General features: G+C 37.0%; 6 protein-coding genes and 1 long non-coding RNA gene across 15 annotated transcripts; 5 read left to right on the top strand and 2 right to left on the bottom strand.

Annotated features, from left to right (window-relative positions):
* The first annotated feature begins 14,993 nt into the window (after positions 1-14,993).
* On the top strand, positions 14,994-30,905 carry LOC102691675 (excitatory amino acid transporter 3-like). Of its 2 annotated transcripts, XM_006630017.3 has the most exons (12): positions 14,995-15,252; positions 16,271-16,411; positions 18,989-19,081; positions 20,512-20,623; positions 20,745-20,787; positions 21,139-21,243; positions 21,680-21,864; positions 22,051-22,158; positions 24,445-24,567; positions 26,730-26,924; positions 27,850-27,984; positions 29,073-30,905. In XM_006630017.3, exons 1-12 carry the CDS (start codon positions 15,171-15,173, stop codon positions 29,311-29,313), a joined length of 1,563 nt encoding a protein of 520 aa, XP_006630080.1. In that variant the 5' UTR covers positions 14,995-15,170; the 3' UTR covers positions 29,314-30,905. The 2 variants fall into 2 exon arrangements, with proteins under 2 accessions (XP_015200867.1, XP_006630080.1); XM_015345381.2 differs by lacking the exon at positions 27,850-27,984 and having other exon boundaries at positions 14,994-15,252.
* A 7,678-nt stretch (positions 30,906-38,583) lies between these two features.
* LOC102687626 (excitatory amino acid transporter 3-like) lies at positions 38,584-82,654 on the top strand. Of its 3 annotated transcripts, none has more exons than XM_015345892.2 (13): positions 38,584-39,030; positions 48,528-48,668; positions 49,177-49,269; positions 51,601-51,715; positions 54,634-54,676; positions 56,461-56,562; positions 57,551-57,735; positions 58,109-58,216; positions 60,366-60,488; positions 61,234-61,428; positions 62,199-62,333; positions 63,326-63,585; positions 82,577-82,654. In XM_015345892.2, the coding sequence occupies exons 1-12, from the start codon at positions 38,940-38,942 to the stop codon at positions 63,564-63,566; spliced, it is 1,572 nt and encodes a 523-aa protein (XP_015201378.1). In that variant the 5' UTR covers positions 38,584-38,939; the 3' UTR covers positions 63,567-63,585; positions 82,577-82,654. The 3 variants fall into 3 exon arrangements, with proteins under 3 accessions (XP_015201378.1, XP_015201376.1, XP_006629967.1); XM_015345890.2 differs by lacking the exon at positions 82,577-82,654 and adding an exon at positions 63,955-66,708; XM_006629904.3 differs by lacking the exon at positions 82,577-82,654 and having other exon boundaries at positions 38,585-39,030; positions 63,326-66,708.
* On the bottom strand, positions 77,320-94,710 carry spata6l (spermatogenesis associated 6-like). 2 transcript variants are annotated; one of them, XM_015345893.2, is made up of 13 exons: positions 94,416-94,708; positions 92,267-92,404; positions 91,104-91,152; positions 90,033-90,074; positions 89,644-89,768; positions 88,646-88,738; positions 87,498-87,782; positions 86,386-86,491; positions 86,012-86,055; positions 85,256-85,428; positions 83,382-83,463; positions 78,422-78,518; positions 77,320-77,510 (listed from the first exon to the last, which is right to left on the bottom strand). In XM_015345893.2, the coding sequence occupies exons 1-12, from the start codon at positions 94,668-94,670 to the stop codon at positions 78,423-78,425; spliced, it is 1,488 nt and encodes a 495-aa protein (XP_015201379.1). In that variant the 5' UTR covers positions 94,671-94,708; the 3' UTR covers positions 77,320-77,510; position 78,422. The 2 variants fall into 2 exon arrangements, with proteins under 2 accessions (XP_015201379.1, XP_015201380.1); XM_015345894.2 differs by lacking the exon at positions 92,267-92,404 and having other exon boundaries at positions 94,416-94,710.
* A 686-nt stretch (positions 94,711-95,396) lies between these two features.
* LOC107077156 (sperm axonemal maintenance protein CFAP97D1-like) lies at positions 95,397-99,171 on the top strand. Of its 2 annotated transcripts, XM_015345450.2 has the most exons (6): positions 95,398-95,606; positions 95,712-95,782; positions 96,344-96,462; positions 97,534-97,657; positions 98,244-98,306; positions 99,031-99,171. In XM_015345450.2, the coding sequence occupies exons 1-6, from the start codon at positions 95,486-95,488 to the stop codon at positions 99,058-99,060; spliced, it is 528 nt and encodes a 175-aa protein (XP_015200936.1). In that variant the 5' UTR covers positions 95,398-95,485; the 3' UTR covers positions 99,061-99,171. The 2 variants fall into 2 exon arrangements, with proteins under 2 accessions (XP_015200937.1, XP_015200936.1); XM_015345451.2 differs by lacking the exon at positions 98,244-98,306 and having other exon boundaries at positions 95,397-95,606.
* A 1,770-nt stretch (positions 99,172-100,941) lies between these two features.
* On the top strand, positions 100,942-130,945 carry aimp1a (aminoacyl tRNA synthetase complex interacting multifunctional protein 1a). 4 transcript variants are annotated; one of them, XM_015345961.2, is made up of 7 exons: positions 100,942-101,030; positions 111,242-111,375; positions 112,345-112,458; positions 116,087-116,260; positions 117,276-117,481; positions 128,427-128,595; positions 130,666-130,945. In XM_015345961.2, coding segments are annotated over exons 1-7 (966 nt in total). In that variant the 5' UTR covers positions 100,942-101,028; the 3' UTR covers positions 130,833-130,945. The 4 variants fall into 4 exon arrangements, with proteins under 4 accessions (XP_015201447.2, XP_069047564.1, XP_006629966.3 ...); XM_069191463.1 differs by lacking the exon at positions 100,942-101,030 and adding an exon at positions 103,478-103,491; XM_006629903.3 differs by lacking the exon at positions 100,942-101,030 and adding an exon at positions 106,770-106,891.
* A 1,234-nt stretch (positions 130,946-132,179) lies between these two features.
* LOC102691277 (GTPase IMAP family member GIMD1) lies at positions 132,180-137,585 on the bottom strand. The gene is made up of 2 exons (XM_006630015.3): positions 137,196-137,585; positions 132,180-133,174 (listed from the first exon to the last, which is right to left on the bottom strand). Exons 1-2 carry the CDS (start codon positions 137,583-137,585, stop codon positions 132,818-132,820), a joined length of 747 nt encoding a protein of 248 aa, XP_006630078.3. The 3' UTR covers positions 132,180-132,817.
* On the top strand, positions 137,585-191,834 carry LOC107077143 (uncharacterized). The gene is made up of 3 exons (XR_001478249.1): positions 137,585-137,671; positions 144,813-144,972; positions 191,770-191,834. It is a non-coding gene; the product is annotated as an uncharacterized lncRNA (long non-coding RNA).
* Positions 191,835-240,397: the final 48,563 nt, after the last annotated feature.

Genomic DNA, 240,397 nt, shown 5'->3' with positions numbered 1-240,397 from the left:
CATCAGTTGCATCCATAATTTACTTTCCAAGATGAACCTATTTTAACCCATTAATTCTTTGTTGAATTTTCATATTTTAGGTCACATGCATTTTCTCTGAATTCTGGGAGTACTTTATATACAGTAGATTACACTAGGAGCATGAGGCACATACAGTACAGTATATTCAGCTTTCATTGTGTCTCTCATTTAATTAAATTTTGCTAGAGAATGCTTAATGTAACAAATGTAACAAATGTAATGTAACAAACTATGTAATAAAGTAAGTAGTAAAGTAATAAAGTAAACCACCAAATTCCATTTGTTGGTTTTTATCATCCTCATCAGTCATCAGTTGCACCCATAATTTACTTTTAAAGATGAACCTATTTTAACCCATTAAGGGGGTGAGTTAAAATTCTTTGTTGAAATTTCATATTTTAGGTCATATCCATTTTCTATGAATTCTGGGAGTACTTTACTTTATACTGTATACAGTAGATTACACTAGGAGCATTGTGTCTCTCATTTAATTACATTTTGCTAGAGAATGCTTAATGTAACAAGCTAAGTAATAAAGTAATAAAGTCAAATGCTGAATTATACAGGGAAAATATGGTGAACAACTCTCCTGTTTTTTCTGAAACATATCTGTCAGTAAAGGTTTATCACAGATTTCTTTCTCAGTCAGTTCAGTCTTTAATTAAGAAGATGAATTTCTGCTGCAAAGAAACAACTGTGATCGTACTTTAAAAGAAGATGCTCTGCTCTGTTTATGTTTTTGCTTTTATGTTTTGTTGCTACATTCTGTAGCTGAAAAAGACATATGCTTTCTAATGTTGCACATTCTATTGGTTGTGTAATAAGAACAAATATTTTTTTTTTACAAAACTGCTATAATTCCACAGCATCCTGCATTAACAGCAATCCCATATATGGAAATACAGTATATGTATACTGATGGAAATAGAAACGCAACATTTTCTGGAATGAGAATACTAGTTATAGCTTATGTACTTTCACAAAAAGTTGTCAATTTGTTTTAAGCCCTCTGACCAGCAATACAGCTTGTGCAGTGAGGCATTGTAACTTGCCAATCACTTGGAAGCTCGTTAGGAGCACTTTTACCCAACGAGGACCAGGTGGAACAATGACCTGATCAGGTCACCTTTAAAAAGGCCTTGATTCAAAGCTTAGGTCACTGCAAGACAAAGGCCTCACTTAGTTTTCTGTGCATCCCATAATGCCTCGAATGTCACCAGAAGCAAGGGAGAGGGCCATTGGCATGCTGCAGGCAGGCATGTCATGTGTCAGCGTTGCCAGACACTATGGAGTCAGCCACTCCACTGCATCCCGACTGCAGAGAAGGTTTCAGCAGACTGGCAGGACAGATGACCGTCCAAGATCCGGTTGCCATCAAGTGACCACACCAGACAAGGACCGACACATCAGACTGGTCCATCTGAGAGGTCCTTTCAGATCTGCCACCTATACTGCTGCTGAGACTGCCGGCAGACACAATGCCCGCATCAGTGACAGGACAGAGAGGCTCCATGCTGCTGGCCTTAGAGCAAGGCCACCTGTCAGAGGCCCTCTGCTCACATCTCCTACACGTCACACCCGACTGGTTTGGGCCAGACAGAGGCTGCAATGGACTCGTCAGCAGTGGTATCATGTCCTATTCAGTCTGTTCCACACAGACAGGAGGGTCAGAGTGTTGAGGAGGAGGTGTAGTATTTCATTTTTCCATCACTATATATATATGCATTCTTTAGATATTGGATTATTTGACTTATATAATATATTATTTAAAAACCTTGTTTGAGCTTAGTTGCAAATGTGCGCTGGACATTTATAGTTAGCATATTTAAATTACTAACACATTGTTGAGCTCAATTAGAGTGACTCACTGTTGATTGGACCTTATGATGCTCAGTGTTTTAAAAAAAATCAATACAGAGACTAAGAATGACCTTTACTATGTTAATTGCAATTAAACTAGTACACAGAGGTTTATCTTCAGCATGACCTGACATGACCTGACATGACATGACCTTCAGCATGTGCTATTATTTGTTTTAAATAATAGCACAAAATGACAAAGCATTGCATCATTATGGTCCTAAATGTATTTGGTTCACTGTACCAGTGTGGGAGAGTTTCTATATGGATGATTTATATTGTTTCAAAACATACTGTACGGTACACACTTCAACATAATGTACTTTATAATAACACAAATGACAGTTACAGTACACGATCCATACAGTATATCTAGATACCATATAGGAAAGGAATTCTTCATGGCACAATTCATGGAATGGAAAGGGATTCACATTAGTTTTCGAGGGAGTCAAAAAGAAACATTAAGATAAACCTTTGGACAAGGTAGCTGAAGAGTAGCTAGTTGCAGCTAGTTAAAACTTAGTACACTGTAGTGTGTGATTTGACTCAAATTAGAAGTTTCTGAGTGAGGGTAATAAATAAACCAAGAGATTAACTTTTAACACATACTGTATTAAGTATTAAAATGTAGCATGTAGGAGCAATATACAGCTATTTTGGTTGAGATGAATTATTGAGTCAGGATACAGAGGAGTCTAAGTATTGGAAAGTTCAATTATTGAGGGTGGAGGTCACCAGAATCATTTTGAGGAATAAGTACATGGTACAAATCGCTTTGGATGTATTGTGGCAATACAGAGCCCCCTGAATGAACTTTAATAAGCCGAAACTTGTGCCCTGGCTTCTTTCAAGAAATAGTTGGGTAATGTCCATAGGTCAATTAACTACTATCAACTAAACAAGCTACATGTAGATGAACCAAATGGTCCCTTGTTTGTAACCTTTTTATGTTCTAACGTTCCTTCAAGGCAGTTTAAAGACTATCAGACTATCAACAGACTATCACTAGTCCTGGACTATATAATGTTCATCTAGTGTGACTAAATCTGGAGTCTAGGAGTATTAATAACCAAGGTCTGTGAAGCACCTTCTAAAGCCTATCCACCTAGAGTGGAAATTTCTACATGTCTCAATTTGTAACCAGATTTTTCTTGATTTTGGAATCATCAGAGATTTTGACATCCTTTTATTGTGAATCATACCATACTGTACGTAAACGTCCATCTCTCATGAAAATAACATTTAAATTGATGAAATGTTTAGCTTGTGTGATTTAGTTTAATTCATTAATAGATTTCTGTGGAAAAATATACAAGCTTGCCTCCTGGAATGGTATTTTCTTACACAGAAAATGTAATTTAGCACATGGTAATGAATAAGCTGGAAAGGGGTTCTCACGGCTGTAAATCATAGTTAAGCCCTTGGCAAAGAAGACCTGGATTTTGTTATTCTGTGAGGGATTTACACCAAGAGATCACGTTATTTATGAGTAAAAGAGGGTTTGCACTGGTCCATCATTTTGAGCAGACATCTTGCAAAACCACTGTTCTTTCTGTTCTATATATGGTTTAGCTACACCCTCAAAGGAGCACATTCAAACCCTAAACATGACACCACCACACAAAACAGTCACGATCGTCATCTCTCCTCTAGTGGGCACTCTGACCCTTTTGTATTTTAGTTTTATTATGACATGCACCTGCTCCCTGTTTGCTGAGTACTATTTAAGTATGGAGTGTCTGTAGCTCTTTGCTCAGCATCTGGAAGACGGACGCCCGGAAGCCCGCCTACCAGCGGGTTCGGGAGTGACCCGACGACATCGGCTTCACCACAGTGTCCTGACCATCTGGGTCCGGGGCTCGGAGCGCCTGGCCTCGTTATCCTTTTAACCTCTGTGTTCCTGAACGAGTTCCCCCTTCCCGGGGATTTTAATTGTCCTTGTCTTGGACGTACCTCCTGCTTTTGGATTATGGACTGCTCCCCTGTTTTCCTTTTTTGGAGTTGGACTTGTTTGCCTGCACCATGCCTCCAGAGCACCGGATCACAGCCGTCACGCCCCCCTGTAATTTATCCTGTCCTGTTCCTGCCATGTTTCCCCTGATGTCCTACTCCAGTCACTTCCCGATTATACCGTCTGCATAGGGTCTTAAGCAACACATTCGGGAGTCAGAACCGGCTCCCAGTGTATAATAAAGAGGAAGAAGGCCTGTACTTCCAACAGCTATTCTGGAAACTCTGGAATAACCACTGGAACTTGATTATTGGAGCATCAAACAAAAAGGAGGAAGCAGCAACGTTATGTTGATCTGTATCTTATTTTTCCTGAAGAAATGTAAACTCCTGAACGTGCAATAGGACTTTTCTCAAGGTCTCGGACCAGATAACCTTTCTTCTAATACTAACAGTACCTGTTTCTCACACATCCCTCTCTAATCCCTCAACAGGAGAAGACGTCATTAGCTGCAGTGTAGCTTTTTATGTTCTTGTTGAGATTTATTCTCCAGGAACCATAGTGTTCACCACATAATTAAAATTCTGTAACGGTAACACTGCCTACACTAAACCTTGAGGCTGTGTGGCAAAGTCTGATGGGTTGAATTTTAAAGCTTGTCAGTATAATACTGTATTAGGTAACATTTCATTTTTACTGCTACTAAGTACTGCTCTATGTGTAATCACATACACTGTGAACAGTATACCTGTACATTTACTCTTTTCTTTGGTTCTATTATTATTTCCAATGCTAATGCAGCCACAAAGTATTAGAAATTTCACTGTCTCCTAGAGTTTCATAGTAAAAATCTGACCTTGTTCTATATACTAGTGAACTAGTGCATGAAATCTCTTGCAGGAGGCTGATGTTTGATTATGTTTGAAATAGCCCAGGAGTTACAGATAAACCCCGAAAGGTAATGTATTAAAAGAATGATAATTTAGGGTTTGGCTTTGATCTGCCCGAGTTGGAAGAGGACAGCCCGGCCATGTGGATTTGGTAGTTCCATGCTATTAAATGAGCTGAAGTGATGTTGCATTAGTGGTGGTTGCCTCTGTGGAGAGCTGCTTGAGCATTGCTGTCTCTACAACTGGGTCTGGCTATGCCTTGCACTGGGTATGACTCATTAACTGTGTGTGTGTGTGCTGGCAAACAGAATTATACATAAACAATTATACGTCCCCATGGGAGAACAAATGAAAATCAATTAAACTAAAAAAAAATTGTTTCAAAATATTTGAAAGGACAGTGCTGTGTGAAGATAGTCACAGATACTGCACACCACCTAGTGGTGAGATGTCAGCCTTTGAAATGATTTGTTCATTGTTAAACAAATCTATATTAATTTAATTTAGGGTAGGGTTAATGTGAGAAGTCAGAAGAAAGATGGTGTGAGAGTGAAGGGCTACAGTTACAGTTACTGTAAGGTTAGGGTAGAACTGAATCCAGTTCCCCAGTATGGTGACCGAGTACACTGTGTTTCAGGAGATGACGTCCTTTAGACGAGACATTAAACTGAGGCTTTGGCTCCTTGGTCATTAAAGATCTTGTGGTACTGTCTGGAAGGGCTGAGTGGGGCTCCTAACCTCTATGTTCTGTGTAGTTTCTATTTTAGGATAGAACAGTCTGGCCTATCCTAATAATTAATAATTATTAATTATTGATGGGGTTTATGGCTAACAGGTACAGGGACAGTGTTAGGAAAAGTTTTAGGTTACAATTAGGGTTGCAGTGAAGCTGTGAAGGTCTGGGATCAGTTAGTTATCAACAAGCCATCCATGGTTGAATTATGCCACTTATTTTCCAGATGGGGAGAGAGAGCATTTGTCCAATTCTGTAAGGAAAGACTGGTAATTTGAAGGAAGACAAACTTCCACTTTCCAGCCACTTTAGGTTTTTCCTAATGTGCCCTAGAACTGACTCCATTACCTTCTGGGACTGGCTGGAGTTCCATTCCTGCAGGACTGCACAGGGTCTGGTTGTATGCCGATTGCTTCTTCACAGGTACATTTACTGAGCCTTATGTGCGCTTGCTCTTTTTTTAGACTCATTAGCTGCTGTCTGTAATCAAAAAGGTGAAAAAAAGAGACATCACACCATGGTTGGACTAAGATAAACACATGAGAAACAAAGCAAAGAGTTAATAAGCCATATAACAAAATCACGGGACAAAATATTAGCACCTGAATATCGTGTTGGCCTTTGCGGGGTCTCAACAGGACATGATATCTGTTCCACAAGTCTAAATCCCATCTATTTCCCCTAGCACTGTGGGTCTCAATCCTGTTCCTGGAAGGGTTAGGTTCCAGCTGTACCCTAAGTCACCAGTGCTCAAGTGTTCATTGATACACGTAACAGATCTCCTTGCTTGGCTAGATTTTTGTCTGCATTCAGTTCTTGGTTTCAAAATTACCATAGTTAAAGCTTATTACTCCCAACAGCTCTGGCATTCAGAACTACTGTATATACAGTCTTTTCCCCAACTTGCTGGTGAGGAATTTTTGTTCTCTTAGTAGAGGACCACATTATGATGGGGATGATCGTGTATTGAACACTCCAATGATGAATGTTTATTATTGCCTTCTGCTTATATCCAGTTGGTTACATTCCAGCTGACAGACCTCAAGGAGAGGAGGTCAGAAACTTCTGGACTTTATAAGCTGCAAATAAAGTAGTGTACCTGTATGTTAAGAACTGTTAACCCAGCTACAGTACATCAAAAAGTAGTTTGAAAAATCATTCTTAGATGAAAATCTAAGTATTGCAATATGATGAAACTGACCTAGGAAAGACCCTTTGTATCCCTCCAGATGCTGAATTGAAGTTTTGTTTATGAGTGTACTTGTGGATCAATTATTGAACCACAATGTACTTGTTTTATGGACTTTGCAAGTCAACATCCTCATAAAAGCTCTGAAGCTTTTTATGGTTATATAAAGCAAAGCATGTTTTCTTTTGAAGCTGCATTGGTTCCAGATCTGCAAGAAATTGTTCTTCTTAGCGATTTGTAATCAAAGCAGATAACAAATGATTGGACTTTTGTCAAAAACTTGCTTTCATATTGTTTCTGTTGATAAATGTTTGTCCCTATAGATACAGAAAAGAAGTAAATGGATTGTAATACAAGACTCTGATTTATATACTGTATTTATAGAAAGCTATAATGGATCTGTTCTATAATGAGCAGTGCTGCATGACTGCAAGTATGAAAAGTAAAGATATCCTAATATTCTATAAAAAACTTAATAAAGTTTAAATTAATATGCGGAAAGGTTTAACATTACAACTGAAGCTAAATCCAAAGGTTTGTCAGGCATAAAAATTACAATAAATTGAAGTTGTCATCTGATATTTCAAGACCTAAACTCATTATTTAACTTATATACAAACAAACACAACCAATAGGAATTTTTAAAGGCACGTCTAGCAAATAATTGTGCTGTGTTCATATTTGACATCTACTTCCATTTCTCCACCTGTTTGTTGGGTTCAACAAGAGGGAGAAACATTATGCCTTTCCTTAGATGCAACTGGAAGTTTCTTATTATTTTCAATTAAATTCAATATCTTTAGCATATTCTTGAGCTGGAATAGTTGGTGCACTAATTTCTGTAGCTATTTTTATTTTTAAGAGCCCTTGGACACTTTCCATGTACAGTAAATTGCCAAATAGCAATGGCATGTAATTAGATATCTCAATACGAACTGAAGATAGAATACTTTAAATTTACAGTACGTGGGGATCATGTATATCTTGATATTACTGTACATCTGACCCTTTGAAATCCTTTGTATTGCATATCAGAAAAGTGACAGGTATATTACTTCCACCTGTCTGACATTGCATTGTTTAAGATTCATGTCTTGTTAATGATTCATGCCTTTAATTCATGCTCAGTTACCTCTTTGCATTTCATATTCATGTGTGTAAATGGCTTTTCTGCCCTTCTATCATTGTTAACTTTTAATTAAATCTTGGATGTTCTAGAAACATTGTTTGGCAGCATTATGAATTCTTAATAGTGTATATATAGTAATTCAGCAGTACAAAAAGGATGTGTATTTTTTCTTTTCTGCTATTTGTATTGCTGTTAACACTGTAACTGAGTACCCTGAAGCAAAACATTGAAAGCAAATCCTTACAGATTCTTTACACTTGTTTTATTAGAAGTAAACAATAATCATTTTTTTAAATATTGGTAATCAGAATACTTGTCTGATCTGAATAGCTGTCACAGAAAGAAGGTATTAATATAATGATATCTGTATGTCTTGTAATTTAAGTCCACTACACTGTTGGTATTTAAATACATGACATTGCAGATTTATTTTGTATCCATTAATGCTTTTGTCTGTTTAAAAGGATTTTTACCAGGTTAGTTAAAGATCTCCTAAAACATGGGTTCACAATCGTGGACCCGGAGGTCCACACACCTGTTGGTTTTAGTTTAAACCACTTATCAGTTAATCAATTGAACCCTTGATTTACTCTTTAATAGGATAATTTGAACTGTTTGACCTTTTAACATATTGGAACTTGTCTTTTAAGTAATGCATTTAAAAAGTAAGATTCAAAATTTCTGAAGTGAAATAATAAACTTGCTAATATTCCAATCAAGTAAGATGTCATTTCAATTAAGACTTCACATAAGTAATTAAACTTGCTTCTTGAACCAGGATTAAAAACTCCTGTCCTATAACTCTATAGATGATCCTCTAGTTTAGTTCAGTTTATCTGTTCCATAATCCTATTTCTAATAGAAGTAAGACTTAATGGCTTATAATCACTTGGTTTAGTTTTGTCGATCTACAGGAGGTGTACACTCCTGTTTATAAATCTTGGTTTCTTAAACACAGTAGGAAGAATACCATCAGGTCTCTGGAGATTTATCTTCAGTGCTTGTAAAATCTGATGTACATCTTCCAATTCCATACTAATACTATTCAATATAACAATTTCTTTGCTCAGTGTAAGCAATATTGTTGATATTGTTGCTTTGGTGAACACCTATCTGGTATACTAATTTTTATATATTCACTTTTTCGTTTTTCAACATATTACAATTTTTACAGTTTTATCTTGAGACAGGTCACTTCATTTATAGTGTTTGCCATTAGTAATATTAAACAAATTTTTTATTTTAGTCTATAATGTAATATTCTTCTCTTTTTCTTTGCCTTTCTAGTATAATTTTACCTGTGCTTGTAATTCATTATTCTCTTTAAATTTAACCGGATCATTCTAAAATAACTTTATAAAGCGTATATATATTGTGTATTTTTAGTATTTTAGTATTCGCTTATGATTTATATCTGTCTTATTCCACTCTTTCTCTTAAATTCTCTTACATCCTCCAGGCATGCTTTGACCACAGTTTACTAATGGTTCTTACACCACTGTTTTTCTTTCTCTATTTTCTGCTTCAAAAGCTCTAGCAAAATGAATAAGGAAGTAATTGTTAGCCATTCCAGCCACTTCATTTTGAACTGTAGACATGTCTCATAGTTTTTTCCAGTTTGAGTGCGAAATATGAAAATCTCTAATTATAACCATTCATCCTTTACATAAACAACATGTGTGGTTCTACATACAAATCTATGGTGCATCATCATAAGTTAAGGTACTATTAATTAAAATAAGTAGAATTAAAATTCCACATTGGGAAAATGAAAGCTATGTTATAATTTGTTTAGATTTTAACGTGTTTTAAGGCCAGAAAGATTCAGCAATGCATTTTGAAGTACAGAAACTTCCATTACACATACTGTACATATTTCCAAATGATGTAGCACATTTCACATCTACACAGGTTAGGCTACAATGAAATCTGTGTTTTATGAGGTCAATATGTGGTATCATTATAAACAGGGACTAAATAAAACACATATTGACAAATATGTTGTGGAGTATCCTGATATATGTATATTTCATTTATACAGTACAGTATGTTTTTGTGTAATGTCTAAAAGAGTTACAAAGAAAATGTAATGGATGAGCTATAGAACTTAAAGATAATACATTTATAGAGTAGAATTAGAGCTATAATGTTTAATGTCTATGTTTAAACATACCACAATGTATTACAGAAAAAATAGCTTACTTATTCCAGAACGTTCAGTATTGCAAAAGGCACTGTCTAGACAATCATGTCATTTTTGTCCTTGAGTGAGAACCATATATTATCCGCTGTATTACACACCAATTCACTTATTAAACTGACATCAGTTACACCATATTTTGTAAAGGATAAAACCAAGTGTTATATGCTTGTGTAGAACTCATAAACGAGATGCTTTACATTAAAATAACAAGTTGAAGATTTTTGTTTCTGCTTGATTCACACCTGAATACAGGTCAGTAGACATTACATTACAGTGAGTCGTTAACAAATTAGCACTGAGGTTTGTGGAGGAGAAGGTGGCGATCAGTCTTCTTATGTGCAGGATCATGTCTGTCGACTGCCCAAAGCTTTCAGACTGCCAGTCTTAAACTTAAAATATTAAAACGTGTTTCAGGACCTACCTTTTCACTTACGTATTTGATGTACAGCATAATTTAATTCTACTCTCGGCTTCACAAAATCAAATTTCTGATTTTTTGTTTAAACTTCTGTTGTGTGTACTATTGTGCGCTTGTGTAAAATTGTACAGTACTCTGAGTTTCCTGAAATGGACTGATAAATACAACTGTTCTAATGTAACTACAGGATGGCAAGATACGTTTCTTCAGAAACATTTTCTTCACTGTTTTTTATGTCCTCAACAACTTTGCTCATTTAGTTGTTCGTGTAGAACAGTGGACCCCTTAATCTGCCATATACCTTCATACATGCAAGTACTTTTCAGAGCAGATTAATTCAGTTTCAAATGAATGCAGCTATTTGCTTCCTTGCAGTCCTGAGGCCCTGGGTTCAGTTCTTGGGGTATTATCTGCATGGAGTTTGAATGTTCTGCCACTTGGTCACTTGAAAATGTGAAATCACGGAGTTCCACATAAAGTATTTTTTTAATAAAATGTAAATGTATGCATATAATTACTCATAAAAAACATATTGTACTTACCATTCATATTAATATTATACCATTCTCAAGATCACAAATACAAATGTCTTGACTTTGAGGCATAAATGACAGTTTTGATTTTGACTTTTCAAAGTGTTGTATACTCTTTGTTTTGGTAAACTGGGTTTGAAACAGGAGTCTTGTAGGGTGGTGTACTGTGATTTTTGTACAGGGTACAGGTACTTTTTTATTTATAGTGCAAGATAAATAATCCAAATCACCATAAACCACAAAAGCCTCAGCTCTACTTTGAGGTAGATGTGACAGATACTGTACTTGGCTTATCAGGGCAGTGCCTGGAGTCTGGATGCACTAAACCCACAATGAAAAACCAAAAGTATAACCAAGGAGACATTATTTTAATTGTATTTCAGGTAGAAAAATCAGAAAACACAAGGGTGGTATTTTAATAAGACACTCAACACCACCATCACTGTACACATCCTTTTTATACCACCCAGGACTAAACAGTCAAGCCCAGCTGATCTTCAACTGTAGAGGTGTTGCTGTCGGGAGAATAATCAGGACAGCAGCAGTTTACTTAACCAGTAATCTGTGCCTCTTCTTCTCTCTCGCCCTGGGGAGGAAGCACGTATTTCTTTACACATGGGGGTATGCCGTACCATGGGGCTTCCCATGATGCAATGAGGGCCCATCCTCCTCTCAGTCTCAGGATGAAACAGATCAGGAACATCTTGTCTTCATCCTAGAATGTAAAGGTTACTGTATATGTTATTTTGCAAGTGCGTCTGTCTTATCTTCCTCCCTTTTCCTGTATCTGTATGTATCAGTGGTCAACAGCACCTGGAGGGATCTCTCCTCTCAAGGATCTAAGCTCCCACACACCAGTTTCTTTACCTGTACCCAACCTCCTACTCTCTCACTCCAACTGACGTGGTGAGATTGTGCACTTGTTCTGATTGTGCATGGCTTGGCACCTCAGTACTTGTCTGAGCTATTATTGTCCTATTCCCCACCTTGCAAGCTCCATTCTTCTAATTCTGGATCTGTTCCCCAAGCCCATCTATGCTCTATGGGTGACAGAGCCTTCTCCTGTTATGCCCCAGAGCTCTGGAACTCTATCCCTAAGGATATCAGAGAGTCACCATCCCTATAATGTTTCAAATCTCGACTCAAAACAGAAGGGCTTTTACTTAACTGGTTCTGTTATTAATCCCTTTGCTCCTACTGGATTCAGTACCCCCATCTACTGTCTCCTCTCATTGTGTATTTTCATTGTGTATATCTTGTGTATTTGTTTTTCTTGTTGTCATTCTGTAAAGTGCTTTGAGAAGCCACCTTTAAAGGTGCTATATAAAATAAAGTTTATTATTATTCATATTCTGGTTGAGTTTTACCTTGATTGCCACTCCTTCCTCTGGCAGCAAGGCTGCTTTTGATGAGCTGCTGGATACTTTTGGAGTGTTTAATCTCCCATGCGTGGTGGGGAGGCCCTCCTCTCGCAAATTGGGCAATAATCACGCGCAACACCAAAAGCATATCTCCCATCAGCTTAAATGCTGACTCGCTTCCCAGGAGCCTCCTCTGGGGCTCTTTGAGGGCCATGAACTCTGCCACCTGTGCTCCAGCCCCACTGAGAGCTCTTCATCTCATCACCTTGAGTAACCCTGTCTGTTGCTCTCCTTCCACATAATAACTTGACCCGACTACCTCTGGCTCCAGCTTCGGATCTCTCAGTGGCAAGGGGCTGAGGAGGCCTGCTTGTCTAACCTTGCCACGCACTCATGCGGTTCTCCTGTCTCCAGAATAAAACAGGTACTCAGATCCTCAATACCCCTCGATCTAGCAGCCATGCTTCCCATTTTGCTCCTCTCGTGTCTGAGATAGACTTGATTGCTTTGTTACTTAGTTACTTCAAAAGGGACTTTGCTTCTGTCTTGGATTACCCGTTTGGATTTTCTCTTGGATTGTTCGCCCGGGTTTACTTTCCCTGGACACCTGCACCCCTTGGACACGACCCCTGTCTCCATGCCCTCTCCTGCATGACTTTTTCCCCAGTGTTACCTCACAATTCCGGATCGTGTCGTCTGCATAGGGCCTGGAAAGAACTGTTCGCGACACTTTTACCCCTTAAAGTACTTTGAAAAGATGCTTTTAAAGGTGTTTTATAAATGACGTTTATTAATATTATTATTTTGTTAGTACTGTACTTTCCATCCATCTCCACTTTGTCACTCATGTTCAAAAAGCTCAAAAGCTCTACCTTGTCACTCCTGGAGCATCCTGTTTCTGACATCAGCTGATGACAGAGTGAAGCTGAACAGCTTTAATTCAGCACCAGGAGACCATCCTCTCACTGAATTACTGTATATGTAAAGAGAGTGCTCTGCAAAACAAAGAATTAAAGGGGTTTATGGGGACACGTCTGCAGGAGTGTGAGGAAAGTTATTTCTTTAGGACTGGCAGAGCTTTGATACTCAGACATTATTCTGTTTTGCAACATACAAAGAGTTGGAGATGTATGTAAAAGAAATTTAATAAGGGGGACTTGAGAGTGAAACTAGAATAAACTGCCCAAAACAACAGGTCCCCAAGTCCTCCATGAACTCTGCTTCTGCCCAAAGCATTCCAAGTGCCGTTACTTAGCAACCTACAGTAGATAGTGGCCCACTACTTCAGCATTTATTTCTCCAGAGTGCCACGAGCAGTTTCACTCACAGCCTCCTCTCCCTCTCACAAGCCTGTCTTTCCCTTTAAATCTCCATAGACCTGTCTCTCCCTCAGTGCCTGTCAATTGGAGCCTCACAAACCCTCTCCAACCACATGTTAAACCCTTTCAAAGTAATTTAGTTTGTTGTTAGAACATCAATTACTGTATGAATTTATTTTTAATGTGCCATTTTTATTCTAAAGAATATTGATGCACATATGCAGTGACACAGCTACAACAGCTTGTGTCTAATTACAAACTGTAACTAACTCGGATAAATGCAGCACCAAAAATAATGATTCTGCAATTACTAATTGTAATTTGCAAGCATCTTTAAAAGTTCCAAGCCTGTTAAATGCTAGGTTATTTGACACGCATCAGTTGGCTGTAATCAAAAGTTGTGTGGAATTTCAAGATTATTTACTGTAGCTGATTATTAATGTACTGTAACACTTTTTCCCCTTCTGTGTGGGACAATATCTTCTTATCATCAGTTTGTTCTAGACTCCCTCAGCTTGGCACAAAAATGTGCCTCATTTTCTCAGTTTCACTTCCCCTTAGTTTTCATCTGAGTTTGTCTTTCACTGTTAATTTTGAAGACTCTTATTGAGCTGAAAGGATTTTGAACACTTGAATTAGGTCTCAACAAAAATCTTCCCAATCAAGGCTAAAAAGATTAATCTCTTTTAGCCTGTCAGACAATAAAGTTACTTTAAGCTCAACAATGTACTGTACATAATTGTTCTTTGCTGGACTAATAAAACAGCTGCAGTATCTTTTATGTTAAGAAGTCACCAAAATTGTACCCAATATTCTTAATGAGTTCTTACAAGTCTGTAGTACAATTTAAACATAGCATTTTTTAATTTAAATGTTATGCTTAACTATATATTTCCTTTTTATTGCTTCCTCACATTACCCAGAAGGTGTAGTTAATGTCAACATAAACACTATTTTTCATAAGCTGGGTCTTCAAACTCAGTGCTTCCAGTTTTATATTTACAGTTTTGGTGCTTGCTACCCTATGTACCAGCATGTAATACTTTGCATTTGTCTACATTACACATAATCTGCTAGGTGATTGTCCAGTCTTGAATTTGATCTAAATTCTTCTACAGTGCTTGCTTTACCACCCTAATGATATCAACTGAAACCTGACCTCAATGTCTACTAATTTGATCAGAATCTACAATTCCAAAAATATTTAGCTTTAAGATTTCAAATTTTAACTTTACAATATGCCTCGGTGCTAATTTCTGCAGATCAACGGGGGGCATTTGATGTTTCATTTTTTCAGAAAGTTATTTTAAGTAAAAAAAGACTGAGAGATAAACAATAACAAGGTCCCTTGAGGGACAAAGAGCAAGCAGAGGGATGGCGAAGTACAAGGTAGTGTTTATGTGCGGTTAACTCCACTCCCATCCAGGTAATAAAATGAATGACTCAGTCCCTCCAGCACTCAAGAGCACTGCGACTCACAGCGAGTTTAGAAAAGTAGCAGCTCACAGAACCATCTCACGTTATTGCCTTCTTCATTCTTTTTCCTCCCAAGTATAGAAGATGGGGAGAAAAGGATACAATTTCAAGATGTTTCTCAAGAAAAACTGGCTTCTGCTCAGCACAGTGACGGCAGTGATGTTGGGTAAGTCTTTTTGTCCAACTTGTTTTTTTTAGCCAAGAAAAAATACAATATTTCTTGACCTATTTAATGGTTTAGACCTGAACATTTGTTCCTGTTATGAAAAGTAAACAATACGATTTTAAAACATTTCCCAAGCTAAAAAACATGGTGAGGCATATTCTAAATGCTGAGATTTGGATGCTGTGTTTAAATGTCAGGAATTTGCATAGTAAAATATGTGAGCAAAACAATTGTAGATAATTGGAGCTTGCTTCATTTAATATTCAGTTTTTCTGGGCAAGGTAGGCTGCTCTTGGGCTACACATTAAAATAAAGTCAGAAATACTGACCCGCAGAACAAGGCTTTCGTAATTTTGTACCATGGATGTGATGTATTATATACACCATCAGACATGTACTTTTGCTTTCACAGAAACTGTCCAACAGTTAAGACCAGCAATTTGTTTGTAAAAGTGTAAAAGAGAACACTAGCTGATTGTTTAAATAAATTAGAACTAGAGTTTGACAGTGAAGATGACTGATGTTGAGTTCCAAACCTTTTGCAGAGCACTTGGAGATCACAGGAGATTTTAGATCTGCTCTTGTCCTCCTATGTGATAAAGAGACACTTCCTAGGGTGATACCCTTTTAGGGAAGACTCTATTCTCTTGTTGGAGATGTGTAGGAATTTCAAAGCATTTAACTGAAATACAGAGTACTGCTGCTATTTACTATTTCACAAAACACGTCAATTTTAATCTCACTCATGGTTTTGTCATTTAAACAGTGATGTTTAACGGTTAAAAAATGGCACTGTCACACATGGCTGACTGTTGTAATATTACTGTATATCTGAGAGACCAAACAACTACACTATAAAGACAAAGTATGCTACAAGTTCAGTATGCTAGAATCAAAAAATAAAATACATCTCATTGATAGAATGATAGACTCTCAAGGAGAGGTATATTCTGGGCTTGTCCAGATAAGATGATCATTTGGGCAGGTGACTTAGGATTTACTCTTGTTCCTTTTGCAGGTATTGGATTGGGTGTCTTGGTGCGAGAATATGCTTCTTTCTCTCACCTGGATATTTACTACTTTGGGTTCCCTGGAGAGATCTTGATGCGAATGCTCAAATTAATCATCTTACCGCTCATTGCTTCCAGCGTCATATCAGGTATAAATATCACAGCACCCATAAACATGCCTCTGATTAGCCTTCCAGGCAAAGGAAGAGGGCACCTGGCAGCTTGTGTGTCACTGCTGTCTGTTCAGTTTAGACTTTGAAACGAGTGGGGGTTAATTCTATGCTGAAGAGTGAAAAGAATTAATGCTTCACTAGAAATGACAATAACCAAGTACTGAGTGTTTTAGTCACAATAAAATTTAACCTAAACTGCCTGGCAGAGGGCTAAACTCCTGACCACAGGGGGAGGAGGCTACTGTAGGTCCCAAGCAGAGTGCGGAGTGACTAAAGAGTACAGTATCTCTAAAGAGATAGGGTAGAAGCAGAATGCAAAAGACGTATGTGAGGGAGTGAGGGGATTAAGTGTAATATATATAATTGTAGGTGAGGAAATGACATAAGGAGTGATTACTGTTTACAGACAGCTGCGGCTGATTGATCTTGGTTATTGTCATCCCCCCACACTTTCATTATAAATACAATAATGGCTTGACTGTAGAGCTTCTTACCGGTGTATAAAATATAAAAGCTCTACTGCTTCTTTCGAGCGTCCTGCTGATGCAGCTCCCCACTCTACCCAGCTGTTGTTCAGCTAAATCGTAGTGCAATGTCAAAATAAAATGAGCGGCTGTGCCAATAATCTGTTACTCATATACTGTACTGGATGCTGCTCTTTAGTGGTGGATGAAGTGGATCTTATCTGGAAAATGCTTTGGGTCATTTAAAACCATTGCATTTTTATATATAACAGTTTAGATATCTAGTATATGTTAAATATCACCATTTCTGGTGATTTTGCAAGTATATATTAGAGTTAAATGAATCAAAATATTTTAGTACTTAATAACTGCAATATCACCTAAGACAGCAGAACTATTTCATTAAAAATTGAAAAATTCATGATTGAGTAACTTGTGTAGAGTCCAAATCACTTAATCCTGATTACCTAAGAGAACTATGCTAATTCTTTCAAAGAGAATTGAAATCAGCCGGTTTTTGGATCTGTAAGACCTTGAAAAAATAACTGATTGAAATTTACAACTGAGTAAAGAGCAGAAGATCAGAGAGGTATGGACAGTATTTAAGTGAAAGCATCAGAAAATCCATTAAATGAAAAATGAAATACATTGAATGCTGCAAAACAGTGTGAAAATGTGAGTATAAGCCATCGGGACACCTGCTGAAAACAACAAAGTAGCACAAAAAATAATTATTGCAAGATGATGTGTTTTCTGGCACAAAAGAAGCAATGTAGGATGACCAGCCAAAACTGATTGTGAAGGAGGATGAGGAATTTGACACAAAGCCATGCAAGGGTAGGTGTACAAGGAAAGAGGATGCACAAAAATTACAAATATAATTTATGTTAAAGCATGAAAAAGTTATATTTTATAATGAAGTCTCTCAACTGAAATTTAAAAAAGCAACTGAATATAAAAATAAACTGAAATTGGAAACACTATCTGCTTGCTGTCATCTCCAACTTTATCACCAAAAGGCTTTAAAGAAAATCGTGCGTCTCTCTGAGCACAAGAAGAGAACAAGACTATCGCACAGGTAAGGGTGAGGAAACAATGAGAAATGGCAGGAATCCTATGACCAAACCACTCATCAGAGCTGCATACAGTAGCTCCACTACAGTCTATGTGGCCACTTACAATGAGTGGGTCGTCACTCATTGACACCACTACAAGCTGGCTGAAGAGTTCAAGCAGGTATCTGCGTCAGCATGCGTAGGCTGCAAAGGAACAAGTAAAGGTTTATTCCATGCTGAAAACAGAGGAAAAGAAACATAACGTATCACCTGTGGAGCCTGCTTCGGATGACACCCGAACGCAGTGTTTCTTTTCTTCTTCAGCATGGAATAAACCTTTACTTGTTCCATCACGACAAGCCAGCAGGTACTCCAGAAGTGTGGCTCAAAACTGACCTGGGCCAGGGTGATGATTCTCAGTCTTGTCCCTATTAGTTGTCTTCCAAGTCCAAAGTCTCCTGCTGACATGACCCATCTCAAATAAGCGTCCAAATTGAAGAGCACAACCTGTGTTTGGTACTATGACCTGGTGCCTTTACTAAGTGATCCACTCTTGCTTTTCAAAATCCCCACATTCTGGGGAGACAGAGAAAGAAAGTTATTGCATGCACATATGATTGCATTTAAAAGTTATTGCATACCCAAATTATTGCATTAAAACTGGCATACATGGAAAGTGTATGGAATAATTCTTTGAATGAACAGAACTTTGAAAACTTGTTTTATAGACCAGGTCTTTGTGTGGAAAAATTATGTGAAAATATGGATTTTTTTTTTCTGCTTTGCATTTGAAAAAAACACATTTTTATATATAAATAAGACTGCCTAGTTCACAAGTTAATAAAGTCTCTTGTCCACAATGAAGTGAAAAATCTACAGTATGTGCAAAATGAACGCCGATGGAATAAGTTATCTGCATATGTCATTTTCAGACTCTTGTATAATTTTAGTGCTGTTACAGTCATTAAAGGGCAATTGTGTAAGCCAATCGGCCTTTTCTCTGGATATTGACAACACCCTTGTTATTTCTGCAGGTGTGGCATCTCTGGATGTAGGGCTTTCCACCAAAATTGGTTTACGTGCTATCACATATTACTTATCTACAACAATTCTCGCTGTCATCCTGGGTAGGATTTTTACATTATTTCCCTCCACTCTTGCCTAGCATCCAGGTTTTTCTCTGGCCTCAGGTTCCTGTAGAGTCCCCATGTTATCCTGATGATCCCATTTATCTGGATCTTGGGAAGAATCATAGTCAGGATGTCACCAGATTTGTCTGTGTTACATGAATACTAACTCAGTATTAGGTCCTTAGCACACTTGTGATTTTCTAAAACGGCTACTAAATTATTTAGCTGATTTCAGAATTAGACAACTACAGTAGTTCGTTTAATATTGCAACAAATATACAGATACCAAAATGTTTGATTATTTAAATACATGCAATTAAAAGGGGATTCAAACACATTTATAGAGTTGTAGCTATGCTGTATTGAAATAACATCAAAATATAATATTATACTAAACTGAAGAGACTCCTTTAGTCTTTTCAGTCTTCAGTCTTTTCAGTGTAATGAAAAGTTTAAGATAAATTACTTTAACAAAGTAGTGCATTGAATTTAATGAATATTCACTTGGTTTGGTTTTGAATTTACAGTTTTCTAGCTTCAGGCCTACATATCTTTGTAAAACTGTAAGAAACTTGGAAATATGATATCTTAAAGTAATGTTAAAGTATTTAATTGTTTATTTCAATGTAATACATTAATGTAATTAGAATTGTTAATTTACGAAATTAACAAAAAAGCTATTAAGAAAGAATATCAATTTTTCCATCCATCCATTTTCCAATTGCTTCTCCCAATTCACAGGAGAGCCGAAGCCTATCTTGGCAAGCAATGGACAAAAGGCAGGGTACACACTGGACAGGACACCTGTCCATTGCAGGCCAGACACAGACATAAACACAGGCACAAACACATACAGGGCCAATTTTCCCAGAAGCCAATTAACCTACCAGTATGTTTTAGGACTGTAGAGGAAACCAGAGCACCCAGAGGGTGAATGCCTAGGCTATCACAGGGATAACATACAAACTCCACACAGATAGCACCCCAGATCCTGAATTGAACTCAGGGACCCAGCAAGGCAGCTACTGTATGCTAACTGCTGTACCAACTTGCCACAAGAAAGAAAATAAATTATTAAAATGTATCACTAAGGGGTATATTGCTAAACATACTGTACAGTATATTGCATTTAATGTTATTACTGCATTTACACAATAAATATTCAGTTACAATAATGGTATAGATATAAGCACTGTACTGTATTTCTCATTTGTTGAAATTAATTGGTATTTAATTTCAAGCAAAGTTGTTGGGCTTTCCATCATTTCAACATTGCCAAGCAAATATTGGAAATATCGACAGATATAAACAACTTAGATAATGAAGTACCTGTGAAATGTCTTAGGGTCTTCCAAGCTCAGAATAAACAGCATTACAGTATGTATTTCAAACTGAGATATGTTTTGACAGTTTCACATACTTTACAGGAATTGTGCTGGTGATGACAATTAAGCCTGGAGTTTCTCAAAAGTCAGAGGACAATGACAACAAATCTGTTCATGAGATCACTACATTGGATGCAATATTGGACCTTCTCAGGTAAGAATCCTTTTGTTGCAGCTTATTCTCTCCTTAATGAATGCAGAATAAATAATGCATGACATTTCCAAATAATTTCATGTTATTAAGACAAAACTGTACAATCTGCTCTTATCCACAGGAATATGTTTCCAGAAAATCTTATTCAGACTTGTTTTCAACAGGTAAGGCACTTTCTAATGCCTCATTTGCTATTTTTGCTGTAATTTAACAATAAGTATCAAAACTTCCTTCAAAAATTCCAAAAACTCTTGAAACAGCTTTTGGTTTAAAATGTTACACATCAACCTAAAATATCTGCACAAACTGATGTCACAGCATTTTATAAAGTTGTGTATATACAGTAACCTTTCCACCTCTTTGCTGTGTGCTGCAAGACCATTTATTTTAATATAACAGCTTTACCAAATTTAACCACTGTGAAATTCAAGTAAAGCAAAGGAAAGCGCCAAACACTGTGCTAGGTGACAGATGCTGAGCTCCTGATATCTAAATTTTTAGCTTTGTTATTTCAGTACAAGACACACCGCAAAGAACTTGAAAAGCCTCCAGATAAACCTGAGCAAAACACCACCCCTGGTTCTCCAGTGACCGCTGTCATGACAACTGCTGTGCGAGAGGTAAAGTCTTTCAAGGCCTCTGGAGACATCTAGAGCACCCAAGTGTCCTTCAAACACAGAGCAGTGTTAGAAAAACAGATGCTGCATGTTATGGATGCGACTTGCTTACTCCACCATCATGGGAAAATGAGCTATATTCACTTGATGTCCTGTCATTCTTCTACCTATTCATTCACGTTCACATTGAGGGAACCTAACACAGCATGATAATACAAATGTCTTGTGGTTTGTCAAAATCTCATGAAAGACGTTTCTTACTGATGTGTCTCCATGTAGAAAGGCTGCTGGATTTGTGGTTTTTATTCCTTCATTTAGCTGAAAATTAATGTCCAAAGTGAAACATAAACCAATGTTTACCCTAAGCAAAATGCCAAATGTAATAAAGAAGACAATAGTAAGTCTGTGGTGCCTTGTTTTCGGTTTTTCGACTTTTCAGAACATGACCGAGGACTACACAATAGTGGGACAGTACTCCAATGGAATTAATGTCTTGGGTCTCATTGTCTTCTGCCTGGTCTTTGGGAGCATCATTGGTCAAATGGGAGAGAGAGGACGAATTCTGCGTGAACTTTTCGAAGCAATAAATGAAGCAACTATGAAAATAGTTAAAATCATTATGTGGTATGAGATTTTGAATATTTGTCATTTTTGGCATCTAAAGGAAAGTAGACAAACCTAATAGATTCCTCTGGAGCTTTACTTTCGATACTGAGTCCTGGGTGAGCTTTACATAAAATACTTTCCCTTTATGAATTTTATATTCTATTCCATTAAAATCCATAATTGCTTTTGTTCCTGTATTTGCAGCTACATGCCTTTTGGAATCATGTTCTTAATTGCTGGCAAGATCATTGAAGTTGATGACTGGGATATTTTCCGAAAGCTTGGACTCTACATGGTGACTGTGCTTTGTGGGTGAGCTACTGTTGTTTGTGCAGTAAATCTAAATGTTAAAAGGTCTGCTGACATAGGAATCCATTGAGATGGCATACCTGTAATTGTCTGCTGCAAGGTGCTGTTCAACCAACGAGCCAACAACCACCCACCCAACCTACCAATCACCCAACCTACAGGACCATCTATCTATCTATCTATCTATCTATCTATCTATCTATCTATCTATCTATCTATCTATCTATCTATCTATCTATCTATCTATCTATCTATCTATCTATCTATCTATCTATCTATCTATCTGTCTGTCTGTCTGTCTGTCTGTCTGTCTGTCTGTCTGTCTGTCTGTCTGTCTGTCTGTCTGTCTGGCTGTCTGTCTGTCTGGCTATCTCTCTCAAACAATTGTTGTCCATTCATGCAATGGGTTCCTGGTAAATTAATCAGAATGGATCACGAGCAGTTTCTGCAAAGTCCAGGTTTAAGTGTCTTCCATGGTCTTCATGGTGTTCCTTGAGAGAATGTGTTTTATTAGATCAGAATGACGCACAGATCAAGCAGCAGAGATTTAGAACTGTCAATGCGGTCAGGGGATGTACTGTAACTGAATCTGACATCACACAATTCAGCTCCTGTGTTTAAGTGATAGATAGTTGCTTAGAGGCTGGATGAGTTGGCACACTGAGGAAAAATCAAAACTGCGGCGTGGAAGCATTGCAGATCACATTATTATACAGTATTGAAATCCACGCTCCCCACACAAACACATTCATACAACACTGTAATTTTAAATAAATGTTTTGACATACCAGTGCTTGGCGTGGGTGGTTGCTGTGCCCTTTATTGCGTCAGATTTGAGCATTTCTGTCATGCTACTATTCAGACAACACGTTACTGGACAGTATAGCTGTTCTGATAGAATAAAAAAAATACAATTACATCTGTACTGTTACTTGATTTTACAGTTGACTGCAATGCAATTTTCAAAAATGTTAAACAGAGCTACACAATGAGGTCTGACCTAAATACAAAGGGCTAAAAATGGGCTCAATTGTGAACACAAAATCCTTAACTTGTGTTGTTTGAAAACTGAAATTGGATTTAAGATCACTTTATTGGCCATATACAATTTCTTGTATTGGAAATTTGTCTTTTCACACACCCCAACTTGCTCTCTATGAGATACACAGACAGGGAGAAAAGCTTGGGGTCAGAACGCAGGGTCAGACATTTGTATACGGTGCCCCTAGAGCAGTTGGGGTTAAGGTTCTCGATCAGGTGCCCAAAGTAGGATTTGGATTCCTCTGCCGGCCGCAGGATACAATCCAGTAACCTTCCAGCCACAGGTGCAGATCCTTAGCCACAGAGCCACCACACCACCCCTTTCTAGCTGGGTCTGACAAAACTGGCATTGCGAGATATTTTGCTGGGCATTTGAAGAAGCAGAAGAAACCTTCATACAGTGTATGTGCTGTTACCTTGAGGAATATTAGAGCGGTATCATCTTAGATTCTGTCACAGCTGCACAAGCTCTTATCTTGTGACAGGGCTGTTGAAAGTAACAGATCATAACATGATGCTAAATACAGCTTAGCTTTTCAAAACAGGATCTTGGTTCACTTTTACCAAATATAGAACTCTTAATTTGCAGTTTATAAATGGGAATTATAATTGCCCTATCAAAGCATAGCTCTTCTCTGCTGTTTGCTAAATGCAGTCATATTTGATTTGTAGGTGCACTGATATTTTATTGAATGGATATGAAAAAGGTCAAATGATTATGCTGATTAGCTGATATGTCATCAACAAGATTGATCAGCAGGGTGCCTATAGTAAAAAGTAACCGGGTAGTAGTGTGTTTGGTCACCACTGGAAACAATACAAGCTGTACATGTGCGATGAATGATTTGATTCAGGATACAGACGTTCATGCTTGATCTTTCCCTTGATGGCTTGGCTGTACACAACAATTTATTGTAATATGATTCTTTGGATGCTCAGTATACAGTATCTGTCTGTCAAATATCATAATGAAATGGTTCAGTACGGTATGTATCTATTCGGTATTTGTCATTTTTCCATGACAATTGCTGTCTTTCATGGAACCTTATTTTTTTCATTCATCTTGGTTTTACTGACACCATCAAGTGTATTTAACTACAAAGATTGCCTATTCCCCGTTTCTTAAAAGAAATCGTGAAGTAATTTTAAATAGGGGCTGAAATGATTAGTTTTCCTGTTAAGTGAATTTCATTCATTGAATGAGAGCAAATGCAGCTATACTCAACATTTCCTCTTTGTCATCTCCAGATTTGCTATTCACGGTATTGTGTGCCTCCCACTGTTGTATTTCATTATCGTGAGGAAAAACCCATTCACATTCATGCTGGGGATGGCCCAGGCTCTGGTGACTGCACTTATGATCTCCTCCAGGTAGGTAAATCATATCAAGCCACATCTCATAAGACCAGGGTCTGGATTGGTTCAACTTGAGTAAAGTACCTCATGCATGATCCAGGAGTTATGAGTCCGGAGAGTTACTGACTGCACTACACTACCGCAATCATTTATAACAAAAAAAACTTTCTATCTTAAGTCAGTACTAGAGGTAAGAAGTAAATAGTCAAAATAACTAATTTATTCATTGTAATAACTGTCTGTTTAACTTTAATTTATTTATTTCAAGATTTGTCTGTTAAACTTTAATTCATGTCTATGTTACGGTACATTTGTCTATGACACCTTTTCCAAGTTAATGGAGCACTCATTAGTCCAGACAAGTGGTTGTTCAGATGCCTTATGAAAGTAAACTAAATCAGGAAAGAGCTTATATTGGATTATGTTGCAGCTCAAGAAAATATTGTAAAATCGAGCTCAGTTGGTCTTTGGTTGATAATTGATCTGAGGGTCTTAATCAGCTGTTTCTTGAAAGAAAGTAATGATATGGACTACATGAACATGACCACATAGCTTGTTATAAACTCTCATAATCCTTTGTGGAAAGCTCTCTGTTTTAACTGCCCTTTCCTTCAGTTTATATTTGTGCCTTTGGTTTGTATTGTATGGTTAATTCTGAAACTGCTGTGTTGACTTTGCCAAGGTCTTCTCTCTTCAAAATTAATTTATTTTTCAAATGATCAAACTAGAACATTCCTTTTAGTCTGGGAAAGTTCGTGGTTGCTCTTCTTTGGACTAGCAATATATTTCTTGGCTTTCTTGTATCATGATGACCTGAACCTGCACACCTGAGTACAGTATATCCTAACATTAATTTACCATTTTATTGTTATTTTCTGTTTCTAGAAGATAAAAAATTGTCAACATAAACCTAATTATATTTCACAGGTAGCTTTTTGAAAGTTTAGTGTTTCTTAAATATGTGTTTTGTTCACTGCAAGAAACACTACACTACACAAGAAAATCTGACCAGTCCTTAATACTGTATAAATATTTCCGTACTCATTGCAGCTTCTATAGTTTTTGTTAATCCAACTATTTTGTATAATCTGTAAACTTGATTTGAAAGTCTTTTCTAGCTATGCCATTATCTAGAGCATTGATATCCATCACAGACAACAATGGTTCTAAAGCAGATTCTTGTGATACTGCACTCTTTACATCAAGAGTTTGAGCACATGCCCCTTATCTATAAGCTTTTTTTAATTGTACACCATTTCCTATATGTTAACAAAGCAAATCGAAATGCATCAATTATCTTGAATGCCTGCTGCCTGCATTTGGAGAATTAATCTTTTTTATTATGAACTTTATTTAAAAACGTTTCTGAAAGTGTTATTGTAAAATATCATATTCTTTGTTCTATATATCTCTTATTCTTCTGATTTCTTGGTCCAAAAAACTCTAACAAGTTCATTAGAAATGTAACAGACAAGATCTCCCTTTTTAAATCCATGCTGACAATCCCAGAGAGTCTTACTGCCACACAGATAGTCCTCTAGTTTAGTTATAATTGTTGTGTACATAATTTTGCATTCAGTAGAAGTAAGATGTATTGGTCTACAAAAAGGTGCTGCATTAACAGTTTTACAGTTGGTGGGTACGGCCGTGTGCTGCCACGCATCACAGGTTTAAAGACCATATTTAAAGTGTATGTTTAACAGGTTTAATGTTCTTTTCCACACTCATCTAGTGAAATTCTTTCGCCATTTTGCTGATGAGAAAAAGATAATATTTTTCTCTACAGCTGCTTAAATGCTGTCACCTTGTCTACCTACAATTTTCACCTCAGTTTTGTCTGTGACACTTTAACTTGAGAGCTACAGTAGTTCCTAACAATTATCAAGCTGTCTCACATGCAATAATTGCCATATGGCTAACAACGTTGCCCCTAATTCTCCTTTAACTTAGCTTGTATTTTCCTTTGGCCTTTTTCAACTACATTAACTCTGAAATGTTTTAACCTTTAATTTGTCATTAAAGGTTATATTGTCATATGACAATATATAAACTATAAATTCAATAAAATAAAACATTACTAACCTTGATATGGCCTTAAGCCTATGTTTCAAAGAAACTGTTCTCCATTTTTTCAAAGAAATGTTCTTCATTTTCACGGTGCATGGTTTAATCTCCAGCTCTGCAACTTTGCCTGTGACTATTCGGTGTGCGGAAGAAAACAACAAAATTGACAAGAGAATCACACAGTTTATGCTGCCAATAGGAGCCACTGTCAACATGGATGGGAGTGCTCTCTACGAAGCTGTGGCCGCTATATTTGTTGCACAAATGAATGACTACACACTGGATGTTGGTAAAATCATAACTATCAGGTGCGTCAATGACATTTTCAGTTATTATATATCGACTTCAGTTTCTTCAGTACTGTTTTGGCTGCTTGCTTGCTACACGAAATGGGTTTTGGCAATACAATATGTATTATGTTTGTAATATGTTAAGTCTTTGGCAATGAAGACACTGTTGTTCAGGGGCTTTGGAATGCCTTTTTTAAGCTTGCAAACTCATCACTGCAATCCTCTTACCAACACAAGAAGGACTACCAGCATACAGTACGTCATCCAAAATGTGCACTGTGCAACCTTTTCACATTGTGAATACGTAATGCCTCCAGTGAACTTATAACTGAACTCTCCCTGAGAGCAGTGCGAGCTCACAGGTGCCAGGCAAACTTACAGGGGCTTTATTGCTTTGAGTATTCCATTCACAGCCAGCTAATGACATAGCCCAGATTCAAAACCTCAGAACACCAATGCATGGACAATGGCTTGAATCTGATCAATAACCTTAACGAAGCATTACCAGGACTCCTCTTGTGTCAGAATAATTGGAATGTAGCTGGGAAAAGGAGTCATGAAATGAAACAACGAACAAAAGATTAATCATTAATCATGTAAGGAGTACTGTATGTCCACATTCTACATTTCCTGACAAAACCTGACATGACACTGTTCTTTCTTTGTGGAAAAAAAAATGTTACCAGAGTTACCCAACTCATAGATATGAATGTTACCCAATAGATATAATCTATTATATCATAGATATCATAGATATCATAGATATCAGGTGGTTTCCAGGAACAGTTTTATCTGAACTTCTGATGATTGTTGGAGACATTTATGATTGATGTAATAAATGTTAGCTTTACGTTTTTTAGCCTTTCTTGTTGTAAGCTGATTCCTCACAGTCTGTTTCTGTCATCAAGTTGATGGAGAATCTCTTACTTGTGTTTATGTTTAGTATAACATCAACATTAGCCAGCATTGGCGCAGCAGGAATTCCTTCTGCAGGCCCTGTTACCATTTTGATCGTCCTTTCTGCTGTGGGCTTACCAGCTGAAGATGTTATGATTATTTATACCATAGACTGGCTGGTGTAAGTTCTTTTTTCATTTTTTAAATTCATTTACAATACAATTTTGGCCACATGTATTGTCTTTTATGTACAGAAGATGCAGTTGCTTACAGTAAAAATGACCAAATCTTGTCAATGCCCAGGAGATATACTGTAGATGTTGGACATTGGTCAAAGGTAGATGCACATTGCATTGTTTCAAACATTGGAACATTACTGCAGATGGATTGCGTTTACAACGAGGCATGTTTACAATTCAAATTCAGGAAGAAAGCAATGTTAATGACATCCTTCTACAGTAAGTGCTAACTTAGTGACTTGTTACACTGCAACAATAACATTCAGTGGAAAAACATCCCAAAAGTTTGAGTAAGCTAGAACAGGTGTAAAAACATCTAGTTTAGAACATCAAGAAAACATTTGTATTATTTTCTCAGACAATCTGCTTTTTTATCTTAAATATAGTGGATACAGATCTGGGTATGATGCAGAACCATATTGTGTTGTATTGTGGATAAAAATGTGGAACATTTTTTCTCAGAAATCAGAATTGAATGGTGTAATGAATAAAGAAAAAAATAAAATGTAGGTTTACATAATGAATTTTCAGCATTTATTTTTCTGTATATAGTACTTGTTAATCTTCTTGTTACACAATGTTCAAACTTTTTCATGCCCTGTAGGTAATAGTGAAAATAACTGTCACTGTCCAAAGCAAAGAAAACAGTGATACAAACTTTCCCAGAATAATGAATGCATGTCATCTGACCAGATAAAAAGCAAATTTAAAGCAGAACCTACTTAATAATAGCAGGTTAATAAACCACCTTTGCAACTCTAGTTGTGTAACTATTGAAGATCACTAACACTTTGTATGTGCGGTTACTAGGGATAGTTACTATAATAAAAGTCAAAGGTGCTATTGCAGTATATACTGTATAAATACACTAGTCATACAGTATTTACATATTTCCTAAAACGGAGGAATCTGAAATATCTAGAGTGTTTGAAGTTGTGGATGTGGGACATACAGTAGAGAAAAGAGCTATCTGACAGCTGAACGTTCTCTTTTGTGCTGCTCTCACACGCTGTCTGTCTGTTTCAAACAGAGATCGCTTCCGGACTATGATCAATGTGCTCGGGGACGCCTTCGGAGCCGGCATAGTTCACGAACTCTCTGTGAAGGAGCTGGAAAGCAATGACCTTACTTCTGACAGGGAAACTGTCAGCCCTTTAGACACGGAACCGATGACAGATGACAATGAGTGTGAGAAAAAGTATTGCATTAATGAGGGCTTCTCTGCTGATAAAGATGACTCCCTGTTGCACACAGAGACTTCTCGGGTTTAGGGAAAGCAGAGAGCACAATTAGGACAACGTTATTGCCGTTAAATGTCTAATTCTGTACTCGATCATATAAGAATGAAGGTATTACTAAATTGTTTACCATGTGTTCTTTTAACCCAAGTTGTTAACATGAATGCTATCCCTGGGAAGCAATTTGGAAGGTGTTAATATGCAACTGTGTCTGACTCAAGCTGGACAATTTAGGTGTTTCAGTACATAAGGGCAGAATGGCTGTAAATATGAGGAGGCTGTTCATCTCATCTAACCTGTTTGGTTGTTAGTAACTAATTGATCCCAGGATCTCATCCAATCATTTTATCGGCTTTAAAGATATGGCTTCTGCTCTTACAACCTTTTGGGTAAAGCTGTGTCCAGTTTAAAATGCACTTACATATAGTGCTCACTTGTTTTCTCATGTTTGTTTTCCACTCTGCATTCTTAAGATATCTGATGTGTCCACTTTGCCATTGCCTTTGAAAATTTTGAATACTTGAATCAGGTCCCCTCTTAGTTTTCTGTGTCTAAAACTAGATTCAGTTCCTTAGACCAGTGTGGGACATTTCTATTTATCCTCAAATATACTGGTAGCTATACGGTAGCTATTCAATGCAGGAATGCCTTTTCTAAAAAGTAGTGATAAAAATTGAACACAGTATTCTAAATGAGAGCTTACTAGTGCATAATGCGATTTCAACATAACATCCCTAGATTTAAATTTTATTCTTCTTATTATATTGTCTATGTTTCGCTTGCCTTTTTAATTGATTCATCACATTGTCTTGAAGACACCGAAGTCATAAGTAGCTTCTTCTGTCTCAGGATTTCCCACTTACTGTACAGAAAAATGTCAGAAGAACTCACTTTTTTGAGCCCGTACTGAGTGTGTACCAGGATAGGACTTCTGCTTAACTTTTGAACATTGCCTGAAGAATCATTTGTGTTCTATAACTTTACACAACTAACTTGTGTTACATCGGAGAGTAACTATGAATCAACTATAAATGAATTATGATTATTAGACCTGAAATATTGGATTTAGAAAAAAAAAGCATAACTAGCTGGAATTCTTATTTTAATCCTTTAATTTACCTTTGAATTTGTCGCTTAAGAAACTACTGTAAGTTGGATCTAAATTACACAATGTAATTGAGGCTGGCAGTAGGTGTTCACAGAACTGGGTTTAAAGATGAAAGTGAGCTGAAGAGAGAAATACCATCTTTCTTGCTTCTGAGCCAGGATTCTGACAGGAAGCTGTTGGCAATCAAGGCACGACTGCTTTTTGAGGCTTTTAGAAACACAATTTATTATTGTAGGCCTTTTCTTATCCTCAGCAGTTTCATAACTTTAATTTATTCCCTTTCTTGTACTGTAGGTCAAAGGCGTACATTGAAAAGAATTTGAAGGACACAGAAAGTGTTGTAACAGTTCAAAAACTAATGAGAAGGAAATCAAGGCCAATCAAATTAAGTTCCTTTGTCTCTGTAAAGATTAGAAATATAGTGAGGGAGGGAGTTTTTTTCTGGGAAAAAATTGATTGTTTTAAAATTATTTTTGTACTGTTTCTTTTCCCCAAAATAAAATTGATCACAAAAACATTCCTTTTTCCTTTGTCCAGTTCTCTGTGTATTATGTGTATTCTGTCTACATCTCAGGAATATTAACAGTAAGGGCTTTGGTTTCAAGGAAAAATCAGATTTATCTGTTACAGATAACACTCAGACACCACACCAAGCCAGTGTGATACCCATCCTTGCACAAAGTGGCAAACTATCCAAAATCACAATGACATTGTCTGTTTCCAATACATTGAAATTCTTCAGTCTCTTGCTGACTACATACAGTATCTCTCTCAGTTTGTCCAGCCTGATGTTCTTTTATCTTTTCTCAATCTTTTATCAAGCTGTCTTTGCGTATTCACTGATTCTCCTTTTATTAAGTTTTCTGTATTTTCTTCTGATTCCAATCATATATCGTTCCATGTGAACTATTTCACAAGTTTCACAAGTAGGTGTCATGATCTGCACTACTATTTGTCACACCCTCTGCAGCCAGAGGGCCTTCCTTCTCTGTCCTGTCTCTCATTTCCAGTTCTCTGCTGTCCTTCCGGTGTTTCTCTCTCTCTCTGGGGCTATATATTTCCGGGTCTTTCAGTCTGCCTTCGCTCAGCATTGACGTTCAGATGTCCTGAAACCTGCCTAGCACCAGGTCGCCCCACATCCACTACCTAAGGGCATAGGTTTCTGTACAGCATTCCCTGAACAGCTGAGCCCGGCTTCAGCCAAATGTCCGTTTAACAGGGTCAGGCTCATGAGATGCACTATAATATTGACTGAGGAGCAAAACATACAGTGGCATTTTGGGTCTCCACGTAGCCTGTGTCATTCAGAGATTTATGTTGATTCCCTCAGGACTCTCTAGATTTGACATACAGTACAGTAGCATAAACTCATATAGTATATCACTTAGTTAATTGTGTTTAATAACTTGTTAATTGTACCCCAGGAAACCAAACTACTGTAATTAGATTACCCACATTTTTGCCCTGTGTGCAATTTGCCTACATAAATTTTCTTCCAATTTAGCTGTACACAGCATATATTAATTTTCCATCAATGTACACAGTAGATAATAAAAGTGTGATGGGATTCTGTTATTAAAGCAGCAGTTACTGTATACCATGGTCAAATGTTTAATAGTGAAATGGACTTTAATTTTACTACAATAGTGCTCCACTCCATAAAGAAAAATGGAAAATTTTGTATTAGAAATTTGGCTTGTCCAGCATGATAATTTCACAATTTGACTGCAATTGCAGTTTTCAGAGTTCAGCGAATATGTAAGGGAATTTGACATAGAGAGAAAAAAGATGAAACAGCATCCCGACATGGTAGAAAGCAGAGGTCTTACTTTGTGCAAAGTTACAGACAATGTAAGGAAAAAATGTGTTTTGGGATAAATTACATTTGATTAAATTACTTTTTTGGCAGAACTGTTCAAATGAAGAAAAAGACCTTCCATATATTGTACAGGTAATTAGGACTGCATGTCCTACTTCTGTGCCAAATGTTAAAAGCCTCATCTGCAAAGGAAAAGTGAAAAAGGTGATTAACTTTATCTGGGGTGGGTTTTTAAAATGGTGACAGACTAGAACACTTTCGAAATTGACTCTAGGTCAATAACAAGCGGGTTAGTGCTTCATCACCACAGAGCTGAACCAAAGAAAGAAAAAATGCTTTCATCCATCTACTGAACACTTAGTAGAAAATAATGAATTTGTAAATATATTGCTCAGGAAATAGAATTTACTTACAAAACGCCATATTTCATGGGTAACAGTGCAGTGGTGAGCATTGCAGCCACATTCAATTCCGGGAGTGCTGTCTGTATGGAATTTCTAAGCTCTCCCAGTACATGCTCTGGTTTCCACTGGGTGCTCTGGTTTCCTCTTTCCTCATAGACATACTGGGGGATTAATTGGATTTTGAGAAAACTAGCCACGGTATGAGAGTCTGTGGGTGTATGTGCCCTGCAGTGGAGTGGCCTCCCAGCCATGGAGTAATAATAATAATAATAATAATAATAATAATAATAATAATAATAATAATAATAATAATAATTGCTTAGACTTATATAGCGCTTTTCTGGACACTCCACTCAAAGCGCTTTACAGGTAATGGGGACTCCCCTCCACCACCACCAATGTGCAGCATCCACCTGGATGATCCACCTGGAGTATCCTTGTCCTTTTATATCTGGGATAGGCTCCAGCTCCCCCGTGACCCTATGTTGCACAAAAAGATTAGAAAATGGATGGAAGATGGAAGTGCCAAAAAACGGACACTCGCACTTACTATTGTAGGGTGTTGAGTGGGTGAGAATTCATTTTTAAGGCAGAGTATCTCTTGGATTTGCATATCCACGACTTGCTTGAACCAGTGACAGTCACAATCACTCATGGTTTTTCCTCATAAATTGACCTAGTGTGCCCTTTCTATTTTGATAACCTTATGTTACGGATAACCTGATGTCTTCTTCATGAGAATGTATCTAAAATGTTCTTTTCATAAATGTAGTCTCATATTTTATAGCTGGGACTTACTGTAAGTAACATTCAGTTAAGCTAAGTATAATAAGCAAAAGCTATTAAGAGAGATAAGAGCACTTTATTGGCCATATACAATTTCTTGTATTAGGAATTTGTCTTTTCACATACCCCAACTTGCTCTCCATGAGACACACAGACAGGGAGAGAAGCTTGGGGTTAAAGCGCAGGGTCTGCCATTTTTATACGGCACCCCTGGAGCAGTCGGGGTTAAGGGCCTTGATCAGAGACCCAGTGGAGTAGGATTCCTCTGCCAGCCGGGGGTTACAAACCGGCAACCTTCCAGCCACAGGCGCAGATCCTTAGCCACAGACCCACTTCACCGCACCAAATTTCTAAACATATTACTTATTTGTTCTGAGAAACAAAATCTAATAAGCCACGTAAAGAGAGAAAGGCATACTACAGTATCAAATCTGACAAGTGTCAGAATTGAGATTCAGCAATAGTAAAAGAAAATGCCCTGTCCAGATTTGTGGATTTGAAATGAACAACTGTAGCCAGAGGGTGGCAGTGTGAAGCCAGGAACTTGACTGATTTCTGGAGGAAGGACTTCAGATTGGATTTTTCCACCCCAAAATGTATATATCATTTTATATGAGAGTGACATTTATTAAAACAACAAAGATGCGCACATTGTTTTGTAAGTGTGTTTTGCTTTTAGCTAATTCCTAAGTTTTCTTCTGTTGAAAGTGTTTAATTAATATCCCTTAAAGGCTATAGGGACTGAAAATATATTAAAATACATGTACAGTGGATGTACAGTTCCCTACATTGGTGTATAGTCTGTTTGGTCATTGTGTACTCATTGTCTGTTACAAAACACCCGCACAAAGGCATACTGTCAATATAGCCTCCTCAGCCTTCAAATAGATCTTTTGATGTGCATCAGACTGTACTGATGCAAAATGATACAATAATGACTCCTGTGCAATCAGGTGTCAGTCATTTACATACTCTATTAAATCCTTGTGGAAACAGAGTCAAGATGGATTAACAGCTCCAATGGAAATAGTTTGTATCAATTCAAAATCCAAATTATGATCAAATGAAGGTCATAATGGAAGGGATAAACATTATTCATGTTACAGGAACAATGCGAAATCAGGGATTTTACTGCTAGTGTCAGTGGCATCGAGATGTGGTTATGGTTCTGGATTCCTGACTGGAAGGCCATGGGTACAAATTCTCAGGCAGTACACTGATGTACAGTAGTATCCCCAGCAAGGTACCTGAATAAAATTGCTCCACTAAATACAGTGCTATATAAATGCTACTTGCCACATCATTATTTCTATGACAATTTGTTCTTAATTGACATTTGATGGCTAAACCGGAGATTACGTTTAAATATTTAACAACAGATTTCCCATTTACTTAAATAATTAAGTTAAACCAAGGATTTCGTTTAGATATTAAACCAGGGATTTCAAGAAATTTGGGAAACCCATGGGCATGTCTTACTGTACATTCTTGACATTCCAAGACTGTCCTGTAGGTTTCCAACAACAGGGCTTTAAAAATTCCACACATTTTAATGTATCTGCCAAGAAGTCTTTTATAAAAAAATTGAGCAATGCTTGGAAAAAACAGTGCGTGCTCTGGATTCACTCCTCATACCATTGCCGTACGGCTCTTTTTTAAAAGCTATTTAAATATGTTGATATGGTGACCTTAGCAGGCTATACCTGCATACTTTAAACATGCAAATATGTGTGAAAGAATAGGGTCAACAAAAAAGTTGTCATGAAGTAGTGTATTAGACCTCCTTTGTGACTCTGCCACCTATATAGGCATATAGTCCTTTATTTCTAACACTGAGTCTCGGATACAAAGGTAAGACGAGAAGCACACCTAGAAAACTGCATCCAATCCCATGTGATTTTATATTGTTCGTCCTAAATACATTTTACAACCCAAAATTCCAAAGGACTTCAGAAGTAATTGTCACGGACGTCCAAAGGGACTAACCGTGGGGAGCAAGAGAGCAGAAAAAGACCCATATGCGTAGCGGCGAGACGGGAAAAAGGCCCGGGCTCATTAGTGCAAAGAGTTCAGGAATGCCGTATAGAAACCTATGCCCTCAGGGAGCGGACGTGGGGCGCCCTGGTGCTAGGCGGGTCTCAGGACATCCGAACATCAATGCTGAGCCAGGACAGAGTGCAAGACCCGGAAATATATAGCCCAAGGGAAAGAGAGGGACAGGAAGGACAGCAGACCGGAAACTAGGGACAGGACAGAGAAGGAGCGGCCTCTGGCTGCAGAGGGCGTGACAGTAATATTCCTATTACATTTGTAATTGTAGCAGAAAGGGCATACAAAAGGTGACACTTCTTTCCGGATCACCTCTTGGTTGGAAAAAGCAAGAGGTGACTCTGAAATCCAAAAAGAAAAGCAGACGAAGAACACGTTCAGAAAATACGGCCACATATCACAGAACGTTACATGGGAAAGTTTCAAACCAGCAAGTTCTTCCTCAAGCAACAATTACTGTACACACAGACAGATGCCTTGGGAATCTTAGAAAACCAGTGTTAATTAAAAAAAAGAAGATTCTATGAATTCTATGAGAGCTTGTGTGAAGTTATTTAATTTAATGCCCACCCAAGACATGACACAAAGATAATACTACATGTACAGTAGGGCATCCACGGCATTTGCTTTAAGAAGACTGTCTACAAACAGAAAAAAAGATAAAGAATGAATATTTAAATTTAAAACATCAGGAATACAGCGAACAGAAAGTGAATCTAAATTCGTTGTCAGTTATTAAACCATTAAAGGAGTGATTAAGACACAGAAAAGGCCTGTGAAATGTTATGAAAGCAGTAGTAGTGTGAAAATGTGAAGACTGAAAGACAAATGATTTCCATGTGTGCATTCATCAGATTGTTTTGTATTTCTAAAGATAGTCATGTTGTGTACAACATTCCCAGCTGTTTTCTAGCCACAGTTTCACTTAACTGTATAATCTTCACACTTTTTGCTGATGTGCATACTGGCCCTCTGTAAACTGACAGTATGAGCATCTTCATCACATTGCTGACCTCTGTGACCTTGTTTAGCATCTGTGGGATCTGTACCGTTGAATCTATCATAGGCACATGACTTCAGTGTTCATTTAACTACTGTACATCCCCACACATCCTTTATCCTGTAGTCGTGCGTCAGGACTCACTCCTCCTAAAGTCACGTCTCCCTTCTCCTTGGCAGACTCATCCCCTGCCCCCCAGACGCACATCATTCCTCTCCCCTCAGGTCTTTCCCAACATTCACCACTCCCGCCCCTAATCTCCACTCCCACTTGACTCACGTACCCTTACTCCTCAATCCACTGGTCTCTGGCAAATACTGCCTCGGAAATATCTCAAGCTGAAATAGAGAGATGTTAGAAATAGGGGCGGGTACTAAAAAAGACACCCTGACTCCAGTTTTAGTAATGTAACTAATAATTAAAATGAATAAAAGACTCCGTACACAATGCTCATGAATTTTTCAGAGCACTGCCATGCGGTTCATTTATTTCTCTCCCAGTTTAGTGACTGAGCTATAAACAACAAAGATTTCTTTACAATTATTACAACCTAAACACATGATACAAGACAAGCAAACCATTATCTACAAATTTGTCAAAAAGACTTCAAGTCCAGACTTCTTACGGTCTAAAACTATGCTCTCTCATCCCCTCAAACAAGAGAGGGTAGTTTTAGACAAAGCAAATTGGTTTAGAGAGGTAAGACAAAAGATCCACCACAGCTTTTCAAAACTAATGCTAATCTGAGAGAACTGTGACTCCAAAGCAGATGGTGCATCCCAGTTTTATACTACTGTATATGCCTGCCTTCCCAGAGGAGCTCTATGAAATACAAATTTCCTTAAATTTGAACACACAATTTTCCTAAATTTATTGCTGGTCTCTTCAGTGTTAAGAAATACCTGTTAGGTTTCAGTACTCAAGAATTAGACTCAAATTTCTGGAGATCTCACCTGTTGAAAAGTGGACCTTGCTGGCTTTGTCTGTTTTGTAAGTAACGGGAGACTGAGAGGCATCATTTCTGCTTTAATGAAGGACATGTGATAAGTGGGTAGTTTTTTATGGACAATCCAACACCTGCTGACCTGATCTGGGGGCTTTTGAACATGTACAACTCTCCAGACTTACTGGAGTCACTCGGTAGGTGGGTCTGCCTTTGTATTCCTTGGCTTCTGAACTGTGCTTCCATTGTTTGACTCTGGTTAATAACTGTCCTGTATTGGCTAAATGATGTCAGTCAGGCTGTCATAATCCAAATTGGTATAACTAGTACTGTATATGACTGACCAATGACATTGTTTATGCATATGTTTTTCTGTGCACGTACAGTATGTGGAAATATGCAATAATAATAGTAATGATGATGATAATGATGAAGAGAGTTAAATGAACACTATCGATCAATTGATTCCACCTATTGCAGCTTGGACAGGACCTTTATTGTGTTTTACATAATGCACGTTGAAGTTACCTGCAAAAGCCTGTGGTAACATAGTCTTTTTTAGCTTGACTTGAAATTTAGGGCAAGTCAGCAGTGCCCTTAAGTAATGTTAGGGAAGGATGGTGAAAAGATGGCTCTTCAGAACCATATCAGGACAATAACACAGCATCAAAAGTAATCAAAATGGTGGACAAGCTCTTGCTGATTGGAAGGGAAGTAGAAATCTGACAGAAAGTTGGCAGAGATGGCCCCATGACTCCACAGTTATACAGTACTGCAGACGTGTTGGGATTCACAAAATATTTTAAGTTTAAATTGTAATTGTGTTAGCTTAGTGACTTCTGATTGACCAACTTGTTTTCTGAAGTTCAACAGTCCAACCTTCTGTACAGCATATACTGTAACAAATTATTTTACTTTTGTTATATTTTACATTGAATTTACATTGCACTTTAGTTTTCAAGTTGTAACCATTTTAGGTGGCCTTGTTATCTTTTCATAAAATACAATTTTTCAGAATTTCTAGCATTGTATGCTATAAAATGCCCTTTATCATGTGTTGTAATCTACACAGTTATGATGCTGATTATAATGTGGATATTGAACTCAAACCACGTAGGACATAAACGGTATTGTTTTTGTGCGCCGAATTTTCTCTCCCTCTCTCTCTTTCTATGATTAAGGATGTAACAGGCGGCTGAGAAATGAGTGGAAGGCAAACAGTACGAGCCTCCAAGCAGGACAAAGTGCAAGCAGAGGGATGGTGAGGGGTGAGGTATTGCTCACATGCGGTTAACTCTAGTGCCGTTCAGGTAATGAGAGAGAAGACTTGATCCCTCCCACGTTCTCACTACAAATCAGTCTCCCACGGAGGCAGTCTGAACGCTGCGACTCACAACAAGACCTGGAATCAGCAGAACAAGCGCAGCTAATAGAGCTGTCCCACCTCTTGCTTCTTCAAACGCATTGTGTGCGTGCTTTCTGTTTTATTTTAGATCTTTTTTTTTTCTTTTCCTTCCTGTGGGGAGCAAGGAAGACCACTGGGGCTGAGGATGGGGAAGAAAGCCAAGAGAGGCTGTGATTTTAAGAGCTTTTTCAAGAAAAACTGGCTTCTGATCACCACGGTGGCTGCCGTGATCCTAGGTAAGCCTTCTGTTTTCAGCATGCGGCGCATGAAAGAAGGGCTATTGTCAGACAAATCCCTGCCAGCTGTCTCTCTCTTGCAGTCTCTTCATCTGCCTCGCTCCATTTCACTGCGCCTGGCGCTATTCAGGACTGCAGTGAGGCAGGGAGTCTGCTTTGTTAAGAACAGCCCATGACATCTTCCCAAACACTCTCCTGTCTGATCTGGGATCGCAAGCATGACGACGATGCAGAGGCATAGTGTCCACAGCTCAGATGCTTATTACTCTTTATACAGATATAGATATAGTTCCATATACAGTAGATAAGGAACTATATCGAGCTGACCGGAGTGCGGGATCAGCAGTCCATTAGCATCCTTTCTTCCTGAAGCTGTCAGGGCAGAAGCCCAGCATCCCATCATACATGTGAGTCTCAGCACACATGCACAGCTTTGGTTAACTGTTTAGACTACCAGGAAGCCAGGCATTTACCCATTGCAAGAACTGTGTCACACTGTGTGGTTTGGGACTAAATCCTTCTGCTTGGTCTAACACAGTAAACGAGTAACAAAATTACTATAATTTGGAGGTTACATTTAAAACACCTGTTTTAATCCTCATATATCTATCTGCCTCTCTATACTTTTGTAGATTGTAACAATGCATCTGTTGATTAATTGCCTTTAATTCGGGTTATTGATATTCGCAGTGAGGCTGCAATAGATACAGCATGGCAGGGATTATTTATTATGAGACAAACAGCTTTATTAGGACAGGTTATTTATGGCAAGTCATGAATGTGGAGAGTTTGCATATTTAGATATTTATTTTAAAAGATTAAAGTATGTGGGAGGTGGGGTGTTCAAGGGCTTAGAATTTCAACTTCATATTTAATACAAACAAAGTTTAACACCTAAAAATTGAACAAAGTCAGAACTATTGTAATATTCCTCAAATTTATTTCTCTAGCTTAGTAAAAAACATTATGAGGTATATCCAGTATGTTGTGAATTTTGCATAGATTACAGTAGTATCACTGGAATGTAATATTACACTCGGTAGTTATATATAATAATATTCTTGCTAGTTGTACTTTATCTTTATGTGGACATAATTTATACCAACCAATATAACCTGACTTCCTGACAAGGTTTCAGGAAGATTTTTCTGTAATTAAAGGTGTTCTATAAAAACCAGGGTTGCTTTAACATTATGGCTGGTTTTATGACATTTTGTGTGGCTTAACAGTTTAGTCAAAAAGAACATAGTATACAGGTCTGAACATAAACCCCCCCCCCCCAAAAGAAGATTGTGGAGAGTCTTTGGGCCTTAACCATTGTGCCTGGAGACAAGGCAAGACCTCTTAGACAAACCAGGATGTTGCTCCATTAACAGTGGAGCTGAGAGACGAAAGAGGGGCGTTTGTGTGATGAACCCTGGGAAATACTATATACTGTACAGCCCCATTTTTATACCCTAGAGCCATTGATTTGCATTTGATTGATTGCATTGATTTGGGAGACTCCATTTCGTGTTTGTACTACTGAACAGACACTTTACTTACAGTACATGAAGGATCTATTTTGGGAAATTGTGTTTTAGATATGTTTTCAAATGTCTGAACCACTTTCTTCTTCACTTTATGTTGATTGCTACAAAAAATGACCACATCATCTTTTCATCCTTTTAATTTAGTCTTTATTCCAAAATATTATTTTAAGAATTATAATAGCTGGTCTAGAAAGGTGATTAGTTTCTGTTTGTACCTGCTAAGATTATAAAATCTCCACGTTTTACAGGAATGAAAGACAAATACCACAATTGCTTGTTCTTCTTCCTCAATCAACATTCCTTGTTAATTGTTAATAGATTTCCTACTTATTGTTTCAAAAGCAGGTAATGACATCAAGAAGGGTGTTAACCTTCCAGTTGTAGTGTGGGAGTATGATAGATAGTACTGTTACCTACAGGACAGAATCAATCATGAATATTGCAAGGGTAATACAGCACTATTTGTGGGTGTTACTGTGTGTGGAAGTATATCGCTCCTTTCAAATGACAATTTGTGAGCTAGACACACTGTAAGTGACATGCACTGAGGCTATTGCCTAAAATGTGCATTTTACAGTGAGATAGCCTACTGAAATAAATCACGTTACTACAGGATGACCGATTGCTAAAAACATTTTCTATGACAAACTGGCAAAAAAAGAAACAAATAAGAGGACACAAATAGAAAGAAAGATGTGGGAGTGCTCTTCAGTACTAAAGACAGGAGGCACTTCGTTAATCAAAGAGGTGTGGGAGTGTGAAACAGGCTGCACAGCCGTGTTGTTGAAGCCAATATCCTGGCCTCTTTCAAGAAGTGGCAGGTTGAGATTTTTGGATCAAATAGCTGCTGAGCTTTGAACAGTTTAGATGGCCTAAATGACCTCCTCATGTTTTCTCTCATTCTCATTCCACCTTTCTTAGTTTTTCATGTGAATATGCTCCTTTAGGGAATGTGAACTCAAGACCCTTGTGCTGTATTGGCTATAAGAATCTGCACCGTGTTTGAAATCGGTTGATTCACCTGGCATCACCGAAACCATATTGTGTTAATCAAACATTTCAAAGTAAATTAAAAGTATGGCTGATTATTTTTTATTTATTATTTCTTCCACTGATGGATCTCTCCTTTTAATAAAAAAAATCCATCCCAAAAAGATCAGTACGGATATATTTGTACAAAATATATAGAAAAATCTCAGTTTTTCTCAACAATTTCTGCTGTTTCTGTCAGAGGAGATGATCTGCTTTCCAGCTACCACATTAATAAATTGTTAGAAATTTGTCTGGTGATGAGTCTGGAAAATAACTATTATGATATATACTGTACCAGGATGACACCAAATGTTTTGCCATTGGCTGTTAAATGTATAATCCTAACACAAGTTTAATTACTGTATATTAATAACAAACAATTATAGTTAATAAAAAACACCCCCTTAACTCAAGAATGATTCAGAGTGTGGTGACATGGTTCATTTGTTTCCAGCACAGTTTAATGTCGCAAAGGAAACTGTGAATTCCATGCTGAGGGGTAAAGAAAAGACATTTTGGCTGTGGAGCCTTCTTCCAGTGAGCAGTTTAATGTTAGTGTCATTAACAGAAGAAAAACTTAAAACACTAAGGTAACACAAACTATGAAATACAACTATTATTTGAATAGAGTTTACAAAGATTACTGAGTTAAGGCATTCGACAAACATAGACCAGTCATTCCCTCAAACATAGACCAGCCTCTTCTTGTTTAGGGAAGTAATGCAGACACTCTTCAATGGGACACTCTGCTCTCTAGAGCTAATTCTAAATTCACCAAACTATTTTCCTATAGCAGATACAGCAACCAGGAAATACAGGCTCTGCCTAGTTGGTGATAAAAGGAAATAGACAACTGCTCAAATTTAAGATCCTTTTTTTTGGTTAAATTTCAGTATGCAAAAATACTTGGCAAGATTCAGTCCTCAATGAGCAGGCTCATAGGAGTTTTGGTCTGTAGAAAGGTAGAGCTCATTTACTGCACTCTTGCTTCTTCAGTTTTGGAGTTAGGAGGGACCCCCTTTGATAATAGCATCTCTTAGGCTGTCATTTCTTCCTTAGAGGACTTGTGATTGCTGGTTTATTTTCAAGGACACCCACAGTTCCTGACCTGACCCAGAGTTTTCCAACCTGCTTCGTCATCCAGATTTACTGTCTGTGCCTTCCATGGCACTGAGCTTCTGGGTCTTCCTGGCTTTTAGCCCTGGTTAATCATTGTCCTGTGTTCGCTAAATGGTGTCAGAGTGTTGAAGTGTTGTCATTATCGAAAATGCTACAAACAAGTATATCCCTGACTCATCACAATATTAAAATAAGTTTTGTTTTAAAGATGTTTCTCATTGTTGTATGGTTCACACAGTTCATATCTAAAGTCAGAGTGTGCTGGGAAATGACAAGAGTGTGCTGGGAAAATTAACAGTTTTGTTAATTCTTGCAAAAACTCTGTTGGGCCAACATAACTCATGCTGTCCTGCTACTGTACATATGGAGGCTGTCACTGGAAAAAATTGCAGTGAAAAGGAAAACCTGTGCTTTAAAAATTCCAACAGTTCCTGTTTTTTTAGTTCCACTCTTCAGTTGTTCTTCTGACTTCTTATTGCTTAGATGGGACATACAGTACAATAACTCTGCTAGTGGACAGTCAGCTCTTGTTCTGTTGGATGTGATGTGACAGAGTTTACAGAACCATCGCAAACTAATAACTTTGACAGTATAATAAATATGATCCACCACAATATGTATCGTATGCCCTCTTTTAATGCCCTCTTTGTTCCAGGTCTCCAGATTTCAACAAGGAATCCTGCAGTATACCACCAAAACATTCATAATGATGTAGAGCAAAAACCAACAAAAGGACTAAACAACTTATTGTTTTAGAACCTATGCTGTTGGTCACTTTAAGAATAATGGTAGCTTTACAGAATAGTAGAGTGGGGGTCTCCAATCCCGGTCCTATACTGTAGATCCCCAGGCCAATTTTAGAGGTAGCCTTTAAATCATCAACTTAATTAAAATTTTTCATTAACAATAAAGAAATCAAAATTCCGTTCTGCCTTTTAAGGTCTAGAGTTCCCTCAGTTGAACAATAACTGGCATGTTTTCCTAATCTTTAAAAATCAGGTGATTCAGGGTGATCTACAGTATATGACCAACATTGTTTATGATTAATGACTGGGGATCTCAAGAATCAGGGGTATCACTATCAGTAAAAACCTTGAGGTCACAGTCCTGGGGGAAGAGTGGCAAGCTGACATAACTTTTCGGTCTTTGTTTCTTTACCGTATAACCACTTCTTGTTCAGTATCATGACAGCAATCTTTTGTATCCCAGAGCTTTTTTAAGATGAAAATCCTTCTACTGTGAAGTCTGTCCAACTATTAATTCATTTTGTCACCTTCTGCATAACCCAGCTGTTTCAGAATGGAAGACTACTTTTCTGTGACAGAAAATATCTGCACCCAGTAGTGTAGAGCAGACTTCAAGCCAAGATATGGGTCAACAGCAACCGAGTTCTTGCAAAAACAAAAGTCTGTAATACAGTACAATAGTGTAACAAAATGAAAAACATAATGGCTAATAAGTAGCATAAACAATAAATTCCAATTCACAAATAAAACAATTGCTTAAAATGTCATGGGTAAAAGCATTCACTTAATTAGGTTTATTATTTCAGTTATTGTGAGAAACTTATAAACACTAAGTAATCACTGACATAAACTGCACTCTTCTGATTAGTTATCTTATAGTGATAAGTGTTCATACATACAGTATAATCCAGAAAATAACCTAATTGCCAGATAAACATTTGCCATGATGACAGATATTGTTTCTTTCACTGCACATGCAGTTTGTGTGGCCAGATTCAAACAAGAAGAAGGATCCAAGAAGAATGTGGCAGTGCAAAATGCTTTAGATGAAGTGAAGATATGTCCGAATGAATGATACCAAAATAGTGGAAAATCACACAACCTCTAATGTGACATTAGACCTCACACATACACAGCTGCTCTGTGTCTCCTATGCATATGCAGCAAACCTGTGTACCAGTCGATTGCTTTTATTTTTACAGCCCATGAGAAGAACATCAAATTATCACACAGGTTTATTCACAGTTTTACAACCCTCTGATGGCACCATGATAACAATACACGTTATACAGCCCCACCTTCAGCTTATGATCCCAGGGAAGGCTCTGTGTTTCTCTCCTGATGCTGAGCAGAGGTTTTGGTAATGAGTGCTCTTATGGATCAATTATTGAACCACTGAGCGTTTGTTTTATGGTCTTTGCTATACAATACACAGCATTTTAGCTATAAAAATGATAAAGTGATGGGTTTTATAAGGCACATTTTCTTTTGGATCCAATCTGGGTCAAAGTCTGCAAGAAGCTCCTTTTGGCAATCAAAGGAGATGATATATAATATTTTCAATAATTAATCATATGAATGCTATTTTGAATAATTTTTAAACATGTGGATTCTCACAGGCTTGTCCTCTAACATTGTAAGGGCTGTTTAGTCCACACAGGGAATTTACTTTTACTATAAGTTGCTTAGGTTTTACAGAAGTGATTTACCATAAACCCTATTTATCACCCATAGATGTTGAAAAACAAATGTCTGCTCTTAAAAGAAGCTAAATCTGTTCATAATCCTGCAAGATTACTTAATGCTCTTCTTATTTCCTGGCTACAATGTTTTATTTGCTGTCTTGCGTGGTTCAAAATTATTTTAGCTCCAGCTGACTGAAACTGCAGCTTGCAGTTTGTTGACTAGAACAGAAAGCCCTGTTCAAGTAATACGCTGGCTCACAGTCAGAGATATACAGTATATTCAGTCTGGTGCTTGAATTTCACTTACTGTTTAAGGCCCGTCTTGGCTCTGGACATTTACAGCTAAAATTCTATGCTTGTTTTCCTCTAACAAGCAAAGTGATTGTTCTAGCAGGAAACTCAGATTGTCATATTTTCCCTCTAAAGCATGTATGTGCCAGTTCTGTGCCCCTAATCACATACTGTATTAGTCATCATGCAGATGAGTAACTAGTACTCACTCATTAGTTAACTAATAAACAGAATCATACAATGAATGGTAAAAAAGGAATTGTTAGAGGCATCTCTACCAATCAATGGTACTGACTGCTTGAATTTGACACCTTCCCCTAATCCTTCACCTGATTTCTTTCTCTTGACTGTCGTGTGTGCCGTGCCCAGTTATTGCTAATAATCAGGCATGCTAAACATCAAATGCTCAGGGGGAAAGGTTACCTCTAAAGAGGAGTCTAAGGTAGTAGTAGTAATAATAATAATAATAATAATAATAATAATAATAATAATAATAATAATAATAATAATAATAATAATAATAATAATTGCTTACACTTATATAGCACTTTTCTGGACACTCCACTCAAAGCATTTTATAGGTAATGGGGACTCCCTTCCACCACCACCAATGTGCAGCCCCCACCTGGATGATGTGACGGCAGCCATAGTGCGCCAGAATGCTCACCACACACCAGCTATCAGTGGGGAGGAGAGCAGAGTAATGAAGATGGGGATTAAGAGGCCATGATTGGTAAGGGCCAATGGGAAATTTGGCCAGGACGCCAGGGTTACACCCCTACACTTTTCAAGAATCGCCCTGGGATTTTTAATGACCACAGAGAGTCAGGACCTCCGTTTTACGTCTCATCCGAAGGACGGCACCTGTTTACAGTATAGTGTCCCTCTCACTATACTGGGGCGTTAGGACTCACAATGATGCAATGTACAAATATGGAATCATTAGTCAACACCTACTGTATTTTAACCAGATCTCCTGACTTGAACCATGAGATTGGTGAACCTTTTGTAGTTACTCAAACTTTACTAACATTAAAGGGTACCAGATATACTATATTCTTAAACTGGACAGTATAATTCTACCAATCCTCTTTGTGTAAAGGTTTAGTTACCATAATACAAGAAAAATATTGCTGCCATGGAATCTGTTAGACAAATATAATGGTAAGGTATAACAGGTTGTATTGTTGAATGAGGTTGTGTAGTTTAAATCATCACAAATGCAATTAATTAACAATTAATTTAGAATGCTGTGTTCAGTTTGGTCTCCATTATATAAAATGTTGCTCTGTTTTTGTTGCTCTGAAATCAGTCCAGAGAGGAGAAATGAGGTATATTCAAGCTTAAAGATATGTCCTATACTGACAGGCTAGAAGAACTAAGACTTTTCAGTCTCTTGTGTTTTTTGTTCACCCGATTAAGCTGTCTGGTACTGCTATTTTGTTCTTTGAGTTCAGCTCAGACTTGACTGCAAGACAGACTGTGTATGAAGTCAGGTCATTATACAGTAGGATGCTTCATCCTAGAATGTTGAATACCATCATTGTTGTCAACGCCAAGATACCTGTATAGGTATTATAAACTAATAATAACTGTTTCATCATCCTTCTGGATACTTTAGCATTTGATAAATGTGTCACCTCTAAAAGAAGTGCACTTATCAGGGCCAAAGTCCATTTTGATGTTATCACTGAAGGTTTTTACAGCAAGCAGAACCTTAGCTATCTGATACTAATCTTAACAGAACAGCTCGACATCATCCATATAAAGGAGGTGGCTAACTCAATGGTCATTATTTACTGCAAATTTGAAATCTTGCTTGTTTAGTATATTGACTAATAATAATGCTAATGAAAAGACAAGGGAAATAAAAGGGCACCTTGGTTTATATTTTGTATGGTGGCAATGTTTTTTTATTTTGATGCTACCTCTTTGATAGATTGAGTGTATTCTCTCTTCCATTCTTCAATTGATGTCTGTACAAACCAAAGTGGGGTTAATTATGTTGATGTTCATGATTATCAGTACCCATGTACAGTTTGTGGGATGTGGGATGATTTGAGCTGGTCATTGCTACAATCATGTTACTTTTTAAAAGCTGACTTTTACAGCCTCTAGAAGCTCATCGGCATCCATTTTGTTGGTCAAGATGTATTTTATTGATATGTAAGTGACTGCCCTCATTAGTTACTGTGACAGTGAGTATCTTCTTAGCAGCAGGCTGGCAAGTACAGTAATTGGATAACAGTTCTTGGGGTCCTTTGCCTTTTGTATCCTTTTCCTTTTGATAGTAGGAAAGTAAGTCTGTTTTGTAGACACTGTTGGGTATCACTTGGATCTTTAATGATGTTATTTAGTGTCTTTGTGAGATCTTCATGTAAGTACATTAAGATTTTTAACTTGATGTGACCCAGAAGATACCCCAGTTGTGGGTTTTCTTGATGAACAATTATTTTACTAGTTGTAAATGAATTCTGTCCTTCTGTTTTTATTTTCCAGAATGACCATACTGTTTCCTTTTCTAAGTATTCAAAACCACAATTTTCCAACTTGCCGCTGAGAACGTGGTTCCTTGATGACACTTTGTTATCATTATTAAAACATCGTTGTGTTCTTTTCGAGATAAAGCCCCTGAAGATTTGTTTAACTCAAGTGCTTCCCTTGTTTACAATTATGTCAGCAGAGAAACTGATTGGTTTGCGAAGGAACTCACCACAAAAATGAAAAATTAGTATTTGGGTAATGAAAATAGAAAATAATAATTCATTACAATTATGTAGCGATTCATATCTGAAAGGATCCCAAAGCACTACATAGCTAAAATGTGACCCATTTCACCCACCTCTGAAATGTGGTTTCTTGGGTGGGTTGCCTTGGTTGCATGCTATACCAGACAATTTGAATTTCACTTTGCCTATCTCACTCTGTTTCACCATTATTAAAGATCATTAGTATGACTAATGAAGCAGGTATTATGCAATAAACAGTAGAAACCGAATTCCAGAGAGAGAGAGAGAGGTACTGCATGTTCTCCTCAGATAAGCTGTTTCTCTGAATGGACTGCTCAGTATTTGTCCTCATTCCTTTCGCAGGTATTGGACTGGGGGTCTTGGTACGCGAATATGCTTCTCTCTCTCACCTAAATAAGATCTACTTCGGCTTCCCGGGAGAGATCCTGATGCGAATGCTCAAATTAGTCATCTTACCACTCATCATTTCCAGCATGATAACAGGTATTGTAATCACAGCAGACTGGATATACCGGGGAGATGAGCTGAGGGGACATGGGCTATTTTTGGTTTTAATGGTTTACCTCCTACCCAGTTACATAAGCATGCTTTATTGTAAACTATTATAGGAAAACAATCAATCATTCCTAATTTTGCCTTAAAAGTAACGGCACACAGGCATACAGTCTAAGGCCTTAGTCAATAATGTTGAAAAAAATGGCAAAGCACAATATAAATTATAAATTAAATCTATACTTTTTTTTTTACTTTTACTTTAAAGGAGTCATTGTTAAAGTGAAGCCTTTTCACAATATTGTGGATTCGTATCCATATAATAGTCCGCTGTTTCTTCTTTTACATTGTGTGCTTTGTTCTTTCTGTCCTTTGGAACACTTTATCGAGTGCCTTATTGTTCGTTCCTTTTGAAGCAGAAAATGCTAATATGTTCGTTTGGAATTAAATGTCATTTTCTGTGAACATTCATACTATGCCACAATGTCCATTTTTACAGGAGTAGCAGCTCTGGATTCAGAGGTTTCTGGCAGAATTGGTTTACGTGCTGTCATATACTATTTTTCAACAACAATTATTGCTGTCATTCTAGGTAAGTAACACAGCCTTACCTTAATTACCTTATTGTGGTCGCCGTCATCACTGTGATCAACTAACCAGAGCCTTCTTCCCAAGAACCACATCAATAGCAGCTCATTCTGAGTTGGGGTTCTGGAGTTCTTGGAGTTCTGCACTAATTGACATACAAGTATGATTGTGTGGAAGTCTCTATTCTTGAGCGGTATTTGCAGTTGACGTGCGCGTTGTAGAAAGTAGCCATTATGGTTTATCCAGGAAACAATACTGAGCCAAACTGGTAACGGATATCCCACTGTGATTAAAGCTGTAGGCAGGCATAATTAGCACCAGTTACTTTATAATCCCAGTGGAACAGATTAGGAGGGTCTTCTATAGCACATGGACCAGTGTAGATAGATCTGGAGAAAGATGGGTGTGTGTTAAAAAGTTATAGTTAAACAGTTATTTGGAATGGCCTGCCTCATTTCTAGTTAAGGATTAGTTTCTGAAAAGTATAGTTAGAATTATGATAAGGATTAAGGTTTTTGTTTGGTTGTCTTGATTTGGTACCAAAAGTATGCATTGGCTTGCTGAAAGTCGATATATATTTAATGGTCTGTCACTGAAATAGACAGAGAATTAATCCCACTAATAACACCATGGTTACTGGCTGTGGCAACATGTTATTCACTTTAAATATTAATGACAAAAACTGCCTGGAAGTGAATGCTGTTTTATTCCCATTTCAGGGAAGTTATCTTGATGTTCACTGCTGGTTAGATATACTGTACAGTATGTTAATTAACAACCACTATCAGAAGAGGAAACTCACAAATCACTGTATGGAACAATCATGAGGAACTTGCCTGTGCAGCTATCGCAGACTCAATATGTCAAACAATTTTTTCCTGAGTGCTTCATCAAAAATTGAAATCACAGAAGTGTTCCCTTTATTTTTTCTCTCTAAAGATAGTCAGTGGAAATAGTAGGCAAGATCTTTAGCAAATACAGACTGTTTCTAAATGATTTGCTTTGGTAGAACTATGTGGCCCCCAGATATTTCATTTATTGGCTTATCAATTTTTATGTCTTACAAGGAACACATTTCAGGGTTATGATGTGCGTTTTCAAAAAGCAGAAGAATTTTGTTCGGCAATTCTGCTACAGAAGGGGTAAAGCTAATCATTACTTCTTGCAATAATATACAGCAACCTCCAAAAAATAATGAGATAATCCTTTGGAGGACACCAAAATATATTATACAGCAAAGTGTGGAGAAGGTATTGAAATCCACAGTTTGCTGAGGCTACCGAAAAAGCAGACTTTTCAAGGCAGCTCTGCAAAAATTTACAGTTTACAGAAACTTTTGACTGCCTTTGTAGAAGAAAAGCTGTGTTAACACATATACTGTAAGTGATTTATTTCCATGTCCACACAGCATGGCAATGCCTCAAAACACAGTGTATGGCCAAATGTACCTAGAAGAAGACAATTTCCAGGTCTGAAACCAATTGAGCAAGAATGTTACATTCTGAAGAACAAATTAAAGACAGAACACATCAAGAACAGACAAGAACTCGCAGTGGCTGAGAAGGCTTTTGGCAAAGCATCTCAGATGTTACACAGAGTTGATGAGCTCAATGGGATGCAGACTTCACACAGTTATCGCCTCAACTGGGTTTCATGCTCTAACATTTACTTAAAGTTAATGTGTCCTAATTTACGTTCCATTAAAGTTTCTATTTAGAACACACAGTTGTTTTTGTTCTAATATAATCAAATGTATGGATGTAAAATCCCCCAAATCATGTATATGCTGCTTCATAAATCTATTTAATTTATATTTTAATATTTCTAATGAAAGAATCATGCTTACTTCATATAAATTTCATTATCAAAAATATAAATTGCTTAACTGAAATGCAAAAATATGTTTTACATTTTCTGTCCCAATACTTTTGGAGGGCACTAAATACTATGTAGACTAGAGTATATATTGTAGATGGCCATTTCTAACAGTGTTTAATATCAGCTTTACCAAAAGAAGAGATATATCTAGGCATCCTTCCAAATTTAATACTAGGTACGTAAAGTATTCATATGGTTATTTTTATTTATAGAGTTTTCATTCTCCTTAGGGATAGAATATTGTCGAGTTGTATCTACACCTAAGATGTAAAAAATTACACCTTAAAATGTAAACTGCTTGGTGTGTGAGCCTACACTGCACAAGAAAAAGCAGTTACTGAAACAAATTCCTTGATACATATTGCAACCAGTTGTATCAGGGAGCATTTTTGAAGAGGCTTATGAACAATGAACCAGTCAGGTGATTTTAGTGATTAATTCACCTCATTTTTTTCAGGAATTGTTTTGGTGATGACTATCAAACCTGGTGTATCTCAGAGTGCTGAAGACATTGACAGGACTGGCTCAACTCCTGAGGTGACTACAGTGGATGCCATGTTGGATCTTCTAAGGTAGTGAACCTTCTCTTTTAGGACTGGTAAACTGGAAATTGCATCCCTGTTTTTTTGTCTTAAGAAAAAAATAAACATGGAAAAAGTGCAGAGCACAAAATCATGAAGTGATAATGCAGGCCAACTATGCCTGCTGTAAGATATATTTTAATCTGTGTAACTAAAATTGGGTTGCTCTGTGGCAGTGTTGAGGCCTTGGGTTCAATTCTGGACCTGGGGTGCTATCTGCTTGGAGTTTGTACTGTATTTTCTTCCTGTGATCGCTTGCGTTTCCTCCAGGTGCTCTGGTCTTTTTCCACAACCCAAAAACATACTGGTTAGTTAATTGGCTTCTAGGAAAATAGACTCTAATGTGAGTGTGAGCCTCTCGTTTACAAAATAGAGGGTCCAGTTTGGCCCTATTTGGTTTTAATTCTGATTTTTTAAAGTACTTCCTCGTACTCGTTCTCTATTTCCTGCTTCAGTGTGAATTATGAAGAAGTCAGAGTTCTCAAAGGCATTGACTAACTCAACCTGTTAGACTAAGGCATTGATTTGAATTACTTCCCTGAGCAGTCTTCTCTGTTAAAAACCAAAAAGATTCAATTCCTTCAGCCCATCAGTATAGGACGTTCCTCTTAGCTTGATAAAAACAAAAATAATATCCTTTACATTACACAGTACCTTTCATGGCACATAATGATTGTCAACGTGTTGTACAATAAAACCAAATACAAGAGACTAGTATATACAAATCAATCCAGAAAATTAAACAGAGTGAAATAATAATGTACAAAAAAAGAGCTGTAAAGACAGGTTTTGAATGTGTTGACTGACTGAGAGATCATTCCACAGCCTTGAAGAAACAGAACAGAAACCATAGTCTTTCTGAGTTTAGAGTTTTATAACTCTTATATTTTTTCACAGCAAGAAGAAGGCCACAGTTTGAAAAGCACAAGCAACACTTGAGTGTATAGAAGCTTAATAGTTCACTGATGTAGTCAAGCCATTTGAGCCCTCAAACGTGAGCAGCAATATTTTGAGTTTTATTCTGAATTAATCATTAAAGCAGTGGAATGAAGCTTTAGCAAGTGATATATAATAGTGATTTTTTAGACTGGGTTAAAATCAAAGCAGTTGTAATGCTACAGCTTGTAACTTAAGAAGGTTTGGGTACACCAGCATGACTGCATTATGATAATCAAGCCTGTAGTTGTTAATACTATTAGAATTTGCATGATACAGGTGCGGTCCCTGAAAAGACCACTGATTTTGTCCTACTCTTCAACTTGTCTCCAAAGTCTTTGTTTTTGTTTCAAATGGAAAGGTTGTTGTATATACCGATGTCTTTTCTCCCAGTCTGAACAAAACAATTGCCTCTTCGTCTGCCTTTGCAATACGTTTGTCCACTCTTGTCTGTTCTACACGGACACCTTGGCTCCAGAGAGACAGCATACTGTCTTTAGCTCAAGGTCTTTGATACGTAACTCAGTTGCAATGTTTCTAAGAATTGAGTCACCAACAGCCACAGCATCCCTGTTTTGGTGTTACTGGCACTGATTAAGGCGTAAAGACTGCTTTCAGGATTTCACAGTCTGTGATTAGGTTACTCTGAGAGATGTTGCCTTTAATATCTAATTCTTGACCATCTGTTACCAGGTCGTGATGTGGAACAAACCTGTTTGGTGATAGGTTAGGGGGTGTTTTAAAGTTAGGTAAAAAAAGGCTGTTTTTCTTCCCTTGACAATCAGGAGCCAGCTCCTCTTTCTCTTCCTTTTCAGTGAACTGCTTTGGAAACCTTTTAGTTTTAACAAATTAACCATTTTTTTTATCTTTGTCATTGCCTAGGTGATACTGTCTGGGTCTGTGAATCACAGTTTGCCAAGCATTGCTCTAATTGAAGTGGGGCCAAAAGGCTCAGAGACAAGAATCAATGAATTTCATAATCATTCACATCCCACATTCCACTTTATCACAGAGCAATCAACAGAACTGTGATTTGTTTTTGTTATGCAATAGACTAATCAAATACAAGATTTGAGCACATATCTTAGTGCGATGGATGTACCGTAACTTTACAGCTGATACTTTATTCCCAGAAAAAAAAACATAACTTCAAAACATTAGCAGCATAAAAGAGCCTTAAAACAATTTAAAACACTTTGCCAGGTGGCTTTGAGGAAGTGATTGTGAAAAACTGGAAAACTGGATGTGATGAAACTCTCTGTCCAATGGAAGAGGTCTGCTAAAAGTTAACCATAAGAGGATAATGTGCACACATTCTAATATCAGATAGCTTTCTACAGTAGTTCCAGACTGGGAAACTGGGAGGTATTTCCACAGAAGGTGTCTTCTGTCTCTGAAAAGCAAAGGCAATATTGACTCAGTATTTAGAAACTGTTTAACACTGGGCGTTAAACACTTGAGTTGAACTGTTTTATGATTGTTACAGCCTGACATTATGGCAATTAGGAAAATCTTAGAAAAGATTAAGCACTGTTCCATCTGGAACCAAAATATTTTTTACCTTCTTATAGACTGTGTTGATCTAGTTAGATATCTAAATGGAAAATTTCATTATTATCATTACTAGTAGTAACATTGTAAAGTTTAAAATGAAAGGTGTGTTTTAAGATATATATTGAGAGATATTTGGTTCCAATACTCATTTATTGTGCTTTTAATTCTTCTCATTATACTGTATAATCAATTAGCAAAATTATTCTTCTCTTAGTGATATACAACTGGTGGCTATTAAGCAAAAATGTGTTTTTATTCATATTTGTCCATTGTGTCATACTGCTGAGGTGTAAGAAAAATTACATTTGGATGAATGTTTTATTTATTTTAATTCAAAAGTTCTATTTTCTATAAAATTGTAAATAAATACTGTTTAATAGTCCTACATTTTTACATTTGCTATGTTACTTTTTAAATAGGAATATGTTCCCAGAAAACCTAGTCCAGGCCTGCTTTCAACAGGTAAGATGTTTTAAACTATTGGTTTTCTTGTTTATTATTTCTAAGTTATATCACCCAAATTGTGGACGGCACAGTGGTGCAGTAATTAGCATTGCTGCCTTGTAGAACTAGGGCCCTGTGATCAATTCCTGGGGTACTGTCTGTATGTTGTCCCTGTGTTCATATGGATTTCCTGCAGGTGCTGTAGTTTCCTCCCACAGTTTAAAAACATTCTGGTAGATTAGTTAGCTTCTGAGAAAATCTGTCCCTGGTTTGCGTGAGTGTGTGCATGTACCCGTGTTTACGTGCCCTGCGATGGACTGGTCCTGCCTTGTGCCGGTTTCTTGTTGTGATACAGTAGGCTCCTGCTCCCCACAACCACGTATTGGATAAAGTGGCTAGAAAATGGATGAACGAAATTGTAGTTGGATGCCAGTTCAGACACAAGGCACTGACAGTTTATTTTGACCCAGTATACGTTGAAGGTTAAATTACTGTACATACTACGGGCCTCATTCATAAAACAAACTAATGTGATTTAAAAAAAAAACATCCAAGGTAAAGACAATGGAAAACATTGACAAACACACCATGACAAGAAATACCTGAAAGTATAATATAGTGTGTGTATGTACTGTACAACGAAAATTAGCCATGCCCATTTATATCTGTGGCTAAACTTGCTAAATTATGATAATAATAATAATAATAATAATAATAATAATAATAATAATTATAATAATAATAATAAAAATTGCTTACACTTATATAGCGCTTTTCTGGACACTCCACTCAAAGCGCTTTACAGGTAATGGGGACTCCCCTCCACCACCACCAATGTGGTGACCCAGTTGCAACCCAATGATCTCTCAGGATGAGGAAAGATGGCACTAATGAACATAGTAGGCTTTACTAATTATAAGCTGTGCCTAAACCTGTGTGCTTCATGATCCTTCTTATGAAAAGTTTCCATGCAGCCTGGTCTAACTCCTTGCCAACAGAGAAAAATGCTCTTATGAAGAAACAGTGAAAAATCAAAAGTCCAGGGGCTGAAGTATGGCCATAGCCAGAAAATTATTTTATAGACATAAAATTCTGAAAATTACATTTTAAATATATCTCTTCCAACATGGAACAGGGTAAAAGTCAAAACAGACTAGAATTATATTTTAATCAATACAGGTTTTTAAACCGATTAGAGCTATAGGCACTTGAAAAAGGGAAAATTAAGGAATCTTCTGAACACTTGGTTAGTACAGTAAGTAGCAACTGGGTCAAATTGTACACCTGCCTAAAACAGAGAAAAATAAAATTAATGAGGCAACCAGAAGACTTTGTGGTTGAGTATTGCACTTATTTGTACATATCAATATACAATAATAATAATATATACATAATTGTTTTTCTTGTTTTTGCAATGAAATGCCATGATTATGTTTGGTGATAAAAGAAAATTAATGAACTGGTTGAAATGTGAAACCCCTCACTTCCACACAATGCACTATTCTTGAGTGTTATAAGAAGGTTTATAATAGATCACATACATTTTTAAATGCCTTTTCTGACATTCAGATGCATCTTACTGGACAGTGTTCACATGTTTTGTGTTACCTTTTTTGGAACATTTGGTGAATGAGGCCCTTTTAGTGTACTAACTAACATGAAACGTGGAGATTATGTACAGTATATTTTCGTTTTCTTTCTTATCATTGTACAGTATTCGTGCACTGCAGTGCACCAAATCTCAAGCAACAGGCAGTGATGCTTTGCTACAGATATCTAACCTCTGAGCTTTGTTATTGCAGTATAAAACAAAACGCTCTGAGTTAAAGCCTTCAAATAAACCTGAACAAAACACCACTGCTGCTCCTCCTGTAACAACTGTCATGGCAACCACTTTACAAGAGGTGAGTATCTTTCAAGGCTTTTTAACATCACAGCCTGGAGACTTCAAAAGTACTCAAGTGTTCTTCAGGAAGAGCGCGGATTTAGAAAAACAAAGAGAGGACACAATTTTGTTTTTCCCATTCATATGTATACCTGCTTAATTCACACTGAGCAGTTTTTTAAAGGGGAACTGCAATGCTATTTTCATATTTCAGGGTTCGAAAGATTCTTAATTGATGAGTGCATTTCAAACTACAATAAAAGTAAAACGAACACAGTAACTTGTAAAAACCTTCAATTTACATCACAAAATAGACAAGTTTTCCTGGTGTGTACAGCACCGTGTTCTGCAATTCAGAATGAGGCAACACAACCTCCGGTGACGTGATGCAGCCCTATAACATTGTAAAGAAGCAGGGTTGTGAATACGTCTCTTTTAATTCAATAGACATATTGCTTTCGATTTTGAGACAGTTTTACCGACAAATACTACTTACTCGTTAATTTTGAATGCATGTTGGAACATTTTTGTGGTGAAATCCCTGCTCCACAACCTGTATTTATTCGCTCGTACTGTTCAACACATTACATTAGTCATTACAGAGACTAGTGAGTAGGAAGGACCTCATCTCGCCGTAATATATGGGAACTCGAATATGTGTTTGTGACAATGTGGCGACTTACAGTACTTTCACAAATTTCATGATTTTGTGCTTAATCTGAAATTTGTAATTTATTTCGATGTTGTCAATGTATTTCGTCACCGAGGTTTAATAAGGGCTTTGAAAATTGGGACTGCAGTTTCCCTTTAATTACATACCGATTCATCTGGATCACAAGTACTGGATGTACAGTGGAAAAAAAATAATTTTTTTATCAAAAATTGATAATGAAAAAATTGAAATAATTCTTTTTTTGTGTACAATATCTCCCACAAATCCCCCCCCCCTCCCCTCCTTCACCCAAAACATTGTCAAACTTCTTGTTTTCCATTTCCCTGCTTTTCAGAACATAACCAAGGACTACACAATAGTGGGTCTGTACTCTGATGGGATTAACGTACTGGGTCTCATTGTCTTCTGCCTGGTATTTGGACTTGTCATCGGACAGATGGGAGAGAGAGGACGTATCCTAGTGGAGTTTTTTGATGCACTGAATGAAGCTACAATGAAAATAGTTCAGGTCGTGATGTGGTATGGCCTTTCTTGTCTCAGATATTCAAGATTCCAAATGTCCAGTACTATGAGTGCACACCAATAACCTTGTGTGTATACTGTATATTCCTTCCAGACATTTGTTTCAAACAAAAGCCCCAAAATATTGTTGAATCTAAATTCATAAACTTGCAACTGTGCAGATTTTTTTTCTCACTTAAATGCCAGTTAGTATGATTGACTCAAATAATGGGTGTAAAACAGAGGTGGATACAACTGTCCAATTGTACCTTTCAGCAATCATAGTATTTTGAAAAGCCCCTCACACCAGCCTCTTTGTGTTAAGAATGCTTTAATTTTCAAGGAACAGCGTTTTAACTTGGTTTTATTTTGACTGATTTTGTGTTTGTAGTTATATGCCCATTGGAATAATGTTCTTAATTGCTGCCAAGATCATTGAAGTTGATGACTGGGATATCTTCAGAAAGCTTGGACTATACATGGTGACTGTGCTGAGTGGGTGAGTTACTGCTTATGATTACATGTAAACTAGTAGATGATCAAATTGAACTTGGTGTTCCAGTATTTAGTGAACTGTTTACCATATTCTCTGTCTTTCACATAAACTCCTACACGTCTTGAACCATTTTGAATTTGGTTTTCCTATTTGTGCTGTCCAACAGTAACCACAACTCACAGATCTCTACCTGGTCTCAGGCACTTACCTAATTGTGATTATTATGGAGGATGTTGCTGGCTTTTGTTCAGTGTAAAATAAATTTGTCATAGACAATGTTATGATATTAGAATGCCACATTTCCTGTTTTATCTCTATCCTTGTCTAGTTTACTACAATTTGGTTGTAGAATTTAGCAATGGAAATGAATCCTAACTGATAGAATGGTTCTGTCTCTTTTAAAAGCCACATTAACAATATTGTAAAGATCTTGTCCTTTGTAGCACCGTTTGAGGCATGCCAAAACGTTTGTCCACGCAAACTGAAAATACAAATCACAGAACGATTAAGCAAATCGGTGGTTTACGAAGGGAGCTACTGTAAGTGAATGACATCAAGCATATTAAAGGCATTTGAGTTCCAGGCTACTTACCACATACTTGAAGACACGATCTGTTGAGTACCATGAATACTGTACTGTACAATCTCAGTTTCAGTGGCACCTACACTTTGCATCTGCCTATGCATTACCAGGCAAACACAGTGGGCATTGATGAGCTTATCTGAGACAGGGCAAACATTGAAGGGTGAAGCCAAAGACTTACACAGTCAGATGGGTGAAGCTGATACCCTGGCTTCCTTCACAAAATGGCTGGATGTAATATTTGGATCAATTATCTACTAGCAACCCAAAAAAACAAGATTAGCTAATGGACTCCTCTCATTTGTAGCCTTTCCTTTTTAACACTGTCATCAGTTCAAACCTCCTGGTGGTGGTGAAGGTTTAGTGCTTGTGAAATTCACAACAGATACTGTATTTTGCTTTAACACTATAGTGCCCTTGAAAGCATTTATCGAAACTGGGGCTGCATATGCTTGCCCTCGCCTTAAGGAGTGTGTCACAATTGACCCTCAGACTCACTGATCTGCTAAACTTTAAAGCAATCAGCTATTTACTGTGTCTCCTAACAGCTCTGAATTGGGGAGTGCACTGCTTTTATTGCTTTTTCAACTGGTATGAGGTCAAATGGTCCTTGGAAAAGTGCAATTACTTCCAAAGAAACTCTTGGGCATTTTGAAAAGCATTAAATACTGTAGGAAAAAAAGGAAGAGCCAATAAACACAAAATAATTTAAAAACATTATCATAGCTTTTTACAGGAGAGGATGTATGCTTGCATGTGAAGCTCTCCGGTGATCTGGTGAACTCCAGCCAATCAAATTTAAAGAGCACAACAGGCCTGGCTGGCCATTACTTTTACTAAAAAGCACCCACAAAAAAAGTTTGCCTGGAATGCTTTTAATCTGCCTCACTTGTTCTCTTTAATACCCCCACCTCCAAATTTTGGACTGTTTTTCTGGCTTGCATTTGTTAGAAATTACCTGGGCAAACCTTTAGGATATGCATTTTCATTATGGCTTTCACACAAACACTGATGTAGGGTTAGCTTGCTGCATTGATTCTATTGTTATCTTCATCTGTTGACAGGACAGCGGATGAAACATGCCACTTCAGAACTGTGATGGGGCTCTCTTTAACTTTTAGGTCATAAAGTGTGGCCACGTTTTCAGGAAGCATTTAAACATTCTTAATGTATCAAGTGTCTTAGTGGAAGAAGATATGGATTTTGATATGGATATGGAAGATATGGATTCTATCACTCTGAAGTTCAGTTTTGGATGGTTTTTAATAATGTCCAATTTCCTTGCACGTTACTAGTTTATTCCCAGTACTCTCCAACAGTTCGATAATGTATCCCACACCCAACTATGCTGGGTTATAATAGGTTACTGTAGTCCACTGGTAAACCTCCAACCAGCTTCCACTAAAGCCCTAGGGCTTACAAAGGCCTTTTCTAACAAAACTGGACTTTTAATCTTTCTTTAACTAGTGAAGACCTGTTTCCAATACAGACTTATCAGGGTGGATTTTGTGAAGTTAAGGAGTTTCGTTGACTATAACGTGGATGACATTTCTGTTTTGTCCTCTTCAGACTTGCCATTCATGCTATTGTGTGCCTCCCACTGCTGTATTTCATTATCGTGAGGAAAAATCCATTCACATTCGCGCTGGGGATGGCCCAGGCTCTGGTGACTGCGCTTATGATCTCCTCCAGGTAATGCCGGGAAAACTTTATAACTCAAATTCATAACTCTGTAGTGATAACTGAAATGAAGAATAAACCAACTGTTATTAAATGATAAACTTGACTAACTTTCCATCCTTGTGCAAGCTTATGAAATCTATGAAGCTTCTGAGTTGGGTCTTCGTTTGGGTGAACTTCTGCTTGAATAATAAAGAACAGTTTGTGAATCAAATAATACACACAAGTGATGAGGAAAACATCTCTGCTGTTATCTGAATGAGTTGAAAGGATTCATTAAAGAGTGTCCCAGGCAAATGTAGTCAAACAAGAGAAAACATTCTATACAAACATTGATTAGAAGATTGATAGCTGCACAGTTAGCTATTTTGTGCACCTTGCCATCCCTTTAAATGTCACTTTTCCCTACTAAGATGTTTAGGCTTTCATTGTAATGAATTGCAAACCTCAAACCTGCCTCACAGCTGCAGGACTCTGGGTTCAATTCTAGGCTCAGCTGTCTATCTGTGTGGAGTTTGATTTTCTGCCCATGTGGACATGGCTTCTCACCAAGGTGGTCTGGTTTCATCCTGCACCATAGACATGAGCTGACGAGATTTGATTGACTCAATCCTTGAGGATTTACACCTCTCTGACACTGGGTGGATGGTCTCCTCAAACTCTTCAGAATTCACTGTTAATGAATACTACTCTCCAAAGCTGGAAAACATGAATTTTGTGCTGGCTCAAATTACAGTATGTGATGTTTCATCCCCAGCTCTGCAACACTACCCGTGACCTTTCGATGCGCAGAAGAAAACAATGGGATCGACAAGAGGATCACACGATTTGTGTTGCCAGTCGGTGCCACCATCAACATGGATGGGACTGCTCTCTACGAAGCTGTGGCCGCCATATTTATTGCTCAGCTGAACAATTACGCACTGGATGTTGGTCAGATTGTTACCATCAGGTAAGGGACCAAAGTCTTTGAGCAGCTGGTATTGGGCACTGGAATGGTTTGTGTAGAATCTCTGCACAAAAGTCTCCAGACGGAGCTCAGGAGTTGTGGGGTCCTCTTCAATACGATGTGCACGGATAAACCCTGCATGATTGGGATGCGGCTTTTCTGGATTAAGGGGTGCATTCAAGAAACCTGTTGACTTGCCAGAAAGTTTTGTTTTTATTTGTTGAAGGTATTCCAAGACGTAGCTCAATCTGCTGACACAATGGAGATTTAGCTTGGCTCAGTGTTTTAATTCACATGAAACATGGAAGGGATTGCTGCAAACTGTTTACAAAATGCTGTTATACACAATCTGAGCTTGTTAAGAGGTATGGCCTTTCAAAACCTACGTCTAAATAGACAGGGAACAGCATGCAACAGCAGCTGTCTTCAGACTATTTTAGGAATAAGGTGTTAAATATTTCAGAGAGTGTCTTCCAGCGTTGAGTTAGTAACAATTACCGTGTGGAAGGAGGTCCATAGATTCTTTAAGGGAAATGATACGATCTTAGTGAGGGTGAATAAGCTAAGTTAATTAACCATCAGAAATTAGGTCATTGGAGTTGTTTCTGGGATTTGTATCATCTCTGATAAATGGAATTATTTTTTTTACTGGATACTATAATTAGTCTAGAGTCACTCCACTTCTTAGCTCTCTCAACTGTGAGATGATTTGCCTCGAAATATACACTATGTTTTATCATATGACGATCCTCTCATTTTTGTTTTGGTTACAGTATAACTGCTACAGCAGCCAGCATTGGGGCAGCTGGAGTTCCGCAGGCAGGCCTGGTTACCATGGTGATCGTCCTGACTGCAGTGGGATTGCCGGCGAATGATGTCACACTTATTATAGCTGTAGACTGGCTGCTGTAAGTTCTTTTTTTTTGTCCTGCCATTGCAATTTTTATGATACATCTATGCACCATAAAAATTTATGATGCCCTTGTGAGCAAAAGAAAAAGCAGCCCAAGAACTCCTCAAACAAGAAAGCCTCTCAACACGTACTGGATTACACTGTTTTGAGAAGAATGACTGGAGCTCTGAATTTACACTTAGCCTGGCAAAACGTCCATCCATAACAAGATGAATTATACTGAGAGAATTAAAAAATGTAACCAGTGCTTGTGATCCTGATGTTGTCAGCCTGGGCCCCTGTGTGAGTTGTTCTTGTAAAGGTGTACTTTAGTTATGTAATCGGAGAAAAAAAGCACTCCTCTTACATGTGTCTTGTTATTTAGGGCAGAAACTAAGGGGCCGCTCAGTTCCTTGTATGAAATAAAACTCCAGCAGGACCAGCAGTTTCTGGTACTTTGATGTCAGAGTGCATTATATGTGTCAAACCCCTCAGAGGTTGAATAGGGGTCTGCTTATGAAGGTCTGAAGTGAGATTAGACAGGGTGGTCTGTCCAGCCCTTTCAAACAGCAGGCTGTGAAGTGATTAAGTATTTTTCACTGAAGTCACTGAGCTGTTCCAGATATGCATGAGTCTCACGATAAATAGCAAAACACCAAATTAAATGGAATAAACTGTTTTTTCCCCCACTATGCAACCATAAAACTGAAGAGTGTTGATTGGCTAAACCATTTCAAAAATATAATTCATTTTTTTACTATTTCAAGATCCTAAATTTAAATGGAACATTTTTTTGGTTACGCAACTTTTAGGGAATACATTTAAAGTCAAATCGACAGCTGCTTTGATAAAATTAAAACAACAAAAGGCATCGATCCACAATAAAAAACCTGGGGCCATTTGTGAGGAATTTGAGCTGCCTCAAAATATCTCCTGTTGCAGATTCTGCATTTGGCACACAGAGAATAAATTGACAGTGATCCTTTTTGCTCTGTTTCATTCGACCAGAGATCGCTTCCGCACTATGATCAATGTGCTCGGGGATGCCTTTGGAGCTGGCATAGTTCAGAAACTCTCCAAGAAGGAGCTGGAAAGGATGGACCTGACATCAGACGTGGATATGGTTAACCCCTTTGCCTTGGAAACCACAATGGATGAAGAAGAGTGCGAGAAAAAGTCCTATGTTAATGGCGGCTTCACCATTGATAAAAGTGACTCCATTTCCTACACACAAACATCTCAGTTTTAGTGAAAGGCAGGTGGGAAAGGTCAGTATAACACTACAGAACCGCTAATATGCTGCTATACATTTGTACTGTATAGTACTGTATGAATGTAAAGAAAAAAATTCCAGATTTCAGCAATAGGTGTTACTGTTATTGTCTGGCATTTTCTTAAAGGCTGTCCTTAACATTCAATGCACTGTACATTAGTGCCAAAAAGCAATGGGAATTCAGGTTATAATACTACTAGATCTTGTAGGCTCTTGTTTTGTAAACGTGACTGCATTAAGATTTAATTTTCTTTCTGGCAAAGTAGTTAAATTCTAATGGAATTTACACGACACTGTAATTGCGACAAAGTCTCAGCCAGACATGACAAGAAAGACTTAACACATAATTCATTGTGCCTTGCAGCCATCAGATGTTTCCATAACAGCCAGCATTACCAGCTCCTTGCCACGTGATTGTGGGATAAATTTGCAATCTGTATGTTGTGTGCTAAAAAGGTCATATGAACCAGACCGCTGAACTGTGTTTTGTACATTTCCTGTGACATACTGCATGGACAAATGAGTTCAAGATAACTAAGTAGTTACTTACTAAGTGACTAAGTGGATATTTTAAGATTGACAGCTATTGTTTGACCTAAGCATCTAAAATGTTTGTGTGGGCTTTCAAGCACTTTTTCACTTATATTTACAAGTTGTGCCAAATAGTATGTATTTCAAAAGGGGATTTTTATGGAGCACACAGCATGAAGCCATACAAAAGGGAAAATGTCAAGTTTCAATCTGTTTTCACTGAGTGGTGAGTATGGTCACAAAATGTAATTTAGGAATAGACGTAGCCCAGAAATAATTATTTTTGGCACTAAATTATGGTTTTATCTGTGTAAGAACAGCTCTCTGACAAATAGTGTAAGGATAATACAGTATGTTACAGTGGGAAGAAAGGAATGAAAAAGCAATATGTGATCTTATTCTGGCATTGTAAAGGGGAACTTGTCAGTTTATTGTCTTTTTAAGTGATGGATGGAATACATAGGTAATGAATAAGGGAAATATTTAAAAGTTCTCTTCTCAGTCACTCCTGTCCAAAGTCTCTATAACTTTCATTCATGGGAAGAGGTTTCCACAATGTGTTTTACAAGAAACAAAAATCATTTTTAAGAAATTGCATATAAAAAGGATGCGCGTCTTAAGACATAAACACAGCTATTTATCATGCCACCTAAAACACAGTCATTTAAAACATACTGCATCCAGATGTACAGTATCAGATCTTGTTACTTGCAGCAAAAAACATGATCACTTTTATAATAAAATCAGATATTTCAGCATCATGTGTTTTATACCTCCAGTAAATATTCATGCACAGAAAAAGCCTGATCTGTGTTAGCCCTTAACTCTCTGAACCTTAAATATACTGTCAATGGTAGTACCCCTTATTGAGCATGTCAATGAACAGCAAGTTCATAATTTACAGAAAGTGCACATTTACTGGTCAAATCTTTCATTACTTAAAGTATCAGAAATCAATGTGGAGGATGTGGAATACATAGGCAATTGCTGATTTGAATCATCCCTTGCTTCTAGAGCTCCTCTGATTTAATGCTCTGAGTGATTAGAATCTTCTTCAGTTTAGACCGTATATCTCTTATCAATGTGATTTGCCCCAGTATTAATGCTCAACACTTTTAAAATCACTCGTTTACCTGGACCTGGCCTCCTGCTGAACAGGCTCGCTTATCTTTACTGGTGGTGCAGCTAATGATGGAAACGGCAGAAAGAATTCTGGAGTTTACAGAAATATTCTCTCTGCTTATGTAGAATATAAAGCCTCCATACTTAGAGATTGGTGATCCACCATGCAGCATGGGAAGGACAGAGACTAAAATATGGCTAATGCAACAAACAAGCTCATCAAGAGAAAAATAAAAGATTTAGACTGGCAAATCTCAGTCTCCGGGTTTAAATCTAATCGAGAAATGCTTTTTACATGAAGACAAATTGAAGTGCAGACACGTCAAGAACAGGCAAAAACTAGTGGCTTCAGCAAAGCATCTCAAGGTTTGGTGAGCTTAATGGGTGAATCTCCATTCAATTAATAGGCCAAAGGGATATGCAATGAAATACTGTATACTCTGAACTTTAAAGTCAACATGCCCCAGAATTGTGGTCACTTGAAATCACTGGGTTGAATAAAAATAATGGTTTTGTACTATTATGATCAATGGTATACATGAAATTACCCCAAAATAAAATGTATATAATGTACAATAATCTCATGGTGTTATTTGTCACTCTAAATTGCTTAAATTTAGAATGAAAAATAACAGTTTTCATTCTTTTGGTGTGCACTGCACAAATACTACTGATAACAATGGCAATCTTCATCGCCATTGGCAGCTATTATACAGTACATCAACTTTGTGGGCATACAAATAATAATATTGACAATTTTGTTTCAGAAAACATATAAGAGTAGTGCATTTAGCTTGTCTGTCAAACCGTTGCAGTGGCTAAAGAAACCGGTGTTATCTTTTAAATTTTTAATTTGGAATGGCAACATTAAGAAAATTGACAAGCGCAATAAACTCCTTCACTGATTTTGTTTTAAAGAAAGCTCTACAGTGCCATTTGCCTTTTTATTTTTACTTGGTCATTTACTGTGTACTGGTAGGTGACAGATGAGGCACTGGTAAGGGTTTATCGTGAACACAGCCCTGCTCATGGGAATCCTGCAGCTTGATGTTAACTAGTTCAGCCAAAGTGAAAAGATAAACTCAAGCGAACAGCATTGAAACCACAACAGACTTCAATAACACAGAAAGAGCAACAGTTTTCTAAAAACACGTTTGCACAAGTATTCTGAAACTGTGCTGAAAGTATTTTCAGACCGAAATGTATGAGAAGTGGTGAAGAAAGAGTGAATCAAACTTGTACAACTTGTTAATTGTGCCAAATTAATACTAAGGCTTTTTTTTCTATCTTGCTACGCTCTGTATATTTCAAAAGAAACACTTAATGTATAAAATTAATAAATGGTAATGAATATCACAAAAGTATGAAGTGGTATGTGAATGAGTATGTGTTTCAGAAAACAAACCATATTGGATGTAAAAAACTGGTAATAAATAAAACCAAAACTATAAACAAAGAACTAATATTTAAGGATGTTTTTGTCTTGGTGTGTTTATGTATACAAAAACTATTCATTATTCATTCAGTATTATTAAAGGATATGAATTGTAAAGTAAACATGTCAGTTCAGGGAAATGCTGCTCTAAGAAACAGGTATAAAGTTAATTTCGCTTCATTTTTGTTAGGAATGGGCTACAGCTAGTATAAAACTTTAAAATCAATTTTTGCTTCATGCCAGTAAGCTTGCTTGCACAGATTCCATCAGTAGGTCAGTCATTCCAAGATCCCCAATCTGGTTGTGGTGTTAAATGTTTTTTAGACGTCTAGTCCTCTGTTTGTACATTTTGGTTTGCAAAAATGTAAGAAATATAATTACTTTCCACATTAAAAGTTAAAGCAGCTCTCAAGTACAGATAACAAGTACAGTTATAAGCTTCTCTAAACAATGGAAATAATGTAAACGTAACAGAACACATTTTAAAATTAAAGTTTTTATGTGGCTGTTCCACATTTTGACTATTAATCAGTTTTGGGATTTTGTGCCACTGTTCTTCTTCATGTTGTTAGTTGCTGTTAATTTTAATCTGTGTCATCAGTTCCCTTGAATATAGTACAGATTTGTTGAACAAAGAAATCAAAGATCAATTGGAAATTTGCATGGGTTTCATATTTTACACCTAATATATTTCTTATTTCATCAAAAAGAAACTCCAGCCATACTGTATACCAGCAAAAAGAAACTCCAGGCATGTACCAGCTGGCTGCCTAGCAAGGTGTAAGTGCTATATCATGACATGCAATTTATGTAACCAGGAAATGTCCATTTTTGCCTTTAATACAGTACACTATTTTCATTTGGGTGACAGCTTCACTGAATGCAGCAAGTCTATACAGAGAAATTAAGATGGAGCAAATAAAAACAGAATAAAGAAAAGAACAGACTACTTGCTAGCCAATTTACTTGTCATGCTTTTCAACTATTAAAATTCAATGGGATATTCTGCAGTTTAGAAAGATGCAACTGGGATTCATGCAAAGATCGACAAGAGAGCTGCATTTCAGAGTAATCAGGATAATTTTATTTTATTGAAGTTCTTCCTTGTCTCTTTTAAAGTGTAAATCATGACATTTTACAGAAAAGAGAACCGAGCAGATTGCATCAAAGAAGCAATTTTCCAGAAGGATGAATTTGTTATGCCTTAGACACCCATAACATAATTTTCATTTAATGACTCACAAAAGACAAACCTTAAAAAAGGCTTCAAGGTCAGACTGCCTGATCTTGGCCAGAAAGTTGCAATGGCTCAATAGCTTTGATTAGGATTAATGATTTTTAAACAACAGTTTCAGCTAGATTTGCTTGGGTTAGCACTGTCAGAATTAATAGCCAGGGAAACCAAGCTGTTACCCAGAAGACCTGAGAACAGCTTATCTTTTATCAACGTACTGTACACTCTGTTTTAATTACTCCAACTGCCTTCTGTAAGTATGATATGTTAAAGTAAAGCCTCACAAGCTCTCAAAAAAAACCCCAAAACAAAATAGCAAAATATAGATTTGAACAAGACAATGAAATACAAACCACATTAAAATTAGTGAATGAGATTTAGATTCCTTTTCATGCATGTGATAAAAAAAAATCTTCTGTAATCTTCTGCAGTATATCAAAAAGTCTTGATAAACTGCTTATAGACATTTAGAGGCATAATTTAATAGTTTTTGTATTCACATGATGTATAAGCACATGTTTTTGCAAACACAAACACTGTTAATTTCTATCATATGGGAATGACCAGATATATATGGATGGAAATAGAAATAGTAAACAGTATATTTTATTGAATATATGTTTCCTGAATGATTTCCTAAGTAGAACAGTTATTTGTTCCTGCATTCGCCCAAAGGACATCTTCTTTTTTCCCTACTGCACCTGAACTCTGAATTACGTGACTAATTGGCTTTATTTAGACCATAGCAATAGTTTACAACTCTTAAACTGCAGGAGATGGCTCATTAAAGAATTCAATGAAATTACAGTCAAATAAATCATGCAAGACAAAAACTAGAAGAAATAAAGATTCCTCTTGTTAGGATTAGAGGTGGGAATGACTTCCCCTTGCTGGTACTCTGGAAAGAAAAGGAAATTGTTAATAATGCTGTTAAGTTTGTGTTTGGAAATAGACACGTTGGCCAATATGTAAAAGATATGAGAAAATCAATTGAAAGGTCTTACTGCTACCCTTAACCCACGTCTGTCTATCCTTACAGTACATTATGGGTGCTTGTGAAAGAAATTTAATTTCAGCACCAACTGCACAAGTAAAATGTTGGTGATATTAGTAATACAAAATAGCATTCAGCAAACCATATGCTGTTTTTCATTTAAAACCCTAAGACCTTTAATGCTAGTCAAAATTTACTAGAGGAGGCTCATAAAAGCCTTGTTGAAAGCATCTCTTGGGATTTAAAATGACAGTGTGGTATGGACATCTGGGGAAGAAAGGCATTACCAAACTGTCAAGGCTTGTGAGAAAGGCAGAAAAAATAACTGGGAAACAACAGACTCAGCCTGGTAATTTATAGCACAATTCAGTTCTCAGAATGGGGAGGAGAATCACAACTGATCCCACTTATCCACTATCCTCAGTTTATAATGCTCCCATTGTGGAGAAAGCTTAGAGTGCCAATATCAAGTAAAACAATTTATAAGAAGTACTGTCTCTGCTGTACAATAAACTTGCTTAATGAATTTATTAAAAACTATTCACCCACACCTACACTTACATCTAGTATATGCTGCTATTATGATTTATCTACCTGTATGTGAGTTTATGGGATGTTATGTGACATTTCTGTTGATTGGCGGGCACATGGCACAGGTAAAACGGCAAAATGGGGTCAAATTTATTTCTCGAGGAAACAAAAAAAGAAACACTTTTCCTGCATTTCAAATTCACATGAAAAAAAAAATGCATCGCAAAATGTCTAGGTGTTGTTCAAACCCTAACCCTAACCCTAGCTCGGGAACTTATGAAACATTTATCAAATCTGTTGCCTTAAAGAACTGCGTACGAAAAGCAACCCAGATGACTCCAGATTAATCCGAAACGTTTCGGATTGCAGTTTCCCAGTATTTTGAATGTATCTGCTGTGAATCCCTTTTACTTTTCCAGTATTTTCCTTTTTAATCCTGCAGCGGAAATTGTGTATGCTGCAAATTAAACGTTATGGGCTGTTTACAGATCAGGATCAGATTTACCACTAACATTTGGCCAAACCTACCATTTTACTTCTGTTAAATGCAAATAAACAATGGTATTTAGCATGTAGAAATACTGTTTTCACACCTTTGAGTTTAGACCACTTTTGATTGGCAGGCCCATGGCTGAGGTAAAACTTCAAAATTGAGTCAAATTTATTTTTCGAGGAAACAATAAAAGGAACACTTTTCCTGTATTTCAAATGCACCCTTAAACAGAAAATGCATCACAAAATGTCTAGGTCTTGTTCAAAACCTAACCCTAACCCTAGCTCGGGAACTTCTGAAAATTTATCAAAACTGTTGCCTTAAAGAACTGTGTCAAAAAAGCTACCCAGATGACTCAAAATTAATCAGAAAAACTTAGGTTTGCAGTTTCCCAGTATTTTAAAAGTATCTGCTGTGAATCACCTTCAAATTTGTAAAATTTCTTTTCTGGCATCCCGCTGCAGTAATGGCGTATCCTGCAAATGAAACGTTTTGAGTTGTGTAGAGATCAGGATAAGAATTAAAACTAACATTTGGCAAAACCTACCATTTTACTTCTGTTAAATGCATATAAACAATGGTATTAAGCATGTAGAAATACTGTTTTCACACCTTTGAGTTTAGACCACTTTTGATTGGCAGGCACATGGCTGAGGTAAAACTTCAAAATTGGGTCAAAATTATTTCTCGAGGAAACAATAAAAGGAACACTTTTCCTGCATTTCAAATGCACCCTGAAACAGAAAATGCATCACAAAATGTTTAGGTGTTGTTCAAACCCTAACCCTAACCCTAGCTCGGGAACTTCGGAAAATTTATCAAAACTGTTGCCTTAAAGAATTGCGTCCAAAAAGCTACCCAGATGACTCAAAATTAATCAGAAACACTTAGGTTTGCAGTTTCCCGGTATTTTAAATGTATCTGCTGTGAATCCCTTTTTATTTTCCAGTATTTTCCTTTTTAATCCTACAGTGGAAATTGTGTATGCTGCAAATGAAACGTTTTGAGTTGTGTAGAGATCAGGATCAGAATTAACACTAACATTTGGCAAAACCTACCATTTTACTTCTGTTAAATGCATATAAACAATAGTATTTAGCATGTAGAAATACTGTTTTCACACCTTTGAGTTTAGACCACTTTTGATTGGCAGGCCCATGGCTGAGGTAAAACTTCAAAATTGGGTCAAATGTATTTCTCGAGGAAACAATAAAAGGAACACTTTTCCTGCATTTCAAATGCACCCTGAAACAGAAAATGCATCACAAACTGTCTAGGTGTTGTTCAAACCCTAACCCTAACCCTAGCTCGGGAACTAATGAAACATTTATCAAAACCATTGCCTTAAAGAACTGTATAAAAAAAGCTACCCAGATGACTCAAAATTAATCAGAAACACTTAGGTTTGCAGTTTCCCAGTATTTTAAATTTATCTGCTGTGAATCACCTTTAATTTTGCAAAATTTCTTTTTTGGCATCCCGCTGCAGTAATGGCGTATCCTGCAAATGAAACGTTTTGAGTTGTGTAGAGATCAGGATCAGAATTAACACTAACATTTGGCAAAACCTACCATTTTACTTCTGTTAAATGCATATAAACAATAGTATTTAGCATGTAGAAATACTGTTTTCACACCTTTGAGTTTAGACCACTTTTGATTGGCAGGCACATGGCTGAGGTAAAACTTCAAAATGTGCTCAAATTTATTTCTCGAGGAAACAATAAAAGGAACACTTTTCCTGCATTTCACATGCACCCTGAAACAGAAAATGCATCACAAAATGTCTAGGTGTTGTTCAAACCCTAACCCTAACCCTAGCTCGGGAAATTGAGAAATATTTATCAAAACCATTGCCTTAAAGAACTGCGTCCAAAAAGCTACCCAGATGACTCCAGATTAGTCCAAAACGTTTAGGTTTGCAGTTTCCCAGTATTTTAAATGTATCTGCTGTGAATCCCTTTTAATTTTCCAGTATTTTCCTTTTTAATCCTACAGCGGAAATTGTGTATACTGCAAATGAAACGTTATGGGCTGTTTACAGATCAGGATAAGAATTAACACTAACATTTGGACGAACCTACTATTTTACTTCTGTTAAATGCATATAAACAATAGTATTTAGCATGTAGAAATACTGTTTCCACAACTTCGAGTTTAGACCACTTTTGATTGGCAGGCCCATGGCTGAGGTAAAACTTCAAAATTGGGTCAAATGTATTTCTCGAGGAAACAATAAAAGGAACACTTTTCCTGCATTTCAAATGCACCCTGAAACAGAAAATGCATCACAAACTGTCTAGGTGTTGTTCAAACCCTAACCCTAACCCTAGCTCGGGAACTAATGAAACATTTATCAAAACCGTTGCCTTAAAGAACTGTATACAAAAAGCTACCCAGATGACTCAAAATTAATCAGAAACACTTAGGTTTGCAGTTTCCCAGTATTTTAAATGTATCTGCTGTGAATCACCTTTAATTTTGCAAAATTTCTTTTTTGGCATCCCGCTGCAGTAATGGCGTATCCTGCAAATGAAACGTTTTGAGTTGTGTAGAGATCAGGATCAGAATTAACACTAACATTTGGCAAAACCTACCATTTTACTTCTGTTAAATGCATATAAACAATAGTATTTAGCATGTAGAAATACTGTTTTCACACCTTTGAGTTTAGACCACTTTTGATTGGCAGGCACATGGCTGAGGTAAAACTTCAAAATGTGCTCAAATTTATTTCTCGAGGAAACAATAAAAGGAACACGTTTCCTGCATTTCAAATGCACCCTGAAACAGAAAATGCATCACAAACTGTCTAGGTGTTGTTCAAACCCTAACCCTAACCCTAGCTCGGGAAATTGAGAAATATTTATCAAAACCATTGCCTTAAAGAACTGCGTCCAAAAAGCTACCCAGATGACTCCAGATTAGTCCGAAACGTTTAGGTTTGCAGAGTCCCAGTATTTTAAATGTATCTGCTGTGAATCCCTTTTAATTTTCCAGTATTTTCCTTTTTAATCCTACAGCGGAAATTGTGTATTCTGCAAATGAAACGTTATGGGCTGTTTACAGATTAGGATAAGAATTAACACTAACATTTGGCCAAACCTACCATTATACTTCTGTTAAATGCATATAAACAATGGTATTTAGCATGTAGAAATACTGTTTTCACACCTTTGGGTTTAGACCACTTTTGATTGGCAGGCCCATGGCTGAGGTAAAACTTCAAAATTGGGTCAAATTTATTTCTCGAGGAAACAATAAAAGGAACACTTTTCCTGCATTTCAAATGCCCCTGAAACAGAAAATGCATCACAAAATGTCTAGGTGTTGTTTAAACCCTAACCCTAACCGTAGCTCGGTAACTTCTGAAACATTTATCAAAACCGTTGCCTTAAAGAATTGCGTCCAAAAAGCTACCCAGATTACTCAAAATGAATTAGAAACACTTAGGTTTGCAGTTTCCCCGTTTTTTAAATGTATCTGCTGTGAATCACCTTTAATTTTGCAAAATTTCTTTTTTGGCATCCCGCTGCAGTAATGGCGTATCCTGCAAATGAAACGTTTTGAGTTGTGTAGAGATCAGGATCAGAATTAACACTAACATTTGGCAAAACCTACCATTTTACTTCTGTTAAATGCATATAAACAATAGTATTTAGCATGTAGAAATACTGTTTTCACACCTTTGAGTTTAGACCACTTTTGATTGGCAGGCACATGGCTGAGGTAAAACTTCAAAATGTGCTCAAATTTATTTCTCGAGGAAACAATAAAAGGAACACTTTTCCTGCATTTCACATGCACCCTGAAACAGAAAATGCATCACAAAATGTCTAGGTGTTGTTCAAACCCTAACCCTAACCCTAGCTCGGGAAATTGAGAAATATTTATCAAAACCATTGCCTTAAAGAACTGCGTCCAAAAAGCTACCCAGATGACTCCAGATTAGTCCAAAACGTTTAGGTTTGCAGTTTCCCAGTATTTTAAATGTATCTGCTGTGAATCCCTTTTAATTTTCCAGTATTTTCCTTTTTAATCCTACAGCGGAAATTGTGTATGCTGCAAATGAAACGTTATGGGCTGTTTACAGATTAGGATAAGAATTAACACTAACATTTGGACGAACCTACTATTTTACTTCTGTTAAATGCATATAAACAATGGTATTTAGCATGTAGAAATACTGTTTCCACAACTTCGAGTTTAGACCACTTTTGATTGGCAGGCCCATGGCTGAGGTAAAACTTCAAAATTGGGTCAAATGTATTTCTCGAGGAAACAATAAAAGGAACACTTTTCCTGCATTTCAAATGCACCCTGAAACAGAAAATGCATCACAAACTGTCTAGGTGTTGTTCAAACCCTAACCCTAACCCTAGCTCGGGAACTAATGAAACATTTATCAAAACCGTTGCCTTAAAGAACTGTATACAAAAAGCTACCCAGATGACTCAAAATTAATCAGAAACACTTAGGTTTGCAGTTTCCCAGTATTTTAAATGTATCTGCTGTGAATCACCTTTAATTTTGCAAAATTTCTTTTTTGGCATCCCGCTGCAGTAATGGCGTATCCTGCAAATGAAACGTTTTGAGTTGTGTAGAGATCAGGATCAGAATTAACACTAACATTTGGCAAAACCTACCATTTTACTTCTGTTAAATGCATATAAACAATAGTATTTAGCATGTAGAAATACTGTTTTCACACCTTTGAGTTTAGACCACTTTTGATTGGCAGGCACATGGCTGAGGTAAAACTTCAAAATGTGCTCAAATTTATTTCTCGAGGAAACAATAAAAGGAACACGTTTCCTGCATTTCAAATGCACCCTGAAACAGAAAATGCATCACAAACTGTCTAGGTGTTGTTCAAACCCTAACCCTAACCCTAGCTCGGGAAATTGAGAAATATTTATCAAAACCATTGCCTTAAAGAACTGCGTCCAAAAAGCTACCCAGATGACTCCAGATTAGTCCGAAACGTTTAGGTTTGCAGAGTCCCAGTATTTTAAATGTATCTGCTGTGAATCCCTTTTAATTTTCCAGTATTTTCCTTTTTAATCCTACAGCGGAAATTGTGTATTCTGCAAATGAAACGTTATGGGCTGTTTACAGATTAGGATAAGAATTAACACTAACATTTGGCCAAACCTACCATTATACTTCTGTTAAATGCATATAAACAATGGTATTTAGCATGTAGAAATACTGTTTTCACACCTTTGGGTTTAGACCACTTTTGATTGGCAGGCCCATGGCTGAGGTAAAACTTCAAAATTGGGTCAAATTTATTTCTCGAGGAAACAATAAAAGGAACACTTTTCCTGCATTTCAAATGCCCCTGAAACAGAAAATGCATCACAAAATGTCTAGGTGTTGTTTAAACCCTAACCCTAACCGTAGCTCGGTAACTTCTGAAACATTTATCAAAACCGTTGCCTTAAAGAACTGCGTCCAAAAAGCTACCCAGATGACTCCAGATTAGTCCGAAACATTTAGGTTTGCAGTTTCCCAGTATTTTAAATGTATCTGCTTTGAATCCCTTTTAATTTTCCAGTATTTTCCTTTTTAATCCTGCAGCGGAAATTGTGTATGCTGCAAATGAAACGTTTTGACCTGTGTACAGATCAGGATCAGAATTACCACTAAAATTTGGCCAAACCTACCATTTTTCTTGATTTTATTAGTATTAGTAGAAATGGTCTTTTCACACCTTTTAGTTTTTACCACTTTTGATTTAGAGGATGTGGCTCTGGAAAAACTACAAAATTTTGATTTCAGGGAAACAACAGAACAACACTTTTCCTGCATTTTAGATGCGTCTTAAACACAGCAAATGTGTCGCAAAATGTGTAGGTATGTTTCAAACCCAAACCCTAACCCTGGGTCTAGCATTTATAGATTATATTGTACGTATATCTTAATTGCAGGTTTAACTGACATTCACCCTTGTTTATATGTTACAATTTACAATTGTATAGTCTGAATTAAAGTTAAAGTGAAAACAGTTTTATGCATTACTAGTGATATTATTGACAAAGGTGCAAAAACCTTTGTAAAGAGATACACCAAGGAAGATATTAAATTGTAAGAAGACCTTATAAATAACAAACAACAAAACATAATTTCACAAGATAAACAAAATGTTTTATTGTATATAGAAAAAATATTTCAGAAAAAAAATGTTGGAAGACAATGGATAATTTCATACATTTTTTAAAATATATGATATGAAAAAATGTTATATAGAAGGGACATTTTTTAAAACACTTTTTAAATATCATAAAGCAGATCCACCAAGGATATTTGCATTAACCTCTGCCCTCCAACATGGTACCAAAATTCCCTTTAATATTTTTGTATAAAATATTAAATTAATACAATATATGTAGTCTTCAGGTAAAGTTCACTGGTTCAGCACTCAGCAAAGTTTTGTGGCATCTTGGACTTTTGACTAAATCCAAAAAATGCTATTCATTCTGTAATTGTCATGCTGTATAAATGAGCAAATTGGTATGCAAGATGAAATTACTTAAAAGCTTTTGTTGTTTCAAGCTATCTCTTTATTTATTCACGGGACAATGCACTGTTGCTGGATATAGGATTATAGCTTTGAGGACCCAGATATTTAATTGTCTCTTACTCAAAAACACGAGCTTGAGGGCACCAGACCTAAAAGTGTCTCTTTGGCAATTAGTATAAAATGCACTCAGTGTTTTATCACTTCATGAATCATACTTTAAATGTTTTGAGGTGTTCCATTCAGTTTCATGCTTTAGCATTGTCTGTGTGATCAGTTTGGGTCCTGCAAAGAAGAAAACTACTGTACAAAGTACAAAGTTAGGTAATATGGTTCATTCTTCAGGTTAAGAAGACCCTGCTCCCGTGTAATTTCCCATAAACTATCCACATGTGGGAATATTATTCAGTACATTTAGCTGAAATACTTATGCTTCACATTATATTTGACCATTTTTTACCCAAGTAATATAAAACTGATTAAGCAATTATAATGGAGGACAATAAACTATATACTGTACAGTGGGCACATTTTCCTTTGGAAGTCCTACTATCCCCCATTTTGTTCAGGTACAGAAAATCATGTTTATTGATCAAATGAATCATTTTTTTTCAATCCATACGTCTCATAGTAATTTTGATTTAAAAAACATACTCAATTGCTTGCTGAGTTTCAAACCTGTCCCAGGATGTCTGCAGAAGCGTAACCATATTAAATAAGAAATGCCATTTTAAAATTAATTAATTTTAATTTTTTAAGTTCTGTTTTCTTTGGGCTGTAGCCTATCTAGACTCGATCATTTCTCAAATTACATTTAAGCAGCGAATTGATATTAAAAGCAATCATTTCAATCAATAATATAGCAGATACAGTACTTTCTTCTTTTATTCCAGCATTTACTATTGGAGAGCAAACAAACAGGTGCCGATATAATTCTATATTGTTTTAAAATTAATGTAGAATTATAAAATTGAAACAGGACATTGGAGATAAGAAATGCTTGGAAAATGTACAGTACATGGTAACTTCACAGACTGCTCTTGAAGAACCTTTGCCTCCTAGAATATAACACAAATAACATGGTATTTGTAAACAGTGCTAATTCTAAAATACACTTGTGTATTGGCATGATGTGCAGAAGAGCTTTTATACATAGTACATAGTTATTTTATTCCAGGTTTGTACAATTTATGTGAATTTCTAAATTATAGACTAAATAGCATGTTTATTGATTATAAGACCTGGATGTTTCTTCTACATGTCATGTTTATCCTGACCTACCTTGAAAAACTAGAACAGAAAGTTTTATGTCTGCAATTTGTACCTGTGAAACATGGCATATTTTGAATTTGTTGAGGTAATCTCAAGTGTGGAAATACCATGGAGGAAAATGGAAAATGCCAAGATTTTTTTTGTTATTATAATTTAAGAACATTATGTTTTGCATTCTCATTGATTTTTTCAAATCATTTTAAATTTGGTTTTGATAAATTACCAATAATTAAACAGTTCTAATTACGGTCACACCATTGTCCGATATTTGATACGGGTTAGGTAGGGCCCTGCGAAAGACACATTTAACTATGACAATGATGAGCTGACAGGATGCCAAGTTAGAGTAGGCTGAATCCTGCCAGGCTATCCGTATGATTTGGCAAGTCTTTGCAGCATTGTAGTGACATCAGTAAGACTTGCATCATGCCTCCAGTTGATGCCAACTCTAGGTTGGGCATTTTGGGACTACTGGAGTGAAGAATACTATATAACTCTGACAATGTATGATTCGGAGGAAAATATACATGGTCCTCTTCCCTTTAATGGTAGTTCGAGTGTCACAGTAGTATAGCCAAGTTGATTAAAAATCAGATATTTCCAAATGTGTAAATTAAAGCTACACATAGGAAATACACAGTGTATTACATACATTATTCTTACAGTCTTAGCCAAGATTTGTGTTTGTAAGAGTTACCTTAATATTGTCCTGAGGGGGACCTGCAGTGAGGGGAAGATTTTGGCGAGACAGAACGTCGCTGGAGGACGTCATCAATCTCAGATTCAGTAGCTCCCTGCAAGAATACCTCAGAATTGAGATTTACTGAACCTGAAATGCACCTTAGTTTTATACATGGTTAAACTGTACAGTACAGTATATATACAGTGGATATACAGTACAGGTATATAATCATGATCCTCTTGAAACTGTGGCAGGAATTATACATTGTGCTACATCAAAACTGTGGCGCATCAACATTTGGGACAGTTATTTTTTTTCCTAATTACATAATTACCCCTATAGATTTGTGTATTTCTCAGCATTTGGGGTAGCTACTGTATGGTGAAGGGCAAAGGCAAAATAGCCCTTGATAATCTCTATTCTGAACTGCCTGTACTTTCCCAAATCACAGATTGTACCTGTAATGATCCCCTCTATTTACTAGAAATTCATTCTTTTTGAATTATTATTGATACAAAATGCAAAATTACAGATTAAAATAATTAATGTTATTGAATGTACTAAGCATTTCAGAAATCAAAGTTCATTCCACATTCAGTTCAAGTCGTTTACACCCATGAAAACTACATTGATTGGAATTTGCCCCAGTGCAGCCCAGAAAAAAAACCCAACAACAAAATACATACATTATTACACTTACTGTACACATACATAGTACATATTATTCAATAAAAGGTCTATTCCAATTAAATAACGTATATACTGTATATATTTGTTCCCACATGATACTTGCAACATCCAAAGTCTATATATGGAGATGCCCAATGTCTTCTAGATAGATGCTATTTCAGAACTGAGCAGAACTACTTTTGATACTTTGAAATTTCCTCCCCCAAGGGAGGAACATTTGAATCCATTTAGGACCTGGAACTGGAGCATCCATTTAGGCTACCTGTGGCAGCCACATCATTAACTGAATATAGAGGGAACTTTAAGGGAGCTTTAGGTTCAACAAACCGTACTCTTATGAACAGTGCTATGGTTATAATCCAGGGTAATGTCTCATGTGAAGGATGATACCCCCTACATGTCTCCATGCTGGGGTCCAACAAGAAGAGTACCAGGCACAGGTCCTCCAATACCACTAACAGCGCCTGGTTGTCTATGAAACAGGCTGTGTTTGAACCTGCTGTTCAACATGCTTGTCTCTCCTGTCCACAAAATAATCAGGCCCAGCCTTGGTTTGCTTCTGAGATCATCTAGAGGGTGGTGAGATGACTTGTCTTGTCATGTCTTGACAAGGTTTATAGTACATTATATTCCAAGACTTAATATGCTGCATAAAAGCATGTTTTTTCAAGAATAGTCTATAGCGCAAAGGGCTATTCTACTCATAAAAAGATGCAACGGTCTAATTCTGTGATGGATAATTTGAATCAACTCACAGACATCAGTCTTTGCTTTGTGTCAGCCACCTTCCAATTTAAAGATGCTTAGTAAACAGGAAATCTGCTTCGTATTAGATGTTTGACTGAAGTTTTCTTTACTGACAACAGTTAGGACAAATGGCACAATAAAATGATTGATAGCCAAATAGCTCATTGAAGTTTTGTAGATTTACAGTAGTTAAACCTATATTTTTAACACGTTTTTGGAAACACCCACCCTACTATACTGTACATGGATTCTGATAAAAAGTCTTTATCCCGTTTTCAAATGAGTGCTAATCGCACTGTAATTGTATGTAGAAACGTTAACACTGTAACGGACAGTACATAAAACCATTATTGTGTTTCTTGAATAGTATATTTTATTTTTTTGTTTCCATTACAACTTTTTTTTATCAATCTCTACGATTTGGACAGCATACCTACTTAATAACAGTTTAACCATAGCAATGTATTGAGTAAGATTTGATATCAACCTATTTTGTTTAAAAGTGATTTCAAAAGGTTCTTGAGAAAGAAAACAAAATGATAATGGTAGAAAAATATTGCCATGTTTGACTGATTTAAAAGTGGAACACAGGTTAATATTAAATGGCTTATTGTGCCATATTATATGAAAACAGAAGACAATGGTAAATTCGAATTCCTTACGTTTATACAGTACATAATTTACAGTATACTATAGCATTTTATGTCTTGAAAGATACCAAAGTAATTTACCTATATTTCATAAATTAAACTTTTAATTTAAGGTGGTTGAGGGTGTAGTTAATTGTTCATAGCCTAATACAGCAGACTTCTGATCTATAATGGCCCCCTGAAGACAATAAAAATTAAATAGATGGAGAGTGGGTAACAAAATGATCATTTTATATTTAAGTAATAATGAGAGAGAGATTACTGGGCAGTACATAGAAAATGACAAAGAGAAACCATCACATAAAAGACATGTTGCCGTTTTTGAGGAATTGTAACAGCTTTATCCAGTGAACTGCCCTTTTGCACTATTATATAAAAGATAAGCTTTTTTGTTGCATACGTCTATGCTTCTTACGTCTGGCTAAAGTGTTTTCTGGCTTGTTACAAATCCCTCTTTTCTTAGCTAATGGCTAAGTAATCACAGTTCAATTTAGTCTTTTGTCTTCTAACTCTACCCCCCTTACTCAGCTTGTTTTCTGGGTTTCTGCCTCCTCTGACTCAGAAGTCAGCAGCCACTGCTGCAAAGTGTAATCAGATCATTTGGAGCATAAAATAATTGCTTGCTTAAGCTGAATGAGTAGGAACTGTATCAAACAGAACTGTTTTTGGCAGAGACATCCAATGAAAAATATATCTACCTATAAATATACAGACGAATGGATTTAATAAAATAGCAATGGACTGTAAGAATAAATTGAGTCGCATATGCTAAGCAGGGAATTATTAAACAGCTGGGGATCAAGGTGCCTTGGTGCTTCTTCCCTTAAAGAATAGATAGAGTGATTTTTTTTTAGAAAACTAAAATGGTTCAGGAGCTCCAGCTTCACCACTACTTGTATATAATGGCAAACTACATGTAATCAGATTAGGATCCAGTGAGTTATAACAGATGCTATGAGATTTTGAAAATTTAAGTAAAAAATGAACACTTAAACCATACAGCAGCTTTGCCAAATTAAAAACAAATGATGTTCCTGCCTGATGACTCAGTAAAACCAAAGTAGCTATAGCACAGTAGCAACGAGAGAAGCTCTTTTTGTGAAGCAGAGGATATAAAATTCACCATGGCAAATGACATAACCCTAAGCTACCACAGTAACTGTGTAATGAAGGAATGAAATTAAATTATCGTGTGAAAGAAATAAAATGGACTGTTTTAGGAATATTCCCATCTGGAGTATTCAAAAAAATGCTCTTGACTAAGGAAGATTTAATCCTTGCTGAATTGAGAAACTTCCTGAGAGTCCACTTAAAGAGGATAAACTACAAAGAACTCTTTCAAGAGTTGTCCAACGCAAAGCAATGCAAAAATGAGACTCCACGTTTCACGTCAGTTTGTCTTAAAATCACTGCTAAATTTAAAGGTGTGAAAGAATGTGGTGAAAGATTATAGAGGGAATATATTTTGGGCAAAGAGTTTTGATTAGCCTCTACCAATTATAACCCTTCGTGCTAAAATTGGTAGTTTCCTCTGTCCTGCTTCCAAGAGGAAACTACGTTTTTAGACAGGCAAAGGGAAAGGTGATTAACTCATTTCCTGTATAATTACGCTCAGCTGTTAGTGTTAAGCTTGCCTCTTAGGGTATAAAAGGACACTGTACAGCACTGCACAGCTCTTTATGTTTTATTTGACGGACCTGTGAACCACTGAAGTGTTGCTTGCTGAAAGAGAACAAAATGAGAATGGGATAAGAAAGTCAACTTGGGAAAACTGTGATGCACTTTGGCTATTGGTAAAAGGATGGAAAACAATTTTTAACTTTGCCATCCTATTAGATTGGTTAGGCTAGGGCTCCGGTGATAGAGCTGGGTTTTGCTTGGGTCTGTTAATAGCCTGGAATGAGGAAAGCCTTCAAAGGCTCATTTCCAACTTTATACCAGAGGATGTAAGTAAATGAGTCCACTGAAATGGTGCTTTAGCACCACAAACTGTCATATTGGGAAAAAATGATTTTCCATACTATTTTTGTATTCAAGTCATTATAACAATATTTTCATTATCTTTGTCACTATTCTCTCACAGGGACACCAATCCATGCACAGCTGGAAAGAATAATTCTTTCCTTGGAGCAACGGTCACAACATCCTTGTAAATATGCCTGAAAAAACTTCCCTAGTCCCCAGCATGGCAAATGGCAATAGAGGACTGAAATCCTCTGACAGATCTTGAAATATGAAAACATTGCAAAAAGAAAGCAGGTTGAGGAATTAAATGCCTTCACTGCATTAGGACTGATAATGACCTACAGTATGATGTATCCACAATTTAAAACTGAAAACGTATCTGGAAAATGGTGTACAGTGCTAGAACTACAGTACAGTACATACTTAAAACCATATCACAAAATCTAAAAGTTGTAAGAGAAAAGATGGAAGTGTTTGCCTTGTGTAGCTTACATTAATAAACCATGTTTATTTCCACTGTACTGACTACATTTGTCACACATACTATTGTATAAAAAGGATGGTTTGTACAATAAAGTATGTTTGTTATTCCGATTTCCACGTGACTTATTCAAAGGGTACACCGCAGCTCATATTTAAATGTGATTCAATGATACAAAGTGCTAGTTATGACTAAGGCTGATAACGGTAGATTCTAAAAATGCACTTAAATGTCTTAAATGACACTTTTAAAATGAACTTTTCAAAAATTTCATCAGTGACAAAGTTAATATTTCTAGAGGCATACAAGTCCAAAAGAAGCACACAGACATCATAATCCCTTCTTGAACTTACAAGTATGAGCACCAAAAAAGCCACTGTTATAAAAATTGGGTTTAAATGGTAAACAATTAAACACTTGATGTGCATCTGGTGCTACTCACTAAGGAAAGTCGTTCCCTGGCGCTGACAGATGTTAGCAGACTTCGCACTCGTTCATGGATTGATTCCCAGGTGCTGTGAGAACTGGAATGAAATTTAAATCACAGGAACAGATTGGAATGGATATGAATAATTAGGCCAGAACCAGTAGTCCATGAGCCAGACATGGAAGTCCCTATCTCCCCTAGAGAAATTATGTCATAGTGCTTTTAAGAAGCCTTTTAGCATGCAAACATAAAATTCAGCATGTCATTGGGTAATTGCTGCTTGTGACCAAGAGACAGCTATTTATATTGAAGCTGGATCAAAACCCTACAGAATAGGTCATGTTATTTGCCAAACCGCTTAATACCATACGGTGTCAAAGCCGGAGCCTACCTGGCAAGCAACGAGCGCAAGGCAGGGCACACCGTGGATGGGGCACCAGTCCATCGCAGGGCAAGTGCAAGCCACGGTAAAGGCCAAGGGGGGGAATTTGACCTGGACACCAGGATTACTCGAGAAATGCCCGGGCATCTTTAATGACCACTGAGAGTCAGGACCTCAGTTTAACGTCCCATCCGAAAGATGGTGCCCACTACAGTATAGTGTCACGGTCACTTTAGGACCCACACAGACATCAGGGTGATGGGCTCCCAGTGCTGGTCCCACTAACGCCACTTCCAGAAGCAACCATAGCTTCCCAGGAGGTCCCCCATCCAGGATCTGACCAGGCTCAACCCAGCTTGGCTTCAGTGGGTAGCTAGTTGAGAGCTGCAGGGTGATATGGCTGCTGGCTCTACAACCTTATATGTTCATTCAATATTTGTACTTGAATATATTAACAGTAGCTTTATTTCATTTGAGGTATAATGGTAGATGAACTGCTGAAAAATGAACGTTATGTAGAGGCCAATCCCTGCTGGCTGGAAGATCTCCTGGCTGAAGAAGACAGACAGCTCTGAAGTGGGCAGAATATGTACAATTCCAGTAGCAAGAATAAGTTTGTGGTCAAACTTCTTACTTCAGCTAATCAAAATCTGTTCTATGCCAAAAGGAGATGCGATGAGCCAAGAACTTGACTTTATAAGATTTGCAAAGACATCCCTTAAATTTAAGGTGACAAGCATAACAGATGCCATAGAGTGCTTCCAGACATTCACAAATATTAAAATATATCATAAAGATTAGAAATTACATTACTTTAATTAACATTCTGTTTGTTTGTTTTTTGCTAGTTTCTAAGCAATATATTAAAAGGATGAAGTTGATTATTCAGGATAAATGCAGACAATTTATTGTATATACAGTAAGAAAACAGCTCTGTTATGTTGTTAAACAATGTTTTACTTTAGCTACTTAATTAAAAATAACTTATATGACAAAATCTAAGAAAATAATCATCCATATTATTAAATGAATATACATTTTCTATCATTTATAGCTAAAATCACAAAATGGTCTGAATTTATTGTCTGGATTACATGTTTTATGACTCAAAAGAGATTAAGTGTTTTGCACCAAAAGCTTAGGTTTTCCAAATTATATGAAACTAACACCAGACAATACATCATCCTTTTGTCCAACGTTTACAACTGTCTGCATGTTAAAAAACGGCAGTGGGTTTTATAGCAGTCTAGTCTAATTAAAAAAGACCATCTAAATAAGGCTTGAACACTGATCTGATTATGGGGCATATTTTTTTTTAGGTATATAAAATGAAAATTCAGGGTTTCGTTTTTTTTGCTTAGCAAAGAACAAACAGCGTAATTCTCATACTACATATGTCAAGGTTTTGTTGTGCTTACAGTCTATAATGTTCTTTGCCTTTAAAAAAGTGGCGCAGATGGTTTATACAGGAAATACTGTATACTGAGCACTGAGTTTCCTTTCGTACCTTTGCTTCAGAGGTGAGCAGTTCCTAAACTGGCTTTGTGAAGGCTGCATTGTTGAGTTAGGGGGAGATCTCTTCAGCTCTTTCAAGTTCAGGCATGAACTAGAATTCAAGGTGTAATTAACAAGATCATCTGTGTCTGTAGATGAAAACGCATCCTCCAGAGTCCTAGGGATCTATAAATAAAAGCATTAAATTAAGCAAAGAATATTACTGTAGGTTACATGTAATTTTACTGCATATGCCAGCTCTCCAAAAAGGAACCACTTTTTCACTGAGCATTTTTGTACTCTGCCTGTTACACAAGTGTTGATCGTAATAGTATATAGTTCAGTGGTTTGATTAAATCCTAATGAATATGATAGAAGGCCTATCATTATTTGGAGTATTTGGAGAGCCTCACCTAACTGAGGAATGGCAGTCTAGTCATGAGGACAGGCTGCCCAAAAATCCCCCCATTACTATTGTGAAGATTAAACTAGGGTGCGAGACATATATACTGTACTTAGGCAATAGGAGGTGTGCGAAATTTGGATCTAACCTATATAACCTATAGTTTATAACTTCTGTTATGAACTCCATTTGAAAAAAAATGCATAAAATAAAAAAGATGACAGATGTACTTGGTACTTTTCCAAATGTAAACTCACAGCACATCTATTTATGGCCCAATGTCTGCATTTACAGTAACTACTAAATTCTAAGGGAGCACTTAATAACTTCATAACCGAACAGACAGAATTTTGATATTTTACATACCCCCTCTGCAGATGGATTTGACCTAGTTGTTTCATGAGAGTCTTCTAGAAACACAACATAAATCAAATTTGGTCAACCCCTGGTAAAGCACAAAATAATATTCCATAATATTTAATGGATAACCAAATAAAACATTAAACAATTAATGAAATAAAGTATGATGTGCCAAGCGATAAGAGATAAAATTGACATAACTAAATCAGACTGGCTGTTTACAATTGTCATGAAAACATTTAGAATAGAATAGTAAATAAAAGGATAACTAGTGGCAGAGGTTTGGGAGCGATTTCAATAATTTCAGAAATAAACCTTAAATTTAAAATGGATGAATCGGCACAGAAAAACAAAATTAGCCCAAGAAGGACACACTGTACCAACATAGAGACGAGCCTTTGGAGAAATATCTCTTGATGTGGATTTCCTAAGAGAAGCTTGTGAAATAGGTTGTGTTGATGTCACAGGTGGCCAAGAGTTACGGACCTGAAAACAGAACAAACAGATTGCATGTTAAAACGATTTCTGTATTTGTTTCTATATTGACTCACTAAGGGCCAAGAAGTATCCTGGAAACGTTTCTGGTAAGCAGATTGTATCCTATGATGACTTGTGTCATAAAAGAAGTAATAATAAAAGAAATACTCCATCTGGTGGCTAAAGTGAAGTACTGTGGTGGCTTTTGTTTCAGTATTGGCACATTGTGAGCACAGATACTTCATGCAAAAACAGGAGCTCTCTGGATTTAAATGTTATTCCCCAATCACAAGTATTGTCCATAAATGCAGGGCCCTTCTCAGCCTAGAAGACCAAAAACAGTGGCATTCCAGTACCAAGATAGATAACCCCTATTGTGTCCAATTCTTGTGTTTCTACCATTTCCTTTCTTATTCTAAAAGCATTCAATAAATAAATAAATAAATAAATAAATAAATAAATAAATAATAATTGCTTACACTTATATAGTGCTTTTCTGGACACTCCACTCAAAGCGCTTTACAGGTAATGGGAACTCCCCTCCACCACCAGCAATGTGCAGCATCCACCTGGATGATGCGACGGCAGCCATAGTGCGCCAGAACGCTCACCACACATCAGCTCTCAGTGGGGAGGAGAGCAGAGTAATGACGCCAATTTATAGATGGGGATTATTAGGAGGCCATGACTGGTAAGGGCAAATGGAAAATTTGGCCAGGCCAGGGAAATGGATGGCGCCTATTTACAGTATAGTGTCCCCGTCGCTATACTGGGGCATTAGGACCCACATAGACCGCAGGGTGAGCACCCCCTGCTGGCCCCACTAACACCTCTTCCAGCAGCAACCTTAGTTTTTCCCAGGAGGTCTCCCATCCAAGTACTGACCAGGTCACACCTGCTTAGCTTCAGTGGGTTGCCAGTTGTGAGTTGCAGGGTGATATGGCTGGTGGAAATAAAGTTAAGCAAAAAATAAAAAAAATAGAAAAGACCAAAAAGGAGTTAGAGTTGTGCTCACATGTCGTACTGCAGAGTCAGGTCTGGAGTGGGGGCTGGACTCTTGCTGGTTTGGCCCCAGGTTGAGATGTGCAAGTCTCTGAGTGTTATTCTCCGACAGCTCCGCTATGTGCCTCCGAGTGGCAGGTGACACAGACCTCAACTTTGACATCCCTGTTGATTTGTCATAACGCTGCTCTTTACTGTGAGGGGCTCTTTTCTTCCCTGGTGAAGGATTTGCTTTCTTGGATAATTTGCATCCTAACTTCTGGGCCTTCTTCCGGATTATTTTTCTTGAAGCTTCCTTCTAGATATCAGAAAAAAATCCAAATTATTTTTATTAATTTCTAGAGAAAACACTCTTTATGAAAATAATAGAAATGACTTCAGAAGGAATGGCTCAGAATTTCTGCTTTAAAGGAGTCTTATAGCTCAGGTTATAGCTTCATAGTGAACAAAATCACAACACTGGGCCCATATAACTTATTATCCCATACAAACATTGCAGTGGGTGAAAGGGGTTCATGACCAAAGAAAATGAGCATTTAAAACATTTCTCTCAAATACTATTTAATTAGATCAGCTTCAGAGGTCTCTAGTGAACTGGTTCCCAATCCTGATCCTGAGATCTCACATACCTGCTGGTATTTATTTCACCTGAGCAACAAATTAAAACATTTAACCCTTAACAGACCTAATAATAGGCTTACTTGGAGCACTATAGCAGTTTTCAGTTCCTAAACATGTAGGATATTTCCTTTTAACTGTTGTGTTTCATTAGTTACTTTATATCTCCAACTCCTGAGTAGAATAAAACTTGCAAAAATTCTAACCAAACAACTTGTTGGTTTGGTTAAGTATTCATTTAAATAAAGACCTCCGTTTCCATGAAAGTCTGCAGAAGTGTCTCATTAGAAAAGAAAATCTTTCATGTGATTTATCATTAATTATTTGGCTCAAAATTTTAGTGCTTCCTTGTTATATGAGTGAAAATCCATGTGCAAACTCTATCTTGTCTGTAAATCATCTGTAAATTGTAAATCATCTGTTTTAAACCATTATGCATATTATACAACCTGCATATGCTATTAAAATAGTAATACAGATTTTAAAAATAATACTAAGGAAATCCAGCATTTAAACAAACACATGTGTAAGAAAGCATCTTACCAAAGGAGTATTTGTACAAATCCCATTCTCTATTTTTGAGCAGCATTCTTTAATGGTGGTTCTAGTGGAAAATTCTAGCCTTGGTGCAATTCCCTGGAATATGAAGGAAAGAAGTGATGAAGAGCTTTTGGCTATCCCGTAACTCAGTCTTTCAAAGTCTGAGAAAGACTCTTAAGTGTAAGAAGTAGCATTTATTTTAGGAAAGTTATGCTTTCTCTCAGCTGTGGCCTGTAATTTAAACAATTCATGTAAAATCGAGGTTTGAGAAAAAAACTATTTTACAGCTTTACAGTTTTAGTAGCCAAAATGCTTTTCTAAGTATGTAAAATGTATGCTACCACAGACTGCTAAAATCCCACTTTGCATCTGTAGCAAGAAAATAAGAACATGTGACAGTATCAAAACTGTAGTGCTGGCAGGTGTCTTTGAGATTAATCTCACTGTATCTCGACAGACTTCTCCAGCACAGAATCATGATCACAAATGTTCTCCTAAACTAGTGAATATTGTGCTGGAAAGATAGATTCTAACCTCTTTCCCCACAATGTGAACATGGTCCAGATCTGCCATGATAACAGGCAATGCACAATGTTGTACTGCACTAGTATTAATTAAGTATAATATACAGTATGTAAGATATGTATAAGTGCATATTGCATATGTAATATAAAGTACAATATTTGTATATAGTATAATTATGTATATATTATAGGTAATGTATGCTAGCATATTCTCTATTTGTGAATTAGAAGTATTTTCTTTCTTTTAAAAAAAGCTTATTTGCTTCTATCTGCATGGTTAAACCAAACTGATCATTAAAATATTAACACATATGTGATGTGATCAATGTTCAGGTTTTATTAGCACCAATAGATTATATCAGCTGCAGAATAGCTATAAACAAATGAAACAACGCACAATTTGAAATTATATTTAAATTTGTTTCTGCGGTAACAAAGACCTATTCTGTGAAGACGGAATAGGAACGGAAATCTTACAGGGAACACATGTGCTCGCGTCATTAGTATTTCTCTGTCCACTCCAGGGTATGAAGGGGCCAGCTTAGGCTCCGGGAACAAAAAGGTCCGGGCATCTTCTTCATAAAACGCCAATGTTTCACCCACTGAAATCAGGTCAAAACAAAGACAATGAGAACTCATTGCTGTGAAAATCAAATCACTATCACTAGTATTATACCTGGGGGGGATCAGTTGGAGTGATCATTTTGCTGATGATCTTAGGGTTTAGAACTTAGAAGCTGGGTTCAATCTTTTTGGGGATATTTTACATAGAGATTGACTCATTCAGCCTTACTGTCATAGCAGAGGTAATGAATGGGACTGACAGATGGGATTGTTAAAATGGTGCGAAAATACAAGTACCTTACCTGGCGGAATTAACTGTATCAGCTCAATTTTTGCAGTTTCCCCTAATTTACAAAGAAAAGATATGTCATGTACGATGAGGAGGTCAGTCAGGCCTGACTGACACATTAATTCTATTAGAGTGACAAAAAAATTCTAATGCAACAGGGCAACAGTGAAGGCCCAACGTGTTATTTTTGTTATTCTGACCTAGAATAAAGTTTTCCTATTGGAAACAATTTCATATTACAACAACGAAAAGATACATAAGTTTGAAAACCATCCTCTTCACTAACCACTTCCACTAACAAGTTTATGACACACGACACAGAACAGATGGTCTTCAAATAATATTACGATTTACATGGTGCACAAAATAACCTATAGCCAGAAATGGCTGTATAGGTCTTGTGTCCAGCTCCCTCCTAATAGAACCCCCTGCATGTGTCTACAGACCAATCCAGATAATACAGAACACTGCAGCCCAACTAGTCTCTCAGCCTCTCGAAACAATCTACAGGGCTTCCTGGGGGCCCGCACTGGCATACAGTATCTTCGGACCACTGTGTCAGGCCCTATGTTCCCACTAGTGTACTGAGATCCGGTTCCTCAGGCTGACTGGTAATGTCAAAGCTGAGTCCTTAGCCTCAACTGTTTTTTCTGCACTGTCCCTCCCAATGGTGGACCAACCACAGACTCACTCACCAGCTCCAAGAAGAAACTGAAAACTCAGCTCTTTAGAAATACTGTATCTAACCCCAGAGTCCCATGCGTATCCCTCACAAACTGTACTGACTGTATGTTACCTGCCCATATTCCTGTTTGTCACATACCAACATCCCTAGCACTTAAATCCATGTTACCCATCCTGTTTCAGGGGTTTTATTGCTGTCTTCTGCATCCTTTGCAACTTAACTAGATGTTGTTATAAGTCACATTTGGATAAAATGAATAAAACTAAATGAGTCATACTCCACATGTTGTTGTTTTATCTGCACCTGATCAAACTGCATGATAGTCAAAGGTTGAGCACAACATAAACATAATGAATAGCTTTCACTTTTGGACTTCTGTTCTAAATGTTTCAGACATACATTCCAACAGCTCAGCGACAGCAGCTGGGTCAACTGCATGCTTAAATACCTAGAAAGGTAAACAGAAACATGTAATAGAGGGAGATACATTCATTTACACATACTGTACATACACTATGTGCAATAAAAACATGTCTACATATGTGTGACAAAAACATGTCTTAATTTAGTTTCAGTAGCTCACATAAATAATATTTTAGCTGAGACCAGATTTGTGTTTGAGTAATGTTAATATTTGATTTCATTAACATGGCCTGAGCTCAGTGTTTAGTTCTTACGCTGAGTTAAAATTGACAAAATGAGATTATTAAGGATTTGTATTTATTATTTTTATTTCTTATCCTTTCATAAGACATGATTTTACTGGACAAAAGGACAAAAGCATTTAATAAAAGAAACTACTCCTGCCTGCACCCATGGTGCAGAATGATGTTAATTTGACAGTTCAGTGACACCCTTTCTTTGCTCCAATCTCCACTTGGAGTGAGGATTACTTGACTTCAGGAAATACATGACATGAAATACATGACTTCCGGTCTTGCCATGACTAGCTTTCTCTCCCAACCTGAGTACTCTAGCGTCAGCTTTCCATTGCCTTTAACAGGAGATTTCTGCAACAGGACAACTGGCTATAAGTGTACAGGAAGAGTCATGAAATATCTCACAGCAGTCTCTCCAGAGGCTCTCGGTTGTATTTTGAGCACTTGAAGATGGACACTGTAGTAACGTAGAACACTGAAGATCTTCAGTTTTCAGTGGTTGACATTTACAATAATTGTCCTGCTAGATAATCCATATAAAGTGTTAAATATTAAAAATCATAAATAATTAAAAACTCTTTACCAATGATTTTTAGTATTAATAACAACATAATGAATTACCCAGATGCTCCTACTGGTGTGCTTTAAGATCCAGGGTCTTCATAAAGTGTATTTATTAAACTGGTATGACTATGCCTGTGCTCAATAAATACTCACATCAAGTCATACAGTTTTACCTAAGATTTTGTTTTTCCCTTTCACTTTTCCCTCCTTCCCACATACTGTAGAAACTTGAAAATAAGATTCTGATAGCACAACCTCCTGTCTCTCACTGAAAAAAGCATCATTTCATTTCCTGCACTGTTGAAATTAAAGATAGACTATGGCCAAAAATGTATTTACCTTCTCAAATCTCATTTTTTCCTTAAACAGAAAGGGGAAGACTGGCGCAACACACTCGGTTTTCTTGTACTGATTCATGAGGCACACACTGAGGTAGACATCATCTTTGTCAGCCAAAAACACACCAGGACATGTCACCTGGGAAAAGATTAATAATAACGAGTGACTTTTTTCTTTTGGTGTTCCATTCCTTATACTACAGTATATCTCCCAAGCTGTCACACCTAGTGAACAGACTTTAACGTGGTTTCTTTACTATTCACGATACCAGCAATCTGCTGTGTGCTGCTCTGCATTGTGTATTACAATGTTATTGAGAATTGCAACTGAACTTACAGTATAAAGGTACGTTTATAAAGTACAACTACATTTTTGGAAATACAAAAAATAACAATTTGATAGCTTGTTGGTATATATTTATAGTTTTCCACTATAAATACCCAAAGGAAAGAGCCACGATTTCACATTATTGTTATTTTGTACAGTTAAATGAATATGCTGATTTTACTGTTTTAGCATGAAGTCACACGTAATAAGTTAATTTGCTAACTTTATCAATGCATTTGCCATGGCCCTGTGTATCTGCACATGAATATCAAGAAGCAGTAAAACCTCTTTATTTTAGCATATTATCATAGCATTTGTTACCCCTATAATGCCTCTCTGCATACTGTATTTCTGACACGAAGGCCAACAATACCTGGTACTAAACTGTCACAGTCTAGCAGGTTTTCATAGGACATTGTTAAATAATCAATTTCTAAAGATAAGTCAATTTAATCAGTTAAGCAGATACATTTCGGCTACATATATTAATAGAGTTTTTTGCACAAACCTATAAATACTCTGCAGAACTCTAGGAAGAGCTCTATCCACCACATGTCTATATGAACAAATATCTGATCAAAGTAATCCATCCATCAATTTTCTAGGCACTTCTTCCAATTCAAGATCACAGGGGAGCTGGAGCCTATCCCGGCAAGCAAAGGACACAAGGTGGGGTACAACTTGGATGGGACACCAGTCCATTGCAGGGCAGACAGACAGCTGTACACAATAACACACAGGGCCAATTTTCCCAGAAGCCAATTAACTTACTGTACTGTACTGTATGTTGTTGGACTGTGAGAGGACACTGGAGCACCCAAATACAGGGAAAACATACAAACTCCATTGAGACACTGTAGCATTCAGGTCCCATTTTGAACACAAATAACCCAAAACTTAATTATTAGCATCCTATAACAGGTGCTGCTGAACTGGATCCAATGGGGTGGGCTGTGTTATGAGCTTTTGAAGTGTAATGAGCAGAGTGTAAAATCCGACTTCGACCTTCTTTAACTTTCCAATAGGTAGCTCCAAACAAAGCGACTCGTTGCTTCCTGGTTCCTGTTCGGTTGCTCCAAGACTGTGAAAAGATCTCCCAGCCCATACTGGATCTTACAAGTCAATCAGCACTTCCACATCCTGTCTCTAAGCTCTTTTGTATACTTCAGGTTATAAATCGTTTTAATTTAAAGAATAATAGTTACAGAGACGCTCATATTAAGCTTTTTTTAATGCAAAATAGATCTAAAACAGAAACTGTATAAATGTAAGGGAAACTTAAATAATAAAACAGTTCTTACATACAACAATAATAAAAAAAAAGATCTGTAAACTAGTTTATCCTTTATGCATTTGCGGAAATGTAGCAAAATGCACAAAACAATTCGATGTTATTCCGATACTGAAATAATAAAAAGTCTGCACGGTTCCTTTAAATTTTAAATGTATCTTCAGGTTTTCCATATCTCATATTGTAATTAAACAAAACAAAAAGTCCGTTACAACAGTTGTACAACATTCGCCTGTTTATTTTATTCTTGCGTCTGTCCCTTCTGTCCATGTTAAGTAACAACACAGTTTGAGTTTGGCGAGATGTGTTGCAAGCGAAACTCACAGTGGAAATCTTAATCCTAATCCAGTATTTTGCAATTAGAAATGCGAGTGCTTAAAGCAGTCCATTTCATGCAGAAAATTACTGTATTTAAACATACCGTTTTATTAAGGAATTAATGTATAATAACAGCAATAAACGGTATCCCCTACGCTAAACGACAAGCGTAAACACGTGGATAGTAAAACAAACAAGAGATGCGGTTCTTACCGCATGGAGATCCAATTCAACCATGACCTTCACTGCTTTTTGAGGCATTTTCGGGAACTTTTCATGCGCTGGCAAAACTTTGATTCGCTCCAGTCCGCAGTGCCCAGCGAGCCCAACCCTTTCGGCAGTCAGACCCGCCGTGGAGACCGCCGCGGAGTAGCGTCCGGTTGCCATGGGGACCGGCTGTCTCCTAAGGTCTACGCGTCTGCGCAACTCCCCGCAAGGGGGCAGAGAGACAGAAAACAGCTGGGACATCAGTGACACCTGGTCAACTTGTACATTTTCCACTATTCTATATTCTTCTGCTAGTACGTGTTCTTCTGGCCTTGAAACATAAGGGAAGTTGTTCCACTGAGTGCCCAGACCTTGCCCAGACTGCCCCTTCTCACTTAAATTGCCCCCCCCACCTTCGCAGAAAAGACAGAAACATCTTTACAGCATCAATGAACAAAACACCTAAGCAGGGTTAAATGAAATTGACCTAGAATTGTGAGTTTTGTTTTTTAGTGATTTACAATTGTATATACAGTACAACATGGATAATATAGTGAGATACAGTTTAGTGTTTCTGTGAAGACTACCAACTTCTTTCTGCTAATATTACACTTACTAATATTATATTTTGATACTAATATACATAAACGAATGATTCTGGTCTGTTTTCCTAAAGGTAAAGCATGATGACAAAGATGACGACGATATACAGTGATGTGCACAGTTGAAAAAATGCTTAAAGGATGCATTTCGATGGTTATGGAAAACTAATCTATGATAAATCCACACTGAACTCTTTGTACAAAATGTTTTTATAAAACTTTCAAGTGAAGAATAGCCTTTCAACACACTTTAGACCGTCCTCTTTAAAAACCATTAAATCATGATATGTATTTACCTAAAATGACGCAGCCTTTCAAGCCACTGTGACGTACTGTATATCCTTTACGTTGATGTCACCCTGCAGGGGTAGTAACCCCGGCTACTGTCCAGTTTAAGATTTTGACGCGCCAGAGTCTACAGGCGAAAGACTATAAAGTCAATTCAGGACGCGGCTGCGGTATCACATCGTGTCTATGGATAAAGCGCATTACATTGCTTACCCAGCTGTCGTTGACACGCCGGGGCACTTTACAAATATGAGAAGAAAACTGGACCATCGCTATTATGAGGCTCACAAGCAGCGGGTGGAGAACGGTAAGTGGGAAATGTTCAGTTGTTTATAGAAAGTTGAAGGTTATTTTACCATTATAACAGTATTTTCTTAAACACTCTGACATTGTAACAAACTTTCGCCCCCAGTGAAACCCGTAGTGGACAATAAAGCGCCAAGGACATATTTACATTTCCATCTGAAGATGAAGAAAATTCAGGTAAAATAATTAATACATAAACAGGAGTCGTTAATCTAGGTTGTTTTGTTCTTAGTTGGTAACATTTTAACTTTCTTAACTAAGACTCCCCGACCGATTAAGATAAACACTGCATTCGCTAATATACTTAAAAAAAAATATCCGCTTTTTAATGAGTCTGCCAGGGACCGATTAAGAGTTAGGCTGTTTAACAAAAACGAAAAACCTTTGTCAATACTTTGTTGTGTACCGTACAGTGTGGCATAAAAATGATTTATGTGGCTTGAAAATATAATGACTATGCCCCAAAGACAGAACTCACGACTGCAGAGCTGAACTACAGTGCATCAGCGTGATTAATACCCTATTCTGCATTCGTCCACACACCCAAAGGAAGCTCCCCACTTGAAAGTTTCTCATTTTCTTCAAAGTGTCTTTTTGTAACCATTTTTGAAATGACAGCTTGGTAATAGATCCCAGATGACTTGCAGTTTTTTCGCAGTAGGGAGTAAAAGGTAACAATTTTAAGATCATTTATTTTGGGGAATTGTGCAGATAGTGAAATATTTTTTTTCCCCAAAGATGGAGCAGGAGAGATTGGCAACAGTGGAGAGGAACAACAGAATCCTGCTTGAGAAAATGGCTTGCATTAAGAGCACCACTGGCTGTGTGGACAACTGGAATAACTACCAGCCCAAAAGGTGACGTATTTTCTTAGCGTTCATTAAAAAGAACGGGCAAAGTAAAACTCTCACACAAAGCCGATGCAGGTTAAAGAGCTGACGTTGTAAATATGAGCACAAATGGAGATTACCTCACAAGAAGAGGCAATTTGCTTTAGCTTGTTTGACTTCTAGTAACTAATTGATCTGAGGATCTCATCCAGCCATATTGTGACAAAGCCAGGCAATCAGTTTTAACATCATAGCTGGGTAGCTTGTTCCAGACTTCAGCTACCCTTTGTGTAAAGGAGTGCTCCTTATTCTCAGTTTCACAAATGTTAACGTTGTTGTAGTTTCCACCTGTGTGCTCTGGATTGAGTTTCACTGTTGATTCTGAAGTTGTCCTTGGCTTTGAGAGTTTTGAATACTTCACTCAGGTTTCGTAGTCTCTGAGCTTTTTAGAATGTCTGCATACTGTAGTTGCATCATTACTGAACCTATATATTATTAGGTTTTAATAATAGAAATAGAAATAACTGGAATAGCAATAGCTCTTTCCAATAATATTTTCACTGCAAAGTAATGGAAGTGATTTTCTTGTCAGGTTTCCAGGTAGTGGAAGCGGATCATGATTGTCAGGCTTGTTTTCCTTCCCAATTTGGAAACTTCTCATGTCATTCCTCTCCATACAAAGCAAGAATACTGACTCTTAAAATTGGGGTCCTGTGCCTATCAAAAAAGACCTTTGCAAAATATTCTTCTTTCACTGCAGGGATTGAGTTAAAATTGGTCAGAATTTATGAACAGCTTATGACTTTGCACAAAAAAAGGAACAATTACATTTTTTAACTGCTCTTCTTCAAACACCATTAAAGGACCATTTAAATTTAACCGCTATATTTCAAACATCATAGATATCATTCGGTTTTCCCTTTAGTTTACTCACAGGTCATTCACACTGTTTAAGCACATGGGGAAGAGCTTGCTGGAAAACCTTCAAACACTTCTAGTTTACACATTGTTTTCTGTGTTTAGATTTTTTGTCTCTTTTAAAGCCTGTCTATCTAATGTCACTAACCCCCACGTTTCTTTTTCCATCGTGTCCTTCAGCCTTAACATTGGTAAAAGAAACCAAGAGCTTGTGAAGATAACATTGGACAATCAGGCTATCCTCAATAGAATAAATGCTACCAAGTCCATCTATAACCATCAAAAGTGGCTGGCTGACTACAAGGTAAAAATAATTTCCTGGGCTCTGCAAATTAATTTATAATTAATATTGCATTCATATGAAGCTTTTTGCCCCAGAGGCTTCACACATATAGAGTGGGACTTAGAGAAGCACCAGTACATTTTAGTGATACCTTAAGTATCTCGGACAGTGAGGCCTTCTATCATAACCTGACCTTCCTGCATATAAGGCAGTTTTTTCTTCTCTGCCTCTAAGACTTTACATCAGTCATAGTCAGATACATAGAATTACCTGTTCTCAGTTCTTGTACCTCGCAGGTCTCTTGATAACACACATTGGGTATTCATTTTCTAAATTTACTGTACATGAAGAATTTTAAGACATCTGTCAATCACAGCAACGTGTTCCCTGTGTCCATGCGTAAACTGTCTTTAAATGTAAACAAATTTATGTTTTAGCACATTTATGAAAAATATGATGACCAAAGTTTGTTTTGGCCAGTTATTACCGAATGCCCATACATAAAGTATGCAGAATGTTTAAAGAGTGCCTGAAATTATACTAGACAGACTCTTCAAATAATTCCCCATCCTTTTTTTAATATATCAATAAACAAATATTGTTTTAGGTTAGCAGAGGATACCTTACTCAAATAACAAAGTACCCAGAAACAAGAAAGACAAAGAACAAGGTAAGATTAAAATAAGATGCATTAGTAGGAAGTTATGCTTTATTCATTCCTAACAAGTCATCTTATTATGTAAAGAATGTGTTTTATATTCCTTTAGAAGGGATCTGGTATTTCGATGATTAACACTATATGAGGCTTTATCTAAGTTTACATCACTGTGCAGTTAATTAAAAAAAACATACATATTACCTTTAATTTGAAATTATTAAATAAAGGAACACATTTACATAACTCACTAAAACAAAAGTTAAAGAAGCCGTGGTCGACACAATATGACCTTAATTCTACTGACACTATTTTAAAATCAGGATATTTGTATAAAGAGATTTTGTAGAATCAGACAATCCTGAGGTCTTTGTTCCTGGGAGACAGCTGTATTGTATAGAATAATGTAGTGTATAAGTGAATGGAAAATTAACGGCTTTCTATCCGTACATAAATTCAGGAAACTTGTATATAAGACATACATGGTTTTATAGCAACACTAATGAATATGATAATAGAAAGCAAAAAGCAAAATGACAAAATGATTGTTGCTATATTACCCAAAATATTCTGTGCCAATTTAGTGTACATTTAAGTTAAAGAATAACCTTAATAATCATTCTCCTATGAAAATATCCTGGACGTTGACCCAGAAGTCTACAATGATCTTAAATTCTGAATTGTTTGGTTTCCTATTTATGAATATAAATTACTTAATTACATTTTTAATATTTTTTAGGACTGCCTGCCAGAAATCAACAAAAAATGATGGAAACAGATTACAAGGAGCGGCACTGTGAAGATTTCTTTTTTAGTCACAGTAATAAAGTATAAGTGGAGTCTGAGTGAGTTAAAAAATAAAATAAAGAGTTTAACAGTTTTTGTTATCTAATAAAAAGGTCTCCATTACATAAACAGCATACAATATCTATACTGTATGCACAAATATATCGGTATGCAGATAACTGAGAAATAAAATGTTGTCTTAAGGTTAAAATGCTTGAAATGCCTTTGCTGCTGGATGTTTTAGACATTGTTTTTAGAAATGTATCCTCATTGTAGTAAACGTGTTGCTTTAAGCATTCATGTGCATGATGTGATGAGATCAGAATTTAATTTTCATTCCAAGAAGTACTGAAGTCCCAAGTTTGAAGGTCAATTTTTGTTCTTCTTGTTTGCAAGGAAACATTTGTTTCATAACACGTTTGGACAAACGGTTATGTGAATAGTTGGTTGATTTGTTTTTACACATAATGTAATAAACCAGACTTCAAGTTCTGCATAGCTTCTTCAACTGGTTGGATAACTTGTCAAGTTATCAGATCACACCAAACTTCAACTAAAAATGAGCAGCTACAGATTGCAGTTTTGTCCTTACTAGTCTTCATCAATATGACATAATGTTGTCAGGTGAAACCAGTGTCTTTTTAAACTAAGCACAAGTCCTTCATCAAACATATGGCTTTCTAGGGTATCAGTTGTGACTGACTGATGTGAATGTTCCCTGGCTTGTGAGGCATATAAAATCAATCTTAGAAAGCTCTATTTTTAATACTTAAAATCCCATTTTAAAAATGGGCCAACATTCTTCTTGATATTGTCTGTGGACAGTGTGTCTATTCCCGCCTGAACTGGAAAGATGCCACTGTGCACACTCTTCCACATTTTTTTCATCTTTGTTACACTGTATAATCAAAAACAATTATATTCTATAGTTATTGTTCAGATTCAGTCTGTATGTTTTCTGTGCATTTGACTTTTTTTCTTTTAGTATATAGTGTGTATAGGTTGTGGTTTTTACAACTGCCAATGTGTTTTAAAAATCAGTGACTGATTCCTAAAGGATACGGAATTGAGAAACCTTGGTATTGTAAACTACTAAGGGATGGCAAAGGAACAAGTAAAGGTTTATTCCATGCTGAAAAGAGAAGAAAAGAAACACAACATTTCGGCTGTGGAACCTTCTTCAGGGGTGAAAGACTCCACACTCAAAACTTTATATCTCTTTTCAGCATGGAATAAACCTTATTCCTTTGCAGCCTATGTATACTGACACAGCTATCTACTTGAACTACTAATACTGTAGTCATACAATAGAAATGTGAAAGGAAATGGGAAAAGAAGATGATAATGTATAGTCACTTCACCTTTTAAAACCTGCTTATATATATATTAACACTTATTTTCGAAGTGAAGATATACGTATATAGCTATTGATGTTAAAATAAGCATTGATTTTGAATGAGTATAGTGCTACGGTTCTGTGCTTTAGTAATTATTTTAGTTTAAAATAGGCATGTCGTTCTCATAGCGGCCCAGTAAAAGTGGAGGAATTAAACTCCAGCAGTCTGAATGCTTTTATTGGAGACTTTTGGTCTCAATTTCTGACGCTGGGTGGCACTCCGCCGCAGCTATCAAGGACTGAAGAACCAAAAGCAGGTCATTGTGTTCTTCGGCGACATGGACTTAATGGAGAGGGTACCGAAACTTTGCCTGAAATGTACGCACTTGAAAAACGCACTTTTTGGTACGAAAGATATGCTAAACCATTAACCAGATACTTTTCACAATTGAGTGTACTTAAGAATGATACACGGTTGCTGTGATGGAATATATTTTTGTGTAAAAATCTGAAATCAGTCAGGCGCTGGATAGACAGCACACTATTCTATTTCCTTTTTGAAAGCCCCCATGAGGAAGTTGTGCGAGAGTCGTGGCTAGCACCTGGTGATTTTGAATGTAAGTAAGAACGTGTAGCTAATATTGGTTCTTATATGTCTGTTTCTGTTGTAATTCCGGGTTGCTGTTTTTATTTTTATTTCGTGTGGTGCAGTAATTTCCCTTGTGTTTCGTTATTGTTTGGTGTTCGGCCGTTTACATTAAATGATTCTCTTCATGTTAAAGCCTCTGTGCATGCTGCATTTGACAGCACGATGTACCTGGCTAAAAGAAAGACTTCGGTTATTTCGTATAACTTCAAAGCTCTTGAAGAAAGGTTGAGATAAGCAGAAGCTGTAGCTAAAGGTATATTTTGCCCTGTGTCAATGTGTCTTTTGGTTTAACCGCCTATATGAGTTCTTTTGTAGTTGCGCTCTTGTATTCTTACAGCTTACTAACCCGTTAAAGGCGTTGGTCAAAGGTGTAATATTACATTTTAGCAATTTGCTTGCTTATAGTCTTGTTACTGTTAGAGACAGCGTAAGAAAGATCTGAAAAGGACAAAGTTAAAAACATCAAGTGTACCTATAAGACCTCTTATCGGCTGTTGTATGCAGTACTAGTCAGTGTGTTGTACAGAATGATACTGCAGACCTGGAAAAAATCGGAGAAAAAAAACGACCATATTAATTGCTTATTTAAGGAAATATCGTATATTCGGATGGGATCAATTCCATAAACGAGCCTGTCAAACCACGGGACTAATTGAGCTCCATCAATAAAAAAAAAACAACAACCCAGGATCACAGGCAAAAAAGGAGAACAAACGGAAATAGGTTGACCTTTTATTACCTTTTTTTTTATGAACCAACTATAAATCTAAGTTAAATAAACAGCCATCCCAAGTAGTGGCTTTTATTGGGAAGTGATGCTGGCAAGAAGTGCCAGTTGTGCCCAGACTGCCAGTAATATTATCAATAGGAGTGCCACAGTCCTCCCTTTTAAAAAAGACGTTTTAAAAAAATCAGCAGTATTTAATCCAGTGGGTTCAGAGTTATAGTTGCATTGTATGGTAGCGTGTATGTCTCTGAGACTATTACTCCATGGACCTGTGCTTTGCCCTTTTCAGTTGATCCACTGCTGCTGTTAGTTTTAATAAAATTGCAAGGGGATTTTTTAAATGATTTTTTTAAAACATCAATGTTGGCTTATTTTTAATTATTTCATTATTATGTCTGCTATAGTATATAGCAGTGCACCGAATCACTAATTTTCCAAATGTATCCAAGCGTGGTGCCGTGCATCCTGATCGTTCTGTATTTCCGGATGTATCATCCAATTCCAATCATGAAGATGATGAAGACTGGATCAAATGCCTGTGTTAAACTTTATGTATCGCACATGCCCTGCCCGTAAAATTAAGTCTGAACATTTTCAAGTAACGCTGGTGGTGTGGTCTCGATCTATAATGGAGGTTTGCTTAATTAAAAAAAAAAAATGTATTATTTTAAAACCTTCAGGAGTGAAAGAAGATTCGGTCATATTTTTGCTGCAACTGCCCATGGGAAATTCCACAAACTAGTGTCTGCAGATTTCCATTGGCTATTCAGGAATATTAATCCACCAGCAGCTGGTGAATACTTAACATTGCAGAGGCTGATACGTTGTGATCTCCAACTGTGCTTCCTGTGCCTGTGAATTTCCCATTAAGGCAGGACATTTGGTAGTGTTATTTGACACATGTGGGAGCAACAGATTATTCAAGAGGCTGAGTACAGACTGGACAGGACTGATTAATATACTTCTGGGCAAAAAATATACTTACAGTAAAGCAGACTTTTTCTGAAATTATAATTTTTTAGCTTCCTCTCTGCCTCTTCTCTTCCTCAGTCTGTTGTATCACATGTGGTTTGTAGCTAACTGTGCAACATAAGCCCACTCCTCAATTTCTGCTCTGCGTGTACAACACGTTGGAACATTTCTGCGGTGAAATGTCTGGTGCACAACCTGTACTTATTCGGCCAGCCATACGTAACGCGATGCAAGTAATTACAGTGACTAGTGAGCAGGAAGGACCGCATCATCTTGCAAATCGTGCAAAGTTTTGCTCTCGCCCCTGGTGAGACCAGGGGTTTGTGACAACATATCAAATCTACAGTCCTTTCATTTTGTGCTTAATTTGGAATTTGTATAATTTTGCGATACCGTCAGTTTATTTTGTTACTGAGGTAAAATAACCGGTCTGAGAAATTGGGACTGCAGTTCGTCTTTATCTATGCTGTAAACATTAAAGAACACAGAGGAGTGCATTTGGCTTATATAACTGGGTTTGTCTGCTAGTAGCAAGTTGGTCCAAGGATCTCATCCAGGCTTTTCTTGAATGAAGCTAGGGTATCAGCTCTGTGCCTCACATTCTTTGTTTTAAGTACGCTGTCCATCACTACATCCAGAAATTGATCTTTTCAGTTTTATAGAATCTAAGTGATAGAATTTTAATCAGGCCTTAAATATGTGTTGTAAATAATAAACGGTGATTTTGAATTTTAATTATGATTAACTTTTAATGTCCCAAAACACTTAAAAAAACAAATAAGTACATGCGTCTCTTATGTTTCATAACGTAATAAAGTGTGGATCGAGACTGAAGACTACCGCAGAACCCGCTCAGTGAGGCTGGTTAGTCTGGATAAACACGTTTCATATGCCAAAGCCACAGAATTTTCGGCTGTGCTTTCGGTTTGGATTTAGCAAACCTTCCATTGTTCTGAAAACTGTACTTATGGAAAAAAGCCTGAGTTGTTATCAGTCTTTGTGAAGCAACGGGTATTAATAACCCTACTCCTCTTTCACTACATTTCTTAAGATCTGGAGCACATGTGTGGTCATTCATTGGGATTACCTGGAATTCACCTGTAATTTTCCAAGTATCTGATGTCATTCTGCAAGTGTTTATGTTACTAATCTTTTACTGGAGATTGAGATTAATCACCATGTGCTTTTGATTTTCCAGAACAAGCTGACAAGTGCTAACTGGATTTTGCAGAAATAGCGATGTGATTGAATAAGACTTTAGGGCAGGCCTTATTCCCTAAGGGTGAGGATGAAATAGTGACTGGAGCTGTCCACACTGCTAAAGAAAGTGAAAATACATGAATTTTTGCACATTTGATTTCCTTTGTTTAAAAGGTTAATCTCTAAATAGAAATACATTGTTTGCCTAGACAGTGCTGTAACTGGGCCTTGAAAAACAAAAATGCGTGCTCTCTAAATGTTACTCGGTTACATCTCATGAAAATAATCTGATCACGCAAGGCATTGCAGATCGCATTTCATCGTGTAGCTGGATCTGATCTGAAGCAAGGTGACCACACGGTTCAACAGCTTAGCTTTTAAAAAGCAATGCAAGTCAATCATTTGAAGCGCAGAAGCATGTCTTGAAAATGGAAAAGCTGTAGACAGCCACCCTTTTAATAGTGCTTTTCGAGGGTGCACTGGCTGTTTCCTGTTGTGCGGTATTGAAATCCACGTGCCTCAAGTAGACATAATGGCTGTGCTAGCCGACAGGTGATGCGTTAAAGTGATTCAAGTTTTCCCAATCCAGGATATGCTTAGATGCATGTGAAATCTCACATTGGCTGCACTCTGTATGCGTTTAATTTTGTATCCCCCCTGAAGAGAGACCGATTGGATAAGAAAGCCCAAGCAGTTCAAAGTCCTTTTTTTTTTTGTCCTGAGCTTTTCTGGCCTTGTCGCACCCCTCCCTTGCTTCTTGTTCACGTACATTCCAGTTAGGATTACAACAGAGCCACCAGGATCACGGCTGGACCAGCTTCGCTACCAGTCTGGTGACAGTTCGGCTTTTGGTCCGCGGATATCGGGAGTTCCAGTGGGAAATCCTGCAGAGGAGTCGCTCTTGCTGCTGACCAGAGCAGATGCGTGTGGTTGCTTTCACTGATCATGGTGCTCCATTGTAGTTCTGGGCATGGATACAGAAACACAAGTCAGACCTCAAAATTGCAACCCAGTACTGACCCTTTGCAGCTCTGAAGTGCATTGGCTTATCTGGAGCGTCTGTAACCTGTTTACGGTAATAGATCATTGCATTGCTGAAGGGCTTACATTTTTGGAATTCTAGAGTAAAGCTGGCTTGTTCTGAGTGAATGAACACAGAGTTTCCCAACCATAGAACAAATAGGCAATAACGTATTTGGAACAAGTAATAGGTTTATTCCATGGTGAAAAGAGAAGAAAGAAAACTCAACGTTTCGGCCGTGAAGCCTTCTTCAGCCTTCTTCACACCTGAAGAAGACTCCACGGCCGAAACGTTGTTTTCTTTCTTCTTTTCAGCATGGACTAAACCTTTACTTGTTCCTTTGCAGCCTACGCATGCTGACGCAGCTACCCACCTGGACTACTTCAATAATCCATTAGTCCTCCTTTTCTTCCCTGTAAAGTTGAGAAGTCCTTCAGTGTTCATTTTTCTACAAGACCTATTTTTTATGTTTTAACCTTAACTGTTGTTCATATGCCTGTGGATAAACTAAAACAGAACATGTTCTTTGTGTGCAGTAAGATTGCAGAGACCTTGTGATTTTCAGCTCTCTGTACAGGAGTAGGTAAAGGGAAGTCTTTACCTGAAAAAATATCAAATCTAAAGCTAAATTTTGACTGACCAATGCTGCGTAGTGATTTTTTTCACACAAACCTTTAATTTACTTTATACTTTATACAGGAATTGTTGTTATGGATGTAATCAAGACAAGCTTTGTGTATAACTCCACAAGTCAGTCAGATTTTTCTCTGTGAGGTTATACGCAGTGAGAGCACATTTCTGACTTTATGCAATACATTATGCCGCTGAAGGAATCAATAAGGAAGAGGAAGTACATTGCGTTCCTGGGAGACGGCAAAGGCAAGCAAAACATGGAAAACTTGGCCAACAGTCCCACCAAAAACATTCTAAAAATATTTTTCAACGTAAACTTGTGGTATTTTTTGTTCTTGTGAACCAAATCACATCCTTTTACAGCATTGAACTATAACCTTAGCAGTCATGCTTTGGGGCTAAATGTATTACTGTAAATTTGCAGTGCACGTATTTATAGTGTTGTTTTTATATTTGTAAGCTGTGGAGGGACTTTAAAGACTTTGAAGCAAAAGTAAACTTTTTCCAATCAGTCTTCTTAAAATGGTCCTGCTGTCTTTGAACTCTGCTTTCATGATACTGTACCTGAATTTCAGCTGCTGCCCTGCTTTTGCTGACCTTGTCATGAGCTCATTATAGCGTCTTTGTCTACTGAACGTTAACACGGCTGCCTGCGCCACATTGACCCTACATTTAACTGAAGGAATATAACTCCTTTTACTTGGTCTCTGTTCATAATAAGGCCATGTAAGCTCTTTTTATTAATGTTCACTGCCCCTTTGAATTATTAAAAATGAATTGACATTTTGAAGTACACGAATGTGTAAAAACCTGTGAAAGATTAACTAACATTCTAATTCAGAACTGCAGTGCACAGGTGAAGTGGTATAATAATACAATAATACTGATTTGATTAAAATGCATCCTGTTTTCCTGTGCCTTACATGAAGTGTACATTGAGAGATTCACTGCACAGAAGCCATTGTAATAACTGTTGTACTCTCATATTTAATGCAAGCTCTATAAACATTATTCGTACTCTCGCAGAACATGTATACATTTATATACATACACTCAACATGTATGCATCTATCTTTATGCCTGGCTCTTCAGTCCAACATGCCTTTAAGAGGTTAGGAATGCTGCGCTGCTGTCTTGCCTGAACGTGCGCACGTGTGCCACTCCAAGCATGTGATTAGACACTGGGGTCCATGCGTGATGAGTGTCAGCTGGTTGTGAGAGTTTGTCTTGTGGCTTCTGGAGAGCTTCTCAGTGACTGGGAGTCTTCTCGGCAGAGGTGATTATTTCTTGTGTTTTACACGCACTTGCGCATCTTAAAAATTACTATCTGTCTTCAGAGGTGTAGTTTTAGGTGAAGCCTGGAACTGAGAGATCGCTTAAGAACAGTAGGTGTTTTTTCAACTCTGTACCAAAGTTTTCTTTTAAGCCTGTGTTAAGGGATTTACAAAATAATTATAACCAAGTATTTAATTTCCTTTCAAGATGGTATTAATCTCTTTCAGAAAATAGGCAGTTTAGAGTGACTTTTTTGCAATAGGCTGCTAGTTCTAATACGTTTCTTATTGCCACTGTTAAGATCTTAGTTCTGTTTATTTATAGTCTTACACATGGTGCTGTCTGTGTAAGGAGGGATTAGATGCAGCTGTTATCTGTCCATTGGGTGCCACTCCATCCAGAGTTCCTGTCTCTGTTAATGGTGTAGTCTCTTTAGTACACTGATTCCTGTCTTTTGTCTGCCAATATCAGCCAGGAAACTGAAGTACATCCGGAACACTTTTAAATTATGATGAATTATTAGTAGAGCTATCTTCCAGCTTGTTCTTCTGAGGTCACAAATACAGATTTCACACTTTCTACAAATTATTTTAAGGGAAAATGTCCGTGATTTTCTTCCGGACAGCACTTGGACTGTCTGTTTGAGGACACCTCATGTTTCCCAGACAGGCGTGTGGGGAAACAGTAGGCTATCCTCCACAGGCTGTGCTTATTCTGAGTATGATACAAATTAACATGCTGGTATCATCTGCTTGTAAAAGGGTTTCTCTTCAGGCCCATTTAGTTTCATATTTCAGCTCCAAAACCAGGAGGATTTTATGTGTTACATTATCAGCTCCAGCCTTTTTGATGTTTTTAATTTCCTCATCCGAGGTTTTATTTTTATCTAGTGCCAGTTATTTTCCAGTACCACCGCATACTAAGTTACTCTGTTTCGTTTTCTTTCTTGTAAAATCTTTTTCTGCCTTTGTCAGTAAAGGACTTTTGCCAAAGCACTATATGTCCCAAGTAGAACACTAGGGAAGACTGGTAACCAGCTGTTTCTACAGGCAGTGCTATAGGACCTTTGTGTGATCCCAAAAGGGCTAAAGAGCCTCATAAAGTATTATTTTCCGTTATCCCTCTTTTAACTGATTATTTAAAAATAAAGTGTAGGCCTACAATTTCACAGCAAGAGTTATGTGATGTTTTGCCCATGCTAGTAAAAATTCCAGAAATGAGTGTATTCAGCTTGTTCTGTTTATTTTTTTTAGTTGCGAGAATTTAGATTTGTCCATCTTGACCTGAATCTAGGCAAAGGGACTGCAGTGTGAGGTCTGTGAAGCTAAAATCTTTCTCTCACACTTGTCACGCATTGCCAGTTGAGAATGGACATATCATTGAGATTTTTTACAGACTGCTGAAAATTAAAAGGGTCTTATCTGTCTTTATACAAGTTCTGGAAACAAAAAAAGTTTTCTAACTGGTTTCCATCTGGAAATATAAGGGGCTTACAGAAAATGTGTGTACAACTTTCGAGTAGGAGTTGTGCGTTAGCCATGTATTAATAATAGAGAAATGCAGTTTCTGTTCTAGTAAATGCCTAATTCATACTTTTTAAGTGAATCATGCAGGGTGTGTATTATTTGTGACAAAAGGTATAATTATCTAGTCAGCTTCTGTAAAGAGATTTTCTATCATGTAAGTGATAGTTTCCTCAATAATAGTAATGATATGTTTTAGTCTGTACACAGTTTTTAAAAAAATCACATCATTAAGTCAACAAATAAAGCCAAGAGGGCATTAAAATTGTTTCAAAGATATAGCAAAAAGACTTCTAAAGTGAGTTTTAAAAATTTCCTCAGCAGTCAAGAGTTTCTAATGGATTTGATAACTGACTTCATCAGCAAGGAAATTAATGTACCTCCATAAGAGTTTCATAATCCAGTTTAATACTATTTCACGCATCGCATAGACTTGGACCTCGTAACTGTCACAGATGTGAAGCTGAAGTGAATTGAATTTATTGGCATATGGCATACAGGTGACTATTTTAAAATGTTCTGAACGATTTTTATAGCAAATGTTCTGTGCAGTTTGTTTTTTTGACAAAAACGGGGAGTCACAGCTGGCCTCGGAGGTTGTGCAGAGGGTAGCCGACACTTGTGTGCTGTCTGTTAGGAGATCCTGGACACTTGGAGCTAATGACACAGGTCAGTAGGCTTTAAACTAGAGAATGAGTTTCAGCATACACTCGCAAGTGCAGGCTTTCAGAAGTGATAAAACATATGTAGAGGTTGAATAGATTAAAAAAAAATCGAAAAAAGAGTTGTTTCTCCGACAGGATGTTTTTAGTTGCTGTTTCTCAAAGCTCTGCAACAGCATCCCACAAGTTAATTCGGGAACTCGGAAACATTGGGTTTGTTAAGACCTTTTCATAAAGGAAATTGTAGGAATGTTTTACCTTCAGTATGCACCGTGACATCCAGTGACTTGGAAAGAACTGGCTGATCGCTGTCCTCTGTACTGAGATTTGAATGGGAGTACAGCAGCACTGGCTACAGGTGAATCTCGCTTGGCATTCCAGTTGTTCTCTTAAATGGCACAGATATGCTACTGCTACTTCCATTTATGTTCCATTATGAAGGGTCATACTGTTGAGTTAAGAAACTGGAATGTAGGTCTGTGATTTATATAACTTATGTAGTTTCTTCTATATAAGTAGAAAGACCGGTTTTGTACACTTCAGAGTGAAATCTCCTGCTGTTCTCATTATCAGTATCCTCATCAGTATAGATGAGTGAATCACTTTCAAAGATGGTCATGTCTACCTAGTCCATAACATTACCTCTACCATGCTTCAGGATTTGCTCAGGATGCAGAGAGATTTGGAAGAAAGTTTTATGGTTAGTTTATACCACGATAAACGGATGTTCCACTGACTGAGCACCATATCAGCTGTGAAGCATGCATTGCCAGCATATGTTTTTTTTATTTTGAAATGGTATTTTAAAGGGTCATATTGTTAAGTCACTTCAGGGATTCATCTGCAAGTGCAATGCCAGCATGATCTGTTTGTGCTCTTCTTTATGTTCTTTATCTAGATTTCAATGAATGTAAAAAAAGTTTTGAAATATTCCGATCGGATGTTAAAATAGGATGACCTATCCTTACCTTGAATGTATGATTTTCTAATATGATTTGACAAAGTCCTTTGCCATTTAAGCATCTGCACGGTTGCAAACAAGTACGTATACCTCTGACAATAATAATAACGCGCTATATATCAAAGTTGTAAACAATGTAGAATAGTAGTTATGTAATTACAACACTAAAACCAAATTCTTAGGAATGTAGTCATTTTAGAGTTGATTTTATTCTACATGCAGTTTCAGCTTTCAACCTAGGGATGTCATTGTGTTCGAATAAATCATTTGTAAAAATGTAGCATCAAATTATATCACACCATAAGTAATGCATGAAGTAGGCTTATACAATGTTTTAAAATACTTTATTTAATTTGATTCTTTAGGTAACGAGGTGTTGAGCTTTCTGATTAGTAATTCTCTTGATTGCTTTATGTTTTCAAAGAATGTTATGAAATTAGCATTAGCCAATTTTGCTTCAAGCACAATTATTACGAAAGATAGTTGGGTGCTCTGACTTACTTTCAGCAACGGTGTTACCACTGAGACCTAAGGGATCTGACAGTTTCTCAAAAAGATTGTAGATCCGCCGTGTTTGTTGATAAACATGAGAATCTTTTCACGTGAGGCATTATCATACCGTATTTACGTGAATCACAGACAAATATGGGCTGCAAATGAGCGAGAAAGATGCATCAGTGATGTAGTGGCAAAGTGTTGAAGTTAACGGGTTGGAATTCTCTACATTTAGATAGATAGATAAGACTTTATTGATCCCGAAGGGAAATTGATGAAGAGTAACTGAATTAAATGATTTAATACCATGTCCCTATAGCCCACAACTCTCGTAAATGGAGTGCGAATATGTCCAAGCGTCCTTGACCAACAGTATTAACTGTATTAACTATATGAGTGTACCAAACAATACTGTCCACTACACGCCTGATTACCAGTTTAAAATGTGTTTTTAAACATATGTTTTATTGTTTCTATACAAGCCATGAACTAAAAACTGTCGTGTTTTCAAGTTCTCACAGGACAAAGGATAAGTGGAGACGAGATAGCGAAACAAGCGTCTGCTTTTATTATCCTATCGAAACCCCACAAAACCACAATGAGCATTTGCCACGAGCATTCTCCGAATCCTTGTAAGATCGGTGTTGCAAGGCCACCATGCCGACGCGCCCCCTCCGTTTCACCTGACTCCCCGTGATTTTGTTTTGCAGGTTCCTGGCTCGCTCTCTCATCAGGATGTCGGGCAGCACTCCTTCCCTGAACAGGCTGGAGCAGAGGGCGACCGAGGCCGACCAGCTCATCGAATACCTGAAGCAGCAGGTCCAGCTGCTCAAGGAGAAAGCTAGTAAGAAATGAGCTCCAGCTGTTGGCCGAGGAGCGAAGCAGCTTTGTGAAGCTTTGTGATTGCACCTTAACTTCAGGACGCCACCGTAGTTCAAGATTTAGAGTAGAACTTTGATGTGAACAGTTGTTGTTTTTTTTTTAATGGAAGCTGTCTTCTCTAATGTCACAACCAGTGAAAATAACGTATGTTTAGTTCACTGTTTTTAAACACTGACTGGTTTGAGACCAAAACTAAATGTTTTTTTTTACATATATGTGATATTTTAACTTGTATTAATATGTAGAAATGTGAGGTCATTTTACTCTGTTGTCAACATGATCAATGTTTTCTTAATGTTTCATATTTGAAAACGGTTATAACATCACTTTATTAACCCTTTACAATTTCTTGCATTAGGAATTGTCTTTTTGCATACCCCAGCTTGCTCTCCATGAGACACACAGACATAACTTAGGTTGCAAGTCATGAGCTGTGGAAAAATCCTGCTTTTGTGGTATAGCTCAGGAGGCCTTTGCATAAAAGCACTACAGAGACGCCTGTTTTATAAAGTCCAGAAAGTGCTTCTTACCTTTTTTGCTTTTAGATGTTTGAATCATAAAACATTTACCCAAAGACAACTACAAAATATTAAAATTGCTTTAGAGAATGTGGATGCCCCCACTCTTTAATTTTGCTACTGCTACTACCTGCTACTCCATAATTTCTCCCTGATTTATTCATTTTATACACAATGGACCCAACAATTATCCAATTGCACAATCAGTGATTATAGGTGAGACATGCTATTGGAAACTGTATCGCAAATCTTTAAAGTCGTGCTTTAGCGACCTCTAGTGGCAGGTTTCCGGTAATGACACTCCTTTCATAGGACATCCTGCTATACTGCAACAACGGGATCGCATTTTAATGGGGGAACATATAGAGGAATGTAAGAGATCATCATGGCTTATTGATCTATTTTTAATCCAGTCTTGCAGGCCTCAATCCGGGAGGAGAAGAAACTTCGAGTGGAAAATGCGAAGTTAAAGAAAGATATTGAGGATCTGAAAAAACAACTGCTAGAAAAAGAAAAAAGGAAAGGAGGTAAATGCCCTGTATTCCTTAATCTGGTTTTTGTTTCATAGAGTGTCTTTTCATTTTGTTTTTTGTACGCGTGTTAACCTAAGGACATTTTACAACAATGGCATAGAAATTACAACCAAGCATCAAGTTTGAACAAAAATATATTTTGCTTGGCTCTAAAAGTACAGGAGACAGATTAAAATACTTAATATTTCCACAAATTATACACTTGCCTATGGAATGTTTAAATAAGAGAAGTGAGATGTGTGAGCTTGAAGTAAGCAAATTAAACCATAAATGCCCAGTCCTGAATGCACAATAGTGTAACTGGAATACTGAAACAAACGTTCCACATATGCCATAAAAAGCAACTTTTTATTAAACATTTAATCACTACAAAGCAAAATTGATCGTCTGCCTTCTAATAAAAAATATAATGTTTTCCTGCTCCTGACAGCGCGTGGTGTTTTTTTGAAAAGTTGGGGTCCCTACTAGACACTTTTTCATTTTGTGCTCAGATAATTAAACTTAATTTCATGGAGAGACCATATGCCAGCAGTCTGTCTCATGACTGAGGTATGAAATTCAGTACAGCACCTAAAAATTAATGTACAAATGACCTGATTACACACTCTGATAAGATATCAGTAACATCAGCTGAAGAATTGTATGATAGTTAGGTTACTTTTCAGTACTGTATTACAGAAAAGCATGTAAGCCTAGTTCCTTCTAATGTGGTTCACTTTTTCATGCAGGTAAAGCAGAGCACCTCTGGAAATTTACTATCAACAACCTCAGATTATCAAATACGAAACAGTGTTGATCTGGGCAATCGTGGAGAATGTTACATTTAAGATTCTGAATATCTGCAGAAGCAAAATTTAAGATGCATATATAGAACTGAAGGTCTTAGTCTTGCTATCATAGGTAAAAATTCAAATTAGGATGATTTAAAAAAAAAGCATATATAATATTTTAAACTAAAGACACAAAGTAATTCAAATGGAGTTTATTATTATTACTACTATTTTTTGAGCAGTGAGCATTATTATTTTTTTAAGCAATAATAGTATATGTATTATTATTGTTGTTATTATTATTATTGAGCTGTGATTTTTCAAATCGTTACACGGCGGGCAGCAAGTATTTCTTTACACCTAACTGTGGTCTTTATTTAAATTTGGAATTTCTCTATATTTGTTCTAGTTAATCTGGCATTTTCAATGGATATAATGTAAAGTGCACTGGGAGAATTGCAGAAGTCATCTTCCTTAATGTTCCCTTCAAGGGTCTTTTGTATTTTGATAGACTGCAAGTTCCGCAATACCTTACAGGAGAATTTATGCCCCCCTGAGTAAGTCATTATTGTGTTTAAAGCCAAGATGACCTTGGGCGTCTAACGCCCACTCTACTCCTGTGTCACAGACAATTGTACACTGCCACTTTGGGAATACTGGTTACAGGTTTTTTTTTTAAACAGGAAACGTACAGAGTTCCTAAAGAGGGAAATAAAGACTGCTCTTGTCATCATTCCATTTTAATGAAAACATGAAGAGGCATTTTGACTTTAAGTCAGGACACCCAGTGCCACATGTAGATTCGACAGTTTTCTTGACTTGTTTCCTTGTTGCCAGAAAAACAAAAATTCAGAACTGTTGGTTGAGTTTGTAATATTAGCATAAAGACAAGACACTTGGCTTTAAAATTTATGGTTTAATCTTGTCCTTTTTTAAAGAACTTCTAATAAGATAGTTTCACTGTTCATATGCAGTTGTACTTTCACACTGTGGCAGCATGTTAAAATTAATGTCCTTCTCGGTTTCATGAACAGAAAGATAAAGCTATTTAGGTCAACACCAATTGAGGCACTTGGGAAACATCCAGAAAGCTGTACTGTTAAACTCCTATTAACTGTTATTAAAGTAATTACACTTAGCATTATGCCAAGTTGTGGATGGAAGTTAGCTCTTCACCACCAGCCACAAATGTGCAGTTTTTGCCTTAGGGGGTTTGTTTTGCTCATTAAGTAGTTTTTGACACCGCGGCCTCTGTGAGCACATTTTCGGTCATTGTTGTCATTGTTGAATTTAAACTGAGAATTAGTCCACTCATCTTTTAAAATTTGCATTTCTTAATTGCACTTTGAGGTTTTGAGAAGGTACATATGGGGAAATGTGGATAAAATGGAAAATCATTGAACATGTATGCAAGTTCTGCATAATTTATTCAAAATCTTATGTGGGTATTAAAAGAAAACTCTTTAATTTCTAAAACTAGTGTTTTCTAGAAAGTCTATAAAGTAGAAAATATAGAGCATATGTATGTAAGAATGTGTTGTAAGTTTTCGTACATTTTTCTGTTTTTTGGATTAATATGAAGTAACCCAGAAAATATTATTGTCTGTAACATCAGGTGCACATTGTTCTTCAGTTGCCTGCAGTTAAGATACATTTGTTCAGTGAGCATGCCAGGCAGTGTTGTAATTGTGAGAAAACCTGTTTTTATGTGGAATATTAACATGAAACTATTCTGAAAGCCTCCTACCGCAGTAGCAGGATAAATAGCAGAGAGAAGCCAGTAATAATGGTAGTGCAATCTTTTTTTTTCTCATGACTTTATTCAAATTGATTTTATATTGCATCGCTAAAATATAAAGGTAATAGCCACCGCTAAGAATGAAAGTAAGTGGTACAGATGATAGAATTCAGTTTGGGTAGACAAAATTGAAAGTCAAAGTCTTTTGTAACATTACAGCAGCATCTTGCTCATTAAATTAAGAAAATGTCTGAAAGCAAAATCCTGTTCACTAATGTCATTGTAAACATTAACAAGACAAAGTGGTGATAGAACGTTTTTTTTTTAATTATAGCTAGACAATTTCAATGGGAAACCTTTTTGTTTGTTTTGTTTTATTCTTGAACTATTTAAGTCTGGGGGCTGTGGTATTATTCTAGAGGTATATTGACCTTCTTTTTATGTTCTCTTTCATTCATGTGCATTATGGGGCTATTCTTCCCATTGCATCAATCAAAAGCAGTGTGCTGCCTTATCTGTTTGAATTATACCATTAAGACAATTGAAAGGTACGTGACAACAGAGCAGCTGCTGAAGCCCGGTATGGGAATCCTTTGGTGCCTGTAATTATCTTGGATTTTATAGATCTAAATGTGGATTGTTCTTTTTATGTAAAAGTTAGCACTGGGGGAATTTTCAGAGAATTGATTTCTGAGTTATGTGGCTAATAAAAGTTCATTTTAATAATAGGATGGGTAAACAACTTTTTTTTAGAGGGGAAACGAGTTCAAGTTCAAGAGGCAAAGGTCTTTTTTGTGAACAGAAACAAATGAATCGGGTTAATCGACATTCCTGCTTTTCTTGCTTTCCCATAGGTGCAATTTCCCCCCAGACAGGAAGAGCCACCAAATGAGGGAATCTGTAGCTTTTTATTTTCTTTCATTTCTCATTTATACGGTCTTTTTTCATTTGCCTGATTTTGACAAAGTTGTTTTCTTTTTAGTATTTCGGGATTTATGAAACAGATTTTCATGGAAATTGACATTTTTTCAATGGTTTTAGCACAGGGTGCCAGGCCTTTGCTCCTCTTGCTTTTTGTGTGCACTGTAACGTTTTAACCGTTTTGAATCTCCAGTCAAACAGGTGCCAATGCCCGCTGCAGATGCCTGCGTCCAGTCGTCTTCCCAGCCTCCTGTAGTGGCGGCTGCCAAGCCCGACACCTCCACTGCCCCTGCCCCAGCAGGCAGTAAACAGACCCCTCAGAAGGGCAACGGAGAGAAAACCAAGAAGGAGAAGCCAGAAAAGAGGGGTAATGACCGTGCCAATGAACAAGGAGAAAACAACAATATAATACTAATGATCATTACTATTAATTGATAATGTAGATGGTCATCATGTTCCTGGGTGATTACCGGTGCTTCCGTGTTAAAGTTTGGATTGTGTTTTGAACTTACAATTTGAAAATACAATTATGTGCAGAATGCCTCAATTTGGGTTAGACCGCTCACAAAGAGTTCCACATTTTTAATTTGACTGCATCCTTACCAGTTTGTAGCCTAATCCTGTCAGTGCTGAGCTCGATCAGTATGGTGCTTGGACAGTACTGTGGTGAGTGAACTCCAAGGAAAACCAGGTTGCTGTGGTTTAGGATGTTGGTGGATCCTTCTCTGTGGAGTGTCCAATCCAGTGCCTCAGTGTGGTGACTGTGGACGGTGTACTGTAGAAATTGTTAACCTTTTTATAAACCATTAAACTAAAGTTTAGGTTATGTGAGTACTTGGTCATTACAGATCCCATGGCACTGCTAGTTCAGGTTCCCTGGGTGGGGTTTGTTTGTTAGCTTTGTTAATCCCAGTTAAATAAAACTTGGGGTTTGGACAGTGTGGCTCATCTAAACTGCCCCAATAATCCAGTTTCTCACTCTTTCACATCCAGTAATCATTATTTAGGTGCATATTGTGCATTTTAAAAACCACAGGGAAACGATTTTTCCAAAATTCAGGTAACAAATTGGGAATCAAAATGAAGCGACAGGTAGCTCTTTTGAAATGGAATGTGAAAGCCATCTGATTTCGCGGTCACAGCCATGGTTGGAGTGAAATGGAGCTCCAGATGTGAGGAATCTCACACTTGGGTTAAAATTATTTTTTTATTTGAGCAGAAAAAAAAACCTTGAAAAAGCTTGACAGACTGTATATGTTGCCATGGGGCCATTCTCCTCAAATGCTTGACGCGTGTGGCTGTTTCAACAGTCGTATGTGATAGACCATCGTTGTCCAGAGTTGTTTGTTGTGTCGAGCAATGTTCTTTTTGCCTTCCTGCAGGAGAGAAGAAAGAGAAGACTCCAACAGCAGCGGCTGAGGAGTCCAGGCCAGTGGACGTCTCTCGCCTGGACTTGCGAGTTGGCAGGATTGTGACGGCTAAGAAGCACCCCGATGCCGACTCACTGTACGTGGAGGAGGTAGACGTGGGAGAAGCTGCCCCCAGGACTGTGGTCAGCGGCCTGGTGAAGCACGTGCCCTTAGAGCAGGTAAAACACTGCCAAGATGCCAACCAGGGAATTCTGGGACACATCCAGACTTTCATTACATGATGGAAGACATCTTGACATAAGTTAATGGGACTTTTTTGTGTTAAAAAATGCAGATACAATCCAGTTCTTATTAATATTAGCTACAATGATCAACCCATTAGGGGGTAGGTAAAGTTAGCTTTTATACAATTATTGTTTATGACAGTGGTCTATTAAATGAACAGCTAGTCACAGTCATCATTTTCTACCTTAATATTTACTGCATATCTTGCAAGTTTCTCACTTGCTGATGTGATTACTGGTAGAAATCAAATGTTTTTTATCTGAAAAACTTGCAGGATTATGCAAAGAATAATCAGTGGCAGAGATGAATCATTGACATCTACTATTTTCAAGTGCTGTTAAACACATTATTGATTGTTTTTAATATTCGGTCCTTATGAATGCTTGTGCCACTTTTCTTCCTGTATAGTTTCTTAGTTGGAGTTAGCCCTATTATGGATGACATGACAGCTCTGAATGTAATGAACGTTCTTCAGAGAAGCTCGGTTCTAAAGAGAAGTGATATACTTACATTTGGATTTGGTATACTGATCCACTAAAATATCAAAGGTGATTGTCTTTTAATACTATACTGGGCAGTGATACTAGTAATTATCATTGCAGTGTTACGGCTATAAAAAAATCAGATGTTAATCACAGCTTTGATTATACCCAAGCTCATAAAATCACTCTAAGATTGTTTTAACATGAAATCGCAACTGGAGAATAGTAGTGCCCTGCAAAGCTCTGTGCTCTTATATAATGTCTTTAATTATTTTTTAGAATTCTCATACAAATTAAGATCACTACTAGAATACATACTGTATATAATTCATACTAAATATTTTTTCACAGGGATGTGTAGGAAAATGTATGTTATTGTGAACCGTCCTTAACATTAAATTGTTTTAAAAACATGCTTTTGAAGGAGAGACTATATGCATTAATCAGTATTCCCATTTGTTTGTTTTTTAAATTATTGTTAGGTCAGCAAAAGCTTAAGAAATCTAAAATGTATGTCTGCAGTTCTTTCTTTAGATGCCAGGTATATTTACCACTAAGCAGTATAAGAAAAACAGTGAAAGGCTACCATACATGGGATGATGTTTTTTAAGTTTGTACAAAACGTTTGTAGTTGTAGTTCTCTATTCAAGTAACGGAATCTACAGTATCTGCGGTAGGTTTTAGTGGCATCATCTAACACTAAAGCTATTTGTATTTGAACTCTGGATTAATTAAATTTACCAAAATAATTAATATTTCTTCTAATTGCCTGTCCACTTGCTTAAATGGAAATGATGGTTTATATTGGAATAATATATTGCCCACAAAGCCAGCATTTTCTCCTATAGTTAACGTTTGCTTTTAGGTTTTGTGTTCATACCCAACGTTTAATGTTTTATGGGTTGTGTTTAGTACTGTTGGAAAATTAATGAAAATAATAAGAAACATTTGGTATTTGGAGATATTTCTTGCCAAATGTTTAAAACCACCAGATATGTTGCTATCAATGGCAAAAGAACACTCAGAAAAAAATAATTTATTCACCGATTCTCTATGAAAATCATATTTGGTCTCTAACATAAATTAGAGTGAGTGAAACTCAGCCTGTTGTTGAGCATAGCTTTAATTGCTCTCAAAACTTTTTAATTGCAAAAAGATTATGTACTCATTGAAATCTGTACTTTCTGGACAAAAGTCTCAGCTTAGAAAACATCTTTTAAGTATTTCCCCTAGCAGTTGCCTGATGAAGTTTTTTTTTTCCTGCCTTAAACATAAGTTCTAAAATATTTGTTCCATGTGTGAATCCAGACAGGCGTCCAGACTATATTTCTTATCACATGAACTCTGTCTAACATATCGTAATAAAATAAAAAGTTCATGTTAAAGCAATTGCATCACTTCAAGGGGTTTATTCCTAGAGGGTGAAGTGTTTAGCTTCAAGTGAAACTGATCAGTTTAGGAATATGGTGGCAAAGTGGTCTCTTCTGCTTATCACTTTCCAATCCATTGGAGGGCAAAGTCACCATCCCAATAATTTCCAGGACTTAAATGGGATCACTTGAGTAGGATGTGCAGCTACTGAATTCCCAAGTGGATAGACTCATGGTGCTTCCTCTTTGAAATCAATACAACCCCCCCCCCCTTCCCCTCTCCTGAAATGTAACAGCCTGATGTCAAGGCTGTTTACTTACTAACTAAGCCTCCCTGGGAGCCACAAGTTACGGGGGTCTGGCAGATCCCCCACGATCCTACAGGCCACCCCTTCTGCATTTTGTAGCAGATCAGGGAAGACCACACTGGGAGAAGACTGCGGTCTTTTTTCAGATGCATTGATATTCTCCCGGGAGCTGCTATCCCACAAACCACGGGTGTTCAAAATCTGTGCCTGTCGACTTGGACCACGCAGTGCACACAGTTTTGTAATGGTGGTTAGAAGATGGTTTCTGGGGCACAAACAAAGAAATAAGCAGGAGTCTGTCCACACCACTGCAGCTTTGCAAAAAAAAAAAGAGTAGAAAAGTGTTTCTACCCATACAGGGGAGGCCTTTTGAATACAGTAGTTTGCTGAAGACTGTTAAGAAGCACACCCTGTGCTTGGCACTACTGGCACCACAATCTGTGTTTGGCATCTGTATGTATTTTTTTCATGCTTTACGTAAAAAATAAAGTAAAATAATTTTAGATTGTTTTCATAAAGTAACATGCAAACTCAGTTGACTGCTCTTTGACTTGGATCTTCTAAAACCAGCTATTATTTTAATAATACATTCTATGTATAAGAGCTCCTCATAAAAACTGCGGAAGTTAAAAAAAAATCTAATGTCATAAAACTAGGGCAGAGAAAAAATATAAATTAAAATTTACAGGAAAAAGACAAGCCCACAGTAAGAGATCCACGAAGCTCCACAGTTATGGAATTACACAGTAGATGGCTCTATTGCCCATTGTGTGGAGCCTGGTCACAGGTTTGAATAAGAACTGAATCAGCAGATCTTACATCAAGTGTTGGACTGCACTCAAGCAATAACTTGTTAAATTGTCCTGGAGCTAGAGCATACCATTCTTTATACTTCAGCAGAACCTTAAAATCCATTCTAAATTTCAAAGGGAGCCAAAGTAATTTACGCTGGACAGGAGATTTATGCTGTGGTAGTTTTAGTTAGCACATGAGCCACAGAATTCTGGACACAATAAAACATATTTATTAACTTAGTCAATAATCCAGTAAGTTGTTAGAATGATTTAATCACGATGAAAAAGAAAGTGAGTATAACCCCACTCTCGGTTACACAATTTACTGTAGCTTGAGAGTCTACTTTTAAATGTTTCATTTGCAAGTAAATGAAATGTGAATGTCATCACCATGATTATGAAAACCAAGACCATGGTAGTAAATAAGCAGGGAACATAGAGTGCCCTGCAAAGTTTACATTTTGTTGCCATCTGGCATCCAGTCGTGACACCTCCAAATTAAAAAAGCTAACAAATTAAGTGTAAAAAATGCAGATCAGTTTTTAAAGAAAAGTTGATGATGCATCAACCTCAAATTCAGGAGCAGTCCAATAAATTGAAGAGTCACAAAATTGGAGTAATGGTCTCTGTGTATAATCAGAGTTGTTTAACTTCCAAGTAGCACCCGTCTCTGCATGTTTCCTCAGATATTAATTTATAAGCTACAACTCGCGTAGTGATGTGACAAATCAACCATGAAAACCAAGGAGATTTTAAAACGAGTGAGGGATGAAGTGGTAAAGAGGCACAGATCAGGAGAAGGTAATGTATTCCTTGAAGTATGATGAAGTAAGTACACCAGCCCTCCGCTATCTTGATCAGGTTGCTCTCCAAAACTGAGCAGAAGGGCAAGCAGGAAACTTGATTAGGGTTGCCAATGTGACTTGGACTGATCTGTATAATTCCATCTCTGAAATGGGAATTGTACATATATCCCAGTACCCCACACAAACAAGTGTGGCCTAGGACAAGAAAGTAGACATGACAGAAATAGACTCCATTTTCAAATGGTTTGCTATTAGCCAAAAAGGCTAACGTAAAACAAATGTAGTAAAATGTCACAGTTGTCAATATCAAAAGCCACTGGCTTTAATGGCTTGATGAGTTTTTGAGAATGGGGCTGATAGTAGATCAATGAAGTAGAAAATTTCACTTCAAGGCCTCATTGATGAGGTTAGATAACAAATTTTAGTTAGTTTAAGGTAAATTGTCAGTGGGTCTGGTCTATTAAGATGGCCATTTCCAATGACTGTAGGCTAGAATGGTCCACGGCACAAGAAATAACCATAACCAGTGCCATTCATAGACCTAGTTATCTTTAGCTGACATGGTGAGTACAACCAAGCGGCTCAATTTACCTAAGAAATCAGCAGTAGCCTACCAATCAGGAGAATAAACGTATATAGAAATTGGAAGAAAGTAGAATATTTAAAGTAGTTAGACTAAGGCGTGTTGATAGTTCAAACTTGGAAACTTGGCAGTTTTCGGGCAATTGTGGATAGAGTCTTTTAACAAATGCCTTCAGATCTATAGGCTGCAGCAGCAACCACAACAGCTGGTTGTGTCTATTGGCCTTCTCGAGACTTTGTTCTTGCAGCATGAAGGCCAAATTTACCAGCAGAGGTTGAACTCGACATAAAACTGGTTACAAATGAAAGGAGGTCAATCAGACCCTCTAACTGACTTGGTTTGAGATCCCTTAAAATTTGAAACCATGCACTCAAAGGATGTAAAGGACCCACATTTAAATCAGCATCTACACAATGAATGACTGATAAAACACCAGCGTGGTTAGGCACTTGTGACCAAAACCAAATATTTACCTTGTTCGACAGCAAAAAAATATGTTCAGTAGGTGCTGAGTTTCACTTGGAAAAACAATGTATTTAATGATGGTTTATTATAGAAACTATTGTGTAGTTCTTTATGAAAGAAGGCTTTGAATTGGAGTTGTAGGATGTTGATCCTTTATGAAAATTGTGCATACAGAAAATAGTGGTGATGATATGACAGAATAGCACTAATGTTGAAGTGAGACGTGTAATTATAGACAAAGCTGAAGCTGTGTTGATAATTGGTACAAAATTCCCAGGCCACAGTGATCATGTAACTCAGAAACAAAAGAAGCGAGACATCCAAAACATAGTATATTTGTTCCCCCGACATAATTAAAAGTGACTCATATCTCCAGTCAAATAATGTAGCACCATGTTGTACACAATCATGTTTTTGTTCCAGTGTTTGATACGCCATGGTATAGACTCAAAGAAAGCATAAACATGAAAGGAAATAATTTTACGACCAAACAAATTCTGCTGCTGTTCTTTTCTCCCCAAAAAAGTATATCATCATTACTTGTGTGCTCTTCTTTTATTCTTTGAATTAATCAATCAAGAAGCTCTTTGGTTTTTATAGTTTTTTTAATAGGTTTCAGATTTGACTGCTCAAAACATGTCCTAGGAAAAGGAACACTAAACTTTACCAAATTAAAATGTGCTTGTTCTTTCTGTTCTTTTTTCAAGTACACCTGTTTGGATAAAAAATAAGATAGGGATTCAGAATATAACCACTGTATATGCAGTTAACTTTGAAAATGGTGATTGACAGAAAAGAGAGTGGCTGTTGTATCCTGGCACATTTTCTGTTAGTTTTAAAAATATGGAACTAAAATCTGAAGAAAACATTTGGGATTCTTTGAAAAAGAAATGTGGGGATTTTTTTCTTTTTAGCTGAAAATACAATTCGGGTTCCTTTTCAAAATCCCACAAAAGGAACAACAAAAAAAAAACGGAAAAAGAAAAGGCCAGGGAACAAAAAATAATTTCAACTGTTTAATTTTCACGTCGCTGCGGCGGCAGCCTGGAACGTTTGCACCGAATCGCTCCGTGCCCGCTGGCTTATTTATAGCGCCGCTGGCCAGCGGCGGTTTGCGAAATTGGGGCCTGCAGTGACCCCCCGCAGCACGGAAAGGAAACCGCGCGTGTTTTTTTGCCTCTCGGATGGGAGGACGAACGGGAGAATCATGGGTTCCGCTCCCCGTAATGACAATATTCGGTCTGCCGCACGGAGGGCTGTCTGGCCTTTCCCTTTCATAACGGTCCTGCGGCGAGACTGCGGCCCGAGGGCACAGGAACCAGGGCAGCAACCGCTGCTTTGATTTCTCTATTTATTTTCTTTTTCCTTTATTGGAGGCCATGCAGTATCTCGGAGAGTCAACGTGGCATGGCGGCCTGCCAGAGAGCCAGCACTCCCTTTCCAGTGAGCGAAGGGAAATGGCAGGGGAGAGTGTGCTGCGCGGGGGGCTCGTAGCCCACCTCGCCCCCCGAAGCCGTTTTATTGCGCCTGAGATGTATGAAGCTACGAACAATGCTTGCCTGTTCATAAAATATAGCTCTGTCTTGACAAGCTCAGGTTCCCTTTGTGCCGAAAATAAGTGTTTTCAGGCCTCATTTCCCATGCGTGAGGTTTAATGTTAAGTGTGTTGGATTTAAAAACCGTAGATGATTTGGCATAATTACAGCATTCATGCTTAGCTAGACCCCCACTTAGTCCTTAAGTCAGCAGATGTGACCTGTTGCATTAAGAAAAAGACAGCAGATGCACTGCATTGCCGAGTCTTCTAACAAAATATAAGCTAAAGCTAAAACTTCCAGGATTTTGGAGGTGTAGTTTAGCCCAGAAATTGCTGTTTACCAGCAATTACCAGTAAAAATATTAAAATATAGTACATTTTATGCCAAATAAAGGGTTTATACTACTATAAGAACAGTTAATCTCTTTTGTTTATGGATTAGAATGCCTGGTTATTTTTTTTGACAAATTATGCTTGACACATATGGTGGCAATCTCACTGTTGGCATTTTCAGCCTTTTTCCGTAAACCTCATAATGGTAAATTAAAATATTTTTTAATTTATGTAGAGACATACTAATAATGCACAACATCATTGGCTTCTGCAAATGTGTAGCTGTTACAAAAGCAGTATTTTTTTCTAATTAATTTACAAACTATCTGCAATCCACAGGCTTCTCCCATTAAAGCAAAGGAATTGATGCTCAGATTTTATTTACTTGGTAAACTTGTTTTTAATACTTAAATACTTATTTCCAGGCAATGGGAATATGATTTTTGTGATAGAATGATCGACGCATTTTTACTTCTATCATTTTTACTTCTATCTATCTCATGTATCCTTGTCTTGCATATAAAGTATAGATACAATAAGATCACTTTATTAGCCATATACAGTTTCTTGCATTAGGAATTCATCTTTCTGCATACCCCAACTTGATTTCCAAGAGATACACAGACAAGGCGATAAACTTGGGGTCAGAGCATAGGGTCAGCCATTGTACAGCGCTCCTGGAGCAGTTGGGGTTAAGGGCCTTGCTCAGGGGCCCAATAGAGTAGGATTGCCCTGCTGGCTGCGGGATTTTAACCGGCAACCTTCCAGCCACAGTCGCAGATCCTTAGCCACAGTGCCACCGCGAGTTTTATTGTTAAAAAATATCAAGAACAAAATTTCGTGAGCTAAAGAGCAATGTTAGATTTGTGTTAATAAAGGTTTAAGAAATATTCTGAAAAATGGTCAGTTTGCTCTATGTGATTTTCTGAAGAATTTTAGCAAGCCATCAGTAGTTTCATAGCACCAGTAGTGCCTGTTAAGTTATTGTCAGAGCTAATAGTTGCACATTAGTGACGAAAATGTGGATAATTTATCATTCCACAAAACCTGTTGATGGTAGATTGGTCGTTAATAGCAGATCTATCAAACCCTTATTAATGTACTTTAATTTAAGGGCAATTGAGCTACTTCTCAGCATTTACAGAATATCATACAGTCAAGCATTTGGGATTTAGAATATACTGTTACTAGTGCGGGGACATCCAGATCTGCCTGAGAGGTTTTACAAAAGCAGAGCAGAACTTTGCACCAGAGGCTTTGCAAGGCCAAAATTGACAGTTCTTACTTGCCAAAGAACCCCGTCGGCCTGAAATGAACCCAGCGTTTTCACCAGTATCGGGTTCCACAGCAGAACCAGAAAATCTTCTCTGGTAAACCACTGGAGTTGTTTATGAAGGTTGGAAATATTGTGTTACCAACACGACGTCAGCTGATCAGTAGAGATACCATTGCATGTAGTCACTGGTCCCGAAGGATTTTGAAATCCAAATGTTAAATGGTGCGTGTGGAAAATGAATTTACAAGGATGAAGGATGTGAAGGATGTAACACAGCTTGGACTTTGCCCAGATCATGTCAAAAGTTCTTCCTACTTTTAACATCCCACAGACCACCCATGAATCTACCCCTCCAGCAGGAGCATTTCATGCCTTTTCATACACTTGTCTAAACGCCAGTCACACAGCACCTCAGAATAAGCTGTTTTATCTGGTTTATGTTATTGCTGAAGGGATTACAGAGCAAGCGAAGCTGTACCATACAGCTGCCTATGGTGTTAATGTGTGCTGGAGCAGTATTATGATAATGATGCAAGAAACATTTATACGCCTCTTTATAGACGGATAATTGTGACACTGCGGAGTGGGAGGAACCACGGTGAGCACCGGTTAAAAGTCAACGCCCCGAGCGAGGGAACAGAAGCACTGGTGTGAGGTTAGCAGGGACCAAAAATAATACAAAAAGAGTGGGGAAAAATAAACAAAAAGGCAAAAAGAAAGTGTACCGCTGTGCCTCATGAGCTCCAGGCTGGGCTTACACTATTTAACAGGGTCCGGCCTGGGAAAAAAAGAACCGCCAGCACAGTGGCAACCAGACTTGTCTCACCCTATTTAGTGGCGTCCAGTCGGGTTGATCCAGGCGCGCAAGGCGAGAACAAAACAAGAACTTAGCGTGTAAAAAAAAAAAAACTGTGCGCGTGCCTGCCCCGGTGAAAGTGTGTGATGGGACAGGCAAAAAGAAGAAAAAACCTTACACGGGTGTAAGCTCCCCCCTTCCGGGGGTGGCCCTGCTCGTCCCGTCAGGGGGTGTCCAGTGTGCCTTTATAGGACCTGCCCAGCTGTGGCCCTTCGTCTAGAAGCCGGGACAGCTGGGACTCCAAAGGCGAGGCTCCGCCCTTCTACCAGGGCTCCGCCTCCACACTGGACACGCCCCTGCGTAATGCCACATAATCTTACTTCTTTGTAGATATTTTTGGTATCCATGGTTTTATAGGTGCTTTTATTGTCTTTTCATGTATTTCACACTCTATAATTATCCATTTAAGGCATGGTTACACAATTTTATGCCCGTTTTATTCTTTACCGATGGAAGGACCCAATACAGTTCTCAAATCTGGGTTTCATGTTTTGGAGCATATATCTGGTGCCTGAAGTTAAGAAACCTTTTGCCGTTTCTTGAACTGATGCAGTTTTGTGAGGGGTTAAACAAAAATGTCTAAACAACTAATGGAGAGTTTTGTCCCAATTTTGATTTTTAACTTTTGAGAGTTCTAAGTAGTCTGTGTCTAGTCCATTGTTTGAGTGCATTCTTATTACTAAATATAGATTTCAATTGAAGAGATTATGAAACAGACATTTTTTTTCCCCTTGGCACATAAAACACAAGCCAATGACTTGTCTTACCCTTTTAAGTTGAAAACTGGCATTTCAGTTTTAATTTGCACTGTATAGTTTAAATGTCTAATGTCATTCAGATTGTTTAGTGTAACTGGTGGAGTAGGGAATCTGGTTGGGACTTGTTAGTAAATGTTAGTAAATCAAGTTTTACTAATGTTAGTAAATTTACTAACATATTTACTAAATATGAGGCAATAAGGTGAAAGCTAAAAAGGAAAGTCAGACAAAATTCAAGACTGGACTGACACCAAGCAGATAACATTTACTGTAGATAAGAGTCCAGTGCAGGACAAAATGAGCTTTAGATGGTGGAAATAGGAGCTAAAAGAAATAATTAGTGAAAAAGACTGAGATGTCTGTGGTGACATGTTCGACAACGTCAGCCTGTTAGATTTCTTCAGAACCAGCACTCTAGCACAAACCAGAGAGTAGAAGTGAAAGCTTGCAGGGCTGTGTACTTAGAACTGAGATCAGGAGACAAAAGTTTTTCTTCTGCAAAAGGTTGTGGGAATGTAGAACAAGCTCCCCAGTACTAGCCAGTTACTATCAATAAAGAGTGCTAGATGGGCCAAATGACCTTCTCATTTGTAACCTTTCCTATAAATAAAACCCAGCATACATCAGAAAGTTAAAGCCTTTACAAATCATATTTACAAAATCAGACATTTTCTTTAGGGGGGCGGGGGGAGTGATGGCTGTGAAAACATCTTTTCATACCAGCAGTACAAAAAATAAAATTGGCCAGAGAAGCACTGCTTTGTAGCACATAGTTGGAAATAACTTTTCTGGGTCATCTGTCTTTGATAAGCATGTTTGGACAATAATAGTTGTTGTGAAAACTAGAACTGTACTTATGATTTCACCAGACGACAGCAGTTACAAATGTTCAGCATTTTCCCTTTTTTTGAGATGCCACCCAAGAGTTTATCAACAGTTTAATAGTTTTACAATCAGGCGGTCCGCAAGCGCTCATTGCTAGTAAGCATGTGTTCTGCCTAAGCTCTCCCACTACTCCTACAGACATTCTTATGGATGTGGCTGTCCAGCTGTTGTGCTGGGCAAGTTTCCCATGGTAATAGGAGAGTTTTGAAGGGCGTTAAAAAAGAGCGATGTCTATCCATTCCTTGATGTTTGAGCTAGTATTATTGAACTTATCTTTTATGTCTTTGACCTTATGTGTTTTTTTAATTAATTTCGGTTTATATTGCCTTATGGAATGTTGATTGTTCCCTCCATATACGTTCAGCAATACTTTTGTTGGAGAGGGCTAAATATAAACAACTTTTTTTTTTTTACCTTTCTGATAGATGCAAAACCGAATGGCTGTCCTCCTGTGCAATCTGAAGCCGGCGAAGATGAGAGGGGTTTTGTCCCAAGCCATGGTGATGTGTGCTAGCTCACCAGACAAAGTGGAAATCCTTGACCCACCCAGTGGAGCTGCTCCAGGGGACAGAATCACCTTTGATAGCTTCCCCGGTTTGTACCCTTTTCATTTGACACTTTATATCGTGTGATCCTTAATCGTATTCAAGCACAATGTCCGTATTTGCCCCACCTTTTCTTCTCAGTTCTTCCAAAAATCCACCTTGCTCAAAAATAAGGATTACGAGTATTTAGCTTTCCTCTGCACTTTTTTTGGATGTCATGGCGTTGGATGTGAATAAACTCCTGATTCTACTAGGAAAACTTGTTAGTTCTGTCCTGTACGTAACATTGGCTATAAACGGAATTGGTATATTGCAAATATTTGCCCCATGCAAGGTGATCGCACTCTGCACTGTGGATGATTTCAGAGATCCCTGCCCTTTACTAGCATGTAACTTGTGTGATGGACCCCCTGAAAGCATGATTTGCTGGGACATTTTAAGTAGAGATTTTGTCAAGCGTAGACTAACCAAGAACATAATTTAGCACATGGAGTGTTCATACACAAATTCTGTTTTGTGTTTACAATCTGTCGCTGAAGTAGCACCCTCTTCATACGCGTGTTCCTTTGCACAAACAGGCTGACGGACATTCCTTCAGAAAAATCTTAGAGTACTAAAGCTGAAATTGATTAGTCTCTGAGGCCCAGATCACACTCTGAAGTCTTACAAATGTACTTGCATAATATATTGCGGCTTTCAGATTGTGGAAAATTCCTTGACAGAGGGCTGGAATAGAAACCAAAGCACAAATGAGGGCAAGGTAGCAAGGTCTTGGAATATTATACTTTGATCTTAAAAACACATATATATCCATGCAGTTTTTCATGTAAGGTTTCCTACACATATTTTCATGATTTAAACAATTACAGTTGAGTTGTCATGAGTTAATTGAAACCATAACGTGGGCTAGAATGGACCTTGGGCCTGCGCTTATTTTTTGTATATGGTTGATTTTCAGTTTCCAGCTCTGAGAAGAGGGTGATGCATTTTACAATGCGGATATTTTATGTGCTTTGTTATTTCTGTGATGTGAAGCCCTGTGTTCTCTGACTAAGAAAAGCCCGCCCACCCGTTGTTGCATTTGGACATTTGTGCAGTGCTGCTTAGGAAATCCCAGTGGGCTGTTAAAGCTGCAATATCTAGATTGTATGGCTCGAGGTGTGCTCTGGCCAAGAAACGTGCACTTGTTGATCCTCCCAGGAACCCAAGCAATTTGACAAACCCTGTAGCTAACTTTGTAATATGATTGGCTTAGGAGTGGAGTTTGGAGGACAGTGTCAGTGTGAAAATATAAAGCTTTGTTCATTGTTCCTAGCTTTCCCAAAACATGGGATTTCTGATGACATCAGAGGTTGAAGTCCCTTCTTGTTTTTAAAAAGCATCTACAGTACGTTTTTCCTTCGCTGATTTTGCGAGCCCTACCAGAAGATGTTTGTTTTCAAAGGGATCTCTAGCCAAAACAATTTTACAACTTCTGCTCCATTGAAGCCATTTTCAGATTGGCCACGGAAGCATGGAAAAACTGTCTCATTTCCAGCTGTTCTTTGAACTGCTTGATCATAAAACTCGGTTATGACTGTGTATTCTCTCAACAGGATGTTTACAGCAAGGCTCAGGAGAGACTCGGGACTTTTTGTATTCAGTTGACTTTTTCTAATTCTACAGATCTGGAGCGAGGAAGTTGATGCAAAATACAAATACTTTGAAGTAAAAATAACCTGAGAGAGATATGAAAGCATGACATTTTTTTTGCTGTGGTACCAAACTCTGCCTTACTTGAAGGTACCAACACATGTCACGTTACTAAACCTGGTCTTCCAAGCTGGACTACAGCCCAGTCATGGCACAGTATTTTTCAGGATGTCCCAAAAATAAGATTGCTGGAAAAACTGGCATGGATCAACTAAAGATTGCCAAACTCAGTGAGATGGGTTAGGATGATGATCGACGAAATATGAATCTAAGGGCTCCTTTACCTCTTGTGAAGACACCGAAATGCCTGTTCTGGTCCTGATGAGAATGGCATTCAACACTGAAACGTGGTGTTGCCTAAATATATGCGTGTATTAATTATCCTCATCTTTCAGAGAAGTGATTGTTCTGCATTTCTTTTTTAAAGGCGAGCCCGACAAGGAGCTGAACCCCAAGAAGAAAGTGTGGGAGCAGGTTCAGCCGGACTTGCGCACCGATGGTCAGTGTGTGGCGGTGTACAAGGGAGCTCCTTTTGAAGTCAAAGGCAAAGGAGTCTGCAAAGCTCAGACCATGAGCAACAGTGGGATCAAATAAAGCCTGGAGCTCGGGTCCCGACTTGAAAAGAGAAAAACACTGACGGTCATGTAGAAGGAGTGCAGTCTGGTCAGTGATGGACGAATGTAGCACAATAAAGGCTTTGAAACGGATCATCAGTGATGGTTTTCATTTCTTAATCGAACCGTTTTAATCTAAACCTGCAACAGGTGACAGTGTGGGGTTGTGGTTAGGGCTCTGTACTAGAAGGGTGTGGGTTCAAGTCCTAGATATGCACGGCTGATGTGCCCTTAAGCAAGGTCATTCACTCACAAAGATCAAGTAAAATACCCGGCTGTGTAAATGGAAGACAAATGTAAGTCACTAGGGATGAAAGCAGCAGCCAAAGAAATACGTAATTATTAAAAATTATTCTTGACATTTTGTTGTGCTGCTTTGATGAGCAGAAAGAAATGTAAATACAATACTTGCACATCTGCGAACGACCCCATGAGATGGGATTTCCTATGGTTATGTTTGACAGCTGTTCAAGGTTCTCGATGAATTCCAGTTGTTTTCTAAACAAATCTGGTATGTCTTTGGGAAAATCCTGTATGGTAGCTGTAATAGAGAGATTTGAGATGTATTTCCTTCTTTGAAACCTGGTTTGAGGAGGCGTTTTTGTAAATTAAAGTCAGAGCCATAATTTTCCCCTTTGTTCATATAATTTTTTGAGTGCGTCTTGACTGTAATGCTGTGCTCATAAAGTTACCAGTGAAAAGGTTCAACCGTATAAGAGAAATTGTAATCCTCTTGCTCTGTTGCTCTGGGAAGCATTTTATCAAATCAGATTGTCTAGAGCAAAAGACTCTGGGCCGGGAGGAGGCCATATCCTGCTTGCACCTTATTAATTTCTGGCTACATTATTTTTCACTTGCTTAAGTTTGTTTTGCTCCTAAGCAACCTCTTGAACTTGAGTTTAAAATTACTTTCCCAGCTACTTTATAATTCGCTTTGGCCCTTTGGTTTAATTTCACCCTAGGAATTAATGTGTTCATCTTTAAATGTTTAATTGCATCAGTAGTAATGACGTAACTGCAGAAAGTCTGCAACATGGTTAAGAGCTCTTACAGAGTGGATTTAAAATGCTGCCAAATCCTGCTGTGTTCTTCCTTCAGTATTTATACTTTTAGAAATCTTGTGTGCAATGTAATGCACCTTGTATTGATATACACTTAGTATGATCTAACCCATACACTCCTGTTTGTTCTAATTTGAAATGGGAAGTGTTGCTTTTTAAGTAACTTTCTAAAATATTAATACTAATAATATGGAAAATTCGAATTTTACCTAAACATTTTTCATGTCAAAATGAAATTGATCAATACAAAAAAAATCACCACAGCATTTTAAAATATGAATATTCAGCCAGGTTTATTTGTAAGCCAAGGACAACACCTAGGTTTGTATCAAGAATTGAGTTAACATTCGTATGTTGAGTTTAAGTACTTTTCCAAGCCAAACCAGCATACCACATTTATTGACAGGGAACAGTTGGAAGTAAATTTCAGTCTAATGAGAAACATGCCTGGATACTTGGGCTGGATTACTCCCCCAACCCGCATACTCAGAAGGAAAGTGAATATCAGATATGTGGAGAAATGTTCTGTGATGTCAGGATAGCTTGAAACTAAATTGACTTAAAAAACACAATCGGATCACGCGTTTAGCAATATACAGAAGGAGATATCTTTAAATGTGGATTCTTTAGACCGCAAGGTTTCATTGCTTGAAAGTGGTGCTCACAGCGTTCCATTTATGGTGATGAGTAGTGATAGGAAAAAGTCCTTCTAGGGTGTCATTTTTAATTTAAGGTTGGCTTTGATAAAGAGGTTGGAATGATGTTTACCAATTTAAGATGGGCATACCTGACTGATTTATTGCAAGTTGCCTTTCCCTTTGAATGGCGTGTTAACTTAACTAGTTTTGTTATACTTGGATACATCAAGACTCAAATCCCACACCTCATTATTCATTTCTCACTTTCAGTAAGGACTGGTTGTTAATGTACCTTTTTCTGGCACCACGAATTCTTGATTCTGACCGCAAGCAATCGCTGTGTCAGGGTTTAGGGAAACTAAAAACTTAAAAGGGAGTTCTCTGTGTTTGTTTTGCCCTGAGAGTTTGGCCAGTTTCTCCAAAATCGGTCTTCTTTCTTCCTGGAGCCAGCCCATAGAGTTGTCCACAAAGTGATGCCTGCTCTCCACGGAGTCCAGCAGAGTCCTTAGGGTACCAGAAGCCTGTTGTAAGTGCTCCTCCTCTTGGACTCCAGCTTTCTGCAGCGCATCCCGGTGGGTGATGAGTAATAAACCATGATTCTTCCAATCTGATCCGAAAAGATCCTACAATAACAACAGAGGCTTAGCTGCAACACGAATTTGATTCGTTTTGTTTTTTCCCCCGATTCTAACAGCCACCTCCAAGCAGGAACCTGCTCTCCTATTACCTGGTTCACACTGAACCAGGTCTCTACATCTCATTTAGACAGATTGACACATTGTATGCTACATCTGGCCTTTAAAGTCAGACACAGTTCCAAGAAATTTTAAATATCAAAGTACTAAAGAAATGATATCCCTTGCAATTCAAGGATCAATGCCACTTGTGTGCTATATGAAAATCACAAGTAAAGTTTTGGTGATTTAAAAACATGTAAAATGAAAATATTACATCTGCATCTCTGATCTCCAGATTCAGTTGTAGATTCATGTTCATAAATCATCACATACAAAAATCCCAAATTTGAAAAAGCACACAAGAATGTAATATCTTAAATCTCCAGATACAGGTGATCCAAGTTAGAATCTTCAGTGCATCTTGGGAAAAATGACATTGGAGGCATTTAAATCTAGATTTGTCAGTGTGCCCAAAGGTAGGCCTTATTAGACTGCTATTTTGTTCTATTTAACAACATATGTCCAAAATGTTATAAATAAGACCAGGAAATGTTGGGATCATGGATGTGCAGTAAACTATGACAGTTGAAATAGCTGTCCCTCTTTGGGGTTAAATTCTCCAGTAATTACAGGGAGATTTCAGATCTTTCAAATTGCTTGAATATCTGTTAAATACCAGCTACCCTGGACATAAGCCAAATTGCAATGTTACAAAACGCAATCAGATACATGTAGAAATACCAACATATCCCATAAAGCTTACACATCTAGAGCTCTCCGAGTTCTGGAGAAAAGTGAAAAGTGCTTAAAATATATTTTCCAGGTGAGGTTTTTTGGAAAGAGTGAAGTTAGTGAAGACTAGCCAGAATATGGATAACTATGTCACTAAAATCTGACAAAGGACTGTGGAATCTGTTTCTTATTATCTTCTCCCAGATAGTAAACACCTTTCTGTTTTATTGTTACTCCAAATGTGAGATGTACAAGGTTTTCATTAACAATCTAAGAATTTGAACAATTTCTGCATACCTGAACCTTTCAATGTCATTTGATGTTCAGAGACAGAAAATGGAAAAAAGTGGTTTTGTGAGAGTTTAAAACATATTTAATGATAGGCATCATAAAATCTGCTCAGTTTGGGGCTTGCTTTCTGAAATCTTTTGAAAATGTTTTTCTGTAGAGTTATTAAATTAGTTTAAGTCAAAAGTGGCAACATATGTTGATAGGAAGTTTCTGAGGCATTGCAATTGATTGTGCATTTCCAAGGGTTACATTTTTAAATTAAACACAGAAAATTATTGTTTCTTTAAATACGATGTTTGACTTGTATTCAGTATTTTATTGAATATATATATAAACATGTATTAGAATATACTAGCTAGACTATGCAAGTGACCAGACCAGAGGCAGTATGAATTATGTTTATCTCATCTGACCCCCAGCCTTGAAAGATGGTTGCAATTAGCTGTTATCTTGAAGTTATGGGTTTCTAAAATTATAGGTTTAATACTTTGTCATAAACATGTCATTTCTGGCGAACAGTTTTTTCTTCTGAAGAATTTTACTTACAAGCAGAGAGCAGGTCACTTTTTCTTCAAACGTCCTTGCAATATATTCTCACAGACCTCACACATTGATATACAGTAGTAAGTTCAGAAAGAAGTACACCATCCCAGTCTGATAAACATGCACATTAGTAAAGTAGCCACCATATTTTCTGCTGAGATGAACTTTCTTCCTTCCCAAGCCTCTGATACACTACAAGGTCATATGGTAGCATGTTCAGTCCACACAGTTCAAATAGTACCTCTTTCTTCATTCAAAATAATGGTAAAACTGTGGTAAAACGCAGAGATGTCCCAAAGCATGATGCCAACTGATGGGAGCCAAGACAAAGCATGGTAAAAATGTGGAAAAGGTACAAAATTACTCTGCAGATTTACTGTGGTAAAAATATAGGGGAGCTAACAGTATACTCAGCAACATAAATCCTTAAGTGAGTATGTATATAAAGGGGCTGGGGCTCAAAAATAGTGTTTTCTATTTTTTTTTTTAAACGCAGTCTCTAAATTTTCTTTATAGTTTTCAGATCTTTCAGTCCAATAACTGTCACGTCCATTATGTCCATTTCATCAAGCTTTGGCAAAAGGTCCAAGCCAGACAGACAGCTCTTCTAAGGACCAAAAGCCAGTATTAAAAGCCTTTTATCTGGAAAATGTCTACATAGTGTTGCGGTCCTTTGTTGGAGTGTTATGTTTTTTTCTAAATGCTTTCTCCTCTTTTCCCAGGTGTTGCCAATTAATTAAGTAGATGAGGTGGGAGCATTTAAAAGGGGAAGCTGAGACTACAAACAGGGGGGCCTGAGAGATCGGATATGGGGAACAGAGATGGTTGAGCGGTGTGTGGTTTTTGGGATGGGGTAAGACGTGCTGTGTGTTTCTTTTTGTTTTCTGGTTTTCTTCTGGTTCCCTGGATTCGGGATGATAATACTGTAGCACATACGGCCGCCTTTGCAGGTTGTTCGAGCCGGTCCTTCCCGCCCTTCCCTGTGAATAGCAGGGACCACAGCCGTCGAGCTGACGGGAGACTTCCCTTTAGCTCAACTGGCTGGGTGCCTGTTGAGTGATGCCGGAGGTCCGGGTTAGAGTCCCCAGCGGTGGGGGGCCGACCTGTGGTGGCAGCGGCGAGGGCGCTCCACGTGAACCCGGGAGCGCTACTTCGTTGTCAGGAGCGGGATGGGATAGCCCTTCGCCGAGGACGGCGGATTAAGCAGGGGAGAGTGTAACGCATACGACCAACATTGCAGGTTGTTCGAGCCGGCTTACCAGCGCGGTGACGTCACCACCCTTCCCTGTGAATAGCAGGGACCACAGCCGTCGGGCGAACAGGAGATTTCCCTTTAGCTCAACTGGCTGGGTCCCTGTTGAGTGACGCCGGAGGCCCGGGTTCGAGTCCCCAGTGGTGGGTGGCCGACCTGAGGCAGCAGTGGCGAGGGCGTATACCCACGTGAACCCGAGAGCTACTATACAGTTAGTTTGTTTTCCCAGGAGAATCCGATCTCTCAGGTGTTCTTTTTATGTTAGGGCTTTTGGTCAAACCCTAGACATATTTTTAAGGTCGTAACAATAGCACTTACGTCTTAATGTTAGACATTTAAAAACCTGTCATGATGAAGTGAATGCAAATTAAAAAACAGGCACATTACTTAAACTGCTGAGACAACAACATGATGTCTTACGTTATGTTATTCAGAGCTCTCACAAAAGAAAATGTAGATATATGTTATATGTAATTAATACCAATGCAGCTTAGAAGCTTACAGCTTAGGCAATTACAACCAGCCTATAGGACTGGGATGGTAATGTAATATTGCTGTCTTAATGGAAAAGCCACTATCCTGTGCATTAAACCTCAGGTAAACACAAATTGCTGACTGTTGGCAAAATAAATCTTAGATTCCTTAAACGGTGGACTCATTTGCAGTACTTTTTGTAGCATACATAGAAAAATGGTTTACATTTTTTTTAAACCTGGAAGTAATCAAGTAGTATTAAGACAATATTAAAGTGGGTTGTTTGCAAGTTGCATAACCAGGAGCTTTTTTCCAGATGGCATTTTTGACTGTCCTTCAGAATAACCTTGCCAGCTTTTGTACAAGAACTGTATTGAAGGAACCGGACAGAGCTAATCAATAAAGGAAGATATTTAATTGATTTACTTGTGAAATATTCTTGAGCATGATCCGTTTGAGAATCTTGCCCAGCAATCTCAATCAATTTCTCCATAGATATGGACCTAGGTATACGAACAAGAGGTTTCTGCAAGCCCTTCTCCTGTGGTTTCTACTGAATTGTGAAAAAGCTTCGATCCACGCTGGATCTTTAACCCTTGCTCTGTAAGTGGTAGTAGCAACGTGTAGTAATCCAATTCATGCCATGTCATGTTGTTGGGAGGAGGCTCTCCTTACCTCAGCCAACTGGAGAAACTGACAGTCCTCCTCGCACAGTGGGACGTCGGCCCTGACCACAAGCAGCAACACATGTACTCCGTCACGCAGTTTCAGCCGGAGAGCGTCCCGGACAGCTTGTTTCACTTCCTGCCGGCTCAGGAGACTGTTGGGGTAGGCTGGGGTATCCAGCACCCTGAGGCGCAAGGCCGTCTCTCTGCCCTGGCGCCGCATGAAGCTGTGGAAGGTCCTGCAACACAGCTGGCAGCCCTGGGTCACGGGGCCCAAGGAGAGCCGGCTCTCAAACTCGTGGCTCCCCAGGAGTGTGTTTCCTGTCGCACTCTTCCCACATTGAGGTCTCCCCAGCAGGAGGACTGTGAGGGTCAGCGCATCTAAATCCGCCATCTTCATCAAGACATCTGAGAATTGACCACTAATCTTGCACTGTTATACATGCAGTATGCCTATTGATCCAAAATACAGAAATATACATTGACGTGAGTATCATTCTTGCTTCATTTGTACATAAACTTAATTACACAAGTAAAAACCCCTCTGTTTTAAGTACATCAGTACATCCAGTCTTTCCCGTATTTATGTATATATACATTATTTCCTTTTTCAAGCTTTGATCTCCAACATTATCCAAGTATACAAGTTATATCAAAATAGAAAGGTTATAAAGAACATTTACAGTCCGAGAGGCTTGACACATGAGAATAATGAACCAGTGCTTACCTTCTCTGAATGAAAATAGGGAAGTATTTATCTGACTTTGAAACATTGTTTGTTCAGTGCCTGAGAGAGATAGTTCCCCACTGTTTGTTTTAGTTACAGTTTGACTAAATTATCTGCGGAGTGACAGTGGCCTGTAAGTGTCAGTACAGCAGCTCCACTTGTTTATGGTTCTTACCCTTCATGGAGAAAGTCCAAAGGTAGAAACTTCTCCAGTATTTCATTGTTGAGTCACCTGTGTGGGCTTTCCCAGTTCAAGAAGGCCATGTTGTGTCAACTAATTATATTATACCTTTTGTTTTAGCATTCAGAAACATTTGCTTTACCAGGACAAATTATTCTTTTCACCACAATCTGGAATGTCTGCCAGTTACTTAGTATATGGCTCCCTTATCTCTTTCTCAATAATTAAAATAAATCGAAAAGCATTCCAAAATGTAACACATCTGTAACTGTATGTAGTTACAAATGCACTGAGACACGTGCAAAACACAAATACTAAATTCAGAGTGTAACTGCAAATATTTAAATGTACACTATGTACATAGATTATACATACATAGTAAATTAGGAGTGTAAGACGCAGAGAAACATGAGCCTTTGTCTCATCACAAAGAAGGAGTCAATAATGATTCAGGTTATAGACTAGCCTACAAACTGTACAGTATAGGTTGTCCAATGAACATAAATAACTAAATATGTATCTGCGATAGGTCTTGAGTATTTTGCTCAAGTAAGATGCAAAAGCACTTTTAATAATATCATTATTTTTACCATGTACAGGATTCCATTTTTACACTGGGGTGGTTTGTGAATATGCTGAAGTTGTTCTTAGATCCCACTAGTATTAGTTTTTCATGTTGTCCCTCAGTTTGGGGCACATTTATGATGGAACAGAAAAAGTTTGAATAAATAACATCATATTTGTAATGTTGTTGCTCTGGTGCTTATAAAAGCTCATATAGACTGGAAAGAAACCCAGAATCAGGGTTTTGGAGTTAAATTAACTTTATTACCATTATTTACAATGCCAAATGTATCCTGGCAAACTATTTGACAGGGTTTTAGTGCTGATCCAAGAGTGAGTGTCTGTTCCCTGTACCCCTGCTGCCATAAAAACCCACTGACCTCTGATCTGGATCTGTACCAGACACTGCAGCTTCTCATCTCAATAGTCTTACACAGCACAAATCCAGATAATACAAATAACCCAGCAGGACGTTTGCATTTTTCAGATTCTAACCACATCACATAATCAGGAAAGCAGACCTCGGGAAATGTTATATCATATCATATAACAATTTAATATATGAAGGCAAGAGTCTCTATCCCTGGACCTGACATCTATCCAGTAGGTTTTACAGATCATCACAAGACACTTATTTTGAAAGATCAGGAACAATCAAACATGTGATTTGTTCAATTAAGCAAGTGAAACCCTTGTTTTCTAAATTCTAGAATGTGTATGTGCTCAAAGTAGAGGCTGCACAATTGCTAGAAGCCTCAGCTGATTCTAAAGCAAAGGCTGAGCCTTGGTGCTCATTCAGTATATTGCAGTAATCAATTCCCTGACTAAAGAAAACAAAATCTCTTGGGCCCATAAACAAAGGACATGCTCTTTTCATTTCATGTGTAGTCTACCAAACATGGTTGCAGTACCAGAAGCAGGAAAAGAATATTAACAGTTGTTCATTTTTTATGTCAGCTCACTTCTAAGGTGTGGTCATCTTTGAATAATCGTAATTAATAATTGTCACGGGGGCAGCAGTGTGGAGCAGTGGTCAGGGTTCTGGACTTGTAACTGGAAGGTAGTGGTTTTAAATTCCAGGTGAGACACTGCTGTGTACCCTTGAGCAAGGTACTTTATCCTAATCGCTTTAGTAAAATATCTTGTTGTATAAATGGGTGCAAATGTATGTCAAATCAAAGCCTCAGATAATAAATTAATCATTAATAGGTTTATCAAAATGAGTTAAGCTAAGATTCAGAGTTAAAAAGCAAAACACAAGAATACTTGCAGGTGGGAGTAATGATTCCTCTAGCTTGTGAGACCAGAATATTGCTCTAAGCCTGAGTTTGTGTTACAGCTCAGAAATATTTATGGCGATTTTTATATTCAGTATATTTGGAACCCAGTTCTCTCTTTACACAGTTAGACACAAAACTAATACATGACTATTAGGTCTTAATGGCTAATTACTAAATCAGAATTTAAAACTATTTCAGTTTTGCTTCACATCATGTGAAGGACTGTTTAAAGGATGTGTAATTTCCCATGTCCTAGAGTGAGTTTTATTTAGTCTGGCGATTGGTTACCTGTGTTGTTTACTTAAAATTGTGATTTTTTTAAGATCAGAAACAGCACAGAATGTTGTAATATGGAGTCTCTCATCATTGTCTCACACACACTCACACACACACACACACACACTAATAGTTTAGGTGTGAGTGCAAATGTGTTACATTTTTTTAGCTAAGATCCTAACAACACAAAGACTTTCAAATGGGTGGTGTGCTAGACCCAGACGATCATTCAGAATGCCATCTTGACACAATCTGTAGTGCACCCTAGCATTACTGATTAAACTATTTCATGTAATAGGCAAGACAGGATACAAAACCTGTATTCTACTGACAACACTACTAAAACCTCTAATGTGAGATAGGGGCTTAAATTAGTCTGAACAGGATTTTTCTTGTAACACTTCAGTTGTTGCAAATTCTATTGTTAAATTCTGTAAAATCCATAATGGAAGCAGATTATACTGTACATTAATATAGTGCTAATAACTTAATAGTAACTGATCCCTACCAAAGATTAATAATGTTTAATATCAAGATATTTAATATTTATGTATATAAACATTTAATTATTTATTTAATTATTTGATGACTTAGTTAATTACGTGTTCTGTATCTGTGAAGTGTCATTTGCCATGCCTAACTGTTACAAATGTTACTTTTAACTAGAGTACATATCCTTCAAAAACAGCTCCTGTGACTCATTTTTAAGGTCCAAAAAACTTAAACCCAGAGGTTTCTGTGGCAACAGGAGAGCAGATGATGCTTGTTCAGAAAACCTTGTATTATAAGTATGATTACTCATACAGTAAGTATAATACCTAGGAAAGAAAAGGAAACTTAACTTTGTTTTATGTGACTGGGCACTGGAGAATGTAAGGTCAGAAAGGTATTCTTTTGCCTAGGAAATCTCAGAACGTGAACGCATTGCTGTCTGTCCAGATGCCAACACATACTGTATTCAGTTTCTTCTAGTTTATGGGCATGCACAGTCATTAAAAGTAAAACTGTCATATAACTCAAACACACAGCATAGGACAAGCAATGGCAGTGAGCACTTGGGATTCTTCCAGCATTAAATCTTCACTGTTATTTTACTGCAGTTTTCACTCAAGGAGTGTAGCAAAATAACAACACAGGAAACAGTGAGTTAGAACAAGCTTCTGATAGTAATGTGTTTATGTTGATGCATCATTTAACCTCACAATATATCCTCCATGCAATGTGGGGAAGCAATGTAAAGTCAAACAGAATGTTAGAATAAATAATGAAGGGACAGAATTTAGATCAGTGAATGCTACTGTATGTCAATATGAACATTGTGCTAGTAAGATGTTGTTTAGAGTGATGTGTACAAGTTTGCTCACCACATTACAAGAAAGATAGTGCTGCTGAGAAGCTGAGCAATGCAAATGTCCCAGGGCTTACAGAAAAAGAATGCCCTACCCTTGCCAAATGCCAAAATAATATTTTTAGTCTTGAACAGAGGAAAGTATGAGGGGGCCTGTTTCAAGTATTCAAAGTCCTCAAAGTCATTGATGAAGTCAACCTCAATGACTTCATCTGACTCCACAGTGAAGTGTGAACCCATGTCAGGATTTCAGAAAGGGGTGAGTTGTTGGACCCCTGTGCGAAGCCATGAGGAAGGGAGTTCAAGCAAAAGTAAATCCAATATTCCAAATCCAAGTCAGGCAAGAGCGAAGCCAAAAGTAGGAGAACCAGGTCGGGTAGTCAAAGGAGTCAGGTCCAGAATAGTAGCAGGCGCACAAGAGAAAGCTGTGGAAAGCTTCTCAATAGTGAGCGTACAGTAGGTAAGCCGGTGAAGAGTGTTTAAATATTGAAGAGAGAGACGTGGTTGGATAATTAGTTCCTGGATGAGCGTGTGTGGAATTTAGCACGCGAGGGAATGCCAGGGCGCTTACGGGAGTCAGTATGACCCAGGGACACATTTGGAAATGAAAACTGTGAACAGTAGGCGCGTCTTTAAGCAAAGGAATATGGGAGTATGGATTTGACTGGATGGAATAAGGTATCCAGCCATGTTATTGAAACTGATGCCCTGGCATCCGTGCAGGACAAGACACTCCTCGGTTAGCCACCAAACAAGCTAGATAGGATAAAAACCTCCCGCTAGTCTGAATGCTTCCTTAAATAACCATAAAAAGAACTGTAAAAACCAAACGATACTGAAGGTAATCTGAGATGCTTACAAACATACAGTATGTCAACATTTGGGCATGTTTGATTCAAGGGGACCAAATGCAACACCACTTACACAATACTTTAATAATTAATTGTAGCCATATTACTGCCAACTCTTCATTACTATTTAAATCTTGCTGTAAGTATTGTTACACATGATAAGAAAAATCAACAATTTTTCACCTACTGTATAGGCTCGCCACTGAGATAATTACAACAATTCATATTAGACAGAAAGTTGATGAAGAGAAGTAGATCTATTACATTTAAATCACCTACAGTACTCAGACAATATTTTGTTATAAACAATTACTTTGTTATATAACAGTTTATTAATGTGTTGTTAAAATTTAGCACTTTATGAATAGGTGTATACAAAGGTGACACAGAGGTGCACAGTCAACTGGCAGTTTGTTGTCATAAAACGAGTCCTCAAAACATCCCTAATTTCTAGGTGAACTATGCAGTTCTAATCTAAAGAAAAACTAGAGATTCTATACTGGATAGTAGAAGGAAAGAGGACAAACTATTGTTTCACCAGGTGCGACATATCCAAATAGTTGTACAGAAAAAGATTTAAGAGATCTCTACCAAGCCTTACCAGCAGTGATTTTCTGTTCATTTTCCATTATACTTGAAAAGAATTCTGAATGATGAGCAAACGTTTTTTTGTGTGTGTGTGTGTGGGAGTCTTCCATAATTAAAGAAAACTCACATCAAAATCAGCTTTTATTTTCAGGAGGCCCCAGTTTTTTTCCACATTATTTCTGAAAATTAATACACACAAGCGTGTTGCTGTGTTTTAGAAAACTTTTTTTTTCTCAAATGTAAACAGTGTTATTGGATTATTACGACAAAACCAATAGATCGTTTAAGAGGAAAAGGGAAAAAAACACCAAACATGTTTTTTAAAAAAGACTAAAAGCAGATAGATTCCTTCCGCACAGCCTATTCAAGATTATTATTTAAACACCTGCCAACATTTTATAAAAGCAAACATAAGAGCTCTTGTAAGATAGACATTGCATTATTGCTGTACATTTTTATTATAAATGTTATTACATTAAGACACCGAGAATTTACAAGAAATTATTGCAGAGGTAGTTTTTGTGCTCCTTAGAAAGAGGAGCTTTTCAAATGTATAGCCTTCAAAGATTTAGTGTTTGGGGAACTGGATTTACATGGTCAAAAATCAGCATCAGTACAGCTGTTGTATGTCTTCATAAAATGATTTATTAATATAATTACTGTATATGATTCTGTATTTTCAATGTCCTGTAAACATCTCTTTGATAATTGATTATACCCTGTTTATTTCGGAAAACGCGTACTGAATGTTTGGTTGTATTACTCTATTGATTTAAACTAATTGTTTGAGTATTCTCTTTTATGTATAATTTCTGTTTGTATGAAAACATTTACAAAACGAGAATTTTTTTTCTATAAACTTCACATTTGAAACTAGTTTCTAGAAATGGTAATTTAGTTATTTTATACAATATATTGTGGAAGGGCATTGATATATAGTATAGTATTATTTTAAATTAGATGATTAGATTAATCTTCTTTATTTGTGTTGAATGATTAAATTAAATAGTTTTTAATACGAATCCACACACTTTTGAAAGCCAAATAGTAACATGTTAGCATAGAAGATATAATAATTGGATAGTCAGTGTTCGGTCTTTGATGCGGAAACGTCTCCTTCACACTAAATGCTTTACATACCACAATGTTCAGGAGTCTTTCCTTTTTTCAAAATATTTGAAAAAAGCTAAAACTACAATAGCAAGTTACCGTGGAACGAAAGATGTGGTTAAACTGGCTAAAGACCAGATCTTTTCTTGTACTCGAGTCAAGAATTGCAGCCCAAGAATGTAGATTGTTTGCGTGTAAATCGTAAGCTTTTTTTGAGGCTGATTGCGGTTTATTTTCTTAATTACTCTTATAAAGGGAGCAAGTGAGTGTGTAAAGGTGACTTAACCCCTGCCAGTGAAACCGCAGTCTGATTGTTGATTTGTAATATTTCATGTCCAGTCGTGGACTACTCACTTGATAACGGCAGATGAGATGAACGATTAGTCCTATGTTTATTAAAATAATAAACCGTTTCTTGGCAGCTCCGGGGGTTAGCGTACTGACACGTCAGTCTGTTCAACGCAACCAAGAGTGTGCAGGTATTTTTATTTGCTGAGCTCATTGTATGTTTATATAATGCAATTAGAATGTTAATTATATCGTATTGATTATTTAGTACAGTACATAAGTTCAGAAGAGGAGATAAAAATTGAAGTTCTGTGTCACAAACGTATACTTCACTAATGCCTGTCTCACCAGTTTTTCATATTATGTATGCGTTATTAATGTTTTATTTCCGACGAATTGCACATTCTTTTACAGGGTGTCGCGAGTGGGGACACAACGAAAGTCACCGTGCTGTGTTAAGCATGTCGAGGCGGAGAATTTAAATGACAGTGACCTCTGCTGGGGATACGTGGAAGTGCACTGAGGTGATGCGAAAGCACAGGAAATACACTGAATGCGCTTGGCTCCTATGAAGGTTTGCACCTTTTCGGTAATATGCCTGTTGTACATGGCGCTGAAGTTCACTTCCGCCGTGGCCATAATTCAGATAATCACTGACACCAGCCCTGTTCCTTGAAAGTTCCTGCCTAGTCCAGCTTGTAGGTTACTGGGATTTAAGGAGTATGAACACGTTATCAACTGATTAGGCAAGTAATCCTATTAGTAGCCCTGTTATGACGGCTCTGGTCTTTGAAGGCTGAAGGGTCTTCATATGTGTGCCAAGTTATCTCTAGATTGCTTCTAGACCTGGTTTAGTTCTTCTGTTTCTGCTTGTAAAGTGATTGATATTTAGGTTTAGAGGATCTAGATTTAGGTAGCACAACCAGATAGTCCTACAACCTGAAATAAGGTATCTTCAGCTGCCCTTCATTTCACATTACTGTGGTGTTACCACTACCTCTGTTTGTGGAGGAGAATCCCAGTCTTTAAAGTGATATATACTGTATAAAGGTCCAGGCAAGTTATAACTACTGTTTATCTTTAGATGGTCATACTTAGCTTTGCATTCATGCTTAAATTGTTTCATCGGCTTGATATAGTTTGTTTTGCTTTTTAATGGAACCATACCATGGTTTTCAAACCTTTTGGCATGATGTTGCTTTCAAGTATTTTTGTCTGTTCTGTTTTCATCATATGGTATCACAATAACTTTTTAATGAAATTTGAAATAATACAATGAATGCTCCACAGACAAGACCTGTAACAAAAAGAAAGAAGGGCTTGTTAATGTCAGTAGAGACCGAAAATATCTTGAAGGGTACAGGCGTCAGTGACGTCCAGATTTCTGCGGTACAGTGGCTGTGTATTTTGCAATTTAGATTTGCTCTGTCTTTCCACAGGCAAAGAGTCCTTGGTTTGCAAGAACTTATTTGCAGAGCACACAAGTCTGGGCAGTGGAGGCACAAAGAGCTTTTTATACAGCAGTGATTGCCTTAAACCTAACGGCACCACCTTGCACACTGCCAGTGAGATTATATTCCACGAACCTGCTGATGTAGGGCACTTTTACCCGAGGGAAAGTCCCAAAGGGAAAGTTTGAGGTCAGTCACTCAATTCCTGTGAAACAAGTGGACCAGTGTCCCCTATTCTCTTGGTGAAATTTAAGACATAAAAAAAATACAAAAATACACATGGCTTGGGACAAACAACATCAAAAACCTTGCCAATATAAACATCTTTTGCAGAAAAATATATCTTAAAGCTCCACAGGTTTTCAGGGGTGACTCCTTTTCAGTTGTCCTTGGATTTTGTAGAGTAGTTTTGGTTGGGGCCTTTTTCCTGCCTGCCCATGTTCATACAGGTAGAGCTTCGCCTCTGTGTGTGCTGAGAAGAGACAAGTACAGGTTAATTTATTTCCTGAAATGTTGTGCATTTTACTCTTTCTGCTTTTCCCTGTGACATTAACCTCTACTTGTGCGTATGCTTATATTTGATTATTTGGAAAACTATACACCTGCTCTAAATAATTATTGGATTGAGTGTGGTAAATGTTATCTCCTTTAAAAATTGTAACTCTTAAAACATTTCTGGTTGAATAAATACAATTTCTCATATAATGGTGAAGTCCTCTGTAGGATGTACCGAAATTGACTTTTAAATATTTAATACATTGATCATGGCGGATTTCTATCCCTGAGAGTGAATTTGTTTTCATACAGAATTCCTCTGTCCTAATCCCCTTTTAAAATGCCAGTTATTGAGGAATTGAAATTAAACTAACCAAACTGGCACAGGGAGAAACAAATCGTTTCTCTTGAGAGACTGTTTTAAAACGTTCGATGAACCTCAACCCTTTTATGGTATTGCAGTTTGAAAGTTGCATGTTTGTTTCAATGACAGTAAAATAACTTTGGTTTGGTTTCTAGAGTTTTCTGCCTTCTGTATTTGGCCTTTAAATCTTTTCAGATTAATTTTCTTTAAAGCACTGTGGATATATTATGTAGATTGCTTTCAATAAATGATGTACTTTACTTAGTATGCTACCTATTGTAACCTCCTGACAGTATTATTCTGTAGAGCTACATTTTTCACATTTTGAGAACATTGCCTTCCAGGCATTCTTGATGTTCTTGAACAACAGTACTTCCTGGCATGTTTCAGTCAATAGCTCTCAATGTACTCTTAGCTTTATGTACTGGATATGCAGTTATTCATTACCACCAGACATATGCTAAGCAGCCACCTAGAAACTGTAATAATTAACCACATTGTGTTTTACTGGTATTTGGATTACCCATGCAGTCTCTTTCAGAAATTAGAGATATTTATCCCTGTGCATTTAAAATAGGAAACATGTGCTTTAGCAGCTGGGCCCAACAGTGAAGGTCTGCCTCGGAGACTCCACACAAAATCTTCATTAGTTTCATATACAAAAGTAGATGTTTAAAGTAAAAGAGACACTTATTAACCGGGTATTGCATTACTCCTATTATTTTAATAGTTGAATTTCAAAGTTCACAAAAACAAAGCCCACAACTAAATGAAATAACAAAGACATTAGTGAGAGTCGTGTGCCCTAAAATAATATCTTTAAGTTCAGTGAGTCAAAGAACACCAAAAAGCCTATACAATGATCTGCAGAAAAGCTTAAACAATTTACTTTTCTGTGCCCCCTTCCTCTTGTAATATAAATGAGTAGAAACACATACTGTTCAGTTTTCTTATTCTTCATTGTAAAAGCACAGCAGTCTTGCTGAACGCTTGAGGGGCCTGATTTTTACTGGAGAGAACATGTTCAGAGACACATCAATGGGGAATAGGTTTGGTGCTTTGTCAAAGTTCATTTTTTAAGATTTAAAATTAACAATCATTTACAGGGTCATGATGTTAGTCATCTTTTAAGTCATTAATGTCTTTAATTAATTAAGATTAATTCAATTGTGTATTAACAACTCAAGTGCCACTTTGTTACCATAGTGATAATTGCAAAGTATGTTGTAACAATGGTGTAAAAATCTATTCTGAAAATGTTTCAAGAACAAACAAAATAAGAAGCATTGAGCTGCACGTCAAAGGTTTAGTCAGGTGAAGTCACAGATTTGTATTACTATTATCAAAATGTTGCCTCACTAAAAATCAAATTGTGTTTTATACATGTTAGATGTGCTTGTAGGCACCAAAAGGCCCCATGTAGCTCTGTTGGTAGAGCATGAGACTCATAATCTCAGGGTAGTGGGTTTGTGTCCCATGTCAGGTGCCAGGTCCTCCTTGTTGGAGGTTGGGCACAAGGCTAACAACCCTGTCCTGTAAAAAAAGTAATGTTATGGTATGAGCAACAGGATGCTGCTGCTCATACAGTACGTGCTAGAAGGCATAATGGGCAACCATCCATAGGCACCAACTCCATGAGTCTCAGGCTCACAGGAATGTAGCTTTGACACAAGGAAAATGTAGTAGATATCCAGTGCACAGGGAAGCAGGTACAATGTTCTAGTGAAATGTGTGCAGTACAATTCAACAGGTTTTACTTTATACACATGTAGGTGGTCTAGCACCTGTGACTTGCTTGACCCATAATTTATTATCTTCTTCATCTGGAACCCTGTACTGTACTTACCAATAAACTAAAAAGTGACAGTTACGAATATACTTGGTACTTGCAAAGAGTGGTGCCAAACTCCTCATTATTAGAGTCCCACTCTTGCATTGGCTCTTATTTTAATTAAGTTTTTGTTTTTTAATCTTCTGAATTTCTGGGAAGCAAATAGGTGGATGTTTAAATCGGAGTCATTGTCTATTTCTTTCCAAACCTGTGTGACCTGTGAATAATCTCAGCTGCTAAGCCTTTCAGAGCCATCTGGGTTTTCTGTTTCCTCAATGTATACAAGACAAGCAGTGGTTTGTAGCCTAAACAACTGTAAAGTGCATTCAAAACCAGGCAGTACATTTCAAGTTCTGCCAACTATGCAGCCAAACACATGTTTAAAGCATTGGCCCAGTGAAAAAAGAATTTCACCCTGAAATATGACAAGATAATCACAAAGCATCAAGCCATAAAGGAGAAAGTACACACTTTGAGTCGGTGCAACGAAAGTTTGGATTCCCGGTGGTTACTGTTTTGGCCCCAGAGTAAGGGTTAGGCATCAGGCCTCCACCTTAGTGATGCAAAAATAATTCAGTTCTTTAAGCCAACATTAAGAGCTCACTTCACCTTCACCAAAGTCAGTGATGTCTCCCGCTCTTCCCAGCATCAGCTGGTATCAGTTAATCTTTAGCAACCTCTGCTGAGATCTGGCCTGCAGCCACCCATGAGAACAACAGATAAAAGAATGAAGACAGCCACGGCCCAAGACACACACTGAGAACACAGAGTCCAAACATAGAAGAAACGAGAAAGAGGCTGACGGATCAGCATGCTTAGTGTATGTAAGAGTCATGCAGACATGTGTTTGACTTTGAGCACAAAGAGGAGGCTCTCTGGGGTGCCTAGAGACAAATTCCAAAAGAGATAATTAAATAAGCATTTTCACTTTTTGATAAAAAAAGAAGGAAAGAGCCTGGGACCTGGAAATGACTTCAGCAACAAAGACAAACATTAGAAACTCAAGAGAAGAGCAAAGTAATACAGTATGTTGTATTAGTTTCCTATCATCATTGCAGTAACTGCATAACTGATTGATATGTGCAGTACTGTATATGTGCAGATAATTTTCATTTAATTTTGTCTGCTTCAGCTGAAGTATTTGGAAAAGGCTTTTAATACTTTGTTCCATGTACAGCGAAAATACTTCAGTTCTCTGATAATCAGAGTGCAATATTGGAAAAGCAATGCAAAATGTGTAAAAGTTTTGTTATGTTATTTAATCTTTCTCATATATTCACTTCAAGTATGGTTTCTTCACCCGTTTGTCTTTGCCGACACACTAATTTAATAGTTAATTTATTTTCAATATTTAGGACTGTTTTTAATCTACTTTTATTCTTATCACTCACAGCTTCAAACAACTTGAAAGTTCCTTCTCAGTTTCTTTTTTCCTGCAAGCAGTTCCTTAAAAATCCCACTTGAAAACAGGACTATGTGTGATTCGACCCCCTCAGAAATCCTATTCTATGGCAATTTCAGACAATTGTTCATCATCGTGATTTGAATTGTGCATGATTGTGAGACTCTGTCCCATCCAATCTGTCTGCATTTTATTTCTGTGCTTTTTCCTTCTACCTTTCCCATTGTGTTTAACAGACCAGCAATAACATTTTGGCTCTGGGATATTAAAAAATTTAATTCAATTTACAATTTTAAAAATTTCAATTTAGCGTCATGTAAGCCACTGAGGTCATTTAAAAATGAGGAAAAAACACAACTTGTAGAATAAATTTTAGGTAGCAGATGTTTTATCATCCTTAAAAGGCATAGGCAGATTATGCTAGAAAATTTTACTGGAGGGAAAATAAGATTAAGAACATGCACAGATAAAGGTACTGTTGAAGACAAAACATTTATTTTAAATTGTGATAGTATAATAAACCAAGTAAACATACAGTAATAAAATGTGTAATTTCCTTAGTTATGTTTATTTGTAAAAAAATGTTTTATCTCAACATAATCTCTCTTTACTTTCATTGAAAAGCACAGTGTTTCATCCTTAGGTCAGATCACCCATGTTCTTGGCATGAGGTTCTTTCACGTCTTAATATTGAAAGCAACCGTGGTTCACTGTTAAGTAGGCCATTTCTCCATGGGTTTATCTTTTTTTTAGAAATGTGGAGGTAACTTATGATACAGATAACTTTACTGGGCATAATTCTGCTAAAACAAATTCCAGTAGTGATTACAAATTTTAAAGAAGTTATGACAGTAAATAAACTTAGAAGGTGCTTGTAGTTAAGTCATGAGCTGTCCAAAGTGCTGAAATGTTGAGTCTTACAGACAAGCTCTTCTTCTGATGGTGGCAGTTATGTGCATGTGAAGTGTTGGCGATAGGTCATATTCAGGTACAGTAAGTCAGACAGGGAAACAATCATTTCACATTCCTCAAAGCTGTCAAAGTCAAAAGATGACTTTTCAAATATCTAAGCATTTTTAACAATTTATATTAAAACAAGTTACATTATAAATAAAACCTATTCTCAATTCTACAGAAACATTAAATTATTTAGAAATGTTAAATACAGTATATTGCTAGTGAGAGTTAAATACAACATCTGAAAGTTTTTCTAAGTGCAATACTCCAGTAGTTTAGTCTGACATAAAAATTGTTTTGTCCTGTATGCTATCTACAGTATGACTTTTAAAGGACAAATGGAGAAACAGTTGTTGAAAGGGAAACAGCTCAGAGTTTGTACTAAAGCATAAAACAAAGATCCATCTTTTTACATCTCATGGATCAACAGCATTATATTCACATTCTGCAGAACTACTTTGGTATTCTGTGGTTTCACAGTTACTAGGACAGTTACACATTTCACAGAGTTTTTGACAATACGTTTCCAAATACATTCTTGCCTTTAAGCCATGATCTGTAAACCCGCATCCTAATAAATAAGTATCCAATGCCACCAGGGACTTAAATACATTTTATAAATCATTCAGATTAAAAGTTACAATTGTGACTTGTAGATGTCCATTAATAGAAACAGTGGAAAGAAATATAAGTTGAATGATTCTGCTTTGAGCAATCAACACCATTTGTCATTGTGTCCACATAATACAAACAGTAGTGCAATATAGATAAGAACCTAAGAGAGACTCTTTTTTAATTAATATTTTTTGCGGTTTTAATGTTTTAACTATCATTAAATGTGGCACTCAATCTGCTGAGCTTCTTCCAAAATATTCTTCCTCCACATTGTTTGGTCAAGGGCCATAATCTCTCAAGGGCTGAGTTTTCTAGTTTGCTTTTACCCTACCCTTGAATGGTTCTTCTGGCCTCATCTGGTGCACTTGCGTTGGCTAAGATGGAAGAAGTCCTTCTTTGGGAATCTGGAGTCTGATGTCAGATGATCACAGCTTCAATGTCTGTGGTATCTGTTTGGGAGAAAACATTGTTCTTGGTGCATCTGTTCCCCCAGTGGAGATGTAACATTGATCACCATGTTTTCAGCTCATACCATGAAGCAAGAATAAAGACCATACTGTAGGTTTGGTTTCATTTTTGATGCTGTGATCGTCAATCTCCCTCTTCCTTAAGTGATCGTCAATCTCCCTCTTCCTTAAGTAATCAAAGGTGGTGTTTACATGTTTCAGGTGGTGATAGATTTGTTCGTCATTACCAGCCTGCTGTTGAAGATAACTCCTATGGTATGGGTTTCTTCATTCTTCAGACATTCCTTGTAAACTTAAATCACTGGTAGTGTGTCACACCTCATTGATTTGGATAGGATTTATGAAAAACATAAAAAAGGTTACAAATACGAGTAGAAGCTTGTACAGTAAGTAGCTTTTTGATTTCTGGATCATATCCAGCATTGTTCAGATGAACAACAAGAAACAACTTTAACAATAAGTCTGGGGAGTTCTTTTTTAAGGCACCACCCCTTCTGTAAATAATTGTAGCGTATTTTCAATCCTTAATGCTTTTCTTCTTAAATTCCTCTTCTGTCTCTGGCTCCATGCTTCCTTGCTGAGGCTCGAGTAGAACTTCTGAGGTGGCAGCTGGATTTGCCGATTAATGTGTTACTGCCATAGACAGAGCCCACTGAAGATTTGTAGAGAAATGTTGTAGTGACCATTATTATAAGCATTTTTATGACTGTTGTATTGTTCAAACCTGTGTGTTGATGTGCAGGAACTCTCCTTAAACGGAAAGAGGATGATGACACACTAATTGGGGCTAACTGACACACTAACTGACAATTGGGCCAACTGTTTTGCCATTCCTGTAAGCCAGTCTGAAAGTGTTGAACACACAGCAGGACAGTGCCCTGGTTTTCCTGTGGATAGCTTTTTCTCCTGATTTGAGTCCAATAGGACATTTGAGTAACCAACTTATCAAAGCCATCAACAAGAGACAATCACAAGTGACTAGATATCCCACAGCAGTTTTTCCAGATGCTAATCCAGACAATGCTTTTCAGGACTCTGCTAATGTTTAGGGAGGTCATGATTTATAATGTTTAACTTTAAAACTTTATAAAGTTTTCATTTTGGCAGTGTTTCAAACTGAATTTTTTTCTTAATTGTTTAATGTGTATCTTTTTCACAATTTCATTTGAATTTCATTAGAACTATTAGTAATGACTTTTAAATTTCTTTAGTGTGTTAGTATTAGAGTTTATTTATGTCTTCAAAGTTTCCATAATCTCCATCTCTTTTATGTCTCCAGAAAATGTTCAGCTTTATTTTATGACTGGAAAAGTCATGCAGGCTATATAACTTGCAAATGAGCCAGCACATATTTTTTTACATATTGTCTGACAAGAGTGGTCTCCTGAGCTTTATATTAATTGGGGTGTTGTGGGAAAATGTTGATTCTGACAAGCTGTTTAATGACATGTAAAACCTCTGTTGTGAGACTTTTTAAATGCTTCTTTTTAAACAAATCCCAGCAAGAAAATCAAATAAAATAATAACAGATTGAAAGTTATTTTTGAGGCATGCTATGGAATTACTTGCCAAGATATATTGATTAATGCATAAATGCTACTGTAATTAATTTTAAACAGTTCAGACACATGTAGGTTATTGTGCTGCAGCTTACTAACAGTTTAATAAGGCAAAACGTTCAGTTCAAACAATCTGCAGTATCTTTAATATAGATTAATAAAATGATTTTTTTTATATTACAAGTTACAAAGTTGAGTAACCTATTAGGTTTTGAACAAAAAGAAGCAAAAGAAAAAAAAGGTATCTCAGGTTTCCATGATGGATATTCCCACTCAGCATTGACGACTTAGATAAACACAAAACGATGTCCTCTAAGCCCACAAACAAAGGTGAGGACACATGATATTATAATTGTTGGGTTTGAGCACTGTCTTAGTCACAGGACAGTGCTCTGCCCTCCAGCACAAACCAGGCGTTTTGCCTTTTAACAAACCTGTGGCCAGCCGGACGACCGACAGCCAAAAAGGACAAGTCCCACAATGAAGAGAAACTAAACACAGCACGAAAAAAAGGTGAAGGGTTAATTCCACCCTTTGTGCCCTTGAAAGAAGGGGATGGTGATATTGTCACCATCTGATTAAGGGTTTGCACAACGAACATATTGCTTGAAGGGATGGGCGTGATGGGAAGGAGACTAGGGGAAGGATCTGATCACTGAGAAAAGACAGTGAGAACTATGAAGAAACCAAAGCTTCTGAATGGATCGCTTCTTGTCTTTTGAGCGATTTTATTTTTTTCCTCTAGGGAAATGCGAAGCTCTGAATTGTGGTGTTCCTCCCCTACAAAGCTGCTGCCTTCAGAAAAAAGGCAGAGAGTCGAGGCTAATGCATTAATAGGGTAACATTATCACTATCTTTAATATAAGGGTCTCGACTACTGTATCGGTTGTCTTTTTTCAGCTTTTCTGAATTCTTGAGATCCACACAACCGAGAAATCAGGTTAAACAGACAAAACAAAAAATGGGCTACTTTGACAAAATAAGGCAGAATTGCTTTAAAGTGAAAAAAACTATTACCTTTACATGCCTATTAAGCATTGCCATCTCATTAAGACTTTGGAAAAAACATTGAAGTTAGCTGAATTCTTCATATCTTATATCCTCATATTGCTTCTGGCTCTCCAAATATTCCTCATGTTACAATTACTGAAATATTACAAGTTTTGTCCAAATACAAATTTAGCAGTGCTTTTTTTTTACAAAAAACATTTCAAAGTACACATTTACATATTTCCCTGTAAAAAGAAAAGTATATAGTTATACAACCAGTTTTGATGATTGATGTTATGCTGATAATGAAATGTCAACAGCAAAAAGTATTAGCATTCAGATACATAGTATTAGGATGGTGGTTAATGTTTTATAATAATGGCTCTTTACCCTTCAGACTTTTCTCATTTTGTGAGAAAAACCACAGTATCATGGTCCTGACTCAAATACAGTAGTAAAATATTGATTTTCAGATAGCTTATCACTTAGTCTGTTTATTGCAGCTATCATACACATTTGTTTGACAGTTGTGGTTTTGTGTTGAGTTGAATTGGCAGGAAAGATATTGGCTTGTAATATTTCTATCTAGATTTAGATCTAGATCATAACATACTGTAGGTTTGTTGGATGCACGACAGAACTAAACCCTGGAAGGGATGGTAGTAAATCATAGGGCATAACTGAATACACTCATACAAGCAATATTTAAGCAATCAGCTTACAGTAACTTTCTAGTCTTTGAAAAGTGAGAGGAAACTGGCGCACAAAGGGAAAACCCCTTCATACATCGGTTAAGGTAAAATTCAGTTACCATATATCTCATACAAGACAACATTTTGTTGAAACATAGATGGAATTTCTTGTAAGAACGTAAATACGATCATTTGTTCAAATTTTGAGTATGGGCTCAAATGGAACAACCAAGACAAGACCAAGCTGATTTCGCTTAAAGATTTAATCTTGAAATCGAAAGGCCAATGTACTGTATACAGTAAGTCCAGAAAACAATGACATAAAAAAACAATACCAATGATGCTATTTCAACATTGTCTCTTTAATTGACTGGATTTGTTGATAATGAGAAAGTGATTGTTACAATACATCTCTAGAATATAAGGGGCTAGTGATTTGAGGTTGATAGAGATAAAAGCACTATGAAAAAAGTTACTGTATCCAGTACATGTCAGAAAATATACTGAACATACATCTCCTACTACAGTGCTTGTAACCTGCCAGAGATTTGTACATTAAGCAGGGCACTGTTCTGTTGAATGTGCAGTACAACCAAGCAAGTTCTACCAGCTGACCTGCCTCGTCACCAGAAATTTAACTTATTGTCTAACTTCAGAGTGAATTGCTGAGCACTCTTCTGCCACAGAACCCTTGGATACGAGAAACTCTTTTTCTTCCAGATGTTTTGCCCCACATATTCTTTTTGACAGCCATTTATGGAGTGGCGAAATATTGTTCGGCCTGTGGTGTCACCGATGATTGTTGTGAATGGTCCCGATTTCCGCAAAACCAGCCAATGTGTGTTTTTTTTTCAGACCACTATCACAATCCCTGCCCTTTCTGATTAAAACCTTAAAAGTCTGTAGTCTTTAGGGAATGCAAAAAAAAAACAACTTTTTTAACATGTCATAAATATTACTCATTTAAAGAACAACTTCAGTCTTCCCAAGTGTGTCCTTAATACATGACTGTTTATTTTTATAATACCAAACCGTAGTTAAAAGCCTTCACACCTCTTAATTTATGGTCCTTTTCCCTTTCCAACCAACTTGTTTCAGATTGTGTGGCTAACTCTCTTGCCACATGAAACACTGACCACTCAAAAAACCACAGCTTTGTTTTGGTTAACCACTGTCATTTATTTTCTTGTGGCAGCTTTGTTTGTTTTATTGTGTTAGCCTGAAAGCATTTTTAATTTAAATTAAGTCTTGTTCTGTTACTGTTTTCTGTACAGTTTATTGGTAGATTTGTAGAAGTTAGCTCCATTTGTTCTCTATATATTCTGACAGGGTCGTTAGATATACATTAGTTCTGAAAATCCACCAGCCTTGATTATCCCTAGGTCAATTTAGGTTGTCCAAAATCAAACACTGCTGTAGGTCTTTATTCCTAAATGCATTTAACATTTTTCACAAACTATATCATCACTGTGCTGTTTACTTCACCAATGTTCTGAAATCCATAGATTCATCAAATTCTTGTCCTGTGTAAACAATTGATGAACACTCACAAGATGAAATTATATGTATTGTAACACTAATTTATTTCACCTCTAAAAAGCATGGTCAGGGGATAGATTACAGTTAAGTACTTAATGCATTTAATTTTAATATAAAAGTCTTTCTTGATGACAAGGGAGAGGCTATTCTATTCACAATAAACCTTAGGCCTGACCCTGGTCTGTCCAAGAAAATTAACGTGACTAGTTGGTGTTGTTGCTAGGTAACAGTCTACTTAACAATAAGTATTGTTCTGTTTATTCATGAATGAAACTGCTGACATCAAGTATTTTACTTTTTCATACTGTAAATCAAAGCAGATAAGTGTTGGCAAGAAATGAAACCTAAAACTCAGTGTGAAATCTTTCTTGTATTTTGTAAGTCAACAAAGTGAATGTAGAGTGTTATGTCTCAAAAAAAAATATTGCATGACTATAGACTAGGGTAATAAATCTTGGGCAGATAAAGTTTGAAAGAAAAATATGATTTTTTATTTTACTTGACAGAAAATTATGATTTACAATCATGGCTAAAAACCTGTACACCTTTCTGTTTTATTTTCAATGTGGCATACTGGGTGGTTTCTTACTGTCCTGGGCATTATACTTGCTTTGGAAGTATAATAATTACAGGTATATATTTTAACACCTGAAGAAGGCTCCACAGCCGAAACGTTGTGTTCTCTTTCTTCTTTTTTCCAGCATGGAATAAACCTATTACTTGTATTTTAATAGTATATGAGTATATAATATACTAATATAATAGCATATTAATTATATATCTTAATAGTTTAAGGGAGATGCGCCACCTTATTATACACATTAGACCTAAACATTTAAAATCTAATTGGGTTTCAATTTACAGTTTGTTCAATACACTTAACTTGACATCCAATCACATGCTGCTTGTATACTCAATTCTACAATACACTTTTTAATTTATTTTGATACATTTAACACTCAAGACATATGAATATACTCTATTGTATAAGAAAACTGTACAAGGACACTCGATGCATCCAGTTATATTAAGATCTGTATTTTTAATCTAAGAAAGCTTGATCTGTGAAGAATTTATAACAAAAGATAGAGAACCCTTTGTTTTTTCTTTTCATAAATCCCTCATCATGTGTCCAACTACCACATCAAGAACAGACCCATTTAAGTAACCCAGACTTAAACTGTACCCAGAACTACGCAGTCCACCTGACAGCGTAGGATTGTAATGAGAACACGAAGTGTTTTGGGAAAAAAAATGTCTTCAAATGTAGGAGACAAGACAAGGAAAGGTACCGTAAGATTGGTAGCAATTGAAGCAGGTGTGGGGAATCCTGGTCTTGTGGTGCCAGTGTATCTGCAGGTTTTCATTCCAACTCATCTCTTATCAGCCTAAATCAGCTCATTGTTAGCTTAACGGGACCAACTTAACAACTTCTCCTAGCTCTTCAGGTTCTGCTGCTTTAATGTGACCTAAAAAACCTTCATACAGTACATACTGCTCCCCAAGATCAGAATTGTTTACCTCTGATTTAAAGTTCACAAATCCGCTCCCTCAATGCTTATTGAGATGGTCAATGCTTTCGTATGCTCGATTGCCAGCAACTACTGTATATCACCCCGCAACTCACAACTGGCAGCCCACTGAAGCTCAGCAGTACCTGAATGGGAGACCTTCTGGGAAAACTAAGGTTGCTGCTGGAAGAGATGTTAGTGGAGCCAGTGGAGGGCACTCACTCTGCAGTCTGTGTGGGTCCTAATGCCCTAGTATAGTGACGGGGGCACTTTACTGTAAAAAAGCACCGTTCTTCCATTGAGAAGTAAAACTAAGGTCCTATACTCTGCATGGTCATTAAAAATCCCAGGGCCTTTCCCCATCATGGCCTCTTAAAAACCCCCATCTCTAAATAGACTTTATTACTCTGTTCTCCTCTACACTGATAGCTGATGTGTGGTGAGCGTACTGGTAGTGCTGAAGGGGAGTCCCCATTACCTGTAAAGCACTTTGAGTGGAGTTTCCAGAAAAGTGCTATATAAGTATAAACAATTATTATTATTATTATTATTATTATTATTATTATTATTATTATTATTATTAGAAGACAGCACTAAACATTCAGATAGGTAGCTGTGTCAGGTAAAGGTTTGGCTGTGGAGCCCTTTTCTTTTTCAGCCTTCTATATACCTGAAGACATTGTTTTTATTTCCTTACCTTTGGAATGAACCTTTAGCTGTTCCTTTGCAGAACAACATATTCTGGTGGTCGTGTCTCCAGGCCTTGTGTGGTGGATGCTGAGGATTGTCAGGTTGGTTGGGAGCTAATATGTACAGTATAAGCTGATGTGAGAAGTGTTCTTTATGGAAAGGTTTTCTTTCAGAGATATGAAATTTGGGACTGGGCTCCTATCGGAAAACAGGAGATCAATTTAAGGTGTTAAGGGGTTTATTTTCATTATCTTACACACTGTGTGTATAGCTAAGGAGCATCACTATCCTTAGTTTACCTTAAATTCCCAAAGAAACTACTGAAACCACTATTTTCACAATACACATATAGTGGCTGTATTTTAATCATTTGTTTTCACATGTATTTTCAAAGATTTCAACATTTCAACAAAAAGTACAGTACATTGGAAAATGTTATGAGAATATCTAATAAATTTTCTTTTTTTAAAAACCGCAGCTTAGTGACTTATTGCTGACCATAAAGGCGGCTTCAGTTTGTGCTGTGTTAGATGTGTCAACAACTGGGAGTCAGTGTGGGGATATAAAGATTGTTTTGTATTTTAGATAGTAAATGATTCTGACTCAGTTCCTGATCTCTCGCCTGACTTGGTCTGTGGGACTAGACTGCTGTCAAAAATCCAAATCTCTGAAAATTGAAACTTAATTAAAAACTGAAACACTGATCTGAAGCTGCAGACATTACAGTGTGAAGTCTGAAACTTTAGAAATTGTGGCATCAGAAATTAAAACCCCAAGTAAAAGCAAAACAAAAAAGCAAAACACACCATTTAAAAAAAAAAAGAACTACAAAGACTCAAAAATGAATATTGGATTTTGTGATCAAACTCTCAACATAATGGAACATACAGCAAATAAACAGTTTGTATCACATGATAATGAAGAACAATATATATTTACTCTCCTTTTTGATAAAATATCCATCCATCAATTTTTTAATCTACTTTATCCAATACAGACTAGTGGAGGGAACCAGAGCTTAACCTGGCAAGCTTGACAAAATATTATCTGAATTATATGGTGCTCTAAATCCAGTGTAAATAAAAAAGCATGTGTACTGTCAGTATTTGTTTCATAAATAAATGAAAACACAAACCATTTTAATATAATCAAGTACTGGATATCACGAACACAAAATGGTCCAAAATGCATATTTTTCTAAATACTGTACACAATGTTCAAATTTATTCACACCCTTTAAATGTGTCAACAATAACCACAAAGTTTTGTTGTCATTGGGTAGTTTGTCCAAGCTTCTGCAAAAAGTGATAGCTTCTAAAAGGAGCTGTGGACAGACGCAATCAAGTCCACATTGTCAATCTTCATGAGAATTCAGAGCCAGAAAATGTCAGAGAAAGTCTCAGGCAAAAGGTTATCAACCCCCACAAGTCGGATGCTGACTAGAAACAATTTGACAAGGAGATGCTCATTTTGGCTTTTGCTTTAGAATATCCAAGGAGTTTGAAGCTAATGGGACAGTTACCTCTTTGCCAGGAGGAAAACAGAAGAGAATTTCAACTGAAATGTGTATACAGAAACATTATTTGAAGGATAATTCACAGCTAAGGGCAATGATTGGAGTTCAAAAACACCTGACACAATGTCCCCAAAACTTCAAAGAGAAAACACTTGAAGTTTTCTCAATGAATCTGAATCAACACAGGCTGAGTTTTTGAATAGCCTCACCAGCTTTAAGATTAGCACAAACAGGTGAAGCTCATTTTGAAATTCAAGAGATCTTACCTAAGCTCTCAAGTTTCAGTTACAGCAAGATTTGCGGCATGCTGTTAAGCAGGTAACACTTGATTTTACGAGCACCCTGTAAGACGTAATATTTTTTATGAATTACCTACTGTACTTGCACTTTATAAATTATGGACAACTCGTATATATACAGTAGTCTAATTACAGTAGGTCCTTATTATAGTCTTGTTACTAGTGAACTTGTTATGTTCACTAGTAGAATATAAAACTTCAAGTCAATTTTGCAAAAAGACAGGGAAACATTTGGCCTACTATCTTGTTTGGTATTTAGTAACTAATGGATCCAACGGTGTAATCCAGTCATTTCTTGAAAGAAGCCAGGGTATCAGTTTCACCAACATAGCTGGGCAGCTTGTTCCACTCTCCTTCAACCATTGGTGTAAAAAAGAACCGCTGTTCCTAGCAAATGCACTTCTCTATATTTTTAACTGAGACCAGGAGGCACTTCTTTACACAAAGGTTTCAAATGTATGCTTCAGTTTTGTTGGTCGGGAAGATGGTTGGAAAATGGCAAGACAAGCACCAGAGGAAAGAACAAGAGCCAGAGCAAAGCTCTGCTAGAACACATGAGGTTGGGGCTGCTTTTGTTCATATTGTTTTGCAGTGTCTGGGAATAAAAGCTTCACAATGAGCATTTATTATTTTGACATTCGTTGCTAGTGTAGGATTTCACTCCATGGGAATGTTTAAGGAACATCTAGAAGGATCAGTGTTAAACAAAGCCTTATGAAACCTGAACTGTAAAGTCATAATGTAGTCAAAGTCGAGATGTTACCTGTTTTCTATCAGACTGACATCAGCAAAGTTCAAGCAAAATGCTTCCACTGCTTGAAGAAGCATGTTGGCTACATGTTTATTTTCAAATTTAACATCTGCCCAAGAAAATGACAGAAAGCACTACCTTTTCCAAAGGCAGGTGATTTCTCAATTTTTCTACCAACTACATTCTGGAATGGTTATTTTAAGATGATTGAATGATTAAGTATCTGAGATTTTATACACATGGATTGATTTAAAGGTTATGTAAGCATGCATTTCAAAGCCAAAAAAGATCTTTGGCAAACATTTTTAGCTATAATATTTTTTTAGCATCAGGCGACAGTTATTTTACTGTCCCTATTGTCCTTCTGGATAAAAAACAAGAAGTTAGTGAAAATCACTTGAAAAACAAATTCTTACATGTCTCTATCAACAATATTCATTTTCTTGTGTTCATGCAACAACTATCTTGTTCTTTAATGTAACCAATGTTTTCACTTGGAAAATTAAAAGGATATAAAGGTATAACTGCACACCTCTGTCTGACCTGAATGCTCAGCCACATTGTTTCTTACACATTAAAAAGCAGAGAGATGATAGTCGTTTGTTTATTTGATCTTGTTAGTGGAACAAGAACAGTGAACAACTGTACAGTGTTGCTGATGTGGAGGAGTCCATGTGTTTGACGTTAAGTTATAACAGGATATAAAAATAGCATTTTTAACATATGATTAACTGCAAAACATAAACAATTAGACCAAATAATTTAATGATACTGATTAATTTTATGAATCCTTATTTCCTAAAAATATTACTGCCATGACTGGCTGTGCATAGTAATGAAGCAACATTGTTCAGGTTAATGAATGTGTGGCACTTATTTTATTTTATTTTATCAAACACTTTCTTTTGCACATACTTTCACATTCCCAACCTGTCCGAAAGCATCTCCGTGATCATCTGTGTCTTATAACTGTAACGTTTGTCCTTATCATAATACCTTTCTTAATATATTTAATATCTTTCCAAGTCTTTCTCTTATCTTGTTTTCTTTCTTTTCCTCTTCATTTTGTTCTCCTGTATTCGTATTCCTAGCATTATCATTATGATAGTATCTTGTATTTTTGGAATATATATTTTGATGTTTTATCTAAACCACGAAACAGTTGCATTTACAGTAGGTATGACTATTGGGATCCTCAGCTGTTTTGTGTATTTTTCAGTTACTTTGTTTTTGATTGGGTTTCTAATTTTGTCTGAGCAGACAGTGCCTGCTTGTTGTGTGTATGTCATTTCATGTGACTAAAACCACATAAGCCTCATACTTCATGGTTACTATAACCTAGCAACCACCAAGATCCAGGGATTGTATTTAAAGACTATAGCTAAGAAAAGCTATACTCATAAAGTTACATACTTAAAAATAGTTACATAAATACATGGCCTTAGATGATCTAGTTAAATTAAACAAATAGTAGATGTATTATTTTTTAATAGCTTCAAAGGCACTACTGAGACAGACAGTAGGTATTGCGTTTTTCCATTGATGTTTAAGCTATGGAAACTTGGTTTCAAGTACAGTATATTTGGTGCCGGTTTAGCTCAGACAGCAAACAGAGTAGAACAATTAGCAACCTGCTAGAACAAAAGACTAATTTTCTTTGTCTAACTGTGTGCTGTTTATTCAGAAATAATTCAACTGTTTTCATGGTACCTGGACATTACTGAGGTAACCTTTTGATGAATAAAATGTGTGCTGGCTACTTTGAGAAAGCTCTTTATTTTCTTTTTTCATGTACTGTACCTCTCTTTTTCAGTTCATGCAGTTTCTCAATTAAAGCTCTTTTATAAGCAATTTAAATGTAACTGAGATGTTGTAAGCTGTATTTACTTTATTGGGCCTGCGCACAAGAATCTCCAAATTATTTTTATATCAGTGAAACAGTGAAATAAAACTTTTTAAAGTAGGATCTGGAAAAATAACCCATTTTTATTATTAATAGAGAGTAACACTTTATCCCTTTGCAGTTTTTCTTAATAGTGGTACCGTATACTGTACATTAAACATTTTAAAGAAACTGGGTAACAACAAAAACAGGGGAAAAGGAATAGGGAAGAAGAAATAAATCAACTGCACCATGTATGAGCAAAGTAAAGAACACTGGAAATAAGTAAGTTGGAAGAAATTAAATTGTACAGCACAAATGTAAAGGTATCTGGTGTAAGCTTCCTGTCTCTGTGACCTGCTCATTGAAATAAGGGTGCCCTTTTTAAGTGACAGAGGAAGGATGTCTCCTGTGCTGATGAGATCTTGGCGTCCCTTTGTTGTTAGCAAAGACAACAAGAAAAAAAATAGTTTTGGGCCGTCACAGATAACAATGCCGTCTGCTCAGCAGTAGAGACATGATGTCACACAGCTGGCTCCCTGGTGTACTCCGTGGGGCAGAACTCCCCCCCTTCTCCATTTCTGTGTGTGTCTGAATGAATCAGGAGTCACCAATTACATATAATGGCAGGGCTAACAACTTAACTTCCGCACTGTGGCCATTTGAAACAGTGAACTTTCCAGGTCATTCATTCAGTCACTGTGGTCTCCATTGTGCCTAGGTGCACAGCCAAGGGAAGGTGGGAGAAGTAAAGGATCGCTGTCAAGGGAACAGCATTTTGTTGTAAATAAATGGAAATTGGATAGGAGGCATATGGTAGCTCAAAGACCGCAGTTAATCTTAAAAAGGAACAAAAAATGCAAAGAACAATCTGAGAGTTCTGCTGGGTTTTTTAAAGTTTAAATTGGCTAATATAATTCGGAAAAAGCGCACACATTTTATTTGTTTTTTAAAAATTCCAAATTTTTAGTCAGGTCAGCTATCTGTCTGTAGTAATTTAGCTCTGGAACTCTATCCCTAAGGATATCAGAGAGTTACCTTCCCTAAATTCCTACAGATCTAGATTTAAAACCTTCTTCTTTAAAGGGCCTTTACTTAACTGGTTCTGTTATTAACCCCTTTGCTCCTACTGTATTCAGTACCCCCATCTACTGTCGCCTCTCATTGAGTATTCTCATTGAGCATATTTTGTGTATTTTTTTATTGTTGTTGTTGTTCTGTAAAGCACTTTGAGAAGCCACCTTTAAAGGTGCTATATAAAATAAAGTTTATTAGTATTTTTAAATGCACATATTGCATGCACATATTGATCTGAATAAATAATGAAAAAAACTTGCTTACCTGAATTGCGAATACAGGAGTGCCCGATAATATGTTGTTTGATTCTTACAGTATATTACAGTAAGTAAGGCAAGGCTGACAACAAGAGTTACAGACAACATTTTTCATTTACACTTGAAGCATAAAAAGTCATTGTCACTTTATTTGTGAAAAAAAATAACTGTTTATAAAGCTTAGGGAATCTATCGAGTGCATTCCAAGGTGAAGGGAGGGCTTCATAAGGTCAACAGGAGAAGATTCAAAGATTTACACAATGTGATACAAAGACAACAAAACAGAACTTGGTTGTGGTTTGTTTGTGATGCAGAACAATACTGCTCGGGATCAGGAAATATGAACCCCTGGGGATCCATTGGATAAACCACAGGAATGGGCTTTGTTTTTCAGTGCTTGATCAGTGTGTTTTTGCTAAATAATTTAGGAAAGGGGTTCAGGGGTACCTTCTTGATAGTTCCATGAAAAAAGAAAACTGAGGTGTTTGTGGCAAGAAGTTTTACGGCAAAAATAATCCATTTCTTACCTCTCATACAATGTATTTGCAAGAACATAGGAATATTATATACAGTATGAACTCCACAGGGAAAAAATATAAACAAAATTCCAGCCAAGTCTTAATGAAGTTCTGTACAGTATGTTGAAATATAGAAAGTTTACGATTAGATCAGTCCTTACATTTTAACATAATTCCCCCTTATGACAATTATTTTTAGACAGTCAGATATCAATGCTTTGCCAAATGAGAAACATGAGCATAATTATTTTCTAATTGTTGAGGAAGCTTTATCACAGTGTCTTGGTTTTTTATTTTTGCCCTCTAATTTACAGATCCTTTGAAAGCACTTTGATTTCCTTTAAAGATATTATTAGTGCTGAATGGCATATACTCTATGCAGTAAGGAAAGGATTTTGCATTCATTAAAGTACATTTCACCTCCTGAATTTTTATTTTTTGACCTGCAGCAGATTTTCGTAAAATAGAGGATGTGTTCCTATGAATAAAATATCTCTTCTAAAGCAAATATGATAACAGTTAATCCATAGCTGCAACAATAAGCAACTAAACAAAATATTTGAACTTTTTCAGGATTTTTGAATAGTTTATTTTTAACATTAGTTTCACATTGGTTCTTCAGCTAATTTGGTGGCACGTGAATGGTTTGGGGGCAAATTTAAATTTAAACCAAGGAATATCTGAATAGAATTTGGTGTGTGAAAAGGAAAGAACAATCTATCACATTGGACCTCAATAAAGGTGAAATGGCTGACAGTTACCTGAAAGGTCCACTTGAACTGCCTGTACATAATACGTGGCCATACTGGTCACATTACCACTGTTATACAACAAAGAAGAGTCCTGGATTTAGATCCTGCCATGAAAACACTTATTGTCAAATTTTGTGCTTATATGAAGACAAATATGCTTTCCTCCCTCTGAGGATGTTCAGTGAATGATGCCTGTTGAGTTGTCAATGAGACGTGCTGACAAAGCTTTAAAATGAAGAATGGTTGCATCGTGTGGAAGAGGAGAGGATCAGAAGCATTTCTCTAGGGAGAGGGAGGGGCCGTACCGCTGCTGCTGACAGGCTCACAATAACCACATAGAGCTTGTTTTCCCCCTTCGACAAATGGTTTTCTACTAACCGGCAATAACTCTTACCTTGACAAAGACGACGATCTGAGACATTACTGACCTAGTGTCACACGCATGAATGATTTTCTGCACCGTTTCCTTTTGGAATTGTATCATATCTTCAAAATGGCTGAAAGCCCTAGAGTCTATGCCTTAAAAACCATAGGTTTCAATAGGGAAACACATATTACAGAAAATGCCTGTCTTGGCACTATTTGTCTTTTTTCCCCCCAAAGTATAATTAGGTATTTCCCTATTCAACATTCTGTTTTTAATGGCTTTTCTGAAGCTCTGTGTGGGATGAGAAAAGTAGTAAGTGTAATTAATGTCAAAGAGCATATTTTTGCAATCACAACCCAGTATAGCAGCAATATTTAAAACCTTGTAGGCCTGTGTCATTCAGGGATACATTTTAGCTTTATTGCTCTAAGCATTACACCTGATTCACATAAAGTACACAAAAAACCTATCATTCCTTACAACCTGACCACATGCTTCAGACACATGCAGTTTGCATCAACTGTGCCTATTAGCATCATGAGCCTGAACTATAAGGTGAAAGGCCTTATGTGTCAGTGGACTAGACACAGCTCTCCTAGATAATGGAGTGAACTCACAGACGCCTGATAGATGCCTGGAGTTGCTAGTGTGTGGTAAGCTGAATACACCAGCCAGCTCAGAGTTGGTAAACACACCCAGCCACTGGCGACATTTGGTCAGTAGTGGGCTGCCTGTTGGGGTTTCCTGACCACATCTGGCTCAGGCCACAGCTCTGATTTAAAACTGCAGACCTCCAGGCTACGGGAGCCATCCTAAATATGTTTTAATTGCTTTAATACTTTTTTTAAAAAAAAAGAACAGCCCTTGATCTGGCTTTCTTCTTTAAAAGGTAGAAACGTGAGATCTTACAAAATGCCTTAAGGGTTGTTATTATCATCAGAATCGTTATCAACAATGGAAAAATTGCAATGGATCTACCATTACATTTTTGAGGTTAAGACGAACAAATTGAATCTTTAAGTTCAGTCAGGAAAATATGGAGGAAAGGGTCAATCCTTTTTTTTTGTTTTACTTTTTTCATGTGCTGATGGCTTCTGAGACAGGAAACAATTTTTGCTAAGCAGCTGCAGAAAGCTGAAAATTATCCCTTAAATCAGTATGCTTTGCTTTCCTCTCTTTTAGAAGATTTGACAGAGGAAATAATTCAGCTTTTAACCAAAGAAAGCCGTTTGTAACAAAAGACTCTCCAACAACAATAATTTCAAATGAGGGGATAATAGGAAGCATTAGATGTCCTTGTGAAGTATCCTCTTTATTGCATCATCCAAGGCCCATATTGAGGCAAACTGGGTGGAAAAGGAGGAAAATAAATCTTTAAATAAATTATTTTGTTTAACCCACCATGTACAGTATATATAGTGCCTGTGTTAATACAAATATTAAAACATAAGATTTTACATATTAGAGGCTGGAAATAAAAAAAGGAAAAAGATGATTGTTGTACTAGGCTCTCAGATACAACCTTTACAACCAGAATTCCCTCCTGCACCTTAAGTAATGCAGCAAAAAAATGACTTGTTTTATGATAAATTAAGTTGTTGTTTGCAAGGGTCAGCATTTTCCTGAATTTGCTCAGAGTGTCAGATTACAGGTTAAACTATCACTAACATATAAACATACTTTGGCATACATAATTATGATGGGTTCAGAACCATTTTAAGTACAATAGCTGTCTAATACATTTCATTTGCATATTATTAGGATTCTTACTACGTTTACCTCTTTATTTCAACGTCTGAATTTCAAAAGCATATCAGTCTATAATCTTATCATTGTATATCACTTTTTATAAGACAGTGTTATGTTTATTATGTGTTTATTATTAGAATTTCTTATGCATTGAATATTATCTTTGGTAATGGTTCATTTAATCCTATTTTCCCAATACAAAAAGAGTCAATTTCCACCTGGAATGAGGCCCCCTTCAGCATTTTGTAATATTTCTGGAAGTTTATACAGTAGAAGCCTGGTTTATGGCTTAAATTCAAGGTAAACAACTTTAAAGCTCTGTTGCTGAGACCAAGAGCAAGATGGTGACAACCTTATCTACCATACTACACTTTTCCAGAGTATACACAATGCATCCACGTCATAACAGCAAAATGAATGATCCATTTTGGCTACATACAGTAGGTAAAATATGGCCTAAAACCATGAAATATAAAAGAGATTTCCAGATATATAAAATAACTTTCCATAAAAACATACCAAAAACATCCATATTTTAGCCTCCATTTTTTTATTGCTTTACAATGTTTTTAGGGGAACATTTCCACCTGGTAGCACCGAGGGGGAAACCTGCTGAACTCAAAGGGCTGCATCTGTGGGGGTGCCCCCTGCACCCAGACAAATTACACCGATTGGTTCCAGATCCAGATCTGCTGCAGAAAATTAAGAATAGGCAGAAAACGCAACCATGCATGTGTAGTGGGAGTTAGAGTACTCTGCAAAAGTCACAAATCACACCACTGGGCCACTTTCATTTTGACCACACAAGAGTGCTGACTGAACCCACAAAACACAGTCTACAATGCTTTAAATCGACATTATCTGCATCTTCTTTCTAAATTCCTGATGGTCTTTGACATAAAAAACACTTGCTGTGTCTCTGTGAGCAAGTTACCATGCACTAAACAACCATGCAAATGCTTCAGATGGTGGCAATTCAGAAAAAGCAAGCAATATACAGAAGTAAACTGAGGTCTATGGAATTTGTATGATCACTAACAAACTTGCTTTTGCACATTTGTTGGTTTAGTTTGATAAGCTGCTTACGTTAAACTTTCCTCCTTAGAATTGCAGATACAACAGTACAGGTACTGTACTGTGCCAGTGCAGGTACAACAGGAATTAATTTGCTCATGAAAAACCAGATCTAAAACTGCTCTGACTAATGTAAAGCTTGATTTGCTCCATTCTATATGAATGCATTCAATTACCAGAAATGCTGCAGAATTTAATTTATTTTCTGGCATATTCGGCAAAGCACAACGCAGCACATACTATTTTTGCTCAAAAGCTCCAGATAATAATGTTTGTAAACGAATCTTTTAGCAATAGTGCCTTTTCATGTTGTTTTTTCAACTTTTCTCATAATGTTGAAATTGGATAATTGTCATCAATAGACAGAAATGGCTTAGTGTGACCTGGCACTAATTAGTTATACAATATGCTGTGTTCTTGCCATTTGACCATGAGAAGCAGTTAGGCTTGTACCCGTGTAGGGCTTCTCCTACAGTATATGTGGGAGAACAGGAGAGTGAACAGCACTTTGGGAGCACACAAAAACATATTGCTGCCCCAGAAATGACAAGGAAGGTATTTGTATCTGGAACAAAGATCAGAACTATTCCACCAGCTGCGAGTTCTGAATTGGGAAATCTCTTCTTCAGTCTTGATACAATTTATGTGTCTGCTACATCCTTAATTTGGAACCAATAGCAATTATGTTTTAATGCTTTTTTGATATGAACTGTATATTCCCATTCCTTGCAAATATAACAAATTGTGGGAATATATGCAGTATCCAAACTGTTTACAGGTTTATTGTGCAATGAAGATAAAAAATTAACTTAAAATTAAACTTCTTAAGGATGTGCTGATTGGGAAAGCCTGACACGTCTCTAGTTTGTTCTTTTTGTTCGCACCAGCATGAAATAATTGAAAAACGGCATCCTGTATTTCTGGCTGGGGGAAATTGCAGCTCATGTCTTCCAAGTTTTATAGGTTTGACTCAAGGATGTGTCATTAAAAAAGAGGGCAAAATGTCTCTACGGAAAAGCAGTGCACTGTTTCTCTTATTTCAGTTAAATGGCTAATTGGAGTCATCCCTGCTGAAAAAAAATAGTGAAAAAAAATATTTTAAGTAGGACAGATGAAAAGTCCATTAGCAAGATTAAATATATACAGTATGTATGCTAGATCTTACGCTTTTGCAGTTCTAATGGAAACTCTAAGATTCAATCTTATGATGTAGCCTAATTAATGTTTTTCTATCCACCCCTGAGAGCAGGTAGGGATTTAGGGATTTTTCCATCAGTTCAGAAAACAGAAAGGACAGTCACAGTTGAATAGCATCTCTCCTGTTGCATTTTTACCAATCTGTACAACAGCGATTTTTAAAGATTTTGCTGGCTGGAAGATCCTATTCCAAGAAGGGCCTCCAATTTAAATACAATATCAAACTGAAGTCTATAGTTATTAAAAATAACACCAGCGTAATAATGTTAATTATAACATATTCAAAGCAGAGCTGCACATCCACAATCTGACTGTAAGTGATTACAGCCACTGTATGAGAGTGCTGATTGTTCAGAGAGCTGAACAGGGGGTGAGAGGGTTTCCCTTTATTTCTGGGGTCCCCATGGACCCTTGTTTGAAAACCCGACCTCCACGCCTCCAACAGTTCTCAGAAGTGGATGTTGATCCACACAGAATCGAGGTTGGGCCACCAGGTTTCAAATGACCAGGTGTCAGGAAAGGAAGGGGAATACCACTCCCTAAAACAAGATTCAATTTCAATTCAATTCAATTCAAGCTGCTTTATTAGCATGACCGATGGGTACGATCAGTGTTGCCAAACCAGATAAAAACAAAACATAAAATAAAAGTAAAATAAAATCTACAGACATATTACAAACATTTACAACAGAGACATGTCATAAAATATTTACATATACTGTAAACATATTGAGCATTATTGGGAGACAGACTCACTGTTCCTCAGGCTGTGACAGGAGATCACATACTGGGCTGCCAGATCAACTGAGTTCCCTCCTCCCTCTCCCAGTAGAATTGGGACACGTTGTGATTCTGGCAGGTGTGGGAACTCTGGGACTAGATGACTCACTAACCCATTCCATTTTCCAGTCCTCCCTTAAAAACTCATAGGAGTATTTAAAAAAGGACCTCAGTCAATGATCACTCAGTTATATATTTTATACACACTTTTTAACGTTAGCTTCCTTCATCTAATTCCATTTGTTGCTTTTAAGCAAATCTCTGAAACATATTCTCAGTTTCTTGGGAGCGGTCCTGTTTTAGTACAGTACGTACTGTACATGAACCAGCAAAGTACTGTAGCCTTTTTTCATTACCATTGGCCTTTGTTCCTCTTTTTTTCTTTGCCTCTACACAAGGTGAGACTGCTTTAACTTTTATCCGTATTTAATCACCTTCTGCTTGCTGGCTTATTGTTCCATTCGAGCTCTTTGCCCTCACTTTTTAGCCATCCTCATCTTCAGTGCTACAGGTGCACTGAAAGTACTGCAGGAAACACATGTGGAATCTGGGCGATGTGATGGTTGTGTTTATTGTTGGCAATCATAAATTTTGAACCAACATACCAATGTGCAATGAAGTGATTTCATAATAATTTAAAAACTCAGATTAAGATACACTATCAAGGCAACCAAATCAACCTACTGCATGTATTCTAAGTGAATTAAGTGTCAATTGGTGTCATTTACGATACAGTATACTGTTTGCAATATATACACAAACAAATCCAGAAGTAAAAGATGACATTCTGTACTTTTGCCTCATATTCTTCATTTGATCTGAAATTCAAATAGTACATCTCAAAAATGGCAAATTTCTCTCCACTGTCACAATATTTGCACTTTTCACTATAGAGGTGCCTTGGTGCTATGAAGCACTATACTTTCTTTTTTCTTTTGCCACAACCATGCAATATGTGATACATGAAGAACCGTCAAAGCTTAGAGCCTGTATTCACTATTAGTAAATACTCCCACTCTCTGGTTTACTGCGGTGATTAGTGACTTGCCAGATTAACCCCGGAAGTGCTTTCCCAGTTTACCCACACTATGGATTGGGGAATTCTGTGCACAGACGGCCAGTGACATAGTGACACAGACAAAAACAGAGTCTGGGCAACATGCTTATTGGTCCAGACAATCAGGAGCCCATAGAGAGCATGCTCTTTGAGGGGTTTCGCTGGCACCTCCTATGATCACCATTTTCATGAAATAAGGCAGACATTTAAGTGCGACTTATAAATTATTTTGAAAGTAAAATTATTTCTTGTGTTCTGTCCTGGCAAGATGCACAAATGGAAAAGCCAGAGGGAGTCGTTGGCATCTAGGAGGAATCAAAATTTCAAAAGTAAAACACTTTCAGCCCAAAAAGAAAAGAAAAAAACGTATGGGGACCTTAAGACATTTTTACAGCTTTGGGCACATAGAACAAAATCACGCTGACCCCCCTCACCCCCCGTGACTCTCGTGGGCAAAGAACGATAGAAGCTATAAAACCTCTTAGAACAAAAACTGCGCTGTCCTCAATTTACTTTCTCCCTATAAAAGTGCACACAAATCTTCAATTCTGGCTTGTAAATCAGGAAGAGCTCCCATCAAAGCAAAACTGTGAATCTGTAAAGACCTAGTCTGCATTCCTGCTTAAATATAATCACATGCTTAATAGTATATCTTGGGTCTTTAATGACCTCTCATCCATTGTGTGTCACTCTCTGTATAGGCCAGACCATGTCCTAAATGTTATGACAAAACCACCCAGTCGTGTGAATGTTAGCACAAAGCCACACTAACTTGTAATTATGTTAGCTCTTAAAGTCATAAGGCCTGGACGGCTGAGCAGTTCAAAGTGTGTATTCTGGCATATACATAAATAGGGAAAGAATTTAAGCCCAACTCACTGTGTTGATTATGTCATCACCAAGGCTAATTGCTTTCTCGCTTAAAGCCGTTGGCAAAATATTTTTTTATATAATTAATTTGCCATCTAAATTCTAAATCAGAGCAATAAGTACTATTTTTTCTATGTACAGTACAGTCCCAAATTGTTATAAAGTACAATAAATAAAAACAGAATCCCTCCTTCATTAAGCTAACATTTTTTCCTCAGGTAAAAGTATCCTTTTTATCTAATTTCAGGCTGCTGGAAAATGGAGTAAATCTTGAACTGAGCCCCATGCAGTGAAACGTTTTATTGCACTGGCAAACAAGCAGGTGCAGACGAACATTTTTTAACGCCCTAAGGAGAAAATGAAATAACTGTGGTGTTTAAGAATTCTGACTCACACAAACATCAATAAGACAATATTATTAGCATTTATTTTAGCCAGTAGATGTATTTACCCAGTGAGACGGAGGCTCTGTTTACTGGGCATCCCTTGAAAACAATAAAATGACTAATGACAAAATATAAACATAACAAAACGAGTGATTCAACCATAATTAGTAACGAGCAGAATCAAAGACATAAACAAGACTAGGGAATGGAATAAATGGGACATATCTCTTTGCTAATGTGGACTGAACGGAAAGTATTGGCAGCACTTCAGAATGATTGCTCATGCTATCCCTTAAGTTAAAGGAAGGAAAGCTAGGAATGATAAAGAAGTGATAATGTTGCCAGAAAAGCGGAAGACAAAGGCAAATAAGTTTTGGGATCAGGCTCAATTCGTCTTACCAGAATATGCTTCTTTTAATCTTCTTTGTTTACTGTGAAAAATACTATTACAATAGTCATAGTTATAGCTTTACATGAATGCCAATTCTCCCACAGTTAGTCTGGAAAACTAATTTCTCCCCTACATATTTGATTCATTTCTGAATAGAACATTTACATTAATCCCTCTCAAGCTTTTCTCCCCATTCCTTAGAAGTAATCACTGACAATGATGATATTGGTTCATATGAATGATGTTCCAGGCTTTTTCAACCGCACATGTTCACAATTATGCTGATATCACAGTCGAAGAGACAAGTTAAACAGTTAAAAAATGTTATGTTGTGCCAACATATGCTACCTTGTTTATTTGCTTGAGGGCAAGGTCCTCTTGAAAATAGCTCTAATATTCCATTCCATAGATATATAGAATGGAATATAGAGTTTCCATAATTTATTTGTTTTAATTTCTAGTTTTCCCCCAGCACACAGACATAGAGGTACATGTAGCAGAATGCCTTTTATTTCTCTTTCTTTCTCTTTTACAGGCAAGGGGAAGGAATCAGGGGTTCTCAAAACTTCAGGAACCCCCCTTGAGAATGTAATTAAAAATATAAAACCTAAAATCTGTCTTTAACATTACAATACTGCAACCTAAAAGACAAGCTTGGAAGTCATCAAACTAGCCAAGACAGTGAGAGCTTAGCTGAGTGACACAGATCACAGTGATGACACTGACAGCATTATTTCAGAAACTGTGTTTTCACAAGGCTTCATGTGTACTTGGTGGGAGAGGCTTAAGGGTGCAGATTGGTTGCTGGACCAAGCTAAAGAGGAGACAGCCTGCAACAAGTGAGTGCAGCACGAACAATTATACTAATAAACTTATTTTTATATAGCGCCTTTAAAGGTGGCTTCTCAAACGCTTTACAAAATGACAACAGCACCAACAACAATTAAAAATAAATTTCCCTATTGTACAGTATATTCTCTCTTTCACTCCTGCATCTCTCTTTCAACACCTTTTCTCTCTCTGTTCACTCTGGGCCACTTCTTGCTAACTCGGCACAAGGACTGAAGACTCAACTGAAGTAAGAAATAATTTAATTTGAACAAAAAATAGGAATTAAAATGTCTAGTTCATTAAGCAGGAGTACCTGCTCCTCGTCTGAGCCTCGAGTTATAGGCCCTACAATCCAAAACTATCCAGGTCCCAGCCTGTGAGACTCACTCTCTTTTCAAAGAGCTTGCTCCATTAAAGGCATGTTTCTGGTTTTCTCAGGCAAGTCAAGTTAACTCAACAAGTTAAAGAAAAAATACACTTAACAGCAAAAACCATTATTAAGTGAATTAACAGTGAAAATTAATATCAGCTTCACAGGTTCTTCAAAACCCTGGAACTAAATCAGAAATCTGAAAACGAGATACTCTGACTAATTTATCTGTACACTGCTTTTATAAGTTGGCATTTGCTTTTGCAGTAACCAATGCCATACGTAATTCACATGAAGGTTTTGTAGTGATTCCCTAAATTTAATTTCCTTTAAAAATGATACTGTAAATAATTCATTTTCAATAAAAAAACACGAGCACACGATGCTGTAAGAGAGTGAATAAGAAGTGTATAGTTTTGTTTATTTTGTACGTGTTCTCGATGACCTTGGTCTTAGCATTCTTAAAAGCAGTTTAAGACAGATTCTAGAGCAGGGTGTTGAATTTCACTCGTCAATGGGTGAAAGAGTTTGTGGTTTTATATTTTGTCATATTTTATACCATCAGATTCATCTACTCAAATAACTCAAGATAAAGAGTATGTTCAACATTTTGAAACCTAGAAGAAGTGTTAAATATGTCATTCCATATATTTATACAAATATGAAGTAAGAAGGTTTGCTCATAATAAAATATAAGATACACTGGTCTTTCATAAATTAAGACCATGATCTCTGCCCCAACTTCACAAGACCCTCCAGTTTCGATGGTGCCCACCATGAAGGCCTTCAGAGTAATTAAGATGGATGCTATCCCACCAGGAAGATGACATAAACATCACGAAAGACGTTTGAGAGTCCCACAACTCAGAACTGTGCAAAAACATTGCACGGTTTCAGATTTTTACATACAGTACTCAATAAGAGTGACGCCTAAAGCAAACCATGTAACCCTAATGGGAAACATTTAAACATTTCCAATCATCCATCTTAAAAACATTTAATCCTCTTTTTCTCTCTGTTATGTCATAAATAAAGACATGGCTCTGTCCGAGATGTTTGTGGGTTTCTGGATTCTGGTGGTCCTGAAGTCTTTGACAAAGAAAATATCCATGCATACCCCATCAAGAAACAAGCCAATGTGGTTTTGGAATATCAGACTTTTTGTATCATCAAATCAGAAGCAGAACTGACCTTCGACGATCCAATAATAAAAGACAATTTTTAATGACTTTACATATAAATGCATTCCAAAACATTTCTGTTTTTTTCAATGCCAGTTGCAAAATTACACAAGATGATAAAGCAGAAAAAGAAACAAGAAATCCCTCTATCCATCTTGGCTTTTTGTCCCCAGTCCCCAGCAAAAAGAGAACTGATTGTGAAGACGAGGGGTGCAATTACTTAATTGTTAAAGACAGACTTAACATGGCATAATAAAAGCAGTTCAACATGGGCTGATTAAAAACGTATGCTGGCCTGAGTTTGAAGCAATCTCAAAAGAAGATAAAAAGCCAAAAGATGATTCCAAAAATTAAAAAAGCCTTTAAAAGTTTGTGCACATCTCTCTTAATCCATGTGCTCATAAATAGCTAGTTTCAAAAACTAAGAACTTTAAAACGATAACATCACAAGTTCCTGAAGGCATAGTCAGTAATGAAATTGCTGGGATGGTCATGAAAAATTCTGTTAAAAAGAGCGTTACCTTATCTGCCACCCCAACACAATTTTTAACAGGTGTAAATGTGATTACAATATATCAGACTTTTGGCACACAAACACGATTCTTTTGTATCTGAGGCATACTTAGTTGATTGCAAACTTACTGTACTACTTACCCACAAATATAGGGTTCCCAATCTGTCCATACTACCATCATTATTTCATACATATCAGGATAATGTGTGGGTGAATATTCAGATTGAGAAACAGTGTCCCTAAGGCACAAGAAATGCCTAATTGTTCCCTGATGCCCGATGATGAATACACCCAGATTCAACAGGTTACAAACAATTGTCTCAATTTTGAGAGTACTGATTGGTCCTTCTTAGAAGCTCTGATTAACAGTCAAAACTAAACAATCTGGACTGAGCCTCAGTTTCCCAGCTGTCTTGATTTTGTACAAATAATATTGTAATTTTATTTGATATGACAGGTTTTAGGTCAAGATATTGCAAAGCAGTTTATAATTAAAAGGAAACCAGTAGAGTACACTGTATTATACTGTTTAGTTACAGCATTCGTTATCAGGAAACAGGAGTTTCATGAAATGTGTTTTAGAATGACTTTTACTATAAGAACACAGCTTGTGAGTTACAGTATGTACAGTCTCATATGGCATTTTGCAGTGAGGCGCAGAAAGACTTGACATCTGTTGTATGGGGCCTTGCTATGGTTTGGGTCATGGGGACGCATTTCACAGTGGGAAGAACTAAAACGCCATGAATTAAGATGATGAGATGGAGTGAAATAATTTAAAAATTTTAAAATCAGTCCTGGACTTTACAGACATCCAATGTCCAGAGCATCAATGTGTTTGTACTGTGGATCTTTGATCTAGCCGATCATATTTCTTAATCTGATGTAACGTAAATGTCAAACGTATGGTATCTGAACATACAGTACAGTACTGACAGCTGCTGATCAATTGTTGGTGATGCAGTCATTTTGGACAAAAATGCATTTGATATTTTTCCAACAGATTTAAAGAAATGTGCTTCAGACAGCTTAATTCCTGCAACTTTATGTACTAGACATTCTCTTGTAATCAAAATCTCTTGGATTTCTGGGACTGATCACTGAAAGAACTTGACAGGTGGCCTCAATTAACCTTTCAATCTGCTCTTTAGATTGCCAATGAGCATGACATGCATCTCATATTCACCCCTTTCTGTTCGCAATGATTCACTGATTAAAAGTCACATCTCGGGACTTTCTTCCACTGCTCTAGGAAACTTGATTGACAGGTACATGCAATATGTACTGTACTACAGAGAAAGAGCATTAAAGGGGGGGGGTACATTTTTTAAAAAGGCATCGTGGGAGTACGATGCATATTAAATGGGGAGCTTCTATAAAATATCTAACCATCAATGGCAGGTCTGATGCAGCACACGTAGAACCGTGCAAGGTTGAAGGTGCCTAACAAGGCTGTTGAGTCATTGAAGCAAGACAAGAACACCCAAGCTGATGACACACCCGCCTGCTGTGAACCTACTTTGGAGGTCCCCAATCAATTTTGTGCTGCTACAGTGAGTAAATTACATGAAGTAAAACATACAGCAAAATATGGGTTCCAGCCTACATTGATATAAGAGCCTTTACTGGTGAAGTCACTACAGAGCCCCATCCATGTGAGTATTTCAGTGTGTGAATATCTGAATGCACAGGCCAATATAGAAAGCCATTTTTCATACACTAATGAAGTATCTACTTGCTTTTTCTTCCTCATAGAAAAACATGAAGGAACTGTAAGATGGCTTCCGTTCCAGAAATTTTAAAAAATCGTTTAGATTGTCTGAACATTTTTTTTTCCTCTCGATAGCATTTCAAAAGCAAATGTCTAAAATGATGAAATAATTAAAAAGGCTTTGTAACTGCTAGGATTTTAATTCGATATTGTAGAATTATCAGAGATACTACCAGAGAAGACCATTAATAATAATGGTCTTGGGTTCTCAAGGATATTAGCAAAGGAAACTACAGAGACACCAGCCAGACACAGCAAAGCAACCTGTCTGTGGCTCATTGTGACAAATTCTCTTGATTCAAATTGTAAAAGTGGAAGGCATTTGTTATCCTTTGGCCATTGAGTACAGTCCACATGTTTTTTAAAAGCGTGTAACTGCACCTATTAATTCCAGCCAAGCAAAGAGTATTTTTGCATAATACATGAATGAAATCCATTAATCTATTAAAATCCCTAGTAACTAGTATTATTGAAATAGCACATTATATTATTTTTAAGTGCTGAAAATACAGAAAGAATACTTTATAATCTCTCAATTCACATGTTCTTCTTAGATGCTCTGTGTAGCAGGTAATGGTAAGCATGCCAAGTGGCAGAATGTGGTTTAGACACGATATATGTCCATGTCAATGAAGTATGACACAAGTATTTTACTCTTGCTTAGTTACAGGTCTGCTGAGAATAGAAATATCCATAAAATCCCCATTATTATTTATGTAATCCTTTTATAAAGGTAGAAGATGTGGAAAATCCACATGGCTATTGACACTTATGGCTGTAAATCAAATCATGGGTTTCTTTTTGTTGTTTTTTTTCCTTGTGATTTATGCTCCTTGGTAACAAAATAATTCACTGGCTTTAAAATCTGTGGATTCATACCAAAAAATATAGTGATTCGCCTCACACTCACATTGTCAGCTAGTATTGTAGAAAGCAAGTACTGTTTTTTTAAAGAAAGAAAACCTCATCAACCTAGATGTAGGCACCTATAGAAAAAATGTAGCAAGTTAAATTATATATTTTTTATTTTGGTTCATTTCAAGAAATCTTTGGTGGCAAAGTCTACTGCACAGCATCTGTATCTAGTCTGTGAAGCTACCAAGAAGCTTTATTATAAAACACAGTTTTACCTTTTTGATATTGACTAAAAATCCTTTTATTTAAGGTGGACACTTCATGTTTGAGAAGTATTAACTGAAATAAAGTGAAGCAAAAGTATGAAACAAGTAACTGCAAGACAGCTGTAAAACAGGCAAACCTGTCGAAGTTTGATCAATTTTGGGTTTTTCCACAGGAAACGGAACACTGTATTTTGTGAACTCACACATAATTTTACATGTAATCTTACACTTTTCTTTCTGTAACTTTGCATCTAGATAAATGAGATAAAAGCTATTTTCATGGCTTTATTACTCTAAACAAATGTATGCAAGATTGCTATTGTTATAGGGAATGGAATAAAACTTTACTGTTTAAGTTTTCCCAACATGCTGTATCCAGATCCCATCCACATTTTGAGTGCTAACATGTTGTTGCTTGGTCGATATGTTGGCTACATTTTCCATCAGTGTCACTACAGAGTAATATTCATATTGAAAATAAATAAATTCATCAAGAAGATATATGTTAGTAGAAGGATTAAAGCACCCTTTAATCTTGACCCTAAGCACACTTTTATAGCATCAAAGGGAGTTTCTGAATAAAGAAGCTGTAACAGTTTAAACTACTACAACCACCTGTCCCAAACCAGTAGAATATCAGGTGTATCTGGGGTCAATGAAAACACAAGACCACATGGTATCTCCACAATGAAATCTAGCTATGAATGCCTTGTAATGAGACAACAAGTACCTTACAAGCCGAAGAACAACAATTTAAAATGGAGGAAGGTTCGGAAAGGACTTAAAATGGGGATTCAGATTCACTTTGTGCTTTAACAATTTTACCCACACAATAAAAGTAATAAAAACAATCAAACCTTCAATGGATAAAGGTTTGAGTCTCAATGAAAAAACAAACAAACCTTGGTTTCAATTTAAGCCCTGAACCAGGCCTCTCCTGTTTATACTTGCAAAAGTTATTATAAAATGTTTAGAGGGACATCATTCCAAGTGGAAATTGCCTCTGGAGGTCTATGACAGACAGGGATACTAAAGGGTGAAACCAAAACAAGCCATAATAAGCCATTTCATAGGCCAGTCACGTTCCTAAGGTGGTTTTGTTTCCATTCTTTTTCCACCTCCCAGGAAATCTTTCTTGTCAACAGATTCACTCCTCCCACTTCGCCTTCAACAAAAATACAAGAAGTATGCCTTGCAACACTACAGCATCAACAGAAAAACTGTCCTATTCTATGAGAAAAAGAATGCAATCTACAGTATATAGTAGATGGGTGAGTTGTGTCAGCCATTTATTAAAAGGCAATTCTTCTGTCTTAATTTTTCAGTGCCTTGTACAGTAAATGAAACTGCTACCCTTTAAGAACTATTCTTCTTTGGAAGATTAAACTTAAAGATCAAATAAAAAAAACAAGGACTAATGTTCCTGAATAGAAAGTTTATGATGGTTCAATTTATTTTGAGAGAAACACAAACAGAATGACAGAAAGGGAGGCAGATAAAAAAGAAGTGTTGAACATAGGAAGCCGGAGAGCACAATGATTTATAGTACAAACCGTTACATACATACAGCCTCAATGATAAATTTGCAACCATGTTTGAAAAACAAGAATAAAAGCCTATTGGGATATTGACTAAGAATACTACTCATTAGTGGTAACAAAAAGCTTCTCTGAATTCCACTTCCCAGTTATGGGAATTCATTGTCCTCTGCTACCTGTCCCAAAGTCTCATATTCGTAAAAAAACATATAATTTAAAATACGTAATTTGTTTTTCAAGTCCCTGGGTTTTATGAAAAGGGCTCAAAGGATTTGAAAATTTGAAGACACAGCATCCAAGTGTTTATGTGTGAAGAATTTGTGCTTGTTATTATTTGTGTACAGTCTGAATCGTTTAATAGATTCTATTTGATGAAAGCACATTGTCTTAATGCCCCCCTTGTGTCATCTGCAAGTAATTATTTTGTTTTCTTATTCCATCGATGTGAAAAAACAATAGCCAATTACTTGATGAGTCATGTATAGTTTTACTATGTATGTACTTCTTTTTCATCAGTATCGAGGGAACTTTTCAGTTTCAAAATTTCGGTTTGGTCTCATACACTGCCTTCCAAAGGTATTGAGACAGTAAGTCTGAGAAAACACTGAACATTTTATTTTAAGAGATAAAATAAATTTGAATGTTCAAACTCAAAGCCAATTGAGTAAGCTTCAATTTAAGACCCAAACCAGGCTTCTGCTATATTCTTACCTGCTGCAGAGATTTAACAAAATATTTAAGGGCTGACATTTTCCAGGTGGAAATTGTCTGTAGGGGTCTGTGACGGTAAAGGGTAGAGTCAGTTCAAATCTACCCACTTTCAAAGAAATAAATTGATGGTGTTGACCCTCTTTTTTAAGGAGCAGACATTTTGGGACATTTAGCTGACTTTTGTTTCTTGTAGGTCAGGTGTTTGCTGTTGGATCAGTCTCATAAAAGAGCTGTGAAAATCCTATCAACCTGTTTCACTTTGACTTTAGTTTTTGGAGTCTGTAGACAAAAATGAAGGTCAAAATGAAAATGAAAGATCACTCTGTTAATTAAAAAAAGAATTCAGAAGGTGGAACTAAAGAAAAAATCAGAACTCAGAATCTGGGCATGTCAAAATAAAAGTTTGGAATATTATGAAGAAGAAAAACAAGACAGATATAACTACCAATCTGAAAAGACAGGATCAAGCAACTAAAACATCCACAGTCGATAACAAAAAACCTTATCAACAACAACTGTCCTTATAATCATCATAACCCTCCAGAGTTCAGGAGCGAGTGAATCAAAATCCACAGTTTGTAGGAGACTGACAAAACAGAATTAAAAAGGTTATGGTGCAAGATCTAAGCCTCTCACCAGCACCAAGAAACAAATAAACTAGATTAGAATTTTGACAGATCAGAAATGTGTGGACAACGAAAGGACCTTCAGGTGATTCAAAGTACGCCACCATATCTGTGAAGCATTCCAGACGTAATGTCATGGCCTGTTCACGCATAACTGCTTCTTGAACTGGTTCTCAACATCATTTTTATAGTTATGACAGCAGCAGCAAACTCATTTTAGAAGTTGTCTATCAGTCTTCTTTCTTAGGAGAAAATGCTTCCATACTCACTGATTGTTGCTTTACCATGCAGTATGACAATGAGTAAGACATATTGCCATGCAAGCAAGGAGTTCATCAGGAGAAGGAAGCATCTCAATCAATTACACAAAGAGTATGGTGAGCTCAGTGGGTTGCAAGGTTCATCTCACAAATACAATAGACTTTCAAGTAAGATTTAAATTGACTTTGCTGTACCGGTACTTTTGGAGGACACTGCACCTGTCACTATAGTTGGAAGGTATTTAATCATGAGTCATATCTTTGTATGATGATCTCGGGCAACATAATGAAATAGGCTTGTAATTACGGTTTGCAAAGAAGTGTTACTACGCTCATTTATATATAAAAATCATTTTGTATACATATAAATCATTATTACAGTATATACATATCAAATTTTGATTCTTTTATAAAGCAATCTGTATTTTATAGCATGCCTATCACTGTGCATTTTAAAATGGAAAAATGTCTTTCGTTGGCAGAAGTCTTTTAAAGATATAAATTGGACATTAAACTGCAGTTAATAAAGGTATCAAACAAATTTGGCAGGAATACACAAATGAATCCAGTAAATTAAACAGAACTAAAAGAATACAGTACATTTTTATTTATTATGTTTGATTTGTACACACAGCTTAAGACAGTATTTGAAATTGCTAGCTGACTTACAAGATCTGATATTGGCGGGGTTAGTATTCTTGGAGTTACAAGACTTTAGAGCACAAGTAGCATGTAGGGATAAGGGAAGTAACATTTCACAAATGTAGTCAAAAGTCAAACCTTTTAGCCCCTAAAGGTAAGCAGCAGTATTTTAAGTATTTTTCTCAAATTTACAGGGAACCAGTGCAAGGTAGCTAAGACAGGTGACATATGCTCATGCATTTTAATGTTAGTTAAAAACTGAGCAACTATTTGAGTTATAAGCACATTCCAACTTAAGAACAGGTTTGATACATCAGAACACAACACAGTATATCAATTCCAAAAAAGACAAAGGCACGCTTTTCTTTTGACTTTTGACTGACAAAGTTAAAACAGAAACTCTTTGGGTTGTAGTGTTTAAAAAGTTTATTGCAGAGAAAAAGCAATAGTGATAAAGACACGGATGAGCCTTTTCTCCTCAACGAGATTTAGTAACAAGTTGAAGCCAAACACTGGAAGCTGTGACCTGATTCACAGTTCCAAAACAAAGAGAGCACTGTGACTGTAGCTGAACCAAATCTGGTGTTAGACTGATGTAATGATTAATGTTATATCAATGTTGGACAATGTAAAATATTGTCTTATTCATGTTCAGCACAGCAGTTTTAATGAGTCATGTTGCTTTGTGCAGGTTCAAAGCTAGTTTTATGATTTACATATTGGAAGACATGGAAGATGCAGGAAACACAAATGAGATGGAAATGGAGCACTACCAATAACAAGTTATGAAATTATCTCTCCATTTGGCACAGGATCTAAACATTTAAAAATATCTCACCTCATCTAACAGTTTAACATCCACCTGAGGCAATGGGCAGAATTCTAAGAGCTTTTTTTCCATATTCATGAAGGTATTTATGGGTAAGAGAAACAAAAGGAGAGAATTGTATGTGGCTCAACTATAAATACAGTTTCCTTTAAATTTTTTTTTTTTCCAATAAAAGTAGCATGCATAGTTTAATGTTTCTTTGGTATGTAACAAACATTCAACTATTTTTTTTAAATCTGTATTCAGGATAATATTAATATAAACAAGATAAAGCTGATCTTATGTTCAACTTTCTACTATAAAATCCTCTCATATCCTTGTGTTATAATTTAACAACATTGTATACAGCAATCCATATGAGTTACGATGTAAATTTTACTTTTTCAGAAAGCAATGGTACTAGAGATTTATGCATTTTCCCCCATAAAAACATAAAAAGAATTTGTGACATTCTTTCAAGTCATTTCTTTAGAAGCTAAATACAAACGTTAACACACTTGTTGTATTTTCATATAACAAACAGTGACCATAGACAGTCAAAAAACCATATGTTCTTAGTTAATCGGTATGCCAGGAGTTAGGAATTGTGGGAGTTGGCAGAATTTTGTTCCAGCAATCTGTTCACAGAACTTTGAAAAAAGAAAAAGGTTCCTTCAAAGGTACAGTACGAGTAATTTAAGAGCTGAACTACAATGCCTTGAGAACAGGCCAGGAAGTCATGTTAAGGAAAATAAATGCTGAAAAGAACAAGAAAAGGTGCAAACTATAAGTTTATACCCTATATTTGCAGAAAGAAAACCTTGTATGCACATAACATTTAGCATACAAATTGAAAAGTCACAGTCCCTTGCAAAAGTAATCATGCCCTTCCTATGGTGTCCCATTTTGTGAAAGATGTGCACACATTTTTATACCTATTTTTTTTTTAAATCCTGAATGTTCAAACTGAAGACGTAAGCTCCCTAAAATTGGTTAGGAATGGTCAACTGGTGGACAGCAGTTTTCAAATCCTCTCAGTATGGATCACGTAACGATTTTGACACACTAAAGGACATTTGCTTTCTTATTCTTATGCCATTCCAGTGTAGCTTTGGCTTTGCTTTGTCCTGCTGAAATTGAATTTTTGACCAAGTTTTAAGATTTTAGCAGATCGAAGCACAGTATTCTAGCATTTGCTTGTATTTTTCCTTCTTTTCCTTCACCCTTTTCCTTCAGTCCTTAAAAGCTTTCAAGTCTCCGTTGAGGAGAATAATCTCCATTGAATGATGCTGTCAACGCCATGCTTTAAGGTAGGCTGGTGATGACTGGGAACTGTGCTGTGTTGGGTCTACACCAAATGTATCACTTGACATTTAGACCAAAAAAATTCAATTTTAGTCTCATCTGGGCACAACGTCAGTTGCTTTGTGGAATGACCGAGATATTACAGATGAATGTACATTTTTTTCCAATTCAGTCACTGAACTCCGTACATTTTTTTAAGTTGTCATTGGTGGCATAGTGTTATCGCTACGCAGCTCTCTTTTTGTCTGGCTGCGCAGTTTAGAGGGGTGTCCCTCTAGGCAGTGTCTCGATGGTACAATCCCCCTTCCATTTCTTGATGGTTGAGTATACTGTGCTCAAAGGGATATTTCATAGATTCATTTACCATTTTCCCCATCTGTGCTTTTTGATGACTTTCTCTTTGACGTGCTTTGTCTTCACGTTTGCATTTCTGCTTGAAAATCACTATCTGAAAAAGGAAAATCACAGAGACAGGTTTTTATGATGAAAAAACTGAAACATTTTCACTGCGCACAGACAGAAGCCATTCAATGAATTGTGTGGCACATTGAGCTAATTTTGTGAACCTACTGTAAGTCAATTTATGATTGCCATAGCAATGACTTTGAATAGTCATGCATTCATAAATTTTCCATTTGTTTCATTTCAATAATTGAATTATTTACTTCTGTCTTTTTGGTTTTTGCTTAGAATGTGTGGACAAGGTACAGTATATACCAAATGTGAAATGCTAAGTGGCAAAGTGTCATGACTGAAAGCTTTAGAGCACCAAAATGTGAAAACTCTGCAATACTTTTGCGAGGCCCTGTAAACCCTTTGAAAAAATGATTTTGAAGAAACAAATGCTCTGTTTTCTTTACCTCATGCATTCACAAAAATCCACCACATGTCAGTAGTGAGAGACCTCATAATGACATTCAAAGCTTTTGGACAAGAGACACAGCGCTGACTAAAAGCAGAATTAAAAGACCTGCCCCCCTGCCTTCATACAGAGCATAAACAACCTACAGTAAGTACTCTGTTGTTTTTACTGACATGAAGAGGTTCTCTGTGGGAACATTAATGCAAAAGCACAAGATAAAACATGGTTATATTTAAGGGAAGGCCTGAGCGATGGGCTTTGTTCTGGTCTTATTTGGTTTGGGCCCTTTCTTTGAAAGTGTTTATAGCCTTGTAAAAGTTGACTTTGTGTTCAACTGTGTTTTTATGCAGCAACAACACAAAGCAGCCAGTCTTTGATGAGGGGTACTCGGATATTAATATAACAGGCCAGAGTTAACAACTCGGTCTCTGCTGTTCGGCCTCCTTTTTTTGTTGCTGTATGTGTGCGTTTGTCCTTTATTCCTGGAAAACACATTCTGCTCTCCAAATCTAACACAGTTTTCAGAAGATCCTTGCAGTGAAGACAAGAAGGGGACAACTGCCCTTAACATTGGATAGTTGAATGATTTACTTCGACCTGAAAATCACATAGAACAGGAGAGAGTTCACAAAAGCAATTTGCAAGCTGCACTTTAAATTACAATTAGGCAGAGTGAGATCACTACAATATACTGTATACTGCAGGCGGTATATAACTGAGTGGGTGAATGAGACCCTTTACTAAGAGATTTACATATACAATACTAACTTTCTTTTCCTTTTTCTTCTTATTTTTATTTTTCAGATATAAATTTTATTTTATTATTCAGATATATTTACTGATCTCCCAGGAAATATATCCTGCCATTAAAATATATGAGAATTCTGCAGATTTTGTTTTCCAGTTGGTTTACAGTATGGAATTATATAAGCACATTACACAGCATGGAAACTGTACACAGTATGGTTGTAAAGGTTGTAAAATCATCAAGATCCTACCTGTACAGTAAATCAATTATTTTCACTGAAACAAAAGGGAATGCCATTCCTAAATGTTATGTTAAGATTCATTTTCTACACAAAACTTTAAAAATGTTCAAATAGCAACAAATGAATAGGACACAGGGTAAAATTAGCAGAAATACTGACTCTGCCTCACGTTTATAACTATCAGCAAAAACACATAACGTACAGTATATAAGGTGAAAAAATACTGTAAATAAAATAAAAGCTCAGGGTCCAAAATAAGCAGCAAAGGTTTTTTCCTTAGTACTCAGATTTCACATTTTACTGCTCAACCACAAAAACTCAAACACATTTCCCAACTTCTTGCTCACTTTTTTTTACCATTATGCACATTCTTCTTTTAATAAGTTTGCCATAAATCATTGCCACAGTCATCTTTACTATATATATCTATACAGTCATATATACAGTACATACAATGCAATGCTTTATGTAAGCATTACCCCGTTTAATTATATTATATTTTGTTGAATTAATATGATGTACAGTATACATGTTTTCATGAAGTGAATACTTTTATTCACCCCCCGTTTGCTGTGGGAGTCCTAAATTAGTTCAGGTGAACAAAACTACTGTGTCAAATCAAGTTGATTAGTCACAACCTCTGGAACTGTACAATAAATGTTGTCTACAGGACTTCAGAATACAAATACCTGTCTGTTAGATACCTCAGTCAGGTATTCCTTTGAGCATGGTGAAGTCTATCATTAAGAAGAAGAAGGTGTCATGTCACTCAAGCACTGCCTAGATCAGACTCTCTCTCCAAAATTACTATAATTGAAATGAGAAAACTGGAGAGGGATGCCATCATGAGGCCAGAAGCAACTTCAAAATCGCTGCAGCGTTCAATGACTGAGAAGGAAGAAAATGTCCATGAATCAACAACATTGTGGTCATTCCACAAAGCTGGCTGTAATGAAGAATGGCACAACTGACTCATGTCCACAAGGAGTTTGCAACCAAGTATTAAATCATGTGGCAAAAGGTTTTGTGGTCAGGCAAGACAAATTGGAGCTTCTTGGTCAAATGCAAAGCCCTGAGGATGGCACAAACCCTGCACAGTGCATCATCCAGTCTACACCATTCCTACTGCCAGGCACAGTGGTGGCAGTATTATTGTATGTTATGAGAATGCGTCTCATCAGCAGAGATTGATAAGAGTGTCAAGACTGAGGGGAAAATAGAGTGCAGGCCAATATTCGAGGAAAACCTGTTTCAATCTGCCAAAGGCCTAAACTTTGGATGAAACCTTTAAGCAGTATAATGACCCAAAGCACAACACTGGAGTGTCTTAAATAAGAATAGGAAAATTAAGGTCTTTGAATGGCCTGGTCGAAATCCTGACTTAAGTCTGATTGATTAAAAATTGTTGTCCATTAATTATCAACTTGAAAGAACCTGGTCACGTTTGCACAAAAGAAAACAAATGCAAATTGTGCCACCTGGCTCTCTATATATAATCCCAGATGCTACAAAATGAAAGCTATCTCCCTATTCTAAAAATGCCATAACACAGGATTTACAGTATTCTACCATAAGGTAGGGTCTAAGGTCTGTGTTCCATCTCAGGAAAGTGAAACTAAAAACCCCAAACAGCTTCTTTGGAGTTGAAAACACAAATAAAGAGTATAATACTAAATACGTTCCACACACATCTAAATTTGTTAATTTGTTTATTAATTTAGAGCTCCAAATATTGTTGAGTATTGTTTTAAGAATCAACCCAGGAAAGTCACATCCCTCCAAATGTATAATTGCTTGTAGGCAGGAGTGGCTACAGTATGAGATTTTTCAACCTAATGACTATAATATACATTAGTTTATCTGCATGTAAATAATCCCTGTGCTATTCCGCAGTTAAAGACTGATAGATGATTTAGACAAAAGCATCATCTTCAGGAGACAAGAGATTAACCTTTTAATGTTTGTATTATATGTGCATCATGTTACATTCTGAAAATATTCTATGACCTGAATTTGTGTTGATTTCCCTGATTTCTCTGCTATGTATGTTTAAAATCTTTGAGTAGTCCGTTAGACTTGAGTGTTGCTTTCTTGCATTACAATATACAGACACAAAAGAAGATCCAACTTGTTTGAGAAAATGAAAAGTAATTACTGTAGGTTGGTATTTTAAAATGAGCTGTGATGGGCTATTTCAGCTTAAGCAATGAAATGAATAAGGAGCAATACCAAGATATTAAGGGGTCAGCTGGAAGAATCAGAACAGCTCTTTTTTAGGTGATTGTGATAAACACTGCTAGAAAATATTGCTACAGTAGGTTATCATTTTCTGTGTACTATACCAAAATCAGGGTTTTTATACAATATCTTTTTTTCAAGAAGGCTTTACTTTGGAGGGGTCAAATAATGTTATCAAATGAGCATGGACACTGTCCTTAACATGTAAGAAAAATAATACATCATTAACTGCAAGTACAACAAGCCCTTCCTTAGTGTAATGGTGTTTGTTCACATCTTACAGAAGGGCAGACCTGGATTTGATTTTCTCAGGCAAAGTATGTTTGTTACTTTTTGCCATATGGGGAAATAAATACAGTAACACTTGCCCTATCATTACAGTATATCATAATGAAAGAAGCATTTATTATGTCTAAATGTAGGGATGCAGATGGAAAAGGGATAATGAAAAATTGCGCGCATACCACAATGTACTGTAGGTGAAAGCCACATTTTAAATATTCATACACACATGCCATATATCAGTATATTATCAGGCTTACAGCACTTGCTCAAAGATTAAGCCCCTTTTAAACTACACATTCCCGGAGACATTCATTACTTGTGAAAGATCAAAATGACAGTCTTCAAAAACCACAAAAATAAATAATGTGTAATAATAAACCTTGTGTGCATTTCTATACCCATCACAAATAATCCAGTAATTAAATGACTGACACTCACTGTGGCTATTTACAATAATTAGTGGCTGGTGGCCTGTAATTTCATACAGTTATATTCCTACAAATATTATACAAGTATGCAATTTTAAAACTCCATTCCATGACCCCAGAAAAGAGATAACTTTTGGATTTTGTGGGAATACAGACTTTCTCGAATGCCAGGACCATCTTTTATAAATAACAGACATGAAATAACGAATACAAAATAATATGCACATCATATATGAATCTGAGTAATTTAGAACTGAATAGAGGACAATTAAATATAGCATTTAACTATACGAAAAAAAATCTAATTTGTTTCTGGTTCTCAAATATGGATGAGATGCTAACCTTGACAGTCATTAGGATAAATCAGCTCATCACCTGTGCCCAGTCAGGAATTTAGTGCTAATCCAATATTCAAAATCACATTTTGTATATTTCAATGAAGATTGATCAATTGATCTAAAGAAAGACAAAAATATTCAATTAATATCTAAATTTTGTATGCTTTCGTTTTCTAAAATTATACACTCATAAACAGAGTAATAATCTTGTGTCGTATATAAATTATATAAATCGGGCAAAATAAAATCTGCAGCATGAATTTTGTGAACTCCCACCACTAGAAACAGTGCCTTTATTTCCTCAAAGAAGCACAAAAGGCTGTGTAATTTTGGACCGTGTACTCCCTGGGACCTGGCTAGGGTACATATTCACTACAGTTTCTTTCATGAACAGTAGAAATGTTTCAAAAGTGAAAAACTTTCCTAGTGGTCATACCCCAAAAAGCAGAAAAGGGTTCATAAACATAGTAATGTCAATACCAAAAGGTATTCAGCTATATTAATGCTGGAATAGATTAATGTGATTGGAAGTAAAGCTTTGTTAGTACATTCCTTTCTTGATCATCCTCTTTGTATCAAGAAAGTATCTCTCCAGTTCTGTGTTTTTCACAGAATATGCAAAGACCCTACAGCGAGCAAAATTTGAAAACCTTAAAATGGCTGTAGTTGTACACAAAGTGCCTTTTAGTTACCCATGAGTGCCAATGAGAAAGCAAGTTTAAAAAAAGAACAAAAAACCAGAGGTGAAATCTGTTTAATATGTGTTTGGTAATCTGGCTGCTGGTGTTCATCCACATACAGTAAAAGCTCATGCACAAACAAGGAGCACAACCTGATCAACTTGCTTCACTTGTATATGTTATGCACTGCCATTATTAATGTTCCATCTAACTGTTGCAAGCAAAACAACTACAAAAATGCACATGATAGCAGGCAAAGATTAGCCAGACAGAACAACATCCATTTTGGGAGCTACATGTAAATGTAAATGTACAGTACAGTATTTGTCACGCACTGTTTATGCTTATTACATGTTTGGGAAACAACCCTTTCTGTCTTTTGTCCAGATCTGTTCTGTCCAATTAAGTGATGGAGGCTAAGACTGTTTCCTTGGAGGAGATGTCAGTTTGACAGCACTACAGTATGTAGTCCACAGGTGAGGTCAGAGTACTTTAAACTTTTCTCATTAAAATGTCAATGAAATGCTTCATTCTTCAAATCACGTCTTCATTAGGTTTTTATGTGTGAGGTTAGATGACTGCAGGAACGTTGCCTGGCAGATAATAAACTCCTGGGTCCAGGGTTGGATTCCAGGCAGAAGCTTCTTTCATGCAGAGTTTGTACTGTATGTTCTTCCTGTGACTGTGTGGATATTTCTGAGAGATAAATTAACCAAGTAATTAATTTAGTGATGGAGACCCCGGTCCTTTCAAGGATGATTGGCATTCATCCATTCATTCTCAATCTCCGTTTGTAAAGAAACAGCCATGTTTTGGGGCTACTGTTTTTTGTAACTGTTCTTATGTCCTTACGGACAACATAACAACATAGTTTTTTTTTTTGTGGTACCCAAAAAAATGTGCTAGATACTGCCAGAAATGTGCTAGGGGCTCTCCAGTTTCTGATTGTTGAAACAGAACTCCTCCTTTCACAGCCAGACCACCTTTCAATCATACTGATGGCATTAAGGCCGCCTTCATTACTCAAGTGAGACCTGATGTCTTTATGATAGATTTCTATTTTTCATATTTTACTTTTTAGTAAAAGTGGTGTACCAGCGGAGCAGTGAAGCACACGCAGGAAGGCAGGAAGAATTTTCAGGTAGACATAAGAAAGACAGACTGGTTAAGTAGAAGAGAAGGTAATGAATTGATTTAAGGATCTCATTTACCCTGAAAGAAATCAGGGTATTGACTTCCTCACCATACACTGCTGGGTGTCTTGTTTCATACAACCATGTCTGAGGATAAAAAAAAACTGTTGCTTTGTTGTATGGGTTGCACCTGCTCAAGTCTGTGAACATCCTCATCAAACCAGGCCTTATGTACCACATCCACCTCATTGGGGAAAAAAAGGTTCATATTCCCTTCAATGTTTCCAATCCCTGTCAGTAATGTGGGTTTAACATTTGCTCTTAATTGTATTAGCTTTTCTAAAAGTTTCAGGACCAACAGGGAGAAATCATTGCTTGAATCTTAGTGTTATAAAACTGGAGCCAGAATACTGCTCGCCCGTTGAACTTCTTGCACTGGCATGAAATTTCCTTAAGTTTTATTTAGGGTTTTCGGGATTTATAATAATTTCAAAGAGTAATTCAGCTGGGATTTTATAGTGTGCTAACGCCCGACTGGGAAAGAGTCAGTCTGTGTCAGCATATTTTGAGGTATACCAAGAGGCACTGGAAAGCTGAGGAGATTGCTGTAATGTTGTTTATTAGGCACATTGGCAGTGTGCCTGTAGAAAAGTGTTTTGAAACAGTTTTTTTACAATGAACAAACAGTCTACAGAGCAAGGTAGAATATTAGATGTTTCAGTGCAGTCCCCATGTGTTCTTGATGGTTATTATTCATAAACCATTTTGGAGAGGAAACAAAACAGTTCCTTCATAGCAACTTACAGTGCTGCTAGAAAGAATGCTGTTCTCAAAGACAAAAAATGCATCAGCATGTGCATATACATACACATCTTCAAAGCCAACAAATGTGAGCTATTTTATATGGTAAAAGCATAATTTACAGCTTTATCGATTACACTTACCCTCCCAATACAATGTCAATACTATAGGATCAATCTTAACTTGCACTAGGGAAGGTTTTTTAAACCTTTTTATAACAGGAACATGTGCAGCTTTAGCTTGTTTTATTTTGCTAGGAAGTCATTTTCATATGTAATTTTTGGTATCATATTTGCATCACATGACAATATAAGAACAATTCTGAATTTTTCTGGACCAATCGAACTTGTTTTAAAAGGAGCCATTAAGGTACAATTTGCTTATTATAGAATTTTACAGGACACAAAGCTTATTTATACCGATCATACTACTGTAAAGGCAAACACATAACAGTTTTAGCCAGTGTACATCACTTCTAAATTAGACAATATAAACAGTGAAGACACTGAATGTTTCCTTTTATGGTGGTCAAGTGGTAAAATAAAGTTTTTCTACAATGTTTAAATTTCTAGCCTTTAACAACAGGTCATTATAAAGGACAAACAATATTATACAATTTGGGCCCTGTAATCTCACTTCAATACCAAGATGTACTATTGTGTTGCGTGCAAATAAATTGAAGATGATGGCAACATTCAGGTCTATGCAAAGGCAAGCCAGAGGCATTTACTGTAAAGGAGAAGTGCAGCAATTGGGCAGAAAAGCAGAACAGGAGTCAGGAGTCAAGAGCACTGGGGAGATTCTGTGATGATTGTAAGTTATTTCCTCTTCTTAGGTAGATTAGTATAGTTGGCAAATCCAGGATTAAAGGCAAAGGATCAAATGTAACTTTAATCCTTGGAGTTCATGATCCAACATGTTCTCAAGGTCTGTTTAATCAAAACCTTAGAACTGTACTGAATTGGCCCCAATTGAATTGATTTAACCCCTCTCTCTGGTGCAGAGCTGCGTATAATTTAGAGAAACCTAGAAATCCTGGATTGCAAATCCCAAGGACCAAAATTAGGAATCTTTGCATTAATTCTTTATTAACAGTTATCAATCAGACAGTGGCACCGAAATTGGTACCCAGAACAGTCTCTTGTGAAGGACTGGATAAAATTAACTATAATTTGAAGAAGAAAATTAATTTTGGCAGCAGTGGAAAAGCACATCCCTTAAACATCAATCATCGTTACATTAAATCTGCTTGTCTATGGTGCACATAGCATCTTTTGCAAGTGGTTACTCCATAAGAGTCACAGAATTATACCAGCAGGCTTTCTACATGTTCAAAAAGGGTTTTACAGATGAGAAACATAAACTCATAAGCATTCCTATTTCATGTTCAACTATTTCTTTTTCAAGGAAATTGAACCTATTTGCCAGATTACCTCAGATTTTATTTTTAATTGCAAGCATTGAACATTTTAGATCACATCCTGGACCAATCATTTACGCCTGTAGATGATTTTTACCATGCTTGCATGAGAATAGGGGCTTCCTTCTTTGTGCAGGATGCAGATGTTTTCATTGGCCTCCAAGCTGGAATCATGCCCTGATTTTTTTATTTTATTTTTGTTTAAAAACCTCAAGTCAAAATAAATGAATCTGCTGTAGAGTTTGTGATTAAATTCATACATGTAAATATTAATTAAGACAAATACACAATACTGGGTGTCATTTATTCGTTGTTTTTGTCCAAACTGCTATGCCACTTGCAGACCAGACACTTGACCTTGTAGTTTTAACTTGTTTAGTTTTTTTAACGAAATCTACAGGAGCCAAGAGGCCAAAATCTACCCTCCAAAACCCACCACTGTGAACCACAAGGCACTTCAGGCGTCTTTCGTCATAGCTAACTGGATTGCCAAAACTGGGAAGCCACACACGTTAGGTGAGACGTTTTTCTTACCGTGCGCTAAGGAAACGGTTTCAATCATGTGTGGGGAAAAGCGCTGCAGAGCAGCTAGCAGTGATACCAGTGTCAAATTATACCGTGTCTAACCGCACTGGGAGTATGGCAAGAGACGCGGAAGAACAGGTGATCGCTAAGATCAAATCTAGTGTGTATTGTTCTTTACAACCTGGCGAGACCACTGATGTCTCCGGAGATGCACAAATGCTTGTTTACGCCAGATTTGTTGAAAGTGGGAGATTTTTTGTTATGTTGTCCTCTTCCCGAGCGTGCCACTGGCGATCAACTTTTCGTTTTGCTGGACACATATTGTATGTACTGTCCGTGGGCATGAAATTGACTGGAACACGTGTGTGGGAATCTGCTCAGACGGTGAAAGAGCTATGGCTGGCAAACACAGCGGGCTAGTCACGAAAGTACAGGTCATTGCTCCGTCCGCTTTGTATGATTCATAGACAAGCCCCCCGAGCTCAAACAAGTAATGGATGAAGTTTACGTACTGTAAATCCCATCAAGGCCAGTGCAACAAGCGCACGACTTCTAAAGATTATTCCAAAAATTAAGCATAGGATGACTGGAGATGCAGCCCTTTGCTACTACGGACCCAAACTGTGGAATAGGATTCCTAAAAATATTAGAGAGGCCAACTCTGTGGATATTTTTAAATGGCAGCTTAAAACTTATTTTTTTTTACTATCGCTTTTACTTGATTTTTCTTATACAATTTCAGTGCTATTTGTATTGTTTGTGCATGGCTTTTCTAATTTGTTATTGTGGCTTATTTTAAGTTGCTTAAAGTTTTTTTAACTTAATTTTTTTGTAACAAGCACTTTTGCAAACATTGTATGAAAGCTGCTATATAACTAAAAAAAACATTATTATTAAGTGAGTAGGCTTACAATTTATACAACATGACAATCTTTTAAATCTGTGTGTGTGTGGAGGGGGGTGGGGGGTCGCAAAATATTTTTAACCCCTAAAAAGGATCGTACTCTCAAAAAGGTTAAGAACCCCAGCTCTAAGCCATCCTTTGAATCTCAGCACGCCTGGCAATTTCAGGATTCCACTCTCCTTCATTAAATGGAACCAGGAAAGCAGGTGTAGACTTGGAGGAGAGAGTGAATTCAAAAGCACAGCATAATAAATTCCTAGTGTCTTTAAATGTTCCTTCCTTGCCAATCCTCGGCTTGTTTCTTGTTAATAAACATGTGAGTTACCTTTGTGGTGATGTGATGACGTGCAGCAAGAGAAATTGATCTTGTGTGCATTTGTTTTAGTTTTCTGTGTGGCACAGTGTCAGGGGAAATAAAATTGGACTGATGAAGAGAAGAAATGCAACACTCGGGTCTAATGGATTTGATTAAATATTGCTAGTTGATATCAAATAAAATCACAGAAGACATGAACAGAAAATGCAGACCAGAGAGTCATGATTCTTATATCAAACATGACCACACTGTCAGCATGAAAATATTGTGAAATAAGTATTTAGTATGATGTCCCTGAACAATAAAAACAATATGGGAAGTGTTGATTCATATATGAATCAGTTTGGGATACTACTCTACTCTTCGTTCCGGTCCCACAGATGTCTTGTTGAGTTTAAGTTAAAAGAGTAGAGTAATTTTTAGAGCTCTAGCCTTATAGCTGGACATTTTTGGGTTCACATCTTGGGTTATTAACTGCAGTTGTAGCCTTGAGCAAGTTATATGTCAAAGATAGCTGTGAAAAAATATTTGGCTGTATCAGACAAATAATATAACATTGAAAACAATTGTGTATCACAAGACCACATCATTCTGTTTTTTTGCAACCTGAAAACAAGTTTACACGCATGCCCCAAACAGAAAATTGAAACTGTAATAGTGGTTAAGTATTCAAACTAGTTCTTAAACATGTTTAAATTGGAGCAAAAGCCAGAACACATAGGATTCCTCCAGTAACAGTTGTGGAAACCACTGCCCTCAGTACTTTAGGTCACTCAGGGTTGTCCAGTTCTGGGCTGATGGATTTAAAGGCCTCTTTTCAGTAGTTCGACAGATCCTAATGAACGCAATAGAGAGATGAAATATGTACTGAATGTATTCTTGGGATAGGGAGTCATTTCCTCAGCTTGGCAAATCCCCCCTTCACTATTGTGAGGAGTGAGCTAGGGAGTCTGCTGCAAGGTACAAGAGGAGGAGTTGAAGGAGAAACACATGAAAGGAAGTACTGGGTGCAAGTAAGTAGGGCAGCAGACGTGTTTCAGATGAGGATTTCACCTACCACACAAGCTTTTGTTTTAAACACAATTGAAGCAACAGCACATGTGTAACGAAAACATTCTTTCAGGACCCTCTGCAGGCGACACAATCCGGGAATGAGTGGGGAAAACACAGGGAAAAAAGCATGCAGGATACGGGGATTAAAACAGGGGGCGTGTCCTTGGTGCGCTGGTGTTTGGGGGAGGTGTGGCCGAGGCAAACAATCCAGGAAGAAGTCCAAGGGAGAATCCAAAAGGAGGTGAAAGTCCAAAGCCAGGCGGTCCATCCTAGACAGATGATTAAAAACGGGAACCGGGTAGGAACCGGCACGGGGACGGAACTAAAACCTTAACGGGACCAGGCGCTTCCAGGTCCCGGACACACCTGGTACGGAAACCAGAGCAGAGCCCGGAATAGAGTGAGCGCCTGGCTTTTAAGAAGAGGGTTGGAACAGGGAGCAGATGCGGTGGATGAGTAGAAAACAAGGAAGGGCTGCAGCTTCCTTAAGAGGAGGGGTTTACGAATGTGACAGCATGAAGAGCTGGACGAAACAGTTAGTACGGCCCAATAGATCCAACGTGTGGCTGGAATTGCACATTAAAAGCCTGGAATGAAAACCTACTGGCCCTCCAGGACCAGGACCAGGCAGCACTGCTTCTTGTAATATAACGTGTTGAGGCACCGCAGGGTATAGTCCATCGCAGGGTATAGGGTACGAATAGGTGTGTCCATCTCACCAAACATGCCCCTCACAACCTGTTAGGGAACTTTTTCACACTTTTCTTCACAAGCACTCACCATCAAGAGTGGTGCTGTACTTGGCCCCCTCATCAGGGCCCCAGGGTACATGCCAACACATGTCTTCAGCTCACGGACTCTTGTGCCTTGAACCTCCAACTTGCTCACGCCACTGTCCTTTATGATCTCCTCCAGAATGGAGGTCCCTTACTTCACCTACTGTAGCTCTTCATTTGTGGATTCCTGGGGATTGACACGCTTAACCTTTAACTCTTGATCTTACTCTTCAGCCATAGTGTGCCAGGATGCTCATCACACATCAGCTATGAGTGGGGAGGAGAGCAGAGTGATTAAGTCAATTTATAGATGGGGATTATTAGGAGGCCATGATTGGTAAGGGCCAATGGGAAATTTGGCGAGGACGTCGGGGTGACACCCCTACTCTTTTCAAGTAACGCCCTGGGATTTTTAATGACCGCAGAGAGTCAGGACCTCGGATTTACATCTCATCCGAAGGACGGTGCCCTGTCACTATACTGGGGCATTAGGACCCACATGGGCCGCAGGGTGAGCGCCCCCTTCTGGCCCCACTAACACCTCTTCCAGCAGAATGTCCCTAGGACCTTTTCCTAGGAGGTCCTCTATTCAGATACTGACCAGGCTCACACCTGCTTAGCTTCAGTGGGTTGCCAGTTGTGAGTTGCAGAGTGATATGGCTGATGAATACCATTGAATACCCATTTCTGATAGCAAAGTGAATGACAGAGTCTAATACTTACCTGAATCACCACTAACAGGAAATAATGGGAAATCTAAAATCTCTTTTACAGCATGCACTTACTGTATAACTATGTAATTTTTCTGAGTAAAATGTGGGTAAAAATAGAAATCCTGTAGTTAAAATCCTTAATTGAGCCTTCTAAAAATGACCCTATATACTGTATGTCTGCTGCATTAAGTAAATTCAAAATCTGCTAATGGATCAGCTATAAACATGTTATTTCTCAATTTAATGAACAGAAATCCAAAGTAAATGGCTCTCTGAAAATAAGTAGCTTGAATAAGCACCCTTATACACATTTAAATTAACTTAGGAGCCAAATTAGAATCTGCAATTGTGGACCATGAAAAACAAATTATGAATACAGGAAATTTTAATTTAGACGCCCTGCAGTATTAAATTATCTTCAAAATTTAAAACACTCAAGTGAAATTTCATATCTCACAAAATTGCAAAAATTAATGCTACATTTAATTCAATTTTACACCCCACATTAAAGAAGTTATGGGCCAAAGATTGTTTTTGTAGTCTGCTTTGGTTTTATGTCTCCTTAACTCATATTTGAGTTGGATTATTCCTTTAATCATCCCAAGATTTGAAAGCAGATGTTACATTTTTTTTCTAAGCCAGAACTAAGAGGGAGGCAAACTAATTGAAACCACTTAGAAAAATAAGTTAGAGGTGAATTTTTATAGCGTTATAAACACAAAAGTTATAATGAGTGATGTTATGAGTTCAGTCATAAGTCAAGGTACAGTTTTCCTTACTCTTTGTCCTTCATATCCCAGTTTAAAACCTTGAAAAATGTAAATTGTTTTGACAGCTATATTGGTAATGATTTCTTTACAGAATATACAATATGCTTCTTAGGACACAGCACTATTTTCTGTTTCACAAGTTACAGGATACAAATGTTAGCATTGAATGCACAATACTGTCCTTTCACTATGAATTATGTTAAATGATCTAATGTCAAGGGACTTAATTAAGACTTAATTGTATTGTGCCACCTTAAATTGGACTGCTTCATTTTTTAAGAATATTAATGCTTACCATTACTGTCATTCTAAAGTAACATATTAAACATAGCATAATTTCAATGTTTTTCCTCTTTGTCATTGCACAAACATTAGATTTATTATGGACTATTTCACTTTCCATTACACATCTTCAAGCAAATAGGTTTGAAAGAAGGAATGAAAAATAAGCAAAATAAGCAAAATAAGTTGGTTTTTATTTGTTTTCCATACTTTTACCATTAAACTATTGATAAGAGATCTTTAAAAAATATTTTATATTTTAATTATTCATTATCCCTGTATACAGTACATACTGATGGATAAAGAAACACAACACCTCCTCCACACTCCCGTCTGCGTGGAACAGGCTGAAGAGTGACTCATCTGTGAAGAGGACCTGATGCCAATGCTGACGAGTCCATCACAGCCTCTGTCTGGCCCAAGCCAGTCGGGTGTGACGTCTAGGAGGTGTGAGCAGAGGGCCTCTGACAGGTCGCCTTGTTCTAAGGCCAGCAGCATGGAGCCTCACTGTCCTGTCACTGATGCGGACATTGTGTCTGCTGGCAGTTTCAGCAGCAGTACTGGTGGCAAATCTGAAACAATCTCTCAGATGGACCAGTCTGATGTGTCGGTCCTGTTCTGGTGTGGTCACTCGAGGGTGACCGGATCTTGGACGGTCATCTATCCTGCTGGTTTGCTGAGACCTTTTCTGCAGTCGGGACACAGTGGAGTGGCTGACTCCATAGTGTCTGGCAACGCTGGCACATGACATTCCTGCCTGCAGCATGCCAATGGCCCTCTCCCTTGTTTCTGTTGACATTTGAGGCATTATGGAAATCGCAGAAAACTGATTGAGTGTGGCCTTTTTCTTGCAGTGACATAAGCTTTGAATTAAGGCCTTTGTAAAGGTGATCAGGCATTGTTCCACCTGGACCTCGTTGGGTAAAAGTGCACCTAACGAGCTTTCAGGTGATTGGCAAGTTGCAATGCCTCATTGCACAAGCTGTATTGCTGGTCAGAAGGCTTAAAAAATTGACAACTTTCTGTGAAAGTACATAGGCTATAACTAGTATTCTCATTCCTTAAAATGTTGCATTTCTTTTTTCCATCAGTCTTCTTCTCCAAAAGTAAGAAACTAGCCAACATTATATGATAGTTTTGTAAGTTCCCCTTACATACAACATATATTATTATATATTGCAAGCAGTATGTATGTACGGTTTATTTTTCAAATAGAAAATCCTTACTGGGTTGTCATCTTAATTTGAAAAACAGTGATCTACAGTATAAGGCAGAATTAATCTGTGGACCAGTTTTAAGGTACTTAATGTTCAAATGAATCATTTAGAAAAGGAACATACAACCTCCCCCCGAGCAAAATTACACATATTCTTTCATTTTAGAAAGTACACTACATGCAAAATAATGTATTTTGAAATGTGCTGCATTGTTTTGTAGTACAAACAGATTTGGGAATAATCAAATCAATGTGTGCCCAAAATGCTAAGTGGAGATTGTAGTCACATCCTTTCAAGTATGTGACATTTTCTTCATTTATTTGGTTAGGAGCTACTCAATAAATGAGTCCGTCTATGCCGTTCGTTAATCCAGCTATCCAGCACTACTGTATTTATGATTTATACATTCTTTTTAAAATCACATTTAACAAAATGCTGAAACAATGCTGTCTATTTTTAGAAATACATGCATGTTTACTGTGCAAGTTATGACTTCTCTACACATTCTAGGAAGCCAAGCTATTTCATTTTTAAATGTACTTCAGATTGTTTCTTGTTGTCTTGTTTGCAGTGGGTCGATGAGGATAAAAGCCTCCCCAACTCACACAGGATGTGCCTAAACAGATCAGATAATTATGCATTTCCAAAAGACTTCACTCAAATGTGAATTAGAGCAGAAAACCATGTATTAAAATACTATTAAAGCCTGCCCCACCAAATACATAATGAAGACAAATATAAGGTTTTTGGTAATAAAAGTAAATTTGAAATGCCATATACTGTATTTCTGCCTAGTGGTGGGTAAACTGTGTAGAACAGTGATAATGTATCAGCCATGTATCTTTATTGCTTGCTATTATACTGAGTTGACACAGTCTTGCTTCACTTAGTTGCAGGGTATGTTATCCTAACCACCTGCAATGAGGTCTGAACTATATTTGGCATGAATTACTGTACTAAAGCATTTGGACTTCTTATGCCAATAGTGCCAGTAGAGAAATAATATTCTCAAATACGATTTGATATTGATATATAAGGTTGAATCCTTTGGCCATATACTATATTTAAATATATAAAAATAAATAAAGTCTCCTTTGACTCCACCATCAGGGAGAACACTGACACTTAATTTTATCTTACACAATACCCCACTCTAGGACAAGGCCTATTCTGCTATACAGTAGCTCTCAAGAAATGAGCTGCCATCTGTATCCAGGCAGAAGTTCACGTATTTACCTGGAATGCTTTGGTGTACACATTGTTTTATGTTTCAATAAATGTATTCCATATGTTGTGAATCCTTGTGGTGGCTTAGTATTGTACTGGCATTTGATCCCTAATATCCAAAGTAAACTCACACAATTTACTGGTACAACTAAAAAAATGCCAGTAAATTCAACTAAACCCCTATACCACCTAATAAAATATGCTTACATTGATATGCTAGCTGCTCAACAGCTTACCCACATTCACAAAATGCAAATAAATATGACCCAAACAACATCCATTTAGGACATTCCTAAATTCCTGCATCAATGTATGCCAGTGGTATGGTTACTTCAGTAAACATCAGTTACATACCATGGGCAAAAATGCTAAGCTGAATCACTCACCAACAGAGATAATTTCAGTCTCATCGCCAGTTAGCTTCTCTTGACTTGAACTTTCCGGAGATGAATCCACTACCACTTATTTAATGTGCCATGGAAAGATGGGTTAGGTAATGGCACTGTAGTACTGCCTTTGCCAAAAGAATATCTTTGGTTATTTTGACATTTTCAGCTTCAGTTATGGCTTAAAGTACAGATATGAACCTTTAACTGGAAACAACCAATCATCTTATACCACCAGCCTCCTAAACTACACTGCCTGCATTTTTTTTTTGTTAAACCACTCCATTCGGAACTGCCATTTGTTTGTGGTAGGATGTTAAGGAAAGTAAAGGGTTTTGGAGCTTAGTTTTAGTTTCCAGTTTCATAATTCCCGTAATCCCAGTAATTGCTTGCATATGAATGAATGAAACCTACAAATGAGCGTGAACAACAGTACCTGCAAAGTGTTCAGAGATTTCATGTGTGTAGATCATGTCATTCTGTGATGGCCTTTCAAGCTGTACAGTACTTGGTCCACAAGTTGAAGTTCTACTTAAAGACAAGCCATTAAATCAGCATTTACATCCTTCCACATTTCAGAAAACAAGCCATGTTTTCCCCTAACATCTTCACCAAGTGCCTGAGAGCAAATCCAAAACATTTTCCACATTCATCCAACGGACGTGCACAATTTAACAATATCTAAATAATATTTGGGATAGAAACGAGCACTCGCTTACACAGGATCCTTCTGGACAAAGGTTAAAAGCAAAGCATTTATCTTTCATTATGACAGCTAATATTGAGTTTGGAAAAAATATTCTCTTACTTGCGTATGTCTGCCCTTAATTTAAATCATATTTGGAAAGGGGCAACATGGCAGTGCAGTGGTTAGTGTTGCTGCCTTGCAGTGCTTGGGTCCTGGATTTTATTCCAGAACAGGGGTGCTATCTGCCTGGTGTTTTATTTTATTTCCCCCAAGTTTGCCTGGGTTTCCTCCAGGTGCTCCAGTTTCCTCCCACAATGCTGCTGTGACAGGGACCCGCACCCTGGAAAACATACTGATGAAAATTGGCATCAATGTGAGAATGTGTGTGTATCTGTGTCTGTATGCGCCCTGCAATGGACTAGTGTCACATCCAGGGTATCCCCTGCCTTGTACAGTACCTGTTGATCTGTTTGGGCTCCAGTTTCCTGTGACATATAATTGGAAGAAGTGGTTAGAAAATGGATGAATGGATATTTGAAAGGAGATGAAAAAATAAAAATGAGGGGAAAGAAAATGACAAAGGTTTACCAACAAGAAGGGGATTTTCACCCTTTTCTTCCTCAGAAGATGCAGCTTTTCAGGGATGTAAATGTGTTGCTAGCCAGCTGGTAAGAAATTCCAGTCTTTCTCCACCTGGGTCTTTATGACAATCACCAGCATTATGTTATAAACTGAATAAAAGATAAATGGTTATGGAATGGATTTGGCTCACTTTCTCAAAAAAAAAAGGCAAAGTATGGATCCACATGTTTCAATGTGTTTAAACTACGTAAAATTAATGATTAATGAACGCATTGTTTCTGTTGTTCGAATGATACTAAATCAGGTATGATTTGAGGAGCATACCTCCACAACCAATTGTGAAGAGCAAATGCCTCCATTTAGTGGTTGTGGGGAACCAAAGGTCCCAAATTTAATTAGAATATATAGTAACATACTATTGAATCACAATGTGTGTGACAATCTTCTTTTTTTTTAAACCCAAGCCCTGCCGGTCACAAATGTAGCATTAAATTAAATGTAAATCTAATGCAAAATAAATGCAAATATAAATACAGGAACAGCAGAAATTTAAACATCAAGTTTGCAAAAGGCATTGACATAGTACATTATGTTTTACAGATACAGTACAACAGAAAAATTAAGGACTTGATCTCAAACCGCAGGAACAGAAAATAGAATATTTTATGGACAGTGTTAATAATTTACTGTTATGTTCTGGAGACTAAATGCCTTTTTCATTACTCTTTGAGACACTTTGAGTCCTGAGAGAAAAATTATATTTTGGGCCCTTTACATTGCAAATAATATTTCCATAAATCAGTAACTCCAAGCCCTGTGATGAAAATTAGAACGTGTGGGTTTAATTTACGAAGGCCTTGCACAATTCCAGCTCTATCTTGAAAATACTTGAAATACTATTCAATTATTCATTGCCTTAATTTAGGATTTACTGTGCTTTTTGCAACTGAAAGGCATGTTTTTCCTTACCAATTATTCTTTAACCTGGACTTTCTAAAACGCTTTAGAAAGTGATCATCAGAGACGGGGCTATTCAGTTTAATAGATTTCCTTTTCTGAATTAATCTTCCTGGTGTCACGGTCGCCATCCCTCCTCTAGAGGGTGCTCTGACCATCTCGTATTTTAGTTTCATCATTACGTGCACCTGTCCCCTATCTTCTTGCCACTGCTTAAGTTTGGCATCTCCGGGTTTCAGGGTTCGGTATTGGAAGATGGACACCACAAGGCCTGCCTATCCCTCGGGCTCGCGGGTAGCCCGAGGGCAGGTCCTATTCCCTGACGTCCTGACCATCTGGGTCCGGGGCTCGGAGCACCCGGCTCCGTAATGATTTTAACTTCCTAGTTCCCGATTCCTCGTCCCCGTTCTAGTCTCTCTTTGGATGGATCTGCAGACTATGGACTTTTGGTCTGCTTCTTGGTTTCCCCTTTTGGATTGTTTTGGACTTGTTCGCCTGCACCACGCCCCCGGAGCACCGGAACACTGCTGTCATGTACCCCTGTCAGTCATCCCGACATCCTTGTCCTGTCATGTTTTCCTGTTGCCCTTCTCCAGTCTTTTCCGGAATTTACCGCCTGCATAAGATCCTAAATATGCACTACACGGGAGTCTGGACCAGCTCCTGTGACACCTGGAGTGTGAGGCATAAACTGGACGCCTAATGTCAAAGGACAAGAGTTAATTTCTAGGCACAGAGCTTTTGAGTTGGAGTGAGTAACATTTTTCACCTGTACTCATAGCCAGTATTTTATTATTAAAAGTACTTTATTATTAACTATTTATATTAAAAATACAAGAACTGCAAAATTATATTAAAATGGCAGAATTGTACTTTTCTGGAGGGGTTTCAAGTCATAAAAACACTGTATCAATTGCAAAATACAACATAACAGTTCAGCTGTTTCCAAAATGGAGTACAGGGGTACTGGAGCTCTACTGAATGATATTAGGACACAACACTTGCAAACAGTACACCTGTATGTGGGATGAAGGAATAGCAGAATTGCACAAATTCTCATACAGAGTTCATAAAGAAAGTTCAACAGAAAAACATGACGCTCTTCAGAGCTCTAATTATTAAACTCAGCTCTGCATGCTGTGCAAGAAGTTCAAGTTCCTTATTGAACTTTAGATTATTAATTTTATTTCAGCAGTTGGAGCAAATTCTAATAGTGATGAAATGAGATGACGAATATAAAGAAATTATGTACTTTATACTTCTGCATTATCTCTGTCGCAGCCCCCCTCATGTATGAGGAATGAACCAGTGAGGCAGCTGCAGTGTTGCAGTGGGGTGGAGGGAGTGGGGCTAGAATAGATGTACACAGAGCTGTGAGTGGCCAGTGAGTACATAGACAAAGGAGAGCGGACTTGGGAGATTACAAATTTCCACGTAAAGATCTGTTAAAGAACACCATTTTACAGTTTCAGGTCTTCCTTCTCTTTTTTGCTGGACTCAGAGATAAATGAAATGTTCTGAATAAGCCTATTCAATTTTAGAGTGTAGCACCAGCAGAATGTGCTGTTCTCCCAGGCTCCTCTGTGCTGATATAGCCTCAAGGGGAAGGATGTCAGGTTGTTCCATTAGGTGGTTGACCTTTCTCTTCCCCCTATCCCCTCTGTGATTCTCTTCTGTTGCATTTTAAACACTAAGGCAACAATATGTAGGGATTTCTACTGATAGGGCAAACTCAATGGACAGGAAAGCACAGTGTAGTCATGGTTCACACTAATGCTGTAGTAATGTAAGATGCATTGGTGTACTGTAGTCTCCCAAAAATCCACTGCTTCCATAAAAATGCCTTAAGATTTGCTGTTTGATGCAGATAACATCTTTATCTTAAAGTCCAGGCTTCTAAATTCAACTCTTTTGCTAATCTATGATAAGTGTCCATTACACAGTACTTGCAGTATGTGCACTCAGGTTTATCATTAGACTGCTTAGCACACTTTTCTATTTGATTCAACAAGCTGAATCGAGATCTTCAGGGCTTAAGTTCCACTTTTTTTTTCCGGAAGACGAAAAAATCAAATCCTTGATTAAGAAATTACTGTTTTGGGATGTCTGCTTCAAGAGAAATGTAACTGACTGCCAGTACTACAAGAATTTATCATAATAAAAGACAAGACACAGTTAGATGAAAGCATCAAAGCTGACACTTTGGAATTCATGCAACAGCAACAAAGCCAGCAACTTAGAAAGCGCTGTAAGTTTGAGGTGCTTAAATCTCTCCCCCTCTCTCATTTATCATTGTAGAAAACACTTTTAAATCTTTCTTCCAATGGTGGATTTAAAATAGATTGCAAACATTCTACAGCTTTTTAGGCACAAAGAGTGGAGGAGTACCTGGACCTGCCAAGTGTTTGCTTGAACACACCTTTCTAAAACTGGATTCTGGGCAAGAGCAACAATAAAGTACCCTCAGAGATTACATGCTGAACATAACTTTCAGCTGAAACACTTTTACATCTTTCATACCACTGATTACGTGTGTAATACAAAAATGGCACATCCATCACACTAATAGGTAAGCAATTTATTACTTTTTAAATCAAAATCAAAAAGCTTGGTATATGTTATTCACCAGACATTCAAAAATCAAAATAATGTATTTTTGTACTAACAAGGATAGTTGTGTAGTGCATGGACAGTGAACTTTGTCTTTGCCTGCTATGCTTTATCATATTCTAGTATTGACAAATATACATGATGTAAACTATTAGCCATCTTTCACTGAGGATTACGTTACAGTTAATGACAATAAAATGGAACATTGAAAACTTCCAACAAGTATAAAATTATTTGAGGGACTTATTCTTTATTTAGAATATTTACAGTACAGTATAACTAAGTCACCCAGGTAATAAAAGCTGCATCCTCTGTTCAATGCACACACCCAAGGACAGGTGGGTTCTGAGTGATGGTCTGAGTGTGGTGGCTCTGAGTCTGGGTGCTGTAAGGACTGTGATCAATATTGCCTAAGCGGTAACTCCATTGTGGGCTAACTGCCTCTGAGGGTTGGGTGGGATTAGCTGGAGAAGGTCTCCCTCAACTCTCAGCAACATTGCTCCTCCTGTGGCCTTCAGTGCTTTTGGTGAGGGACGCTCTTTCCCTCCAGTCAGCGCTGGACCTCAGGTATGGGGATGTGTGGCCTGTGACATGTTCAAAGATGAATGGCTTACAGATTTGTCTATATTTCCTCACAATCCCGAGAGTCTGTTCTCGAGATGTGTAACTGTAAGAAGAGACAATGAAAACATTCTCATGTTCGGTTTTATAATCCAGGTGGGTATAACAAAAATGTACACTGGGCATGATGTAATTTAAAATAATATTAATTGTCTAAAGTTTGCAGTTACAGAATTTTGTACCTAATTCGGTCAGATTTAAACACTAAGCAGGCTTTCATATTCTGCTCTAACTACATTTCAGTCATTTATTTGGAGTGACCTGTATCTCCTTATTTCTACATATTACATCTAAGTTACTGGTTGATTATAAAAAATACTATAGCTCCAGTGTATTGGTGCAATATTTTTTGTTATAGTTATGGGTACTATTCCTGTCTTGTGTAAGTTTGCATGGTTTCTCTGTGTTTGTGCAGGTTTCTCCTTTTGTTCCAGTTTTCTCCCATCTGTCAAAGCCTTGATTGGCTGTCTCTGTGGCCCTAGAGTCCTGTTCTGGAGGAGAGCAATGTGCGTTTTAATCCTGCCTTGATCCTTATTTTTCCAGGATAGGCTTTGGCTTGCAACTGACCCCATCAGGAAAAGCGATTTTCTCAAAAAATGGATGGATAGGTAGTATAAGAATTATGCTTGAAGCTACTTATTAGAAGCTTCTTGGAAATGTCCTCTTGTTCCTTCCAGCAACTGAGCTTATTTCATTTAAGGTTCTATGAAAACTAAACAAGTCTTTAAAGATCGTAAATAACAAACATTTTTCCTGTTGGTCACTGCTAAGTATGAAGTTGACTAATTTGCTGACTAATTAATGACAGTTTTGAAGGCTGTGCATATTGTCCCATTGTCTTGCCTCTTACCTGAAAGATTTACGTATGTCATCTGTACTGAGCCCATAGAGACATCTCAAATATACCATGACCCTGGCATGAAGAAGTTTGTAAAAGTCAGGAGCAGTATTTGCTACAATTGGAGTATAAGTTGTGTATGGAAGACACAAATTGTTCCTGTCCCACAAGATGACCATCCAGATAATAAAGATGGGCTCTAAGAGCACTAAGAAATGCAAGATCACAAAACCACTCAAAATTCTCCATGGTGGATCGCAGGTCTTTCACTCTGGATCAGAAAGCTATTGTCTCTAGCAGAGGTACAACAAGTCTTTTCAAGACTCCTGTCGAGCTTCCTCAGTTCTGTATAACCTGGTGTTTCTCTGCACTCAGCATCAGTTTCTTCAAAATATATTTTAAATTGGCAATAGTTGACTCCACACATTTTTGTGAAGTTGACCATGAAGACAGCATTCATCACGGGTTCGAACCCAAGATTTTTATTGTGTACAACATAGTGATACTGGATGAGTTGTTTCTCTCATCATCCAGATTCATCTTGAGATGTGCAATTATGCCATTATGCTGTTCTGTCATCAGTGGTGCATCTGTCAAAACACCAAATATTTTTTGCCCTTTCTTCTAAACCCACAGACCATGCTGCTTCATCACTGAAATGATGAAAATTACAAAGATGTAAGTTCTTTGTACTGTAAAACTCAATCTTATTCATCAGACCAAACAAAAACATTGTCATCTGAGTTGTGAGTGGTCTGCAGTTTCATTAATTTGCCACTGAGAGACACAAATGTTTTTGCCACAGATTTCAACTAACATAAAATACTAGTTCACAGATCTGATTTCCTTAAACTGCAGCTTCAGTAGGACACACTTTTTCTCAAGCATTACTATATAACATTAAGCAAACACACTGTAAACAAGCAGTGTTTTGTATTTTTTTTTCATCCAGTGAAAGGCTGAGGCAATTAATGAAGCAAATTATTAGCTTACCCTGTGAGAGTTACTGATTCCTTCACCACTTTATGAAAAATGTTTCACTGGGCAGATAACTGTTGTATTTTATAAGATCTCCACACTTGTTCTGAAAAATTAATTAAATTTGACATGTTTAGTGTTGTAATGCATCTTTAAATTGAGTATATTCAATATACTTAATGAAATAGAGATAAGAGTTATACTTCAAACAGAAACCACAAATGTGAGTGTGATTAATGTCACAAAAACTTAAGGGTATTACTACACTGTAGCTTTGGTTAAGCTCCTGGAAAAATGGTAGACTTGCTTAATGCTCTTACAATTAAGTTGAAGGTACTGTAATTAACTTAAGAGACAGTGGGGTCTTTAAATATTAAACAATTTTAAATAATCTCTTAAGCTCCATTTGTATGCTCTTAAGTCAGTTTCCCTCATCACAACCCCATCTTTAACAAAAAACGACTGACACTACTCTTTCTGCTGTCTCTATGGCAACCATGTGAGACCGTGATCTTGAACTGTGAACTAGAGGTTGGCGTGACCTTACATTTGACTACATGCCAAGCTAGAAACTCCAGTCATGAGCTATAAATTCTAAAATCTAACACTGGGTTTTATTGAGGCTTGGTCTGTCACAATATCTCTCATTTTCTTCTAGGGTGAGCTTTTTAAGATTTTTGTTTGAAAATAACATAATTATGAAAAATAGGTTCAGCATGTTACAAGGTTAAATAGGCAAAGACACTGCGTCTTCATTTCCTTGACAACAACTAATTTTTTACATGATGTTCGATTGCTGGTCTGTTAAAACAAAATACATTTGTTTTGTCTACTTCTGTAATTTGGGTGTTCTGAGTAACAGATGAGAAGACTTAATGGGGTTGGGCAATTTGTCATATTATGTGATATTACGTGATTACATCCCACTTTGGAAATTAAATTGTCTCTGATTTGATCAGGCCTGAATCTTCTGACTCTCTCCCTCTTTACCATCCCTAGACTGAACCCCAAGTTCTTGTTGATTAAATCATGTCTTCCTGTTCCTTTAAAACATCCATGTTTTCCTCACAGAACCACAGTATTGTTATTACAGCTGCATTAAAAACAATTTCGTTTTCTGTTTATATTATGATGATTGTGTTACTCCATTAGCATATGTTTACCCAAAGCAACTGCCATTTCCACTTTTATTAGTGGCCTTCATCTGTTACATTTAGGCTGCTATGTGATATTGTAGAGCTCTTAATTAGCCAAATCCATTCAAGTAGCATCTTAGTTATACTGCAGATACTCGGTAACATTATGTAAATTTCCACATTTTTCTTAAACATCTTGTCCACAACCTCAGAATCAAGAAAGCTTCCTGCTTTCAAAATCTATAACTTCAAACTTTAATCATTATCAGAAGTTAAGTTTTTAACTTTGTTGCCCAACCATTGAAAAAATAAAACCTGGGTGCCACAGATCCTGGAAAGAATTGCTTCAAATATTCAGACGTGCCAAAGATTCCATCGGAAATAGAAACAATTTTCACTTGCACAATGCAAGACATTTTCTCTAAACAAAGAATGACTGTCATAAAATTACAGCGAGCAGCTCAACTAAACTTTTAACATTATACACTTCAAAGCTCAAACTAGACGCAGAGATCAAGGCAGCTTTGGAAGACAGAAAGAAACCAAAGAAAATATACAATGTGATAATAACCAGCCTCTAGAGTACATACAGTAAATTACGTTAGTAACAAAACCCTAATCCTGACCATAGCTTAAATCACAGCACTTAACCTAACCAATACATTTGTGCTATTAGCATTATTGTAGAAGGTAACTATGTTCCAGCTGTAATATTTTTATACAATATATGCATAATGTGTCATTTTTCAACTCATAAACAAAAGCGTGACCAACCTAAAATTTTAACTGTGACTTAAATGTATGATTTAATCCAGGAAAATTAGATTTGTTGTAGAAGGTAACTATTTTCTACTGTAGTATTTAATTTTTCAACCCCTAAACAAAAGTGTAGCAAACTTAAAATTGTTATATGTTTCATTACATCCATGGAAGGATTTAAGGGGATATTACTTACTTTGAGTAGATCTAAGCCAAGTACAGATTCAGACAGAATTATAGGATAGACTGCACTGCAATGGCATTTTCACGTATAGTTATTTAGCATTTAGTATAATGTATTAATACTCCTTCCATTTTCAAACTGCTTTCCAGTTCACCCTGGACGGGACACCAATCCATCACAGGGCAGACAAACACAAACACAGACACACATACTGTAGTGACACCTGAGCCAGCTTTTCTCAGAAACCAAACCTACTAGTATATCCCATTAATACTCCAATGACAGACATTCAGAAATTCTTATTTATTCAAACTGCTTGCTAGGTAAGCACAGCCAGTTATGAACTACCATCACATGTGTACCTCTATATGAACAAGCCAAGCTGTTTAAATTTGTCAATCCCAATGTAACAATAGTTTGGTCCCCTTTCAAAAAGGATCCAAGCACTCTGCAGAGACCTGGGATGCTGTTCCCCATACATTACAGTATGTTTCCCATTACTGTGTGCTTTTAAAAACAGTTCAAAATATCACAGTCTTTCCTAGTATCTTCACATTTTATTTGTTCTTCTTTCTGGCACAGCAGCAGAAGCACATGTTAAGAACTTTTGCATGGCTTGGATCTTGGATAGGGTGTGGAGTTTGTATGTTCTTCCCATGCTTGCGTGAATTTCCTCTGGGTGTTCCTGTTCCCTCCCACAGTACAAAGACATGGTGGTAAGTAAATTGGTTGGGAATACTCTGTGTGAGTGTGTGCCTGTAGCCTGCGATGGAGTGGAATCTCATCCAGGGTGACACTAGCTTTAGCTTGCCTGGTCAGTTTCCAGCTCCCCCTTGACCCTGTATTGGATAAAGTGGTTTTAAAATGAATGGATGGATGGATCTTGGATATAAAGTCATGAGCCTGATAATAGCCAATGTAGTGTAGCAAGGGTCTCCTCTGGAACTTCCTGCATATCATTGCACAACTCTATTGTAACGAACAGTTCTTTCCGGACCCTATGCGGATGACACAATCCGAAGAAGTGGGAAACACTAGGAAAAGGTCATGCAGGGATACGGGGCTGAAAACAGGGGGGCGTGTCCAAAGTGCGCTGGTGCACGGGGAAGGTGTGGCCGAGGCAAACAATCCAAAAGTAATCCATAGAGGGTATCCAAAAACACAAGAATAAGTCCATAGCCAGGAGATCCATCCAAACAAGGAATTAAAACCATGAACCGGGTCGGAACCGGCGGACAGGGAACGGGAACAGAGATTAAAACCTTAACGGGACCAGGCGCTTCCAGGTCCCGGACTCGCACGGTGCGGAAACCAGTTGCAGAGCCAGGATGAACGTCAGCGCCTGGCTTTTAAGGTGGGCTGGGAAAAGGGGTCAGGTGCACAGAATTAAGTCTAAAATGAAAGGGCTGGAGCACCCTTGAGGAGGGGGGACTATAATCGTGACATCTATCTCCAGCTTCAATTCCTGATATTATTACTTTCCATTAGTCTATACTGATTGTCACTGTCCGTAACCTCCCAAATCAGAGAGAAGTCATAGTTGCTGCTTTCTTTATCAATATGACAGTTTTGGTTGGGCTCTTTCCACAATGTGGGTGGCCCTTGTCTCAGTCAAATCTGTTTTCACATACTTTTCCACCATTCTTGTCACAAATTGTCTTTAAGTTTCCACTGAAAGTTCAAAGCAGTGGTTTTGCATTGAGGAGTTGCCTCAAAAGTCTTTTAGTGTACCACTGTCTGTCTGTCTCTATTAAACCATACAAAGCAAACAGAAAGCACAGCTTACAGAGTCAGAGTTGGAGGAAACCCTCCAATTTACGTGGGTCATTATTTCCAATCAGGAACACATGTGAAATTAGATGTCTTTTGTGATGTAACCAAAATCCTAGCAATATGGTTCTTGATATAAGTGCTGTCATAATATTGTTAAGAACCAAACAGTAGGTTAATGTTGAATAGGCTAACAAATGTCCTGGCTCACAACTGATACAACTCACAGATTGATCTCAGTTATCATCATTTCAAATGTATTAAGTTTGTGGTCATGCGGCTGTAGGAACATGCACTCAGAAGACAAGATTAAAACTGCAGATAATGAGAACATGTGTTAGCTGCCTTCATTCAAGTGCTGGTTTTGAAAAGTGATAGAAAGAGAAAGCTGATATATCAGTACTAAGAAGGGCAGTACTGGTTAAACTTGCTTCAGGACTACATTTTAGGAAACTACAGATTCTGCATATGCCATAGTATTGACTTGATCCAAAATCCTTAAACCTCTTAATTCCTTAAACAGGCATTACATGGATTAGAATAGTATAGATGTTCACTGAGGAAAACAGAAGAGTAATGATCTGTAAAGCCCAGGAAATTCAGGTTCTGAGCGTGGGCGATCAAAAGGCAAAACATGACTGAGATCTTGTGAAACCTTGTCAAAGCAACATAGAACTATGGTAAGATTATGGTAAAACCATGAGTGTAGCGCAACAATATCCAACAATCTCCGAAATTACCACCAATAAGCTTTCATATTTACCAATTCCCACTAGGACCATAAAAATACATGGGCATTTAGCAGCAACATTGCACTTTAGATGGTAGGTTTTGTTTATCACAGTTTATACTGGATGTCAATATATCGCAAACAGATCTGAAATTGAACATTAAATTTGCTAAATTCTGCTCAGATTATGTCAGCACATTATTTCAGCCATCAATGGAAAACAATACTGTATGTGAATCTTAACTCTTCCCAATACCCTGAAGAGGAGCTTATTTTAAAAAGTAGCTGTTTATTTGTCCATTTACATACTGTATACTATATATATACACTATTCATAAATGTTTGCTTATAAAAAAAGCTAAGCTTTGTGGATTTTTCCTGACTATTGAAGATGTCAAAGGTATAAAATATAAAGCATATTTGGTTCAGTGTATTAATTGACTACAGGGTCAATTTCCAGGCTTGGAAAAGAGACAATTCTAATGGATCTCAGTTTTTGTTCCTGAAGGACAGAATTTCATTGGAAAATAACAGAGGAGCTGAAAATTCTACATAGAATTAATACATGAAAATACATCTCTGAAAATGAAATCAGTGATTTCAGATAAAGAGCATTAGAAATTGTACAGTACAAATGTAGAATTATTTAAAGATTTCCATCACTGATATAATATCTGAACACAGAAGAACAGGTTTATGCCTGCAATCGGATCTGAATAGCATGAAAGCAGCAGTTGAAGCATCTGGACAAGTGTAAAGAATTATAGACATAATGTACAAGGAAGAAAGATAAGAAATTATTGACATCCAATATCAAAAAGCACTACTTCGTATATAAAACAAAGGAACCTGAAAATTATAAAGAAATAAAAAAAAACTGTGCATTCCTTTAAGTATTTTTCCATGCTCCATTTCAGTTGATTTATGTCAAACACATTGCTCTGGTGTTAATGGTCTTAGTTCTCAAATATTTCAAAAATGTCTTAATTTGTCAGAGCTTTTCCTACATCTCCATGGAAAATAACTGCTACCATAAAACAAAATTAATCATGAAACAAAATTAAAAAACCATAGAATAACAGAAAAAAACAGTGATCAGAGAATTCAATAATCAACTAAAGCATCTCAGAAAATGTCATTTTATGCGAGCATATATACTTCAAAGAATGTGCTTGCAGGAAAATTCCATTGAGATTTATAGTCATCAAGTAAGCTGCCAAAATCTTCCCAGAGAGCAGTGCACAACTGTAACTCAGCACTGGAGGAATGTGATCAGATTTCATGAGTGTCTCATTTATTTAAATTGATTATATATTTACCAGAATTGTTACCATAAGAATGAACTGTAGCTACAGCACAATTTTTATAGTTCAGAATCTCATTTTATAATAACAATAATACACCACTACCAACGTGGAACAACCACCTGGATGATGCAATGGTAATCAAATTGTGCTAGTACTGTACATTCACCACACATCAACAATCAGTGAGGAGAAAAATAAAGTCAATTCATATATGAAAATTATTAGGAGGCCATGACTGGTAAAGGTCATGGGATAATTTTGCCAGGACTCCGGGATTACACCCTTACTCTTTTCAAAAACCTCTCTGTGATTTTTGACTGCGAAGAGTCAGTACCTCTTTTTTATGTCTTATCAGAAGGACTGCACCTTTATTACAGTACTGTGTAACCATCACTATACTGGGGCTTTAGGACCCACACAGACTGCAGGGAGAGCTCCCCTACTGGTCCCACTAACACCAATTCCAGCAGCAACCTTAGTTTTTCCAGGAAGTCTTCCATTCAGGTACTGACCAGCCTCACACCTGCTTAGCTTCAGTGGACTGCCAGTTGTGAGCCGCAGGATGATACAGCTGCTGAGAGTGGTGAAGTGACTATGAAAACAAGAAACCAAAGGAGTTGGAAGAAATTCAAATTAAATAAAAGCTAAATAAGGCAAGTGTCAGTTTCACACATTTGTGTATTCAGCTGATGGTTTTATTCAAATCGACTTGTATTTTTAGCCATTATTAAGAATGGGCAGGAATGGGCAATTTACTGAGCAATATGAGTGAAGCACCTCAGTACTGCAATAGTACTGCACCTCAGATATGAACCCACAGTCTTCCAGGTTCATAGTAAAGAGCCTCAAATATCATCACAAACTGTTTACTCCTTAATCAGATTCTAGTTAGATAACATAACCAATAAAAAAGACATACTATACAGAAAGCTTTCTTAAGTAGAAACTGATCATGAATAGAATATATTTTATTAAAACTTCAATGTCTCCATTTCTCAATTTCATGCCCACATCGAATTTTGTTTGATATGAATGCATACTGCACAGATATACAGTCGTAAATGAACCTGAAGCTTGAAAAAGTGAAACACATTCTGCACTGGAGCACAAAACTCTGATACCTGTTCTCTTTGTTCGACACAGAGAAAATTTCTGATCCTTCACAAAACACCTATTTAGTACATCCTGTCCTCTTGAATCATAGGCTACTTATAGGTTTGACGGTTCTTTCCACTAATTATGTGTGAGCCTTCCTAAATTCTAATGAAAAATGTACAGTAGCAAAGGGGTTCAATGACTTCAGCTTACATTGATGCAGCTGTATCATTATTTCCATTATTATCTGATTTGCAGAAACTTGAATGAATACAAGCAATATACAGTATGACTGAACAGAGAAAGTTAAATCCAAACATCCCAAAAGATGAAAGAATTCAATAAGCTTCCCCAGATTTTCTTTTCCCAATTTGTTTATTCTGCTTTTCAAAGTACATTTCCCTTTCCCCCAAAAAAATAAATATATTTGCATATTTGAAAAGAAATAATTAAAATCTCTTTGAAGTTTGTCTTTGTGTGCTACCATGTCACAATTTCCATTGTATTGCCTCTATTAAAAAACAAAACAAATTAATGTAATTCTTTCCTTCACCTGACATACAGCACTCACATATGAATAAATATTATTCAGTGTGCAGCTGACACATATACAGATGTACAATATCAAGTGCAAAAAGCAAACATTGTTATTTCCTTTAACAGAAACAGCTTCCCTCCACTTTAAAATCTAATCAATTCACAATTTTACCACTGTGGAAGGTTTTGACTTCTTAAAGTCACATAGAGTACATTTTCAGGTTTTATGTACTCTTCAGTAAAGAATACAGTAGATTCTTCCTTTGAAAAGACAAATATTTACTAAACTAGACTAAACTAGCAGTTCCTCCAGTCCATCTTGTGAATATTTTCACAGCTTGATTTCATACATAGGAGTTCCATAAATACTTTGTAGGCCTAAGAAACAATAATGTAACCCTGGTTCACTAAAAAAGAATAGTATGACCACCTTGGTGTGACCAGCCCTGATCTCCGAGTTTGGCAACAAAAAAGGGAGGGAAAGAGGTATGCCAACCGTATTATTCTTCAGGGTTGGCATGATCAGGGTGGCATCCTATCAGAGACACCATGTTGTTCTCTTGACTATTGTTTTGACAGCATTTGGTAGACTGGGTTAGTAATCCAGTAAGGCTGGCGCTGACCCATTGGTGACTGGCTACTGATTTCTTTCAAGAAACTATAGGGTCTGGTTCAACTCTCTAAAGCATCTACAGTACATCCCTTACCAGAAAATTGTAAATTGTGAGTAAGTATCCTGCACTGAAGGGGCATGGAAATCATTAACATATTTGGTCGTCACAATCACCATTGAAAACACTGTCTTCACAAGCAGAAAACAAAGAGGCTCAAACAGCGTTGGAGTGAGGGCATTGAGCACCACATGGAGGCACTATGCTGACAGAGAATGGGTCCACAGACAGAGCAGTCATCTTGTGTCCTTAAACTGAATAACCAAGCCCAATCCCAATGTAGTTGCTACACTTTAGGGAAAAAAAGCAAACGCACAGTTGCTACACTGTAGGATTTGGATACAACATTATTCCTGGAGTCTGAGATAACAGGTTCACTTGAAGCTTGTTTGTTGGGGTCCCTCACCCATTAACATAGCATGACATAGAATGATGAGATGTCACTTGTCCAGCCTGATGTGAGAGATGTATGTGATGGGAAGAGATCTCGTCACAAGACAGTGAAAGTCTATCTAGACAATTGACAAGGTGGTCCTTTGGTCTGGTATTAGACAGCTCTTCTCTAGGTTCACTGTGAAACTGAGATGATGGCTGTCTGTGGCAGGGCAGAACAAATACTGTATGCTGCACAACCACCAGGGAGAGAGCACCTCTTACTGTAAACGCATCAGGAATATTGTTTGTATTAAGAGATGAGGGAAGGGGAGCACTCAAAACTTACTTCCTGTGGCTTCAACAGTCAGCATTTTGAAAATACGCTACCTCTAGGGCAAATTTAGTGAACCAGCTACCTGACTGGACAGGCTGCAGAATTGTATATGAGCAATGTGGAACACAACTCTTCTGAGAGACAAGTTGAGATGTCTCAAGTCTAGAATTCAGATGTCTTGACACCATATCCATACGAGATAAAATGGGGACCCAAAGCCTCTACCCCTTACATAGAGGTATTACTTTTGTTTTTTAATAAGGCAAGGTGTTAAGTGAGGGCGCATACAAGATGAGTTGAACACCTTCAATAAACGGATTGATTTAGAAAAACAAACCACAATGAAACAAAGGTGTACAATAAAAAAATAAATAGAAGTTAGGGGGAATGAAGTCTCTGGAAAGGGCTCTTTGGTTCACTCTGTAGCTGTACCACTCCAGTGCAGAGGCTTGTGCCAGAATCAACACACAGACTCAGCAATACATAGTAAATAATGTAATAGTAAGATAATATTGTTTAAGAGGAATAAGATAAGCCCAGCCACTAACCCACTGCAAGAAAATGAAAGACGGAAAACATGCCAGCCCTACACTATATACCCTGAGGCAGTGGGTGGTGATGGGGCATTGGTTGGTGGCTACTCTTCAAAATGAAAGGGAACAGCAAAGCTTTCTCATGCACTAAAAGTAAAAATAAATCCTACCACAATCAGGATCCATGTAACATTTACACTTTGGCTTGGGAGCAGTTAAAACTGTTCACTCATTTAAATGTGGTCTTTGCTTCAACAAAAGTAATGTGATTTGTTTAGAATTATTGAACATCTGGGAAACACATTGGAACACATGCTCAGGTTTTTTGGAATTTCCAAGTCTGTTAAAGAGTTTAATAACTTTGAGAAAAATTCATGTCAAAGATTTACAGACCTCCTTGAGGGTACTACAAAACACTACATAAAACCACAACAATATTGCAGAACTACGGTATACGTTTTATGTAAGTACTTTTGTCATTTCATAATGCATTCATATGTGGATTTCTATTAAGTAATGAACTGCGCACGTACAGTACAGTTAACATAGGGCAGAGAAGTCACAAAATTTGAATGAAAAATGTTGGTGACTGCTGTGGTTCCTCGTTCTATTAATGTAGAATTGTGCTCATTAAACAGTATTTGAAATGTTATTATTGAATTTCATGTTATTATTTGATTTGAAAATTTGATTAAAATAATCTATGAAAGATTTTAAGTGAGATTTACTCAAATTTCTTCTTGCATACTTTTTGTATCAATCACATAGGTATGTTTCTTAATATTCATGAATAAATTTAGGCTATAAGAAAAAACACGTTTTTTTTAGACAATTAATTCAAGCAAGTCAAAATACATTATTTATATGATATATATGATTTGATATTTACATTAAATTTCACCTTGTGTTACATTGAAGTCATAATTTTTTTCCTTGTGAAAGGCACATGCATGCGAGATCTACTGTAGGTGAATTCAAAGTAAATCGACTTTTCAGATTTTATGTAACCTATCCCTAAAATGCTCATCATTGTGAATATATCACATGCCTTCTGAATATTGGATCACACACAAAAATGTTTTCTACTTCACATTATAAAAAATAAGTAAAAGGGGACAAAGTAGGATTGTTACGTCAAAAAATAAAAACCGGAGTGGGAGATGTTAATACGTTCTGAGCTCAGCATGGGAAAATGGCATATTCTTTAATTAAATTACTGCTAAAATAAACTGTCACAAATATCACAATAGGCACTTCACCTTGCCAGCCCACAACGGAACACACACAATACTGTTGTCACCACAGTATATTAAACATTGGGTGTCTTTATGACTTCTTCGTGTAGACACCCTAAAAACAATCCGTTCTCACACCAAAAAAGATTTATATTTTAAAGGACCTCATTTTGTTGGGTGGTCAGTTCTGGTCACCCACGTTGAGAGGGTAGAGTCTGCGGCATCTTTAATTGAATCAGCTGAAAACAAATTGCTTTTTTTTTGCAACCACTTATGGTTGGGTACCCTTAAAAGTGTCATGTAATTCTGAATTTTTGAGAAAGGAAAAGCTGTTACCCTCATACAATTACTTCCTTTTTTAATCTTTCACCATGGTTTAGTCTGAAGTGTGTCTACTTGTGTGGCCCACTATGGTCTTAAGTGATTTCTGGTCAGCTTTATTTCCTCTGTATTTTACAATGTGAAGTAAGTGAGCCATGAAAAGGCTATGTGTTAGCAAAAGGCTGTTAAATGCATCATTTTTGATGTTTAGAGTTGGGTGGTGCCACAGTTCTGGCTGTAATATATGTTTAAATAAAGTGGAACCATCTAAGATAAAGCTTATTCTATGCTTTTCAGATGAGCAATTCTGGTGAAAGATTTCTACAAATGTTTTAAAGTTCAAATTGATACAATGATTCATTGGGTGCAAGTGTTTTTTTTCTTCCAAATTGTATAAAGATACAATATTCAAAACAGCAGAGCTGTTGCCACCATTCTGTATCACACCTCCATATACAGTACTGTTCTTTATCAGTGGAGACTATGTGGCAATTTCAGAACTTTGATTTATAAACAACTAATGAGTTGTCATGTGCTGTTTGTCCTGTAAATCACCAGACTTGGTTAGCCCTGCATTCCATTTATTTATCGGATTCAGATTTTCCTCAGCAAAAAAGAACACAGTATCTGCCAATAAAAGGGTAATTGTAAAAGCTTTTTACACCAGAAGAAAACATCTTATTTAAATCTTATTTAAACCTAATTGTAAAAGAAGCTGAACGGTGTTTAACGTCTTTTACATGACTTAACATAATGAGCAAATTACTAGTTAACAACAGGGTACAGTAGTCTTACTTTAAAAAGCTGTGTGGACAAACTCTTATGACCAGTCCTCCCATCCACTATTAGCAGAGCCAGGTGCATATAGGCAGGCCATTCTCCATGCAGTCTCTCTCTTAACAAAATCCACTTTTACAAAGCCAGGGTTACACAGGCATTGATTTGTATACAGTGATTAAGTATTGGACTCACAATTGTTCAGTTTTAATCCATTTGAGTGCTTGTTGTGCTGTTGTTGAGCTGTGGTGTTCAACAGCAGAATCCTCAGGTGCAGACCACTGAAGAGTTGTTGCCAGATATCATTGGATATCTCTCACATGCATAAACGATCATCAGAGCATATTTTAAAGCATAAGGCTGATGCCTACCGTACATCTTTTCATGACATCTGTTGTATCACAATTTCTACGAAAGTAGACTTGGATTTTTTTTTTGTTAAATTTAAACTGACCCAAGAATTGCATCTGCCACCATGAACCTTTGCAGAATTACAGCATAAAACGGTCTCGCTCCAAGATTGACTTTTTTGCCATTTCTCAGTGTGTCTTATCTATAACTATGCTAACCACTGGAAATAGCGTAGCTAAAAGGTTTATTAGCCCTACATATTGAATAAAGCCCATATTTTCAGAAAAGAAGCATGCAATTGCCAAATGCTCTTGTAACAGGTGACAGCAGATTTTCCTATAACTGCCTCCTAATGAAGCATCATAACATAATTCTTTAATTCAAATTGTGTTAATGAGCAAGCAATCAATAAATAAGCCACCGGTGGCAGACACCCTATTTTAAAGAGATTGAGTTCCAACAAGATCTTTAAGGCCAAGAGTAAAAAAAGAGTTTTTGTTCTGTTATTTTTTTTCTTGCTTTTTAATCAAAATTTCAAATTGCCCAGTGACCCTTTTTTTTAATTTAAGAACAAAGAACCTTTACCTTGTAAGTTTTATTCCAACATTCTTGGATCGCTACATTGCACTGTTGCTAAAGACACCTCTGAACTGAGTTAGAAATTATAAACTCATGGTGGCTTGAAGTTAAATAATTAGTATCTTTTTTAAAATGAGCATTTCTGCGTAGCTTTTTTTTCCATCATGCTTCATAAAAAGTCAGTAGACTGTTCTTGAGTAATGTTCATTTAAATTAATTCTATAAGTTTAAGTTTAAAATAAGTAGGAAACAAAATCTACTTCTTTTAATAAGGGAACTTTATATAGCTTTTTACATCATGCTTCAAGAAAAGAATTCAGAAGGCTTTTCTTCTAAAACGTCAGAAAGGTTTCCAAATCCTTGAGTCAAAAGTGTGGTTTGTTTATATGAATAAATTAATACTAAGAATGTATTTTCCTCTAGGCTTTTTTATTGAATCTCCCTATAAATGCTCTGTGTATGTATACTATATGTAAATAATGTGGTTGCATTTAACAATTACTCGAGTTTTCCTTTTTTTTAACAGTTTTGAAATGGATACTTCTGGGCTAAAGCTGCAAAACTTTGTCAGTTAATGACTAGTTGAAAAAAAAATAATGTGAAGGAACTCTACATACTATATATAAATAAACAAATTCAGCATTTGTTGAACCTGGACCCTGAACACTGAAGAGCTAGCAATACTTACTGACATCTCTGGCACTTTCATTAAACAGTCAATCTGTATAGTTAAAGGTTACTTTTTCGTCATCTTTTTTGTGATGCTTCACAATGACGAACACTAGGGCAGCTGACCAATCAAAGTGGATTCCAGGGTCAGAATTCAGTTTTCAGAGAGGTTACAAATGTATTGGTATCCTAAATCTGCTACAGGGGAACTTAAGTAATATAAGGTAGTATCTTGTTCTACAAGTCCAGCGCTTGATCAATGTACTGTAGGGTCCAAACAAATATTTCTGCAGTAATTGAATTTAAATGGCTAGTTCCTAGAAATATGAGATGAGGAAGAATAGGTGCTGCTATTGTAAATTAAATTAAAGTAGGTTACATATTAATAAATCTTTCCTGTGGCTGTTTTTTAGATAGTTTCTGGGCATTCCCAAGTTTAAAACCTTTAGCTACTAGTTTCTCAGAGCATTGACATTTGAACCCATGAGACACTTCAGTTTGCTCAGTGTGGAAAAACCTAGAGGTAACATTGACACTGACTCACTCACATTCTGTATCATCAAAGGTCGTATTGAAAGTCACTCAAATTGGAGCATTTTTTAAAAGTGGTAAATTGTCTCTAAGATAAAACTCTTAATTCTTATACCGTTTGCTAAGCTGAAGCACCACACATGTTCTTGGAGGTTCTGCTAGGGTTTTTAAAATAATCTTCAAAATGGATTGAATTGGTTCAGTTAAGTGGATATTTAGCTCAGTTAACCAGTTCAGAGCTCATATGGAGTGAAACCCAGGTTAGAGGCATCGCTGATAGAGAAAAGAGATTTAAGGCAATATAGAAGAAATTGTGAAATCATCATTAACAGTCAGGTTTTCCTATGCTTGTTGAAAGTTTCAAGACTGAAGAACTTTGTGAGTATGTTTTCCATCTTCATTGCAGACCTAGTGCGGTGCAAACAGTTAATTTAACAAAACAGACATTTGTAATGAAATCTACTTCACCCTGCTCTTGTTTCAACTATGCCCTAGAGGGACCACCCGTTAAGGAGGTGAGAGGGTGGTTCAGTCTCCATGTGAGGCCTTCAGATGTTGCTGCTGGAGAATTAACTTTTGCACGATGACTTTGTAATGCAAAACAATGTCCATGGCGGATTAGGATGTGGCCACCCAACTCTTTTCCAAAGGGTATATTCTTAAATTTCTTTTCATCTTGGGTTGCCAGCTCTGGTCCGCAGGAGAAGCAATCCAAAAGGTGTATTCTGTTACTTTAGTTGGGGTGGGCCACTGAGCCTATGAACACCAGGTCTGACTAAACAAGTCAATTTCATTTGGTAAATATATGTTTTCTAACTGGGAAACACTTCCGTTTACGATCACATTATTAAGCAGGACACCTTAGGTGGCAGCTGCCGTTTATTAATTATTGCATTGTAAAGTTGTTTTGAATTATGTTATGTAATACTACTGTATTGTAATGTGCCTTACAGATAATGTAATACTTATCTGGATTACGTACGGATTATTCACAAGTATGATACCAATATATACAGTAGGTGAGGTGGTGTAAAAAATTTAGGGCACTGCCTATGTACTGAAATAAGTTGTGATGCCTTTATTGCTTAAATAAATGTTAAGTCCAGTAGTTGTTAACTATTGTGAGCCTTACATTTCATTTGCAGTCTGAATATAGTTTTTAGTGATTATTTACAAAAAGGCCCACAATATTTAGCAGTCTGATATATGGGAAATTTGACTATAAAACAACCAAACCAAAATTAAAATTTTAACTTGCATCACGAAAATACTTCACCTGCTTTGGATTGTACAGTAGATTCAAAAAGGAGTTCAGCAACAAATGAATGTAATGAAAAGTGTATGGTACAATACAGTTTTGGGAGCAAGAAGACCACATTATGATGTTTCTTGCATTTATTCAGAATATTAAGTGCAAATTGATTGTTCTCCGATCAGTATTGTTTTAGATTTGCTATGAAAAATGATGGGTAAAGGATTAGTTGACGATATCAGCTTTGTACAATGACAACAGTAAAGCAGAAAACCTAAACACTGAAAGCTGTGTAAGATGATCTGTTACTGATCACACCTTGGAGAGTCATTTAAATTCCTGCCCAATGTTTACAGGATATACCCTGTATATGGCTTATTAATGTTAAATGTACAGTATGTTAACAGTATCAACATATGAAGACTTTTTTGTGGGATGTAATTTGTCAGCCATAAGCTTCTCTGTGTCTTACGTCTATGCCCTGAAAACAGTGCAGCATAAGGATGTAGTGGAAATAACTGGAAACAAAGAGGAATTACATAATCACATGATCATAGTGCGTTAATTACCTAACAATCATCCTGTGACATGATAGCTGCAGTGTAAATGCAAAAGAAACCGACTTGAAATGAATGAAAACAAATAAGTCTTATGAAATGAAATGTCATTCCTGTACATTAAAGAATATAAGAGATGTGGACATCACTAACATTGTCAGCACCCATGATCAAATCAGGTCTGATGGTGTTGTTGAGAGTTCTTAGTACTACTCTGGAAGGGTAGGGGTTTGTCCCATGAGGGCATTTATTAATCAAGGGTTCTTCATGTAAACATTCATCACTGCAGACTGGGTTGTGCCTTTTAATTTTATTGTTATCTTATTAATTGTTCAAAATGAGTTATGCTCATTTAGCCATTAGTACTAGCCAGCTAGTAGCCAAGGTAGCCATTTTCAAAGTTACATCTTGAAATCAATCTGTTACTCTCATTTGGGTGCTCATGCCCCACAGGGTTTTCTTTTCACCTTGGATCGTAATAACCTGAGTGAACTAGTTGGAAGACAGGTAACCCATGTCAGATATTTTAACTTGTATATTATTGTCTGTTTTAATATTTTTTTTTCTTACTGCTTTTCTTAATCATATTATGCTGTCTTTTCCTTGATGATACTTTCATATTATATAATTACTACTACTTTTGTACTGCTATTTTATTAATTTTATGCTACAGTATATAATTTCTGTACTTCTTTATTCTTTTACTATTTCTACATGAATTGAATGTATATGTGGCATCTAGCCAAGCCTGTGGAGTCTCTTGGGACCCCACAGTTCCTTTTTATTGTGTCTTTGGAATGTCTTTGTCTGTGCCGCACAAAATTCTAGTGTTCCACAGTGTACAGTACATGTCTCTGATTCTGGCAAAAATCACACTATGCCTAATGCAGCATAGTGTCGGTTCTGTTTGGCGAATTTGATTCATCTGATGAATAACATTATTTGGAAGTCTTTGACACACACCCATATTTCAGCCAGATCACACAGAAACCCCAGTGAGAAATGAACGTTATGTAAAATAGAGGAGCATTTTGATGGTACAGCCTGAACTTTTCTTCATCTTTAGAAAAATAGTAAAAGGCCTGACTACTGTATATCCTCAAGCAGATCCTAAAGGTACATCATAAATATTTATTGAGTAGTATTTACTTTTACTGTGGTCTGCTGTTCAATGTGTATGTTTGACAGCAGTATTGCCATCTTGCGGTGTGATATCATCAGATCTTGGATACAAAGACTCTGCCTGGTCATTTTGAATGGGAGACCTCCGCGTAAGATGAGGCCAGATGTTTAAGGGGTCTTGGTGGGCCAGAAAGTCACACTCTTTCCTCTGTGGGAATGTGAAAAATTACGGTTGCCATGGCCTCTTTGTAGGAGGTATTGTTCTTTCTTGAAACCAAGGTTCTGACAACTTGGTCATTGAAGAATCTATGACACTTTTCAAAAGAGTGAGGTGTTAACTCCAGAATTCTGTCTGAATTTTGCTCTGGTCTTCCACAAACTGCCCTCCCTAAATTTCCCTTTCAATTCAATATATGAAACAATGTTGTGTAGTGGGGCTGCTGGTGTGTAATCATTGCCATACTGTATGTCACCCAGTATAGTACAAAGTAGTTGATGAATTGGGTTTGCTATCCTTTGGGACGGAAAGTGTAATAAAAAATGCAATTAATATTTATTAATGAGTATGAAATGAAGAATATAAGTTGTACTTGACTAATCTGCTGTACAGACTGGAAAATATAAGTGGCTTTCTGAAATGTGTTGCTGATAATTCATGGCAAGGTGTTGTCTTTAATGGGAAAAAAACAGAATTAAAAGCAATAGAAATAAAGCAAATATACCTTCGGTATTTTAAACTACCTTTATACTACTTTATCCATACATCCATTTTCTAACCTTTTCATCCAATACAAGATCATGGGGGAGTGGGCAAGCAATGGACACAAAGCAGTATGTACCAGACAGGATCCCAGTCCATTGTAGGGCATACACGGACAAAGACATACAATTTTCCCGAAAGCAAATTAACCTGCCAACCCGTTTTTGGACAGTGGGAAGACACTGGAACACCTTGAGAACACCCCAACACACAGGCAGCACCCCAAGTCTTCAGCAGGGATGCCAGCCGCTACACCACCGTGCCTTCCCATGATACACTGTAACATTTATAAAAATAAAAGAACACTGACAGTTTCCAGTTTTAAATCTTTTAAGTCTAACATCACACTGTGCTGACATTTAAGTAACTCAATTCACTTTTTATAGCGGAAAAAATTGACTTTAGTTAATTGGAATTTCTGCAATGGAATTGCAGATGGTATTTTTAGAACTAAATAAGAAAGCATGCAGAGTCTTAATGTAAATTAAACACTTAAAACAGGCAAAACATTTTTGAATGAAAACAGAATAAAATCTTACTACTTTCCAGAGGTGCATGTAGCCCTACGAAATGTAGTATAAGATCTGTAAGTTCCTGGTTTTTGTGAAGAAACTGACAGGAGCATAAAGCAATTATAAATATCCTACATTGCTCAAAAATCATAACAAAATAAAAATAACATTAAATGGTGATGATTCAAAGCTGACTGGATTCCACAGATTATTCCAGGTGAAAAAATACACATTACATCAAACATTTTTATTTTATCCATTACTTATGTCCAATATTATACAGTACATGATTCTTATCTCTGTTATCAAGATCCCTGCACTACTTAACACAACTACATAACAGACATCACAAAATCCTTTCTCTTGTTCTGCTTTATTCACCCATTTTCTTGATTGTGCTTATTCTGCTTTTGTGTGTGGAGAGTAATTGAATGTCCCATTTCCTTACTGAGTTTAGTTTTTCAGAAGTCCCACATTCCTATAGATCTGTATCTGGGTTCAGTACTGCAGCTACTACCTGAATTTTCTGCATAATGCAGTGTTTTTCAAGCTCCTGCTGTCAAGCTATCAGGGTTTGTTTTTTCCCCAAAGTTATTAACTCAATAATTGGTTGGGACAGGCCCCTACCCTTCCAGGAATCATGGGAACTGTCAACAACACCATCAGACTTGATTTTAAGCCATAAAAACCAACACAAAAACATCCAGCACCTCTAATCCAATACATGCCCTTTTAATACCAAATAAAAGGTTAATTGCACCCATGTGAAAATACAAATTCCAAAACCAATTAACAAATAATTACCTAAGTAATCTCTACTGTAGACATTTACAGGTATTCTAGAGTCTAATAGAGACCTCTATAACAGGTACAATCTATCTAAAGCTTTACTTCCACAACAATATATTTTAAAAGGCTTTTTTCAGCTTTATTGTCACCAACACAGCATCAACGCAGAATTGTCTCAGAAAAAAACTCTTACAAAAGAACTTTAAACCAATATTTTCTATAGAATATGGATTGATAACTTAATACCCTCCCACTCCCCCATCTTCCCCACAATCAAGGGGTATATGGTAGGGCTATACCCTTGCAAGTGACACCTGACCATCAAAAAGTATACATTCTGTATGTACATACTGTAGATATGAACTTTTCTCTCTTTCAGAACAATTTGCAATGAGAACAATCACCCAAATGTTAAGTTCAGTTAAAATAGAAATAAAACTAATGAAACAAAGTTTCCTTTGACCTGTTTTCACAATATAAAGATACAGAATACACTGCTGGAGGCCACAGCAGTAGTTTTTTGTTAACTACTATAAATCACATTCATTTACAGTAACAGTGGTGCGCCTTTTTATGCCTCAGGTAACCAGAATACTATGTGTTGGAGCAGTTCCCGTAAAGGATTTTGGGAATTCTGCCCTTAGGAGAAACAAATGGCATTCTTTTGGCATAGTCTAAGGATATTAGACATCATGATCAATGATTAAAATTAAAAACAAACAGCAACAAATTCCATGAATTGCTTTGCAAGTACAAATACAAACTCCAGCATATGGAACCTAATTACATTTAATCCACCAAATCACAGAAACTGGGTTTCCAGATACAGGCCAAGACATTTTAGGAGAGTCGGTCTCATTAATACCAAGTAAACAAAAAAGATCACAGCTGTGTTACCTGATGAGTAAGTATTTTATCTCCTCTGAAGAGATTTCTGTAGAGGTATTTTCAGATACATACAGAACTATGGGCAGAGCGGTGGCTAAGGATCTGTGCCTGTGGCTGGAAGGTTGCTGGTTCAAATCCTGCAGCTGGCAGAGGAACCCTACTCCGTTGGGCTCCTGAGCAAGGCCCTTAACCCCAACTGCTCCAGGGATGCTGTACAATGGCAGACCCTGTGCTCTGACTCTAAGCTTCTCTCCCTCTCTGTGTGTCTCAAGCTGGGGTATGTGAAAAGATATGAGATTGTAAAGGGTTAATAAAGTGATGTTATTATCATAGAGAACTTTGCAAATCTGGATACCGGAACCAGATACATCCTGGCAGCAAAGATACCTCTTGAGGGCACATTGATATTTTCATACATAACAACTGCTTATGATATATATATTCAGGGGACCATCAGAGCCTTACCGGTATGACATATGTTCTTTCTTACCTGTCAAGACTTAAGAATGAATCTTCTTTGAAAACATATATAGTGCACATTTCAATTGGAATAATAATTCCTCGGAGCAGTTACAGTATTCGCAGGAAAATACTAAAGAACTAGACTAACAGCCTTATAAATCCAATAGACATCAGTTTTCTCTTTTTGAAAGAGATGTTTCTTGTCTGTTTCTGAGACAAGAATGAGAAGATACTTTACAAAACTATTTTTAGCTTGTGAATTCAGTTCTGTAATGGTTTCCATTCCTTCTGAAAGTTACTAATAGCTTAAAAAGCTATTGTTTTCTTTTGCATAATTTTCCTATTAGCTGTTGAATAGGTTAATTGATAATTAGCAGGATCCATTTAATGATGAAGGTGCTAGATTAATTAATTGCCTGCAGTGCAGTGGATTATGAGGACCAGATGTTGAAGAACACAGGTCTAAAGTGTGTTGCCTGATAAATCCACATAAGTTGTTACGGCACAGTAAAAAATAGGTATTCTGACAACCAAAGCTGTTCTTTGTCAAGCTATTTACAAACTGTTGTACCACACATATACAGCTCTATAATAACACAATGCACAAGAGACTTTCTGCACTGTGAAATAAAATCAAGATGAAAACAAATGATTTAGCTCCACAATTATACACATATGAAAAACTGCCAAAAAGATACACTGTGATCTATTTTACATCATATGTTACACTATTGTTTATAAACATATTTTTAATAAACCTTAATTTTCTAGCAGAAAATGTAGTTTGAGGATGCTGGTATGATAACATTATTCATGAGTGGTGAAGGAAAAGTAGGGAAAAAGGGAAGAAGCATACAAATAATGATGATTTAAATATCTGCCGCAGACATGAAAAAGCAACAACAACAGACCTTGGCATATGGAAGATCTTTCAAGGGATCATCAAATCCATTGGAGACATAATTGTGGTCTTGCAATTGTTTGACAAACATAACTCAGGATCACTTTAAATGTACGCAGAGCAACCCATCACAGCTCCCATGACACCTGGATGCAAAGCAGATGAACTTTAATGGAAACTTTTACTGATCTTAGGAGAGTAAAATCTGCATTTGAAATTTTGTCTTTGTTTCAGAAGCTACTGTACTGCAGAGTCTCTACAAACACAGATTTTCAAGACAGAAGTTCAGCCAGAACCTTTTAGCAACTGTTCTTTCCATTACCAGCACACTACTTACCTATTTTTTCTTTTTTTTTTCCTGAGAGGGCTAAAAGATTTTCACAGGGAAAATTCAGAATGTTTACCAAATTGGAACGTTTCTATTTTACAACAAAGCAACAATGGTGTATTATATTACAAGTATGGGTATCTAACAGGAACCATTCTCAATTTCCAAATCTTTGAAACCAAGGTGAAAAAAAATGAGACTAATTCAATCCGTTATATTTTCTTTCCTTTATTGTGGAGTAGGAGTTTATTGTTTTTAATTCAATGATAATTAAATACCAACACATAAAGCCTGAGGCCAATGGCTTTAATTCTTTTCTACAGGATATTTCTATTCTTTGGAAAAAAAAAATATTCCGGAATTGACAAGTCTTTGGTTTTTCAGGAGTGGTAGGTATACATAAAGACATAAAAAAGATTACAAATAAAAAGAAGCATTCATCCCTTTCTGTCATACGAGATCGTTCTGTTGCGGATAACTAACCGATATTAAGTTTTCATCCAGCTGCTTCTTGATAGAAGCCAGGGATTTACAGTAACTTTAGAGAGTTAGTTTTAAATGTACTGTGCCGTACATTGTGTCCCTTGGTACACATTTCATTGTTGAGTCTGAAGTTTTCAAACTCTGTCAATGCCTTTTAGAAAGGTAGTGTACTGTATGTTAGAAAGGCCAAAAGGCACATACAGTAGAAGGAATATTGAAACTGAGCCTAAAATAATCAAAGATTTTCCCAGTCCTACAACAGTTAAAGTTTTGTAAAGAAGTAATTCTGTAAAGAAAGTTAAATTACAATTTCACTGACTTTTTTTTAATCAAAGACGAAGTGGACAACAGTTTGGGAAAAGTCAAAGATCTGTATTAAATATAGGATATTAAATTAGGATAGAACAGGCAAAAATGTTACAGGTACTGTAACTAGAAGCTCCCAAGATAAATTGACAGAATATAATGGATGTTATTCACACACTATTAACAAAACGTTTCTAAAAGTCACTCAATACAGACAGTATAATTCTATAATATAATAAGTATTTCTTCAAATACATGCAAGGTTATAGAAACAATAGTTTGAACTGAAGCAGAAGGACATACTGTATGAAGATGTATAGTAAAGAAACAAAAGAAAACATGCTTAAATTGTTACCTAGGCACCTGAGATGAGGAGCACTGGTAGTGCTTTCATTAGCATGGAGGCCAGCAGGTGCAATAGGCAGAGCCACGAAGAAAAAGGTTTCCAAGTCTGGAAAGACTAGTCTAGGATCTATTACCTGGAATCAGGCCAGAGAAGAGTAACCTTGTACAGTCCCCATCTACAAGGAATGTCTTATTCTGCCAGGTTAAAATAACTAAAACTTTTGAACAGAACCCAATTTAAGAATTCAAAGTCCTCAAAGACATTGACCAAAGTTTTCCAACATTAACCGTGAAATATAAACCACAGGACACAAATGGAAACTACAAGGAAGAACACTTAAAACTGGAGGCAGGAAGCACTTCTTTAGGAAAAATATTATGGGAATTTCCTTTACAAAATGCCTGGATGTGATCTTCAGATCAATTAGTTACTGAAATCCCAACAAAACTGGATGGGGCAAACTTCCTTATGTTCTTGTCTTCTTAAGTGGTAGTGTCACATGTTGGAAAGTGGGAAATGAGTTGTCAACAAATAACACTTGCCACTTCAATATTACTCATGATGCGAGTGTATTACATATCCATCCAAGGATATTTTCCAGTAGCCTGTCAAAATGTCAAATGTGTGCAGGGAACATTTCTGTTCTTATCTTACTGAGGCTATCTTTCCTTGCTATTTTTTTTTACTCCATTTTCCATCCATCCATTTTCTAACCTCTTTATCCATTGCAGTGTTGTGGGACAGCCTTTCCCAGCAAGCAATAGGCACACTTGAGGATACGTCCTGTACGGGTTACCAGTATATCACAGGGCACAGATACAAACGCTCACACTCTCACACTCGGGCCAATAATCCCAGAAACCAATTAACCTACAGTACCGGTAAGACTTTGGACTATGGAATACATGTGAACACAGGGAAAACATACAAACTCCATGCAGATGGCACCCCAGGAATAGAACCTAGGGGTTCAAGCACTGTAAGACAGCAATGCTAACCACTGCGCCACAGTATACATGTACAGTATGTGTTACGTCCCAGTGTGTGTTCTGTGTGTGTTTTTTCTATGTTCCACACTGCTGACCCTTGATTGTTCTCCCTTCCCCATTGTCCCACCATCACTCCACTGTTTTAGTATGATGTCATCATTAATTAGCCTCAGCCAATCAGAACACATCTTATTCAGCATATAACATGGAGGTTTTCAGCAAGGAGAGGCCTTTTGTTTGACTTCGGTCCTGTTCGGTTTTGGTTATCGCTTCGCTTCGCTTCGCTCCTGGTTATTGCTTCGGCTTCGTTTGTTGGTTTGTTTTGCTTTGTGTGTGTGTATTTTCGTATAGCTTCGGCTTTGTTGTTTTGTTGGATTTACGTTAGTTTCTTTGTACTTTCGTTTGTTTGTGTGTTCATCCTTGTTTTGTCATTACCTTGCCCCAGTGTTACATGTTCAACTTTTGTGTTCTTTTTGTACCCTGCTCCTATTTATTACTCTAGTTTTCCCTTATTTGTCTTCCTGGTTCACTTGTGTTTTTGTGTGAACTTTTGTATATAAGGTTAGTTTAGGTTGTTGGGTACACTTACACACTTAGTTGATTTTGTATTAGTACACTAGTTTAGTACGGGTGAGTGCCGTTTGTCTTGTATGGTTTTGGGTAGTCAGTGGAGGTTAGCTAGGGTGTTGAAGACGCCGAAGACCATGTGTTTCGGGGTTTCTTTTGTAGTCAGATTAGCTTTCCCTCACTGTCCTAGCCAGCTCCATTTTGTTTGTTATTTTCTTTCCTTTGGCACCACTCTAGTTCCTTACCCTTGTTATCATACTTCCTAGTCCCTCACCAAACCCCCCCCCTGCTTCCAAAAGAATTATCCTAAATGTTACACCCCTTTTCCCCTAGACACTTGGGGCCGTAACAGTATGTATACACATATACTGTATATAGAGCACATGTACGTGTTACACATGTATACTAGTAACAATAGTATACATAACTATTATAACATATATATATAACTATTATAATATTTATATTATTATTATTTTAACAATAGTATAACTAGCGACAATAATATTAATTTCAGAAAGTCCCCACATTGTGGCTGTGCAAATCAACGTATTTTACAATTTTTAATTAATTGTATCCTTTTTGTATATTAGTGTACAAAATAATAAATAATAAAGGTTTTTCATTAGAAATATATATTTTTAATAAAAGTAGATTGATTTTTATCATGAGTGTTACATATTAACAGACTGAAGCTACGGGCATAAAGCGTTTTAAATACTGTCACTTCTTTTCTCACTACATCTTTAAACGTCCTGAAAAGTCTGACTGCTGGCTGGAACATATTTTCATCTGCACTTAGCTTTTATTTTATAGAACAATACTTATGCTCGGATTCGTTCAAATTCACAGCTGGATGCTTCTTTAACCCACGCTGTGATAGACTCAAACTTTATCATGAAGAAAGGGTTAACTTTTTTATTTTTAAATGTTGACTCTGTAGAAAAGAAGCATACTAGCATTCCACAGTATCTTTATCATTGATCTTTTTAAATCATCTTTTCCTTCAACCTCTTTGAACAGACAGAACACAAATCCAGGCAATAACTGCTGATTCTTTGGGAGCGTGATTAAATACTTTTGGAAACAAAGCCTACCCATTCTGACTACCTTTAACGTCTTTGAAGTGGAAGACAAATGTAAACAGAGGGCTCAGGTTTTCCAGCTTCTCTCTGAGTCAAGGGTAACATGTCGAAATTAATTAATAATAATTTTATTCCTCCATCTTTGTTCTCAAATCTTCCCCTCGAGGTTACGTTCAAAGAAAACGAAATAATTATACAGAGTTATTTTTTTAATTCATGTGAAGCAGAAAGTATTGAATTACAGCTCAACAAGAAGTATAGCTGAAAGAGCTCTAGCAGGCAAGTGTATGGCACAAGAAAGGTTGATAATGATGATAATTCATATTATTTCTACTGTTGTTTACAGTAATTAGCAGGTACCCCTATCTAGGCTGACTTACAATGTATACAAAATTAAGATTAAGTGTAAGCAGAATAGCTATAACATCTATGTATGATAGGAAAACAAATTGCTAAAATGACAATAAAACTAGAATTAAAAAAATAGAGGATAATTCTATAAGGAGAGAGAAAGAAGGAAGAAAAACATTTGGGTTCTCAAGCTTTCTTCAGATATGACTGAGTGACTTATAAAATAACAATTTAAGGTGATGCATACATTATATAAAGCAGGTATACAGAATATTATCATTACCTATTTCTTTTAAAGAATAGTAAATTTACAAAACTACCCACAGATACATTTGTTTGTGATACAGGTGTCATTAGAATCACCATTAATCACAGCCATGTAAATGTACAGTATCTTCACTTACAGTACATTAAGACAGACACGCGTTTTATCCACAACCATTACTTTAAATGCCTTTATTATATGAAATATCCAATGTCGTGTGGAAAAAAAGAACCATGGTTCATGTATTATTTTTACATAAAAATGTAGTCAGTACACCTTTGCGCCTTTACAAGTACCATAAGAATCACCTGGTCAAATAAATTCTTTACTAAAAGAAAGGAAACAGTGACTCATATGGAATCGGGTTTTTTTTTCTTTTTCAATAAATTTTAAACCTTCAGATAAATCAGAGACAATTTTGTGACCCTTAAAAAAGTATCAGTAATACTGGGAAAGTGCATGAAATGTGTGCAGATTTGCAGACTGCAAAACAGATAAACATAAGAAAGGAAAAAAGTAATTTGAAAAAAAGAAAACTGAAAAAACAAAGTTTTTTTTTTCTCAATTTTGTGAGACAAAAGAAAAAATGTATTACTAGATCAATGTTTTTTCTAGGTTGGCTGCCACTTTACATGTAACAAAGTCATGTTATGCAAGTCTTACCTTAATAAACTAGAGAATACAGTTGGTATTGTTAAAGGCAATGTAATGTAAACACATTCAAATTAAAAAAATAATTGAGCAATTAATTAAATGAATGCTAAAATAATCTTTGGAATCCCTTTTTTAAAAAAGAAGTTTTGACAAATCAATCACTATTCCTCGAATAAAGCCAGTATTGTTCATATTACAATATTTTTCCTGTGCATCAATCATCCATTACTTTAATAATTTTGGTTAAGACTACATTATTGTCATTGAGACCTTTCATCTGCAAAGTTATTGGCTCAAGATGAAATAAAAATCGGAAAAGTTAAGTGGGTGTTAGCATAGTTATTTCGATTGTTGTCATTTTGTGAATCAACTGGGATTCAATCGAGTGTTGGTTACATTTTCAAATGATTACTTATAAACTATGCGGAACAAAACAATTATGCCGTTTAATTACGAGTGTCGGGATACGTTTCCAAATATCAGATATGCTCACAGTGAAATTAATGTAATTTCAGTGTATTGTTGAAACAGAACAAATCCTTTGATTACATCTAGAAACACATTTATAAAAACTTACACCACTCATGTGGTTGAGCCTGTCTGTTTTTTTCCCCCAGGCTACTTTTTCAAATGGTGCAAGACAAATTCAATATTCTTAATGACACCATTAAATATTTATTTGCAGCTGTAAATTGGATTCAATAATTTGCATTCCGATTGATGAAACAACAAAAGTTTCAAGCATCATGAAGCTTTCACATGCAGTATGCTTAGTATATTATCACAATTACATGTTCTTTCTTGGTGTCAGATGTTGCGTAGTAAATGCATTATTCTAAGCAAAATGCCCAGTCAGAAACACAGGGACAAACTGTTGTTCCATGTTCCCTTCTGGAACTGCCTTTGCAGAGACCAACAAAACAAGAACACTAAAGTACAGAATAGCATTCTTTATTAAATGATTGAGTGAATTCTAAAAGAAAAACAAAATAGCAGTTTTGCACAAATATCTGTGTTGCTTGCCAGTTTATCTTTAAATGAATGTCGATTTTTTTCTATTGGCTGTATCATATCATACAGTATGTATTGTAAATGATTGTTTTGGCTGACATTTGCAGTCCTAAATAATAGAACTTGGAGGAACTTCTTGAGTAATTTTGCTGATCCAGCAATCTACATTGAAATCAGTCCTCAAAACTTCTTTCAAATGAGCAGTTATACTGAGAATACCAAACATGGTCAAGAACCTGTTTTGTCATGGTCAATGAGAAGTTTTTTTGTATGATGACCTTTTCAGTTCTGGTTTCTATATACTGTCTCTTTTTATGTTTATTTAAAATAGAATTTTAGATCCTTTTCTCAGCTGCTTTTTTAAATATGTCTAGAAGTAACTTTATTTGTATGAAAGATTCTATTGACAAATACTAAGAAGCAATGTGATTTCAAAGGAAACATTAATTCGAATTGTCATCCCCCCCCCAATCAGTACGGTATCTATGTGCAGTTGAAAACAGAGTATTTGCTTTAACCAAAAAACAATTGTTTTTCCATGTTGTGGGCTTCTGCAATGTAGTGCACCACCAAAAACAATGCTTTCATGAATTTGTATAATTTAATTTTACTGAGGCAGGGAGATTACTCCAGAGACGCAACACAGTTCACAAAGTTTCCCAAATATCTTATAGCTGGAGGGAAACAATGACACTTCAAAGACTTCATCCACGGATGGCTTTTCTGGCTTACTGATGAATTAAATTTGTGATTAAAAGCAAACTAGATCTTCAAAGATGTGTGCTACATTTTTTTTTGTGGAAAAAAGTACAACATTCAGGCATTTTATTAGATATAATTTTGTAAAGGGATCCCTTGCATGAAAAGGGAAAAGACTGAAAAGCTTTAAGTTAGCTCAGATCTAATCAAATCAAATGTGTTTACATTTACAGCTGCAGAGCATTCTAAAATTATACACCACTCATGGATTAAACATTTTGCTTCTGTTCCAATCAACAATTGTACTGTTTTAAATGAGACAATATCTGCTGACAGACTCCAATTTCTAGTTTTTTAAGCTTCCCCTCGTAAGTAAAGTACTCTTCTCAGACCATGTTTCATGATAGAAAGAAAACTTTTTTAGTTGTGCACATGAAGAAATCGTTTGTTTCAGGGCGTTTTGGACAAAAGCTGGATAGATAGAAACCACAGTGCCACAAGCAGCCCCTTTGTTCATCTCACAAACTAACACTTATCTTATCCAAGTATGAATGGACATTTTGCACATCAAAAGAGCATTCAGAATGGTCAGCTTCATGATACTGAGGAAATAAATCGGATTTTTAAAATATTAATAAAGAGTGTATCACATACCGTATCTATAGTTCAACCAAAATCATGTATAGTGGTTGACAATGCATATCAAACCACACTCCATTCATGAAATATTTTTCATCCATTCATTTTCGAACCTCTTTTTCCTATTAAGGATAACTGGGAGCTGGAGCCTGGCAAGCAATAGGCCCAGTGCAGGGTACACACTGGATGGGACGCCAGTCTGTTGCAGGACAGACAGATACACACTCACACCTACTTAATTTTCCCAGAAGCCAATTAACCTACCAGTATGCTTTGGGACTGTGGGAGGAAACCAGAGCACCTGGAGGATACCAATGACAGCACCCCAGGTCCCAAGTTGAACCCAGGGCCTCAGCACCGCAGGGTAGTAATCCTAACCACTGCGTCACATGTACTGCCAAAAATGTTTCAAATGTTTTTAAAAATATCCTGCTAAACTTTTAATGGAACCAATATTGTTATTCTAATTTATTAATTACTGCTGTGTATATAGGTACAGTACATTCCAAATAGTTTTGTCTCAATTAGCAATGTGACTGAATGAAAGCTACTGAATATTCATACTCATAGTTCCTTGTTACTGTATGCTCTCAACATACACTTTTTGAATTTATTTTCTTATGCTTGTATTACTCAAGGGTTTGTAGGAGTACGAGACAAACATATGCAAGTGATACCCAGTCTTATTAAAAGAAACTACCTAAGAGCTAGTTGGGTGGAATGACCCCCCCCTCTCGTTTGTAATCCTTCTAACATTTTTATGTTCTTATTCTCAAATCAGGAAGAGTGATTCTTCAAATATGTGAGCAGTACTATTTCATCTTATACTTCTTATATCTTGTATCTCATACTATCTTAATATAGGGTAGCACGGTGTTGCAGTGGTTAACACTGCTGTCTCACAGTGCCGGGGTCTTGGGCTTAATTCTGGGATGCTATCTGTGTGGAGTTTGCATGTTCTCCCCTAGTTTGTGTTTGGGTTTCTTCTAGATGCTCCAGAGGTTTCCTCCTACCATCCAAAAACATACCGGTACAGTAGGTTAATTGGCCTCTGGGATAATTGGCCCTGGTGTGTGTACATGTTTGTGTTTGTGTCCGTGTGTCTGCCCTGTGATGGACTGGTGTCCTATCCAGGGTGTACCCTGCTTTGCGCCCACTGCTTGCAGGGATAGGCTCCAGCTCCCCCCTGACCTGGTATTAGATACAGTGGTTATAAAATGGATAGATGAATACCCATCAAGCAGTATTATTAGAAAAATCCTGTACAATGACCATAAAGTATCTGAATTGTATACACATTTTATATATATCATAGAAGACAACAGAATGCAAATATCTAATCTCCCTTTTCTCATACA

Source organism: Lepisosteus oculatus, chromosome 1 (genome assembly GCF_040954835.1).
Source record: "Lepisosteus oculatus isolate fLepOcu1 chromosome 1, fLepOcu1.hap2, whole genome shotgun sequence".
NCBI lineage: Eukaryota > Metazoa > Chordata > Actinopteri > Semionotiformes > Lepisosteidae > Lepisosteus > Lepisosteus oculatus.
The sequence above is the reverse complement of the archived record's forward strand: the minus strand, read 5'-3'. Positions and strand labels throughout refer to the sequence as shown.

Bases quoted from the DNA above. Each gene is read 5' to 3' on its own strand.
- spata6l (XM_015345893.2), bottom strand. From the start codon at position 94,670: ATGTCCCAGCTGTTTTCTGTCTCTCTGCCCCCTTGCGGGGAGTTGCGC. The intron at 91,153-92,266 runs GTAAATACATTT...TTACCTTTCTAG, and splicing joins AAAAAATGAGATTTGAGAAG to GTATTTAAGCATGCAGTTGA. The intron at 88,739-89,643 runs GTAAGATTTCCG...TTCATATTCCAG, and splicing joins CGCGAGCACATGTGTTCCCT to GGAATTGCACCAAGGCTAGA.
- LOC102687626 (XM_015345892.2), top strand. From the start codon at position 38,940: ATGGGGAAGAAAGCCAAGAGAGGCTGTGATTTTAAGAGCTTTTTCAAG. The intron at 48,669-49,176 runs GTATTGTAATCA...CCATTTTTACAG, and splicing joins CATTTCCAGCATGATAACAG to GAGTAGCAGCTCTGGATTCA. The intron at 60,489-61,233 runs GTAATGCCGGGA...TTTCATCCCCAG, and splicing joins GCGCTTATGATCTCCTCCAG to CTCTGCAACACTACCCGTGA.
- LOC107077156 (XM_015345450.2), top strand. From the start codon at position 95,486: ATGGATAAAGCGCATTACATTGCTTACCCAGCTGTCGTTGACACGCCG. The intron at 95,783-96,343 runs GTAAAATAATTA...TTTTCCCCAAAG, and splicing joins TGAAGATGAAGAAAATTCAG to ATGGAGCAGGAGAGATTGGC. The intron at 96,463-97,533 runs GTGACGTATTTT...CGTGTCCTTCAG, and splicing joins AATAACTACCAGCCCAAAAG to CCTTAACATTGGTAAAAGAA.
- aimp1a (XM_006629903.3), top strand. From the start codon at position 106,806: ATGCGTGATGAGTGTCAGCTGGTTGTGAGAGTTTGTCTTGTGGCTTCT. The intron at 106,892-111,241 runs GTGATTATTTCT...TTTGTTTTGCAG, and splicing joins TGGGAGTCTTCTCGGCAGAG to GTTCCTGGCTCGCTCTCTCA. The intron at 112,459-116,086 runs GTAAATGCCCTG...TTGAATCTCCAG, and splicing joins AAAAGAAAAAAGGAAAGGAG to TCAAACAGGTGCCAATGCCC.
- LOC102691675 (XM_006630017.3), top strand. From the start codon at position 15,171: ATGGGGAGAAAAGGATACAATTTCAAGATGTTTCTCAAGAAAAACTGG. The intron at 22,159-24,444 runs GTGAGCTACTGT...TGTCATCTCCAG, and splicing joins ATGGTGACTGTGCTTTGTGG to ATTTGCTATTCACGGTATTG. The intron at 24,568-26,729 runs GTAGGTAAATCA...TTTAATCTCCAG, and splicing joins GCACTTATGATCTCCTCCAG to CTCTGCAACTTTGCCTGTGA.
- LOC102691277 (XM_006630015.3), bottom strand. From the start codon at position 137,585: ATGAAGATGGCGGATTTAGATGCGCTGACCCTCACAGTCCTCCTGCTG. The intron at 133,175-137,195 runs GTAAGGAGAGCC...TTGTTATTGTAG, and splicing joins AGTTTCTCCAGTTGGCTGAG to GATCTTTTCGGATCAGATTG.